Source organism: Pan paniscus, chromosome 4 (assembly GCF_029289425.2).
Source record: "Pan paniscus chromosome 4, NHGRI_mPanPan1-v2.0_pri, whole genome shotgun sequence".
NCBI lineage: Eukaryota > Metazoa > Chordata > Mammalia > Primates > Hominidae > Pan > Pan paniscus.
Genome location: NC_073253.2, coordinates 169,009,459 through 169,297,816, shown reverse-complemented (window position 1 = coordinate 169,297,816; position 288,358 = coordinate 169,009,459). Strand labels below are relative to the sequence as shown.

The window sequence follows — 288,358 nt, the reverse complement described above, 5'->3', positions numbered from 1 at the left end:
CCAGAAACTGGAAGGCCTCCAGGGTTGTCAGAATTGCCCATCTGATATAAATCCAGGTTTCCCCACCAGGATATCAGCCTCCAGCAATTTCACTAACACTCACTCCATCTTTCACAACCTTAGAGGAATATCAAACCGATCCATCCTCTACCAATGGCTTCCTGTCCCTCAGCCATGAAGTCTTTCCTTCCCTGTGTCTCTGTTTGAGTGATGGGGAGTGGATGAGGGGCTGGGCTGTTCCATGTGGGAAAACGAAGCTGAACGCGTCTCTGTTCTCGTCTTCCTTAAACCGAAACTTCCTCTGCTCAGTTGGGAATTGCCTTACCGAGGAAAACACACATTTTCTTTTCATCCTGTAGCTGTTTCTTTTTGGCTTTGGTCAGAGTTGGCAGAATTGCCGTAGGTTTCCAGCCAGAATCACAAGGCAGTTATCACACATGAACACACACACCCGGCTTTGTTTCTAAATCGTTTCAGCCACTCTGCTTATACATTCCACGTCCTCTAACTTCGCACCACCTGCCCTCTTTTTACCCACAAGGAAACCCAAATCCAGTTCCGTTCGACAGATATTCACTAAATGAGTGAGTTTCCAGACCCAGGCCTGGAGCTGCTGCAGGGAGACTCAGGGACAGTTCCAGATGAGTCCCTGCACGTGAGAAACGCAGTCTCGTGCAGGTCACACCTGGTCACTCTGCTTTCAACCTTCCATGGTGTGATGGAGACAGCTAGCTGTTCATCAAACGTGTCCTCCTCCTCCAGGCACACAGCTGAGACACATCCCCAGCCTCCTTCACAATTAGGCATGACCCTGTGTTATAGGATTACATTCTGGGCCACAAAAATTTATATGTTGAAGTCTTAACCCTCAGGACTTCAGAATGTGACTTATGTGGAAATAGAGTCTTTGTAGATGTAATTAGCTAAAATGAGGTCAAACTGGAGGAGAGTGGGCCCCTGAACCAATATGACTGGTATCCTTATAAAAAGGGGAAGCTTTTTATACACCCAGAGAATGCCATGTGAATATGAAGGCAGAGATGGGGTGACGTTTCTCCAAGCCAAACCATGCCTAAGATCACTGGCAAACCACCTGACACTGAGGGAGAGGCAAGGGACAGATTCTACCCCAGCACCCTCACAAGGAACCAATCTTGCCAACACCCTGATCCTGAACTTTCTAGCCTCCAGAACCATGAGACAATAAATTTCTGTTGTTTAAGACATCCAGTTTAGGTGACGTGGAAGCCATATGTTGAAGAGGCCATGGCCTCCATCAGCCTGGGTCTCTGCGTGACTGCATGGAGCAGAGCCACCCACCCCCAATACCAACTGGATTCAAATAACAGACAGGGACTTCTATTCAGTAAGCCACTGAGACCTGGGGATTTTTCTGACAATCCTGTTTAAAGTGGCCAGCCCTTATTTCCTTTCATAGCATTTATCACAATTTATAATAATGTTTTTGATTTGGTTACCTACTTATTTTCTGCCTCTGCCACTAAGTAGTAAGTTTTACAAAGTTGGGGGGCACTCCTATTTGTTAACTGCTGCTAGGCCAGTGCACAGCAAATGGCCTAATGCCTAGAAAGCCCTCCTTCCATATTTCTGGATGGGATATTCCTTCTGGTTCGAGAAATGGTCAGGGAAGCAGGCAATGGCTACTCACTGTGACATATAATGACCAGGTTGTGAGCAGGGGGACCACTGTCTTTGAAGGGAAGAAAAGAAGAGCAGAAAACCTCAGCAAGGAAATGATCCCCAATCAGAGTTTGAGAAGAGAAACTGGCGTTTCAGTGGGGCAGAGCAAGTGTGGGAAGGCGTGTGGATAACATCGCACGGATAAGATCGCATTCCAGCAAAGGACGTGGCTCAGACAGGGGCAGGAAGGAGTGGAGGACTCTGCGTGTTCTGAGAACAGTAGGGCAGATTATGTGGCCATGTTCAGGGAGAGGTAATACCAAGAAATGCAGCTGGAGAAAGTTGGAGAAGCCGGACCTCAAGGGTCCTGAAAGCTCAGATGAATTTTCACTTAATCCACCAACTGTTGAACCTTTGAGCTCACACCTCATAGAAAGAAACACATTGTACATCACAATCCAGCGCACACCCATTCGTGTCTTAACAGAAGAGAAACAGCAGTCTCAATAGATGGCACAGGCTCCTATCATTAGAAAACAACCAGTTTGGCATTTTCTATTCTAATCCACACTCCATATTTTTAAATGCGGATCTCGTTCACTAAGTGGATTTCACTATAACTATGGGTTATCACCCAGAATTGGAAAAATCACTGCTGCTGGCCATGGAACTGAGTGCTAAAGCTTTAAAGGACTGAAGAGTCCTTTGGGTGGACTCTGAGCCAGGGAGGAAGCCAAAGAGACCATGGACTGAGGGGCAGTGGGCCCAGCCCAAGGGAGGTGAGCCTGGCACAGTGCAGTGGTTACGGAAGGCAGATCCCAGAGTGACATCCTGTGAGCAGGGGTAGGCCCGGGGATTGGCAGGAACTCAAGTGCGGCAAATAGCTGTCTCTTTCTAAGGGTTTGGCTGAGCAATGTGGGGGAGTCCTAGGCCAGGCTGCAGGTAACTGTGTGCCCTCCTGGGGGAACTTGCTGATGGATGCTTGGCCGGCATCTTTGGAAAAGAGGGTTTGCTGAGGTGACGGATAGGACCAGAGGTGTAGAAGGGAGGTGTGTGAGCACATTAGCCTCAGGGGTGGCCAGTGTCTCAGCACTACCCTCAAGAGGACTGGCAAACCCTCAACACAAAGAAGGGCTGTGTGTGTGTGTGTGTCTGTGCACACGTGTGCACGTATGTATCTGTGCATGTATGTGTTATGTGTGTGGGTGTGTAAATGTGTGAGTGTGCATGTGACAGTGTAAGTGCATGTGTGTACATGTGAGTGTGTGTGTCTGCATAGGGATGACACATATGATGGCGGCACTCCCTCCCACCACAGGTGTGACATCTTCAGGAAAATATGCCCTCCCTTAATCACCCCTCAGGTGGTGGCCTGGCCCCAGAGCACAGTGGGAAGCTTTGGAGTCAGACAGAATCATGAGATGAACCCCTGAGCTTGCTCTTTACTCACATGTGACGAGCCAAGTTACTTCTTTCTAAGCCTCAGTTTCCATATCTGCAAAGTGAGTGTAGCAATGCCTTCACTGCAAGGTGGTTTTGTGAGGCCCTTCACAGTAAGGTATGGAGGCTTCCTGGCACCTGGCTGGCTTACTGGAGGCCATTTCAGAAGGAAGAAGGTTCTGAACTTGACTTAATTCCCACTGGGGCCGCTTGAGATGATCTGCCTCCTTCTAAGCCTCTCTCACTTGGGGACACTGCTGTGGTAGCCATTCACTGCCCTACAGGTCTTTCCTCAGTCTCCCCTGTGACCCTCTTTCTACCCTGACTACTGACAGATTTTTGAATGACAGAACTAGGAACTAAAGTTCACCTCTGCTCTTCCAAACATAGCCCCTCTGAGTCTCCACATCTGCATCTGTGCAATGGGCACAAGACTCGTCACGCCTCCCTTGGCAGGGTTGTTGTGAGAAGCTGGAGAATTAACACACTTGGAAGGGCATGGTCATCTGCAAAGAAGCTCGAGTAGTGACAGGATAATGGGGAACTGCATGGATGTTGGTGACTCAGGCAAGATGCTGGCAAACTCCCTGCAAAGAATTGGGCACGCAGGACAGCTGGGGCAGCTCAGGACATCGGGTGTGGATGCAGGCTGCCAGTAGCTATAGAGAGAGTTCTCTCTTTCCTTCACTCCTTCCTGCTCCTCTCCAATCTCTTGCCCATATTTGGATTTGGACGTGATTCAAAAAAAGGGGAAGAGAGATTGCCCCAAAGAGGGCCCTAGATGCTCCCAGACAATAGCCCTGTAGACTATGCACCTTATGGCTTCCTATCACCTCCTCTGCCTCCAGACAGGGCCCATGGTAACACCTAAAGCAGGGTCTCCACCATCCCCACCCCCTAATCTTTGCAGCCAGCTCTGCTCCCTGAGCAACGGGGAATAAATACACAGCCTTCAAGGGTTAGAATTCTCTTGGATTCTTGCTGGCACCCAGTTTCCATGGCAACCTGAAACTCTCCTTCGCCATCTTCAGGAATGTCATTAGGCTGCGAGGGGGAGGCTGCAAACAAAGCCACGATGTGTCAGGCTGCAGCAGATGCTGAGGAGGGCAGCTCTGGGGGGCAGAAGCCCTTTTCGTGGCAGGTATTTTTTTTTCTTTAAAATAAAATACATAAACCATTCCATTACATCAAACCAACTAAAGCTTCTGTTTTTCTAAGGAAAAAAGCAACAAAACTAATAACATGTGCCTCAATGCCAGTTAAGGGATTGGAAAATATATGCTCATGTTTCAACACAGACACGATAATAACAATAACGATCCTGCTTGCTTTGTCACATTAAACCCTCCCAACCACCTATTCTATGGATGAGAAAACTGAGTTTATGAGAAGCAAAGCAACCTGTCTAAGGTCACAGATCAGTGTGCGGGGCATAGGGATTTGCAGTCTCTTTCTAACACTGAGTTCCATCCTCAGAGCCTGCTCAGCACTGTGGTACACTCACCAGCATGGCACTTACAGGAGACAGTGGCCATGTCATAAGCACCTGATTCAGGACCCCGGTGGGGAGAAGGGAAGGGGTACTGGATGCCTTGTTCACTTTCCATCCTCAGGCTGTGGTGCTGATGCAAACCTTCAGCCTGTGCCACTTCCCTTGTGAGGTCTTTCCTCTCCACCTCCATGCAGATGTAAGAGCACCCTCCTCTCAGCCTTTAAAATATTTAGACTTATAGCACTTACCTCATTTACCGAAATTATTTACTAACATATTTGTCCTCCACTAGACTGGGAATGCTTTGAGGGCAGAGACTGCATCTGGTTCATTACTGTGATTCAAGCATGTAGCAGGTGCTCGGGAATTTGTGAATGGTTGACTGGCACATGCACCCACACACATGCAGATGGACAGTGAAAAAACGAAAGCATGCAAATGTGAGCAAAAGTTGTTTAAAGCTAAGCCAATGAGAGATGGTACTGGGATGAGTTATTTTTCTATTTGAAAATCTCTTTGGAGTTTTTGGAACACAATTTGCATGATATAAACAAGTCTGATCTGTTGTTGCACCAGTGACCAGGCTCATAGCATGGCTATCTAGGCATGCTCAAGGACTGGAGGCATCTTGTCTTATCTTGTTAAGCACCATTAACATCTCTGGATAGTCTACCCACTTAGAGAAAAATCTATGGCCTTAAATGCATTTATTAGAAAACCACAAGGTTGACAAGAAGGGGCCTTAGCATGCATCTTTTAAAAAAAGGCAGAAAAGAACAAAATAACCCACTGTCTAAAGCAGGGGTCCCCAACGCCGGGTCCACTAGGAACGAGGCCACAGAGCAGGAAGTGAGTGGCAGGTGAACGAGCGTTACAGCCTGATCTCTACCTCTTGTGAGATCAGCAGCAGTATTAGATTCTTATAGGAGTGCAAACCCTATTATGAACTGTGCTTGTGAGGGATCCAGGTTGCACATTCCTTACGAGAATCTAATGCTTGATGATCTGAGGTGAAACAGTTTCATCCGAAAACCATTCTTCCCCCCACTCCCCACCCCATCCATGGAAAAATTGTCTTCCATGAAACTGGTCCCTGGTGCCAAAAAGGTTGGGGACCACTGCTCTAAAGGAAGCAATTTAAAAGGATGAAAGCAGAAATTAATAAAATAGAACACAAGCAAAACAAAATCAGTAGATTTGATCAATACGACCAACGATGGTTCTCTAAAAAGATTAATATAATAAACAAATTTCTGGCAATTCTTATTTTAAAAAACCCAGAAAGACCATTTTAAAAAATAGCTTAGAAATGACAGAAGGAAAGGAACCCTTACAGATAAAGGTGATATTAGAAATGTATGTAAGAATGCTTGGTACAACTTACTGTCAATAAATGTGAGCATCTAGATAAAATGAATTATTTCTTAGGAAAATATAAATTATTAAAATAATTTCAAGAAGAGATAGAAAACCTAAATAGATTAATAAACATAGAAGAAATTAGAAAGTTAGCCAAAGATCTACTCCTTAAAAAGGAAGTAAACTCAGATAATTTATGGCAAGTCTTACCAAATTTTCAAAAAAACTTGTAATTTATGATACATAAACTGAACATCAAATAAGGTGAAATCATTTCTCCTTCATCTCTGAGAAAAACTCTTGACATCAAAACTGAAAAAGTAAATAGTAGGCTATATTCACTAAGAAACATAGATATAACATGACCAATCAAATATTAGCAAATTAAACTTAGCAATATATTAAAATAATAATGCCAAGGATATTTTACTATGTAATACTTTTAAAATATTAATATTAACACAAATGTTAATATTAATACAAATTCCTAACATACTAGATTACAGAAGAAAATACCCAAATTAATAAAAACTATTAATACTATTATATTAATATTAATAAAAATATTAATATTTATACTATTATATTAATATTAATAAAAATATTAATATTTATACTATTATATTAATATTAATAAAAATATTAATATTTTTATTAATTTGGGTATTAATGTTTATATTAATTATATAATTAATATATAATAATATATTAATACTAATACCATTAATATTGCTATTAATACAATTAATATCAATATTAATACAATTGATATCGATATTAATACAATTACAAATATTAATACAATTAATATTGATACAAATATTAATACAATTAATATTGATACAAATATTAATACAATTAATATTGATACAAATATTAATACAATTAATATTGATACAAATATTAATACAATTAATATTGATACAAATATTAATACAATTAATATTGATACAAATATTAATATTAATACAAATTGCCAGCTTAATAGATTAGAGAAGAAAATACCCAAAAACACTTGGTCAAATTAAACACCTAAATAAAAACCATAACCTAGTAGTTAATGCTTAACAAACATCAGATGTACTGGTGAAATATAGAAGCATTCTCTCTTAGGACTTGAACAAGTAATGATGCTTTCTGTATCATTCTTGCTATACAACATTGTTATCAGTATCTCAGCCAATACAATAAAGCAAGAAAAAAATAAAAGTAATAAAACTTCAAACATGGAAAATTGTCATTATTTGTAGGCAATAGTATTATCTCCCTAGAAAATCAGCTAACAAAATAACAAGACTAATAAGAGAAATCAGTAAACAGGGAGTAGATACATGCACAACATTCAAAAATCAGTAGTTTCTATTACTACATAATAATCAATTAGAAAATCAAATTAAATTTTCCATTCATAATAAAAACAAAGAAACATACATATAGTATCTAGGAATAAACCTAATAAGAACTATGCAAGAAGAAAGTTATTAAGCCTTATGAAACGAATGTCACAACCGTTTTAAAAACCTTAAATAATGAAGATTCATGGCATAATCCTAGATGAGAAGACAAGTTGTAAAAATGTAAAAATTATCTCCACATAATCTTCACATTCAATGCAACCCTAATCGTAATTTGAGCATGATTTTTAATAAACTTAACAAGTTGATTCTAATCTTACCATAAGATGCATACAAATTATTAGGGAAATTGTCAAAAGGAACAATGACATGGAACTTGCTATACCAACATATAAAACCATACTACAGGCCGAGCACAGTGTCCCAAGCCTGTAATCCCAGCACTTTCAGATGCTGAGGGAGGCAGATCACCTGAGGTCAGGAGTTCCAGACCACCCTGATCAACATGGAGGAACCTCGTCTGTACTAAAAATACAAAATTAGCTAGGCATGGTGGCGCATGCCTGTAATCCCAGCTACTCAGGGGGCTGAGGCAGGAGAATCGCTTGAACCCAAGAGGCGGAGGTTGTGGTGAGCTGAGATCTCACCATTGTACTCCAGCCTGGGCAACAAGAATGAAACTACATTAAAAAACAACAAAAAAAAAAACAAACAAAAAACATACTACAAAGCTGTAGTAATGAAAAGTGTGTTTACTAACTCAGAAATAGACAACTGATTAAAAGAACAAAATAGTATAGAAACAGATAAATACATTTAAGAATTTATTTTATGATAAGATATGGCCTACTCAATCAACAATATTTCTCAGCAGAAAAAAACGAGGGTGATAATAAAAAATGTATGGTTATATCATATGAAAAATAATGAAATGGTTAGTGACATAGATAGATTTCCAATACAAATTGTAAAATGAAAAAAAGGAAAATCATGGAGCAAGGTGCATACTGTAATTCCATTTCTGATTTAAGATGCAAGCACATTTGCACAGGTTTGAACGTAAATGCATAGAAAAGAGTCCAGAAGATGGATGCGAAACTGTTTACAGTGGATACAGTTGGGGTGGAAATTGGGATGGAAAGGGAGATGTAAAAAAAAATTCTCACTCTGCTTTGTATTCTTTTAGATTATTTTAACCTCTCACACTGAAAATGAATTCAGTCATGATTTGTTTATATTATGCATTAAGTAACAATTTTTCAGGAAAAGAAAAAAAAAAGAACAATTCCATCATATACGATGGGAAAGTGGGAAAGACCCCGGTGCCTACAGAACAGGGCTGGAGCTGTGAGGGCCCAGGAAGTTTTCTGAGCTGACCCTCTTCCTCCTCCTCACCTGTCCGGCTGTGCAGAGGCACAGTCTTTCCTCTCTAAAGCCAGTTCTGCCTCTCTGGCTGTCCCTGCTAGAAGTGGCCTCTGACGCCCATCCAGTTAACAAGCCTGCCTTCTCTCCTGGACATCCCTTAGCTGCATCTGTCCCACTCCTACTCTGAGTGCTGGCTCAACCAGCCCAAGGGGGGTTCAGGCCCTCCCATCTGAAACGCGCAGAAATCGGATGCCAGGGCCCCTGTGTCAGTGCCCCTGAGCAAGGAGCCTTCCTCCCCAGAAGGCAAGATGCCACGTGGCCACCTCCTGACCACCAGCTTCTGTCATCTTTCCTCATCATTCCCTGGCCTTCTGTGTCGTAATTATCTTCGCACATCAAGCTGTCTGTTTGCCACTAGAATGAAGAAGAGCAGGGAATTGATTTTTGTTTTTGGTTTGGTCTATCTCCGGCCCCTAGAAGTGTGCCTGGCCCCTGGAAGGCACTCAGTAAATAGTTACAGGCTGAGTTCAAGAAGTCACATGACCTATTTTACATTCACCAAAATGGGGTCAATTTTATTCTCTTTTGGGAATGTTGGTATGGAGTAAATATAAGGAAAGCAGCTTCCTCGGCCCAGCCCAGCTCTGAGTAACTGTGCCCCAGAGGGGCTGAACCCCTCATGTTTAGGGCCCCACTGTGGACACACCTCTCTGATTTCTGACTCCTCAGGGCTGGGTGCAGGATGCCCTTCTCACTCATGGTAGGCCCTGTCTCGCTTCTTCTCCCCAGAACAACCTATCTTGTAGGCTTCGGGCCTCTAAGCCATAGTTTCCACTTCCCAAATAATGTAATCCCCAAATTCTCATGTCAAGATAAGTCAGGAGTAGGGCAGCCAGCGCCGTGAATGGCTTCCAGGACAGCAGTCACAGGATTTGCATTTTTTTTGCAAGCTTCATCTCATAAATTTCCCCTGTACACCCTGGCCAAGGATTCATCAGACTAAAGATTTTCTGTATCTCCTTTCCACAACCAAACTCAAGGAGAATTTCTAATTTTCTGCCCATCCCCTGTGCTCCATGGCTTTCTTTCCCAGAGTTTTGTGTCACCAAAAATATTGATTCCTAGAGGAAAAAGCCACAATAGATCCAGCCTTTCCAGAGGTCTTAATGAGGAGAGTGCCTGCCAGCCGGAGCCACTGTCATCTGAGTCTCAGTAGGAGTCCAGAAGGACTTTGTGAGAGGACACAGCCAAACACAGCCCCCCGGGGGAGAGTCTGACAGGCACCTCAGGAACTGGCCCATCTGGCTCTGAGCCAAAAGCTCTAAGCAGGGCAGCCCGCGGCGTGGAAAAGCCGGCAAGCTTGTGTAGGGAGGAGAAAAGCAGTCACTTTGAAATCTGAGACTTGGGGAAAGAGAACAAACTCCACTGGGCCTCAGTCATCCCATCTATGCAATGGGCATAATCACCCTTCTGTCGTGAAGTTCTGGGCCTATCATCTAAGACAATAATAATCATGAGTGTGACCAGCACAGACAGGGAGCCTCAGAACTACTTCTTTTCCCTCTAGACTTTTCCTATAACCCTGACACTCATCCCTCCACCAAGAAAATGAGCCTCACACACAGCTTTGGTTGTTTGTTTTGCTTTTTGGTTTTTGGAGGTTTTTTTTTTTTTTTTCTTTTTTGGTAATCCTTGGAAAGTGTCCATTCAAAGGTCAATTTTGAGCACAGACTGTGGCTTAGCACTGGGCCAAAGCAGCTTGGGAGATGATAAAGAAACCTAAGAGATGTTTGCTGCCTTGTCAAAGTTTACAATTTGCTTGAGGACATAAAAGTGAGTATTTGCCAGCGATGAGTGTTCGATGCAGGCAGCTTTTACTCAGAAGCCCTGGGAACAGAGTCCAGTGCTGCCTACCACCAGCCATGTCACATGGCTGATAACAACCTCACAATGCCTGGTCCTGTATCCGTAGAAAAGGCATTTTAACATCCACCCTCTTGGATCGTCATGTGACTTTAAAAAAGCATCCGTAAAATGATGTTGGTGAAACATTTATTAATGAGCTGGGCATGGGACAAACACACACTAAATGCTTTTTGAAATTTATGACCATTGATAATCAGGGAATAATTATGTGCCCCCACAGTCAACATACAGTGGAGCCGTACTGGAGGGAAGCGAATGTGAAATGCTGAGAAACCCGGCCACTGCTGCACCGTCCTCACGTCTCCATTCACCTCGGCTTTTACAACTGTCCTAGATTCCTCCACGGCCAGGAGGCAGGGAGCGCAGTTAGGCCGATGGAGGTGTGCAGGGAGCTAGAGACATTTGGGTTCTAAATCCAGTTTCACAAGCAGCCTGCGGTGTGACCTTGGCTGGTGGCTGACCTTCTCCATCTCTACACCTTCCTTGTCTATAAGACGCCAATAATGACAGTCCCTTCATCACAGGGTGGTGTCAAGGATGAAATCATGTAGGATGTGTAAGAGTAGAATGCAATGCGGATCCAGAGATGGCAGCTAATTTCGTCGGGAGAGCTCCAGTCCCCAGTCACATGGTGAGAATGCCAGTTCTGTTCCTTCTTAGAAATGGGAGTTCCCTGGGGTGCTGGGGAGGGGCAGGGAAGAGAAGCAGGGGAGGGAAGGAAGCAAGCGAGATGAGAGATGCTCACACATGCCATGTGAAGGGGTCTGGACGTGGGAATCAGCATCACACTAAGAAGAGGAAAAAGAGAAACGGGGTCCGGGAGCATCCTAGAAATCCCTCAGTCCCTGGCAAGCTGGAACAGCCATTCACTCCAAAGGCACGATTGCAGTAGCAGCAATGGCACACAGAGAAGTTGGGCTCGGCCAAGAAGACAATGCAGGAGAAGCAAGGGGAGCATTGGAGGGTCCTGGAGAAGAGAGCAAAGTCCCAAGGAAAGCTTTTCACAGATCCTGAGCCATGACTCAGAGAGGAGCTCAAGGCATGGGCATTTGCTTGTGGGACAGCTGGTCAACCACCTCCATAGCCCTACACAACCCTAGCATCGTGCGTTGCTGGTGGTGTTGCACAGACATTTTCCAAATCAGTGAAATAGGCACAGCACTGTCACCAAGAGAAGAGATGCTGGAAGAGACACTTGCCATTCAGCCCAACGCATGAGAGTCTGGAAGAAAACTGAGAAGCTCAGAAGAAGGCAGGGCATAAACACTAGAGGACAGGCATGAAGATTAGAGGACAGGGCAAGAAAACTGAGGCATGTGCCCAGCTGCCAGGCAAGGAGGGAATGATGGTTGAAATCCTCAGAGGGATTTGTAATAACTCACATGTGCTTAACTTCACAGTTTAAAGAATGTGACTGTGGGCCGGGCGTGGTGGCTCACGCCTGTAATCCCAGCACTTTGGGAGGCTGAGGTTTATGGATCACAAGGTCAGGAGTTAGAGACCAGCTTGGCCAATATGGTGAAACACTGTCTCTACTAAAAATACAAACATTAGCCAGGCGTGGTGGCGTGCACCTGTAGTCCCAGCTACTTGGGAGGCTGAGGCAGAAGAATTGCTTGAACCCGGGAGGCGGAAGTTGCAGTGAGCCAAGATTGCGCCACCGCACTCCGGCCTGGGTGACAGAGCAAGACTCTGTCTCAAAAAACAAAACAAACAAACAAAACGACAACAACAACAACAACAACAAGCAAAACAGAAAAAGAATATGACTGTGATGCCGTGAAATATATATTTGGGCTTCGACCCGGTTTCCTGGTATACAACTCCTAAAATCCTTAGAAACTCCAAAGTGGTATGTTTTGTTTGCTAATGAGTTGACTCTTGGCTGGGCACCCCTAGGTAACTTCAGGATGGAGCTGGTCACCAGAAAAACCAAGGCAAGACCAGCGGGTTGGGACTTTCAGCCCCACCCTCCATCCTCCACAATGGCCATTGGTTTAATCACTCCTGCCCACATAATGAAGCCTCCATAAAAATCCAAAAGGACTGGGTTTTGAGAACTTCCGGATAGATGGACATGTGGAGGCTGACAGGACATTGAACAAGAACTCATCCATGTGCCAGGAAGTTGGTGCACCCCAGCTCCATGGGGACAGAAGCTCCTGTACTTGGGACCCTTCCAAATTTTGCCCTATGTATCTCCTCATTTAGCTGTTTATTCGTATCCTTTAAATTACCTTTTGTGATAAACTGGTAAATGTAAGATTTCCCCTGAGTTCTGTGAGCAGTTCTAGCAAGTTAATGGAACCCAAAGAGGGGGTTGTGGGAACCCAACTTGAAGCCAGTCTGTCAGAAGTTCCAGAGGCCCAGACTTGCAGCTGGTGTCTGTAGGGGGACAGTCTTGGAGACTGAGCCCTCACCCTGCGGGATCTGATGCTGTCTCCAGGTTGATAGTGTCGGAATTGAATTAGAGGACACCCAGCTGGTGTCTGCGGCAGAACTGATTGCTTGCTCGCTGATGGGGAGAAATACACACACACACACACACTGGGTCTCAGAGGTCTTCTGTGTTGATAATCATTTTGGTGTGAGAGCAGAGGAGAAAGTTTGAGGTTTTATAATTATTATTATTGTTATTTGAGACAGAGTCTTGCTCTGTTGTCTAGGCTGGAGTGCAGTGGTGCTATATCAGCTTACTGCGGCCTTCACCTCCTGAGGTCAAGCAATTCTCCTGCCTCAGCCTCCCGAGCAGCTGGGACTACAGGCATGTGCCACCACTCCTGGCTAATTTTTGTATTTTTAGTAGAGACAGGGTTTCACCATGTTGGCCAGGCTGGTCTCGAATTCCTGACCTCAGGTGATCTGCCTTCCTCGGCCTCCCAAAGTGCTGGGATTATAGACAAGCCACAGTACCCTGCCAAAGTTTGAGTTTTTCCACTTTCAGAGGCTGTAACTTCCTAAACCGTGACAAGCAGTTACAGTTATGACAGTAGCTAACATTTCCAAGCACTTTACTTCTATAAAACACTGACAGCTTTTATCTTATTTAAGGCTCACAGCAATCTTATTGTACAGGTACGATCTCTATGCCTATTCTACAGATTAGGAACCCGAGGCTTAGAAATGTCAGCTCACTTGCCCAGGTATCCAGGAGCAACAGAAGAGCTCAATAGTTGGTTATGTCCCAGGTTCCCCTCTTTATGTCCAAGGGGGGTGTGTCCCACATGAAGATCAGTCTATTGGCTAAAGAAGGGGGAGTAAATGTTGCGGAGATCAACACCCAAGTCCACACCCCAGGGCACCTCCAGGTACACGCTATAATCAAACACTTGCCTTTAGCATCAGCTGCATTCAATGAAATCCAATCTAAAATTAAGCCTTGCCTAAATCTTTTCTCATTTTGGTTATAGAGTCATTAAACGTAAAAACTCTTCTAGATGCAAAGTCATTGGCCATACACTCCATATGCCCCAGCTCCCAAAGTCATGTTTTTACGTTTCACATTTTCCCCAGTTCTGCTAAAATAGCCACTTCTGACCATTGGTAAAGAACTCTCCCTCTAACTCACAAAACCAATTTTTTCTTTCTATATCTGAGAAAATGGGGTGTGTAATTATAAGAACCTAATTATCAGCTCTTTCAAAAGAGTCAGGATGCTTGGGCTATGTTTGTGGCGTTGCACCCAACAGCGGTAAAAACTCTATTGCACAGTATTATAATTATTGTAATCAATCATGCTACCCTCGCAGTACTAAATGGTGACCTTTTTTCTGGAAACAAAACAAAGTAAACCCCTTTTCTTTTTTATTTTATTTTTTAAGTTCCAGGGTATATGTGCAGGATGTGCAGGTTTGTTACATAGGTAAACATGTGCCATGGTGGTTTGCTGCACCTGTCAATCCAGTACCTATAGGTATGAAGCCCTGCATGCATTAGCAATTTTTCCCAATGCTCTCTCCCACCCAACAGGCCACAGTGTGTGTTGTTCCCCTCCCTGTGTCCATGTGTTCTCATTGGTGAAGCCCTTTTCAATGACAAATAAGTAGCAGGATGGGAGCCAGTTAATTTAGTGGTCTGAGTCATACAGATGAGAGTTCCCCATTTTGCCCTGACTAGCTGTGTGACCTTGGGCAAGTCACTCAACATTTCAGAGTCTTAGTTTCCTCATCTGTAAAATGGGGTTAAAATGATTTCCCTCACACGGCCATGTGAAGTTAGCAAAATAACACATGTCAAAGCAAGTCCCAGGGTGTCTGGCACAAAAGAAGCCCTCACTAAATGGTAGCGTTATTCACATTTAATATATTTAGATTATTTTATTGAATGAGGATGATGGATTGAGAATGCTCTTAGTAAACTGTAAGCTCCTCTCCTTATGTTATAACTGATTGTCCAGCTAAGAAGTTCACTTCTTAGACTTGAGGAATTCACCTCCTCTTCCCCCTTCATCTTGGGAGAAGCCCAGATCGTAAAGCTCAAAGAGACATGAAAAGGCCATCAGCATAACTTCCTGGGCCTGTTTCTCAGCTGTAAAACTGGCTGGTCTCTACCTCACTGGCTTGCTGTGAGTATTGGTTCAGGGATGTAAAACGTCCTTCTCCGTGCCCAGCACATAGTTGTTGCCCCATAAATGACAGTTTTCTTCCTTTTGGTGCCTTCTGTGCCAGCAAGAACCCTGTCCCTGTTGGAGCAGAGGTGAGCTGACCTCTATGAGGTCACTCTGCTGGATAAAGCTGGAATCTAAACTCCGCCTTGGGCTCCACTCTGTGGCTCCATTCCTGTACTCCTTCTGATGGTCCACAGCCATCTCATGCATTCACTCAACACAAATCTACTGAGTGCTTCCCACATGCCAAGCTGTCAGCTGGGCTACTGCAAAGGTCTAGGCTTGACTTAATGAGGGCCTGACCAAGGCCAGTGGCACCAGAAAAAGCTAAGGAGGCAGCTTCTGTCTCTTCTTTCTGTGCCTCCTCTCCCCTCTTCCCTGCTTATTCTCCCTCTCATTTCTTTTCTCCAGGGCTTCACCACCCACCCACACAGCCAGCCACAATCAGATGAAGTTAATAATCAGGGTGTCAACTTTAAATATAAGTTAGCTCAAGGGGGAGAGAGCCAACCTACTCCCCCTCCCCACCCCCCCAAAAAAAAACTAACAAGAGGAATATTCCAATTGAGCTAACGCATTACCACAGTCCATGACACAGTTGTACGGCACCTATTCATCTGCTGGTTCTTGGAAGAAGTATTTATGAACATCTATTAGGTGTTAGATTGTTCTTCTTCTGTAAATGACAAGAGACTGAATATTTAAGGCTTGAGAGCTCTACAGCATCTATTGCAACGACTCAAGGCTGCTCTTGTGATATAGACAACATGGAAACAAGTGGGGTGGCCGTGTTCTAGCACAAAGTTGTTCATAAAAACAGAAGGTGGGCTGCAGCTTGCTCACCCCTCTGTAAACTCCAGGACACAAAAGAAAACAGGGCCCAGGACCCTTCCTCATGGAGGTCAGAGTCTGGAAATGAAGATAGACAAGGAGCCCGCACTGGCATCAGAAGAAGATAAAGGCACGATGATAATGGTAATTAGTAGTTCGTGGCCTGTCAAGCGCCTACTCTGTACCAGACCCTGTACCTAAGTCACTTCATGTATCTTTCCAACAACACTTTGAAGATGGTATTCTCTATCGGCATTTACAGAAGAGAAAAATCAGAGTGACAAGATTTCCCTGAACCACATGGCAGTGGTCAGTGTTCACTGATTTGGACAGGTGTGTCTGACTCCAAAGCTCACGCTCTGAAATGCTGCCTCTCTATGGAGGCGCAAAGGAGGGAGGTCTCTAACCAGGTCACTTGGCTGGAGCAGGTCACTAATCAAGGTGGTGATTCTTAAGCTGAAACTTCAAGTTTTTATTGAACTTTCCCAGGCAGGAAGCAGGAGGCGAGACAGCTTTCAGAGGCTGGGGAGGGAGAGCAGGCAGGGGAGCCCCCCACACCTCCCTTCTGGCCCCTGGACAAAGCCACCATTGACAGGAGGAAGCCCAGCTAAACTGGGAGAGCCTGAGGGCAGGGCCTGGGTTTTGTCCACTTTGTCTCCCTGGTGCCCTGGAGAAGGTTCTAGAAAGCCTGCTGAGTTGCTGGCCAGTTGCCTCACCAAAGGACACACAGGATGTGTGACTAATGGGGCAGGACTCTTCAAATTCTTGTCCCCGCCCTGCCCCTCCCACCCTCCTAAAAGCGTCGCAGCCTGGACACTCACTCTCACTGTGATCCTCTACTTTTCAGTACGTTCCAGCCCATGCTCCGCCCCCAGCTGCCACCCAGCCTCTTGGTCACTGAGGCCCCGGGACTGGGAGCCCTCCACAAACCAGAAAGCCCCATTCTGCGTACTTTATGGGCAGAGGACATCAGCATCCCTGGGGTCATGTGGCTGAGGACAATTCCTCTCCAGGGGACTCCCACTCCAAGAGACAAATTTTGAGGGAGGTAACAATCCCCGGGGCCAGTACAACCTCACTGAATAAACGGCTGCCTTGTCGGTTAGCCCAGGCCTGGAGTTGGCCCTGGGCAACACTGCATGGGGTCCCCAGTCCCTGTGTTGAAGCTTCACACCCATCTGGCTGCTGCCACCAGCTGCCGCTCTGGGACCCACCCTCCTGCCCTGCTCTGGCCTCCAAGACAGAGCACTTGTCACCACCTGACATAATATGTTTTTACTTGTTCATCGTGTGTTTCTCAAGAAGAATGTGAGCTCCATGAGGGAAGAAACTTCATTTTGTTCTCTGCTATATTCTTTAAATACTGCCTGGTACATGGTAGGTATTCAAAAAATATTTGTTGAATGAAGGATGGATGGGTAGATGGATGGATGGATGGATGGATGGATGGATGGATGGATGGATGGATGGATGGATGGTTGGTTGGGTGGATGGATGGTTGGATGGATGGATGGTTGGGTGGATGGATGGATGGGTCAGTGGGTGGATGGATGGATGGTTGGGTGGATGGATGGATGGATGGGTGGGTGGGTGGATGGATGGATGGATGGATGGATGGATGGATGGATGGATGGGTGGCTGGAGTGTGATGGAGCTGCTTTAAACCCTGACTCCACACCGGATTTACTATGTGACAGAGAGTGAGGTAGTTCACCTCCGAGTCTCCTCAATTATCAAACTCAGGGGTTAATAGCATTTAGCTCCTTCACAGGACTGGAGATAAATACTTTACAGCTCATTTTCAGTAGGACCTTCAACTAATCAGGACAGCTGTTGGGCCAATCGGAACTGGCCCTGAGTAGGCCAGCTGAGGGCCAGTGTTGCTCACAGATAAGACCATCCACATAAGGTGCCAGCACCCTTTCTGTTGCACGGCGAGTGCACAGTAAAATGCATCTGTAACACAGCGATGCCTAGCACATATATTCACTCAAAGAGTTAAAGCTGTTTTACTCATATTATTTGTTTTACGGAATTCTCCCCATTCTATATAGTAACATAACTCATATTCCCATAACAACTTGTGAGGTAAGTGCCACTAATCCCATTTTATTTTTTTAACTTTTTTTAGGTTTGGGGGTACATGTGAAGGTCTGTTACATAGGTAAACTCATGTCACAAGGGTTTGTTGTATAGATTATTTCATCACCCAGGTATTAAGCCCAGTACCCAATAGTTATCTTTTTTTCTCCTCTCTCTTCTCCCACCCTCCACCCTCAACCCTCAAGTAGACTCCAATCTCTGTTGTTCCCTTCTTTGCGTCCATGTGTTCTCATCATTTAGCTACCACTTATAAGTGAGAACATGTCATATTTGGTTTTCTGTTCCTGCGTTAGTTGGCTAAGAATAATATCCTCCAGCTCCATCCATGTTCCTGCAAAAGACATGATCTCATTCTTTTTAACAACTGCATAGTATTCCATGGTGTATATTTACCACAATTTCTTTATCCAGTCTGCCACCGATGGGCATTTAGGTTAATTTCATGTCTTTTCTATTGTGAATAGTGCTGCAGTGACCATTTGTGTGCAAGTGTCTTTATGGTAGAATGATGTATATTCTTTTGGGTATCTACCCAGTAATGGGAATGCTGGGTTGAATGGTAGTTCTGCTTTTAGCTCCTTGAGGAACTGCCATACTGCTTTCTACAATGGTTGAACTAATTTACACTATTCCCATTTTAAAGATAAGGAAACTAAGAATGAGAGCAATCAAGACACATGGCAAGTCACACTTTATTCATTCATTCAACAAATTTTTTGAATGCTTGTCATGTACCAGGCACTGTTCAAAAGGCAAGGGATATAGCAGTGAACAAAACAAAGTCCCTGTTCTCAGGTAGCTGGCATTCCCGTGGGGAGGGATACACAATGAACAAACAAAAATATAAAATGTCAGGAGATGCTCAGAGGTAAATGAAGCTGGGAAGGACAGAGACTGTGGCCAGAGAGGACTTCTCTAAGGACCCGACAGTAGATGGAAGGAAATGAGGGAGTGAGACATGTGGTCCAGCCAGAGAAAACAGCACATGCAAAGGTCTTAAGGTACAGGTGTGTTTGGGTGATGTAGGAGCAAGAGTAGTGAAAGGAGAAGAGCTCTAGAAGGTCGCTGGGAGCCAGATTGTGGAGGGGCCCTGGCATCCTGTCCAAGGACCTGCTGGCTCAGATGGGCACAGCTGAGAATGCGAGTGGCCCCAGTATCCCCATGCTCATCCCTCCACTGCCCATAGGGTGCACTTTCCTGAGTGGAGCAACCTCCACAGAGGCCCAAAGCAGAGGAAAGGCAGGTCTGAGTGTCCTGCCCTCAGGACTAGAGACCACCTCCTCCCTCCCACTGAAGGAGCAGGGGCAAAAGCGGAGCTTCTCACCCACACAGGCCACTGCAGTCTCAGCATCAGCTGTCCCAGAAAGAGGTTAAAGAGGGAAAAGAGCTTCCTTTAAAAGAAACAACTCACAAAGAAACATTTGTTTCCTGGTCAATCCTAATTGGTAAAAGCAATATCAGGCAATTCTTCCATAAACAAAGCATCATATTCATCTTTTGTGAATCCATTCTGATTTCACTCTTTGCCAATACTACGGGTAGATGTGTGTAGTGGGGAAAAACCATCTAGGTTTACTTATTCTTTTATTTTTTTAAGTGAGCATAAATAATAGTTAAGTTTTTGCCCATTAAAAATGTAGTTTTCAGAAATTATTTTAACTGATGTCAGAAAAAAAATGCATGGCTCAGATGGAATACATTATCATGTATTTCTTCTTTTCACTCTGCAATGGCACATTTATGAGCTTCCTAGGAATCAAATGTAGTAGCCTTTGACCACAGTGTAGACAATCCCGGCCCACAGCATTGATTCACGTGCAGATTGCTTTCCTGACACATGTGCCATGCTGGGGTGGGCGAAGAGATGAGCAAAAGAGGGGTCCAAAGGGGCACACATTCTAAATAATTGACACTGAGCTTGCTGCCAATCTGTTTCTAGATAAATTTATGGATGTGTCACAAAGATCGGCAAGGCATTTTAAAGAGACAGGAAAGATATATTCCTTTTGACAATATCCAGATGCCAGAAATAAGTTTCCTGACCTCGTCTCCAACAATGGGTCCAAAGTGTGTCATTGCCCTTCAGGGCTTCTAGCTGAGGGACTGTGTGGAAGACAACATGGGCGGTAAGATTTGGTCTATATTCAGAAAGATGAATTTAAAGCACTCATTATCTCAGTTCTTCTCTCAAGGGGAAAAGGCAGGCTGTTGAGATGCCAGAAACTGTAGCTGTATCTGTTTGCAAGCCTTTTCTCTTGTATATTTATTTGAAGGAAAGATATCATAAGAGAAGCCTGAGCTTATCACCCTGTTTTCATGCCTTTGTCATGCTGATCTTTTTACCTTAGAGGCCCTTGCCCATACTTTCTGCAAAAAAGAACTACTTTTTCTTTAAGAATGAGCGTGGAATTCTGCTTACAGTATGGTGAGTTAAGTCCTAGCAGACATCAATCCTCCCAGAAATAACAACTATCAACTATGGACAGAATATAAAAAGCAACTACATTAAAGACTCTAGAGAGTGATTAAAAGCAGGCAAATTTTGGAGGGAAGCCAAAATGCTGAAAGGACTGGCATCGGGTGAGTTCCCGATGCAAAGTTTTGCAGTTTTGTCTGAGGGAGGGCTGTAATCTCAGAGTGGTGTAAGGCAGCTGAAGCTCTGATAGGAAACCCATAATCTTTCTGCAGTAAAAGAGGATAGAGGTTAGCATGGCCACAGCCACCAGAAACTAAGGAAGGGATTGAGGATCCAGGAAAGGAAAGACATAGAGAATGGGGAGACCCAGGTTCAATGTATAAACTTTGTCCAAGTATCTGGCCAACCCCCTGAACCATGTATGCATGGGACACACTCAAAGTAGCCCAAATAAGGATTAAATCCAGATCTGGGAATTGAGCTACCATCCACTGCATGCAAGCGAGAGACCACAGTTGGAATCTAACTGTCTGCTAAAACAAAAACATTAACATTCTTGGGGGGAGCATAAAAGAAAGCCAGAGTTCCTGTTATATTCCAGAGTTTATTATTCCATAATAATCAAAATGTTCAGGATAAAATCAAAATAACTCACCATATGAAGAACTAGGAAAATTTGACTCTTTTGCAATAGAAAAGAAAAATCAACAATAGTAAACCACAAGATGACTCTGATGTTTTCATTATTTTTTAAAATTCTAATTTTGCTCAATAGTAAACCACAAGATGACTCTGATGTTTTCATTATTTTTTAAAATTCTAATTTTGCTCAGGGAGGTGAAGAAAATATACCAATGAATAAAAAGATAGGGAACACGATCAGAGAAATAGATGTGTCTGTATGTGGGTGTTTACCAAATAGAAAATCAACACCTGAAAAATAGCATGTCTGAAATCTAAAATACACTTGTTAGGTAATGATGAACTTATAGCTTTAGCTTAGAATTCATAAAGCTAGAAAGAACATTTCTCTCACCTTTATAAAAACAAAAAAATTTTAGGCAACCTGAAAAAAAAAATGTTTTTCTTGAATTTATCACATCCAGACACTGGGCATACTGTATTCAAACTGCTAAAAACTTAAGAAAAAGACAATGTGTATTCTGAGAAAAACCTGAGTAACCAAATTAAACAAGTAAACAAAACTAAACAAATGAACAAGAAAAAGGCAGTTTATGTATGGTAGCTAGAGAGGAAAGAGATAAGAATAACTCATTGCAGACTTCTCAATAGAAACTATGCAATCCAGAAGATAATGGGTGGTGTTAAAAAGAGCTGAAATAAAAATGCTGTCAACACAGAATTTTATACCCAGCAAATATATTTTTCAAAAATGAAAGAAAAATAAGGTTTTTCAGACAAACAAAAGGAGAGAGAACTCACAGCTGGGTGACTTACATTACCAAAAAATAGTTAAAAGAACTTCATCAGGCAGAAGAAATACGATACCAGACAGAAATTTGGAGCTACAACAAAACAAAACAAACATTGGAAGTAGAAACAAAGTTAAATATAAAAATCAGGTTTTTTTTATTTTTACCTGCATCAAATGACAACTGACTAGAGCAACAAGAGTAGCAATGTATTGTGTGTTTATAATATGTATAAAAGTAAAATTTACAGCAACAGTAGCACAAAGGATGGGAGAGAAGAATTGGGAGTATACTGTAGTAAGGTCCTTCTACTACAAACAATTTAATATTGAGAATTGAGCAACATAATTTTTGAAGATAGATACTTCTACTCTTTAAAACTATTAAAAGAATTAAAAGACAAGCCACAGACTGGAAGAAATTATTTGCAAATCACATATCTGATGAGGAACTTGTATTCAGAATATCTAAACAACTCTCAAAATTCACTGACAAGAAAACAAATAATCCAAGAAAAAGCATGTAAGAATTTACATAAGGGAAATGCAAATTAAAGCCAAAATGAGATACCATCACACACCTATTAGAATGGATAACATTAAAAATATTGTGAACTTACAATAATACTAAATATTATTAGTATTTTTACTAATATGCAGATGAGGAACAACTGGAACTCTTACATATTACTGATAAGAATGTGAAATGTCACAGTCACTGTGAAAATAGGTCGGTAGCTTCCTATAAAGTCAAACATACACTCATCACAGGACCCAGCCAATTTATTTCTAGGTATTTACATAAGTGAAATGAAATGTGTGTGTAAATGCCTTAGTGGCTTTATTTGCAATCAACAAAATCTAGACACAACCCTAAATATTCTTCAACTGGTGAGTGAATGAACAAACTCTGAGATGTCCATACAGTGAAATACTACTCAGAAATAAAAAACAGCTAACTATTGATAGATGGTTGAGATTCCACAGCATGAATGAATCTTAAATTTATAATGCTAACTGAAAGAAGCTAGACTCATAAGGCTATATACCATATAATTCTATTTACATGTTATCCTGGAAAATGCAAAACCTGTAAGGACAGAAAACACATTCATAGTTTCCAGGGGCTGAGGGTAGGACACAGATTGACTACAAGAAGGATGGAGGAATTTGAGGAGTGATTAATGGAACTGTTCTATATCTTGCTTGTCTATCTTGATAATCTTAGCAGCATTATATAATTATATACATTTGTTAAAATTTGCAGAACTGTGTACTAAAACAGGTGAATGTTACTGTATGTATATTCATGGCTGTATAATTCTGTCAAAACTCATTGAATTTTACATTTTTAATGGGTGCAATGTATTGTACATAAATTATAACTCACTAAAGTTTTTTTGTAATCCAGCTCAAATTTTTTGTCTTCTGTAAGGCCCTGCAAGATCCCCCCCTGACATCGTGAATCTTTCCCTCTCTGTACTCCATTGATATGTTATACAGGTTCCTTTTACAGTACTGGCTGTGTGGTTCTGAGGCCATTTTTCTCTCTTCCTAAGCCTGTCATGTCTCATTTTTCTCCAACTCTCCCACAGAGCCTGGAATTCATTCTTTCAACAAATATGTGATCTGCACCTATTGTGGGCTAGTCAACAGCTGTGCCTTCATGAAGATTACAGTATAGCTGGAAAGAAGAATAATAATCTCGTAAACAAATGAATGAAGGTAAGTTCTCAGAGCCTCATTTCTTCCTCTATAAAATGGAGATGATAATAACCATCAGGCAGTTATGAGGTCTACATGGAGCAACCAACAGTGTCTGACACACAGCAAGTACTCAGTAAGTGTTCATTCATATTGTTATTACTGAATATTAAATTATTAAACTTAATTGCTGCTGTGACAATAGCTGGGAAGAAAGTTAACCTGATTTGGTGACAGAAATAATGAGAAAGCACCTACTTTAGAAAGGGTAATCAGGGTGGCCTCTCTGAGAGTGGACACGGAAGCTGGAACCTGAAATAGGAGAAGGCATCAGCCAGGTGAAGTGTGCTTCTGTCAGGCAGCACAGCCTAGATGAAGTCTCTGAGACAGGGAATTGAGGGGCCCCTTGGAGGAACCAGAAAGAAGCTGAGCAGCTTTAGCCCAAGAAGGAAAGGTACGAGTGGAGGAGGTGAGGGAGAAACAGAGGCCCCTTCACCAAGGGTTTATGGGCACTGGCATGGCTTTGGTTAATGTTAGATGGATGGAGGATGGATGGATGGATGGATGGATGGATGGATGGATAGATGGAAGGGTGGATGGATGGATGGATGGACATATGGATAGATAGATGGATAACCCCGCAATTCAGAAGCCACACAGATGTGGGTGTCAACTCTCTTTGTCTCTTGGCAGCTGTGTGATTAAAGGCAAGTAGCTTTCCCTAGCACAGTTTCAGCTTCCACATCTATTAATAAAACAGTGTTAATAATAGTAGCAACCCCACATGATTATTGTAAGAATCAAGTAAGATCATGTACAGTCTACCACTTAGTAAATAATCTCACTTTTCTCTCTCCCCACTGTATGTAAGCATGTGTGTATTTCTCTCCGCCATTCCCATGTGTGTATGTACACATGTGTATGTGGGTGCACGTGTGTATCTCCCTCCATGCTTGGTGTAACCACCATGGTCAAGAGCTATGCCTCAGCTTGGCCAGACCAGAAATACAACTTGGCGAGGGCCCCTGGAGTTGACTGGGCTCAGAATCTGTCAGACTTGCCAGAGATGGATGCATGAACCAGGAGTCACATTCTGTCATTCCCTGAAACAGAGAGAGGCTGGGTCATTTGGTGAGGGCACTCTTGGGAGTCATCAGCAGCTGACTGAAGGCAGAGCAGGGCAGGAAATGGACTGGTTTCAGTAGCAAAGCAAGGGGAGAGAATAGACAAGAAGAATAGTGAATGTGCATTGAGTTCTTCTTATGGAGGAAGCACTTGGCATCAATTTTCTCTCTCTCTCTTTCTTTTTTTTTTTGAGACAGATTCTTGCTCTGTAACCCAGGCTGGAGTGCAGTAGCACAATCTCTGCTCACTGCAACCTCTGCCTCCTGGGTGCAAACGATTCTCCTGCCTCAGCCTCCTGAGTAGCTGGAATTATAGTTGTGTTTCACCACACCTGGCTAATTTTTGTATTTTTAGTAGAGACGGGGTTTCACTATGTTGGTCAGGCTGGTCTCGAACTCCTGACCTCGTGATCCACCCACCTCGACCTCCCAGAGTGCTGGGATTATAGGCATAAGCCACCACACCAGGCCTGATTTTCTCATTTTATCCCCACCACAACTCTAGAATAGTGCTATTTTTATCATCATCTCCATTATACAGATAAGAAAATTGGGGCTCACAGAGGTTATGTTATGCTTCCCCGCAAGGTGATCCTATTGGATGAGGTGTGTGCTGAGATAGCCTTGATGCCCTCAGCACTGGACATAGTCAGTCCCCAGCTATGAGCAAACTCGTCTTCTTTCCCTAGGGTGACTAATAAATTTGATCATTTGCTGTATATGCCTTGACAAATGGTGGGGCACATCAGGGTAATCAATTCACTCGAGGGCCCCACTAGTCAATGGTGGGAGGGATTCGAGTCCCAGCAGTCAGACTCCCAAGCCCACCCCACTACGGTAGGGAAAGCCTGCTATACATACACCCTGGCCCTGAGTTCTAGCTCTGTCCCCTCCCTGTCCTCCCCTCCCATGGCAGGCTGCAGTCAGCCATGACCCTAATTAACCCTCCCACAGATCTGATGGGGAGGGTGATTCCATCCACTGTACAGATGCAAAAATTGGAGCATCCCTCATCCCCTCTTCCCCTTTGTCAAGCCTTATTCAGACTGTGCCATCTCTGCCTGCCCAGGGCAAAGGCATTGAGTTGGGGTAGATGGCACCTGGGATGGGGTCTGTTCTGTTTGTAGAACTGAACACTAAAAGGTCCGTTGGAAAACTGCCCTTCCAGAGCCCCTGAGCACATTCCAGAACTTCCTGAGGCCCTTGGTCAGCAGTTCTTTTGTAGGCTTTGTGACCACCTCCTCAGCCAGCCTTCTAGGCTCAGCTCCAATGTCACCCTTTTGTCCCAGTCCAGAAAGAGCTAGTGGTTCTCTCCTCCTCACACCCACAGCTCCCTTACAGAAGCGCCCTCCTGGAATTACAACTGGCTGTGTGTCAGCTGCATCACATGCTGGAAAAAACCTTGTGGGTAGGCACACCTGGGAAGTGGAGGGCCGTGCACAGGCCTGGGATTTATGGGGAGACAGAATTAACAGAACTTGGTGATTAGGCGGATGCAGGGAATATGCTGGATGAAAGAGACGTGAATGCTCCCAGCTCCCGGTTATAAGCAAAAGGGGGAAGATGGTGCCATTTGTTGAGACGGATGGAGGAAGGCAGCTGGGGCTTCTGTGGAGGGGATGATTAAAAATCTCATTAGGGGAGGAATCCCAGCATCAAACCTACAATCTCTCAGGAGAGCAATCTTGACATGCAGTTAAGACCTTTGGAGGCCGAGTCTTCCAAGTAACCCCTTTCTCTCAAGCCACTGACATTTCAGGGATCTTTATTTAGATGATGGAAACATCTAGAAAAACTGGGTCCATTTTTGCATTTCTTTTAGTTCACCAGCAATTTTTAGTGTGGCTAAGTTCAACGGGAAAATCACCCTCCCTTTCAATTCTATCTGATGTCTAGGGAATGTCTCCGTCGGTCGTCGGGGTGGGAGAGAAGAAAGTCAAAATCATCCAGGGTTCTGGGCTAGGGAAAGGGTCAAGAGGCCAGGGTTATGGCCCCAGGGCCACTTCTGGTGATGGCCCCAAGTATGGAGTTCAGTTCTCCAGGCCCACCCTCTGAGATGCCCTGGCTTGCTGGGAACTCTTCCTGCTTCTGCTTCCAGGCCATTCTTGGTGACCCTTGTCCCTCTCTGAACAGAGCAAAACATTCTCCCCTCCCCTCCTCAGCATCCAGTTCATTCCTCAATTACAGCAGCTGCCACGTTCAACTCCCATCATTCCTGGTGAGTGCCATGAAGTGGAAAGAACTCGAGACTCAGACGATTTTTGGTCCCCATCCCAGGCTTTGACTCCACATCTGCGACTCTGGGGAAGCCTCTTTTCCTCTTTGAGTCTCTATCTCCAATTGATGTGAGATTTTAAACATGAGAAGAAAAAATACACATAACTGTTTGTCATCATGACAGGCACATGCTAAGTGCACAATAAATACTAGGTCCTTATCCCAAGAAGTCAGAGAGCTCCATGGGACAGGGACCATCTGTATCATGCATCTCTGAGGACCTAGACTTTGCTACCAGATTGAAGTGTGTCTGTGTCCTGGTTCTCCCTCTTACCAGGTGGGTAAGCTTAAGGCAGATCATTTTACTTCTTTGAGCCTCAGTTTCATATTCTGTAAAATGTAAAATTTCATAATCTGTAAAATGGTGGCTTTTGTTAGGAAAAATGTGAATTGTATGACAGTATCTGGCACTTACTCTTATAAAAGGCTCAAATTGTTGAGCTAAGCCCTTGAAACCTCTGTGAGATCAGGAACTGTTTCTATCTTGCTCACAACTGTGTCCTCAGGTCTTCCATGTACAGCTACGTAAGTTGTGCACTGCTGTATTCCAGAGCATCCTTCATGCAAACTTTGGGATGAATTGTGCTCCCTGGAGTTTGCAGTGTATCAGCCCTGCCAGCACAGTGCCTGGCATTGTTCCAGGTGCTATAAACAGGACTAATTCCTGCTTTCATAGAGATTATAGTATCATGGGGAGGAAAAATAATAAACAGGAAAATAAATGTTACCAATTAATAAAATAGGGTGATGTGACAGAGAGTGACTAGGAGAGGGGTGACTCCCACATAGATAGTGACATGAGCTGAGGCATGAAGGTCAGCCATGCAAAAATGGGGAACACAAAGGACACAAAAGCAAAGGGCCTGGGACAGGTACGAGGGTGGAGAGAGGTGGGCAGCGGGCAAATCATCTCAGGCAAGCAGTATTGGGTAGGAACAGCACGTCCTTCAAGGTCCTCCAGGAAGCCATGGAAATTTTGAATCAGAAGCTGGACATGATCCAATGTGTGATTTATAAAGGGGAGAAGGGGAGCAGGGAACCAATCAGGAGACTAATGCCCACACCCTGGCACAGAAGGGCCACTGAGACCAGGGAGGGGGTAGTAGAGTTGGGAAGAAGTGAATCTGGTCTGTCCATATGTCAGAAGTGGAGGAAGTAGGAAGGCACGGAAGTGTAAGATGTGGAAGAGAATAGCGAAGGGCTGTCCTCAGGGGTGGACAGGGAGTTACCGAGGGAGATGGGAAGACTGAGAGAGGAAGAGGTTAGGGAGGTTTCAGTGCCAGTTAGGCATCCAAGTGGAGATGCCTAGTGCTTAACTGGTGCTCAATAAAACCTGTTGGATGAATGAATAAATGAATGAATGAGACTCCAGGTCCTCTGTAATGTGGAGGTAATAAGCCTCACTTTTGTGAAAAGAAAATAAGACTGCAGAGGTCATAGGTGGAGGAAGTCGCTCTGTTGCTGCCCTGGAGAGGGAGAGGTGGTCTCCCCTGCCTGCCCCTGAGCTGCCCTGCCCTGTCCCAATGCCTGCCCCTGCCCTCCCTGCCCACCCTCCACCCTGTGTTTAGAGCTCTCTGACTTCCTTCTTCAAGTGTCTCCTGCCCCTCTTCCTGAGTAGAGCTACTGCAGTCCAGAGGGGCCACAGCTCCTCTCAGCCCGGGGACACTCTGCCCAGCTCCTCGGGGTGCAGGGTCAGAGTGGCCAGCCTGCTGAGGGTGCAGAGGTGAAGGCAGTGGTGCCAGTTCCTTGACCTATGAAGGAGCAATGTATTTTGGTAGGGGCTTGGTTTGGGGTCGGTGGTCCTGCTGAGCATGGTGCAGGGAGGAGGAGGCTCCTGGTGTCCTGGGCAGAGGCCAGACCCATGCTGGGCAGGGCTACAGTTCACTCTACATGCTTTTCCCATAACTCCTCTCCCCCATGGTTCTCCACGCCACACCCACCCTCTCATCTGGGTTGGCCTTTTCATTCTCTGGCAGGTGTTGTCTCCAAACTGAAGGTGTCTGTGAACACTGTGGAAATGAGAATATGTCAAGGCTCTTATTTCTGTGCAGTTTTATTTTAACTGCCCTTCAAAGAGACCTGGGGCTTCCTAGCAGAGCCATGGCACTGGTGGACTCGGGCTTGGATCCTGGCACCATGATCACAAGCTGTGCCACCTGGGGCAAGTCACTTCCGGTCTCTGAGCCTCAGGTTCCTCACCTGCAGGATGGGCTGTTTGCACAGATTCCTCACCTGCAGGATGGGCTGTTTGCACAGATTCCTCACCTGCAGGATGGGCTGTTTGCAAGGCCAGAGCACTTATTTAGTAACATGCAATAGACCCTCAGCTAAATGTCTGGCCCAGAATAGAGACAGAGAAATATTAGTGAGCTGCTTCCTCTCAAATCAATGTAAGACCAAAGACCCCAGAAGGCTCACTTCACAAATTCTAACATTCACTTTTCAGATCCTCATTCATTCAAAAAGTACTAAACGGCCTCTCCCCTCTCCTGTGTGCCGGGTCCTGGGCCAGGTGTTGGGGTAGGTAATGGGGCGAACAAGACTGGAACCCAGCGCCTGATAGAGGAGAGCTCTGTGAATGGCAGAGGGTGGTGGATGGGGTCCTGGGAGAAGAAAGACCCCATGGCTTCAGGGTAGGAAGGTAGGCTGCGGGGATGAGGGGGATCTGAACTGAAACCTGAAGGAGGGGGGAGAATGACCAAGATCAAGGTGAGGAAGTCACCTGCTCTGAAGCAAGAAGATCATGACACTCAGAGAAAAGGAGGGAGAAACAGCAAAGAAGGAATGAGGGCATGGAGAGGAAGGAGTGTGATGCCTGAGGGTGAGCCATGGCTGGAGGACAACATGATTTGCTTCATGTTTTCCAAACAAACCCCTGGTTGTGTTGCAGAGAACGTGTTGCAGTGGACAATGGATGGAGCAGGGAAGAAATCAAAGCCAAATTCCTTGTGCTCTCTGGAGCCCTGGAATCAGACAGGCCTAGGTTTCCCTCTCAGCCTTACCACTTCATATTTAAGTGGACTTGGATAAGCCCCCTTTCCTCTCTAAGTCCTGGGTTTCTTGTCTGTAAAATGGGAAGAGTTTAGAACATGCCTCCTGAGGCTGCTATATGTTATACAAAATGAAATGTGTTAATTCATGCAGTGACTGGCACAGAACAAGCCCCCAGTAAGTGGAAGTTGTTATCGTTGCTGACTTTCTCTCCCCATCACACACATATGCACTCCTTGCCCTAACATACCCGTGGACTCTCATAAGAACCTCTCCAATTTTTCCAGCCAGTTCCAAATCAACCACTGTCAGCAGCCCTGGGTTGGGGGTGAGCAGAACAGAGGCCTCTCAGGATTCGTGCTGTAGCTCGGTTGCCTAGCAACAGCATCAGCATCTGCATCATTGCAGAGCCAGGCTGCATCAGGCACCAGTCAAAACAAAGGCAGAAGAAATGAGTCACAGCCAGGCTCTGGGAACTGGTGGGAGCAGGGCCCTGTTTTTGGCAAGAATCAGATACACCCATAATCTAGTTCTGGAGGGAAGCCCCCCACTTCTAGCTTCCTCTGCTTCCCTAGGGGAACCCACATTCCTCCCAATTCCCTGGGCATTCTGGTATGAGGAGAGGACTCAGAATGGATCTGAGTGGTATGCTACAGCCCTCTGCATACACTATACATTCATGGGTTTCAGAATAATGCTTATCCCCAACTTACAGCTGAGAAAGATGAGGCTCAGAGAAGATTTAAAGTTCAAGTCTCTCTTTCCCCACAGACCTTGCTCAGTTCCCTAGTCCACAAGGGTACCAATGCCTCCCCAGACTTGCTCCCCAGCCCTGACTCTACTGAGCTCGAGACACAAATAGTCAAGTGCTCTGGTCCTCTCCCATGAATGAACTCCAGGCAGCTCACTTAGGCGCCTCAAAGCTGGACTCTTCATCCTCCCCCATCCAGCTCCTTCTGCTTCTAAGTCCTCTTCTCACAAGGGCACCAGCAACTGGCCATGACTTGCACCTAATGAAGCAGGTGTCACCCTGGATGCTTCTCTTCCTCGTCTACCTCAAGGCCAATTTGACCCCAAATCCCAGCAACAGTCTTCTCCACAGGCCTCCTCTCCATTCTCAGGACCAGACCTGGCCATGGTGTCCTGGACCCACCACCTGGTGCCCAGCCTCAGCTGCCCACCTCTCTCCACCCTGCAGCCCTGTCTAGAGGTTGCCTCTGACCTCGTCACTCTTTTGCTTGAATCCCTATGCTGGCTCCACCTGCCCACAGTTTGAAACCCATACTCCTTACCAAAGCCTTCAAGGTCCTGCACAGTCCCTATGCCTGCTGCCTACAACACACACACACACACACACACACACACACACACACACACACACACTGGGACCCCCCACCCTTCACTCCTGACAGTCTGAGTGACGGTGCTCCTCAGTGTTCCCTGACAACAGGTGAGCAGAGGACAGCTGATAATCTTAGCCACTCAGGCCCCTCTCTGACCCATCAGTTTTCCAGTAAAAACACATCCTAAGTTCTAGGTCAGGTGCAGCTCATCCCTGATTCTCGATGCTCCAGTCACCCTCAGGTGATGCCTGTTTACATCTGAGACTGACCAACAATGTCACATCACTCCTGAGGGTATAAGGTGGCCTGTCGAGGCGGCAGGAGGACCCCAGGTTTCTGGACCAAGATGACTTAGCTTTAAATCCTAGCAAGAAATCTTACTAGGTCCATGACTACGGTGGTGTTAAAATGTGTCCATGCATTCTTTAACACTTCCTTCAAAAGTTAAAACTTAGTTCTCCTTCCTTTGGGTGTCTGCTGGATTTAGTGATCTACTTCTAGCAAACAGAATAAAGTGGAAATGATGGCATGTGACTCCCAAGACTAGGTCCGAAGCTTTGACTTTTCTGTCTGTCTTGGATCACGCGCTCTGGGGAAAGAGTTGCCATGTCATGAGGATGCTCAAGCAAGCCCAAGGAGAGGGTCCCGTCGACAGAAAACAAAGCCCTGAGGCCTCTTGCCAGCAGCCATGTGAGTGAACCATCCTGGACGCAGGTCTTCAGCTCCACCAAGCCTCCAGATGCCTGTGGCACCAGCTGACATCCTGATGACAGCCTCATGGCAGCCCCTGGCCCAGAGCCACCCAGCGGTTCCATTCTCCAATTCCTGACCCACAGAAACTATGAGATAATAAGTGTTTGTTGTTGTAAGTTGCCAAGTTGCTATAAATTTAATACACAGCAACAGATGACTAAACAGTATCCTGGAGCACATCACTTCACCTCACCATGCCTCCGTTTCCTCACCTGTAAAACAGAGTTAATAAGAACATATGTATACTGCTGTTCAAAAGATTACAAGAATTAGTAATTAGGAAGCACTTAGCACAGTGCCTGGTGTATATTAAACTTTCAAAAAATATCAGCCTCCATTTTGTTTACTATTATTTATTATAAAGGGTTTATTATTTTTTTCCATAGACCCCAAATAAGGCCAAACTCAAGAGGCTGGTCCCCTAACCAAAAAGGTGTTCACAGGTTGTTGCATCTGCCACCAGAAGCCTAGATACTGCTACTGTGATTGCTGAAAGCCGTTGCCATTATTTCTTCTCTCTCTCTCTCTCTTTTTTTTTTTCTTGAGACGGAGTCTCACTCTGTTGCCCAGGCTGTAGTGCTCGGCACCATCTCGGCTCACTGCAACCTCCACCTCCGGGGTTCCAGCGAGTCTCCTGCCTCAGCCTCCCGAGTAGCTGAGATTACAGGCATACACCACCATGCCTGGCTAATTTTTGTATTTTTAGTAGATACAGGGTTTCACCATGTTGGCTAGGCTGGTCTCGAACTCCTGACCTCAGGGGATCCACCCGTCTCGGCCTCCCAAAGTGCTGGAATTACAGGCATGAGCCACCGCTCCCAGCCCATTACTTCTTTGAGAAAGAATTTTAGCCTGATGGTCCCTAGCCTTTGCCAAGAGCATGATGCTTGCCTCAATAACAATAACAGCAATCATAACAAAAGAGGTAGCCGCTATCACATACCAAGCTCTTCCTCTAAGTGTCTTACATAGATAAATCCTCCCATGTGGGAGTACTGGGTCCAGTGACAGATGAGGGAATTGAAGTGCAAAGGACGGAGGGCTATGTCCAAGGTCCTGCAGTGAGTAAGCCACAGAGCCAGGACCCAAACCTGCTCTGTCTGACCTCAAAGCCACTGCTAAGAGGAACTTCGAGAGCAGACCCTGTTCTTACCTCCAACCTCGAGAACTCCCAGAAAGGCAAGTGTTGACTGTGGCAGGAACTGAATGCCAGCTCTGAAGTCAAAGGCACTGGTTTTTGGAGATGCCACACCTTTTGAACACCCTCCTGCCTGCACTCCAGGGACTTGGAGCCTCCAGGGGCTTTCAGAAGCCGGTGGCCCTGTTTTGCTGTGGGGAGCAAACTCCTCAGCCTGCTCTCCATCCGAGGCCCCATTTCTGTACTGAGGCCTCCAGAGCTGAGCAAGACCAAAGGCCCTGGAGAGAATGAAGCTCCTTAGCATCATCTCCAGGTCCTCTGGTGCTCCCCTCCCTGAGGTGTCACAAAGGCCCATGGTACAAGAAAGCACTTCCAATGCAGAGTGCTGCCACAAACACCTTCCCGGAACACGCTTATTGGCCAATTCCAACTTCACTTCCCCACCTGGGAGACCCCCCTAGGGGTGGCTGTCTGAGCCTGGAAACCAAATAGTGACCTTTCAAATGGTTATCAAAAACCCCATCATCTTGTTTGTTTGTTTGTTTGTTTGAGAACGAGTCTCGCTCTGTCGCCAGGCTGGAGTGCAGTGGTGCAATCTTGCCTCACTGCAAACTCTGCCTCCCGGGTTCAAGCAATTCTCCTGCCTCAGCCTCCTGAGTAGCTGGGACTACAGGCGTCCGCCACCACACCCAGCTAACTTTTGTATTTTTAGTAGAGACTTGGTTTCACCATGTTGGCCAGGATGGTCTCGATCTCTTGACCTTGTAATCCACCCGCCTCAGCCTCCCAAGGTGCTGGGATTACAGGCGTGAGCCACCGCGCCCGGCCAGAAAACTCCATCATCTTTTATAGCCCTTTGTCCTAGGTCTTATCAGTGTAGGGATGACAGAACGTGGAGGAAAGGCTCGGGCACTCACATGAGGCTCAGCATGTTAGATTTTAAAGTTCACGCAGCAAAGCATGGGCCAGCTTTCACACACCTTTGAACCTGGCAAGCAGGCTTGCAGAGCTCTCACTGAGAAGAAGGTGGAGCTTTCTTGCCGATGTCAAGGAAGTGAAGAAATGAAAGGCCTCCCATGCACCTAAAAAATGTCTTGTTCCCATGGTCTTACAATGAGGAGTCCAGAACCTAAGAGGGGACAGCAGAGCCCCACATCCTCCCTCCCATCCCTCAGTCTCCTCTGTCTCCTTGCAAGGGAGGAGAGATGCTCATCCTCTCCTCGCCTATCTGCTGATAGAGCTTACTACTTCCCAAGACAGCCCTTTCTGGAACCTAGATTTGGGAATGAGAACCTGGGGTTGGATATTGGGTTCAGTTGTGTGACCCCGGAAAGCCACTGCACTCCGTGGGTTCCAGTTGCCCTTCCTACAGACAGGGCTCGTGATCTCACAGTGCTGCAGAGACTCAAATACGGCATTGGCTACTAATATGCTTTAGAAATGGCAAAAGGTAAAGCAGCAAAAGGGAAGGCGAGGGTTATTTTTGTCATAATTACTGTTATTATGAGGATGTCACACGGCACTCATTGTTCCGGAGCTTCCCCTGATATTGAACCCACATTTGCTCCCCTCTGGCACCTACTCACCAGGTCTCTCCACCCATAGGGTAATTACAGTGGTTGTGATGAGAAAGATAAGCATTTGTCAGCTTTGTTAAGACTTGAATCCAATCTGAGAATGGCCATTCTGGAAAACATAAACCCAGGGGTACTCACTTATGACCTTGCTACCAGTCACGAGGCCACATGCATCAAAGAGAAGGAAGTACACTTCCCCTCCTCCTTTCTGTCGACAAGCATTCTAGTGTCTTCTACGACAGATACAGAGACCTCCTCAGACCACCCAACATGCATCCAGCACACACCCCCAGCACTCTGTCCCTGCTGATTTCCTTCTTTCTATAGCACTCATCACCAATGGATAGTTTCTCATTCACCTCTTTGTTTGCCTATCTGTACTGTCCTGCTACAGTGTGAGTCCCTTCCAAGCAGAGACCTTGTCTGTCTTGTTCTCCACTGAGTTGCCAGTGCCAGCAGGGGCCTGGCAAAAGAGATCCTGAATACATGCCTGTAGAATGAATTTATAAATAAATTATAACAAGATGCAGCCTCTGCACCCTGAGAACCTCTGTACGGTGTAGAACAACTGACAAGCACACAGGCGATATGGATTCAGTAAGATTAATGCCATGAGAGCAGCTGAATAAGAAAAAATAGAGACAAAACAAGACAAGGGAGGAACTCTGTCTCAGCAGTGGCCAAGAAGGCTTCCCTCAGGAGAGACTCAAGTTGGGCTTTGAGGGATGAATAGGGGTTAGCCAGGTGGAGGAGGACGTTGTGCATATAAACAGCCAGGGGGTCAAACAAGGAGATGTGTTTGCAATTGGACACGTCATTCCTTATGGCTGGAGCATAGGGTTTACTGGGAATCTGCTGAGTGAGGGCTGGCCCTGAAATGCAAATTCAGGATGAGTGGCCCTCATCTCAAGAGCAGCAGGAAGTTCTGAGAGCTTCTGAGCAGGAGTGTGGTGAGGTCAGATTTACAGTTGGGAAGATCACTTTGGGGCAGTGGGGAGGAGAGAGGGAAAGAGAATGCAGGCAGGAGATCAGGGTGGGAGTAGGGCAGGAGAGGGGTGGAGTGTCCTGAACTAGGGCCTGGGAAGGAAGCTAAGGAGACCTGGAAATGAGGAGGCAGGAATGAGCTTCTAGAGTCAAGGTGAGAATGAAATTAGGAAAAAGAAGAACTAAGAAAAATTTAAATGAAAAACAACTGTATGATACTAGCACAGGCCTAGATTCCTAAGGGAAAACGGGAGGGGAGGAAACAATCACGTGTGGATACCTACTATGTGCCAGGCGGTTCCCATCCACTGCCTCGCTCAGTCCATGAGTGGGGCGTTCCTACCTCCATTTTATAGATGAAGAAACTGAGGCTCAGAGAAGTTGAAAAATCTATCCAAATTTTCACATATAGGAAAGGAGAGAGCCGAGAATCAAATCTGGTTCCTTCAGACATCAAAACCCAAATTCCTTACACTCTACCACCTACCTCCCAGAAAACTCAAGGGGACAAGTATGGGAAGAAAGGGAAGAGAGGAAAGTAGTGGGAGACAAAACCGTGCTGCCCCAGAACTCGGCCTCTATGGAATTCTTCCTTTCTCATTGCCAAACTCAGTCTTGTCTAAATGTCAATAGTAAAGAGAACAAGTTGCCCTTTTTCTTCCATGCTAATTATGTTCACATTAAAATTTTTTTAATCCTTCCCCATTCCTGGATTCAGGCACTATTTTCCTTTTTATTCATGTAAAGTGAGATTGTGGAGGCCTAAACTCTGACCTGCTTTCTCTCTCTCTCTTTTTTTTTTTTTTTTGGCACCAATTGTTGGCAAACCTTGGCTTCAAAAGTGAGAATTTCTGAACAGATAGTCTGAGCTCTTAAAAGGGAAGAGAAAGCTGTCCACAGTGGCTCACGCCTGTAATCCCAGCAACTCGGGAGGCTGAGGTGGGAGGATTGATTGAGGCCAAGAGTTTGAGACCATCCTGGGCAACATAGTGAGACCTCATTTCTGAAATAATTTAAAAATTAGCCACATGCATTGACTCATGGATTTAGTCCCAGCTACTTGGGAGACTGAGGTGGGAAGTTCACTTGAGCCCAGAAATTCAAAATTACAGCAACCTATGATTGTACAACTCCACTTCAGCCTGAACCACAGAGTGAGACTAGTCTCTGTTAAAAAAAAAGGTGGCCGGGAGCGGGGAGGTGGAGTGGAGGAAAGAGCTCAGATATTAAAACCCAAGAAAAGGCTATTCCTCCAGGCACCTTCTGTGCAACATTGTTGAATCATAATTTATCACCATTCCCATTTTACAGATGAGAAAACTGAGAGTCAGAGGTGAAATTATTCACACAAGATCACACTAGTAAGTGAAGACCAAGCCTGTCACATCCATCATGAAATACGGCTCATGTGGGCTTTTCATGTGGCACGGGCTATGACTGTTGAGCACAATATGGGGACTCAATAAATGTTTGCAAAATGCAGTCGATGGATGAGTGTAATCTTTTTCACTCTAATGACAACTTTTTATTTGTATCTTCATTTCCAAGTATAGCTCATGATACCTAATTGTTATTTCATCAAAATTTGTTGAGAAGACTGACAAATCATGTTGTAACTGGTGCAGAAAGGTGGAATAGTTCCATATTGTACCCCAACATTACACCCACAAAACAGGGCCATTCCAACCCTGCAGACCTCAATTGACAAAGGGTGGATGTCATGAAGGTGGGCGGGCACAGAGCCACCGTGGAGAAGACAGGCTGCTCGCTCATCAAAGCCATCTCTCTCCCCAGCTAGGCACATAGGAAGACTCCATTTGCACCCAGCTGGGGCCACGTGCCTGATAAAGGGAATGACAAGGACAAAGTCCTTGAGGCAGAAATGAGCAGGGTGAGCATTTGACGAATGATAAGAAGGATGTGGTATAAACACACCGTGAAATATTACGCAGCCATAAAAGGGAAGGAAGTCCTGCCATTTGCAACAACATGGATGAATCTGGAGGACATTATGTTAAGTGAAATAAGCCAGACACAGAAGGACCAATACTTTATAATTCCACTTATATCTATATCTAAAATAGACAAACTCATAGAAGTGGAGAATACCATAGTGGTTGCTGGGGTTGGGGGAGTGGAAAATGGAGAGTTGTTCAATTGGTAAAAAGGTTCAGTTATGCAAGATGAACAAGTTCTAGAGCTCTGCTATGCAATGTCATGCCTCTAGTTAGCAATATGGTATTGGGCCCTTCTGAATTTGTTAAGAGGGTAGATCTCATGTGAAGTGTTCTTACCACAAAACAAGAAAAGCAAACAAAAACAAAGCTACACATGAAAACTTCGGGGGGTAGGCTGACTATGTCAGTCACCTTGATTGTGGGGATGGTATCACAGGTGTTTGAAGATGCCCAAACTCATGAAATCATACACATTAACTATGTGCAATTCTTTATCAAGAACACCCCAATAAAGCTGTTTTTGAAATGCATATTTTTGTGTTTTGGATCCAAAACAAACTGCTCCTTTTGCTTTGGGGGTAGGATAATCTTTGCAAATTACAACTGGTATTCTATACCCATGTTACTTTCTCTGCTCTCTCTCCTCCCTTACCCCTCCCCCTCAGGACTGTTCTGGAACTTAAAGCAGAGAAAAGGGAAAAACCTAAATTCTTAGTGGAGGGAAACCCCTTACAGCACACAAAACATTTAGGAGAAAACATGAGGCTATACAAACAAGGCCTTCCTCTCCTTCATAGCTCGACCCCTCAAGTCTGAGCAGATTTCTCCAGACTTGGAGCAAGAAGATATCAGAGGAGAATCAAGATACTTCAGGGGAGTCTTAGAGAAAGTGCATTGATCTCTTCTCCAGGCAGCCCCAGGAAGGGATAAATATCTTCAAGAGGTTTGTGGGATCCCAGGGCAGAGACCTCACAGAAGTATAAGGAGGGTAAAAGAAACCACAAAAGCCAAAATGCATGGTATGTCTTGGAAACAAGGCCCCAGACAGGCTCACACAGATGTGCTGGTGGCCAGGGGCTGCAGAAGAAATGAAACGACATCCGAGCACCCAGCCAGCACCCAGCAGAGCCTGCACATCTGAGAGGGCAGCCTTGACCCATTCTCTCTGAAGAATGAGCAGATACTAGGCTGGCCCTTCAAAACCTAAGTACAAGGGAGATGCCCCACTAGTGTAGCTCTTTCTACTTTTATGTTTCTCGCCATCCTCATACCCTGGACCTAGCCACCACCTCTCCCCTGAATTGCCACAGCAGCCTCCTAACTTACTCCCACCCTCACCCTGTTACAGCTGTTTCTTCCCACAGCAGCCAGAGTGATCCTTTCAAAACATAGGTTAGGTTGTGTCACTCCTCCTCTGCTCAGAATCCCCCAGCATCCCCTCGTCTCACTGAGCCCAAAAGGCCAATCCCCTCTGTGACCTACAAGGCCCTACCTGCCCACCCCTCGGGCCTTGTCTCCCCCTTGCTCACTCAGTTCCAGCCACCCCACCCTCCAGGCTGTCCCTCCAACATACGGAGCTCACACTGGGGCCTTTGCACATGCCCTGGAGTGCTCCTAGGCAGAACCGGGACTCACTCCTTCAATTCTTTCAGGTGTTGGCTTAAACACCACCTTGGCGTCCTGTCCATCATCGCCCCCACTCATTCACTCTCCACACTCTGATCGCCGTAACTCATCACCTGACAGATGTTTACTGGATTATTTTCTATCCTCCATCTTCATCCCTATTAGAATGCAGCTCCAAGAGCATGATTTTGTCTGTTTCTTTTATGTCTGTATCTCAAACACCTAGGACAGCACCTGATGCTTCAGATGTGATCAATGAGTTTTTATTGAATGAGCAAATGGCCCACGTTGACAGATAACCAAGGGCCAGTGGACTGGAATCCTGAGTCTTGAATGGATGTTACCAAAAACTGGAGAAGCCAGATCCTCAAGGTGTGCATAGTATTTGAGACCTCTAGATCTTAGATGTCACCCTGGGAGAAAGTAGGGGAACATTTGATTGTGTCCACCACCCTAGAAGTCATGTAAGTTATAGAAAATGAGGCTATGTTTCTTGCACTGTCTGTGGCCTGGGAGCCATAGCAGGTGCTCTTTCCTGGAAGCACAACCCCCAGCCAGTTGGTGATGACCCATCGACAGTCCTGATGGCCTTGCTCTTGGACGAGCTCACCTGTTTCCCTCCTTCCTGCACACTGGAAACAGGACTCAATCCTTTCTATGTGTTGGCCCCTGGGCTGGGTGGGCAGTAGGTCACTATCAATAATAATTATTAGACTTTGCGGAGCATTTACAGTTTCAGAAATTGTACTAAAGGCCTTTCCTAGATCATCACCTTTAATCTTCCCAACTACCTTGTAAGGTTTGTAAGGCTTTCACTGTTATTAGCCACACATTACAGACGGTCCCTGACCTTGAAGCATGCCGAGTTCCATGGAGGACACAAAGACATGAATCCATAATAACCCATAATAACCATATGGTGGGAGCTCAAATAGAAGGAAGCACAATGCTGCAGGAACACAGATGGAAAGCTGATTAATTCTCTTTAGGGTGGGGGTCAACAATTCTACATCCCGCAGCTACCACAGCTCTCCCAGCTCCTTGCTTTTAAGGGCCTCTGAGCCTGCTGTTCCCTCTCTTGAAGACACTCCGTCCTTGGTTTTTCAAATGGCCAGCTCCTCCCCTTTCATCTCCAATCACTCTCTCACACCTCCACCAAAAGTAAAGCCCCTTCTCCCCATCTCCATTATTTCCTAGGACAGTAGTTGGTCCATTTCCTTATCTTGTTTGTGTGTTTCCCATCTCCTTCACTAGAATGTGAGCTCCCTGGGGCAGAGACACCGCCTGCCTTATTCATCACTGTATCCTCAAAACCTGAATGAGTGATTGACACAACATAGGTGCTCAGTAAACATGTATTGAACAAAGGCCTGCATAAGCACATAAGCAAATTAAGTAACTGAAATTATAAGAGGCTCAATAGGCTGGGGGAAGGCAGAGAGGGAAGAGGAGAACATTCCAGGTAGAAGAGAATGCTTAGGCAAAGCTGGAGAGAGTTTGCCAGAACTCTGCAGAGGGGGCCTAAGGCCTTTCAGAGGTATCCTCTGCATCACTCCATTCAGGGAACCTCATGGTCAGTATCTCATAACCCTCCTGGCAAACACATCTTAGCGGAGTTCCTAAAACACTCTAGATTCTCCTTGATGTGTGATGAATGAATGAATGAATGGGAATCATCCAAGCAGAGCAAATGAGCAGCTGCATAGGGTGGTGCTGCCTCTCCAGGCATTCCCTTCTCAACAACCAGTCTCAGTAACTGGTTAGTTCATTCTTTTTCTCAGTAGCCTGTTCACTGGAGGTTCTAATGCCAGGCAGACCTGGTTTGGAACCCCAGCTTTGCTACCATGGGCAAGGTGCTCAGCCCCTAAGCCCCCATTTCTGTACCTGCAAATGGAGTTAACAATACCTCAATGGTTGCTATGAGGATTAGGTGAGATGAGGTCTGTGAAGTCCTCTGAATAATGGTTGGTACAGAATGAAGGCTTAATAAATAAGAGATGGATGGATGGCTGGCTGGATGGATGGATGGATGGAAGGATGATGAATGGATGGATTGATGGATGGAAAATGGATGATGAATGGATGACTGGATGAATGGATGGATGGATGATGGCTTGATAGATGATTAATGGATGGATGGATGGATATTGATGGATGTATGATGAATGGATGGATGGATAATGAATGGATTGATGGATGGATGGGTGGATGGATGGATGATGGATTGATGGATGATGAATGGATGGATGGATGGATAATGGGCGTATGTATGATGAATAGATGGATGGATAATGAATGGATGGATGGGTGGGTGGATGATGGGTGAATGGATGGATGATGGATGGGTGGATAATGGGTGGATAATGGATGGATGGATGGATGGATGGATGGGTGGATGATGGGTGAATGAATGGATAATGAGTGGATGGATGGATATATGATAAATGAATTGATGAATGGAAGATGGATGGATGGGTAAATAATAAATGAATAGTTATTTTTGATGAGATTTTGGGATTTAGCAAATTTAGGACAGCTAGATGCAAGACAGGGTGCACATCCTCCTCCCCAAGCATCCTGAGAGGTAGTGCTTTTTAAAAGCATAGATGTGAGCTGAGAAGGAACCTTACCCTCATACCTACCCTCTGGGCAGAACTAGAGCAGGAGTTTGGAGGGCACAGGCCAGGGATGTGGGTGTGATGATCTCCATCCCCCTGTCCTGTCCTCACCCCAAAGTGGAAATAGCCAACACAGCCAGAGGGCTGCCTCTGCCCCACAGGGGCAGGGGGCTTGAGGCTGGCCCTCAGAGAGCTTGTTATACCTTTGCAGATATAGTTTAGTAGATGAGAGAGTGGGCTCTGGAGCCCAAATGTCAGGGTTTGAAAGTCAACTCTGCTTCTTATTGAGTGTCCTTGAGCAAGTGGCATGACCCTCCATCATGCCTTGGTTTCTGAATCTGTAAATTGAGAATAATAATAGCACCTGCCTTATTGGGTTGTTTTACGGATTATTGAGTTCACATATAGAAAGCATGAGAATGATACCTGGCACACTGTAGATACCCAATAGATGTTGGCCAAGAGTAAAAATGAAAAACTGTGCCATTGGCCGGGCGCAATGGCTCATACCTGTAATCCCAGCACTTTGGGAGGCCGAGGCGGACAGATCACAAACTCAAGAGATCAAGACCATCCTGGCCAACATGGTGAAACCTCGTATCTACTAAAAAATACAAAAATTAGCTGGGCGTGGTGGCACGCACCTGTAGTCCCAGCTACTCAGGAGGCTGAGGCAGGAGAATCACTTGAACCTGGGAGGTGGAGGTTGCAGTGAGCCGAGATGGTGCTACTGCACTCCAGCCTGGAGACAGAGAGAGACTCCATCTAAAAAATAAAAATAAAAAGATGTGGTATTATACACCTAGCCCTTACTTAGCATCCATTCTCTTCTAGGTCCTGAATGTGGGAGATAGAGAGATAACCAAGAAGTGATTGGAGCCCCCATGTGGCTGCAGCATAGTGCGAGAGGCAGCTGGGTGAACAGACAGTGGCTTCCACTCACGTGGCTGCCATGATGGGAGAACTATTAACAGGCTGTGAGCACCCGTGGCAAGGGCACCCAACTCAACCACGCAACCCAGAGACCCTTCCTGGAGGAGGCAATGTACCTCAAATGGCAAGGGGGCTGAACCAGGAGGAGGAGAGGGGAAAAGCATTCCAGGCAAAGGCGATGTATGTGCAACAGCCCGGAGGCAAGAGAGAACTTGGCACAGCCAGGACCTGGGAGGATGAGAAATACACAGATAAGTTGGGAAGTGATCATTGATAGGACTTTGAAGACACACCCCATGGAGGACAGGAAAGCAGACAGCAGCAGGTGTCAAGGAGTATAGTAAGAGAGATGGAAGCCTAGATAAGCAATAATAATACCTGGGAGACAGTGGGAGGAGGCTGTGGCCGAGGTACACCCAGCAGCTGGAGGGTACCCTGTGTAAGCATGTGAGAAGAGTTGGCGAGAATTCTGAGCAGACACAATGACTGCAACAGCTTTCTTTCCTTCCACCAAGAGGTAGCATGGCATGGTGGCATGGCAGTTAGCAGTGCTGGCTCTCAATTCAAATCTTAACTCTGCTGCTTAGCAGCTGTGTGACCTTGGCCAAGCACTAAACCTCTCTGTGTTTCTCATGCAATTGCAAAAAAGATTTAGAAAACCATTAGCATATTTAATGCACTTAAACCAGGCCTAGCACAATGCTCTACCTGTTATGTGTGATTATCCATTTATTTAGCATACCTGTGTCAGGCTCTCCTGGCTGCCAGACCCAGTTCTGATCACTGGAGACATCGTAATAACCTAAACAGACAAGATTCTTGCCTTCATGCACCTTATATCCTAGTGAGGGAAGACAAGCAATAGGCATATAGACAAATAAACGAACGTGATAGATGATATGTGCTAGCAATAATTGCCATGATAGAAATGAAACAGCGTGGCAGGGTGGTGAGTGACCCAGGAAGAGTGGCCTGGATGGCGTGCACAGCAAAGGCCCTTTAGAGGTGACACCTGAACTAATTCCTTGAGTGTGAGGAGAAACCAACTGGCGACAGAGTTTTGAAGGTTGTCAATGGCAGGCACAGTGACCCCAGGGCAGTGCATGAAAACTCAGCCCAAGGCTTCCTGCAAGGAAGTCTTCCAAGACCCTCCCTAAGCTGGGAACCCACTTGGCAAGTTCAAAGAGGAGAAAGAAGATAAGTGTGGCTGGAGCACAGTTCACATAGAAAACAAGGCAGGAGAGAATGTTGGAGAGAAACGGTATTTGAGCTCTATCCCACATGCAGTAGGAACCACGACAGGTTCTGCTTTGGGGAGTGACATAGTCAGATGCGGTGTGTTAGAAAGACCACTCTCCCATGCAGCTGTTCAGTTGAGTACTGCATGGGTTTCTAAGGCTGCTGTGACAGGGCACCACAAACTGGGTGGCTTAAAACAAGAACGTATTGCCTCACAGCACTAGAGGCTAGAAGACAGAAATCAAGGTGCCTGCAGGGCTGTAGGGAAATCCTTCTGAAACCTGCAGAGAAAGTTTCTTCCTGGCCTCTTCCAGCCCTGGCTACTTGCTAACAATCTTTGTCATTCAGTGGCTTGCAGCTGCCACCCTTCAATCCTCGCCCCCAATTCTCACATGGAGTTCTCCCCTCCTGGGTCTGTGGCTTCCCATGGCATTTTCCCCTTCTTATAAGGACACCAGCCCTTTTGGATTACGGCCGTCCTAATGACTTCATTTTAACTTGATCATGTGTAAAGACCCTCTTGTCAAATAAGATGATATTCACAGGTGCCAGGGATGAGGACCCCTGCAAATCTTTTTTGCCAGGGTTGGGGGGTCACAATTCAACCTATGACGTGTGTGTCTAATATCAGAGTTGTTTTTGACCCAAATTAGCAGGAATCTGTAGGCCAAAAGACACAGCCTTGATGCTGGCCAGGAAGAAAAGTTAAAGACCTATGACAGCTGTTTTTGACATATTCTAAGCACAAGCATTCGCCTTTAAGGCCTCGTCAAAACAGTACCTGGTGGGGTTTGTTGCCTGACTCCAAAAAGCTGCCACCTTCCTGCTGATTCTTATGAATCAATGATCTTTACTCAAGGACTGTAAAACCCCTGAGACTGGACCTTCCTAGGATGCCCAGTGGTCCCAAACTGAGGGAAGGGTTTCATGGGATGTGGTACTTCTGGTGTTCAAACTGGGACAGTCCCAGGCAAGCTGAGACAGCTGATCACACTAATTTTTACCTTTGCAGTCTCGGGAATTGCTTTCTTTCTGAGCACCACTTCCTTCACTGAGAAAGTGAGGCCCAGCCCTGTATGTGCTGCCTGCCGATTGCAAATAAGGCTCCTTGGGACAGCCCATCATCTTCCTGATCTGTTTCCCAACTACCAGACCAAAAGGTAATATCGGTGCCTTCGAACGCTACTGTTATCTCAGCCGTATCATTGAGCATATCTACTACCATTTACTTCATACTTTTTTAAAATGGACCAGAGAGGTTTACTTAAAACTTTTTAAGTGAAAAGTTTTATTTTATTTAAAGAGGAAAAGGTGAAGGACATAATGATGAAGGGTCCATAGTGATCAGGAGTGGGAACATCTTTGGTAAAAAACAGAACATAAGTGAGCCTGTTTGTTTTAGAACATGGTTGTAGAAACAGAGGGTTCGGACAGAGCAGAGTATTGGAATCAAATAGGGAAAGAACTCAGAGATCCTATCATTGGACAGGCTTATTTTTATCAATGAAGCAACAGAAGAACCCAAGGGAGGTACACAGAGGTGACTCGTCCAAGGCCCCCCAACGAGTCTGTGGCAGAACTGGAACCCAGGCTTTTTGGCTGTGAGTTCAGTGCCCTGCCCCACCTTTCATCTCATCTTCACTCTTTTCTGCTCAGACCTCTAGTGAGACCTTGTGGAGTTCAGTATAACATCTAAAGATGAGTCTTACTCCTCTCTGAGCCTTTGTGTAGGTCAAATAGATATTTTCCCAGCCCTTGGTCCTTGCAGTGGCCAACTGCTACGTGAATTGAGAGTTTGGGAAATGAAATCTTTGTCACTGTCATGAGTATTTATTTTCCACAATAAACTCTGGCATTGTATTACGAAAGCCCTAAAGTATTGATATTCATCACGATTTGGAGTCCACAGGGAATCAGATTGTTTGCACAAATCCCAGTTTATAACTCAGAGATTAAAAATAAACTGCCGTATTTCGGTTCAAACTTCAAACGAAAACATTTTATTCAGTCTGGGTCAGCCCGAATTCTGACCTTCACTGAGATATGAATATTATTTGCTTTCTTCTTGGGTCCAGAAATTCATTTCATTAAGTCATCTTAGCCATTTTGTAAAGGCTAATTTAGCATGGCAGCATGTGGAATATTAGGGAACCTGCTCAAGTGTGTTGCCCAAATGTTTATTTGCAGTAAAACATTCACACACTTCGTCATGGACACACCAATAATTTTATCCTGTATGGACAATCCAAAGGAAGCTCATCATTTTCACACCAAATCTGGTGCTCCTCGTAGGTTCCTGGTCCTGGTAATGCCAGCACAGTCCACTTAGGTGTGCAGAAACACAAGAAGTATTCTAGATGCATCCCTCTCCTTCACCCTCCACATTCAATCCATCACTCGTCCCATCATTTCTGCCTCCTCCCAGGTGTCCCTTAAATCTGTTGGAATCACGTTATTTCTAGACTTGGCTCAAGTCTTATCTTTTTTCTTTTTTTTTTCTTTTTTGGTTTGTTTGTTTGTTTTGAGACAGGTCTCACTCTGTCACCCAGGCTGGAGTGCAGTGGTGTGATCTCGGCTCACTGAAACCTCCGCCCCCCAGGCTCGTGCGATCCTCCCCTCCCACCTCAGCCTCCTGAGTAGCAGAGACTACAGGCATACCCCACCATGCTTGGCTAATTTTTTGTGTATTTTTTGTAGGTACAGGATCTCACCATGTTGCCCAGGCTGGTCTCGAACTCCTGATCTCAAGCGATCTGCCCACCTCAGCCTCCCAAAGTGCTGGGATTACAGACGTGAGCCACTTATCTTTTTTCACCCAGGCTTTTCTAGTAGCCCCTCACTGGGTTCTCTGTCCCAGTCCACTCCTGTCTCTACTACCTAGACTTGTGGTCAGACATCTTCCAAGTGTCTGCCTAGACGCTCTGTTTCTTTATTTTAAATTTCTCTCCTTCCTCCCTGATTCTTTTTTGTTGTTGTTGTTGTTTTTTGTTTTTTGAGATGGAATCTCACTCTGTTGCCCACGCTGGAGTGCAGTGGTGCAATCTCTCCTCCACTTCCACACAGAGCCTAGCAACACCTACCCTAGTACATCTTCCTTTGCAGACATTGGAAAGAATTGATCTGGATTGTATACCTAGGAATGTGCTAACTGGGACATAGGGCACAGGTGTGCTTAGTTTTGCTAAGTGTTACAGGTCACCTTCTAGAAGGGATAGCATTAGGAGATATATCTAATGTAAATGATGAGTTAATGGGTGTAGCACACCAACATGGCACATGTATACATATGTAAAAAACCTGCATGTTTTGCACATGTACCCTAGAATTTAAAGTGTAATAAAATATATATGTATATATATATGTGTATATATATATATATATATAGAAAAATCTAAAAAAAAAAAGAAAGACTCTGCCAAATTATATTCCAGCTTCAGAGTAGGAGAGCTCTGGTCTCCCCACATCCCCACCAGCACTTGGCATTGTTCACATGCTAATGTTTGTCAAACTCATAGATCTAAATGGATTATCTCATTGCTGTTTGCATTTTTGTGCCCCTCATTACTAGTGAGTTTGGGCCTCTCTTCACATATTGTTTAGCCAGTTGGATTTTCCTTTCAGTGAAGGAACGGTCCATCTTCTTTGCCTAATTTCTTATTGAGTTCTTTTCTTTTTAATTGATTTGTAGGGGTTTTATATATATCAGAGGTATCAGTAATTTGTTGATATGAGATATTGCAAACACCTTTACTCAGTCTGTCATTTATCGGTTAACATTTCTGATGGGCTTTTTTATTAAGAGAGAGTCTTCTGTTTTAATGTCAAAATCATCCACTTTTTTCTCTCTGGCTTGTCAGGATCTCTATTTCTCTCCAAACTTACTCCAGGTCCTAAGCACATGACTGTAGCACAGACAGTCATGTGCCTCCAATGTCTTCTTGCCTTCATGGATATAAGTGATTGTGCACAGATGGGCCCCTGACCCCACTGGGACAAGGACCCCATTTCTATGGAATGTGAAATTGAGAATCATAGAAAGCCAATCAATCATGCCCCAAGTGGCTATAAGATTTGGGAGCTATTGATGACCATTTTCTACTGTGATAAAGCTGGTCTGCAGAGAAACACCAAAATACAGTAGGCGTGTGAAGAGAAACAGAGATAGAACAGAATTGGAGGGTTTCATGAACTCTCTTTCCATTCTCTGGTCCCTAAGGCCCTGCTCCTAGAAACAGTGCAGCATCTTCCTGATCTGTATTTCTCAACCACCTTTCCAAAAGGTAATATTCGGGCATTCGAACACTACCCCCATCTTAGCCATATCCTCGCACCGCACTGCACTAACAATTTGCTTAATACTCTTCTTTAAATCGAACAGATATGTTTGCTTAAAACTTTTCATTTAAAGAAGAAACTGCATATCAAGTCTGTAAACAGAAAATTAGTAGCATTTGCTATACCTACAGGTAATGACAAAAGTAAATATAACTAAAACAGTGTAAATATTAGCTAGGTATCATTACGCATTGAAGATGGAGACACAGAGAAATGTACTAATAAAAATAGATCTAAATTGAGACCATCTCTTTAACGTATCCAGATGTATAAAGATTTAGGAGAAGAATAACCTTTTCTTTGTGTGACTCAATATTACTTAATGCTTTTTCCCCAACCTCCCAAGAGCATCTCCCTGTCTCAGGGGTACCTTTAAAAGCTAGTGTTCTAACAAGTCCCCTCATTTCTCCCCCGATAGCCTTTTTATTTTCTTTCTCTTTAACCTACTAAAAGTTTTCTGGTCACCACAACCAAAAACATGTCACAACAAAGTGAGGTATCCGCAGGTAAATGGACCAAGTTTTCTGATTTATCATGAAGAATCAGGCTGCTGGGAAAATGGCCTACATTCCCTCCCACACTCCATTGGCCAGAATTCAGTCATCTGAGCCCATCCAGGAAGAGGCGGGAAATGTAGTCCAAAGCTCAACCACTGCTTTCTGCAACAATTCTACCCCATGGAAGACATGCATGAATCTTTTGTGAACCATGTCTGCCGCACATTGTCACTAGCAGCTAGCACACATGCTATAGGACATGTTATAGGAGCTCAGGTGAGGGAGAAAAGGAAGGAAGAGAGACAGAGGAAGAGAAGGTGCCCCATTATTTCCCTTTAAGTGGGAAAAATGCTATTCAACTTGAGTCTTCACTCTTTTAAATGAGCGTGAGCTACTTTTTCCATAGACATAGTGATGTTAGCATAACTCAGTGAAAACATAATGGTTTTAATGAACAGTCTCACTTTCACTCCCAGCATCTCTATGGCAGTACATGACATATAGGTAATTCCTGAAAGGTCACCTGAAAAATAGATTTGTATAAATTAAGTCCTGTCTTCTTCTGGCCTTCATTGTGCTATCAAAGTCACGTTTCTCTGGGGACATCTTTCCAAGGCACGTCGTATTGAAGAAATCAGCTAAACATACTTAAGTGTGTGTGTGTGGATGGGAGATGGGTGTCAAAAAAAATCACAGCATAAAATGTCCTAGGACTAAGAATTACGTTGGTGTTGCATGATTTCCTAAGGCTGCCTTAACAAAGTGCCACATACTGGATGGCTTATACAACAGAAATGGATTGTCTGACATTCTGGAGCCTGTTCATGATCAAGATGTTAATGGGATTGGCTTCTTCCATTGGCTGAGAAAGAATCTGCTCTATGCGCCTCCTCTAGCTTCTGCCGGCCTGCCATCAATCTTCTGAATTTCTTGACTTGTAGATACGTCATCCCATCTCTGCCCTCATGTCTATGTGGTATTCTCCCTATGTGCGTGTCTATCTCTGTGTTCAAATTGGATTAGGGCCCACCCTTAACTTCATCATTTTTATAGTTCCTATCTCCGAATAAGGTCACGTTCAAAGGTACTAGGGGTTAGGCCTTCACCATATGAATTTGGGGAGGATTCAACCCATAACAGTCTTTGTCTCAAAATCAAAATGCTCAAAGGAAAAACAGTTGAGGCCATGTAAGAGAGTCAAATGCACAGCGCCAAAGTCAACCAGCCTCTGTCGCTAGAGAATAGCTGACACTTGATGGTTTCTTCAACCTTACTTCCCAAGATTTTAAATAACTACTGGCCTCTAAAAGGGCAGCCTTTGATCTTGGTGAGATTATCAAAGTTGGGTGTCAGAGGTGGGATTCCTGGGTTCTAATCCAGACTTAAGTCTAAACAATGATGTGAATTTGCGCATGTTATTTGAGCCTCTCTGAACCAGTGTTTTCTCATCTGTAACCCAGGATGATGCATGCCTCATAAGATTAGTAAGAAAACCCAGTGAGCAAAATGCCTGATAAGTAGCTCACAGCAGGCATAACGCTAAACTCATACTGCTATCAAGTGGTGTTGAAGACGGACCAAACAAACTAGGCATAGAAGGGACATACCTCAAAATAATAAAAGCCATATGTGGCAAATCCACAGCCAACATCATACTGAATGGGGAAAAGTTGAAAGCATTCTCCCTAGGAACTGGAACAAAACAAGGATCCCCACTTTCACCACTTCTATTCAACATAGTACCGGAAGTCCTATCCAGCACAATCAGGCAAGAGAAGGAAATAAAAGGCATCCAAATTGGAAAAGAGGAAGTCAAACTATTGCTCTTCACTGATGATACGATTGTATGCCTAGAAAACCCTAAAGAGTCCCCCTAAAGACTCTTAGATTTGATAAACAAATTCAGTAAAGTCTTAGGTTACAAAATCAATGTACATAAATTAGTAGCACTTCTATATACCAACAACAACCAAGCTGAGGATCAAATCAAAAACTTAATCTCCTTTCTACAGCTGCAAAAAAAAAAAAAAAAAAAAAAACCTTGGAATATACTTAACCAAGGAGGTGAAAGATCTCTATAAGGAGAACTACAAAACACTGCTGAAAGAAATCATAGATGACACAAACAAATAGAAACACATCCCCAGGCTCTTGGACTGAAGAATCAATATCATGAAAATGACCATACTACCCAAAGCAATCTACAGATTCAATGCAATTCCTTTCAAATACCAGCATCATTTTTCATGTAATTAGGAAAAACAATCCTAAAATTCATATGGACCCAAAAAAAGGGCTAAATAGCCAGAGCAATCCTAAGAAAAAAAGAACAAATCTGGAGGCATCACATTACCCAATTTCAAATTATAACACAAGGCTATAGTTACCAAAACAGCATGGTACTGGTATAAAAGTCAGCACATAGACCAACAGAACAGAATAGACAACCCAGAAATAAAGCCAAATGCTTACAGCCAACTGATCTTTATCAAAGCAAACAAAAACATAAATTGGGGAAAAGACACTCTATTTAATAAATGGTGCTGGGAAAACTAGATAGCCCCATGTAGAAGAATAAAGCAGGATCCTCATCTCTTACCTTATACAAAAATCAACTCAAGATGGATCAAAGGCTTAAATCTAAGAGCTGAAACCATAAAAATTCTAGAGGGTAACCAAGGAAAAACTCTTCTGGACATTAGCCTAGGCAAAGAATTTATGACTAAAACCCCAAAAACAAATGCAACAAAAACAAAAATAAATAAACGGGGCCTAATTAAACTAAAATACTTCTGTACGGCAAAAGAAATATCATCAGAGTAAAGAAACAGTCTACAGAATGGAAGAAAATATTGGCAAACTGTGCATCTGACAAAGGACTGATATCCAGAATCTACAAGGAACTCAAATAAATCAGCAAGAAAAAAAAAAAAAACAGTAATCCCATCAAAAAGTGGGCAAATGACTTGAGTAGACATTTCTCAAAAGAAGATATACAAATGGCCAACAAACGTATGAGAAAATGCTCAACATCACTAATGATTAAGGAAATGCATATCAAAACCACAGTGAGATACCACCTTACTCAGCAAGAATAGCCATTGTTAAAAAGTCAAAAAACAATAGATGTTGGTATGGATGTAGTGAAAATGGAACGCTTATACACTGCTGGTGGGAATGTAAATTAGTAAAACCTCTATGGAAACAGTATGGAGGTTTCTTAAAGAACTAAAAGTAGATCTCCCATTCCCTGCAGCAATCCCACTACTGGGTATCTATCCAAAGAAAAATAAGTCACTATATCAAAAAGACACCTGCACACATATGTTTATTGCAGCACAATTCACAATCGCAAGGACATGGAACCAACCTCAGTGCCCATCAACCAACGAGTGGTTAAAGAAAATGTGAGATATATACACCACAGAATACTACTCAGCCATAAAAACAAAATAACGTCTTTTGCAGCAACTTGGACGGAGCTGGAGGCCATTATTCTAAGTGAAGTAACTCAGGAATGGAAAACTAAATACAGTATGTTCTCACTTATAAATGGAAGCTAAGCCATGGGTACGCAGAAGCATACAGAGTGGTATAATGGACTTTGGAGACTCAGGAGGAGCGGTGGCGGACGCCTGTAGTCCCAGCTACTCCAGAGGCTGAGGCAGGAGAATGGCCTGAATGCGGGAGGCGGAGCTTGCAGTGAGCGGAGATCGCGCCACCGCACTCCAGCCTGGGGACAGAGCAAGACTCTGTCTCAAAAAAAAAAAAAAAAAAGAAAGAAAGGTGAGGGATAAAAACTAAATATCTACATATTGGGTACAATGTAAACTACTTGGGTGATGGGTGCACTAAAATCTCAGGCTTGGCAGGGCGCCGTGGCTCACGCCTGTAATTCCAGCACTTTGGGAGGCTGAGGCGGGCGGATCACCTGCGGTCAGGGGTTCAAGACTAGTCTGAACCAACATGGAGAAACCCTGTCTCTACTAAAAATACAAAATTAGCCAGGCGTGGTGGCACATGCCTGTAATACCAGCTACTGGGGAGGCTGAGGCAGGAGAATCGCTTGAACCCGGGAGGTGGAGGTTGCGGTGAGCCGAGATCCTCCAGCCTGGGCAACAAGAGTGAAACTCCATCTCAAACAAAAAATATATATATATCAGGCTCAAACCACTATACAGCTCATCCAGGTAATCAAAAACCGCTTGTATTCTAAAAGCTACTGAAATTTTTCAAAATATTAAAAAAAAAATAAGACAGGCCGACTTTAAAAGAGTAGGGCTGTGAGCAGCCAGGCCCCCAACCACCGACGTATCACTAAGATTTGGCTGCGTTTCCTTTATCACGTATCTTTCCATCTATCCATCCCCTCCGTCCATTTCTCCCTTGTCACTTTTATGCATTTCAAAGTAAGTTGCAGGCATTGACACACTTCCTTTTAAACATTTCAGCATGCATCCCATTAACCAGTGTTCAATATTTGTTTACAGTGCCTTTTGTAGTTTGGGGTGAAATTTAATACAGCGAAATGCACAAGTCTTTGACAAATGATATCCCTGTAAAACACAAACACCTCTCAAGATACAGAACATTTCCATCACCCTAGAACCTTCCCAGTTAATTCCTCTCACCCATCCACCATCAGAGGCAGCCATTCTCCTAATTCCTATCATTCAAGACTAGTTTGGCTGTTACAAAACTTCATGTAAATGGAATGAGACAGTATGTATTCTTTGGAGTAAGGATTCTTTCACTCAGCAGAATGCGTTTGTGAATCATCCACGGTATTATGTAATCAGGGGCTCGTTCCTTCTGTTGCTGAGTACTATTCCATTATATGGATGTATCACACTTCGTTTACCCATCCTCCCACTGATGGAGGCCTGGGCTGTTTCCACTGTTTTGGCTAGTGTGGAAACACTGCTATGGATATTCTTATACAAGTCTTTGTGCAGACATGAGCTTTCCTATTTCTCTTTTTTTTTTTTTTTTTTTTTTTTTGAGACGGATTCTCACTCTGTCTCCCAGGCTGGAGTGCAGTTGTGCGATCTTGGTTCACTGCAAGCTCCGCCTCCTGGGTTCACGCCATTCTCCTGCCTCAGCCTCCCGAGTAGCTGGGACTACAGGTGCCCACCACCACGCCCGGATAATTTTTTTTGTATTTTTGGTAGAGATGGGGTTTCATCATGTCAGCCAGGATGGTCTCTATCTCCTGACCTCATGATCCACCCGCCTTTGCCTCCCAAAGTGCTGGGATTACAGGCGTGAGCCACCACGCCCGGCCGTGCTTTCCTATTTCTTGGGAGTGCAAATGTTTGGTCATAGGGTAGGAATATGTTTGGTTCATATATATAGGTACAAACTTCCAGAAACGTTTTCCAAAATAGCTGTGTCATTCTACACTCCCACCAACAATTTTCTAAGATTTTTAAAAAGGAAGATCACTCTTGTGCCCTGTGAGGAAGACAGACCTGAAAAAAAGTGCCCAGCCAGGCGGGTGACTGGCTGGGAAGCTTTTGCAATATTCTGGAGAAGGATGACAGAAGCTTGACAGGTACCTTCGAAGTCACAAAGACGTCGCTCATCTTTTTAAAAAGTTGATAACACAGCATGATTTTTTTTTCTCTGTGTGCTCCGAATAATCCCAAACTACTACCAAGACACCTAACAGAGTTTAGAGAGAAAAGACCATTCTTAATTTAGACGATAATTTATTGGGACAATAAAGACCTATAAATGTAGAATATTTTAATATCCACACCACTGTATTGTTTTATTAAATCTAAAAAGGCTTGACCTATTTAATACCAGAGGGGAATCATCTGGGCTGAGAGAGATGAGGCTATTTTAGTGCTGTTTCTCTGTTCTTTCACCCTGCAGCTGTTGCAGGGAACACTGGCCTCCTTAGCAGGCCCCTCTGCAGCATGCATTTGGGCTCAGGAAGCTGAGCCTGGGGGTGGGTTCCAGCCCTCTCAATGAATCTGTGAACCTTTTAGCAGGCTTTCCTCATTCCCCTTTCCACTTATGTATCTGAGAATCATCAAATAGGTGGAGCAGACCCCAGGATGGCACACAAAGACTTAGGTTTGTTTTAGGGAATCAGTTTTCAGATCTTCAGCTTCCAAAAGCCTGGCTTCCAACACAGGGCCTCTGGCCATTACCAAGGCCTCCCTGCACTTCATTCTCACCCCACCCCTGCTTCCCAGTCACCCTTCTCCCACTTAGCAAAAGTGAGAACTGCTTCTCATTATTATGACAGTGCTTTGGCACAGGGGGCAATGTCTCCAGGCCCAAAAAGGGGGAAAGATTTGAGAATGGACAGCTCCACCACAAAGCAAAATCAGTGAGTGAGGAATACTGAAGCAAACTGCTTGCGGGACTCCTGGCCGACTTTATTCAACCATCTATCTATCTCTGTCTGTCCATCTGTTTGTCCAACTTAAAATTTGGAAATGGGATACTTGTCTCAAGGTCGAATATATATGAACTCGGCAATGAGGTCAGATGTTTTCCAGCAGATGGTTTGATTTGGCTGATGGTTTAAATAGACAGCCTTGCCATTTGCGCTACGTGGCAGACATTTTTTGAAATTGAAAGAGCTAAATGTGCTGCTTCAAGGTTTCAAAGAAAGTATATTTAAAGCCCATACTTAAATGCAATAAATTGTAAGTTTTATCGTTTACAACTGTTTAAATGTGTGATTGAAAAACTTCACATATCATCCTAAAAACGTGTTAAGGGAAAATGTAGTTTTTAAAATTACTGTTGTTTTAGGGGGACTTTGAGTACAATTTTTTTAAGACCACTGCCTGAGCTTATCTCCCTTCATCCAACTGGCTTCTCAAAGCATTTCTTCCAAATAAATACAGTGCTCTTCTCAGGAGGAAATCTGGCGAAATGAATTCTCACCATCTCATTGAGTGGGAGGAGGGGTGTGTAATAAAGCTGTCCCTTCGCTTTCAGGAAAGGAAATTCATTTGCAAAGAGTTCGATCAGCCACAATAAAGCTGTCTGATGGGCCCGGATGAAAGATAGGCATTTCAGGGCACCCCAGAATCACATGGTGTGCTTCTCAGCTGTCCATATTTTCCAGGCCTCAGCTGAAAGAAGCTTTCTTCCCACAGCTGCAGGAAGGGATTGCAGGCCAAAGCCCAAGCAAAAAGTACCGCTTGTTGCTTTTCAACGATGCAGAATCTGAAGCCCCTTTGCCTTCTTCACTTGGAGGGCAGCACTCTCTTCAATGAGAAGGCGTCTGTCTACACCAGCAACCACCCCCTCCGCTTACTTAAGGAATGTGGCAGGGGATGGAAGTGAACTTCGGGTTGGCTTGAGCCCAGCTTGACCAGCTTTCATCTGGGTTACTGAGAAAAGGGTCAAAGAACAACTAATTAAAAGCACCACTTCTCACGCTGGAAAAAATACAATAATGACTTTAAAAGACGTTCCTCTGTTTTTCGTTCCAAATGCAATTAAATGTCAACTACCTTTGCTGATTTCCAGCTCAAATTGCTGATGCTATTTTATCTCACGCTCATGATTACAAAACAGGAGTTTGAGAGCTACCAGCAAATATGTAAGAAAGAGAGGTCGTTTTCCAGCTCATCGAGTCCAAACGAAGTTTCTCTCCTCTTCTTTTGCCCCTGGCTGGCTAACGGTTGGGTTGCTGTTGTGGGTGTGACCGTGAGCATGATGATGTTATTATTGTCTGTGGACTGTCCTCTCTGTCACCACACTGCAAAACCCCCAGCATTAGAGGCTGTGGTATACTTCCTTAATACGGTCCTCTCCAAGCTTTTTGTAACCCTATGTCCAGCCACACCAGTGTTCACTTGGTAGCTTCCTAAGGGCAGGGCCAGGCCCTCCCATCTTTTATGTCCCCACCAGCTGATCCAGGCAGTATGGGCACTGCCTGAATGACTGTGGGACATTTATAAGAATGAAAAGACTCCATTTTTGGACTGTGTTTGGCATCTGTCACTATTGCCTTGAAGGTGGGGGTCTGCATTTTGGTCATGGCTGGCTTCTCCATTCCTAGAGGCCCTGCATGTGGCTGGAGGTCAGTGGATGCTGAATTGAATAGATCCGCTCAGCTTTGTATTTATTTTATTATAATGACTACACAGTAAACAGTCATCATGTGCAGTTTAGAGAAACGGCACAGGCCGGGCGTGGTGGCTTACACCTGTAATTCCAGCACTTTGGGAGTCCAAGGTGGGGGGATCATCTGAGGTCAGGAGTTCGAGACCAGCCTGGCCAACATGGTGAAACTCCATCTCTACTAAAAATACAAAAATTAGCCGGGCGTGGTGGCATGCATCTTTAATCCCAGCTATTTGGGAGGCTGAAGCAGGAGAATTGCTGGAACCTGGGGTTCAGAGGCTGCAGTTAGCTGAGATGGCACCACCGCACTCCAGCCTGGATGACAGAGCAAGACTCCAGAAAAAAAGAAAGGAGAAAGAAAGAAAGAGAGAAAGAGAGAGGAAAGAAGGAAGGAAGGAAGGAAGGAAGGAGGGAAGGAAGGAAGGAAGGAAGGAAGGAAGGAAGGAAGGAAGGAAGGAAGGAAGGAGGGAGGGAGGGAAGGAAGGAAGGAAGGGGTACAGGGTTTGGAGTCTGTATAAAAAGTACCACAAATGGTAGCTTAAAATGTATTTCAGCCAGAAACTAATTGTCTCGCAGTTCTGGAGGCTGAAAGTACGAAATGAAGGTGTCAGCAGGGTTGGTTCTTCCTGAGGGCTGCAAGGAAGAATCTGTTCCACGCCTCGCCTCCCCCGCCCTGCCCAGCTTCTGGTGGTTTCCTGGCAATCTTTGGGGCCCTGGCTTGTAGATGCATCACCCCAAACCTCTGTCCTCATGGGGCATCTACCCTGTGTCTTTGTCTCTGCACCCAATTTCCCCGTTTCATAAGAACACCCGTCAGAGTGGATCAGAGCCCTCCCAGTGGCCTTATTTGAACTTGAGTATGTCTGTCAAGACCCTACCTCCAAATAAAGTCACATTTTGAGGAACTGAGAGGTGAAGGCTGGAGCACATCTTTTGTGGGGGGCACAATCAACCCATAACAGATTTAGACATCCCTGAGTCACATCACAACTCCATGAGTTTCTAGCAGGGTGACCACGTACTCTCGTGTCCTCAGGAGGATACCTGGGCCACTTGTTTGTTTTTGTGCAATCAAATGTAAAGGAATATTATTCTTCTACTTCTACTGCATCTTAAAGTTTCAAAAAAAACCTGGATCCTTTCTCAAATGATCTTCACAGCTACCCTGTGAAGATCAAGGTATCCACAGGGTTGGTCCTTTCAGAGCCTTGCAAGGAAGCATCTTGGGATTCTTATCCTCATTTTGCAGATGAAGAAAGTGAAGCTGGAAGGGTGATATGACCTGCCCATGGTCTCACAGCCAGAGAGCAGTGGAGCTGGATTCAGACCCAGTATCTGTCCGACTCGAGGCCCGGGATCCTCTACATGCTACCAATTTGCTGATAGTATCTTCATTTTCTCTCTCAAGAGCTCACTGGTCTAAATTGTGTTGGTTTTTTTTTTTTTCCTTCTTAATTAGTTGGACAATTTGCATAGAAGGGAATAAATTACCAACATTGGAAGGCACATCTTCCTAATCAGATGTGTTTATTTAAAGCGGCGGGGGGGAAAGCCAGCCGGTGGAGATGTCAGTGATGCTGTAGTCCGGCAGGAGACTGAGACTGGGAGAGGGCTGCAAGGAGGCTGGAGGAGGCCAAGAAGGGCACAAAGGGGCCCCACACCAAGGTGCAGGGGCATTTGCCTGGCACTGGACTGCAAGTCAGGTTCACCACTCCCCTCAGGTAACCTCTCTGAGCATCCATTTCTTCATCTATTCAATGAAATAATCATGACACTCAGGTTTCCTGTCTGGAAACCCGAGTGCTTGGTGAAGTCATCATCCAATTTAAGGAACACAGGAAATGGAGCATATCTGGGGGAGATATGACAAAGGTTTTGGGGGACATGTTGAGTTTGAAGTTCCTGAAAGGATATTCAATTAGAAATAGCCAGAAGGAAGAGGTGTCTATTGGTATGAATCTCAACAGAAAGATCAGAGCTGGAGACAGATGTTTTGGAGTCATTGGCATAGAGATCATTTTTTCATCTATTGATTCAAACATCCATCCAGCAATTCACAGACAAGTAACCAGAAGATAAAAATAGGTTGTGGTAATTCTGCTAAAGAGGGATACACAGGATTCAAGGAAACTACAGTGGAGGATGCGACTTGGTTGGGAAGATCAGGGAAGACTTCCTGGAAAAAGTGATGCTTGAACTGAGTCCTGAAGTATGAACTGGAACACAGTGGATGGATGAGAAAGCCTGGAGGCCAGGGCACTTTCTGGAGAGAGCTCACCTACGGGAGAGCCAGGTTGAGCATCATGAGCCCAGCCATAGTTATAACCGATCTTAAACCAGGTATGGTGTCCAGATGGAAAATGGGTTTCATTTGTGTATGGGGCAGGGCAATTCCACTGTAACAAACCCCAACATTTCACTAATAATACTGTAAAAGTTATATTTTACTCAGGCAACAAACAGCCCAACGTGGGCAGCTTTATGTGGCTCTCGTCCACCTGGAGATTCAGGGATCCAGGCTCCTTCCAGCCTGTAGCTCCATCATCCCCTAAGGCCTGAGAGGCCTCAGCTTCCAGATATTACAGGGTAGGGAGGGTTGGTGTAGAAGAGAGACTAGAGAAGCACCTACCATTTGCTTAAAAATGACATCCTAGAAGTGACACACGTCACTTCCACTCACATTCGAGTGGTGATTCCTAGTATGTCACCAAGCTTGAAGCAAGAGGGGCCAAGAAAGAAAATCCCCCACCAGTCATGTCCTTCCTGGAAACAACTCCATGCTATGAACAGGGGTCATGAAACACTCTAGAGAGCCAGAAATCTCTGTCACTATCAGCATCAAATTGAGTAGCAGAGGGAGCACAGAGAGCTGTGCAGGGAACGATTACTTGGCTGCAACAGGGCTCAGTGGGAAAGAGCGATGTGACTGATTTGCAGAGCCTGCCATGGGTACAGATAGGAACAGGTATAGTGTGTGTCAAGCATGACAGCCATTACTCAGATTTGTCTTCAGTGCAGCCCCCGTGGAGTCATGCATGGGTCCCACGTGGAGTAGCACAAAGGTAAGGGTGCTGTGGATAAAACAGAAAGAACAAAGAACCATTTTGGTTAAAATTCTGTAGGATACTGGAAGCAAAAGCAATCCTGCAGTGGGCTGCTGATAATGGAATGAAGTTCAAAAGAAAAAGAACACCTCCGGCCGAGGTGGAAGCATCTCCAGAGCCCAGGAGTTCAAGGCTGCATGAGCTAAAATCATGCCACTGCATTCCAGCCTGGGTGGCAGAGCAAGACCCTGTCTCTAAAAAAAATAATAAATAGAATAAATAAAATAAGAATGCCATCTTCACTTACTCCACTGGATCCTGAGGCAACTGGAAACTGCAAGAACTCCTGGGCATCTGTGGAGCTGTCCATCAGAGCCTGAGAACATCTGGGCATCCATGGAGCTCAGAGGAGCAGCCAAGTCCAGCAGGTACACACCTGTTCTTGGGCACATGTGAGAGTCCACCTGGGAGCTCCCAGAAATATCTGTAGTGGGCTGATGAGTGAGATCTTTACAAGGGGGTCAGGATCCTGCATGAGCAGATGGGAGTAGGTATCTATGACGTGTAAGAGATTATTGTTAATAAGTCCTCATTGTTACTCTAAGTGATGAGGCCTTGGGAAACTCAGCTTAAATATAATACAACACATTGCCCCTTGCAAAAATGTTAGCCTTCAGAAAACATGAAGTGGCTTTATATATGAGCCCTTACAATTAAACACAAAGATGCTGTACTCTCAAACACAATGTTAGTGACTCAGAAAATGTCTGTAACAATGTCAGTTCTAAATGCCAAAAAACATGTGTCTGAAGTGACTTCACATGTACACTAGAGATGAATGAATAAGTAAATATATTGTAAATAATAGAGACATATTTCCCACTGTCAGAGAAAGAAATTACAAGCAAGTGAAGAGGGAATCCTAGAAAAAACCTTATGGTTTTGCATTGGAGTAAGAGGGATTAAAATACTCATGTTTGTGTGACATAGATAGATAGATAGATTGATTGATTGATTGATAGATTGATAGATAGATAGCAGACAGACAAATAGACAGATGTATACACAGGCTAGTATACATCCATAACTTCCTAGCTCTGTATACCAAGAAAGCGTGGAAGAAATGACACTCTGCAGCAGTGAGCACAGCTAACATCCAGAACTGGGTTTCTAAATGTCATTCCCTCATCAAAGGAACCAGGGCTCCCTGGGGACACAATCGATTCCAGGACTGAAAAGGGGAAAATATAAGATGAGCCTGGAGTATCTTGTGGTGCCAGAAAATTAGGAACTGTTAAAGGGATGCATCAAAAAGACACGTGAGCTAACCTGAAACAGCACTCAATGACTAATCAGAAACAATTTGAGAAACAAAATAAAAATCATATTAGATTTTAATCCAAAGAAGAAGTAAATATTTATGAGTCTATACTAATATAAATAAATGATTGAATAAATAAATGTGGAGATGGGACAACTCTTCCTTATAGAGGAATTCCAGTTTATAAATGTACAAGAAATGGGGGAAATATAAAATTGCTATGAGAACACTATAACGGTAATTGCTGCAGGTAAGATCCATTGATGAACACTAAAATTAATGTGTGAAAGAAGAAATAGAATATTCGCATTGTCCTCAAAGGAACTTCCCTCAAATTTTTACTAATTACAAAGAAAAAAATGTAACTTGTAATAGAGAAACCTGGCAAACACCACCTAAACCAAGGGGTCAAGGTTAACTTTGCCAGTAATAAGACACATCAATATCTTGTACTCCTGATATGACGCTCTAAGAAGGGCACCTCCGTGAATTCTTCCACCAAAATCCATATCTTCAGTGTGATCATGGAAAAATGTCAGACAAAATTGAGAGATAGGCTACAAAGTACCTGATCAGCACATCCAAAGTGTCAAGGTTGTGAAAGACTAGGTAAGGCAGGAATTGTCACAAATCTGAAAGGACTGAAGAGACAACTAAATGCAGTCCAAGGGCTTGGATCAGATCCTGAAACAGAGAAAGGATTTTAGTGGAAAGACTGGTGAGATTTGAATAAAGTCTGTAATCTTGTTTTATTTTATTTATTTATGTATTTATTGCTTGTTTTGAAGTGCATGTAAATAATTTAATCAAAATGGTTTTGGAAAATGTGACAGAGACCTCAAAGCAACACTTTATTTGTAATCTTTAAAAATGATGTATTTGTGCCCATCAGTGATAGACTGGTTACAGAAAATGTGATGCATACACACCATGGAATACTATGCAGCCATAAAAAGGAATGAGATCATGTCCTTTGCAGGGACATGAATGGAGCTGGAGGCCATCATTCTCGGCAAGCTAATACAGAAACAGAAAACCAAACATGGCATGTTCTAAGTGGGAGCTGCACACCGAGAACCACGTGGACACAGGGAGGGAAACAACACACACTGGGGCCTGTCCAGGGGTGGGTGGGGTTGGGGGAGGGAGAGCATCGGGATAAATAGCTAACGCTTGCTGGGCTTAATATCTAAGTGATGGGTCGATAGGTGCAGCAAATCAGCACGACACACATTTACCTATGTAACAAACCTGCACATCCTGTACCTGGACCCCAGAACTTAAGATAAAATGAATTCTTTTTAAGATGATGTACTTGTGTAACTAAATGTAGCAATTAAAAACTGTGAGTAGACATGAAGAAAATGGGGCAGGCTGTGGCTTTGTGTGGTAGATGTGGCGTATGTGGTAGGTGACATGAGGCTGCCCTGCGAGGAATGGGACAGGGCCTGGGAGCTTCCTGAGGGCAGGCAGGAGGTAATCCGTTTCTCTGTTATAGTCACTTCAAGGCCATTGCCTTATTTTAACCCACAGCAACCCTATTGGTGGTGGGGGGGCAGTATTTACAAGTAATTCCAATTTATAAATAAGGAAGCTGAGGCAGAGAGATTGATCCACAGTAGCTACAATTTGTCGAGTTCCTGCTCTAGGTAAATCTTCAAACACTATGTCATGGAATTCTCACAAAATGAGGTAGGAACAATTCTTATTCCCATTTTAAAGATGAGGAAGCTGCGGTGTGAAGAGACGAAGGGAACTGGCAGAGGCAGGTGCAGGAGTCGCGCCGGGTCCCAGGGCTGCCTACTCTCCTCCCGGGTCCAACCTCTCCTTGTGCCACCGGCCACACCCCCAACACCTGGCCCAAACCCAGGGAGGCTCTCACCAAGGGCCTGGAATTGAAAAATAAATTACGTAAGCTCAGTCCACAGCCTCTAGACAACATTCCCTCAGGAGATAGTGAGGCAGAGACAGAAAAAGAGAAAGATTAAGAGAAAGAGAGGAGACAGTGAGGAGAGAGAGGAGCGGGGAGTGTCCAGAGAGAGAGGTGCAACCACCTTTGGGGGCTACTTTGACTAACTGAACTCTAGATCTGTGTTTCCAGAAACAGGTCATTTCTGACAAAAGGACAGACTCAGATAAACAGCCTGCTGTACTAGACTGAGTCTGATCTATGGGAAACGGCATTGACGTTGCCGTGGAAACGAGTCCTTTTCTCTCCACTGTCCAGGAGTGCTATTTTTTAAAGAGATGGTATTGTGTGCTTCTTGGAAAAATTATTGGGGATCAATTTCTTCTTCTTCCACATGACTCCCCATTTGGATTAGAGCACATTGCAGGAGTTGAGGGAAGATAAATTGACCAACAGCAGTTCTCACAGGTGGCCTTTCAATTTTCCAGAAAAAATGTGTATCTCGCTAAATACCTTCTGATCCGATCGACCGCTGGGATGACTCCGGGCGCCATCACTGCTTCTCCCCAGTATGCAGCCATGGGCTGCTCTTTCATCTCGCTCCTCCTCTCCCCCAGCCTGGACTGTGAGCCCAGGGGTACGGACTTGAATCCTTGCCTCTGGCACTGGCTTGGGGGAGGCACCCCAGCAGCCTTATGAGCAGAAGCCCCGAGCTTTCGCCCCTCCAAACCTTTACAATGCTGTCCCCATTACCTGGGAGGATGGCTCTGTGGTGTCTCTCCTCCACCCTCCCGAATTCTTCCTGTCATAGTGCAGCCCGTCCTTCAAGGCCCAGTTCCAAGGCCAGGTCCTCCCAGAACCCAGCCTGACACCCACAGACATGCCCTCTCGCCTCAGACCTTCTTGCCACACACAGGCCCAGCCCAGCCACCCTCTGCACAGCCTTCATCCTGTCTTATCTGGGGGGATCTCTGGGGAGGTTCCCAATGTTGGTGAATAGATTAAAAAGCAGGCAAAACACACAAATAGAGCTTGATCTACAAACCAAGGTGCTGTTTTTAGGATCATTGCCTGGCTCCCCTGACCCTCCATCAGCCAGCAGGGCTCTGTAACACCCCATCCTGCAAAATGCAGAGATGTCCCTGACCAAACCCCCTTTGGTTAAACTCTTCTAACTGATGCCACACTCCTTGGATATATTCATGGGAAGAGTTAGGCATCATCGTCTGTTCCGATAAGGATAGCACTTGGCCCCAGAGTCACTCCTAAACCAGAAATATCTGCACCCATCTCCTGGCCCTCTCATTCTCCCTCGTTTCTACTCATACACCCATAGCCTGTTCATTCCAGAGAAGTGACAGCTTTCTTACTTTTTGAGGCACTGGAGTGGCAAATCCACTTATGACAGAGTGTTTGTACATGTGTTCATTAAGCCTTTCACTGATTCTGTGTAACTGAAAGACACGTTGGGTGTTTCTGTGCTGGCTTTGTGGATCAGCCAGGCTTTGTGGGTAGGATGCCAGCTCCGATCCCTGCACTCTCCCACTCACCATCTCCCAAAGCCGGGCTGGAAACCCGAGGCTGTATGGGAGTGGGTAGGGTTGTCTGAGGTCCTGTGTTCAGCAGCCTGTGGAGCCCCAAATGGGAGGTGCTGCGTCGTCTCCCTTCTCTCTCCCACCCACCATGCATGTTCAGCCCCAACCCTTAGCATAGCAACCCGCTTGGAGCCTCAGCTTCCAACTCTGCCCAAAGTCAACCCTGGTCTCTTCCTCAGATGGCCTGCCATCCACGTTAGAGAAGATGTGTGAGCACAAACTATAACCTACAAAGCAAGATGCAGAGATGCATGGTCACTGCTGCATGGCACAGTGCTTAAGACCCTGGTACCAAAAAGGTGTGGGCTTCAATCACAGCTCTGCTGCTCACTGACTGCGTGACCTCGAGCAAGCTGCTTCACCGCTCTGTTCCTCCAGTTCTTCGTCTCCAAACGGGGATGATGATGACAAAGCGGATGGTAGTGGTGCTGAAGGTGGAGCACCTACTTCACAGAACTGGTAGGAGGGTTGTAGGAACTAAGATACATGCGGCATTTAGTACTTGGCATGGAGCACAGGGCATTTAAGTGTTGGCTTTTCTTCATAGTCACCATTGATACCGAGTTCTGGCTGAGAATCAGCTAATTCACTCTTACAGCTGCAACTTGACTTTCTGGAAAAGTAACTAGGCAGTGTTGCTCAGGGTCTGACATGGAACAGAAGTAGTGTGGGGGTGCAAAGGAGTCCCACAAGCCTGGGATTGGACCCCCCACTGCTCTGTTACAGCCCTACTACAGTCTCTTTTTCCCCCTCTGAGCCTCCATGCCTTCATCTGTCTAATGGGGTCAATGACCCCTACCTGCCAAGGTCATGCTAAGCCCTAAATTAACAATTTAAAAAGGGGTCCTCAACATCTTCCTCCTCAGTTGCGGCTAATCACCAGTTGCATTAAGTCAAAGGCATTATCACACCTTTATTTTCATATCTGACTCCATCGCCAGACCTCAGGGCAATGATTCTCTGTCATCCGTTTCTGTATCCCCCATGCCCAGCACAGCCTGGCCCTAGAAGCTGCCCAGTAGGCATCTGCTGCATGAAGGACATTGAGCTGGCAGATAAGCAGCCAGGTACACCTCTTGGTCCTTCCTTAGGACCGCAACACCATCTCAGGCCCCAGTTGCCTGAGGATGGACATTCCCCTACAGTCCAATTCTAGCCCCAGCCCAACAGGACACTGTAGGGCTCACCCTGCCCGCTGGGACCCCCACCCCCAGCATCTTCCCCATCAGGCTCACTGAGCAGGAGATAAAGAACATCGCAAAGGAAGGTCAAGACTCTCAGACACATCTATCTTTATTTGTTTCCTGTCAGAAAATTTCAAGAATTACACCAAAAAATACTTCAGCCTCTGCTACCTACTGACAAAAATACACCACAAAATTATAAAGCGCTCAGCGGTTTTGCTAGGGACAACTTGTTATTCCGCTTTGAATGACAAATGAATTTACAGGTGACTCAGGGTGATTGGAGGTTGGGGGAGAAGGGAGGAAAAATCAGATGAGAGCGTTTGGCAGGATAGTTTGAGCTATGCTAGTCTTATTACCCAGCTGTTGCATACGATGATCTCAGCAACACAGCAAGCCACAAAAAAATACCCTTTACACGGCCTGTCGGAGACTTGTGAGGAAGCAGTACCACATCTCAAATAACCAATTCTCCCAGCTGGTTCTGGCCCTGTGGGTCCTGGAGCTGACACCCTGCAGAACTGGCCTCCCTGAAACATTTGTGAGAGGCAGGGGAATGCCTGATACGGTTCCAGGGAACTGGGAGGCCTGGTCAAGGCTGGATGCTGCCTCCTTGTCAGGAGCTTCTAGAACTCGGTTGGGGAGTTTGGACAAATGTCCCCTTTTAACACAATGAAGTGGGCAAAAGACAGTCCCATTTTTCAGCTTCCTTTAGAAACGATTTGGCATTGTGGTGGCCCCAACCTTCAGGTCTCTTCCTGGCTGTCACTTGAGGCTCCTGGTTGGAATCCTATTGTTGTTGTTATTGTTATCAGCACTTTGGGAAACAACAAACAAACAAAAACTTAAAAGTCAGGTGCCTGTGCTTATCGCTTGTGGCCTAGTGTCACATGCCTGTCCCGTGCCTTCCTTCTTGCAGCCGCACCTTCCTTCCCTCCCTCTCCCCCCGCTGCTGTCTCGTCAACATGGGCAGTATCCAGGTGTGGATCTAGAAAATGCAAGCAAAAGACAAAGAAAATCTGCCCACTCCTCAGCGTTTGCTGATGCAGAACCCACCGTCGCAGGGTGGGCATTCAGAGCCCAGGCCATGTGGGTCTGCCCAGGTCCTAGGATGGAGGCCCAGAAAGTTTGTGCTCATCTTGCAAAATGCACCAGAGGCCAGCACATTTCACTATGGGTTATGTGCATTCTGGGCTTAGTAATGCCAAAATCAGCTCTTCTCTCCAGCTCGGCCATTCCTCATTTCCTGCGGGCCTACCCTGCAGACCACAGGCTAATGGAATAGTCCCGGTCTGTGTCACTCACATACTCTGCAACCCTGGAGCCCCCACTGAAGCTACGTTTTCTTATCTAAGAAGCCCACAGAGTCTGTGCTCTTCACTGCCCTTCAACGTCTTCCGATGGAGCCAGTTTAATGCTTTTTGTTCATGTTCTTTGTTTCTTTCCTTTTCTGCTGTTACATTTTCCTAACAAAGAATAAGCAGTGGCTTTAAAAATATCTTACATGGGAACAATCAACACGAAACATGCCTTTGTACATGAGCCTGACTCGGCAACGAATCAACAATACCAAGGAACAAAAAGAAATATCGGTTCGGACAACTCCAGCACACACCACGTGTTTGGTGCGTTCTCCCCCCAACCCTGCCCTGCCCCGCCCCCGCCCCCATATCCCAGGAGTACAGTGTTGTCTTGTAACTGGAGCTTGGCTTAGCCAGTGGGGGTCCTCCTCTCCACCCCGCCCCCCATTCTGGCTGGGGCAGGCCTCTAGTGGCCCTGGGTCTTGGGCGGCTTGGGCTCATGGATGACAGCGGCTGCTGACAGCCACGGCCCGATGGCCCGGGCAGTGCTCTGCTTGGCCACGCTGTAGTGGCTGATGACTGTGTAGAAGCGGCTTCTGGAATTGGGGTCCTGGGAGGAGTAGTAAGCATCCAGGGAGGCTGGGATACAGCGTTTGTGCTGGGGAAGAAAGAGACAGAGTCAGGGGTCATTCAGCGAACTGCTCCCAACCTGCCCAGCAACACAGCCACCCTGACTGGAGTGCAGCTGCATCGGGCTGTCAGCCAGAGGGCAGGTGACAGCTCCTGACCTGGGCCTGGCACGCAGCAGCCTTCCCAGCACCAGCATCAGCACAAACAGCAAAGCTCCACTTAGAAGAAGCCAGACGACCTGAACCTGATATTGACACTGATTCAAGGCCAGCCTTCTCTGCATACTGACTGTCCGGCTGTAGTGGAGGCTGTAGAGACCCCCACAGACTCCCTCTATCTGGCTGATTCACCTGTCCCCTTGTTGCCTCTCTGGGCTGTTGTTCACAGCCAATGACTATTTATTTCCTCTATTTTATACTTGCATCTCTTTTCTCTTATATCAAAAGTCTTGCCGGATGCGGTGGCTCACGCCTGTAATCCCAGCACTTTGGGAGGCCGAGGCAGGCAGATCATGAGGTCAGGAGTTCAACACCAGCCTGCCCAACAGAGTGAAACCCCATCTCTACTAAAAATACAAAAAATAGCTGGGCATGGTGGTGCACACCTGTAATCCCAGCTACTCAGGAGGCTGAGGCAGGAGAATCGCTTGAACCCAGGAGGCGGAGATTGCAGTGAGCCGAGATGGCACCACTGCACTCCAGCGTGGGCGACAGAGTGAGACTCCATCGCAAAAAAAAAAAAAAAAGAAAAAAAAAGGCTTCATTCCTAACAACATTCATGTAATGATGTATTTGCATTATCCTACAATAAACATAGAACAGTCACAAAATAGCACCAATATGACTACTAAGAGGCAATGAACCTGGGGACTACCGGACGAACTTGGAGGTTTCTCTGCAACTCCATGTGTCCCTAGAATACACTCCACCAAGGGTGTGAGGCGAACATGCTGTCATCTACAACCGGTTGAAATAATTATTTTCTTTGCACGTTTATGTCCTTAACTTGATATAGAGCTAGGTTCTTTAAACAACGAACCTCTTGTTTTTTCTCATTTATTTATTTTTAAATATGTCAAACATTTACATATTTCAAGGACAAATATTTAAGAAGATAGATCCGAAGAAGCCTTGCGTCCATCCCTTCCTCCTGATGAACCATTTTTATTAATTTTTAAAATTTATCCTTCCTGAATTTCTTTCCAAAACAATAAGCAAATAGCGCTCACCTCCCCTTTGCCCACACATAGGCAGGACCTTCCTTCCATCATTCATCCTTACTGTCTTGAAGAGCATTCTCTTTCCGTGTATGGAGGCCTGCCTTCCTCATTTTCCCAGTTGTAGTGACGTCCACTGCGTGGATGTGTCACTGTTTATTCAACTGTCCCCTACTGTTCCCATTGCTTTGAGTCTTCCAGAACCTCAGCTTCTTTTTTTTTGAGACAGAGTCTCGCTCTGTCCCCCCAGGCTGGAGTGCAATGGCGCGACCTCGGCTCACCGCAACCTCCACTTCCCAGGTTAAAGTGATTCTCCTGCCTCAGCCTCCCAAGTAGCTGGGATTACAGGCATGAGCCACCACGCCTGGCTAATTTTGTATTTTTAGTAGAGACGGGGTTTCTCCACGTTGGTCAGGATGGTCTCAGAACCTCAGCTTCTGACCACTTGGAGTGTAATCTAGGAAGCCAGATCTGAACCCCCTCCATGGAAGTCTAGGAAGTCAGATTACACCCTTGGTGGAGTGTATTCTAAGGACACATGGAGTTGCAGAGAAACCTCCACGTTCGTTCAGTAGTCTCCAGGTTCATTACCTCTTAGTAGTAACATTGGTGCTATTTTGTGACTGTTCTATGTATATTGTAGGATAAGGCAAATACATCATTACGTGAACGTTGTTAGGAGCCAAGACTTTTGATACAAGAGAAAAGAGATGCAAGTATATAATGGAGGAAATAAACAGTCATTGGCTGTGAGCAGTGGCCCAGAGAGGCAACCAGGTGATAGGTGAGTCAACCAGCTAGAGGCCGTCAGATTGGAGTGTAATCTAGGCAGTGCAGAACTGAAGGATACACATTTTCAGGCTGGCACACTTCCTATTTGATCTCCCCACATCAAAACATAATTATTGTGATGTCTTGGAAAACCTTCTTAACTAAATACTCTCTACATTTAATTCCTCATATGTGAAATGGGAGCCAAAGAAACCCTATTTCTCAGAATGGTTGTACAGCTCAATTGAGATAATGTTTAAGGAAACATCTAGCAAAGGGTCTGATGTATTAGAGATACTCAGCAAATGGTAATTATAAATATTAATAGTATCAGCTGTGTTCGCTCTGAAACAGACTCTGTCTTTATTGCAACTAACATTCGTTGAGAGTTCATTATCTAATAGGCCCTTTGTTAACTGATTTTACTTAAATTCTCTCCTTAAGGCCTCCCAAAAATCCTGGGAAAAGGCATTATGAGCCCCCATTTTGCAGGCAAGAAAACGAGGTTCAGAGGGGCAAGAAAACTCCCAGAGGTCATGCAGCAGGTTCCGTTCTTTCAGAGAAGGAGTTTAATCAGAGTGTGGGTCAAGGGGAGACTTGGAGACAGAGCTTCAAAGAACCTCAGAGGCACCAGCGCTGCCTTCACACCTCTGGAGGCCACTGCAAGGGTAAGCAAACAGCCATTGAGCCAGGAAGACCTGCACCAAGCCGAGCTTTCCCAAAATGGAACAGTCCACGTCAAGAGGTAGTGAGCTGCTTCCCTCATTGCTGATGTGCCGTCGAAGCTGGACCACCTCCTGACCCTGGAGAGCACCATCTTGGGGGAGGAACTCTACTGCCTACTGGAGACTGAGTCCCTCAAGAAAACTTGGAAACTCCTTGCCAAACACATATTCCATTTTAAACAGTCAGTAGGGAGGTCGTCATACCCAGAATTTGGACACCAGTGAAGAGAAGATATTGATCAACCCTCTAACTGAATTTGATAGTGACCTGGGACTACTCAACCACCTCTTACCTTATAGACGAATCCCTCTGGGCAGCTGTGATCATAGGTGAAGGCTTTGTAAACCACCAGGAACACGATGCACGCAAGGAAAGCTAGGGCCAGGCTGACAAGGATGGTGACCTGGAGGAATACAAAATTAAGTCATCCAGCCTCAGTCTGCCCACCTTCAGTCCCCGTATGCAGCTTTCAGACCCTAGAACTGGCAGGCAGCATGGTGTGCTAGAAAGGGGGACAGGCCCAAGGAACTGGCTCTGTCTTGGCTTTGTTACTAACTTGCAGTCTTAGGCAAATTACCTGCGCTCTTTGGGCCTCTTTCCCCCTTCTGCAGGATAATCTCTGAAGCTCCATTTTTTTTGTTTTGGTTTTTTTTGTTGTTGTTTATTTGTTTGTTTTTGTGAGATGGAGTCTCACTCTGTCACCCAGGCTGGAGAGCTGGAGTGCAATGGCACCATCTCAGCTCACTGCAACCTTCACCTCCCAGGTTCAAGTGCTTCTCCCTGCCTCAGCCTTCCGAGTAGCTGGGATTACAGGCACCCACCACCACACCTGGCTAATTTTTGTATTTTTTAGTAGAGACAGGGTTTAGTAGAGACAGGGTTTCACCATGTTGGCCAGGCTGGTCTTGAACTCCTGACCTCAGGTGATCCACCTGCTTCGGCCTCCCAAAGTACTAGGATTACAGGCATGAGCCACTGCGCCCGACCACTCCTTTCTGATTTTACATGTGATTTCCCCCTCATTTTCCTTTTCCTGATAACTATGTGGGATGTGGGGGAGTTGATCATTAAGCCGTCACTTCCAGTGCTTCCTGCTTTACATCCCCACCGTGCCCCACCACTGGTGCATTGCAACCTCGGACATCAACTGCTTCTTTCGCCTCTACTTGGACATCTAATACACACTTTCAACACATTCCCAAACCGGATTCCCGCTCTCCTCCCAACTCAAACCTGCTCCACCTGCATTCTTCATCTCAGAATATGTCAATTTCACATTTGCGGTCACTCAGGCCAAATATCCTGAAGTCATCCATGACTCCCTTTTTCTCACACACCACATCCAATCTACCAGAAGAAACGATCATTTCTGCCTTCAAATACACCCATAATCTGACCACTTTTTACCACCTCAATCATGTCCAACCGGGTGGAAGCCATCATCATCTCACCTGCAGCATCTAACAGCCTTCTAACTAGTGACGACTTCCTTGTCCTCTAGGGTGTATTCAGCACACAGCAACCAGAGAGAGCTTTGTAAAATCTAAAACAAAGCAGGGGCCAGGTGCAGTGGCTCACACCTGTAATCTCAGCACTTTGGGAGGCCGAGGTAGGAAGATCACTTGAGGTCAGGAGGTCGTGACCAGCCTGCCCAATATGGCGAAACCCTGTCTCTACTAAAAATACAAAAAAAAAAAAAAAAAAAAAAAAAAGCTGGGGTGGTGGCAGGCACCTGTGATCCCAGCTACTGGGGAGGCTGAGGCAGGAGAATTGCTTGAACCCGGGAGGCGGAGGTTGCGGTGAGTTGAGATCGCACCATTGCACTCCAGCCTGGCCAACAAGAGCGAAACTCTGTCTTAAAACAGTTTGTTTTTTAAGATAGCATACAGGCTGGGCACAGTGGCTCACACCTGTAATCCCAGCACTTTGGGAGGCCGAGGTAGGAAGATCACTTGAGGTCAGGAGTTCGTGACCAGCCTGCCCAATATGGCGAAACCCTGTCTCTACTAAAAATACAAAAAAAAAAAAAAAAAAAAAAGCCAGGGTGGTGGCAGGCACCTGTGATCCCAGCTACTGGGGAGGCTGAGGCAGAAGAATTGCTTGAACCTGGGAGGAGGAGGCTGCAGTGAGCCGAGATTGTGCCACAGCACTCCAGCCTGGGTGACAGAGTGAGACTCCGTCTAAATAAATACATACATACATACATACATACATACATACATACATAAATAAAACAAAGCATGGCCCTTTTCTGCTCAAAAGCCTGCAGTGGTCTCCAGCATATAACCCAGTTCCTATCCACTATCTGAAAGCAACCAAAAAAAAAATAATACAATACCAAACAAAGTGGGGGCACCATCAGGATTCATCTGAAACCAGTAATTGGTTAACTTCAGAGGCACCTCTAGGCTTGCACTGACCCCAGCCCACCATCTATGTACAAGGGGGCAGGGAAGTCCCCATGATACCGGGGCATCTAATATTACAAGCAGAATTTGTGTGTGTGTTATTTTTTAAAGCTGGTGTCCCTTTCAGTCAGTTGGCCTAGAAATATGGCAGGATTCTTCTCATGGAGGAAAGGTTCCTTTTGATTCAGAAAAAGAATAAAATTAACTTTGGGAGTGCCCATGCCATCTCTTTCCCACCCCAGGGCATGTTTACAAGGAAAGGAGGAGACAGGAGTCTACATTGCTCCAAAAATATGGAGTTGTCTGTTGGCAGTTTTAAATACTGGATGGGAGGAATTTGAAAAGGGAAAGAGGAAGAGGGATGTCGGGAGGATTCTGTCCAAATCTCATGGGCAGACACCGTCCGTGAGCAATTCCTAATGAGTGTGTATATGAAGTTTTAGGACAGTACTGTGTAACATTCAGTTTTAAGCTACTGTTGACACCATGTGCTGTCCATTCTCTCCATTACCCCAAGCCAGAAGTTGAAGCCTGTTGCATGCTTATCAGCCTCCTGCCCTGGATTGGAGTGATAACAGTATGGGATGAGATGGTGCAGAGATCAGTCCAGTATCACACAGGCAAGAGGTGGAGCCGAGGTGGAGAAATCAAGAGAAGTTGGACTTAAAGCAAGAGATACCCTGAAGACACATATGCACCCTAGGAAACTCCTATTTGAATAGTACAGGAAAGGAGGCCACCCAAGACCACGACTCACAAATGCTGAGGACCTAGGAACACATGATCAACACGTGTTTGGAGTAGAGATATAAAAAAATTTTAAATGCTCAGATTTCCCAATAGCCAAAAGGTAGAAACAGCCCAAATTTCCATCTGCTGGTGAATGAATAAACAAATTGTGGTCTATCCATGCAGCGGAATGTTATTCAGCCATGAAAGGGGATGAAGGACCAGCTGCAGATGCAGACGGCCCTTCAAACGTGATGCTGAGCCAAAGAACCCAGACGCCAATGGCCACATGTCATGTGATTCCATCTGATGAGACTCCCAGAATAGGGAAATGCACAGAGGCAGGTGCAGACTGGAGCCCGCTAGGACTAGGTGGTCTGGGGGAGTGGGGAATGACTGATAAGGGGTATAGGGTTTCCTTTTGGGGTGATGAAAACATTTTGAAACTAGACAGAGGTGATGGTGGTACAACATTATGGATGCACTAAATGCCACTGCACTGCTCACTTTAAAGTCGTTATGTTTATGTTACATGAGTTTTCTCTTAGTTTTTAAAAATAAATGCCCAGAGTTCAGGCAGCATCCTGGCACCTGCAGCTCTGCCCTGGGGACAGGGAGCCAATTTCCTAAGTGGTGACCCTTTCTGTTAAAGGGATATTAAAATCCTGCTGGCATCCCCTCCCCTCAAAGAGAACACACCTGGGCCCAGCCAAGACAGTTGCCTATAGTCGCAGGCTCTTCCACAGACTACAGTGCAGCTGTCGAGCTCGTGCGTGCTCAGGAGGGAGTTCAGAGCCTCAGCCCCAGCCTGCCATTGCCTCCAGCCTGATGCAGGGTCTGAGGGAGCTGCTGGAAAGCTTCCCATCCCAATGACCATGTGCAACCCCAAACCTTGCCTAGGCAGAGTCCCAGGCCTCTTGAGAGACTCAGGAGCTGGGCAAGACCTCCCAACATGGGTATGGACATGCCCAGACAGGGCTGGATATGGCCCCTGGTCAGCAGCAGGTTAGTAAAGGGGCACTAGGAGCTGGTGCAGGACCCAGCAAGCCTGCCTGTGGGACAGGTTCCCTTTACAGGGTGAGCTCTTCCACTGCTAACGTCCCCTGAGTTAAGAAATCCCAAATAGGAACTGCAGGGGCTGATTCACCAAAGCACCACCAGGGCTAGAGAGCACGAGCACAGAGCAGGCCTCCAGCAAATGCTTCTGGAAAAAGAAAAGGGAGGGAGGGAGGTACCTTGGAGGTAGTGGTTTCAAACCCTGCTTCACATTAGAAGCAGCTGAGGAGCTCGGAAATGCTGATGCCTAGGTTGTCACCACCCCCATGGATTCTAATTCCATGGGTCCAGGACAAGGCTGTCCAGGTAATTACCGTGTGTAACCAGGAAGAGAAGCGCTGCTCTAGTAGGACTAGCTGTGAGTGGTTCTCAAGCAGCTGCACATGTTAGAATCCCCTGGGATTCAAACGTTTCAAATGATCCTGGAGCTCTAGCCCTATCTCAAACCAACTACACCAGAATCTCTGGGGGTGCAGTCCAGGCCTCAGCATGTTTCGAAGCCCCCACGTGGTCCCCACATGAAAGCAGTCCTGTGTGCTGACACTTGCCGGGGTGTCCTCCGTGACTGTCAGAGTCAAGGGTCTAATGCTGACTGGTTGCTACGGGTGCAGCCCAGCCCATGGGATTCTGCCCAAGCAGGGCTAACTTCCGCCAGGCCGCCCCACGTGCTCCATCACCCCAGAATTAGGCTCAATGGAGGCTGTCTTAGCTGAAGGAGAGTTTGCCTCCCTGTCCTGAATTTTGGTAACTTCTGCAACTGAAGGCCAATCATTCCCTAAGAGTCTGGGGAGGTCAGAGAGTACGTTGTGGTGAATTAGGCACAGGCTCTTTCTTGAGGCCTCACAGTCTACAGGGGGAGGAAGAGATGGACTGATGGGTGCAGACACTTGCAATGCAGAGGTGACACCATGACTGAGGCCATCAGCACAGGGGGCTGCTGGACCTAATTAACCTGGGGGCGGGGGCATCAGGGACGTCCTCCTGGGGGATGTGACATCAGAAGTGACTCCATGGAAGAACATTAGGATTAAGGGGAAGAAGGCTCTGAGCAGAGGAAATGGCATCAGCCCTGGACAGAACGCGGAGAGCACATGGGCTGTTCTGAAGGCATCACAGGCCTTGGCATGGCTGGCCCAAGGGGTGTGAGTGATGGGGAAGCCTGGGGGCCTGGGCAGGGGGCAGAGAACAGATTACACTTGGACTTGATCTCAAGGACAACAGGGAGCCAGTGACAGTTCTAAGCAGGAAAGCAACAAGGTGAGAATTATGTTTTGGAGTGATGTCTCTGGGGGCAACAGGAGGCATGTTTGCAGGGGGATGGCTGAAGGCAAGGGGGCCAGTGGGAAGGTTGATGTAGTAGGGCGTGTCCCAGGTGCTGAGGCCAGACGGGGCAATGGGGTGGAGTCAATGGCCTAAGATGGCATAGGAGGTGAGCACAGCACTGCGAGACAAGAGGAGGAAGGGCCGGCTCAGGCCGGCGAGTTCCACTGGTGAGCTTTCTGGATTCTGGATGACGGAGTTGTCAATGGTTGCTGGGGTGGGGCGGGAGCTGGAGAGTCCTGGTTTGGTTCCAGGGCGAGATTTCCTACAGGCAGGTTTCAGTTCTGCGAGGCATCCTGCTGGACCCAGCCTCCCCGGCCTCCCTTTCTGGTGGATTTGTGAAATTCAGGGGCCTATGTGCCTGATCCCTGCAACAAAGCTCCCGCCATGCCGGGTGAGCCTAAGAGGGCCGGGGAGAGAAACTCCCACCTCCCCACAAAGCACCTCTGAACATGAAAGCCGGACTCCACATCAATATTTATTGACTCGGTTTATATAACCTCCATCCTCAGAGACGTTCTAAAGCCCTTGGTTTCACTTCTTGAATTTAACAACCTGAGCCTCGCGATAAACAGCTCGCTAGTTCTCCAGCGCTAAATTGGAGGGTTTCATTACAGGCACAGTCCTCACCACAGAATCACCCTCTCTGCACCCGTCTCCCCTCATCCACTCACTCAGCCACTCATCGTCCGCTCAGTGCCAGTCTACTAAAGGGCCTACTGTGAGCCGGATGCTGTGCACAGTCATTGCCTCAAGGAGTTCACAGGAGGGAGAGAGTGAGACATTCAATGAGCAATTCACCAAAGAAATAACCACAAACCAAGCACTGAATGTGGTCTGAACAGAGCACATGAGGGGGGCCCTTTGACGGGGTGGTCCTGGAAGCGAGAGGGGACTGGGCTCCAGGCAACCCCGGGCCAGAGCATTGCAGCATTCTAGGACGCCCAGAGATCCTACAAGGAAGAGGAGCTCGAGGTTCCAGAGGGCCTGGAAGAAGCAGTCTGGCTGTGACGAAGGGGACAAGGAGGAGAGAACGCTGAGGTGAGGCTGGAAGGAAAGCAGGGTCCAGCCCCCTAGGGCTTTGGAGGCCAATATCACCCTTGTCCTGCCCAAGACAGTAGCTCCCCACAGAGGCAGCCCTGGTGCTGTCGGGGTAACATCTTTGCTCAGCCTGCACCCCCTCAACCACCCTCCAGTCTCATGTACCTCTCCCCACTGGTTCACACTGTCCCCTCCAGCCCCGGCACCCTGACAGCTCCTGCAGTTGCTTCTCTGGGCCTTGGGCCAGGCCTGGAGCCCCTGTGTGCCTTTCCTCAGCAAGGAGAACATCTCCTCAGCATTCAGCTCCAGCCCTGAACCCCTAATCCATCCCTGCTCTGTAGCTGGGGCCTGCTCCAGTTCCTCCTCCATAGGAGCACACTGCATCCCCATCACCCCTCTCGCCTACCAGCCACCTTCTGCTGGGAAGGCCTCGGGCAGCAAGCGAGTCGCACCCTTTTCTCTGTGCCCAGTAGTGACTCATACAAAGTGGGGATCAGAAACATTTCCTGACCTGCAGTGTTGAGTTGAATTAAGACCAGAGAGACAGAGAGAGAGACAGACACACAGACACTCATACACACACACACACATATACACAGACACACAGAGTCATACACACACAGACACACACAGAGAGACACACTCACACACACAGTTACACACACACACAGAGACACACACACTGAGAGAAAGGTACACACACAGAGACACAGACACACACACAGAGACACACACAGAGACAAACACACACAAAGACACACACAGTTACACACACAGAGACACACAGATATTCACACACACACTCACTGAGAGAGAAACACACACACAGAGACACACACACAGAGACAAACACAGACACACACACAGTTACACACACACAGAGACACACAGTTACACACACAGAGACATACAGACACACACACAGTTACACACATACAGAGACACACACACTGAGAAAGACACACACACACAGACATACACACATACACACACACAGCCTCCCCCCAGACATCCACAAGCAGACAGACGGCAACCTGGCCCAAACCGTGCCGTGTGCAGGTGTAGTGGCGCACGGAAGCACCTGCATGTCTCCTCCTGTTCTCTTCCCTCTCCTCAACCCCGCCACCCCACACATGTGTCCAACAAAAGCACCTTAACCTTGAGGAGAATCAGGGTTTGGGCTGGCACCCACGAAGATGCACCCAAGATTCCTCTTCAGGCTTGTGAGATCCAAGACAGAAGAGAGGAAGAATTCAAAATACAGCACAGAGTTGGCGACTCTGGCAAAGATGTGCCGGGACTACAGTCACAGCGACCGCTGCCCCATGACCCTCCCTCCATCTAATCACAGTGGCAGGAGTCGTAACAATAACAACAGATGCTAAGAGTTATTGGGAACGTAGTGTACACTATTGTCACAATCATACGAAGTAGAATTATTATCCCCATTTTGCTGATGGAGAAAGTGAGGCTCTGAGAGGTGAAGTGACTTCCCCAAGGTTCCCCAGTTGGTAAGAGGTAAGTCGAGAAAAGGCACCAAGTTATATCATGGGCATCTTGACCTCACCATGCCCCTGACCAGCCTCAGCTGTGGCAGGAGGCAGCACTGCCCACCGCATCTGGGGCCTGACTCTGCAGCGACCCCTGCCTCCACTTTTCCCCCAGAGCCATGCCTAGGCAGACACCAGCTCTGGCAGCTTCTGCCTCTGACACAGCTTATTTATCTCCCCCTGCCCCCATATTCATCATAAGCCCCCTGGCCAGACCACCATCACCTCTCCCCTGGGTGCAGCAGCCTCACTGCTCCTGGGCCTCCAGCCTCTAGGCTTCCAGTCCGCCCTAGACTCTCCAACAAGCCAACTTGGTCACACTGCCTCCCTGATGAATGAGCCACCACACCTACAGGATGAGGGCTCATCTCCTTGGCAGAGCAGACAAGGAATTTTTGGATTTAGCCTCCATTCCCTTTTCAGCCCCAACCCTGGCCCTCCAAGCTCCAGGTACCCCAGTTTTCCCCACCCCCATGATCTTGCAGCTGCTGGTCTCTGCCTAGAATGCCAGTTCCCACTCCTCAGCCTGTCAAGTCCCTGCTCACCCTAGACTCAGCTCAACTATCTCCTCCTCCCCAAAGTCTTCCCCAAAAGTCCTCAGGCAATGTTGAGCCGCTATGCTGTCTGATCACAGCTCTTCAAGACACTTCTCCTAGGGCACTTTAATTAACCTCACCTGTCTGCCGCCCCTCTTGGGACGCAGTGTGGGGTAATACTTCTCACTTCCATTTACTAGGCACTGATTGTGCCAGGCACTGTTCTTGGCACTGTACATGGATTTGCTCTTGCAAACCTTACAACAGCCCTATGAGGTAGGTGGTATTGTATCCTCATTTTTCAGATGAGAAGACTAAGGCACAGAAAGGTTGCATAATTTTCTCAAGGTCACACAGCTCATTAAGTAATCCAGCCAGGCATCTAGTTCTATGTAGTGTGGCCTGGGCTCTTAGCCTATGCTATGCTCCTCATAAAGCTTGGGCTGAGATATTTTATTCACTAATTATTAACTGAGCACCTACAGTGTGTCAGAGATAACTGCACACATTGGGCATAAAAAGAGGACAGGGGAATCCCTGCTTGCATAAAGTCTACCTTTAATCTTTTGAGTTTCCTTTTCTGTCAAAGGGGAATTGTAACAACATCTGTCTCTCGGAGTTCTGAGGGTTACGTGGGATAATGCATGTGGGACCTGAAAGTGGGTCGAGTGGTGGCCCCTGAAATACATGCCCACATCCAAATCTCCAGAACCTGTCAATGTGATCATATTTAGAAAAGGGGCCTTTGCAGATGTAATTTAGTTAAGAATCTTGAGATGAAATCATCCTGGATTATGCAGGCAGGCCCTGAATTCAAGCAGTGCCCCTATTAGAGACACACGGAGGGAGACAGACCCAGAGAGAAGAGAAGCCACATGAAAATGGGAGGCGGGATTTGAGTGATGCATCCACAAGCCTGGGAACACCTGCGCTCACCACAAGCCCAAAGAGGAAAGGAGAGATTCTTTCCTGGATACTTCAGAGGAAATGTGGCCCTGCCAGCACCTCAGCAGTGGATGTCTGACACCCTGAACTGTGAGAGAACAAGTTTCTGTTGCATTCAGCCGCACAGTTTATGGTCATTTGTTTTGGCAGCTCCAGGAAATGAATACAGCGCCCTCCCACAGTGCCTGGTATACGTGCTACAAATGCGGACTCCTCTCTTCCCCCATATTGTCTGCCATGCTCCTCAGCATGCACTTCAAAAGCTCCAACCACTCAGGAAGACTGCCATATGAACTGCTCTTGCATATCTTTTCAGCCACTCTCCCCTTGGTGAACCCCTAGTCATGCTTCAAAGCCCAACTCACCATGTCACCTCCTCTGAGAAGCCTTCCTTTGCCTATTTTTGCTCTCATTACACTTTGTGCATCCATCTACCACTTAGCACTCAGCCCACTGGATCACAATTGTTCATTGTGTGTGTCATGTGGACAGGGACCAAATCTTATTCCCAACTTCCAACTCATGACCTGGCATGGGATAGGGGAGAGGCTAATTCATTCCCTAGTCCACACCTTATCCTCACTTTTGGTACAAAGCACTGGCTGCAGTGAGTTTTCAGGACCCGTCTTAACTGTTCTACAGCTTGGCAGAGTGACTGAATGGAAGAACCCAGTTGGATGAAATCACTGCATATGGTCATCTGAAGTATAGTTTGTCTGATGCTGGAAGAATTCTTAGTTGACCCTGAAGTGGCCTCTTTGTCTGCCTGCTGTGCCCCTCAAAGATGAGAAGCTTCTCTCTGACAGCTGGGAGAGCTGGACCCTGCATTCTGGAAAGTATTTAGGCAGTTCTCTGAGGTAACTATGGCCACATCGTGACAGGAGTCAATCTCACTTCTGCTTCTGATGAGCTGTGTGACCTTGGGTAAGATGCTTCATCTCTCTGAGCCCCTTTTTCTTCATCTGTTAAATGGGGACCAGAAAAATCAATCCCACCCCATAGGATTGCTGTGAAGATTAAATGAGATGGTGCCTATAAATTGCCTGGTATTACTGGCCCAGCCTATGGGCTTACCTGATAATAACAATCACTTATTGACTATTCAATAATGAGCAAGGCATTTGGCGAGTGATTTTTATGTGTGATCTCCTTTAAACCTCATGATAGCCCTGGAAGCTGAATTATTACCCCCATTTTATAGCTGTAGAAACTGAAGCACAGAGAGGTTTAGTAACTTGTCTGAGGCCACATGGTTCCTGAAGGAGTACAGCCTGCTTAGAACTCTGGAGTGTCTCATTCTAAAGCCCTCAACCCTAACCATACCTTAATTGGCGTTGTGATACATATTTTCCTGTCCTGCAGCTGCATTTGCTTGTAATAGTGCAACGAAGCAAGATACCATGCACGATGCATACTGTAAACTTATTCTAGGAAGATATGTCACCACCCAGGTAGAAACCTCAGGAATTAGGAAGACAGTGAAGAAAACCAAAAACTCTTCCACTGTCAAGCCAGGTTGCTGATCTAGGACCCTCATCATGTCAGGAAACATGAACTTCATTAACACTCAGGTACTGCCACATCTTAACACCACAGTGCACAATAAACCAGTCTTTTTTATGAAGAATGCAAACCCTGGAAACCTCAAAGCAATAGAACCACTCACATCAGGGAAATTAAACTTTGTGGGGAAATAAAAACAGGGCTGCCAAACAGACATTTGCCTTCTGTATGTGGCAGCTGGAACCTCCAGAGACAGAATTAGGCCTCCCGGCACCTTGTTCCTGGCTGAGCCCCAAAGATCCTGACAATAGGGCTTGAGCAGAAAGTTCAAAGGGGTTGCAACCTCTGTAAATTCTGCCCAGATGACACCTGGGTTTTTTTTAGCCCTTCCCCTAGTACCAAGTAATGAATGAAGCAGAGCCTTCGAAGCCAGAAGGTCTAGACTGAAAGCACAGCTCGCCACCTGCTCACCAATGAACCTGGGAAAGTTGCTTACCCTTTGGAATCCTCAGCTTACTTCTCTGAAAGGTAGGTGACACTGATGGCTGCTTCACAATAGCTGTTGGATGGCGGGGCGTGGTAGTGCATAAAAGCCCTCAGGATAGGCCTAGCCTATCCTAGTAGATGCTCAGCCTTTCCCGGGAATGCCTTTAGTTAATTAGCATACATGGAATGCTTACATACATTTCAATACTTCATGCCCCTGCAACTCCATGAAGTAGGTGCTATCAGTGTGCCCATTGTACAATGTTGTATCAGAGATAGATGGAAAGACCTTACATATGTGAGGGGCAGGGTGAGGATTATAACTCAGACCTGTCTCACTCAGAAGCCCAGCCGGTTAACCATATGTTAGACTGCCTATAAACCTACAATAACATTACAGTTCATTTTTATTAAAAATATATTGCACCATTATTATAAGAACAATATTGAAAATCCAAAAGGAAAAACACTTATTATAATCCTGCCATCAATCCCCCATATGTTTTTACAGGCTTGCTTCTTGTTCCCATCTACATGGATCCCAGCTTAAATCTTGATTCCTTCTGTTCCATCCCATTTTACACCCTGTGGCCCCTCCAGCTTTGTATAATCACATAGAGCATCCTCACGTGCTGAGTCTGGGCCACCTCAGAATCAAGACAAGCCTTGACCCCACCACCTACACAATGGCTCTAAATCAGTGCGCTAATGTACAAAAAACTATCATGAGGTACAATCAAGATGATTAATGCGAAAGGAAAGAGAGTCATGTAAATGCTAAAGTGACAAATTAATGCTTCTTGTTGTCATTGTTGTTATTTTTATAATTATGCAGGATTTATGAATTTGGTTCGACTATCGCCTCAGCACGAAGCCACTGGGTATTACTCTGTGTCGCCTGGGTATTACACTGTATTACATCTGTGATCCCTCCTCCCCAACCAACTGACAGCCCTTCAAGGGCAGGGCCATACCCTCTGTGTTTGACCTTCCCCAGGGCCCGAGGGCCCCACCCTTTAAGGGTTTTGCTGATGATTCATATTAATGGGGCAGAAAAGCACCTTTGACAGGGATCATTTCCTCTCTGACCCTTCCTGCATCCCCGACCCTAACTATTCTCCCTGTTGGCCACCAAAGCTATCTTCTTAAATTACTCTTCTGAACATTGCATGGTGGGGCTGAAAGCCCTCCCCCGACTTCCCATCTCCTGGCACAGCAGGTCTATGACTTGACTAAGCATCAGAACCATCTAAAGAGAATGGTAAGATGCAGAGTCCTGAGTACACATAGATTCTGATCCCCTTGTTCTATGATAACACCCAGAAATCAGCATTTTCCACACAAATCCAGGAGGTTTGAATGCAAGTAGCCTGGAGACTGTCATTGGAACAAGACAATGTTCAAAATCCTTTGTCTGGCTTCTGAATAAAGGAGGGCAAGAAACTCACATCCTTAAATCATCAGCTACTCAGCACTTGACAAGTATCATCTCACTAAGTCCTACCCAGGATTCCATAAAGTGAAGACTGTTGATATTCCTGGTTTTCAGATGGCAAAACTGAGGCTTGCAGATGTTGGGTAAATTGTGGATTAAATAATGGATTATCCAGCCAATTAGTAGTAAAGCAAGACCTAGAAGCCAGGTTTGCCTGGATCCAAAACACGTATTATTTCCTTGGCACTGTGCTATTTCCATCATCTGGTCCCTGCTTACCAGTCCCACTTCACTAATTGTTCCTGCCCCAGACACACACACACACACGCGCGCACACACACACACACACACACACACGACAGTCCTAGTTCCTGAAAGTTCTAGGCTGTCTGCTACTGGCATGCCTCCCACGGCCTCCCACTTAGAGGGTGCTCCACACACACACCAGGAAGCCTTCCCAGACTTCCCCTTTGAGCAAGCCCCCCACCTCCCCAGGCTCCCAGGGCCATCAGTTCCAGCTGCAGCCACACATCACATGTGCTATCACAGCCACGTAACACATAAGCCTGCCCCAGCAGTCCACGAGCTCCTCAAGAGTAGGGCCTGTGCCTCGGTGGCCGCCTGCCCAGCTCTTGGCCTGGGCCTGCACAAAGGGCACACAGGTGAACTCGGAAGAAGAACTCACATCTAGTTGCTCCATCCAACCCCAAGAGACAGGCCCCATAGCAGGGCCAGACTATCCCCCTCAGCCCAGAGGGCCATCCGTGCAGATCTCGGCTCCAGTCAGAGGCGCACAACTGTCTCACTGCATCCCCGCCAACCGTCTGTCTAGACACAGCCTGCATTACCATCTCCATGGAGACATGAGCCCGGCAGCCCAAATAGCTTGTTCCATTAAGCTACTTCCATTCCTTAATCCCCTTTCTTGGCAGAAAAGTTGATGGAAAAAAAAAAGGAAGAAGAAGGGGAAGGAAGAAGAAAAGAAAGAATCAGATCAGCAAAGTTGGTTTGGAAAATTAAAAATCATTCCCAAATTTCAATGTGTGGCACTGCTAGGCATGCCAGTGGGGGTTCCCCTGCCAGATAAACTACTCCATGTCTCCCTGTAATTCTTGCAAGGATAAGAATAATTCTGCTAATACCACAGTCTAGCATACCCAGCAGTATCTCCTCTGGACATAAGTCAGCCATGTTGGGGAAGACGGCATTTCTGTCCCCGTGCTCAATTTGCTACCTTGTCCATGAGGAGGAAGGAATCTCTACCCTGTCTTCTACCTCCCCACCCCGCTGCCCTAAACAAATACACACAGACACACAGACACACTCTACCTGGGAGGAGTCTTGGAAGGCGTTTTCACACAAAACAGTTCACATAGCCAGCCTGAGATTGGTACCCTTGGAAAGGTCTGCATGTAAGACTGGCCCCTTGGCTGGCGTCTGGGAAGCTGGATTTTAAGAGTGTTCCCACCATCCCCAGAACTGATAGGAGTGGCTCACCCTGCCTAACTTGTACTTACAATATGGCTTATGTTGAACACCTAGAGTCTGAAACTTGGGTGGGTGCTAAGCAAACAGTGCCTATGTGACCAGCCCCCAGTGAAAACCCTGGAGACAGTCTTTAACAAGCTTCCCTGGCGGACATTTCCCACACGCCTCTGAAACTGCTGCGGGAATGAGGCGCATCCTCCATGACTCCACTGGGAGACGATTCTTGGAAGGTTGTGCCTGGTTTCCCCTCGACATTGCCTCATGCTCTTTTTTTCTTTTCTTTTGCTGATTTTGCTATGTATCCCTTTGCTGTAAGAGATCACAGCCACGCATACAGCCATATGCTGAGTGCTGTGAGTCCTCCTGGTGAGTTATTGAACCTGGGGATGGTCTTGGGGACCGTCAACACAGCCGCCCCTGTGCTCAATGTGAAGGCAGGAGAACGCATTCCATATCTTATTTTTCGGAGTCAAACTCGTAACGAGCTATGCTTTACCAGGGACCCTGTGCCTTAAAAGGCAGGCACCAGGTTCCAGCCCTTTGCCTTTCTCTTCCTGCCTCCCAGAGCCCAGGCCCCACTAACATCTCATCCTGGCTGGGTGTGGTGGCTCATGCCTATAATCCCAGCACTTTGGGAGGTCGAGGCAGGAGTATTACTTGAGGCCAGGAGTTCAAGACCAGCCTGGGCAACATAGCAAAATCCCATCTCTACAAAAAAAGAAAAAAGTAAAAACTAGCTGGAGGTGGTAGTGGACGCCTGTTGTCCCAGCTACTCAGGAGGCTGAGCTGGGAGGATCACTTGAGCCCAGGGAGTTTGAGGCTACAGTGAGTCGTGCACCCCAGCCTGGGCAACAAATCAAGCAAGAACTGTCTCAAACAAGCAAACAACAAAATCCCCACAAACTCTTCCTTTCCTTCTTTGCTCGTGGGTCAGGATGAGGGTAGGGGTCTTATTCTTCCTGCACGGAGAAGCCTGGGGTATCTTTTTTGGGCCAGGCTCCTCTGTGCAGGAAGAGTAAGACGCTCTTCCTCTCCTTCCCTGTGGCATCCTGACTTCAGCTATCTTTCAGTGAGCCTGACATTAGACATGGAAAAAAAAATACACCCTCTCCTACCTTCCACCTCATGGGTTTCCCTCTGGTGGTGGCATACACTTTGGACTGCCTCCTTGCACTGCAGGATGAGACCCCTCTTTGGGGCGAGGGTGGGCACAACAGGACAGGAATCTGTAAATTCATTGAGGACCCCATCCTGAGCCTCAACCCCAGCTTTGCTTACTGGAGGTGCTGCCCCTCAGAGTTAGGGATGCTTGCCAGGTGAATACAGCAGTTCTTTGCCATTTGGGGCTAGTCCTTATAGACAGACCTCCTTGTCAGTGAGCCTTAGAAGGCAAGAGTGGTGGGATTCCAGAACCCAAAGCCCCTTTCTGATCCCTGTCAGTATCGGTATGCAGATGGGGGTCATGGCTGATTCCACATCCACTCAGCCCCTTCAAGGGGCTTACCAATTTCACCTTTAAATAATACCTAGAAGCCAAGTCTGCCCTCAAAGCCCACATGTTCCCAGGCCAGGAAGTATGTTTCACTGTGACTTCACCTTTGCCTCCATCTGTTCTGTCCTGATAAAGAGAAAAACCAGGTCTTGACCTCAGCTTTGTCCTTAAGCCAGAAACACCCTTGCCGAGATTCCCACCCATCACTTTCTGGGTCTCTTATTACATTTCCTGGGCTCAGCTGTCTTATCTGGAAATGAGAATCCTAATAGCCACCTTGAAGCACTGATGTAAGGAGGAAATGAAATCATTGTGTGGAAATGCCAAGCCCAGCACCTGGCATAGAGCAGGTGCCCAGAGACCAAGGATCTGGGAGAAGGAACATGCCTTAGGATCTAAAGTCTTGTTCCTCTCCCTGTCCCATAGTTCCCATGTTTCAAATGAGTTTTTTTCATGCCAAACAGACTGCATTTATTCAATACGAATGAATTCATTCTCCCGTTTTGGATTTATCAGACTCATGCACATATCTGAGAATAGGAGATAACCAGGGTGATCATGATGTTTCTGTTGGTCTATTTGGCCTAATCAGAAGAAAAGGAATCATTTCCTTGGGGTGTTGTGAAATACTGGAATGAGGCTGAAGACAGCCTTCATTACTGGCCAGAGCTGGTCTGGAGCCAGTATAGCCTCTGGGGACAGACAGACTCTCCGCCTGCAGCTTCTCCCACTATTACCACCTGTGCGACTTTGAACAAGTTTTGTGATATCTCTAAGCCTCAGTTTCTTCATTCATAAAACAGGAACTAGAATGTTCTCTCACACCCCAAAACGCCGAAAGGTGGAATGAGATTATGGAGCTCACCTGTCTGGCTTCAGTCTGAAACAGTATGTGTTCAGTAAATGGCATCTAAGTCAATATATCAGAAGAATTCCTGTAAAGATCCTCTCTTGGATAGAAATGACAACCCTAAAATGGCAAGACAGGTTTGGGAGGTAACATCTGTGGAGGGCCTGTTTACTGCTCATTGTTCTGTCTAATCTCTCAATTAGACAGAATTAGAGACCTCAATTCTCTAGGGTCAATCCCTAGAGAAGGAGTTGGCTTTGTCTGTGGGCTGTGCTCTCATATCCAAGATGATTTCACTGGAAAGGCTTAAGATGCATATTAGAATTTATAAAACATGATGTAGTTATTTTAACTTCATTTCTTGTTAACAATTTTTTGTTTTTGAGACAGGGTCTCCCTCTGTTACCCAGTCTGGAGTGCAGTGGTGCGATCTTGGCTCACTGCAGCCTCAGCCTCCCAGGCACAAGCGATCCTCCCACCTCAGCCTCCTGCAAGTAGGAGGACTTGCAGGAGTGCACCACTATGCCCAGCTATTTTTTTATTATTATTTTTTTGTAGAGATGGAGTCTCACTGTGTTTCCCAGGCTGGTCTCAAACTCTTGGCTTCAAGTAACCCTCCTACCTCAGCCTCCCAAAGTGCTGGGATTACAAGCATGAGCCACAATGCTCAGCCTCATTTCTTGCTAATAATTTTTAAAACCAACTCTATAAGGTAGATCCTGTCATTTTTCCTGTTTTATACATGAAGAAAATGAAACACGGAGTAGTTAAGTCACCTGCCTATAAGGAAACTCAATTAATGAATGGAGTAGCCAGGATTTGAATTCAGGTGTGACCATAAAGGCCATGTGCACCTTCTACTGACTCCACAGCCTCTGGAGTGGCTGTATGATTGTTGCAGCATGGAATACACCGGTTCTCTCCATCCGCAAACCAAAAAGATTGCATTATCATAATGTTTGGTCAGCTCCCCATGGAAGCCCCCCAAAACCCATTAAAGAAGCCCATTCTCTAGGGCCCCAATGAATCTCACTAAGTAAATTGCCTTTTGAAAGTAAAAGGAAAATGAAACATCTGTGGCCTCAAACTTTATATGAGCAATAATTCAGGAATCTCTTTCAGAACCCAGAGAGGAAAGCTCCCCATGGGAAGAAGGAGGGGTGTAAAAGTGTGATTCCTGGGTGTAGAGCCAGAAACTCATTAATATTTGTGGAATCCTTGAAAGAGAAAAAGCACAGTTTGAACTGGAACATTCCAAAGCAGTAATTCATTTCCCAAATTAATGTGCTGTGGTATAATCGTTAGGAAGAAGAGCGAGGGTCCGAGGGCCCTGCCGATGTAGGAGATAAATCTCTGGGCTCCCGAAATGTTTTTCATTTTAAAAGTTCAAGTCATCATTCAACATGGGCCAGAGAATACTAAGACCTTTGACAGTGAACCTCTTACAGGATGGAGAAGCTGAGGCCTTAACTCACAAGGTTGTGCCTTGATAAGGCAACAAAGCAAAAGCCAGTGTGTCACAGATGGAAACCTGTTTACCTAGATCTCACCGACCTGTTGAGAGGAAAGGAGCCAACCTGGCCTGGTGACCTTCTCTGTGCAAGCAGGGAGCAGGCACACACCACCAGTGAGTGAAGAAGGCTGCTGTGGCATGCTCGGGACCTAGAGGGAACCTGCCTCATTGACAGGGGACAGCAGCTGCACAGCTCCAGACAATCGTTGTCAAGGACGGGAATGAGATTCTAACATGGCTGATCTGATTTTTCAAGAAAGGTAGAGATCATGAAATTACATGAAGTTTCCCAGTTTTTAACTTGGGGATGGTGCTTTCATTACTTTCTTTGTTACTTGCATTAAGCCTTTCAACAACCCTGTCTGGTTGGGCTTTTTATCCCTATTTTAGAGGAAATAAGTTTCCAGAAAGTGATTGGCCCGGGGTCAGTTATCCAGCAATCACCCCAATCTGTTCAACAAGGCCCAGGGTGAGGCCAGGAGTGTGACTTGTCTGGGGCTGAGCCAGGAGCTGGCTCCCAGCTGGCACCATGGGCTCCTGTGGCCAGGTACTTGACAGGGCAGGGCAGGGGGTTAAACGGGTCTGAAACATGTGTCCACAAAAAATCTCCAAATATGTACAGGCCACCATCTACCACAAAGGAGGGATTTGAGAATGTAGAGGAGAAGGACCTAATATTCATTGAGCATCCCTGTAAGCCAGGAGCTGGGCTTTGCGTGCATTGCTTTAGTTGAAGTCCAAAATAACAACAACGGTTTGACGAAGATGTCATTAATCCCCATCTGACTGTGGCAAGGTGAAAGGACTTCCTAGCCTCGCACAGCCAGGTCAGGTGGAGTCTCTTCTTTCTGACATTTGCTCAATACACCTAGGCCTTCCTCTGGCCTGGGATGTGGAGCTTTCATCCGCGAACTTGTCAATCTCTAGCATTTGGGAAAAATGATCCAAACAAGAAAACCCTCACAAGTCTCACCAGGGTCATTTTGTACAAAGTGAAACTCGGGAAATTAAGATGTCATCGCACAGTCTTGCTGTTTCCTGTAGCTACAGGCAATGATTGTAGCTACAAATTTGTCCCAAAATGCAGGCAAATGGGCTTGGAGCAGTGAGGTCATGAAGCTTATTTACTGCTGCCATGATGATAATTTTAATTTGCTATTAAGAAAATGAAGGGCTAGCAAGCGTTCAGGATACAGATGATATAGCAGTTTAGTTTTGGCTGTTCAGAGACTGGGATGCAGGAGCCTGAAAGAGAACAGTGTGAGGTGGGAAAAGGAGAATAGGCCTTACCATCAAACTAGGATTTAATCTCTGCTCCACAATTTCCTGGCTGTGTTACCTTCAGTACACGACGCCACCTCTCTGAGCCTCAGTCTCCTTATCTGCATCTCCTTATCTGAATCATAACACCTACCTACTAGGTACATTGGGTGGACTTCCAAAGATGCTGGATGTAAAGCTCCCATAAATGTTGGATATTATTACTGTCATTATTATTTAAATACACACTTATGGAGTCACCAACAGAGCCAACCATTTGACTTCCTGCCACTAAAATAGCCGGAGGCCTGGCTGCACTGCTTAATTTCATCAAGATGGTCTGGTGAGTCACAGCCTTAATTAACTTTCCCATGGTTTGATCAGAGCAGAAATCAGACTCTTGCATTTCACCCACTCTTCCTGGCTCCAAAAAAGATGGACGTGCACATCCTTATCCACCATTCTGACTGTACGAAGACAAGAAAATTATCCAGTAGACACAGGAGTGCACGCACAGCCAGCCTGCAAGGCCACAGAGACATCGCCACAGAGCATTAGAGCAAGAGCCTGGAACCTAATAAAATTATCTTCCCTCAGCCGATCTGCCTGCCGCAGCTGCAATTTGGGTCCCCGTTTGTGTGCTTATTCAACTGTGACCCCGTAGCCCTGGCAGGATGAATGGGGCCTCACAACCCAGGGTGGGGCGTCAGCCCAGGGTTGTCTTCCTTTATGCAAAGCTCTTCTTTGAGGGGCTATGGACAAACCACATGGCTGGAGGTGAGCTTCAGATCTGGGCTGCTTCCTGGACACAGAAAATAAAGCAGGACAGGAGATGCAGAGAGCATAGAATGCTCTTCACTACAGGCTCCGTGGAAGGAACCCGCATCAAGCCAGCTGAGAAAGCCAGTTTGACATTCACCTGTGGCAGACCTGGGTTTTGACTGAACCGCTTGCTCCTTGAGGCCCGAGGCCCTGAGGACTCATCTCTGTAGCCCCTGCATCTGGCCAGGACTTGGTTGCAGTAGGGGCTTGATAAACCTATGCTAAGTATAAAATGCCACCTAACTTGTTTCACTCATCTTATCTTTATTACACTTTCCTCTTTTTCCAGAAATGACTTCTGGCAACTTACAGGCTCCACGTTGAGTGTTCACACTGTGCCCAATTCTGCCCTGAGCACTTTGCTTGGTTTCTCCACAACAATATTGCGATCAGTATAATTACTGTTATTCCCATTTTATAGATGAGAAAAATAGTAATGGAGGAAATGGAAGGAAAAAGGATGGCCATAAGTTGGAGGCAGGTATGGTAACAGTGTCCCTACTTGCAGCAGGCGGGCAAGACATATAGCTCAAGGTTTTCCAGAAACCTGACCAATGATAGGAAATGGGTCGGCGATAATATTCATAGAGTCCAGAAGATAAAAGCAAACTGATTGCTCAGAAGACACACAAATGGCCCCTATCTAATGCATGTGGCCTTGGACAAGTCACTTCTCTCTCATTCTCTATCTTCTGTACAAAGGGAGTGATTACAATAATGTCCCCATCACAGGGCACTTATGCAGGTCAAGGAAGTAGACAAATGCAGCAGTCACTGTGCCTAGAACCCAGAAGATGCTGTATCAATGTTCATTCTCCTGTCTTTCTTGTGGTCTTTTGTTCTCCCTCCATTTACTGAAGGCAGCGTCTTGGAGTGTGGGTGTTTAACTATAAAGTCATTGGCAACCAAGCAGCTGCCCAACCAGCTCATTATGACCTAAAAAGAAGAAAGGAGCTTTGCAAGGAAGCTTTGCAAGCACGCCAGCTCCGGAATTTCATGAGCAGTGGGCAGCTGAATGGTGAGTTCTCGCCTGAGCTCGGCTTGAAATGCACGTAAGAATGAAAGGGGCCTCCAGCACAGTCCACCTCTTGCCACTCTGTTATAGTGCTGTGCCCTGGGATATTCAGGAAAGTTACGCTGTTCCATCATCTCCTGCAGCCGAGAAACACAATTGATTTTCCTGGCCTCATTTCTGTTATAAAGAACAATTTCCCCCAGGGATCCCCAGAGAACTAAAATGGAGAAAATCTCATTCATATTTTACCATGTAAGCCAAAGCCTAATTGTTCACTGGACAATAGATACAAGCTGAACGCCTAGCCCTTCGCTGGCCCTGGGCCAGGCACATGGGATGCAGGGATGACGTATACGTGGTGTCTGCTCTCAGGAAAGACTCATAGAAGGCAAGGTGAGAAGCGATGTGATGGAGATGGCACTGGGGAGTGGGGCTCCTGGGCCAGCCTGGAAGGAGAGAGTAAAAGGGGGATCCAGGTGGAGAGAACAGCCTGCCCCAGGGTGTGGACGTTGGGGTGGCCCATGACAGTGAAAGACAAGTCTTGGATGGTAAGCAGAGGAAGCCTGAGGAAGGAGCATAAGGTTCAGACTGAAGAGTTTACTGGGGGCACTAGAGAGCCAGTGGGTATTTCATATCCGGCATTCATGGACATGGTTCCATTGGAGTTTTTAAAATCACTTTGGCAGCTTGGATGGAAATTGATTGGAAGGAGTGGATTTTGGAAGTAGGAAGACCAGCCAAGGGCTCTAAAAATAATCTAGACTTGAACAAGTGTCCCATACCCCATAGTACTTCATAGCCCAGTACTCAGCTGGCTATTTTGGGAGATACCAAAACGAGGAGGTAAATGTAGATTTTCTGGGTGCCAACTGTGTTTTGATGCTTTACATATACTATCTAAGTATGACAAAGTAAGATCGGTGTCTCCATCTCACAGGTGAAAGACCCAAATTCATGGAAGGGAAGTGAGTCACACAGGGAGCCAGTGGCAGAGCCACACCCCACACAGCAATCAACGTGCTCTACTCTGCAGACCTGCAACAGAGAGGGAAGCCAGACTCTGATGCAAGAAGGAAAGACCATGTGTTGGCTCAGTGTGTGCAGCCTGGAGTGAGCTACTGAACTCTAAATCCAAGGATGACTAATGTAAACCTAAAGGGTAATCTGCAAATACCGCTCCATTAATATTCAATGATAAATAATATTGCTTTAGAATCAAATTCACATAAATGGAAGCTTCAGCTGTATGTCAGCACCCTGGGAACATTAAATTGTAGGCCACGTCTTGTACTTCCATGAATCATCCATACCATCTACCCCAAGGCTCCGGACATGGAAGCTACTGTGTAAACACTTATTGACTGAATGGGGCCACTCGAAAAAATTGCTGAAGGGAGTTACAATTAAGAGAATGGCAATGGGTGCATTTCTAAATGTAATCTTTCAAAGCTTCAGACAGGTGGTCGGGCACAAATGAAATTTATTTGTACGTTAATTCTTCACATATTTACTGAAAACTACCCACATCCTTCCAAATGCTAAGATGATTTTGTGGGTTAATTCTCTTTTTAAAAAATATATAAAGAAACAGATTATTTCTCTACTGTCAAATTTTCCAGGACATGGAGAAAGAAAAATGCATGTACATTCTCTCTCTCTTTTTTTTTTTTTTGAGTCGGAGTCTCACTGTTGCTCAGGCTGGAGTGCAGTGGTGCCATCTTGGCTCACTGCAAGCTCTGCCTCCCGGGTTCATGCCATTCTCCTGCCTCAGCCTCCCAAGTAACTGGGACTACAGGTGCCCACCACCACATCTGGCTAATTTTTTGTATTTTTAGTAGAGATGGGGTTTCACCTTGTTAGCCAGGATGGTCTTGATCTCCTGACCTCATGATGTGCCTACACATTCTTTTTTAAAAAATGCTTGTACATTCTTTTTACAGAGGCAGAATGACATTAATACCAGACCTGATGAAGACAGCACAAAAAGTAAATCTCAACACAACCTCACAATATTAATGAAGCAAAAATTTTAAATACAGTAATGTATTAGCAAACAGAACTCCATGGTACACCATGACCAAATGAGGACATGTAAGAATGGCTTAATATCTGAAAATATATTAGTATAATTTACCATAATGCCAAGTCAAAGAAGACAAACCATATCACCATGTCCATAAATGCAGAAAGGGTATTTAGGGGGGAAAAAACATCAAAATGTAAATGCTAAAACACTAGAAATAGCAAATCTGAAAGTACTGACCACTGCAATTAGACAGGAAAATGACATCAGGAGTCTAAAAATTACAAACAGGAAATAACATAAGAAAACTAAATATCAGAAAAAGAGGAGCAATATTAGAATTACAGGCAGATGGAACAATTGTATATTCTTTGTAAACATAAAGAATCAAAATTTTAAAGAAATTATTAGAAATAATAAGAGAAGTTGGCAACTGGTGGCAAATAAATATACAAAATTCAAAAGCATTTTTATTAAGTATAAATAATACCCAGTTAAAAAACAACGAAAGAAAAGATTCCTTGTACAATATCAACAACAACAAAAAAAAACAGGTAAAATACTTCGGAATAAATTTAACAAGAACTGCAAAAATGATCTTACAGCTCAACTGAAAGTGATGAAAGTCTTCAACAGATGCAATCTTGCTTCTAGATAGAAAATCTCAATATTTTAGGCCAGGCGTGGTGGCTCACATCTGTAATCCTAGCACTTTGGGAGACCAAGGCGGGCGGATCACCTGAGATCAGGAATTTAAGACCAGCCTGGCCAATATGGTAAAACCCCATCTTTACTAAAAAATACAAAAATTAGCCAGGTGTAGTGGCGCGTGCCTGTAATCCCAGCTACTCAGGAGGCTGAGGCACAACCATCACTTGAACCCAGGAGGTGGAGGTTGCAGTGAGCCAAGATCACACCACTGTACCCCAGCCTGGACGACAGAACAGACTCTGTCAAGAAAGAAAAGAAAGAAAGAAAGAGAGAAAGGGAAAGAAAGAAAGGGAAAGAAAGAAAATCTCAATATTTTAAAGACGTAGCATCTCCTCAAATTGAAATCTATAAATTTAGTAATCCAAGTAAACAGTAACAGTAGTAAAATATCCACATACATATGGTTATATATAATAAGGTTAATTTATATATAGGGTTATATATAACATTATATATATATATAACATATATAAATATATATATTTACCTGCAAAAGTGAAATGCAAGAATGGGTAAGGAGTGAAAGGAATGAGAGAAGAGTAATTTACACAGATATAAAGATGTGTAACAAAGCTGTAACTGAAAGAATTTGGTATACAATAACAAAAAACAGTCAGTTCAATAGAAGAAAAGAGAGAACAGAAGTAGACTGAAACCCATATGGAAATGCAGTAGCTTTTTTAAAGGTTGTATGTCAAGTCAGAGAGGGAAAAGATTAATAAATGATCTTAGAACACCTGACAAACTGCCATTCAAAAACAAATAAACTTGGATTCCCAGCTTGCTCTTCACACAGAGACAAATTCCAAATGAATCAAAATTGTAACATATAAAACACAATCATAAAAGCACCAGAAGAAAACATAAATTTAGGGTGGGAGATGGCCTTAATTTTTAAAGTCAAATGTATCAATATTTTCCCTCATGCCTTGTGGAGTCCATGATTAATTTGAGTTAAAGCAAAAGTTAGAAATATTGTAGAATGAAAAAAGCAGTTACACCATAAACAAAACCAAAAGGCAAAGGACGACTGAGGAAATAACAAACAAGGGAGAAAAACTAAGTCTATAGCTTTGGGAGGTAGCAACACAAATCAGGAGGAAGGAACAAATGGTCCAGCCAGATAAGAATTTTTCCAGAAAAGAACCAATGATCAAACAGGCAATAATAACCCAAAAAGAAGCTCAAACTCACTGATAATGAAAGATGTGCATGGCCAGGCATGGTGGCTCACGCCTGTAATCCCAGCACTTTGGGAGGTTGAGGCAGGCTGATCACAAGGTCAGGAGTTCGAGACCAGCCTGGCCAACATGGTGAAACCCCGTCTCTACTAAAAATACAAAAATTAGCTCGGTGTGGTGGCAGGCGTCTGCATTCCCAGCTACTCAGGAAGCTGAGGCAGGAGAATCGCTTGAGCCCGGGAGGCGGAGGTTGCAGTGAGCTGAGATTGCACCACTGTACTCCAGCCTGGGCGACAGAGCAAGACTCCATCTAAAAAAAAAAAAAAAAAAAAAAAAAAGAGAGAGAGAAAGAGAGAGAAAAACATGCAGACTTCAAGAGGAAGGGCCATTTCCTACCTATCAGATGGGTAGGACTTAGAGTTGGTTAAAACCTGGTGCCAGCACACGGGGAGGAGCAGCTCACGCTTAGGCACTGTTGGGGGAGTATAGACTGGTGGAACATATTTGGAAGGTAATTTGGCAAAATTTATTAATTAAAATGGAAGGTGTATATACCCTCTGGCAAGGTTTTTAAGACTGAAGACTCTCATGCCCTCCACTTACACTTGCAGAACATATGAAAGGGGTGTGCGTGTGCATGTGTGTGTGTGCGTGTGTCTTAGTACATTTGGGCTGTTATAAGAAAATACCATAGACTGGATAGCTTAGAAACAACAGACATTTATTTCTCACAGTTCTGAAAGTTGAGAGACCTAAGATGAAGGCACCAGGAGATTTGGTATCTGGGATGGGCCCACTTTCTGGTTCATAGATGGTGCCTTCTATCTGTGTCCTCACATGGTGGAAGGGTAGATTCAAGCTTCTTGGGGCCTCTGTTATAAAGACACTAAGCCCATTCATGAGAGCTCCACCCCCGTGACCTAATCACTTCCCAAAGGCCCCACCTCCTAATAACTAATATGAACTTGGGGGTTAGCATTTCAACATCGGAATTTGTGGGAAAACACAAACATTCAAACTGTAGTAGTGCGTGTAGTTCACTGGAAGGAGGTTCACTGCAGCTTGATTTCAGCAGCAGAAGGCTGAAAGCTAGAACAATCGTGGACTAATTGAGAAAGATGATGAAACATCCTCTGTCTACAGCCATTAACAGGAAGAAAAAGGATCTCAATGTGCTGATGTGGAAAGATCTCTGAGATATATTATTAAGAGAAAGAAGCAAGGTACAAGAGAATGTGTATACAATGGTTACATTTGAAAAGGTGAATGAGGAAATCAAGTTTAAGTGTGTGTGTGTGTGGTGTGTGTGCGTGTGGTGTGTGTGCGTGTACTGTGCATATAAGACCTTTAGGAAATGTCCCTGGATGAGATCATAGGAACATAAGAAGCTGCTCCTGGACTAGCAGAACTTTCTGCAGGGATGGAAATGTTCTCTAAATTTGAGCTGTCCCATATGGTAGTCACTAGGCTCACATGGCTACTAAGTACTTGAAATGTGGCTAGTGTGATAGAAATTAAACTTTAAATTGTATTTTGTTTTGACCAATTTAAATGTATATAGCCACAGGTGGCTAGGGGCTTCCAATTTGGACAGCACAGATGTAGACAACAGATATTTTTTGTGAGAACTATGAAGGAGGGAAAGGGAGACTTTAATTTCTCAGTGAATGCCTTTCTGTACTGTTGGAATGTTGTGCATTTGTATGTTATTCTTATTTTAAAACAAAGGTTACTGACCACCTACTGTATTCAAGGCCCCAGAATGTATAGGCATACGGGGCTATAAAACTGAATCAGGGCAGTTTCTGTCCTCAAGAGCCCAGGCTTTCATAGCACCAGAAAAACGCAGGAAAGGAAATAACTGCATGAAGGAGGGAAAGATGACCAATTCTGCCCAGTGATTAAGGTCCCAGAAAGGAAATGGTCAGTCCTTTCTGAAAATGAGGAAGAGAGGTGCGGCTACTAGGAAAGGAGGTGATGTCCCAGCCAGTTTTATGAGATGAATAGGTGGCCACCAGACTGTGGGGAGAGAAAAGCATTCGGAGTAGAAAGAACAGCTAAGCGGAGGAGTAAAGATGAAATCGGGTCCAGTGTGTCGAGAATTCGACAGGTAATTTAGCTTGTTCGGAGGAGACTGAAGAGATGAGCAAGAGACAGGCTCGAGAGACCAAGTATAGCAGGCGAAGGAGTTCAGATTTTACCCTAATGATCAAGAGAAGCCCCAGAATGGTTTGAAGCAGGGAAAGGAAGTGATTGCCTGTGAGTTTCAGAAGAGACACACTCTGACTGTGGCTTGACATGTCAAAACCGAAGAGAGGAGCTGGAAATGAGAAGGGCAGTTGAAATATCTGCAAGATTTATTTTTATCCTCCTTTATACAAAAAATAATAAAGCTATGTATAGACCTAAAATTGCATCAAGTACATTTTGCTTTGTGCACAAAACAATCATATTGGGTCTGTTTAGGGTTGTGCAGTATCGCACCTCCTGTGGCCATCTCATTTTTTTATTGAGCTTCCTACAACCTTGAGAAGTCTTTTTGTCTTTACCTTTTCTAATTTTTCTAAGGCTTCAAATCTCTGGGAGATTGCTAGGATAAGACACTGAAATACTGAACAAATCTGACTTATCCTTGGTGGCATGACTATGGTTTGATTTCTGGTTTTAGACCCAGCGAACATGCTGGTAAATCCTAGAGCAAGGTTTCTCAGCATTTGGGGCTGGACAATGCTTTGTTGTAAGGAGCTGTCCTATGTATCATAGGGTGTTTAGCTGCATCTCTGGCCTCTACCCACTAGAGACCAATAGCATCCCCACCCCCAGCTGTGACAACCAAAACTGTCTCCAGATATTGCCAAGTGTCCTCTGAGAAACAAAATTACCTCTGACTGAGAACGATTGTTCCAGGCCTCTTGGGGATGAACTCACCCAACTACCTCATTTTACAGATGGGAAAACTGAGGCCCAAAGATTGAGACCAGAAACCAGGTTTCTTGACTCAGTTTGGAGATTCTTTTAGAAATTAGAAATTTTTTTTTTCTTAGTCTCAGAGAAATGCAATATAAAATAAAGTTGGAGTTTTCATTCAAGTCAGTTTCATTAACTAAATATTCATTTATATTTAGCTTTTTTTCTCTCTCTCTTCGTCTCTCTTTTTTTCCCTGTCTCATATCTTGTACATGATTCAGCCTCGAATTTCTCTTTAGTAGCCTGGTTTTCAAGCCACAAATGCTACCCAAATTAATGACAATACTTTTTTAAAGACTATGAAAACACCTACCCTCCCTACTTGTAGCATTTTCATTTTTCATTTGCTCCCAGTGAAAGAAGTTAAGGGGAATGTGTCCCGTCTATTTTAGGGGCTACTGCATGCCGGGCGCTGTGCTAGCCACATCCCAAGCACCATCATCACAATGGCTCTCTCAATTGGTGGGCACTGGCATCCCCATTTTACAGAAGTAAAAACTGAGGCTGATGGAAGTGAGGTGACTTGCCCAAGGTCACACAGTCCAGTGAGTTATAGAACTAACATTCAAACCAGGTCTGTCAGATTGCAAAGTAAAACTGGGTTCAGGTTGTCAAGAATTAGAATGAATGAATGCTGATCACCCAAGTGAGGGTTGAAACCCCTTAAAGAACCAAATTCCCTCCCAGTTACTTGGATCACAGAGCTGAGCGCTCAGCATCCCCAGGAGGAAGCGAGGCCTACATGGCAGTTGCTATAACAACTCATTTTCTTATAATTATAGAACCTACTGGCAACATGAAAAGCTGCACATACAGTCATCTTATTAGGGCCTTCTTCTGACAGTTCCAGGAGCTTAAACATCATCAATTTTTTAAGAATCACATTTAATATAATCATGCATTGCAGGAGCAAAGGCCCAGAGAGCGAGGAAGCCAGGAGATGAGCTCTCCCACCTTGTGACTGGGATTGCGGAGCAGGTGGCATGACAGACCCTGGGGAAAACGGCATCTCTTTCTTGGGAAATTGTTGCTTCTCTTTTTCCCTTTTCGATCAACGCATTTCAGGACTCGGCCAAACAGTGTATTTAAAGAGAAAAAAGAGGACGAGAGAGCCAACGCAAAATTAACCTAACACTCGGCAAATAACAGGGATCTGCAGCAAAATTTTAGTATTCTTGCAACCACATTTCAGTTTAGCTTAATTTAGCCAATTCCCCAAATGTGCAGGGTTTCCCAATTTGGAAGATGGTATAAAAGAATATACGTGTATGCATGCACACACATACACATAACCACACGTCGGTGCACATACACCTCTGGGTCAGAAAATCCCGACTCTGCCCCCTTATTGGCTGTATGACCCCGAGTGGCTTAATTAATCATGCTGATCCCCAGCTTTCTCATCCGTATATTAAAAATATGCCTATTTCATGAGTTACAATAAAGATAAAATGGGAAATGACTCACAGGCTATCTGGCACATAATAGAAGTTTAATAAAATAAAGCTGTTATTATTTATTACTGCAAATAATTATTTTTAAAATGTTGTTTTACTTTCTGTATCTTCCTTTTATTACTCCAACCAAGGATTTGAGAAACCTTTAGGAAGCCCTCTTTTCAGTGGCACCTTCAGCAATCCAGCCAGGTAGCAGAACTCTGGGAAAGCCGATGTGCCATCTCAGCAGTGAGGTGCAGGAAGAGAAGGAAAAGTTGTAATGCTAGGAACCTAGGACTTCCAGGTGTGAAAGTGGGGAGTCAAGGACCAGTTCCAGGGGAGATGAGCTCTAAGCGGGGTCTCCAAGCAGAAAACATGGATGGCAATGGAGGCAGAGGACACTGCATGGGCAATGCTGGAAGTGTGAAAAGGCATGGCAGTTTTGCAGTGCTATGAGAGCCCCAGAACACTGGGAGTGTAGGAAGGCAGTGGCAGAGGGACAGGAACCAGCAGCAAGGCCCACCTTTGGAAGAGCCTGCAGTGCCGTACTAAGGACATCACACTGCAGCCCCTAGGAAGCAGGGAGACATCGCAGATTTCTCAAGCAGGAGAGTGATCTCATGACGTAACCTGGTTTTTCTCATATTGCGTGAAGGGGTGGGACAGAGATGGAGAGCTGGGAGCTGGCGCAGTGGAAAGGGTAAGCCAAGAGGAGCAACTGAGCTACGGCAGCGTCACCTGGGATGGAGGCCAACAGGTACCAGGCGTAGCTTCCCACTGGAGACCCAAGCTAGGTGGCAGCATCCATCTAGCAAGAGACCTCCCTCCCCAGAAATGAAACTACCATGCAGCTACAAGAGGAAGCTCACGTTTATCGAGCCACAGTGGAACAACTGTGTTAGCTTACATTGCCTCACTTAGGCCTCGCACTAGGTCTATGAGGGAGCCTTCAGCCACCCATTTTGCAGATTGGGAAACGCAGGTTCAGAGAGCTGAAATGACATGTTCCAGTTCACAAACCCATGGGATCAAACCCCTAACCCATGTGTTTCTTCCATATCGCCTTTCCACAGTGGTGTGCTGAGAGACCAGCTCTTGGGGGGAGACGAGGAGATTTGTAGCCTTTGCTGATTTCCATGGTGTAAACACTCCCACCATGATTGATTTCAAGCTTCCAACAGTTTCACAACTGGCTTGCAAACTTGGAAGAATCAGCTCTCAGGAGTGGGTGTGAGTTACTCCAGCCCACCCCTGCAGGAGTCCCATAGGAAACAAGAGTGCTCACTATACCCTAGAAGCCTTCTTCTACACTATGTTTATTAACAAGTGACTTGCTTTATTGCAGCATTTACTTAACAATATTTGTTTGGATCAATGAGAATGTAAAGCCGGTAATAAAAGCCCATCCTTTTGCGATGGGGTGGTCATTGAATCACCCCGTCTCTCATCAAACCCTATGCACATTCCTCCTAAGGCAGCACAATGTGTGTTTTCTGTCTCAGAGGAATGTTTCGTTAAAAAATTAAGCCACGATTGCTTTGCAACTATCAATTAATAACAGCATACATTTTTGAAGGTCATTCTAATAGTACACTCACAAAGCCAGGCGAAAGCACCTGGACAAAAACATAGGCCAGCATCTTCAGTCTGATTTTCAATAAAACCCTGGCCAGAAGTGAAATAATAAACATGAAACACTCTGGCAGCCTTTCTCCACCAAGTCCTCATGTGCAAATTCTTTCCATGCCAAATAATGACTCTGCTCCTAACCCAGCAGGCAGTGTTTTTAATAACTTGCCTAAAAATGTTCCTCAAAATGTAAAAGAAAGAGAGAGCAATAAAAACCAAGACAACAGATAATAAAGTAAAATCGCTTATCTCCATTTGCTGCTGTCAGCAAATATTAGAATCCCATGGAATGAAGGCCCTGGAGTTTTGATGAAAAATTGGTAGAAGCAAATGGTGAAGCTAGAAATGTTGTCTAACTTCTTAAGAATGTGGCATCAGGAAGAGAGTTATGAGGATGTGTTATCAGCAAGAGTTCAGAAGAAAAGATAGGGCCCTGATTTTAAATAAAGATACTGGAAATGAGGCAACCAGAGCTGTTGATGTGATCGATGTGGAGTTTCTTGGTCAGCCATACGGATTTTTTTTGTTTGCTCATTCACCTCCTTATGCATTCATTCATTCATTCATTCATTCATTTGAGACAGGATCTCACTCTGTTTCCCAGGTTGGAGTGCAGTGGCACAATCCGGCTCACTGCAGCCTCAACCTCCCAGGCTCAGATGATCCTCCTGCCTCAGCTTCCTGAGCAGCTGGGACCACAGGCATGCATAACCACATCCAGTTAATTTTTTGCATTTTTTGTAGAGATGGGGTTTTGCCATGTTGCCCAGGCTGGTCTCAAACTCCTGGGTTCAAGCAATCCTCCCACCTTGGCCTTCCAAAGTGCTAGGATTACAGGTGTGAGCCACCACACCCAGCCTTATTCATTTATTAAGGGCATTTTTTACTGCTTCATCCGGCCAGGTGCTGGCTAGCTTCTTAGGGTACAGAGACCAAAAAACACCATTTCTGCCTCAAAGAGCTCCTGGTCCAGTCAGCAGGAGACCTAGTAGGTAACTCACTGATGCCAACTCTGTTTAATTGGTACTAGAATGGAGGGTCCTATAGGACATGCAGGAACCCAAAGGACAGGCTTTGCATGTCAGTGCAAGCAACACTGCACAAGGCCCAGGCCATGTGCATTTGGTGTTGAGGGATGAATAGGGACATGGCCCCATGGCAGGCAGGAAAGACAATTCAGCTAGGAAGGACGACACAGACAAAGGCAGGGAGACATCCAATGGACAGGATCATGAGGGAAGGGCCAGTGCTTCTGGGAGGTGGATGCACCTATGGGAGAGGCAGGTAAGCAGTGGAGGCACAGGAATGCCACTGTGGGTCATGTGCTCTAGAAGGGGAGGAGAAAGGACTGGGGCTGCTGAGGAAAGGGGCCAGGGATCAGGGAGAGGGCTGGGACAGGTGGTGATGTGGGTTGAACCAGAGTGTTGGAGTGAGAACAGAGAAGAAAGGACAGTCACTAGAGACTTCCAGAGGGAGAGGGGCCTAGCTCTATGGCTGCTAGGTGCAGCGGCCAGCACTGAGGAGGCTGGTTTCTGCGCTTCTCCCTGCTTCTTCTCCTGTTAGTGTTGGAGGGAATGTGAGCAGGGTTGAGGCTTGAGACAGGGAGCCAAGGCCCCCATTTCTTGGCCCTAGATTATAAAAGGAAAGGAGAAGGAGCCTCTGGCAGGTAAGTGAGCTCAGCAGCATCCTTAGGAGCCATTCCTGTGTAGCCGGGGATCCCCTTCCATTTGAGCAACCTTCCCTGACCCTGTCTACCCGGGCAGGTGGCCCAGCTGCACAGCCTCCAGGGTGTGGACCTCAGATGGCTCGCTCTGCCTCTCTGAGCCTGTGCTCCTCATATGCAAGTGGAGTAACAATCCCGCCAGCCTGACGTGCTGGGACCATTCAGCGGGGTAGTGCACATAAAGTGCTAGTCACAGGCAGGAGCCCAAAGAGTGGAATAGATCGGTGAGCGGATGAAACAGCAAAAAATCCACACCTTCTAATGTTAGCCTGAAACTTCAACTGGGGTTTTATTTTTGTTTTACTTGTTGCTGTTTGTTTTAATAATAGCCCACTGACACTGGTTCTTTTGTTGTTGTTGTTGTTGTTACTGAGTCTTGCTCTGTCGTCAGGCTGGAGTGCAGTGGTGCAATCTCAGCTCACTGCAAGCCGCACCTCTCGGGTTCAAGCAATTCCCCTGCCTCAGCCTCCCAAGTAGCTGGGACCTATAGGTGCGTGCCACCACACCAGGCTAATTTTTGTATTTTAGTAGAGACGGTGTTTCACCATGTTGGCCAGGATGGTCTCCGTCTCCTGACCTCGTGATCCACCCACCTTGGCTTCCCGAAGTGCTAGGATAACAGGCATGAGCCACTGGTTGTTTAAAAAGGACTGACCCTCTCATTTCCAGTTCTTGGTCCCACCTCGTTTTAATGAGAGAATGGTGAGCTCTGGTCCCTTTGGGCTAAGGTGTCCCTCCCACTGCAGCTTCTCCCCACTGGATGTGCTCTAGGTCTGGACTGCAGGCATTCCCAGGATCCTTCCCAAGTGCCTACACACCCTCCAGTCTGAGCTGGCCCTGGCCAGAGCCTAATGAGGCAGATTCTCTGAATGCTGGATCAGGGTGTGGGGTCAGGGATGCTCCTGAGACCATCCCAAGAGACAGGGCCCACAATGCAACACACCCAAAGCCTGCTCCATGCCAGGCCAGTGCTGGGAACTGGGAACACAGAGATGCACCAGACACCTCCCTGCCCTCCAGGGATCAGAAGCTAGAGGGGGCTGCAGGTGCAGGATAGGCCAGGCAGAGGACAGTGGGAAAGGAGGCCTCATGACCCTACAGAGCCCAGAGGAGGCCCCAAATCCAGCTAGAGGATCAGGAAGGGGTCCCAGAGTTGCTGACTCCAGGAAGAGCACAGCTGAGAAGCTGCACAGAATGTTTCTCATCTGATCCATACATTTGTTAGCTCCTTCAGGGCAGAGGTTTTGTTTTATCCATTTTTGTATCTCCCAGCAACAGGCATTGAGCCCAGGCCAGAACCAATATTAATAATGACAAAGAAGAAAAGGGAGGGAGACCAAGAAGGAAGGAAAGAAGGCAGGAAGGTCACAGCTTGGCCAGGACAATGGCAGGGTGACATCAAGTTGTGGCAGAGAGAATGGGATATGGAGCCATGAAGCTGGGTTCTTGCTTTGTTCTGACATTTCCTGGCTAAGTGACCTTGGGAAAATCACCTCACTTCTCTAAGCATTAGTTTCCTCACCTGTAAAATGGGGATAATAAAAGTACCTACTTCCCAAGATTGTTGTTAGGCTGAAAAGTAGATGTAAAAGCATATTTAAGACATTATTATTATTCGTCTTATAACTGAAGTACTAAAAAATAGCCCACGAAAAAAATGACCAGACGGGGCATGATGGCTCACACCTGTAATCCCAGAACTTTGGGAGGCCGAGGCAGGAGGATCGCTTGAAGCCAGGAGTTCAAACCAGCCTGAGCAACAAAGTGAGACCCTATCTCTACCAAAAAAAGAAAAACCTTTTTAAATTAGCCGAGCATGGTGGCTTGTGCCTGTAGTCCCAGCTCTTCGGGAGGCTAAGGTGGGAGGATCACTTGAGCCTGGGAGGTCAAGGCTGCAGTGAGCCATGATCATGCTAGTGCACTCCAGTCTTGGTGACAAAGTAAGACCTTGTCTCAAAAAAAAAAAAAAAAATGGCCTACCTTTACCAACAAGCAAACACGTGCCTCCAGGAATCACTGTGGGAAGCCAGAGACCACCCATGAATCCTGACAATGAACTGGCTACCCCTTGAAATGTTCCTCCAGGTTCTCCCAGTCACATTCCCAGGGAGAAAAGCCTGCAAAGAGAGGCCCAGAGCCCAACCAACAAACAAAATCCAGCTAATTAGACAGGAAGCTAAGAACACAAGAGGAAGAAAAAGGATATAAATAGGAAAAAAAGAAAATGATAATTTATTAAGCCCCTAGCGTGCACCAAAGACAGACTATTCATTATTATTGTCTGGTTTTATTAATGAAAAGTTGGGAACTTGGGAGTGGAGAGATTTTTCCCAAGGTCATGAAGCTAAGATATGGCAAAGCCAAGATCTAAGATGCCTAGGCGAGCCTAGCCTCAAACCCAGGTGTCTCCCTGGAGGACAGCTGTGCCTCTCCACAGCTTAGCACCAATGACTTCCAAATCCAAACTCAGCTCCAACTCACAGACGAACCTGGAAACAACCAGGCCTGGCAGCATAGCTAGGTGCATAAGCACCTTCCAGAGCCTCAGTACCCTCCTCAGCACCAGCATCTTCCATAGCACCAACAACCTTCAGAGCACCAGTAACCTTTAGAGCACCAGCACTCTCCTTGGCACCAGCTCCCTCCATAGCACCAGGATCACCATGATACAAGCACCCTCCACAGCAGCAAGATCACCATCACACCAGCACCCTCCACAGCACCAGGGTCACCGTGACATCAGCACCCTCCACAGCACCAGGATCACCTCCATAGCACCAACACCTTCCACAGCACCAGCACCCTCCATAGCACCAGGATCACCATGACACCAGCACTCTCCATAGCACCACGATCACCATGACACCAGCACCCTCCATAGTACTAGCACTTTCCACAGCACCAGGATCCCCATGACACCAGCGCCTTCCACAGCACCAGCACCTTCCACAGCACCAGGATTCCCACGACACCAGCACCTTCCACAGCACCAGCACCTTCCACAGCACCAGCACCTTCCATAGCACCAGGATTCCCATGACACCAGCACCTTCCACAGCACCAGCACCTTCCATAGCACCAGAATCACTATGACACCAGCACCCTCCATAGCACCAGCACCTTCCATAGCACCAGGATCACCGTGACACCAGCACCCTCCATAGCACCAGCACCTTCCATAGCACCAGGATCACCGTGACACCAGAACCCTATATAGCACCAGCACCTTCCACAGCACAAGGATCACCAGGAAACCAGCACCCCCAACATGACACCAGCACCTTCCACAGCACAAGGATCACCAGGAAACCAGCACCCGCAACATGACACCAGCACCTTCCACAGCACCAGCACCTTCCACATCACCAGCACCTTCCACAGCACCAGGATTCCATGACACAAACACCCACCACAGCGCCAGCACCATCCATAGCAAAATCAGTTTTAGAGAACCCCTTGCTCTCAGATTAAGAAAGGAGGGTTTTTTTCTCTGCATTTTCCCATTTTCTCACATAACCCTGATGAAAATATTTCAAGTCTGTGGCCCTTTACGATGACTGCAGGGCCTCCTTAGTTTCAGAAATGACAAAAATTCCAGGCAATTCTTTCAGCTCATCTTTCTCTATTCATCTCTCCCCACCCTGCTCCCTTCTTTTCTCTCTCACAGAATAATTGCCATGAACTGCTTTCTCCAGGTTAATTTTGAAATTCAAATCACAAGCTGTCCCAGATCCATGAAGGGATTGGAATGAGAAGGGGTGCACCTTTGCAGTTTCCAAGGTTCCCTCAGCCCCGGGCAATATATCTGCAGGGTGACCCAGTGACTGTGTAACAGCACCAAGCTCTCTAACTGTAAATTCCCTGACTCCAGCCCTAGTTCTCCAGTGGAAATCTCCATCCTGAGCTCCAAACCTATTAGTTCCAAGGGTGGCCAGACCACCTGTCTTCCCCCTCCCCACCCATGGTCTCCAGGCACCTCACACTCAGAGCATCCCCCCAGCTCCCTACCTCAGTGGCAGGTAGACAAGCCAAACACCAAAGAGTCCCCCAGTGCCCTTCCTCCAACCAGGAGCAAGTCCTGTAAATTCCACCTCCATAACAGCCCCTCCCTGGATCATGAGCCCCAGCCAGCTTACTCAGCTCAGACCCTCAGACTCTTCTTAATTACCTCCACGCCTCCTCCCTAGCCTCCCTGCATCCACCTCTGCACCTGCAGGTGCATCCTTCATGGGGCCCAGAAGGAGCTCCCTTTAAGAAAGTGAAAAACCAGGCTAATTAATTCTTGCAGCTTTACATAAGCATAAGAGAATCTGCTCCATTCCTCCCATTTTGCTTCAAGTGCAGGTCCCCCTCTGCCCATGCCTGACAGGGCTGACAGAGGGCTGCCCCTGAACCACAAAGTCCTTCTTTCCTGACCCCCAGGACTAATTGAGTCAAACTGCGTGGGGGTGGAGAACTTCTACAGGCCTTGGTCCCTGACCCAGCACCCTTTTTCTCTTAGCTGACTCATTTCTGTTCTACCCAGCAGTTACCTACTGCAGGCATCATGGCTGAGCAGAGAGGCCGCCAGGCCCTGGCTCTGCCACTTGCTGGTGGGTCAGCATGTTATGTCACCTCTCGGAGCCATAGGGGATTATATCAATCTCTCACATAGATATGAAAAAGTAGCCACATCACCAAAAGTTGTCAAACAAGACAAAAAAAAATATAGCCCTATATCACTGCTAATAACACAGCCATAGACAGCATTTTAATATTAATACATTTATTTGTAATTTTTCATAGCTCCAATCCTAGAAAGCATACAATCTTAATCTCTATTTTACTCACTCAACATTCTCTCTTTAAGTATTTGCCCAAATTATTGCACTTCACAGCCATCATTTCAAATGACTGCTGGATAAAGGATAATTTCATTAAAAATGCCTAACACTCTATCTGTTTTTTTTTTAAAAAGCACACTTAAAAATAATTCTCATTTTTGTCTGATTATTGAAATAATTAAGTGCACATTGCATAAAATTTGGAAAGCATAGAGAAGTAAAAATTAGATGAAAGTATCTCATAAACATATAATTTAGAGAAAACTACTCTCTGAGGAAAAAAAGGTAATTCTTAAGAAACTGTAAAGTAGTTCATCATATGGATGTGTTCTCATTTATGAAATCACAAGAAAGTTGTTGAAAGTCTAGTTTCCAATACTTTAATTTTATAGATAGTACTGCAGCAAACATTCTTACATGTGAACCTGGGAATATTTCTTGTGATCTCTTGCCAGGAAGGCAGGTCAACTTGACCCCGTGGCCTGGTGCACCAAGATACCCCAGGCCTCTCCTGCAAGCTCTGTGCTCATTCATGCAGGTACCTGCTTATTGCTGCAAGTACTTGTACGCAGCTGGGTCTTGGTCCACTTTCACTGGGCCTGTGCTGTGTGGCAGACACTGAAAGTACAATAAAAAAGTAAGACCAGCCGCTGCTCTCCAAGAGGGTGGCATCTAGGAAGTTCCACATTCCAGGGAATGCACACAGAGGGACCACACTCCTCCCCTGGGCCACATATGCAGCTGCTTCAGTATTGATTTAGTGGGGAGAAAAATAGTCAAAGACAAACAAACCCACATGTTTCTCCCCGCATACGCTTCAATTCCCAGATAACCAACCACGAGTCATGTTCACTTTCAAAGCTCCCAGTCACAGTTGACATAAAAAGGCTACTATTACGCACTTATACAGATCCAAGTGCTTTGCATGTACTTTGTACTTCATCGTCATAGCAACCCTACTATTATCTCCATTTGATAAGTGAGGCTTAGTGACTCGCTTGTGGCCACACAGCTAGGATAAGGTGGAACCAAGGCTCAAGCCCAGCCAGGCTGCTGCATCATCCATCCACAGGACCACTTGTTCTACTGCCTCCAGGGCTGATTGTTTGCCTCCTAAATATTTGAGATCTGCCTGCATCTCTCCACCCACTGGCCACCCTTATCTGATCTGCCACAGTTTTTTGTGTGTTTTTTCACTTGAATGACTGCAGTAGCCTAATAGTGCCCCTCCATCCCCTTTCATCCACCACACTCCATTAGCCATGTAAAAGCCAGCATACTTTTTCTAAAACCCAAATGTAATCATGTCCCTTCTCTTCCTGAAGTCCTTCAAAGGCTTCCTGTTGCTTTTAGTATTAAACCCTAAATGCCTTCATACAGCCTTCAATGCTTGGAACTGTCTGCCCTCCGCCCACTTCTGCCTCATCTGTGTCTGCTCCCTGCACCCTCCTAGAGCCCGGCCTCACTGTCCTTATTTCTTTTTTTTTTTTTTTTTTTTTTGAGATGGAGTCTTGCTCTGTCATCCAGGCTGGAGTGCAGTGGTGCGATCTTGGCTCACTGCAAGCTCTGCCTCCCTGGTTCACTCCATTCTCCTGCCTCAGCCTCCCGAGTAGATGGGATTACAGGCGCCCGCCACTACGCCCAGCTGATTTTTTGTATTTTTAGTAGAGGTGGGGTTTCACCGTGTTAGCCAGGATGGTCTCGATCTCCTGACCTCGTGATCCATCCGACTCAGCCTCCCAAAGTGCTGGGATTACAGGCGTGAGCCGCCGTGCCCGGCCCTCACTGTCCTTATTTCTATTCAGGGTTTCTATTTCTGTTTCTATTCAGGGTTGGGGCTAGCCTCCTTCCTGCCTCAGGGCCTTTGCACAAGCTGCACTCTCCTCAGCTGCCAGCACCTTGTACCTGCTTCATACCCACTTCCCCACCCACCTCAGCTCCTAAGTGACTTCCTCGGGGCATTCCCTGGGATTCCTCTTTCACACTCACAGAGAGTGCTTTGTGGATCCTTGATGCAATTCATCACAGCTAGCAACATATTCTCCAGTGCTCCTCGCGGCCCCTCCACCAAGAAATAGGAAGCCAACCATTAGGGTTTCACCACCAAGAAGCCAGCTTTTCTTCCCCCCACCTTTGTTTTTCTCATATTTGTTGCAACGAAGGACTAAAATATGAGTCACTTACTGCATTTCCATCACATTTCCTGGAGATAGTGATGAAAAAGCAGGAAGAAGGGAACAGGAGAAAGGAGAAGGAATAGAAGAGGCATTTATCAATTATGAGATTTATCAGAACATTCCAGAGTACACGAGAATATGATAGACCTCAGAGGCAGAGTTCTTGTTATTTGATTAAACTCAGTGGCCAGACTGTATGGCTTCAAGAAATCCTCCAGAAATAGCCTGCATCATTTCCCCACCCACAGCAGTACTTGCTCCAAGCACGAGGTGTGCTGAGCTGGCTGGAGCCAGCCTCTCCTTTACTCTTTCTATTACACCATCAAGAAACTGACCGTAAATTCAGCGATTTTCGGCACCCGGAACTTCCCTTTGTTCTTCTGTTCCGGCTGATATTCCGTTCTTGTCTTCACAATCACCTGAAAGAGTCAACCAGTGTGTTAGCATGCATGGAGACTTGAAACATTTTCCTTTCTTTTTTTTCAGTAACCAGAATTTATTACACATGACATAAAGATCAAAAAAATAAAGAACCCCCCTTCAAACACACGTAAGAGAAAATTCAAGTTACTCATAATACTTCCCCATTCCAACAGAGACAACCCTAGGTAACAATTTTGATTATACCTTTTTAGATATTTATATAGACTTATATATGTACATATTGTTATATATTTACTATTTGTGAAAATATATATTTTATGAGATGAATTCATACTTTATAGTTTATAACCTGCTTTTATCACACAACACTATATTTTTCTCCAATTTTCCAATGTAAACAAATATATCGTTGTATTTTGCCTTTTGGCATAGTATAACATTTCACTGCATGTGTGTACTGCAACTGATCTAATTAAACTTTAATTGTTACACGTTTAGGTTGCCTCCAGTTTTGGTTATATAAACAAGTTATGGGATTGTTTGTAACTCAAAGGATAAATGGAGGGGATGGAGGGGATAAATACCCCATTCTCCATGATGTGCTTCACATTGCATGCCTGTATCAAAATATCTCCTGTACCCCAAAAATATATATACCATGTACCCACAAAAATTAAATAAATAAATAAATATGTAAATAAATAAAATAAAATAGAAAGTTATGATGAAGATTCTGTTTCTAAGCCTTTGCACACACACTTAATTCCAATTTGATTTGGGGACTTGTGAGAAGAAAAATAGAAAGTTCTGTTGAATCTGTTGTATCATCTTATTTTTCTAAAGTCTGAATATTTTTGCAGAGGTGGTTAACATCTTATCAAGATATGCTGTCAACCTGACAAGACATTTATGTAACTCCATCCCACTGTGCAGGCAAAGTGAAAGAAAAAGAAACCTGACAGATAATCAATAACTATTGCCAAGTGCTGCAGTGCCATGAGGAACACAGAAGCTGTCTAAGCCTCAGGGTCTCATCTGTAAAATAGAGACAAATAATTCTAATCATATCCCTATTTTGTAAGGTTGCTTTGAGAGTTAAGTGAGATGATAATGAGCAATATTTTTGAACCACTTATTATATGCCAGAACTAGATCAAGCACTTCATATGCCTCACCTACCTATCACTACTATTTCCATTCTCCTAACAAGGAAACTCAAGCTCAGAGATGCTAAGTCACTTGTCCAGGGTCACACAGCTAAAATGAAGTAATCTTCTAACCATGATCATTCCTACTTCCCATTATGGCTCAAATTAACAGAATTTTCACTGAAAACGCCCACCAACCTTCCCTGGAGACAACAGTCAAGCGTATTAACTACAGCAAGAATTCTTCTATGAAGAATGTCCTTTAACATCTGTGAGGCATGTCATGGACTCAATGCAGCTCAAAAAGGAAGGGATAGGGACGGCACTACCATACATGGAACATCTACCAGGTGGTACCTAAACCCAACTAACCTATGGCTGGACTTATGGGGGTTAAGGAGGCCCTGGACCCCAGCCCATCAGCACCCCACCCTCTCTTACCTCTAGAACCCATTTCTGGATGGAAATTCTGCTGTTGTTTCCTGCCCTCTTTGCAGTCTGTTCCTCCAAACAACAAAAAGAGAGCCCCTGGCTTCCTTAAACAGGGAAGCAACACAGCCAAACATGGATGAGAGCTTACAGGGGGTTGGGGGCAGAAGGATGCTCTGTTATTTTTATTTTCTTCCTACCCGCTAGGCCAAAGAATAGGAAAACAGAAGCTCTTGTACCACAGATAAGAAAAATAATTCTCATACTTTGTGCATTTACTATATAGCAGGCATTGAGCATTTGGCATGCCTTACCTCACTTAATTCTACACTATAAAGCAGATACCAATATTGTCAATATTGTAGGGGAGTGTACAAGTGTGGGCTGAGTTCAAATCCTGGCTCCAGCACTTACTAGCTGGTGACCTTGGGTGAGTTGATGATGCCTTCTGTGTCTTGATTTTCTCATCTATAAAATGGGGAAATCACCATGACCACCTCGTTGGATTGTTGGGAGGCATAAATGAGTTGATGCAAGTTAGACATTCAGAACATTAATCCAACAACATCTGGGTGCTATCACATTTTCTTCCATAGATATCTGAGGCAGCTGTAGAGTGGAGCCTTGCACCTGTCAGGCAGCAGTGTCACCCTACCTAGCCTATCAAGAGCAACACAAGGACTTCTCAGGAACATGGGCATTCAAGAATGCCCCCAACTTCCCTGCCTAAAAAAAAAAAAAAAAAAGTTTGGGGGCTGGGCACAGTGGCTCCCGCCTGTAATCCCAGCCCTTTGGGAGGCTGAGGCGGGTGGATCATGGGGTCAAGAGATCAAGACCACCCTGGCCAACATGGTGAAACCACATATTTACTAAAAATTAAAAAAATTAGCTGGGCATGGTGGCACACACCTGTAATCCCAGCTACTCAGGAGGCTGAGGCAGGAGAATCGCTTGAACCCGGGAGGTAGAGGTTGCAGTGAGCCAAGATTGTGCCACTGCACTCCAGCCTGGCGACAGAGCAACACTCTGTCTCAAAAAAAGAAAAGAAAAGAGTTTTGGAAGATGAATAGAAGTTTCCTGGGTGGACAAAACAAGGGAAGACAGTCTCGGCAAAGTGTACCACAGAGCCAAAGAAACAAAAGCGAGAAATAGCACGTGATCTACAAGAACTTGCTTTGCTGGCATGTGAACTGCAATGCGAATACGAGAGTCGGAAGCTGATGTAAACAAAAGAGCAAATGGTAAAGCTCCTAGGCTAGTTCACAGCATTCTGGGATGGACCAAATGAAAGAACATACATGCAGGTGCTTTGTGAACTGAAAGGATATTCTACAAATTCCAGTTGTTAGAAATATTTTGGACATCACTAGATCAACTGTCAGATTATGAAGTGGTACAGAAAATTTAGATGTCTGATTATTTCTCTTAATCCACGATTTTAGAAATATTCACAAACTTGGATTTACAATTTTAATTTTATTTCCCCATGCATGTGCGTATGTATATATGTGTGTGTGTGTGTAATATATACATGTAACATATCTATTAATATATATAATATATGTATTTCTTGGTCAGCATGAGCCACAAGCCTTGGGGTAATAATTGCTTTTTGGGGTAGGCAGCATTCTAATTTGGCTCCAAAGATTCCTGCCCCATGGTGTTCATGTGCTGTATAATTTCCTCCCTTTAGGATGTGGGCTGGACCTGTGGTTATGATGGGCTAGTCCCTCCCATGATTACATTGTGCTATGTAAAACTCCAGGGTAACAGACTGGAAAGAGATTCTCCACTGACCTTGAAGAATTAAACTGACATGCTGAAAGACAGCCATGCAGCTAGTACCTGAGGGCAACCCTCAACCAAGAGCCAACAAGAAAACCAGGACCTCAGTCCTCCAACCACAAGGAACTGAAATCTGTCGACAGCCTCAATGAGCTTGAAAGAAGATCTCAAGTGTCAGTGGGAATGCAGCCTGGCTAACACCTTGATTTCAGGCTCATGAGACCCTGTGCAGAGAACCCAGCTAGCCTATGGCTGGACTTCTGACCTATGAAAACTGTGAGATAATAAGTTTATGGATTTTAAGCCACTTAATTTTTGGTAATTTGTCACACAGCAATTGAAAACTAGTCCACCTTCCCACATTGCCAAGTCTATTTCCATCATCTCTTGGCTTGATCCCTTCCTTTCTAGATCCACAGTCCTCCAACTGTTCTTGAGAATCCTCACATCAAATGTTGGATACAAACTCAGAGACTAGTAAATTTAAAAAAAAAAAATATTAAGAAATACTTGCTTCTTAGTCTTTCTCGCTCCCTCTCTATTTTTATAAACATCCTTCCCAGAGCTTTTGAAAAAGCTGAAAACCGTTTCCATTCTCTGTAAACTTAAAAGACCCCATATTCTAACCAACATGTTGAGACAGGAGACAGAACTGAAAAATATTACTGTCAGAACAAGACCATGAATAATCATTACAGGCAATATCATTTTTATTCTCATAATAATAAATATTTTGAGGTTGCTTCTCTAGCATCCATCTCCTTCTTCAACCAAAAGCGCTATGATATTCCTTTTGGGAACCCACCCCTGCCTCACTGTGTGGCAGCCATGTGGTTCAGTGGGATTGACCACTTCCTTAGTGACAGTGATGGTCCCTAGTGAAGTTGAGCCAATCAGGGCATACCATCCTATTGATCACACAATTTGATTGACTCAGACATGGGCATGTTACCCAGTTTGGACCAATGAGCTATGAGGTAGTATTGACTAGTGTCTTGATGAAAGAAGCCTTGTAGGTCTTCATGAGTGATTCTTCCTCTGGATGGTATGGTGAAGACTTTAGTCCTGGAATTGTTGCCATCTTGATGGGAACCAGGAGAAGAACAAGGCAGCACACAAAGAAGGGCAGAGCCAAGAGGAACCCAGAGAAATGGAGCTGGGTCCAGATGACATCCTACCCTGGGATTGCACCTTGCCTGAAGTTAGACCTACTCTGGGATCCACAGTTATAGGGGCAAATACCTACTCTTTGAGCCTTAATATAATTTTGGCTGGGTTTTCTGTTACTTGAAACTAAAAGCTTTCTATCTGATACACATGTCTTCCAAGATAACCCAAGAAAATGAACTGAAAAGTGATTAGAATTTAGTAAGGTAGCCAAATACTAAATAAGTAAACCAAAATCAATAGATTTCCTAGGTGTCAGCAAAAAGTCAGCTCAAAAACATAATGAGTCCACCAAAAGATACAAGAACATTCACAGCAGCTTTGTTCCTGATAGCCCCAAACTGGGAACTTCTCAAATGTACACTAATAGGAGAATGGATAAATTGTGGTTTACTCAGAAAATGGAATGCCTCACCGCTATACTACATATACATTGATGAATTTCATAGACATTACATTGAACAAAAGAAATTAGACACCAAGAGGTTTTTATATACTGCGTGATGTCATTTACATCAACTTCAAGTATACATATAATAATTTATATGTATAATATATTTATCATAAAAATATGCCACTCACCATTTGCAGTCATGGGGTTAGAGGGTACTGAAATTAGGCAGAGTTGGGACCATAACCCTCTCTTCAAATCCATGTCCTGCTTTGCTCTGAACCCTTATGAAATGCTACTTAGGCTTTGAGTGACTTTCTAATGAAAATAGTCCCTTTAGCTTCAGGTCCTCACTCCTCAAACCACAAAGTTCAAATACAGGCCAAGAGACAGGCAGGTGCCTGATACCATGTGGGTCCTCAGTCATCTGCTGTTTTCTTTAGCTAAGCCACATTTTCTCCAAAAGCAACTCAGGCTGCTATACAATATTTTGTCTTCACCCCAAGGAAGTGTTAGCTCTTTGGAACTCCATCTCCATTTCAAAAGGTCTTGGCCTGTTTGCCTGGAACAAATGGACAGTGCTCTGCCTTCATCTTCTTTGACCTCTCAGTCATTTTTGACAAGCTTGTTCTCTCTCTCCTCCTTGAAAGGTTCTCCTCCCTTGGGCCCATGGCAGCCTCTCTCTTGGTTCTGTTGCTGGCTCACCCAGCAGCCCTCCTCCGTCTCCACTCCAGGCTCCTCCTCTTTCTGCTGATCTCTCAGTGTTGGGATTTCTCAAAGCCAGCTCATGACCACTCTTCTTTCCATCTACAAGCCCCCTCTGCATGTTCTCACTCCCATCACTTCCAAGTTCATTGGTTTTTTTGTTTCTTTGTTTGTTTGTTTTTTACAGAGTCTCGCTCTGTTGCCCAGGCTGGAGTGCAGTGGCGTGATCTCAGCTCACTGCAACCTCTACCTTTTGGGTTCAAGAAATTCTCCTGTCTCAGCCTCCTGAGTGGTTTGGACTACAGGCATGTGCCACCACATCTGGCTAATCAAGTTCATTGTTTATCCTCATGACTCCCAAATATTTACTTCCACTCAGATATCACTCAACACTCAGATGACCCTACTGGACATTCACCCTTGACCCTCCTGCCCCAGCCACCTCACTCTCAACATCTTCATGCCATGTAATCCCCAACTTAGAAGATAACAGCAGCATTATCCAAACTACTGTTTATGTCAAATCAAACACAGAATCTCTCATGATTCCTCCCTTCCCTTTAGTCTCAAAATTCATTCCATTATTCCACCCATTCCAGCTCCAGCTTCCTCAAAAATTTCCCTTAAATCAACCCACTCATCCAGTTGCACGGCCTCTACCCCAATATAGGACATGGTCATCTCTCTTTGGACCTTTGCCCTGGCCAGCTTCCTTGTTTCCAAACCCAGGGGAAAGATCCCTCTAGATCGAGGGAGAGACAATACCACAAACCTTCAGAAGACATCCAGGAGGCCAGCACCTGAGGCAACTACAGAGAAGCAGTTTGAAGTGGCCAGGGAACAGGATGGGTGAGGTGAGTGGGTGACAGGGAGGAAGCTAGAGAGGCACACAGAGGCTCTGAATGCCATGCTAGGCACCTTGAAGATTAATGTGAGGGCAGTGCAGAGCTGAGGAATGATTATAAATGAGAAAACAGCTTTGCAGGTACGCATTTCAGGCACAGGAGAGGCCTCTGGCCACAGTGAAGGTACCCTGCATGGGGACCGGCAGAGAGCAGGGAAAATACAACCCTACGAAGTCACTACAACCAGCCAGCTAGAGGACTTTCATAAAGCTTAGTGTTTTGTTCCTGTGGAGTAGAGCCAGAAACATTTCCCTTCCATAAACGATAAAGTCACAGTTCCTTTTTTTTAGTACTCTGAAAGGGAAAGCATTAAGAAATGTTAGCCAATCGTTATTAATTGTACCTTGGAGGAATCAGCTCGCATAGGCAAAGAGAACAAGACAGGAGAAAAATAAATTTGCAAAGAAAGCCTCTCTTCTAGACATTCTTCTTTTTCCCGCAGTTAAAAGAAAATGGAGCAAAACAGAGCCCTGAGCGCCTTGTCTATCAGCAGAAATGAGAGAAGAAAAGTAGAGAGGGGAGGGGCAAAATTTCTCCTACTCTTTTTATTCTTAAAAGTGGGGTTTTATGGATATTTGGAAAAATGAAACTCTAGGTTTTCAAATATGATTGTGGATTTGGGCAAAGCAATAACTTTGTTTTCTTTCCATATTTACACATTGGATCCCCATTGTCCTGTCAGCTGCTAATATGAAGAACATAATTTAATATAATTGGCATTGTGAAAATGGGATAAATTATTCATCCCTAAAGGACCCCTTGTCTGGATATAATTCCCGTGTCACTAGCAAGGCCAGATAATACATGGTGGTTCAGACGGTGCAAAGTACAGATCATAAAAATTTAAAATACTACTTCCCAGGATTATCAATAATGAAGAGGTTCCCACATGGAGAGGTCCCAGGATTGGCAGGAACAATAAATACAAGTGCAGAAGTGCTGACAAGGAGCAAGATTGTATTTTTATGAGCTGGACTTGCACAGTCCAAAAATAGATCTAAGCTATAGCCATCATCCCTGGAGCAAAGAGACAGGTTCAGAGCCAGGACAATAAATGGCTGGCACTGAATCCCTACTGTGAGCCAGGCACGGTGCCGGGTGCCCTGCTGATGTGGACTCATTCAATTCTCATAGTTCTCCTGACAACATTCTCTCCAAGCCTCAGTTCTCTCCTTCAAAATCATTATGATTATTCCCATTTTTCAGGTGAGGAAATTTAGCCTCTGAGAGTTCAGTCGCTTGCCTGTGATCAAATGACTGGCCTCGGGTTGAGCTACATTCAAACTCAAGAATACCATACTCTTTCCTATTGATCATGGTTTTGGGTTTTTTGTAAAGGTACCCACTATGTGCCTGGCACTGTGCCAAACACTTTACATCCTGTATCTCAGCAAATCTTTTTAATCATTCTATGAGGTAAAGGTAATTATTCCCATTTTACAGATAAGGAGCCTGAGTCCCAGAGAGCAGAAATGACTTCATAACTTCACATGGCCACTAGGAGGCAGAGCCCAGACTTGAACCTAAGCTCAGTTCCAAGTGCCACCTAACACTTGAACTCTGATCCTGGGGAACCAAGACACAATAGGGAGGCCATAAAAACTGTGGAATGAATCAGTGAACAAATAAATCCTATTTCTAAAGAGAGAGGGTGAAGTTGCCCAGATGGGGCCTGCATCCTTAGTTGGGAACTTCCCCATTTGCACCTCTTGCTCCTCACTCCACACTCCCTCTTTGGATTCGAGTTTTTTCCTGGGCCTTGAAGGTTGGTATTGGGCCCTGAACACAGGGTAAAATGTCAGTGCTCAAAAGACTTTAGTGGCAGTGTTGTCCAACCTCATCAATTCACAAATAGGGAGACTGAGGCATAGAGCGGGAAAGGGATTTGCCACAGCTCACACAGTAAGACTGAGTCAGAAGCAGGTCTCTAGTATGAATGCCAACTCTCAGTCTGGAGCTCTTTCCATGGAATAAACTTTGTCTTTCTTGCTGGGCCTTTGCTTTGCTTTCTCAGAGGCAATATAAAAGTTGGTCTCAAATGAACTATCTGCCTCAATAAGTCTATAACTCCCCACTTATTTTTTTATTTTTATTTTTATTTTTTTGAGACAGAGTCTCGCTCTGTCGCCCAGGCTGGAGTGCGGTGGCGTGATATCTTGGCTCACTGCAAGCTCCACCTCCTGGGTTCACACCATTCTCCTGCCTCAGCCTCCCAGGTAGCTGGGACTATAGGCACCTGCCACCACGCCCAGCTAATTTTTTGCATTGTTTTTTAGTAGAGATGGGGTTTCACCGTGTTAGCCAGGATGGTCTGGATCTCCTGACCTCATGATCCGCCCACCTCGGCTTCCCAAAGTGCTGGGATTACAGGCGTGAGCCACCATGCCCAGCCAACTCCCCACTTCTATGGCAATGCATAGCATGGGGCAAGATGAGGTGCTCTCCACAGGATCCTCTACCGGGGACTTCCAGCTCCTTCTGCTCTGAACAGAGGCAAGCTGCCTAGGCTGGAATCATTACAGTGGAGCCCATAGCTCTGCCACCTGAGTCTTCCACAGTCCAGAGGCCCAGGCCATGTCACTGTTCACCTCTCCTTGCTGCCTGGGGTAGCCCTGTGACCTCCAGAAACAGGGAACCTGTTTCTGGAACTAAATAGATCATGTTAAGAACAACAGCAATAATAATTACTCCGTTGCATTAAGCATCTACTACGTACTAGGCACTATGATAAACATTTGCTATGTATTTTCCTCATTTTATCTTTACAACAATCCTTAGAGAAAGATACTAGTGTCATGAGGAAACAGAGGGTCAAAGTGGTTAATAAACTCACCCAGGGTCACAGTGCAAGTAGGTGGAGTTAGGATTTGAATTTAAACTGTGCTATTCTGACACCTCCCTGTACAGACAGACACTGGCTTCACAGTGATCTCCCTGTGTGTCAAAGTGAACAAGTTACATCCATTCCCTGAGACCATTCACTGTCTGTGAAACGGGGGTGATTTTTTTTTAATAGAAAATCTGAGGCCAGGTGTAGTGGCTTACATCTGTAATCCCAGCACTTTGGGAGGCCAAGGCAGAAGGATCAGTTGAGGCCAGAAGTTTGAGACTAGCCTGGGCAACAAGGCCCCGTCTATTAAAAGTCTTTAAAAATCAGCCTGGGTGGGGTAGCATGTGCCTGTAGTCCCAGCTACTTAGGGGACTGAGGCGGGAGGATTGCTTGAGCCCAGGAGTTCGCGACTGCAGGGAGCTATGTACAATCACACCACTACACTCCAGCTTCAGGACGACAGAGAGAGACCTTGTCTCTAAAAACAGATGAATAAAATTCGATGCATTCTTATGGTTAAAAACAAAAAAAGATGAAAAGTATAGAATAAAATTCTTCAAATGGAACGCACCTACCCCAATTCCCATTTCCCAAACATTTAACAGTTTTCTGTGTGTCCTTCCAAAACTGTCTTATGAATTACAAGAATAAAACATGCTCACACTATGTGTGTTTCCCCAAATGGGATCACTCCACACCATTCTCTTTAAAGCTGTTTGGACGAAGCAGCGTGTCTGTTATAGCTTTCCACGCTGGCGCATGCAGATCAGCCTCATTCTCAAAACCTCTGCTTAGGATTCCACATGCGTGTGCCAGAGCTCAGTTAACCAGGCCCTTCTCAGGGAATAGTCCAAGTTGTTCCCAGTTCTTTTCAATATATAGTGGCCTTTGCATACTTGAAATATATACCCATAGGGTAACTTCCTACCAGTGAAAAGCATACCAGTCAAATGCTACCCACAGTTTACATTGTACAGACAATGTCAAAATACCCTCTGAAAAACACTGCATCACATTACATAACCAACAAGAGCAAACTGAGGACAAGTTTGCCCCAGTATTGTCAACATGAGGAAATATCCATTTTTTTGTGCCAATTTGGTAGGTAAAAAAAGTATATTTTGTTTAAGATTGTGTTTTTAAATTATAAGGTATTTTTGCTACATTTATTGATCATTAGCTATTTGCTGGATCTGCCTAATCAGAGATGTTGTCCCAATTTGAGATGATTTATAACTCATCTCTTGAGATTCTCTGAAGAACCAGGGGGCTCTAGGGCCTGGAGCCTGCAGTGATGTGCATTTCTGTTGTTCCCTGGGGAAAGCCTATGTTTCTCATATCCTGTGTCTCAGAGAGAAAAAGAAACACTGCGGAAAGCCCAGGGAGAGGCCCAGAAGGCACACAGGCCTCAGTGACAGCCATAGGTCCCCTTTCAGGCCTCCCCTGCAGAGCATCATCAGGCCCCACCCCGCCCCACACCCACCCGTGAAACCCCATCCTTCTCAGCATGCTCCAATTCTGCAGTCTCCTTCTAAACCTATCATCTTCAAGAGACATATTCTGGATGCCCAGTGAAAGAAAGGAAACTCTATCTGTGCTCTCCCTCAGTATGCCTTGCACTGAGCTGGGCCCATTAGACAACTGTCACACTGTTTCCCTCATCAGCACCCTCTGAGGTAGATATTATTGCCTGTTTTAGGGCTGAACAAACTCAAAGCCCAGAGATGCTAAGCAATGTGCCTAAAGCTACACAGTAAGTAAATAGCTTAGCTGAGATTTGAACCCAGGTCTCTAGGACTATGAAGTGCATGTGGCCTACTGTGCAAAATTTAAAGCATGCCATACATTAGTCATTAGTTTCTAAATATCTGTGTTCCTCTCCTCCCACAAGCAGGTAAGTGATCTCCTCCAAGATGCATAAAGACTTAATAATCAATAGAAAGAAAAGAAGCGTTTGCCCAGAGCGCAGCAGCAGACTTGCCGATTATGGTTCCCCTGTGGCTCTGCCAAGGTGGGTTGTGCCTGTCTATGGTTTGCTTTCTGCAGACCTGCCACCCTTCCCAGCACACCTGCATGCAGATCTTGGCTGCACTGTTTTCCTTTGGTGCACCCTAGGACAGCCTTCCACCTGTCTGAGCCTGTTTCTGCACCTGTAAAATGGGGATTATGGTAGCAACGTCACAGGGGTTGTGAGGACACCTGGGTTATTGTGGCTACTTAGATGAACCAAAGGCAGCAAAGCACCAAAGGCATGTCCTGAAATTTGATGTCTGCAAACTAATGTTCCAGCTTTTCAGGAGCTTGCTCCCATGGCCTGGAGAAAGCCACCTAGATTTGAGTCTATTTCCTCAGCTACCAAGTAGAGAAATTGAGTCCAGTTTTAAGCTAGGCAAGAGAGGGGATCAGCCAGTAATTTCCACTGCCCACTGCAGGCCAGGCCTAAGGCTACCGAGATGACACAGCCTCAGGTCTAGCTGGGGCCTCAGGTCTAGTGGGCAAATGGAGCAGAGAAAGCAAATTCTCCTCCCAATCAACCTGGTACCACATCTCAATACCACTAGCCTCCCCACCCCACTGCCACTGCCCCACTGCCCTCTCCTCCCTGAATGTAGTAGTGGCCTTCTAACTGGTGTCAGACCTCCCATTCCTTTCTTCTACTCCCATATCGGGGGTGCTTCAGGCAACTCAGTCACCCCTGTTTTGGGGGACACTAATCTGGTGCTGCGTGGAGGACTGATTGGACAGAAAGAAGTAGAGGAGATCAGAAGACCAGGCATGAGACTGAACCTGTCCCTTGTCCCTAGGGTGGCTCACAGCAACGAGGGCAATCTTCCAAAATCGAACTCTGATCCTGTGACTCTCCTGCTTTAAATACCTTTTGAAAAAAACAAACAAACCACATAAACTGGTGCCCACCCCACCTCATCTCTTAAGTCTCTCCCCACCATTTGACATCACCAGCCAATGTGGCCCCCTGATCGTTTCTCCACCTTCCTCAGGGCTCAGTTAGGCCTGCTGCCTGACCACCTTGCCATTATAATTAGGTCCCCTATATGTCTTATCTCTCCTTACATTACAACACCTTGTTCTTTCCTTAATAGCCCTTCTCACAATTTGCATCTATATGCTTTTATGTGTATGATGGATTGTTTGAAGTCTCTCTTTCTCATTGGACTGGAAGCTCCATGAAAGCAGTGGCCAATGCTGTCTTTTCATTGCTGTGTACCTATGGCCTAGCACAGTGCCTGGCTCACAGAGGGTACCCTACAAGACTTGCTGGATGGATGGATGGATGGATGATGAACGGATGGGTAGATGGATGGATGGATTGGTGGATGGATGGATAGATGGACGACGAAGGAATGAATAGGTACAACTACAGCTATACTTATCAGTGGTCGAGGAAGGCATTCAGGAGAGGTGCTGTCTGAACTGGGTTTAGAAAGATTAATATTGACATCATACAAGCAAAGGAGCCAGAAGGGCATTCTGGGCAGAAGGAATGGCATGTTCATGGAGGTGAAGGCATGGAACATCCTGGGGAGTATGCAAGACTCTAGGGCAGGGTTTCCCAACCTTGGCGCTGTTGACATTTGGGGCAGGATAATTCTTCCCAGGGGCAGGACTGGGGGACTTGGGTGTCCTGTACATTATAGGATATTTAGCACCATTCCTGGCCTCCACCCATAAAATGCCAGTAGAATCCTCCCTCTAGTTGTGACAATGAAAAATGTCTCCAGACATTGCTAACTGCCCCCCAGGGAGAGAGAACCGCCCCCATGGAGCACCGCTGCTGCAGGTAGGTCTGGCACGCTAACATTCGAGGCGCAACGTGGGAGTGAAAGGAATGGAGGCCAGCAGGCCAGATGGTGAAAGAGCTGGAGTGGCAAGGTCAAGATTCAGGGATGGGATGTTGTGGGGTGAGGAGATGCAGAAGGTTTCCATGGGAGAAGGACCAAGGCACAGCCCTGGGGAGGCTTGGGGGCAGTGTGGAGGCTTGGCGGCAGTGAGTCGCATGAAAGGGAGAAGAGGCAGGAGGCAACTCAGGAGCCTGCTGCTCTTCCCTGAGGCAAACACCAGTCTCTCCAGCACCAGGCAGGGAGAGAGCACTGGGGCCTCTGGTGTTCTGTCTGGGGGACCAGTCCAGGTCCCTTCCAGGTCCAGGAGCCTGCCAGGGGGAGGGCTCAAGGGGCAGCCATGGATGAGGAAGCCTAGAGTTTGAGGAAGCACTCTCCCAGAATGAGAGACTTCTCACTGAAGGCAGTGCAATGCAGAAAAAACAAGTTGGAACATCAAGTACACTGAGGTTCCAACCCTAGCCCTTCCACTCTTCATCTGTAAAGTTTAGGCAGGCCATTACATTGTCCTGAGCCTCAGTTTCCTCATGAGTGAAATGGGTGCACTGAGATCCACCTCACAAGGCTACTGGGAAGATTAACTGAAATAACCTGAATGCCGTGCATAGTCCCCTCCCTAGCCTGGAACAAGTCTTCAGACACGTTCCACGAGAGGACTCCAGCTAGCCTCCAGAAGCTATTCTCTTGAAATTCAGATTTCATACTACTAAAGGATACTTAGAATACTGACTTTCAGTATTACAAGCATACTCTGTATTTTACATTTTCAAAAAGAAAAGCCATGATCTGACATTGGGGTCAAATATCCTTCTTTGTGATAACCATCTTAGCTTCAAGTACTCACCATCTGACTGGAGCCTAACCAAAGGGCTGACAGCTGACAGCTGTGTCAGGGCTCACTCTGTCTCCTCTACAAAAGTCCTGTGAGTCCCAAAATTAGCATCCCCATTCTATACACTAGAAGACTGATGCTGAGGCAACTTAAGAAACTACCCTCCAAGTTCTTAGCCAAAGCAGGCTGGTAAGAGTTGGAGTGGGATTTGAACCCACCTAAAGAGGTGGCTTCAGAGTCCTTGCTGGTCATCTGAACACTATTCTAAGCATTTAGAGGACCTTTGGCTTCTTGAGCAAAATTTACTTTTAACACATCTGTTCTCATGTCAGGGAAACAATGTAATTACTCTTGTAAAGATTCTAAAATCGAAATATTAGCACAGAAAACTGATAATACAATTTCCCACTCAGAGAACACAGACCTAAGAGAGGGGAATGGAGCGCACTGTGGGTCAGTGGCTGAGCTTGAGCCACAGACCACACCTGGGGACTCCCAGGCTGGCTCACTCCTCATTCCTGCTGAGGTGGAAGGTTCTGGAACAGCACTGCCTGGGCTCTATGTCCAGGATGCTTTCCCAGCTATTTGCTATGGGGAACTACTTTACCACTCTGTGTCTGAGCTTCTGTAAAATTCAGACCAAAGCAGTGACTCCCTCACTGGGGCCTAATAATTCCTGAGAAGAAGAAAGAAAATTGCACACATGTGTGAGTGATTGTGTGTGTGTGTGTGTGTGCACGTGCGTGTGCACATATAGCTTAGAATTTAGGAAGCACCTGAAAAATGGTGAAGCTATTCTCTTGTAGTTTGTTTTTTTTGTTTGCTTTTTTTTTTTTTTTTTTTTGAGACAGTGTCTCACTCTGTTGCCCAGGCTGGAGTGCAGTGGCACAATCTCGGCTCACTGCAAGCTCTGCCTCCCAGGTTCACGCCATTCTCCTGCCTCAGCCTCCCAAGTAGCTGGGACTACAGGCGCCCACCACCATGCCCGGCTAATTTTTTTGTATTTTTAGTAGAGATGGGGTTTCACCGTGTTCGCCAGGATGGTCTCGATCTCCTGACCTTGTGATCCGCCCGCCTCGGCCTCCCAAAGTGCTGGGATTACAGGCATGAGCCACCATGCCCGGCCTCTTGCAGTTTTTTTTTACCAGGCACTTTATGTATGATGCCACATCTAACTTTGTTCTGCCCATTGTGAGGTAGATGTGATCCTCCCCATATCAAAAAACAGGAAACTGAGGCCGCCCTGGTGAAAGACTGTGTGATGACAATCAGAGTGTCAAACTGGGTGCCCTGGATCTTTCAGGATAATTGGCTTCACGTTGCATGCATGCAGGCCCACTATGAGAGACAATGCATTATCCTTCAGGCTTTGGGACAGCTTCTGGTACACCTAGACTGGATACTCAGTGGTTATCAGACCTGCCTCCTCTCTCAAGGAAAGAATAAAGCCCTGGGAGGTGGGTGGGAGAGTAAGGGGGGACAGAGACCATGATAATCTCTAGATGACCTGCAGGCATGTAGAAGGCTAGGGGAGAGATGACCTCACCACAGTCCCTTTTCTTTTCACACCTCTTAAAGACATGCAGATCTGCAAGGCTATAGCTGTTGGCCTCACAAAGCCCCAAGAGAATATCCCTCCCTTCTCCTACCCAACCTCTCCTTATATCTGGGTTCAAACTCCAACATTTCTACTTACTCCTTCTGTGAGCTTGGATAACTCACCAAATTTTCATCTACAAATATGAATGAATAATCCCTGACTCCCAGGTTAATGCACACCTAAAACAATGGTCCTCAACTTTGGCTGCATGCAGGAGCCACCTGGGAGATTTCATTCATATTAATGCCTGGGTCTCACTCTCAGAGACTCTGATACAATTGTTCTGGGTCATGGTCTAGAAAGCAGGAGTTTCAAAATCTCCCCAGGTGATTCTAATATGCAGTTCAAAACCAAGAAGCTCTGATATACATGTAGCACATACTCTATTAATACTGCCCCTTCTCATCTCTTTAGTGTTAGTTGCCTGTTCAGAATTTATCTTTAAAGGCTTTACCAGTTCCTTAGGATGGCACTTAAGAATTCTCTCTGTCTGCCACCCCACCCCTGCACGTTCTCCTATTGACAATCTCTGCACTTTCAAAACAAATGATTCAACCTCTGGCCAATCAGCAGCCCCTTTATCTAGCTTTGGCTCCTCTTCTGTTGATTAGTTGAAGCCAATTGGTTAAGACACACAATGCCCTCCTGCAGATGCCAATGGGAAATCAAACAGATGGAATGATCCATTGTTCGCTCTTCAGCCAGGGAACTCCATCATTGGCCTCCAAGTCTCTCCCTTACTGTGTACAAAAGCTCACATAATAAAACCCCAGGTTGTCTCAGGTGGACCTGAAATGATACTATTTCTCCCTTCTGTGTGCATAACCCCCATCCCACCTTTGTGTGAATGCCCACCTCCATTCTTCATGGACTACTCCCATGTCAGGAGATGTGCCATCAGCCAGTCACTCATTTCCAGCCACGCCTCCCCAAAAGACACTCTCCTGCAGTCATGCTGCTCCCCTAAAGCTCTCCATGCTTTGCATATGTGTGCCCTTTGCCTTAAAAATGCCTTCCCTTCCCCACTCCATGGTCTGCCAGGAAGGGTTTTTACTCACCTTTAAAAGCCCAATTCAAATGCTCTCCTCTGCAGTTTGCCTAACCTGTCTTCTCAGTCCCATTCCCAAACCCTCTCCACCCCAACAGAATTTAGTTGTTTCCACCTGTGCACCCTCACAATCTTTGTAATGCTCAGGTATAACATTTACCAGGATGAATTAATCTGTCATACTAGAAAAGGATTTTGTAATTTTGTCTTTTTATAACCAACTCCTAGTATAGGGACAGGGCCTTAGCAGGTACAAACTGAATGCTTGTTTGAGTGAATCCAATCCTCTGTCCTCAAATCTATACCTGTCAATTTTTGAAAGACCTTCCCAAAATAATCAAGATGAGTTTTCTGTCACCACCTAGAAGCTTATTAGTATTCACCAGCTGTAAGAAAACTTTAACAAGGAAAGATCAATTTGCTTGCCCATTTATGCAGATATGAACAAAAAATGAATAAACACTTACCATAAATCTGAAATAACACAAGAGATGTCTTGGCTCTGGAAGGAATAACTACATTTTATAAGAGAGGGAGCACATTTGGCAGATAAGGGAATGAAAGGATTTGGGGGGTGGAATTTTTTGCTGCTTTATTTCCTGAGATGGGGGGAGCCTGGGGGCTGATGAGAGCAAGAGGACCTGCTTTACCTTTTCTGGAGCAGGCAGCTGTAAGTGATTAACCTCCAAGGGAGTGATGAGAGGGACGGTCTGGAAGCCATCCTCAACTGAAGGCGGCTTGGTTCCCTTCTCGCTGGGGTTACTGTTCAGCTTCACCATCCTTACGCCTTTCTTCCCAGACCTAAGGCAAGCAGTGGGATTCTGGTTACAGCAGGAGGTGAGGCAGAAAGAGAGGGCTGACGACAGAGAAAATAGCACTGTCCTCAACAGCTCCACTCAAGTGGCTTTCAATCTAGTGATCAGTCATTGATCTTCCACTAGATTTCCAGACATGATTCCCATTGTCCAACAAAACTTCTTTAATCATCAAAATATGCCACCTTCCCATGGGGTTCAACAGCACTCAAATTTAAGGAATTCAAGGAAAATCCTAAACCTATACACACAAAAAATATAAGTGTAAAACAAATACCCAAGACACTAGAGCTAAAGTGCTCACACAATGCCAGTAAAAAGATTATACTTAGTGCAAAATGAAGTCCTATTATACCACCCCCCCCCCACCCGCAGTATGATAAATTTCACCTCACCACTCTGGTTGCTATTCTATTATGTTGGTTTTCCATCAGCAATACCCTAAAACACAATAAATACATTCAACGTCTCAATGTGTACCCTGTTACATCATATGTGGATTGTACATGAGGTGCAATTTCCTAAAATAAAAACCAACAAAAAAAAAGGCTAGCTTGAACCTGAGCCTGTTATTCAGCCATGGAATGCCTCCATTTCCTCAATAGCGAAGGGCCATTTTTTTTTTGGTTCCATGGAAAGTTAGCAGCCCCCATATTGCAGGATTGCCAACTAAATAAACAAATCACATTTATTCATCTCCAGATCTCTTAGAAGTCAAACGGTGCTCCCCTCCCACCCCCAGAAGCTCAACACAACTGAATTTCTTCTCTCAATCCTGCTGATGGAACGTTTAGACAAAACAGGGTTGTTGTGGGGGTGAAAGGGGTTGGAAGATATTGGGGAGTGGTTATAGCAAAAACAAATGCCTACTTACTGTGCTGCACTCCTGGGGGTCAGAGCAGATTCAAGCCAATTTGAAGAGGAGGAGGACGGCCAGGAGTCCTCCCTCCTCAGCCCGAGCTTGTGGTGCTGAAAGGACAGCGCCTCGCGTGTGTCTGGATCGGAGCTTCTGAGAGCAGGCGTGAGCGAGCAGGGAAGAGCTCCTGGCAGCTGCCTGCCTGCTTGCTCGCTCGCGCCCCCTCCTACCGGGGAACGCGCTCCCACACCATCTGTCATCTGGCACCACCTGCTGTTTCTTATGCATGGCCACAACCACTGCACGGGACAAAATGGTTTCAAGAAAGTGGGAGGGATTTTGGCCACATCAAAAAAAAAATTAATATGCACCATATAACAAGTAATCCTTGAGCCTTTGGAAAAACTGGAAAAGCAGGCACATTCATTAGGAGAAGGCATCGCCTCCTAAGACCTTCCAGAACAATATCATAAAACACAGAATGGTTCAAGACCTCTACTGTGCTCTGACCCTGCGGTCAGGACAGAAGGGAAATATATTTATTGTGTATCTTTCATGCAGTGGGCACTTTTCCAGCCTCTTTCAGACTATCTCCCTCATTTGCAAAATGGTGTTTCTAATAGTACACACATGATGGGGTTAGTACAAAGCATGAAATGGGATAGCATAGGGAATGCATGTAGTACAGAGCAGGGACTATGGCAAGCACTGTATTCACATTAGCTACTACACTCAGCATTGCACTGTGATCATACAGGGCAGCCACGGTAACCAGAGCTGGAATTTGAACCCTGATCGGTGGCCACCAAAATTTGTATCCAGCCCAGGACATTGCATGGCTTCCAAGTTGGTGCCTGGAATCAGACAGGGCAAAGTCCTAGTGTCTGCTCTACCAAATTCTGGCTGTATGGATTTTGGACATTTTGCATTCATTCTTTAAACCTCCATTTCCTTATCTCTGGTGTAAGAATAACAATATCTCTCTTGCAGAGTGATTGTAAATATGAGAAGAGATTGTGCTCAAGGAAACCCCTTATTACTTAGGGACAAGGTTCTGAATGGCTGAATTATTTCATCCCTGGGGATTGCTCATAGATTCTCTTCAAATCCTCTGAGGTCAAGGCTGTTGCCACTGTTTTCACTAAGCTGTGGTTCAAGTCACCGATGGTTGTTCATTCCCAGCTGCAGTGCTGCTTATGATGCACTTCATGAGGCCCAGCTGTCTTGGCATTTGTCATAGGGTCCCCTTTTGCCTTCAAAAGTATTCTAGTTTATGTGATAAATTGTTAGGTCACCCTAGTTAGTGCTCATGTGCTGAGCATACACTCTGCTAGCTAAAAGGTCAAGAGAAAACGTAAGTATTATATATATTGTTCAGTAATGAAACGTGGGGGGGGGGGGAACACGTGTGTGGAGAGACAGAGAGAGAGACATTTTCTGAGGCAACAAAGGCTAGCACATCTGAGCTGCACAGGGCTATATTAATAGAAGTAGGCAGATACATGATATGGGAGTGTCCCAATAAATGTTAGTCCTCCATTCTCTTCTTTCCAAAGACCTAGATGAGTTTTCAGGTGCAATCATTGTGACAACACAATGATAACCACGTGGAGTCAATTGTGAACCCTTGTGTTTAATCTTTTTCCTCCAGAGGAAAAAGAAATTCCCTTTGACATGTCTTGTGATTGATTCACACATAGAAATCACACTTTTAATAATTTCAAGCCAAGCTTCTGCACAGCAAAGGAAATAATTAACAGACTAAAGAGACAACCTACAAAATGGAAGAAAATATCTGCAAACTATGCATCTGACCAGGGGTTAATACCCAGAATATATAAGAAACTCAAACAACAGCCAAAAAACAAAAATCTGATTTAAAAATTGGTGGCTGGGAGCAGTGGCTCATGCCTGTAATCCCAGCACTTTGGGAGGCCAAGGCAGGTGGATCGCAAGGTCAGGAGTTCGAGACCAGCCTGACCAACATGGTGAAACCCCATCTCTACTAAAAATACAAAAATTAGCCAGGCATGGTGGCGCATGCCTGTAATCCTAACTACTCGGGAGGCTGAGGCAGGAGAATCACTTGAACCTGTGAGGCACAGGTTGCAGTGAGCTGAGATCACGCCACTGCACTCCAGCCTGGGCGACAGAGCGAGACTCTGTCTCAAAAAAAAAAAAAAAAAAAAAAGGCAAAATACCTGAATACACATTTCTCTAAAGAAGACACACAAATTGCTAACATGTATATGAAAAAGGGCTCAATGTCCCTAATCATCAGGGAAATGCAAATCAAAACTACAATGAGATATCACCTCACCCCAGTTACAATGACTATCATTAAAAGACAAAAATAACAAATGCCATCATGTACGTGGAGAAAGGGGAACTATTACACACTGTTAGTGCGAATGTAAATTAGTACAGCCATCATGAAGAACAGTATGGAGGTTCCTCCAAATTTAAAAATAGAACTACCATATGATACAGCAATTCCACTACTGGATGTTCATCTAAAGGAAGGGAAATCAGTATGTCAAAGAGATATTTGTACTTTTCATGTTTACGACAGCACTATTCACGATAGCCAATATATGGACTCAACCCAAGTGTGCAATCGACAAATAAATGGATAAAGAAAAGGTGATATATAGATACACAATGGAATACTATTCAGCCACAAAAAATAACTTCTGTCATTTGTGGCTACATGGATGAACCTGGACATTCTGTAAAATGAAATAAGCCAGGCACGGAAGGATAAATACTGCACAATCTCACTAATGTGAAATCTTAAAACAAAAAACAAAAAGTTAATCTCATAGTAGTAGAGAGTAGAATAGTGCTTAGCAGTGGCTGGAGATAGTAGGGAGTGGGGAAGAAGGGGAAGAGATTGGTCCAGGGGTACAAAGTTACTGTTAGACAGGAAGAATAAATACTGCCATTACCTTATTCCTTCTATATAATCAAAATTTTGTAACCTTTGACCAATGTCTTCCCCCTACCCCCAGTCTCTGGTAACCACCATCTCTTCTCTACTTCTAAGTTCAACTTTTTTAGTTCCCACCTGTAAGTGAAGCTACATGATATTTGTCTTTCTGTGCCTGGCTCATTTCTTTTATTATTATTATTATTATACTTTAAGTTCTAGGGTACATGTGCACAACGTGCAGGTTTGTTACATATGTATACATGTGCCATGTTGGTGTGCTGCACCCATTAACTCGTCATTTACATTAGGTATATCTCCTAATGCTATCCCTCCCCCCTCCCCCCACCCCACAACAGGACCCGGTGTGTGATGTTCCCCTTCCTGTGTCCAAGTGTTCTCATTGTTCAATTCCCACCTATGAGTGAGAACATGCAGTGTTTGGTTTTTTGTCCTTGCGATAGTTTGCTGAGAATGATGATTTCCAGCTTCATCCATGTCCCTACGAAAGACATATTATCTTTAAAAATTAGCAAGGAAAAAAAGTGAGAGTAAACAAATACAAGTTGTCACTTATTGTTGTTATCTGTGACACTTTTAAAAAGGAGGAGAAAATATTGTCCATAATATTAGCTACTGTATAATGTGGACCCATTGCTTAAGGGACCTATATATTCATTTTTTATGTATTCGTTAGTTCTGTAATAAACATACAGTACCCGCTATATGGCAGATAACCAGGGATATGCATTATGAACAAGATGGGAACATAATAATTCTGGAAGGAAAATATTACTAACCCCATTTTATAGAAGAGACAACTGAGACTCAAAGGGGTTAAATAACTTATATAACATTATAGGTGTGAATCCTTTCCATCAATAAAACTTCTTTGGTTAATGAGAACCCAATAAAGTGAGGACTGTGCCTGTTTTGTTCACCGTGTATATCCAGCATGTCACCTATTGCCAAGTAAAGAGAAGGTGTTCAATAAATATTTTTAAATTAAAAAAAAATCTGCTTTTACACTGCACAGTAGGGTAACTATGGTTAACAATATTGTATTGTATATTTTAAAAGAGCTAAAAGAATTTTGAATGTTCTCATACAAAGAGATGATAAATAAATGAGATGAACATGCAAAATGCCCTGATTTTGTCACTGTAGAATGTATACATGTATCAGCCAGGCACGGTGGCTCACACCTGTAATCCCAGCACTTTAGGAGGCTGAGGCAGGGGGATCACCTGAGGTCAGGAATTCAAGACCAGCCCAGTCAACATGGTGAAACCCTGTCTCTACTAAAAATACAAAAATTAGCCAGGCTTAGTGGCAGGTGCCTATAATCCCAGCTACTCGGAAGGCTGAGGCAGGAGACTCACTTGGACCTGGGAAGTGGAGATTGCAGGGAGTAGAGATCATGCCACTGAACTCTAGCCTGGGTAACAGAGCAAGGCTCCGTCTCAAAAAAAAAAAAAAAAAAGAATGTATACATGTATCAAAACATCACACCATCCTCCATACATATGTACAATTATTATGTGTTAATTAAAAGCAAAATTTCAAAAAATAATTTCAAGCCAGTTGTATTGAGTTTAGTAAGGTCCAAGCCTGTCTCAAGGCAGTGGGAAATTCAGGTCTCCTGATATGTGAGGCCAGGAGAGAAGCTGCAGGAAGAAACAGAAGGCTGAAGTGATATGGGAAATTTTCTCCTGGTTGGCGAGGTCCTATTTTTTCTTCTTCCAGCTATTTTGAAATATACAATAGATTTTTATAAATTATAGTTACTCTACTGTGAGGGGTTCTTAATACAATAGACCATTATAGTATAATAGACTATTTTTCTGCTATGTAATGATCTCTTTTTTAAGAGACAAGGTCTCGTTCTGTCACCCCCACTGGAGTGCAATGGCACAATCCTATTATAGATCACTGCAGCTTCAAACTTCTGGCCTCAAGTGATCCTTCTGCCTTGGCCTCCCAAAGCACTGGGATTATAGGCATGAGCCACCTATGCCTGGCCTGGATTTCTTTAAAATATGTTTGTAGTTGAAAACAAAAATTATAACATCTTCTGATGAGGTATTCAATGTATGTAGAGTAATATATAAGACAACTGCAATACAAAGAATTGAGGCTAAAGGGACCAATATGGTGGGAATGTTTCTATATTCTACTTGAAGTGGCAAAAGTAGGCAAAGTTAAATTTTTCTATTGTTATCTCTAGGGCAAACAAAAATATACAAAGAGATATAGTCAAAATGCAATAGATCAAGTGGGATACAAAAAAAGTTCCAAAAGAAGGCAGAAAAGGAAAAGGAGAGGAACAAAAAAAATTAGGGGGCAGAAGAAAACAAATGATGAAACAGTAGACTTCAAACATACCAGTAATTACATTAAATGTAAGTGGGCTAAACAAGCTAATTAAAAAGTTTGTCAAAATGGAGAAAAAACACAAACCAAATATATGCTGTCAACAAGAAATTCACCTCAAATATAAAAATATAAGTAGATTCAAAGTAAAAGTATGGACTCTGGGCTTTCAGCTCAGAGGAAAACAAAGTGCAACCTTCTTCTGCCATGCAGCATCTGATTTCATATAACACCAGCCGCCTCTTCCATGCCATCCAGGTTCAAGCACACCAAAATCAAAGTTGTATACCTGAGGTACACTGGTGGGGAAATCAGTGTCATGCCTGCCTTGACCCCTGAGATCAACTCCATGGACCTGTCTCCAAATAAATGTTGGTGATGACATTGCCAAGAAAGCTAGTGACTGGAAGACCCTAAGGATTACAGTGAAATGAACCATTCAGAACATGCAGGACCAGATTGAGGATTCTGCCTCTGCACTATCATCAAAGTTCTCCAAGAATCGCTCTGTGACAGAAAACAGCAAAAAAAAACAGTAAGCAGAGTGGAAATATCATTTTTGTTGCAATTGTCAGCATTTCCCAATGCAGCACTGATATTTAGCTAGAGAACTCTCTCTGGAACCCTTAAAGAGCTCCTGGAGACTGCCCACCAACTGGTGGACTGCACTATTGATGGCTACCACACTCCGCATCATAGATGACATCAACAATGGCATAGTGGAATGTCCAGCTAGTTAACAACTACAAAGGAAAATATTTAAATGAAGGATCATTTGACAACAACAAACAAAAAAACAGTAAAAGGATGAAACAAGATACACCAATGTAACACTGACCAAAAGAAAGCTGGAGTAGCTATATTAATATCAAACAAACAATCCAGAGCAAAGAAGAGAGAGATAAAGACGGACATTACACATGATAAAAGGTCAATTCACTAAGAACACAAAACAGTCCTAAATGCGTATGAACCTAATAACAAAGCTTCAAAACGCATGGACCAAAACCTGACAGAACTAAAAAGAGAAATAGACAAAACCACAATTATAGTTGGAAACTTCAATACTTCTCTCTCTTTAATTGACTGTTAGGGGAAACAGAAAATTCAGGAATATTAACATTTTAGACTGGATAATTATGGTGAGAGTTGTGGGGTAAGGCTCTTCTGTGTATTGTAGGATGCTTAGCAGCATCTCTGGTTTCTACCTACCAGGTGCCAGCAGCATCCCCTCCTAAGCTGTGATTATCAAAAATGTCTCCAGATACTGACAAATGTCCCCTGGGGGAAGTGGGGGAAAATCATTCTCAGTTGAGAACCACTGCTATAGGAGAACAGAACATCATCAATTAACTGGATCTAACTGACATTTATAGAATAATTCACCCAAAACAGAAGAATAAACATTTATTTTTAGTGCACATTAAACACATACCAAGATAGACCATATCCTGAGTTATAAAACAAACCTGAAAAAAATTTAAAATTGAGATAATACAAAAAAACTGTTCTCTGACTATAATGGAATTAGACCAAAAATCAATGACAGAATAGTAACAGGAAAGTCTCCAAACAGAAGTTAAACAACATTGTTTGAAACAATACATATATCAAAAAGAAAGTCTCAAGAAAAATAAGAAAATATTTTGAACGGAACAAAAAATGAAAATATAAGATATCAAAATTTGGGGAGTGCAGCTTTAGTAGTAATGAGAGATAAATTTGCAGTGTTAAATGTGTGTATTATAAAAGAGGAAAGATTTCAAATAAATAATCTAACCTTTCACACAGAAATAAGAAGAGCAAAATAAACCCAAAGCAAACAGAAGGAAAGAGATAATAAACAGCAGAAATCAATATAATTGAAAACAGAAAAACAATGGAGCAAATCAACAAAGGCAAAAGTTGGTTCTTTAAAAAGATTAGTAAATTTGGCTGGGCAGAGTGGCTCATGTCTATAATCCCAGAACCTTGGAAGGCCAAGGCAGGAGGATCACTTGAGCCCAGGAGTTCTAGATGAGCCTGGGCACCATAGTGAGACCCCATCTCTACAAAAAATTTAAAAATTAGTTAGGCATGGCGGCACATACTTGTAGTCCCAGCTACTCAGGAGGCTGAAGCGGGAGAATCACTCAAGCCAGAGAAGTCGAGGCTGCAGTGAGCTATGATAGAGCTACTGCACTCCAGCCTAGGTGACAGAGCAAAACTCTTGTTTCAAAAGAATTAAAATTTAAATTTAAAAATTAGTAATTTTGATACACCTCCAGAAAGACTGACAAAGAGAAAAGACAGAACACACAAATTACTAATCTCGTGAATGAAAGGCGCTAACACTACAGAGCATGAAGGCATTAAAAGGATAATAAAAGACTACTACAAACAATGCTATGTACATAAATTTGATAAAGTAGATTAAATCGGTCAATTTCTCAAAAACCATAAACTAGCAAAACTTACTGAAGATGAAATGATAATCTGAATGATAATCTTAACTATTAAGGGAATTGAATTTGTAGTAATTTTCCCCCAAAAAGGAATCTTCAAACCAGACAGTTTCACTGTGGGAACACACATTTAAAAAAAAAGTTCTATACAATCTCTTCTAGAAAACAGAAGAAGAGATAAACAGTTCCCAATTTATTCTATGAGGACAGCATTACTCTCATACCAAAACCAAAGACAGTACAAGACAAGAAAAATACAGGCCAATATGCCTCATGAATATAGGTGCAAAATTTTTCAACAAAATATTAGAAAATCAAATCCAGCAACACACAAAAAGAATAATACACCATGGGCTTTATCCTAGGAGTAAAACTGATGAAGAGAAAAACATTTAATAAAATTTATGTCCATTCACAATTCTCAGCAAACTTGGAACAAAATGAAACTAAGCTTGATAAAGGACATCTTAAAAATAAGATAAAACTTGGCCAAGCATAATGGCTCATGCCTGTAATCACAGCACTTTGGGAGGCAGAGGTGGGAGGATTGCTTGAGGCCAGGAGTTTGAAACCAGCCTAAGCAACATAGTGAGACCCTCATCTCTGCAAAAATTTTAAAATTAGCATTATGTTTTACTTAATGGTAAAAGACAAAATGCCTTCCTCCTAATATCTGAAACAAAGCAACACTCTCACCACTCTTACTTAGAAGTGTACTAGCCAGTGCAATGAAGCAAGAAAAATTAATAAGAGGCATACGGATTGGAGAGGAAGAAATAAAACTATCCTTATTTGTAGAGAACATAATTGCTTGCATTAAAAAAAACAAGAGATCTATTTTTTAAATACCTTGAACCAATTTAGCATGTGGGTTAACATTCATGAATATATGAATGTGCACAAATTAATCAATCATATTTCTATTTATCAGAAATGAATAATTAGAAATCAAAATGTTTTTTACAATACCATTTACAATAGTTCCCCAAAATAAAAAACCTTGGTATAAATCTAGCAAAATACATACAGGATCTGTAGAGTGAAAATTACAAAATGCTTATGAAGTATCTTAAAGGCCTAAGTAATTGAAGAATACCAAGTTCACTAATTGGACATTCAACATAGTAATGATGTCGAATCCATAAACATTGATCTATGAGTTAATTTTCAATTCTAACCTCTGGCAGAAATTTTTGTAGGTAAGGTTATTCCAAAATACATATAGAAAGGCAAAATAACTATAATAACCAAAACAATTATTTTTAAAAAGTAAATAAAATTGAAAGAATCACACTATCCAATTTTAAGACTTACTATAAAGCTACAGTATTTTATACAGCACTGTAACGGCAATGGGATAGACATACAGATTAATAGGAGAGATGAGAGAGCACAAAAATAGACCCACACAAATATGGCCAATGGATTTTTGGCAATAGCGCAAATGCAATTCAATGGAGAAAAGATGGTCTTTTTAAAATGATGCTGAATAATGAGCTTTGACCTAAACCTCATATCTTACATAAATATAGGCTACACATCTAAAAGTGAAATATGAAACTGTAAAATGTTTAGAATAAATCATAGGAAAAAATACTTCACGTCCTAGTGTTAGGCAAATACTTCATACACTTGACACCAAGTGCAAAATCTATAAAAGATAAGATTGATAAATTGGGGTTCATCAAACTTTAAGATTTTTGTTTTGCCAAAGACACTGTTAAGAAAAAATAAAAAGACAAGCTATAGACTTGGAGAAAATATTTGCAAATGTACCTGACAACAGACTTGTATTCAGAATACATAAAGAACTCTCATAATTTGACAATTAAAAAAACAAACAAACAAAAAGTGGGCAAAAATCTTGACTGGATACATCATCAAAGAGTATGAATAGATAGCAAATAAGCACATTAAAGGATGTTCAAAATCATTAGCATTACGGTCCTGGAGATCACATAATTAATTTAATCAGCCTTTGTGTGAATGAATCTATTAGATTCCTTCCCAAGAGCTCATTTTCACAGGGAAGGAAATGGAGCATGATTAAATGGAAGAAACAAATTTAAAAAAAAAAAAAAAAGGAAGGGTAGGCAGGGCCAAGATGGCTGACTAGCAGTGGTTGGAGGCTCACACTGAGGAGAACAAAAACAGCATGAGAATCCTGCACTGGCAAGCAAGGTATCCGTATTCTAGCATCAGGACTGACTAGGTGGTTGGCATGACCCACAGATAAAAATGAAAAGCAAGGTGGTGTGTTGGCCCACCTGAGAGCTAAACAGGGCAAGGGGAATCCTCACCCCCAGCCAAGGAAGGAGGTGAGTGAGCATGCTACCCAGCCTGGGAAACTGTGCTTTTTCCACAGATCTGTGCAACCCCAAATCAGAAGATCCCACTTGAGAGCCCATGCCACCAGGGCCTTGGGTCCCAACCACAGAGCCACACAGATTCTCAACAGCCACTCAGCTGGAATCTACCTAAGACTACCAAGTTCCTGGGGCGAGGGTCGGCAGCCATTACTGCAGCTGCTAGCTGCCTAAGACACTGAACTCCCAGGGCTGGAGAGAAGGGCGGCAGCCATCACTATAGCTCCAGTGATTTTTCCCTACTGGAGCTGAGGAGACTGGATTGCTTGGTCCCAAGAAGTATTTCCCACAGCACAGCACACTGGCTGCTGCAGACCATGGCCAGACTGCCTCCTTAGGCTGGACACTGACACATTCCTCCTCACTGGGCAGGGCCTCCCTGCAGGAACTCCAGCAACTCTAGCCAGGGTTTTAGGGACAGAGATCTGATCTCCCTGGGCCTGAGCCTCTAGAAGGAGGGTTGGCCATGGTCTCCATGGACCAGCAGACTTAATCTTTCTTCCTGCTAGTTCTGAGGAATCCAGGCAGCTCAGATGAATGGGTTTCTCCCCTAATGCAGCACTATCCCTCCACCAAGGGACAGCCAAAGTGCTTTGTTAAATGGGTCCTGGTTCCCATGCCCCCCAACTGGGTGAGACCCCATAACAGGGGTTGCCAGACACCCTATACGGGAGCATTCCTACTGGTATCAGGTTGGTGCCTCTCAAGGTCAGAGATCCCAAAGAAAACGCCAGCACCCATCTTTGCTGTTCTCCAGCTGCCTCGGGTGACATCTCCAGGTATGGAAGATACCCAGATGAATAGGGCCTGAAGTGAACCCCCGGAAAACTGCAGCAGCCCTACAGAAAAGGGACCTGACTACTGAAAGAAAAACAAACAAACAGAAAGCAACAAGAACAGCATCAACAAAAATCATCCCCACAAAAATCTCATCCAAAGGTCAGCAGCCTCAAAGATCGAAACTAGGCAAACTCATGAAGGTGAGAAAGAATCTACATAAAAACACTGAAAATTAAAAGGCCAGATCATTCTCCTCCAAATGATTGCAACGTCTCCCCAGCAAGGGCACAGAACTGGATGGAGGATGAGATGGATGAACTGACAGAAGTATGCTTCAGACAGTGGGTAATAACAAACTTCGCTGAGGTAAAGGAACATGTTTTAACCCAATGCAAAGAAGGCAAAACCCATGATAAAAGGTTACAGGAGCTGCTAACTAGAATAGCCAGTTCAGAGAGAAACATAAATGACCTGATGGAGCTGAAAAACACAGCACGAGAACTTTGTGATGCAAACACAAGTATGAAAAGCTGAATCAATCAAGTGGAAGAAAGAATGTCAGATATTGAAGACTATTTTGCTGAATTAAGGCAGGCAGACAAGATTAGAGAAAAAAGAATGAAGAGGAATGAACAAAACCTCCGACAACTATGGGACTATGTAAAAAGACCAAACCTATGACTGATAGGAGTACCTGAAAGAGACGGGGAGAATGGAACCAAGTTAGAAAACACACTTCATGATATCATCCAGGAAAACTTCCCCAACCTAGCAAGACAGGCCAACATTCAAATTCAGGAAATACAGAGAACCCCAGCAGGATACTCCATGAGAAGATCAACCCCAAGATACATAATTATCAGATTCTCCAAGGTTGAAATGCAGGAAAAAATGTTAAGGGCAGTAAGAGAGAAAGGCCAGATCACCTACGAAGGGAAGCCCGTCAGACTAACAACAGCAGACCTCTCAGAAGAAACCCTACAAGCCAGAAGAGAGTGAGGGCCTATATTCAACATTCTTAAAGAAAAAAATTTTCAACCCAAATTTCATATCCAGCCAAACTAAGCTTCATAAACAAAGGAGAAATAAAATACTTGTTAGACAAGCAAATGCTGAGTGAATTTGTCACCACTAGGCCTGCCTTGCAAGAGCTCCTGAAGGAAGCACTAAATATGGAAAGGAAAAACTGGTACCTGCCACTGCAAAAACACACTGAAATACAAAGACCAATGGCACAGTGAAGAAACTGCATCAACTAGTGTGCAAAATAACTACTAGTATCCTGATGACAGGATCAAATTCACACATAACAATATTAACCTTAAATGTAAATGGGCTAAATGCCCCAATTGAAAGACACAGACTGGCAAACTGAATAAAGAGTCAAGACCCATTGGTGTGCTGTATTCAAGAGGCCCATCTCATATGCAAAGACATACATAGGCTCAAAATAAAGGGATGGAGAGAAATTTACCAAGCTAATGAAAAGCAGGAAAATGCAGAAGTTGCAATCCTAGTTTCCGACAAAACAGACTTTAAACCAACAAAGATCAAAAAAGACAAAGAAGGGCATTACATAATGATAAAGGGATCAATTCAACAAGAAGGGCTAACTATCCTAAATACATACGCACCCAATGCCGAAGAACCCAGATTCATAAAACAAGTTCTTAGAAACCTACAAAGAGACTTAGACTCCCACACAGTAATAGCGGGAGACTTTAACACCCCACTGTCACTATTAGATCATCGAGACAAAAAATTGACAAGGATATTCAGGACTTGAACTCAGCTCTTGATCAAGTAAAGCTAATAGATATCTACAGAACTCTCCACTCCAAAACAACAGAATATACATTCTTCTCAGTGCCACATGGCACTTACTCTGTAATTAATCACATAATTGGAAGTAAAACACTCCTCAGCAAATGTAAAAGAACTGAAATCATAACAAGCAGTCACTCAGACCACAGTGCAATCAAATTAGAACTCAAGATTAAGAAACTCACTCAAAACCACACAACTACATGGATATTGAAAAACCTGCTCCTGAATGACTCCTGGGTAAATAATGAAATTAAAGCAGAAATCAAGAAGTTCTTTGAAATCAATGAGAACAAAGAGACAACATACCAAAATCTCTGGGATGCAGCTAAAGCAGTGTTAAGAGGGAAATTTATAGCACTAAATGCCCACATCAGAAAGTTACAAAGATCTCAAATTGACATCCTAACAGCACAACTCAAAGAACTAGAGAAGCAAGAACAAACAAATCCAAAAGCTAGCAGAAGACAAGAAATAACTATGATCCGAGCGGAACTGAGATACAGACACAAAAAATCCTTCCAAAAAAATCAGTGAATCTAGGAGCTTGTTTTTTAAAAAAAATAAAATAAAATAGATAGACCGCTAGCTAGACTAATAAGAAAAGAAAGAATCAAATAGACACAATAAAAAATGATAAAGGGGATATCACCACTGACCCCACAGATATACAAAAAACCATCAGAGAATACTATAGCATACCTCTATGCAAATAAACTAGAACATCTAGAAGGAATGGATAAATTCCTGGACACATACACCCTTCCAAGACTAAACCAGGAAGAAGTTGAATCCTTGAATAGACCAATAACAAGTTCTGAAATTGAGGCAGTAATAAATAGCCTACCAACCAAAAAAAAGCCCAGGACCAGACAGATTCACAGCCAAATTCTACCAGAGGTACAAAGAGGATCTGGTACCATTCCTTCTGAAACTATTCCAAAAAATTGAAAAGGAGAGACTTCTCCCTAACTCATTTTATGAGGCCAGAATCATCCTGATACCAAAATCTGGCAGAGATACAACAAAAAAAGGAAACTTCAGGCCAATATCTCTGATGACCATCAGTGAGAAATCCTCGATAAAAATACTAGCAAACTGAATCCAGCAGCACATCAAAAAGCTTACCCACCATGATCAAGTTGGCTTCCTCCCTGGGATGCAAGGCTGGTTCAACACACACAAATCAAGAACGTAATTCATCACATAAACAGAACTAATGACCAAAAAACACATGATTATCTCAATATATACAGAAAAGGCCTTCAATAAAATTCAACATTCTTTCATGTTAAAAACTCTTGGTAAACTAGGTATTGGTGGAACATATATCAAAATAATAAGAGGCGTGTATGACAAACCCATAGCCAATATCATACCGAATGGGCAAAGGCTGGAAGCATTCCTATTGAAAACCAGCACAAGAAAAGGATACCCTCTCTCACCACTCCTATTCAACATAGTATTGGAAGTTCTGGCCAGGGTAATCAGGCCAGTGAAAGAAAAAAAAAAGGGGGGGTATTCAAATAGGAAGAGAGGAAGTCAAACTGTCTCTGTTTGCAGAAGACGTGATCCTATATCTAGAGAACCTGATCGTCTCAGCCCAAAAGCTCCTTAAGCTGATAAGCAACTTCAGCAAAGTCTCAGGATACAAAAATCAATGTGCAAAACTCACAAGCATTCCTATACACCAACAACAGACAAGCAGAGAGTGAAATCACGAAAAAAACGTCCATTCACAATCGCTACAAAGAAAATAAAATACCTAGAATACAGCTAACAAGGGATGTGAAAGACCTCTTTGAGGAGAACTACAAACCACTGCTAAAGAAACTAAGAGAAGACACAAACAAATGGAAAAACATTGCATCCTCTTGGCTAGGAAGAATCATTATCATGAAAATGGTCATACTGTCCAAAGTAATTTATAGATTCAATGCTATTCCCATCAAACTACCATTGACATTCTTCACAGAATTAGAAAAAACTACTTTAAAATTCATGTGGAACCAAAAAAGAACCCATATAGCCAAGACAATCCTAGTGGCCACAAAGATTCTTTTCTCTGAAGCATAATGTTTAATATCCAAACATTTCGGGATTCTTCTAGATATGCCTCTTGTTGTTAATCAATAACTTATTGAACTGTGATCAGAGAATGTATTTATACTTAAGGTATAATTCCTTTGAAATTTTTTAAGACTGACTTTATGGTTCAGCATATGATCAATTTTGCTAAATGTTTCATGTGGACTTTAAAAGAATATACATTCTTTTATTTGGGGATGGAGAGGTGAATAAAGGCGAATGTGGTCAGATTTGTTTATCATACCGCTCAAATATTCTGCTCACTAATGGATTTTTTTGTCTGTTTGTTCTGTCAGTAACTACAATAAATGTGTTAAAATCTCCCACTACAACTGTGGACTAATTTATCTTTTTATTTATGTTAGCTTTCGCTTTGTATACTTGAGGCTACATAATTAAGCAGGTACAAATTTAGAATTACTCCTGGTGGATAAACCCTTTTTAACATGATGAAATGTCCCTATATCTCTACAACTGCTTTTTGTCTTAAAGTCTATTTTATGTGGTATTAATATAGCTGTGTCAGCTTTCTTTTGGTTAATGTTTGTATGGTAAATAGTTTTTCATCCTTTAACTTCATCTTTTATCTCTCCGCATCCCTATGTGTGAGATCTTCTCCTTGCAAGCGGCATAAAATTGGACTTTATCCAGTCTGAAAATCTTTACCTTTTGATTGAATTATGTGGTCCATTTGCATTATATAATAATTAATATATTTGGGTTTAATCTACCATCTTATTTTCTACTTGTTTCATCTGTTTTTTCTTCCTTTTTACCTTCTTTTGGATTATTTAAATATTTTTGTTACATTTTTACCACATTTGCTTTTACTTTTTTTATTACTTCAGCCATTACTCTAGAGATTATAATGCACATCTTTGGTTTATTATATTCTAATGTAAATTAATATTTTTACTTATCAGACTAGCAAGGCCTTGGAACAATTTAGCTATATTCACACTCTTCTTTGTGTTATTGTCATAAATTTTAATTTTACATATATATAAAACCCACCACATCCTATTATTATAATAAAGTTTTAATAATATCAATGTAGATTTACCTAAATGTTTATCCTTTGCATTAGTCTGTATTGCTCTGTACATCACCAGGCTTCCATCTAGGATTATGTTATTCTGCCTAAAGAATAGCTCTTGGCCAGGCACGGTGGCTCACTCCTGTAATCCCAGCACTTTGGGAGGCTGAGGTAGGCGGACCACTTGAGACCGGGAGTTCAAGACCAGTCTGGCCAACATGGCAAAACCCCACCTCTACAAAAAATACAAAAATTAGCCGGGTGTGGTGATGCACACCTGTAATCCCAGCTACTCGGGAGGCTGAGGCAGGAGAATCTCTTGAACCCTAGAGGTGGAGGTTGCAGTGAGCCAAGATTGCACCACTTCACTCCAACCTGGGTGACAGAGCAAGACTGTCTCAAAAAACAAACAAACAAAAAGAATAGCTCTGAGTATTTATTTTATTGTGGCTTCATTCACAACAAACTCTCACTTTTTGTCTGGCATTGTCCTTCATTTTTAAACAATATTTTTGTTGGATATAAAATCCTATGTTGACAGTTTTCTTTTTCAGCATTTTAAAGATGCCATTTCAGTTTTTATTTCTCTTAAAAAATAAGTATCCATCTTACTGATACTCCTTTGAAGATAATGTTTGTTTGTTTGTTTTTACTCTGGGTCCCTTTATTGTTTTCTCTTGGCTTTCATTTTCAGCAGTTTTGTTATGTACCAAAGTGTGGTTTTACCTGAATTCATCTTGATTAGGGTTCACAGTACTTCTTGAATCAGTGGTTTAATGTCTTTTGTCAGGTTTGACAAATTATCTGTCTTTCTTTCTTCAGGAATTTATTGGCCTCATTTCCTTTCTCCTCTTTTTCTGGGATGCTAATTACAAATACATCAGGCCTTGTCCCAGTGTGTCTTACGGCATTTTCTGTATTGTCCATTTTTTCCCTCTCCATGTTTTAATCTACATATTTTCTATTTGACCTATTTTCCACTGTACTAATCTGCTTGTCTAATCTTTACAGTAAGTTTTTTCTGTGTACTTTGTCCAATTTGCTGTTAAATCACCTATTAAGTTGTAGATTTTTGTTTTTTTAAAAAATATCTAGATATTCTTTACAGTTCTCTCTGTGGCGTTCAGGACTTTGATGAAATTTAGCATCTTGTCATCTATTTTCTTGATGATATTATTCACAAATATTTCAAAGTCCAGGTTTGATATTTCTTGTATCTGGATCACGTGTGGATCTGAGTCTATCGTTTTTTCTCTCCCTTATATTTTAGCAATTTGACTCTGACTTACCCATTAATTTTTTTTTACATTTTACATTGTGTACAAAAAAAAATTATACAGGCTCTAGATACTGTTAGCTTCCTACAAAGAAAAATTACTTTTATTCTGGCAGGCAGGGGCATATTCGCCCTGTTCCAATGAGGGAATAAGTAGAGGTCCCAGGTTTGAGATTTTGTAAGGCCTGATCTATTTTTAGTTTGAACAGCCCCTCCGGGGTCTCAAATGAAAGTCTAAGGCATTTACCAGGACACGTCCCCCATGCCAGGCCCTGGCCTCCAGTTGCCTCTCTGTGGTGCTGTGAAGCTTCAAAGGTTCTGCTGAAGTTTCTTAGCCTCTTCACATCCGCTTTCTATTTGGGTCATCAGTTGTGTACAGATTAAGAATCAGAAAACATCTTGAGGGGGAACATGTTAGAGAAGGTTGGGCCCCTTCTCAGCAGTTCCCTTTTCTCTGGGATCTTCTCCCTTCCCGTCCTGGATAACTTGGTAGCACTGAACCTCAGTGTTCATCTCCCCTATCCCATAAAACTGCTGAAAGCTCCGGATCACCACTTTCTGCTCAGTTTCTATCAGCAGTGTGAAGGGACAAAATAGTGGAGAATTTGATGCTTACTGCCAATCTCTCCAGAATCTTAGCTCCTGAGTCTATGCTGCATCAGTCCCTTTCCTTCAAACAGCTGCTTTGTTTCTTCTGTTTGTAATTAACATATTTTATTTTGGGGAACAGTTTTAAGTTTACAGAAACATTGAGTGGAAACTACAGAGTTTCCATACACCCTCTCTTCTGCCATCGCCACCCCCCTTTCCCTACAAACACACACAGTTTCCCCTATTACTAACATCTGGTATTAGTGTGGTACGTGTTTTACAATTGATGACACAATTTTGATACACTTTTCTTAACCGAAGTCCATAGTTTACATCAGGGCTCACTTTGGATCATGCATTCTATGAATTTTGGCAAATGCATGTAGGATGTATCCACCGTTACAGTATCATACAGAAGAGTTTCACTGCCCTAAAAATCCCGCGTGTTCCACCTATTCCTCCCCCTCTCCTTCTGAACCCTAGGGAACTACTGATTATAATTTTGCCATTTTCAAGAATGTCATCTAATTGGAATCATACAGTATGTTGCCTTTTAAGATCAGTTATTTTGTTTAGTACTATGCATTTGTGGTTTCTCCAGGTCTTTTCATGACTTGATAACTCACTTATTTTTACCACTGAATACTGTCCCATTGTCTGGATGCACCACATTTTGTTTATCCGTTCATCTCTTGAAGACATCTTGGTTGCTTCCAAATTTGGGGAATTATGAATAAAGCTACTTTAAATATTTGTGCAGGTTTTTATTTGAAAATAATTTTTCAACTCATTTGGCTAAGTACCAGAGAGGACAACTGCTGGATTGTATGCTAAGAGTATGTTTAGTTTTGTAAGAGACTGCCAAACTGTATTCCAAAGTGTTCGTACCATTTTGTATTCCCACCAGCAATGAATGAGAGTTTCTGTTGCCCCACATTAGTATCAGTGTTTTAGGTTTTAGCCATTCTAATATGTGCATAGTGGTAGCTTATTGTTTCAAACACCTGTTTTTTTATTTTGACCAAGATGTTGTTTTCAGCAGAAGTATTGCTAAGATAAGCTTCTCCACCACACCAAAAAAGAACATGAGATTTGCTCTCTCCAGTCCTAAGTTCAAAACTTCTGAGGAAAGGCTCTGATCGGCCCAAGTAGAGTCCAGTGCTCACATCTGACAACGGAAAGGAGACTTATAAGATGACAACCCCAATGCAAACCCCATGGTTGAATTGGGCAAAAGCATTTATTGGAAGGAAGGAAGCATTTCTAAAAAGCAGAAAGGAGTGTTGAGAACTACAATCAACAGATCTCTATCACAGTGCCATGCCAAGAAGTGCAAACTTTATAACCTTACCCTTAGCCTAATAATACATCCTTAAGGCTATGCATTGGCACTGACATGGATGAAACACAGAAATAATTAATCATTTGAACATTATCTGATATTGCCAGATGGCTTTCACTATAAATAACTTATAAAGAATATTTTAAATCCTCCATGTTTTTACTATAGTATCATACACATTGTTTTCACTTACGATTTTTAATTTGACATTGTTTCCATGAGTTTTTAAGCATCTTCCTTAATAATTGTGAGTACAGTATGGGAATTAAGGACACAGTCTCTGGAACCAGACTGTCGGCGTCAAATTCCAGCTCTGCCACTTGCTAGATTTATGATCTTGGGTCAGTTATTTATAACTTCTCTGGGCCTCAATTTCCCCACTGAAAAGTAAAGATACTACTAATACCATATTGGACCATTATGAGGATTAGATGAGTTCATACTCACCTAAAAAGTGCTTAAAACATGTATGTCCCAAACAAATATTTACTGTTATTATTCTATTATTACATAACCTTTTTAAAGAATCCAGTCTTCCGTTAATTGGTGGTACTGTTTTCATTTTCTAATATATTAATTTATACTTTTTAAAAATTATTTTATACTGTCTAATTTCCTTAAGTTTGTCTTTTGAACTTCCTGGGACAAATATCTAATTTATTGAATTGCCTTCTTCCTATTTAATCATGAAAGAAGTTAATGCCATTACTTTATCTCTGCTGATTGTTGTTTTTCCATTATAATTTTTCACATTTAACTGAAGATTTACTTCTCTTTTCGACTCACAACTTGTTCAGTAAGATGGCTTTGGTTTGTTTTAATTTCCAAATGCTTGGTTTTCATTGTTGCTATGATGTGTATCTTTTGAGACTAGTTTCTGGTTTTATTATGTGTAGTCCAAAACTGTGGTCTTTTCTGCTTTGGGGAATGTATTACATTTTCACAATGGCCTAACATATGAACTATTTCTGTTAAAATTCTCTGGACATAAAGAAAGAAGCTATATTATTTATAAATACAGATTTATATGCATAACTACTACATCATGTCTGTTAGTTATGCCATTTAAATCTTCTCTGCCCTCATTTATTTTTTTACTTGATCTGTCAAGAAATAAGAGAGAGGTGTTTCTATCTTACATGATTGTTATGAAATTTCTCCTTGCATTAAAGCTATGATATGTCACACACTGTTTCATGATGTCACATCTTCTTGTGAATTTTACTTTTATAAGTGTAAATGAGCTATTAGTCCTATTTAGCATTTCATGATTTGAATTCTTCTTTATCTAAAATACAATTGCAAGCCCTTCTTTCTATGGTTTCTATTTGTTCTTCCCAGCTTTTTATAGTTGGACTTGTTTCTTCACTAGGTCATTGTACATTATAGGTAACCTTTTCAATATAAGGATTTAACCCCTTAAAATTAACTCTTAGCCAGGCATGGTAGCACTGTCTATAGTCCCAGCTACTCAGAAGGCTGAGGCAGGAGGACAGCTTGAGCCCAGGAGTTCAAATCCAGCCTGGGCAAAATAGCAACACCATATCTCTAAAAAATACATGTAAAAAAAGTAATTTTTATGACAACATGTATTGTCATGTACTTGTCATAATTTTTTCTGATTCTTTGCTATTTTCTTCATTTCCTTCATTGTTTTCTACACACACTTTTTTTCTCCCAGTAATTTGGAAGGTGCTTTGTTAAAATTACATCTGTAGTTATTTCTTAATAAGTCAAAAACATTGGAAACAACACTTATCTCTTAGCCTTGGGAATCGAACACACTTTAGATCTTCCTCCATGTAAAATGAGATCATCAGCACACATGTTCCTTCGCCTTCTCCTTTTCCTGCTTCTCCTTTCTCCCACCTTTATCAGTGAAATCTTAGATTAACTCAAGTCTTTATTTTCACTGATACATACTTTTCCCTGTTTTATTTCCATTTCCTGAGACACTTCCATCAGAATTGGAAGTAGGAGAAAAATTGATACAATGTAAGTTTCTCTTTCCAGAAGGCCTCAAATGATGCTTTATCTGAAGATAATTATTTTACATACATAGGTTTCAAAGGATTTGTGATGTTATGTGATAGGTTTTCATTACATCCTACGTTTAGTGTTCTTTTTCCGTGTATAAGCATACCGCCAATGAAACACATGATAAAAGCACTTTAAATGTCTCATTATAAATCCTGTTGTCAGTTTAAGAATGTTTTTCAAAATGTAATGGTCTGATAATAATAATAAGGTTTTTAGAAATCTGTTCTAAGAATCTTGCAGACACAAGCACAAAAGAATGCTATACTAAGACTATTACTAGGAGCTCTATATTTAAATTTCAAATAACCACAGTCAGAAAGCTATGAAAAGCATGAGATTCTCTTTTTTCTTATAAAAGGAGACATTGCCTACTTTTGATTTCAAGGGAAAAAGGACAATAGAGAGGCAGAAAGGAAGTGGCAGAAAGGACAGTCAAAATTTCTCCTCCAGCTGGCCAGAAATAGATGAAGATGGAGATTCTCCAAATAAAGGAGACAAGCCCTAGGGGTGATACTTTGACATCAACTTAATGCAAGCAGGATGACTTACAAAGAACCCTTCCAACTGAGGTCTAGGAATCCATTTAGAAAGAAATAAGGGCTTTTTGAAAAAGTTTTTGAATTTTGCCTAGAAATTTATGTCTTTAAAGAGCATTCTTAGAGACTATTTTCCCGTTAAATGATCCATTTATCTGTCTCTTCTAAGAAAACACTTCCTAGTTTGTGCTGTAAAACAAGCCACATTTGAATGGAAGGTTTTCAGTTACAGGACAGGTTCCCCAAAAAGCCAGCTCTGGGAAGCTCTGAATACAGGATGTTTATTAGGGTGTGGTTCCAGGATGAAGAAGGGAAGAAAAGGAAATAGGGTTGGTCAGAGGAAGATGGTAGGTTGTGATACAGCCTCAGTGAACTCCTCAGCTGATCCCACAAGTAGCTATGAAGCTGGGATGGCCCTTCTTATAGCCACCCCACGTTGAGATGCAGGTGGGCCCTCTTCCCCAAGAAGGCATAACCCTGGGCAATGTGGCTGTCTTCAGCTAAGGCCGATTCCCAGAGAGGGCTAATAGCTAAGGGTTGTCAGCTAGCAGCCAAGGGAAAAAAGTCTTTCAGTCCCAAAGGGAGATCTGTCCGGGCTGCTCAGCATCCACTGCCGGCTCTGTCCTGGCTGTCCTCATGCCACACTCTCTTGCTCAGCACTCACACCACCGACTGCAAATCCCATCACTATACAGATAGTTCCTAAATGTATACCTTCAGCACAGGGATTTCTTTAGGACTCCAGACTCATATATGCAACTATTTCCTTGATATCTTCACTTGATGTTTCAAGACACCTGAATCTCAGCATGTCCAAAACTGAATTCATGGTCTCTGTTATGAACTAAATGTTTGGGTCCCCCTGAAATTCATATGTTGAAATCTACCCCCAAAGTGATGGTATTAGGAGGTGGGGCCCTCATGAATGGGACTAGTGTCCTCATAAAAGAGACCCAGAGAGCCGTCTACCTCTTTTTTCCCCCACATGACAAGCAGAAATCAGCCATCTGGAACCTGGAAGAGGGAGTGCACCAGAACCTGACCATGCTGGCACCCTGGTCTCTGACTTCTAACCTCCAGAGCTGTGAAAAATACATTCATGCTGTTTATCAGCCACCCAATCTATGACGCTTTGTGAAAGTTACCAGAACAGACTGAGGCGGCCTCTGCCCTCTAACCTGCTGCTCCTCCTGCTGTGCCTCCTTCAGGAATCTGTCCCATCATCCACCCATCCATTGTTCCGGCCAGAAACCTGAGAAGAATTCCTGCCAACTCCTTCTTCCTCCTACATCCAATCACCAAGTCCTGGCAATTCTCCCTCCCAGATATCACTCAAATCAGTCCACCCCTCTGTCTCCAACAACTCCACCCTACTCTGCTCTGTCTCCTGATCTAACCACCCTGCTTTCCTGCCCACCAATCCTACAGCCCGGCCTCCCAAACACCCACTCCCTCCCAGCCCAGAGACTCTCCCCTGATGCTTCCTTTCATGTTTCCTCTTCAGAGAGTGCTCTTCCCACTCCTTTAATTAATTCCTTGTGATTCTTGAGAGCCATTTAAGTATTACTTCCTCAGAGAAGCCCCCTGAGGCCCTGGACTCTGTCCAATTCCTTAGCACCCTGTTCATTGTTGAAATACCATGACACATAAAACTACATAATTAGTTGTGTAATTGTGACTTAATGAGAATGAGGACTGAGTTTTTACAATCTAAATATCAGCAAGTAGGGGTGGATGGGTAAATCTTGGTTCATTGCATATGACGAAATATTATGCAGTCATTAAAAATGATGGCATAGAATATGGAATAACATGGGAAATGTTTACGACATAATTTCAAGTAAAAAGAGGAATCAAAGTTGTATAGACATTATATAATCTCAACCTTGAGAAAAAATAAAGATTAAAAAAGGCAAAACTGTTCATTGGATTTTTTTCTGGATGATGTTATGGGTGATTTCCATTATTTTTAAAATACTTTTTTGTTCATGTCCCCAAATACATGTTTTTTTGTTGTTTTTTTTTTTTTTTGAGACAGAGTCTCACTCTGTCACCCAGGCTGGAGTGCAGACGTGTGACCTTGGCTCACTGCAACCTCTGCCTCCAGAGTTCAAGTAATTCTTCCACCTCAGCCTCCCAAGTAGCTGGGACTACAGGCATGTGCTGCCACACTGGGCTAATTTTTGTATTTTTAGTAGAGACGGGGTTTCACCATGTTGCCCGGGCTGGTCTCAAGCTCCTGACCTCAACTGATCCACCTGCTTCGGCCTCCCAAAGTGCTGGGATTACAGGCATAGGCCACCATGCCAGCTGCTATTTATTTTTAAATATGGGAAAAACATGAATAATTTTCTGCCAGAAAAAAATCCACTGAGTTCTAGAAAATATAATTTTTTTAAAAACCGTGAGTTTATCACATACTAGTAAGCCAACATGATAAAACCAAATATTTGAGTATAAGTTTATTGGGTGTAATGAAAGAGCCCATGGAAAATTCCTTTTACGAGCCTGAAAGTCTCTGATATACCAGAGAGGATTTGCAGAATGCAAATATCTATTGCTCTGAAACCAGGTGCAACAGGGACATGAGTGTCCCCTCCCAAAAGATGGACCATACATCTCCACCAAAGAAAGACAACAGGTAGTATTTGCAAATGCCTCATGAAAAGTTTCTCTTTGTAGAGAAGGTATGCTTGATTTTTTATATTTATATTAAAGAATAAGGGGAAAACAATCATCCCTCACTGACTCAAAAAAAGGTAAGATGGCCCTTGCCTACTTTCAGTCCATTCTCAAAACAGTCGCCAAAGTAGTTACATGTTAGCTGGTTCATGTAAATTCACTACTCAAAACTCTCCAATAGTTTTTACATCTAACTCTGAAGAGAGGGAAAGTCCTCTAAGTAGCCCAACATAACCCAATTTCTGTTACTCACGCTCCCGTCTTCCCTCTCCCTCTCACTCCACGGGACTTCCTCTCCTTCTCCTTCTTCCTTCTCCTTCTTCTTTCTTCCTTCCTTCCTTCTTCTTCCTTCTTTCTTCTTCCTCTTCCCCTTCCCTTTCCCCTTCTACTTCCCCTTCCCCTTCTCCTCCTCCTCCTTCTTCTTTTTTTTTTTCCTCCTGTTTTTCAGCCTCAGGACCCTGGCCTTGACCCCAACTATTTGCATGTCTGGTTTGCTTACTGCTGGTTTTTATGTAAATATCACTTTCTATGTGAGGCCTTCCTTTGCCATTCTACTTAACACTGACTCCCCTGACACCCTCATCTCTTTCTCTCATTTATTGCTTTAGTTCTCCATAGCACTTATTTTTTTAAACATACTGTATACTTTATCACTTGTCTTTCCTTAAAGATGAATTTTTGTATGTTTTGCTCACTTTTGCTCCCCTGGTACCTAGAAAAGAATTTGGCACAGGATATAGACTCAATCAATATTACATGAATGAAGCAATGACGGTATGAATGGATAAGTGTCTCACTTGAACCTGACTCACACAAGTAGGAGATCTGTGCATGGATGTCACCCCTCCTCCACAAGCTGTGCCCTAGACCATTACATAACTGAAGACTCCCACCTTCAGGCAGGAGTGGGTAGTACATGTTTGTAACTACTTGGCATTGCCTTTTGTTGAGGTAATTTCAGTTTTAAGTTCGTCTCTGCCTCTTGATCTCTGGAAGATTCAATTTCATAGAAATTTTTTAAAAGAAAAGAAAAATGTGGGGGGAGGAGCCAAGATGGCTGAATAGGAACAGCTCCAGTCTACAGCTCCCAGCGTGAGCGACGCAGAAGACGGGTATTTCTGCATTTCCATCTGAGGTACCGGGTTCATCTCACTAGGGAGTGCCAGACAGTGGGTGCAGGTCAGTGGGTGCGCGCACCGTGCGCAAGCCGAAGCAGGGCGAGGCATTGCCTCACTTGGGAAGTGCAAGGGGTCAGGGAGTTCCCTTTCCAAGTCAAAGAAAAGGGGTGTTGGACAGCACCTGGAAAATCGGGTCACTCCCACCCGAATACTGCTCTTTTCCGACGGGCTTAAAAAATGGCACACCACAAGATTATATCCCGCACCTGGCTCGGAGGGTCCTACGCCCACAGAGTCTTGCTGATTGCTAGCACAGCAGTCTGAGATCAAACTGCAAGGCGGCAGCAAGGCTGGGGGAGGGGCGCCCGCCATTGCCCAGGCTTGATTAGGTAAACAAAGCAGCTGGGAAGCTCGAACTGGGTGGAGCCCACCACAGCTCAAGGAGGCCTGCCTGCCTTTGTAGGCTCCACCTCTGGGGGCAGGGCACAGACAAACAAAAAGACAGCAGTAACCTCTGCAGACTTAAATGTCCCTGTCTGACAGCTTTGAAGAGAGCAATGGTTCTCCCAGCACGCAGCTGGAGATCTGAGAACGGGCAGACTGCCTCCTCAAGTGGGTCCCTGACCCCTGACCCCCGAGCAGCCTAACTGGGAGGCACCCCCCCAGCAGGGGCACACTGACACCTCACACGGCAGGGCATTCCAACAGACCTGCAGCTGAGGGTCCTGTCTGTTAGAAGGAAAACTAACAAACAGAAAGGACATCCACACCAAAAACCCATCTGTACATCACTATCATCAAAGACCAAAAAGTAGATAAAACCACAAAGATGGGGAAAAAACAGAACAGAAAAACTGGAAACTCTAAAAAGCAGAGCGCCTCTCCTCCTCCAAAGGAACGCAGTTCCTCACCAGCAACGGAACAAAGCTGGATGGAGAATGACTTTGACGAGCTGAGAGAAGAAGGCTTCAGACGATCAAATTACTCTGAGCTACGGGAGGACATTCAAACCAAAGGCAAAGAAGTTAAAACTTTGAAAAAAATTTAGAAGAATGAATAACTAGAATAACCAATACAGACAAGTGCTTAAAGGAGCTGATGGAGCTGAAAACCAAGGCTCGAGAACTACGTGAAGAATGCAGAAGCCTCAGGAGCCGATGAGATCAACTGGAAGAATGGGTATCAGCAATGGAAGATGAAATGAATGAAATGAAGCGAGAAGGGAAGTTTAGAGAAAAAAGAATAAAAAGAAATGAGCAAAGCCTCCAAGAAATATGGGACTATGTGAAAAGACCAAATCTACGTCTGATCGGTGTACCTGAAAGTGATGGGGAGAATGGAATCAAGTTGGAAAACACTCTGCAGGATATTATCCAGGAGAACTTCCCCAATCTAGCAAGGCAGGCCAACGTTCAGATTCAGGAAATACAGAGAATGCCACAAAGATACTCCTCGAGAAGAGCAACTCCAAGACACATAATTGTCAGATTCACCAAAGTTGAAATGAAGGAAAAAATGTTAAGGGCAGCAAGAGAGAAAGGTCGGGTTACCCTCAAAGGGAAGCCCATCAGACTAACAGCTGATCTCTCGGCAGAAACCCTACAAGCCAGAAGAGAGTGGGGGCCAATATTCAACATTCTTAAAGAAAAGAATTTTCAGCCCAGAATTTCATATCCAGCCAAACTAAGCTTCATAAGCGAACGAGAAATAAAATACTTTACAGACAAGCAAATGCTGAGAGATTTTGTCACCACCAAGCCTGCCCTAAAAGAGCTCCTGAAGGAAGCGCTAAATATGGAAAGGAACAACTGGTACCAGCCACTGCAAAATCATGCCAAAATGTAAAGACCATCGAGATTAGGAAGAAACTGCATCAACTAACGAGCAAAATCACCAGCTAACATCATAATGATAGGATCAAATTCACACATAACAATATTAACTTTAAATGTAAATGGACTAAATGCTCCAATTAAAAGACACAGACTGGCAAATTGGATAAAGAGTCAAGACCCATCAGTGTGCTGTATTCAGGAAACCCATCTCACATGCAGAGATACACATAGGCTCAAAATAAAAGGATGGAGGAAGATCTACCAAGCAAATGGAAAACAAAAAAAGGCAGGGGTTGCAATCCTAGTCTCTGATAAAACAGACTTTAAACCAACAAAGATCAAAAGAGACAAAGAAGGCCATTACATAATGGTAAAGGGATCAATTCAACAAGAAGAGCTAACTATCCTAAATATATATGCACCCAATACAGGAGCACCAAGGTTCATAAAGCAAGTCCTGAGTGACCTACAAAGAGACTTAGACTCCCACACATTAATAATGGGAGACTTTAACACCCCACTGTCAACATTAGACAGATCAACGAGACAGAAAGTCAACAAGGATACCCAGGAATTGAACTCAGCTCTGCACCAAGCGGACCTAATAGACATCTACAGAACTCTCCACCCCAAATCAACAGAATATACATTTTTTTCAGCACCACACCACACCTATTCCAAAATTGACCACATACTGGGAAGTAAAGCTCTCCTCAGCAAATGTAAAAGAACAGAAATTATAACAAACTATCTCTCAGACCACAGTGCAATCAAACTAGAACTCAGGATTAAGAATCTCACTTAAAACTGCTCAACTACATAGAAACTGAACAACCTGCTCCTGAATGACTACTGGGTACATAACGAAATGAAGGCAGAAATAAAGATGTTCTTTGAAACCAATGAGAACAAAGACACAACATACCAGAATCTCTGGGACGCATTCAAAGCAGTGTGTAGAGGGAAATTTATAGCACTAAATGCCCACAAGAGAAAGCAGGAAAGATCCAAAATGGACACCCTAACATCATAATTAAAAGAACTAGAAAAGCAAGAGCAAACACATTCAAAAGCTAGCAGAAGGCAAGAAATAACTAAAATCAGAGCAGAACTGAAGGAAATAGAGACACAAAAAACCCTTCAAAAAATTAATGAATCCAGGAGCTGGTTTTTTGAAAGGATCAACAAAACTGATAGACCGCTAGCAAGACTAATAAAGAAAAAAAGAGAAAAGAATCAAATAGATGCAATAAAAAATGATAAAGGGGATATCACCACCGATCCCACAGAAATACAAACTACCATCAGAGAATACTACAAACACCTCTACGCAAATAAACTAGAAAATCTAGAAGAAATGGATAAATTCCTCAACACATATACTCTCCCAAGACTAAACCAGGAAGAAGTTGAATCTCTGAATAGACCGATAACAGGATCTGAAATTGTGGCAAGAATCAATAGCTTACCAACCAAAAAGAGTCCAGGACCAGATGGATTCACAGCCGAATTCTACCAGAGGTACAAGGAGGAACTGGTACCATTCCTTCTGAAACTATTCCAATCAATAGAAAAAGAGGGAATCCTCCCTAACTCATTTTATGAGGCCAGCATCATTCTGATACCAAAGCCAGGCAGAGACACAACCAAAAAAGAGAATTTTAGACCAATATCCTTGATGAACATTGATGCAAAAATCCTCAATAAAATACTGGCAAAACGAATCCAGCAGCACATCAAAAAGCTTATCCACCATGATCAAGTGGGCTTCATCCCTGGGATGCAAGGCTGGTTCAATATACGCAAATCAATAAATGTAATCCAGCATATAAACAGAGCCAAAGACAAAAACCACATGATTATCTCAATAGATGCAGAAAAAGCCTTTGACAAAATTCAACAACCCTTCATGCTAAAAACTCTCAATAAATTAGGTATTGATGGGACGTATTTCAAAATAGTAAGAGCTATCTATGACAAACCCACAGCCAATATCATACTGAATGGGCAAAAATTGGAAGCATTCCCTTTGAAAACTGGCACAAGACAGGGATGCCCTCTCTCACCACTCCTATTCAACATAGTGTTGGAAGTTCTGGCCAGGGCAATTAGGCAGGAGAAGGAAATAAAGGGTATTCAATTAGGAAAAGAGGAAGTCAAATTGTCCCTGTTTGCGGATGACATGATTGTATATCTAGAAAACCCCATTGTCTCAGCCCAAAATCTCCTTAAGCTGATAAGCAACTTCAGCAAAGTCTCAGGATACAAAATCAATGTACAAAAATCACAAGCATTCTTATACACCAACAACAGACAAACAGAGAGCCAAATCATGAGTGAACTCCCATTCACAATTGCTTCAAAGAGAATAAAATACCTAGGAATCCAACTTACAAGGGATGTGAAGGACCTCTTCAAGGAGAACTACAAACCACTGCTCAAGGAAATAAAAGAGGATACAAACAAATGGAAGAACATTCCATGCTCATGGGTAGGAAGAATCAATATAGTGAAAATGGTCATACTGCCCAAGGTAATTTACAGATTCAATGCCATCCCCAACAAGCTACCAATGACTTTCTTCACAGATTTGGAAAAAACTACTTTAAAGTTCATATGGAACCAAAAAAGAGCCCGCATCGCCAACTCAATCCTAAGCCAAAAGAACAAAGCTGGAGGCATCATACTACCTGACTTCAAACTATACTACAAGGCTACAGTAACCAAAACAGCATGGTACTGGTACCAAAACAGAGATATAGATCGATGGAACAGAACAGAGCCCTCAGAAATAACACCGCATATCTACAACTAACTGATCTTTGACAAACCTGAGAAAAGCAATTGGGGAAAGGATTCCCTATTTAATAAATGGTGCTGGGAAAACTGGCTAGCCATACGTAGAAAGCTGAAACTGGATCCTTTCCTTACACCTTATACAAAAATCAATTCAAGATGGTTTAAAGACTTAAATGTTAGACCTAAAACCATAAAAACCCTAGAAGAAAACCTAGGCATTACCATTCAGGACATAGGCATGGGCAAGGACTTCATGTCTAAAACACCAAAAGCAATGGCAACAAAAGCCAAAATTGACAAATGGGATCTCATTAAACTAAAGAGCTTCTGCACGGCAAAAGAAACTACCATCAGAGTGAACAGGCAACCTACAAAATGGGAGAAAATTTTCACAACCTACTCATCTGACAAAGGGCTAATATCCAGAATCTACAGTGAACTCAAACAAATTTACAAGAAAAAAACAAACAACCCCATCAAAAAGTGGGCGAAGGACATGAACAGACACTTCTCAAAAGAAGACATTTATGCAGCCAAAAAACACATGAAAAAATGCTCATCATCACTGGCCATCAGAGAAATGAAAATCAAAACCACAATGAGATACCATCTCACACCAGTTAGAATGGCAATCATTAAAAAGTCAGGAAACAACAGGTGCTGGAGAGGATGTGGAGAAATAGGAACACTTTTACACTGTTGGTGGGACTGTAAACTAGTTCAACCATTGTGGAAGTCAGTGTGGCCATTCCTCAGGGATCTAGAACTGGAAATACCATTTGACCCAGCCATCCCATTACTGGGTATATACCCAAAGGACTATAAATCATGCTGTTATAAAGACACATGCACACGTATGTTTATTGTGGCATTATTCACGATAGCAAAGACTTGGAACCAACCCAAATGTCCAACAATGATAGACTGGATTAAGAAAATGTGGCACATATACACCATGGAATACTATGCAGCCATAAAAAATGATGAGTTCATGTCCTTTGTAGGGACATGGATGAAATTGGAAATCATCATTCTCAGTAAACTATCGCAAGAACAAAAAACCAAACACCACATATTCTCACTCATAGGTGGGAATTGAACAATGAGATCACATGGACACAGGAAGGGGAATATCACACTGTGGGGACTGTTGTGGGGTGGGGGGAGGGGGGAGGGATAGCATTGGGAGATATACCTAACGCTAGATGACGAGTTAGTGGGTGCAGCGCACCAGCATGGCACATGTATACATATGTAACTAACCTGCACAATGTGCACATGTACCCTAAAACTTAAAGTATAATAATAAAAAAAAAGAAAAATGTTCACACAAAAATCTGTACACGAGTATTTATAGCAGTGTTATTTGTAGTAGACAAAAATGGAAAACAACCCAGATGTCCTTTAATGGATGAATGATGAAACAAACTGTGGTATCTCCATAGCATGGAATACTACTCATCAATAAAAAGAAACAAACCGGTGATACATCCAACACACCTGAATCTCCAGAGAATTATGCACAGTGAGAAAGCCAATCCAAAAAGATTATATAGTGTTTGATTCCATTGATATAGCATTCTTAAAATGGCAAAATTATAGAAATGTAGAACAGATGAGTGGTTGCCACGGGTTAAGGAGAGGGTTGGGGATGGAGATAAGTGGTTCAGAAAGGAAATATCTCGTTCATGTCCAGCTTAGGCAACACAGCAAGACCCTGTCTTGAAAGAAAGAAAGAAAAGAAAGATAGAGAAAATAAAAAAAAGAGAGAAAAGAAAGAAAAATGAAAAAAGAAAAAAGAGAAAGAAAGAAATGAAAGAAAGAGGATGGGAGAGGAAAGAGAGAGAGAGGAAGGGAAGGAGGGAGAGAGGGAGGAAATGTTCCTAATATGGCATATAGTAAATACTGAGACTAATGGAGTCACCCACTATCAAACTAGGCTATTCCCAGTTGTTAAAAAAAAATTTCACTAAACTTCATCAGACTCCTAGAATAATGGGGTCCAATAAGAACACATTAAAGTCAGAGAAAGACCAACATGGCACCTGACATTCTGGAAATCTTAGCTAGTGCAATAAAGCAAAGAAAATAAGTAAAAGGTATTTACAGGTTGAAAGGAAGAAATAAAAGTCTCATTTATAGATGAAATGATTGTAGAAATCCCAAAAAATTCTGTATACCAGCAATTAACAATGGAAAATTCAAGTTAAAAGTGCCATTCAGAATAGAACCAAAAATCACAAAACATTTGGTGTACATCTTACAAACTATGTGCAAGATCTGTAGAGTGAGACCACAACACATTCAAAACCTAACAAAATGTAAAAAGACCTAAATAAATGAAGATATATCCCATGTTCAGGAATCAAAAGATTCAACATCGTTACAATGATAATTTTTCCCAAACTGATCTATAGATTCAATGCAATCAAATAAAAATCCCTAGTGTTTCTTGCAGAAATCAACAAGCTAATTCTGAAATTTATGTAGAAAGGCAAAAAAACTAGACTAGCCAAAACAATTTTGGGGAAACACTTTAAGCTGTAAGACACATTACTTAGTTTCTAAAATTACTATAGCCAGTCATAGGCCAAACTACCCCAAAATTACTATTGCCTCAAGACAGTGTGGTATTGGACAAAGAATAGATACCTAGATCAAAGGAACAGTATTAGAGCATCCAGAAACAAACCCACAGACATATGATAAATTGATATTTTAAAGGAATCTTTATTATATATTGTTATAATTAATAACTTAGCCTAAGAATTAGGATGCAGTTTTTAATTTTTTTGAGATAACTGTAGATTCACAAGCAATTGTAAGAAATAATAGAGATCCTGTGTACTCTTTACTCAGTTTCTCCCAGTGAATATCCCAGATGTGATTTTGCAAGATGTCACTTGCAAAACTATAATGCAAAATCACATCCAGGATATTGTGATTGATACGTGCAAGACACAGACCAAGATCTCTCATGTTGCACTTACATAGCCACATGCACTTCTTTCCATCCCCAACTGTCTCCTTAACCCTTGGCAACCACTGATCTGTTCTACATTTCTATAATTTTGCCATTTCAAGAATGTTACATAAATGGAATCATATAGTATATAACCTTTTTGGATTGGCTTTCTCACTCTGCATAATTCTCTGGAGATTAAAGTGTGTTGCATGTATCAACGGTTTGTTTCTTTTTATTGATGAGTAGTATTCCATGGTATGGAGATACCACAGTTTATCATTCATCCATTAAAGGACATCTGGGTTGTTTTCTATTTTTGTCTACTACAAATAACACTGCTATAAATATTCGTGTACAGATTTTTGTGTGAACATAAATTCATTTCTCTGGGATAAATGCCCAATTGCCGGGTTGTATAGTAGTTGAGTGTTTTCAAAAATTGCCAAACTATTTCTCAAAGTGGCTGCAGCATTTTACATTCCCACCAGCAATGTATGACAGCTCCAGCTGCTCTGTATCCTCACCAACTTTTGTTATAGTCAGTATTTTTTTATTTCATCCATAGTGTTATTTCATCATAGTTTTAATTTGCATTTCCCTAACAATGCAAATTAGGGAATTTGCATTTGTTCCTCCTTAGATCTATGATCCATTTTGAATATTTCTTTTATATAAGCTATGAGAGCTGGCCACAGTGGCTCACACCTGTAATCCCAGCCTTTTAGGAGGTCAAGGCAGGCAACTGCTTGAACCCAGGAGTTCAAGACCAGCCTGGGCAGCATGGTGAAACCTTCTCTCTACAAAAAAATACAAAAATAAAAATAATACAAAACTTGGCTGAGCATGGTGGCACATGCCTGTAGTCCCAGCTACTCAGCAGCCTGAAGTAGTAGGATGGCGGTCGAGGTTGCAGTGAGCCATGATCACCACTGCACTCCAGGCTAGGCCAGACTGAGACCCTGTCTCAAAAAAAAAAAAAAAAGTGAGGTTTAGGAGAACGTTTACTTTTTTGCACATGGATATCCAATTGTTCCAACACCATTTATTGAAAAGACTACCCTTTCTTTACTGAACTGCATTTGCACATTTCCTTTATAAAATATCAGCTGAGACTTATGCTTCCACAGGGAAATGGTGCAGACACACTTTTCCCTATTCCTATCTCCAAGTATTAAAAACTAAAAACTTGGAACATTATATATAAAACAAACATAAGAACACTCTGAAAGCTGTAGAGAACAGACCAGTTAAGAACCTCAAGGCTCAAGGAACAACACAGGAGTGAGTTCTTAGGCTTTCTTTTTGTTTCATATATTCCAGACTTGAAGCTTAAGAAGCCAGGACCCTGGAAATGCCAAAAGGCATAGACAAAAAAGGCCCAACAAAAACCAGCTCTCTCTACCTGAGGGACCAGGAAAGGAATAGCTGAGCAAGACAGAAAACTTTATGATGATAACCACTCAACTAGCCAAATACCACAGAAAAAACTGAGGCCCCAACCACATGAACAGCAGTAAGGGTTTAGTAGGAAGCCCAGCTTTCACACTCATGAAGCTATGCTGATGTGTCCCAACACCCACAATGGGGTGATGCCAGAAAAGGCAAATTAGAAAGCCCAGACGTTCACCCCACTAGCCAGAAGGCAGGAAAAAGAAAACAGAAAAACACAGACCAAAAATAACAAACAGAAAAAAACTAAAATAAAATGGAAAACTTAAGTACTAATATTAACTACATTAAATGTAAATGATCTAAATATATGCATACCAATAAAAGACAGACATTGTCAGAGTAGATTAAAAAAACATGACCCAGCTATATGTTGTCTATAAAAAACTCATTTCAAATATAGTGATATAGGCAGGTTGAAAGTAAAAGAATGGAAAAAGATACAATAAAATGAAAGCAGGAATATTTATATTATTATCAGATAAAATAGACTTAAGAACAAAGAAAATTACCAGACAAAAAAGGGCATTATATAATGATAAAGGATCAATTACCAAGAAGACTTAGCAGTCCTAAATATGTATGCACCAAATAATAAAGCTGCAAAATATGTGAAGTAAAAACTGTGAGAACCTAAAGAATAGAAAAACATACAATTGGAGACATCAACACACGTTTTTTAACAACTGATAGAATAACTAGACAGAAAATCATCAAGGATACAGAAGAACTCAGCATCAACCAAGAGAATCTAATAGACATCTGTTGAACACTTATCAGTAGTAGAATATATATTCTTTTCAAGTGCCCATGAAACCTATACCAAGATAAGTCATATCATTGGCCATCAAACAAGCCTCAACAAATGTAAAGGAACTGAAATCATACAGAGTGTGTTCTCTGACCACAATGGAATCATTCTAGAAATCAATAAAGAATAACAGGAAAATCTCAACAATTAGAAAGTAAACAACATATTTCTACATAATCTACAAGTCAAAGAGGGAATCTCAAGGAAAATCAAAAAATACATTTAAGTAAACCAAAATTAAAACACTTAGAATCTGAGCTATTTGATCAGGAGGAAAAAAGAGAAAACACAATATATCAAAATCTGTGGGATACAGCTAAAGTGGTGTTGACAGAAAAACTTATAACACCAAATGCATATAGTAGAAAAGATGAAAAGTCTCAATAATGTAAGCATTCTTTTCAAGAATATAAAAAAGAGGAGTAAAATAAAACCAAAGCAAACACAAGAAAGGAAATAGTAAATAGAAATGAAAGAAATTGAAAACAGAAAAACGAGAGTTCCTGGGTGGCCACTGATGAAGGATGGCAAAATCATCTGGCCATCATTCCGTTTTCTTAATTTCCAGTATCTCTCCAGGACACTGGAGGATTATTTTTTTTCTTTTAAGATAGAGTCTTGCTCTGTCACCCAGGCTGGAGTACAGTGGTGCAATCTCGGCTGATTGCAACCTCTAGGACACTGGAGGCTTTCTAGCGGGCATTTCTAGCTAGTGCAACCGAAGTGGATGATATGAGGATTAGACTACCTGCTCATGTAACTTGCTTGTGCTCTCTGGTCCTGCTCAGTCTTCAGTCCAGATGCACTATTTCCATTTTATGATAGTCTACTGCTAGTACTCAATTTTTTTTACTTGGTAAGTCTGATAGAATCCTATTTATAAAGTGAAGTCCCAGATCCAGTCATTTGGTGCCTCAAGACCAATAAATCTGTCTCTACCAGAACCAGAATCATGTCAGAAGTTGTTTTTCTTTCTTTCTTTTTTTTTTTTTTTTTTTTTTTTTTTTTTTTTTTTTTTTTTGAGATGGAGTCACCCAGGCTAGAGTGCAGTGGCGCGATCTTGGCTCACTGCAAGCTCTGCCTCCCGGGTTCATGCCATTCTCCTGCCTCAGCCTCCCGAGTAGCTGGCACTTACAGGCGCCCGCCACCGAGCCCAGCTAATTTTTTGTATTTTTAGTAGAGACGGGGTTTCACCGTGTTAGCCAAGATGGTCTCGATCTCCTGACCTCGTGATCCACCCGCCTCAGCCTCCCAAAGTGCTGGGATTACAGGCGTGAGCCACCACGCCTGGCCCAGAAGCTGTTTTTCAAATGGCATTTAATTCTATGCTGTGGACAGCATGACCCTGATCCATAATCCCATTACAGGGCCCGTGTTAGGCTTTCCATAAGCAACATACTACATCTTTTCTCACTACTGACATCTCTAACATCATAAGGTCTTCCAGTTCATATGACTCCAGCAGCAGGACTGCTTACACCACAGCCTGGAACTACTGCAGAGCCCTTTCCTGCACTGTGTCTCATTCAAAGTTAACAACCTTCTGTGTCACCTAATATATGGGCTGGATCAATATTCCTAGGTGAACAATATATTACTTCTAGGAATACAAAGAGGACTACCATGCATGTGCTTCAGTTTTTGTGGTGAGGGAATCAAGATGTGAGCAGTGATTTTCACTCTGGAAGGGATATCCTAGCATACCCATGGCCATTGGACCCCTAAAAATATCACTCAAGCTTTCTACATTGGACTCCTAAAATCTTCACTGAAAATCCAGGCAGGTCCCTGAATCTTTGTAGCATTTATCTTCCACCCTTGGGAGCACACACATCTTTTACCAAGGCCTCCAGTATACGAGCCACCTGTTGCTTGTTCTGCTGATCAGCATAAAGTTATTAATGTAATGATCAGTGTGAAATTCTGTGGGATGAACAAGCAGTACAGATCTCTTTGGACTACATTATTATGAAAGGTAGGAGAGGACTGGGTGCGGTGGCTCATGCCTGTAATCCCAGCACTTTGGGAGGCCAAGGTGGGAGGACCACCTGAGCTCAAGAGTTCGAGACCAGCCTGGCTAATACAGTGAAACCCCGTCTCTACTAAAAATACAAAAAAATTAGCCGAGTGTGGTGGCACACACCTGTAGTCCCAGCTACTCAGGAGGCTGAGGCAGGAGAATCACTTGAACCTAGGGGGCGGAGGTTCCAGTGAGCCAAGATCGCATCACTGCACTCCAGCCTCAGCATCAGAGCGAGACTCCCTCTCAAAAAAAAAAAAAAAAGGTAGGAGAGTTAACATAGCCCTGAGGCAAAACCTTAAGTAAATACTGTCTGCCCCATGTGAATACAACTGTGTGACCTTTTCTGATTCAAATGGAAAAGAATGCATCTGCCACATCAATTGCTATATACCATGCTCCTGCTCTAACAATGGTACCTGTCTAGCAAAGCAGCTGTGTTCAGAGCTACTATTCAATTAACTTTGTAGTAGTCTACAGTCCTTTGGGTCTTTAATGGTAGCAATAATTTGTCACCCTCCTCCCATTCCACAGAATGTGATCTTATTATTATTATTATTACTGTTATTGTTATTATCTTGGCTGGGAGAAAGGAGGCAGTTTTAGGCATTTCTACTTGTCCTTCCTCACTGTGATAACTCTTACTCCACCAGACAAGCACCCAACGTAAGAGTTACTCCAACTGCCAGGTATATCAATTCCAATTATACACCCAGGGCCTGGGGAGATGGCTATTGGGTAGGTTTCTAAACCCAGTGGGCCCATTGTGAGAGTCTCAGGCTATCTCTGGTGCAGTTCTAAGAATTTTTCAGAAAGACAAACAGAGAACCTTTGAGGCCTGTCTTGGAGAAACACACCTGCCTTAAAATCCTTACCATGTTAATCATTGGCTTGGGAGCAACTTGTTGGGAAGAATGGCTTCATACAAATGTAGTGAATTCACAATACAGCACAGCTGGGCTATCAGTCAATTATGCCCCTGTGGTGGGAAATCCAAGAAGCACATTTTCATGGCTGCCATAGGTATAGTCCATGACTCAGGAACTGGAATACTACTGCAGCAGCATACCACCACCTAACTCGGCATTCTCCCTAAAATAAAATGCTGCACTAGTGCTGTTCCCCATCTACTCCCAGGCTGTCCAGCCACCCGACTCCCACAGACCCGCTCCTAAACTCAAGACCATTATTTCACTATTTTATAAGTTTACTCCCATAAGATTCCCAGATTACCCAAGACTTTTCCCAAATTTTAACATTTCCTCAGCTTATATTGGATGTAAAAATACCCTGAATTTAATTAGTTCCTATGCTTAAATATTCCACTGTTTGTTTTTTTTTCTCATGAAAGTTTACCTGAAACCTTTCAGGTGACCTGGAATAAATGGCTGAATGATATTTTGAAGTATTGACGCTTCTTCACCATTCTGTACTCACCAAAATTTTTCATTAAAACCACTAGAAGATCTCTTCCCTCCCTTCCCTGCACCACTAAGCATGAAACAACCACTGCAGAACCCAAACCATAATTTGCAAATATTAGACTATTGGGCTAAAATAAAATGCCTTTCATCCACACAGAGGAAAGAGTCAGATATAGACTTGGTGAGTGAATGTTTCTACTCATGAAAACTAGACAAATGACACTTTGGGCTGGAGATGAAGAGAAGGCAGGACCACAATGCAGTCTGAAGTCTTTAATGTAGCAGGGGTGGGTCATTAGCCCCTACTGAAATTATAGAACAGAAATAAGCTAAAGTATTGCAGCTTATGTTCAGCGATGTATCAGTAAAGAAAAGTCTTATGTTTATTATATTCTATTTAACATAACAGATTGAACACATATTCACCAGAAATTATTAAACAAAAATTAAAAGATTTAGAACAAATATTTAGAACATTCATTTCAGTGGGAGTCTTCATTCCTCCATGGTTCTAGAACAGTGAAATAAACTGAGTTTGTATCCAGCATTAGACTCTTATTTTAAATCTAACAAATATTGATATACCTAATAAATTAAAACAGACTACTATGTCAAGTTGTATAAGTCACATAAACATACATTGAAGCAAACCTAAAATTCTCATTCACATTCACTACAAAACTTTATGCAGCATAAATTACAGTATAAACAGTGTAAATAGGTCTCATTTTGCAATGGACTTCAGTTGCATAAGCTAAAATTTGAAGCTTCACCCAAGGATTTAGCAGCCTGAAATTTACCCAGCATAATATAAAGAAGTTGTGTGACCCTCCATGCAGGGAAACTTGAGAGCCTACATGGCAAAAAAACCGAGGCCATTTCCCCAGGCAATGTGTCCTTCATCTGGAAACAGGTGGATTTGATAAATAGTCACTAGAAGATCATGTTACCACAAATTCTACACTGTCGTAGTCTCCTGAAGTAATTAAGTTACAACTATTAGAGGAAAAAACAAAACTATGAATTACTTTACAGTCCTTACAACTTGTACTATTTCATGAGAATTTTGTATATTAACACTTTGTAATACCTTTGTAAAATAATTAGGAAGCCCACCTTCTCAATGCCCCCCAAAAAGAATGGATGTCATCACTGTAATCATCCTGGATATAAAAGTACCTGTCACTCCAAGGGAAAGAAGCAACTAGAGTACACAGAATTTGATCATGAACAAGCCTCATTTTGTCTTTCCCTCCTAAGTTTCCAGTTCCACCTAGGTCTTTGATTCAATTTAGAAAGAGAGATCATACCAGCAAAAAAGCAGAAAAACTGGCGGAGGTAAAAGTTGATTACTACTTAATGTTGAGTAGAAAAAAAGGACTTATTAAACAATACTTCTAAATGATTTTCAGAATTCTAATCCTCTCATTCATTGACTTAAAAATAATGTATTACTTAGGGGCCTGGCAAGGTAAAGGGCATCTCCTCTGATCTTTGCCCAAAAATTTTCCTAAAATACTCCATATTATAATACAGTCCATTATAATATATCCATATTATAAATGCATACATTTACTAATTTTCCTTAGGATGAAAAGATGGCTTAAATAATCATTAGCTTAGTTTTAACACCCAAAATAATCGTTGCTATGTAAATTCTAAGGTTTTTTCCATAAAATAATTGAGAAGTTTAGAGGAAGCCAAAAACAATTTAAATGAATCCAAGTTTAATTTAAAAGTTAGATCTAAAAGAAGAGATGAACAAAGCAGCAGTTGTAGACTCATTAATAAAATGGAAAAGCTGGTAATTATAAAATTCATGCAATTGCATTGATATGCTAATTAAATTTTATGTATGAGGTTAATTTAAAAGTATGTAGAATAAGTATTAATTCTGAAAATAACACTTGCATGCATATGGTAACAATATTTAACTAAAGGTATTATTAAGTAGCAAAGAAATACTATTAATTTATAAAGAAGGTAGTTTTTCTGTTCGACTACTAAAGTCCCAATTCTAATAAAACACATCAAAATTAACAAATAATTATGATTCATTTAATGTTTCATCTTTAGATTCTTCATACTCTTCTTTGGGAAACATCCAAAGATAGGTTAATCCTAAATTTAAAAATGACAAAATTGAGTTCTTGTTAATATAAAATATCATCATCCGTAGTCACTGAAAATTTTTAGCATTTCTAAGGCTATAAAGCAACAGTTAGAAACTCCCTGTACTTATTGTTTTAATGACTTTTACTTTCTCTAGTTGAACATAAAAAGTTTCCAACAGACTCAATATGTAACTCATATTTTTCTTTTCAACTCCAACTCCTGCCAATACCCTTGGTGACTTCAACAGTCCCATTTGCAAGAAATGTGTCACAGAAACATTATGTCACAGGCTTTCACCTCCAGGCCACTTACTCACAACCAAGGCCATTGCCTAGACACTGTCATCACTGGAAGTTGTGCTTTACCTCTAGGTGCTGAAACTTTTCAAATGTTCCTAGATGACATATTTTTATGCTCCTACTTTTTATACCCTTATACTCTCACTAAGCAAGGTCTCTGCCCTCCTTTGAACTCCAAATCCCTTGATCTCCTGCGAATTTCATGTCTCCCTCCTCAGCCCCACAATCATCTCTCTCATTACTCCTGATTAAGTCCCTATAATCCCTGACTCCAAAACTGAAAATTCCTCTTTATCCTCGGCATTGCGTGATACTCTGTACTCAGTCCTCTCCTCTCTCCATCTTCACATTAAAGTCTTCACCTACATCTACTGTTAGAACTACATATGACCTTTATGCACTACAGATATCACACTACCTCCTGTACAACACTTCCAATAACTTGCTTAGCATTTTTTCCTGAGTACCTCACTATTACCTAAAATTCAACATGCCAAAAGTAAAACTCAGTACCTTCACAAAATGAGTCCTTTCTCCTGACTTCCTTATTTCTTATTCACTCTCAAAACTCAGTATCATCTTATCCCCATACCTGATCATCTATCTCCTCTCTGCACCCTCTGCAACCCTCATTTGAGTGCATTTTACTTTTCACTTGGATGCTATTACAATCCCCAGATTTTCTTTTTCACCTCCTATTTCACCTCCATTCCAAATCTTTCCACAAATGACATCATATTCTTTCTAAAATGCAAATCTGATAGCTCCACTGCTTTAAAATGTTCTATATATTCATAAAGAAACAAGATATTTGCATACTCTTACTATCTTCCTATGAAATACTAATTAAAAAAGAAAAAATAGTAACTATAAATGGATAACAACTTAACCAAGAGCTCAAAGTTAACATCATCAATAAGGGATCAGTGAAGATCACATAACTCAAGATGCAATCCTTTGGGAAGTTACATTATATATACAACGTTCCAGCCAAAAAATGCATAACATGAATCAAATCATAAGTAGGCATGAGCAAGTCTTGAGAAATAGCCTGAAAAATGATGGGCCTGTATTCTTCAAAAATATCAGTATCAAAAAGACAAAGCCTGACAAACTGCTACAGATTAAGGAAGACCAAACAGACACGACAGCTAAACACAATACATGATCCTGAACTGTATATCTAGTACCAAAATTTTTTTTAAATTCCTATTAAAAACACTATTGGGGCAATAGGGAAAAAAGTGAAATGTAGGCTATAAATTATGTTTGATATTGATGTTCAATTTCCTGACTTTGATAACTGTAGTGTGGTTATACAAAAGATACCCTTGCTCTTAGGTTATATACACTGAAGTATTTACACAGAGAGAGAAGAAGAATGAGCAAGCAAACGTGGCAAGATGTTAAAAAACAGCGAATCTTAGTAAACAATATACTGGAGTGCTTTGTATTAGCCTAATCATCTTTCTGTACATTTGAAATCATTTAGAATAAAAGATTAAGAAAATATTCCATCTCTTCATTCCCTACTGAATGAAGTACAAATCCTCAGCCCAAAATTCAAGTTAGACTCTTTGAAATACTATCTCAGTATACTTTTATACCTTTCTTAGGTTACTGTGTTAAAGAATTTTTAATCAAAGTGTACATTCCCTAATCGTTTTCTTGACTCCATGAATTTGCTCATGTTCATGTCTAAAATATACTCTCGGCTGGACACAGTGACTCATGGCTGCAATTCCAACAGTTTGGAAAGCTGAGGCAGTAGGATCACTTGAGGCCAGGAGTTCAAGACCAACCTGGGCAACATAGCTAGACCCCCACCTATACAAAACAAAAATTTAACTAGCCAGGCATGGTGGTGCATACTTGTAGTCCTATCTACTCGGGAGGGAATGCTGAAGTGGGAGGATCACTTGAGTCCAGGAGTTAGAGGCAGCAGTGGGCTACGATTGAGTCACTATACTCCAGGTTGGGTACAGAGTAAAACCCTGTCTCTTTAAAAAAAAAAAAAGAAAAAAAAAAGAAAAAAGATAACTGTATGTAGATTTCAGTAGAGGTGACAAAAAAAGAAATAAGTAGAACAGCCTAAAGAAAACCAGAGGTACATGACCAGAGGTCAAGGGTAGGATGAGATTTAAGGGTAATATACCCAGGAAGAGTAGTTGAAGCTATAAAAATCTGTGAGTTATCTCAGAGTGAATATGTAAAGAGAGAATGGGACCAACAATCACTCCTAGGACAGCATTTGTTATTAGGTGGTAGCAAAGGTAAATATGGTAAGTGAGGCAGGACAAGGGCCATAACACAGCCTACAGGACACTAAGACATAAAAAGGAGCAGTAGTAAGATAGCATTAAATATGACAGTATATTCAAAGGAAAAGAGGACTAAGTAGAGGTATAAATGAAAAGAAGAAGATTCTGCCCTCAGAATAATGTAGTATATTGTACCCTCAGAGGGTACGATAGAAAAAAAGAAAGAAAAAGAAGAAGAAGGAAAAACATGGAGTACAGAGAGAGAATTTCTAATAGCATGATGGACATGGGGCCCAAATGAAGTTTTAAAGGTCAGTAAGTATTATAATGAGTGCCTACTATGTGCCAAACATTGTATTTAAGAAAGGAAATAGGCTGGAATTAGCAATGATTGGTTATACACTAATGTTTGGAGAAGGGAGGATACAGAAGGGAAGGGAAAAAAATCTATATTCTATAATTATTACCTAAATAAATTCTTACCAGAAGATAAGAAGATTCATCTTGTGTAATTTGAGCCTGCAAACAACATAAAAAATAAGGAAAATTTAAGTTGGCCTCTAGCACTGGTTTTCCCATTAATAAATACACATTATGGAATCCAAGTTATAATACATTTTTAAACATAATTATTAGTTTTATAAAGAAGTTCTGTAATCTAGTTTAACACTGTAATGTAAAATAATGAACTGGTTTACCAGAGGCTATTTATGAAAAACACAGCATATTATTTTAAGTTGTTAAATAATCCTTACAAGATTACATTTAAGAGAAGGCCTCTTGCTGAGGCAGAAAAGAACCCAACAAGTTCAAAGTTATGCAGTGATCTGAATTAGCACTCAGAAGTATGTCCAGGTTTTTTGCACACTGCTCTGCCTATTCAAACATCCTTTTCATTTAAGATACCTCTGACTTCTTTTTCCTATCCACCCCCCACCTCATTCTCCTTCTTAAATGGATAAGCAAAGTGAAACACATTATCACTAATATGCCATTATTGCAAACAATTCATGCTACCACTGATGCAATATTATATGAACCATAAGTTTCCACTGCTTGCAAAATGGCATTCTGTTTTCATGATTATCTTATGTAAATATTCTTCATGAAATTAAATACTGCAATTTTACTGACTATGAAATAGAAGTTGCCATAGAATGACTGTACTAAGAACTCACAGAAACATTCATGATAGCATGTGCAGGAAAGAAAGACATGTTAAAGAAAGAAATGCACGTTAAGGAAAGAAAATAACTTGTGATTTATCAATTCACATTGCATTATTGGTTACATAAATTTTATCCAACTTAATTTTTTTAAAATCCAGAGCTACAAATTATTTTGATAAACACACCAGACTACATCTAATTTCGCTCTGACCACAATATCAACTCAATAGTGATGCAGCTTTAGAGCACAGTTTAATTCATGAGTTGTTTTCCAGGAATGAAATAATGACATCAAGGCTATAACTCAAGGGTAGATCTTTGTTAAATGCATTAAGTAGGAATGTAGCTTCCATGGAGAGGAAATGACTACATGAAGTGACACAATGTATAATTTTATATTGCAGTTAAAATGTTTTTCTTCATCAATACCGATGAGCTTCATAATTTGTATTTTTTAATTGGCATTAAGATTCACAGAAAAGTATGTTCCCTTTGCTCAGTAAATTCCAGTCAACACACACCTTCTACATTCCTCCACTCACTCCTATACCTGTGCTCTCTGCGCTCACTGCTTGCAGGTGCTCTGTACTTCTAATTATGATGAATAGTGATAATATGGTAGCCTCATTTCTATAGTTCTGTATATTGAATGTGACAATTACGAAAACTACTGATCTCATGCAATCCCAGGATAACTAAACTGTTACAGAGGCCACTCTTTTTAATACAATAAAAATTGTGTTAACTTACTTTCACTAGATAACCTTTGGCATTTCAGCCTGTGTCTATATTTTTCATTTTCTTCAAGCATTCTTGAAATGACTTTGTATACTCTATTCCATACTAAAACCTTAAAAAGATAAGCACAGTAAAGGAATGCTGAGCAGAAAAGTAGGAATATATTTTCATGGAGGCAACTGGGAATGCCTCAACTGTGTTGTATGTCAATTGATATCATCATTATAAGACTATATTAGCATTTAGAGAACTAAAACCTAAGTGTAATTGTTTACCCACGATCACTGAAATATCTGTTCTCTTTTTCAAAATTCCTAGAATTTCCTCCCTGTAGTATTTAAATTAACTGTCCTGGATGAAGTTGCCTTTCAAAGGCAATGACTATAAAGTCCTACCTAATCGATTCTAACACATTCCATTCTGAAAGCTAATTTTAAAAAATTGTGAACTTATATTCCAATGATTAAACCATTGGGCAATGATTTGATTTTTTAAACATATTTTATTCCAGTTAAGAATTAAGTATTTCTCCTAGGACATACCAAAGCAATAGTACTAGAGAACATAAATATACTGGAATCGAAAGAACAAGGATTATAGAATCAAACAAATAGATCTAGGCTCAAATTCTAGCTTTGCCATTTTCCAGTTGCCTGGGAGAGTATTTTAATCTCATCTAGGAATAACTTCATACATTGGATTATAAGAATTAAGGAAAAAATATTTAATACATATGTAAAGCACTTACCCTAGTATCTGGCACACAATAATTAAAAGGAAGTATTGATTATTGCTCTTTTCTCCTCATCTAAAAGGAACTGGTTCTCAGAAGAAACATCTCTTAGTACAGTGGGAAAATTAGATGCTCACTCAAAATATATTTGGTGCAAGAGTTATTAACCTCTAATGCTATTTTATACCATACACGGATATCAAACAAACTCAAAGCTCACAAACACCACAATGTTATGTGTCACTATCAACCAATAATTTCTTTAAACTGAATATAAACGATGCTGTGAAATATAAACATACAGTGGTAATCAAAGACTTGCAGAGCATCCGATCTTGAATATGTTCAAAACACTCAAGTTACCATGACATTTGGACAACTAGCAGCGAGAACAGCTCAGCAGCAGTGGATCATCCTTCTCAGATTGCCTGCTAGAAGCCTATTACATATTCCTTGTCTTTAAAAAGACCAATATAGATACATTATTCTTTTCTATGAAATCTGTGATTTTTTTCTTATACTACATTATCTATCACAGTTTATTGTATTCTGTGGAACATATATCATGCTTTGAAAAATCCTCCAGTGGGGTTACACTTTGATTAAAATGTGTTTTATACCTTCACTGGTATAACACTGGAAGGACAATTCTTTATGGTTAATAAATATTTCCAAACCCAGTTCCATTTCTTCTGAATTACTTCTATTTCTCATTTCAGAAAATTAAATTATTCAAAAGATGGTACTATTTTCACTGTCTTGAATATCTTTACACATTTGTATTTAGAGAGGATGATCTAAAATTCAAATATTGCTCATTCTCCTTTACAGCAATATACCTTTTTCTTTTTCTTCATTATTTTGGAAGCTTCATTCAATGGTATGGGAAAATCATACTTTTTAGCTGCATCCTTCTGGATTAAACCTAATTTTTAAGAAGAAAGTGAAAAGGTCAACATATATAAGGATTTACTATCTGAAAATAGAGACCATATAAATGTTTCTTAAGGTCTCCTTGGGGATTTTTATACTTGTTGGTATATTTCTGATCACCAGGTAATACTGGTTTACCAGTTCACTAATAACATGTTGAAAACAACCAAGAAAACTAGACATAATCTGGCAAGTACCCAGAAAATCATCCAGCTAGTTCAGTCTTCCTTTTCTGGTTTGTAAGGCTAGTCCCAAAAAGACCAACAACAGAATGAACAAATACCAGATAACACATCTTGCGCCAGTATATCTCTACAGTCTCCATTCTTCTCAGCGCAACTCCAGACAGACATTACACTTCCAACTACACAATACCTTGTGGTACCTCAAATGTATCTAATTTCTAACACTTTCAGCACACACACACACACACACACACCCTCCCGGCAAATTTCTACCTGTTCTTCAAGACTCAGCTCACACGTACCTCTTCTCTACAGCCTTCCCTCAAACACATGCAGCTCAACACACAGCATGGATCTGAGAACACCTTCTTCATAGCACTCAGCCCACCTTTTTATCATGTGTTTCCTCCACTAGGCTCTGACCTCCTGGAGGGCAATGGCCATGTGTGTCTTAGTCATCTTTCCACTCACACTACCACACACATAGTAGTACTAATAAGGGTTATCCAGAGTGAACGGGCTTCCTGAATACTCACTAAACCATGCTGCCTTCTCAAATGTTAACTGTTAGAAGAAAACCCAAGGGTTTGTTTTTCCAAAGACAAAATTATAAAATAATGAGCGTGTGTTCCCTGAAAGCCTTTATATTGGCTCTCATTTTGTCTAGAATATTCCCTCACCTCAACCCTTACCCACCTTGTTCCTGCCCTACCACCGCTCTATCTCTCACTTTCTTCTACTCTTTCAATACTTAGCTTTCCAGGGAGCCTTCTCTGATCTGACAAAGCACCGTCTGCTCAGGTATCATAGGATTTATCACACTGTTTACTTGAGGAGTGTGTTTTATTATTCACTAGAGATCCAGTATCCAATTCTATAGATATCAGCTACACAATAAGTATTCCATTTGTTGAATAAACTAGAATATGCTCTAAAATGGCATTTCGCAATTTGTGAGAAACATGCCACTGATTTGGAGCAGGTCACAGACATATAGACATAGCACTAAGGAATATTAACTCATATGGTGAGAAACTCATTCTCTCTCCAGTTTTTTTCAATATTCTGATTACATTTGGGAGAAAGTCTAAGTTTGGTACCAGTATGTTATTAAGACTTCTCTAAGACTTGGTCGTCTCCCTTCGTGACCACAGACAACTCTCAGCAGACAACCTACTTAGCTAGAATTTAATAATATTGTTTTGCCTTTATTATATTTGTTTCTAATTAATTTCTATTTATAGAAAATGGTACAGTTTTCCACTGAAGTAATGATTTAAAGTGTTCTAAAAAGAAATTTAGTTAAAAGGGAAAATGTGCCTATTTAAATAAATATATTAAGTAAATAATAGTACAGATGATATGCAGATATGGCATAGGAAAATAATTTAAGTTTGGGAAACTCTGCTCTTCATAAACCCATATTTATCCTTCCCTCTAAATGCCTACAACCTTTGCAATACTATATTTGCATCATTCCCCAATGTTTCTTGTTTGTAAGTCTTACCAACATAGACCTATACTCCTTGAGAAAACACAGGAGTCATCAAGTCTACCCATAATTACTTGGGGATCTAAAATACAAGTACAGAAGATGTGAAAAAGAAAAAAGACATATTTCTTCCACTCATTTTGTGTATTGTACTGAGACTAGCTCCAGTGTATTTCATGGATTTTGTCCTGACTTATGTTTCAAATCTTTCTCTAGTCCTCTTTCCACCCACTCTGACCCAGTCGTTCTTCCTAATCACTGTCATCACTGATCCATACTCGGTGCTTTGTTCACATGTTTTCCCCACCTAATTCTCCTATCTCAGACCCATGTGTAAATCTCATGGAGCTTCCACTACCATAAAGCCTTCCCTGATTCTCTCATTCCCCAAATTATTCACCACTTCCAAAACATTCATTTGTACTTCCACAATAGCATTCATCATCTTCCATTACATATAAATCATAAATGTAGCTTTCAAGTTCAGTAAGGACAGGGAACTGGCCTGATTTATTAGTCTTATTTGAAATGTTAGAAGAGTTGCTGATTTGCCTACTCCTGAATCTCTCAACTTCAGTACATTTCCAAACAGCTTACAAGTTTATCTTCCAGAAGTGCACCTGTCTCTGATAACTTTACTCCACCCCACCATTCAAAAATCTTCAGTGACTATAAAAATAACAGTCTCCAAGGTATTCCATAATGTGGTCCAAAACTTACTATTCATTCATTCATTCAATAAATAGTATATGTCCACTGTGTGCTAGACATGCTAATCACCATCTTCCCTTCAAGCCATCTCTGTTCAATGTGCCAGCATTTACTGGGCACTTATTCTGTGCCGAACACTGTGCTAGGCACTCTGCATGTATTACTTAATTTAACCTTCACAGCAAACCTTTAAGGTAGGAACCATTACCCCCATTTTACAGATAAGGACACTGAGAATAATAGTGGTTAACTAACTTGGCCAATATGATCCTGCTGATGAATGACAGAACCAAGGATTATGTCTTTCTGACTTCAAAGCCAATGCTCTTCATAACCTCTACTGTCCCACTAGTGACTTCTCTATTCATGTTCCCTGATTTTCTGCATCTATGCCTCTTCTTTCCTTGAACTTGACTATCAAAGCTATTCTCAGCTCACTCTTACAACATGCATATCTACTAGTTTATATTTCCATTATTCATTAATTAATAAGTCCCTTGAGAGCAGACTACTTGTCTGATACATCTGTGTCACTAACATCTGACCTAGTGCCCACAACATGATAGGTTTTAAATAAATGTTACTGAATGAATAAATTCATCTTTTTCCCTATAGAGGGTGACATATTTAATGAATGTCTACTTAATATTAACATCAAGGGCTGGGTGTGGTGGTTCACGCCTATAATCCCAGCACTTTGGGAGTCCAAGGTAGGTGGATCACCTGAGTTTAGGAGTTCAAGACCAGCCTGGCCAACATGTTGAAATCCCATCTCTACTAAAAATACAAAATCAGCCAGGCATGGTGGCACACGCCTGTGGTCCCAGCTACTTGGGAGGCTGAGGCAGGAGAATCACTTGAACCTGGGAGGCAGAGGTTGCAGTGAGCCGAGATCACACCACAGCACTCCATCCTGGGAGATAGTGCAAGACACTGTCTCAAAACAAAAACAAAAACAAACATTAAGTACACCCAAGACTGAGTAAAACCTAAGCACTTAAGCACTTTCTGGCTTGGTTTAAACATAAGTCTACCCCAGGACTCCCTTCCCTTGACTATAACCTTGGCTTCGCAAGCACAGCAGGGTGGTCACTAACGTTAGTGGCTCCATTATCCATCCAGTTGCCCAGCACAGAGACTTCAGACTTGGTCGCAATTCTTCCTTCTCTCTTTCAGTAAGCTATGTGATCCTGTCCATTCTGCCTCCGCTGCCAGTGCCTTAGTTCAGTCCTTCACTCTTTCCACTGGACTACTGTAACTGTCTTGTAACTGTTCTCTGGCCTCCAATCTCTCCCACCCACCAATTCCTTTGTGGCAGAGGTAACAGGATCAGATCCAGAGGAAGGAGAACTAGGAGGTGGGAGCGGCTGGACTGAGAAGAAGCTCCAAAACACTTCCCAAAGCCTAACTTGCACCAAAAAAAGGTCATGGTCACTGTTTGGTGGTCTGCTGCCAGTCAGATCCACTATAGTTTTCTGAATCCCAGTGAAACCATTACATCTGAGAAGTATGCTCTGCAAATCGATGAGATGCACCGAAAACTGCAACGCCTGCAGCCAGCATTGGTCAACAGTAAGGTCCGAATTCTCCACGACAACGACAGACCATGCACTGCACAATCAACGCTTCAAAAGTTGCACAAATTGGGCCACAAAGTTTTGCCTCATCCACCACATTCACCTGACCTCTTGCCAACCAACTACCACTTCTTCAGGCATCTGGACAACTTTTTGCAAGGAAAACGCTTCCACAACCTGCAGAACACAGAAAATACTTCCCAAGTGTTCGTCAAATCCCAAAGCGTGGACTTTTATACTACAGGAATAAACAAACTTATTTCTTGTTGGCAAAAATGTGTTTATTGTAATGGTTCCTATTTTGATTAATAAAGATGTGCTTGAGCCTAGTTATAATGACTTAAAATTCAAGGTCCAAAACCACAATTACTTTTGCACCAACTTAATAAATTATCAAAGTAAATTTGGTTTTGAAAGAATAGTAAACAAAATATTTATATATTTTTCAACTTGAGATTTTTTTTTCAGTCTAACCTGCCTCTAAGTCAATCTCCCCTGTACAGCACGGTCAGTAAATCTGACCCTACCACTTTTCTTTTTTCTTTTCTTTTTGAGACAAAGTCTTGCTTGTCACCCAGGCTGGAGTGCAGCGGCACGATCTCAGCTCACTGCAACCTCCGCCTCCTGGGTTCAAGCCATTCTCCTGCCTCAGCCTCCCCAGTAGCTGGGATTACAGCAGGCGCGCACCACCACACCCAGCTAATTTTTGTATTTTTGGCAAAGATGGGGTTTCACCATGTTGGCCAGGCTGGTCTCAAACTCCTGATCTCGTGATCTGCCCACCTTGGCCTCCCAAAGTGTTGGGATTACAGGCGTGAGTCACCGCGCCTGGCTCCTATCACTTTTCTTATTCAAAATCTTTTAAAGCAGGGCTTCTGGGTAGCTTAAGACAATAGCAAGCAAAAAACCACACCCTCAGCATCACTTTAAGACAAAGGATGCTGAAGCTGCAAAACAACTGTAAGTAAAATGAGAAAAAAACATTAAATTGCTGCTCTATGATCCCATATGCCCTAGACCTACAGGGGCTCTGGCCAGCAGGGAAGAGAAACTAGAAATACTACAAAAATGCCTCAAAAGAGCTGACGTGACCAACATTAAGATTAAATGCATTCTAAATCTGAAAATAGTAAAAAAAAAAAAAAAAAAAAAAAAAAAAAAAAAAAAAAAAACTAGGCAAATCAGAGTACAGACTATAGGGAAGAAATTTAAAGACAGACACAACACAGAATGCCAAGCATGCAATATAATGGACAGACTCAGTTTAAAGGGGCAAGCATGATTTAAAGGAGCAGTCTTTCAATGGCATGGTTTCTGAGGTGAAAAGAACAAAAAGGATGATAAATTAGGTCACAAAGAAAATACCAGTAACATCCATAAAATGAAGGCATCACAAACAATACTCTCTGATCACAATAAACCTAGAGTTTACTAGCAAAAATTAAAAATAAAAATCAGAGATGCGCTGAAAACTTAAATTTTAAATCTATTAAGCAACTATATGGAAAAGAGTTAAAAATTACAGAATTTCTTCTAAAAATAGTGACAACGAAAACACTACATATTGGAATCTATGGGATGTATTTAAAGTAGTGGTTAGAAGAAAATTCACTGCACTAAACACTTAATAACAATAATAAAAATAAATGAATTAAATTCCCTGCTCACAAAAAAAGTATAAGAAGAACAAAGTAAACCAAAAGAAAGCACAAGAAATAATAATATTAAAAGCAGAAATTAATGAGGAAGAGACTAGAGAAACAAAATATCTAACGAATAAATCAAAACCTTGATTTTTCTTTTTTAGAGACAGGTTCTCACTCTGTCTCTCCAGGCTGAAGGCCATATCATAGCTCACTGCAGCCTTGAACTGCTGGCCTTAAGCAATCCTCCCGTCTCAGCCTCCCAAAGTGGTAAACTTAGAGGTGTGAGGCACTGTACCGGGCCCAAATCTTAGTTTAGTAAAAAAAAAAAAAAAAATTAACAAAATAGACAAAATGTCGGCTAACTTGATCAAGAAAAAGACAGAGTGCTCATATATATAGGAAAAGAAATGACAAGAGGGAAATAACCATTAAAACGCAAGAAAATGTTTAAACATCATAAGACACTACTTTGCAGACATCTATGCAAACGAATTTGGAAACCCAGATGAGACAGATAATTCCTTAAGGAAATACAGATTACTAAAATTGACCTATTAGAGTTAGGAAGCCTACAAAGATCAATCTCCATAGAAAATATAGAGAAGGTTATTAAGGAATTATCCCACAAAAAGCACTAGGTTCTAATAGTTACAGAAGAATTCTACCTAAGCTTCAAAGACAAGATAATCCTAACATTCTATAAATTATCCAAGAGCATAGAAAAGGAAAAATTCCTAATTCCTTTTATGAAGTAAACACAGCTCTGATACCTAAACCAGATAAAGGAGTACAAAGAAAAACTAAAGATCACTCTCTCTCCTGAATACTGATACAAAAATTATAAACAAATTATTAGCAGAGTCCAACACTGTATTAGGAAAATAACACACCAAAACCAAGTAGAATTTACTTCAGGAATGCAAGGTTGGTACAATAATTGGAAATCCATTTATATTACATTCCATATTAATAAACAAATCTAAAGAAAAAGAGTATCTCCATAGACCTGAGAAACCCTCTGACAAAAATCAACACCCATTCATGATTTAAAAAAAAAAAAAACACTGAAAAAATAAGTATGGAGGGATACTTTGTAATATTTGAAATATATAATCCTTAGTCACATAGCCAGTACCTGATTTAATGGGGAAACACTATAGGCATTTCCCCTATGGTCAGGAACAAGGCTAAGATGCCCGCTATCTCCAATACTATCCAACATTGCCGTTGAGGTATTAGCAAATGCAATTAGACAAAATAAATCTATTGCAGGCAAAGAATGGGTGAAAAATAAAATTATATCTCTTTACAAATAATATATATTGATACCTGGAAAATCATGAGAATCAAGGATAAAACTAATAATAAATGTATCCAGTGAGTAAACAAAAACCAATAGGCTAAGTGAAAAAAGCCAGTCACAAAAGCCCACATACTCTATGATTCAACATATACGAAATGTCCAAAATGGTTAAATCTATGGAGACAGAAAACAGATTAGTACTTGGTTAGGGCTGGGCTTATGCGTAAAGGAGGGCAAAGAGGGAGAATGGTGAGCAATGTTTAACGGATACAGGGGTTCTCTTGGGGTTAAAAATATTCTAAAATAGTGGTGATGGTTGAATATGTGAACTAAGCATGCAAAATGGGTGAATTGTATGCACTGTGAACTATAGTTTAATAAAGCTGTTATTCAGTAAGTACAGGTGATGGAAATGTTCTATATCTCAATTATGGTGGCAGTTACTAGGATGTGTATAAATCTGTCAAACCTCTTCAAAACATACGTAAATTAATCCTCAGTAAAGTTGACTTAGAAAAACCAACAGAGGGCCTGGCGCGGTGGCTCACGCCTGTAATCCCAACACTTTGGGAGGCTGAGGCGGGTGGATCACCTGAGGTCAAGAGTTCGAGATCAACCTGGTCAACATGGTGAAACCCCATCCCTGCTAAAAATAGAAAAAAATTAGCTGGGCATTGGTGGCAGGTGCCTGTAATCTCAACTACTTGGGAGGCTGAGGCAGGAGAATCACTTGAACCAGGGGAGCGCAGGTTGCAGTGAGCCAAGATCACGTCATTGCACTCTGGTCTGGGCAACAGGGCAAGACTCCATCTCAAAAAAAAAAAAAAAAAAGAAAGAAAAAGAAAAACCAAGAGAGGCCTGGCCCAGTGGCTCATGCATGTAATCCCAGGGCTGTGAGGCTGAGGCAGGAGGATCAGTCGGGCCCAGAAGTTCGAGACCAGCCTGGGTAACACAGGGAGACCCCCCCATGTCTACGAAAGATAAAAAAAGTAGCTGGGCATGGAGGTGCCCACCTGTGGTCCCAGCTACTCGGGAGGCTGAGGTCAAGGCTGCGATCAAGGCTGCAGTGAGCCTGTGATTGGACCACCACACTCCAGCCTGAGTGACACAGCAATACCCCGTCTCAAAAAAAAAAAAAAAAAAATTGGCTTCCTATACACAGTGAGCATTTAGAGGGCATTTCGTAAAAAGAAACCCCATTTACAACAGCAAAGAAGATTAAATATTTAGGAATAAATTGATCAAGACATATGCAAAACCTATGGGAGGATAATTTTTGAATTGAAGACATTTCCTGATTTAAACGTAAAGCTCATGCTGTTTTTAGCCAAGATGACTCAACAGCATCCGGAAGTCAATCCTCCAGGTGAGGGGGTTTGCGAAGTCAACGAATCTCACTCAGCTGGAACGGAAACACGCAGGCCAAAAGCCTCCGAGAGGGGGCCGCAAAGGCTCCATTCAACAACCTCTCCTCTTATGTCAGGTGCCCCTGCCGGCCACAGCTGGCCCTCTGAAGGGAATTACTGGGCTTCTCCTTCGCCCCCGCGCGTGCTCGCAACACGGCCTGACAGGAAAGCTGCCCCCAGCCTCCCGCGTGCCGTCAAGATGGCGCCCAGCAGCTGAGTCCGCTCCGCCCCGTCCCGCCCCGCCGCGCCCGGTCCCGCCCCGCCCCGCCCCGCTGCACCACCTGCACGCGCCGACTGTCTGGTGCCGCTCTGAACTCTCGATGCCCGCAGCTGGGAGGAGGCAGAGGCCGCAGCCTCCACACCAGGGGTCGTGGGGACCCTGTGCTGGGAACCGAGGGGCAGCTCGCTGCTACGCTGAACGTCCGCCACCGCCATTGCTTCCCTCGGCTTCTCCTGGCGACAGCCTGCCCCAGGCCCCTGACCCCAAAGGCCTTGAGCTCCGCGGCCGCCCAGTTGCAGGACGCCACCGCACTGATGCGAGCCGAAGCGCGTCACATAGACGAAGCGCGCCGAGTCCTGCTCCCGACCCCGGCCTGCCGCCGCCATCGCAGCCTCAGTCAACGGCAGCCGGGCCCTCAGCAAACACGACGCTACAGGCGCCAGACTGCCCACTGTGCAGGCGAGGGATGCGGAGCGGTTAGGGCCAGACCACCCTGCGGGGACTGGGGGGAGGGAGTTAGGGCCGGACCACCGCGTGAGGATTGGGGGGGTTAGGACCAGACCACCCTGTGGGGATGGGGGGGACAAAGGGTTAGGGCCGGACCATGGCACCGCGATGAGGGGGACGGGTTTAGGGCCGGACCACCCCACTAGGGATGCGGTGACAGGGTTAGGGCCAGACCACCGCGTGGGGATGGGGGGAGGGGGTTACGGCCGGACCACCTAGCAGGGATGGGGGTGGTGGAGTTAGGGCAGGACCACCCAGTAGGGATGGGGTGACGGGGTTAAGGCCGGATCACCACGTGGGGGTGGCGGGGACCACCATGCAGGGTGGGGCAGGGAAGTTAGGGCCAGACCACTGCTGGGGGGCTGGAGGGAGAAAGCTCGGCTTGAGGAGCGAGGCAGCCGGTCACTGCGTGGGCTGCAGGAGTAGGGGAAGGGCACGCTGCTGGGAGGTGAGAGGCCCAGGGGAGATGGAGGGAAGTGGGAAGAGGGCGGGTGTTGGGATGGGGACGATGACGAGGTGCAGACCCCTCAGAGGAAATGAGCTACTCCAAGAAGAGGGTGGGAGAAAGGGACCAGGTCACTACTAGGGAGACGCCCCCATGCTTGGGTGCGGGAGGATTTCAGAGTGAGGAGCCCACACGGGACTTGAGCAGCCTGGAGCATCAGCCACGTGACGCTGGGAGCCTGGGGGAGAACACAGAGCCCTTGGCTGCCGGAAGGTTCCAGTATGCCCTTGGCCTGGCAGGTGGTAGTGATGGAGCTGTGATCCCCAAGAGACACAGGGGTAGGGGGACAGGGGTCTGAGGCCCAAGCTGGTTAGGCACTGGCCAGCTGGGTTATTTGGGCAAGCCCTTTTCCCTCTCTCTCTCTTTCTTTCTTTTTTTTGAGACGGAGTCTCGCTCTGTCACTCAGGCTGGAGTGCAATGGTGCGATCTCGGCTCACTGTAACCTCCACGACCCAGGTTCAAGCGATTCTCCTGCCTCAGCCTCCTGAGTAGCTGGGATTACGAGGATGTGCCACCACACCCCGCTTATTTTTGTATTTTTAGTAGAGGCCAGGTTTCACCATGTTGGCCAGGCTGGTCTTGAATTCCTAACCTCAGGTGATCCGCCAGCCTCCCAAAGTGCTGGGATTACAGGCGTGAGCCACCACGCCCAGCCCCTTTCCTTCTCTGAGCCTCCATTGTCTTCAAATGTTAACTCAGGAGAATTGAGTTGTGAGGATAAATCAAAATAAGGCATATATTCAGCATCTGGCACACAGTGAGAGATAGTTATCCATTCAGGACGTAAACTGTGAGGTGCACATTGTAATTTCTTTACATTGAAACTTTACAAATAGGTTTCCACTAACCCTTTTTTTTTTTTCTTTTGTCAGTCTTGCTTTTTCTCCAGGGCTGGAGTCCGGTGATGCAATCTCAGCTGACTGCAATTTCTGCCTCCCAGGTTTAAGCAATTCGCTTGCCTCAACCTCCGGAGACTGCAGGCGTGCACCACCACGCCCAGCTAATTTTTGGCCTGGCTAATTTTTGCATTTTTAGTAGAAAGAAGGTTTTGCTATGTTGGTCAAGCTGGCCTTGACCTCCTGGGCTCAAGCAATCTGCCAGCCTTGGCCTCCCAAAATGCTGAGATTAGAGGCGTGAGCCACTGCGCCCAACCCGACCATCTCTTTAAATTCATGTAGCATTTTATGGCAGAGGAACTGGGGCTCCAAAATGTGAAGTTACTTCCCCAAAGTAATAGGCAGTGACAGAGACATACTTTCTTAAACACTTGTTATTAAATTATATGCAGAAACCTGCACAAATCATCACTATGTAGATGGCTGAATTTTTACACAGTGAATATACTTGTGTAAGATCCACCAAGGTTAAGAAATGGTGCACTGCAGAAGCACCTCATGACCTCACCCAATCACCATCCTTTTCCTGTTTTTTTGATTTCAGATGTCATCAATGGCCAGGTGCCTGTAATACCAGTACTTTGGGAGGCTGAGGAGAGAGGATCGCTTCAGCTGTGGAGGTCAAGGCTGCAATGAACCCTGATCACACCACTGCACTCCCCCTGGGCAATGGAGCAAGACCCTTTCTCCAAAAAAAAAAAAAAAAAGTCATCAGTTAGGTTTGTCCATTTAATTTAATTTACTTCTTTTTTGTTTGTTTTTTGAGACGGAGTCTTGCTCTGTCGCCCAGGCTGGAGTGCAGTGGCGCGATCTCGGCTCACTGCAAGCTCCGCCTCCCAGGTTCACGCCATTCTCCTGCTTCAGCCTTCCTGGTAGCTGGGACTACAGGCGTCCACCACCTCGCCCAGCTAATTTTTTGTATTTTTTAGTAGAGACAGGGTTTCACCATGATAGCCAGGATGGTCTACGATCTCCTGACCTTGTGATCTGCCTGCCTTAGCCTCCCAAAGTGCTAGGATTACAGGCATGAGCCACCACGCCCGGGCCTAATTTACTTCTTTCACTCAAGTTGTATCAGTGAGATGCATGTTATTGTGAAACCAAGAGCTAACCTGAGTAAACTCACCAAGCTTAACCTGCCTTGCTTGCTTTACATTGGTTACTTCTGGTTGTTCTTAAAACGAGGCGGGCAGATCACTTGAGGCCAGGAGTTCAAGATCAGCCTGGCCAACGTGGTGAAACCCTGTCTCTACTAAAAATACAGAAATTAGCCGGCGTGGTGGTGGGCACCTGTAATCCAAGCTACTCGGAAGGCCAAGGCGGGGGAATTGCTTAAACCCAGGAGGTAGAAGTTGCAGTGAGCCGAGATCGCGCCACTGCACTCCAGCCTGCGTGACAGAGCAAGACTCCGTCTTAAAAAAGAACAACAACAACAGCAAAAACTAATGCTAGCTATGACCTGAGTCCATGGGTGAGAAAGAAAAAAAAAATCCCGCTAGCAAGTCATGTAGCCAAACAATACATAACTAAACTCCCACAAGCTTCCTTAGAGATAATGTCTCTGGATGTTGGTCACTACAGTAATGGGTGCTTAAAGGTTTTTCAGGAACTGGAAGGCAGCTCTTGGTAATTTCCAATTGGTTAAGACCACCAACCCTTCAACTGGGCCTCCACAGATGCCCAGAGAATGACCTTTTGAAGTCAGAGGCCCAAAAACCTCACCCTCAGATCATGCCAATGCAGCCATTTTCTGCACGTGCGTGAAGAACGATGTAGCTTGATTACACTTGCACAGAAACCCCAATTACCTCACCTTTCCTCCCTACCGATCATCTTTCCCCACGCTTTAAACCACCCTGCTTTCTATTCCTTAAATACCTTCAAGCCCTATATCTGGGGAGGTGGATTTCAGGTTTGTTCTCCCATCTTCTCACACAGCAGCCTTGTGAATAAAATCTTTTCTCCCTTGCAAAACCCATCACCTCAGTGATTGGCTTGCTGCCTGAGGGTAGAATGAACTTGGTTAGTTAACAACTGTAGAAGTTTGTGTATCATTTGAATATGTCACCATTTATTTTTATCCTTTCCACTTATTGATGGACATTTAGTTGTTTTCAGTTTGGTTCATTATTAGTGTGACTAAGAAGAATCTCATACATACCCTTTGTGGAAACAGGTTATAGGCTATATATGTTAGTGTGGAGTTGCTTAGGGTGTTCATACGTTCAGCTTTAGGTGCTGCTGACAAACAGGTATCCAAAATGGTTGTACCAATTTACACTCCTCCAGCCAAGTATGAGGGTTCCACTTGCTCCACTTGTTCACCTCCACTTGGCATTGTCATCTTCATGTTAGCTATTCTCATGGATATGTATATTAGGGTTTTCCAGAGAAGCAGAAACAAAAGACTGTGGTGTGAGAGAGAGAGAGAAACTACAAGGTACACCAGCAAGCTAAGAGATCTAGGGAAGAGTTGTTGATGCTGCAGTTCCAGTCTAAAGGTCCTCTGCTGGCAGAATTCCCCCCTCTTCAAGTGAGCCCAGTCTTTTTCTTCCAGGCTGATATGGTTTGGCTGTGTCCCCACCCAGTCTCGTCTTGAATTGTAGTTCCCATGATCCCCACATGTTGTGGGAGAGACCCAGTGGGAAGTAACTGAATTGTGGGGGCAGTTATCCCCATGCTGCTTTTCTCATGATAGTGAGTGAGTTCTCACAAGATCTGATGGTTTTATCAGAAGCTTTTCCCGCTTTTGCTCAGCACTTCTCTTTGCTGCTGTCATGTGAAGAAGGACATGTTTGCTTCCACTTCCACCATGATTGTAAGTTTCCTGAGGCTCTCCAGCCATGCCAAACGGTGAGTCAATTAAACCTCTTTCTTTTATAAATTACCCAGTCTTGGATATATCTGTATGAGCAGTGTGAGAATGGACTAATACGCAGGCCTTCAAATGATTGGATAAGGCTCACATATATTTTGGAGGGTTATCTACTTTACTCCGAGTCTACTAGCTTAAATGTTAATCTCACTAAAAAAAAAAAATACCTCACAGAAACACACATCACTGTCTCATTAGGATTGGTAACTGGCACTTTGCTTTGTCTATCTGAGAAGGTCATGGTTCCCGGTTTGCTGTTGTTTCTTGTGGATGTGCATCCATATCTTTGCATGAAAGGTTATATTTTCCAGTCTTCACATCCAGCTTGTTTTTGTCTTTCTAGGGTATGTTTGCTTAGATTCTTTGCAGTCCACCTGTTGAATGCTGTTTCCACTAGGACACTGCCTCCTTTTCCACACTAGATGGCCTCTTAAGCCCAGGTTTGCCTCACTTTCACAAACATTAGTAGTGCTGCCAGACTTGGATGGAGGGTGGTGAGGTCCCAAATGAAACACCCTAGCCATGTGGGAAGGCTGGTAGGGGGTCGTACCCAGGGACCTGTGGAGCATGCCTCCCATAGCGTGGTGCTGCTGGAGAGCCACTGAACTGCCATCCTCCTTTCTTAGTCTCAAGCTGCCCTCAGGGGTTTTTCTCCCTTCAGGCACTCACAACGCTTCCTATAGGTTGATGCAGGAACCCAGGATAATGGGAAAGCTGGCATCCACCTCACTGTCACCAGTGGAGCAAAAGTTCATGATGTGAGTCTCCACATGCTGTTCTCTTCGTCTGAGTGGGAGCTGCAAATTAGTCCTGCCTTCTATCTGCCATTTTCCCCCAGTAGGTCTTTTTTTATGTGTCCTATAATAATATTGACAATAACTCTCATCAACATATTCTACAAAATATTCTGAAGAAATTCTGAAAAAGAAAACAGCAAAAATGATTCTAAGGGCAGTTTTCTGTGTGGTGACTGGCAGCTTGGGGCACGATCATCAAGGATAAAGAAGTCCATTTCTCTTACCCTCCAGTTGGAGGCTTTTTACTTCTCTGAGGCCTTGGGGATCATTTCTGCTTCATATTTGAGTTCTAGGATATTGCTGGTGATAACCTTTGCACTGATATTGGTTTTAGTTTTCTGTGGCGGAGAGGGAGGCCAGATTGCTTCTACTCTGCCATTTTGGTGACTTGACTCTCAACTTTTCTTCCTCCCTGTGTTTTATGTAAGCACATATAGAGTTTTTGGTAATTTTATAGTATATTCTAAGCATCATGAGACATCAGTATTACTATGTTTTATACAGTCAGGCTTCATTTAGGTTTACTAATATATTTACTCTTTCCATTGCTGTTCATTCATCTTTTTTTCATTTCATTCATTTTAAACTGTATATATATATATATATATATATATATATATATATATATATATATTTCTGCTGGATATTGAATTCGTGTTGCCAACTATTTTTTTCAGCACTTTGAAGATATTCTATTGTCTTCTTGTTTCTGATATTGCTTTTGAGAAGTCAGCTATTAGTCATATTACTGCCCTTTACAAAGTAATGTGTCTTTTTTCCTCTGCATGTTTTTCAGATTTTCTTTTTTCATTGCTTTTCAACAGTTTCACCATGAAGTGCCTAGGTGTGGGGTTTTTGTCTCTACTCTGTTTGGGCTTATTGGTGCTTCTTGAATGTGCAACTTGATAGCACTTGTCAGCTTTGGTAAATTCTAGGCCATTATTTCTTTGGCTATTGCCTCTGTTCCATTCTTTGTCTTCTTTTCTGAGACTCCACTACACATATGTTAAATCTTTTTACTCTGCTTCATAGATCTCTTCTGTAGTTTCCACACTTCTTTCTCTTAATGCTTCTGTCTGATTATTTTCTACTGATTTATATACCAGTTCACTAATCCTCTCTTCAGCACTATCTAATCTACTATTAAACCTTATATTAAGTAGTTTTGTTTTGTTTTGTTTTTGAGACAGGGTCTTGTCTGTCGCCTAGGCTGGCGTGATCATGGCTCACTGCAGCCTCGAACTCCTGGACTGAAGTAACCCTCTAACCCCTGCCTCCTGTGTAGTGGGACCATAGGCACGTGCCACCATACCTGGCTTAATTTTTGATTTTTTGTAGAAACAGGGTTTCACTTTGTTGCCAGGTTTGAACTCCTAGGCTCAAGTAGTCTCCTGCTTTTGCCTCCCAAAGTGCTGGGATTACAGGTGTGAGCCACCACGCCTAGCCTAAGTTCTTAATTTCAGTTATATTTTCCACTGCTGGAATTTCCATTTCCATTTTGCTAAGTTTTCTTATTCAGAATTGCTTCAGAATATTTTCTAGAATATGTTAATCAGAGTTATTGTCAATACTATTATGGAACACATAGAATAAGACCTACTGGGGAAAAAATGGCAAGTAGCAGGCAGGACTAACTTGCAGCTCCCACTCAGATGAACAGAGCAGCATGTGGAGACTCACATCATGAACTTTTGCTCCAAGAACTACTGCAGGAACATACCAGGAAAACAGAGAATTCACAGACCCTTCAAAAGAAGCGGCTTGCTGCTGCAAACTGTGAGACGGCCGAAAAACTGTGAGTGCCCAACGTGTGAGAGGGAGACAGTCCACCTCCAAACACACATCCTCACTGGGAAACCTGAAAATCGAGATCGCAGGAAAAGGATATAACCTTACCTAGAGCTGGAATGAATTTAGGGACCTGAGCAAAATATAAAAGTAGAAGAAGCAGCAGAAAGAGCCCTCAAGGTACTCCTGGTTCCCCGAGAAGCCATTTCTGACTTTCTCTCACGGGGTCCTTGGGGAGGGCTGCCAGTGGAATTGGGGAAGGACCACAGGGAGAAGGAAACATCCAGCTGAACTTTGTCATAATTTTGACCAAGCATGAATTTTGCAGGGCAGAATCAAGCAGGGAAGAGGAGGGTGAATGGGAAGTGCAGATGTGAGCACAGAAGCTGCAGCAAGCAGAGAAGGGCAAAGCCTCAGAGCCCTGCTTGTTTTCTTAGTGGAGAGGCTTGTAGTCTGGGGCAAGATCTCAGCCCTGCTCACTGGATGACTGGATATAAACTTTGTGTGTTGTTGGTGGGGCATGGAGGGAGTGAGACTGGCCTTGCTGGCTGCGTGGGAGCTGAGGCCTGTCATGGCCAGCTTTCCCTGACTTCCCTGGCAACCTGTATGATGCAGCAGAGGTAGCCTTAATCCCCCTGGGAACATAACTCCATTGGCCTGAGACCTACACTCAATCCCCACAGCAGCCACAGCAAGCCCCTGCCCAAGAAAAGCTTTAAGCTCAGACACACCAGCCCTGCCCCCACCTGATTGTTTTTCTCTACTCACCCTGGTAGCTGAAGACAAAAGACCTTAACTCGTGGGATCTCTTTGACCCTGCCCATCGCCTGAGAAACCCGAATACTTATCCAGGTGTTTAGGGCAAGCTTGTATTCTCCCCATACTACTACAGCTGATGCTGTCTTGAAAGTGCCACCTCCTGGCTGGTGGCCAACCAACTCATGCTGTCATGGCAACTCATAAAAACCCTTCTCCAAGAAGGGAGAAGACAACAGCTAATTCCACTGTCTGCAACATCCTGGATAACCAGAAGTCTTGAGTCTGTCCATGTGACAACTTCACTGCTAATGCAACCAGCATTCAAGAAAGCTAGCACACTAAACAAAACTACAGCTAAGGATCCTCACCAAGGACCCTCACCAGAGCAGGAGCTGGTATCCACAGCTGAGAGACTTGAAGATGGATCACATCACAGGACTCTTTGCAGACACTGAGCCTGGTAGCTCAGCTGGGTGGCTAGACCCAGAAGAGCAAAAACATTTACTGCAGTGTGGCTCTCAGAAAGCCCCATCCCTAGGGGAGAGAAGAGAATACCACATTAAGGGTCCATGGGACCAAAGAATCTGAACAGCAGCCCTTGAGCCCCATATCTTCCCTTTGACATAGTCTACTCAAGAAGGAACCAGAAAAACAATTCTGGTCATATGACAAAACAGGGTTTTTTAATGCCCCCCAAAGGTCACACTAACTCACCAGCAATGGATCCAAACCAAGAAGAAATCTCTGAATTGCCAGAAAAAGAATTCAGAAGGTCAATTACTGAGCTACTCAAGGAGGCACCAAAGAAAGGTGAAAACCAACTTTAAAAAATTCTTTAAATAATACAAGATATGGATAAAAAAAATCTCCAGAGAAATAGCATAAATAAAAAACAATCACAGCTTCTGGAAATGAAATACACAAAGAAATGCAAAATCCACTGGAAAGTCTCAACAAGAGAATCAAACAAGTAGGAGAAAGAACTTCAGAACTCGAAGATAGGGCTTTCAAATTAACCCAATCTGACAAAAACAAAGAAAAAAGAATTCTTTAAAAATGGACAAAGCCTCCAAGAAGTTTGAGCTGCTGTTAAATGACCAAATCTAAGAATAATTGGTGTTCCCGAGGAAGAAGAGAAATCTAAAAGTTTGGAAAACATATTTGAGGGAATAATCAAGGAAAACTTCCCTGGCCTTGCCAGGAATCTAGACATCCAAATACAAGAAGCTCAAAGAACACTTGAGAAATTCATCGCAAAAAGATCACCTAGGCACATAATCATCAGGTTATCTAAAGTCACAATGAAGGAAATAATCTTAAGAGCTGTGAGGCAAAAAGCATCAGGTAACCTACAAAGGGAAACCTATCAGATTAACAGCAGATTTCTCAGCAGAAACCCTACAAGCTAGAAGGGATTGGGGTCCTTCCTACCTTTAGCCTCCTTAAACGAAACAAATATCAGCCAAGAATTTTGTATCCGGCAAAACTAAGCTTCATAAATGAAGGAAAAGTATTTTTCAGACAAACAAATGCAAAGAGAATTTGCCACTACCAAGCCAGCAGTACAAGAAGTACAAAAAGGAGTTCTAAATCTTGAAACAAAACCTCAAAATATGCCAAAATAGAACCTCCTTAAAGCATAAATCTCACAGGGCCTATAAACAATAACACAAAGAAAAACCAAGGTATTCAGGCAACAACTAGCATAATGAATAGAATAGTACCTCACACCCCAATATTAACATTGAATGTAAATAGCCTAAATGCTCCAATAAAAGATACAGAATGGCAGAATGGGTAAGAATTAACCAACCAAGTATCTACTGTCTTCAAGAGACTCACCTAATACATAAGGACTCACATAAACTTAAGGTAAAGGAGTGGAAAAAGATATTCCACGCGAATGGACACGAAAAGTGAGCAGGAGTAGCTATTCTTATATTAGACAAGACAGACTTTTAAACAGTTAAAAAAGACAAAGAGAGGGGCATTATATAATAATAAAAGGACTAGTCCAAAAGGAAAATATCACAATTTTAGATATATATGCACCTAACACTGGAGCTCCCAAATTTATAAACAATTACTACTAGACCTAAGAAATGAGACAGATGGCAACACAACAGTAGTGAGGGACTTGAATACTCCACTGACAACACTAGACACGTCATCAAGACATAAAGTCAACAAAGAAACAACAGACTTAAACTATACCCTAGAACAAATGGACTTAACGGATATTTACAGAACATTCTTCCCAACAGCTGCAGAATATACACATTATATTCATCAGCACATGGAACATTCTTCAAAGTAGACCATATGATTGGCCACAAAACAAGTCTCAATAAATTTAAGAAAATCAAAATTATATCAAGTGCTCTCTCAGACCACAGTGAAATAAAATTAGAAACTCCAAAAGGAACCCTCAAAACCATGCAAATACATGGAAATTAAATAATCTGCTCCTGAATGATCATTGAGTCAACAATCAAATGAAGATAGAAATTAAAACTTTTTTGCACTGAATGATAATAGTAACACAACCTATGAAATCATCTGGGATTACAGCAAAAGTGGTGCTAAGAGGAAAGTTCATAGCATTAAACACCTACATCAAAAAGTCTGAAAGAGCACAAATAGACAATCTAAGGTCACCTCAAGGAACTATAGAAACAAGAACAAACTAAACCCAAACCCAGCGGAAGAAAAGAAACAACAAAAATCAGAGCACAACTACATGAAATTGAAACAAAAAAAATACAAAAGATAAATGAAACAAAAAGCTGGTTCTTTGAAAAAGATAAACAAAATTGATAGACCGTTAATGACATTAACCAAGAAGAGAGAAGATCCAAATAAGTTCAATTAGAAAAGAAATGGAAGATATTACAACCTATACCACAGAAATACAAAAGATCGTTCAAGGCTGCTATGAACACCTTTATGTGCACACACTAGAAAACCTAGAGGAGATGGATAAATTCCTGCAATATACAACCCTACTAGATTAAACCAGGAGGAAATAAAAACTCTGAACAGGCCAGGAGCACTGGCTCACGCCTGTAATCCCTGCACTTTGAGAGGCCAAGGCAGGCGGATCACCTGAGGTCAGGAGTTCAAGACCAGCCTGGTCAACATGGCGAAACCCTGTCTCTACTAAAAATACAAAAATTAGCCAGGCATGGTGGCAGATCCATGTAATCCTAGCTACTTGGGAGGCGGAGGCAGGAGAATCACTTGAACCTGGGAGGTGGAGGTTGCAGTGAGCCAAGATGGCACCACTGCACTCCAGCCCGGGGGACAGAGCGAGACTGTCTAAAATAAAAAAATTAATAAAAATTGAACAGACTCCCAATAACAAGCAGAAAAATTGAAATGGTAATTTTAAAATGGCCAACAACGACAAAAAGTCCAGGAGCAGATAGTTTCACAGCTGAATTCTATCAGACATTCAAAGAATTGGTACCAATATTATTGACACTATTCCAGAACATAGAGAAAGAGGGAATGCTCCCTAAATCATTCTATGAGGCCAGTATTACCCTAACACCAAAACCAGGAAAGGACATAATAAAAAAAGAAAACTACAGACCAATATTCCTGATAAACATAGATGCAAAATTCCTCAACAAAATACTAGCTAACCGAATCCAACAACATATCAACAAGATAATCCACCATGATCAAGTGGGTTTCATACCAGGGATGCAGGGATAGTTTAACATACACAAGTCAATAAATGTGATGCACCACATAAACAATTAAAAATCACACGATCATCTCAATAGACACAGAAAAAGCATTTGACAAAATCCAGCGTCACTTTATGATTAAAACCCTCAGTAAAATCGACATAGAAGGGACATACCTTAACGTAATAAAAGCCATCGATGACAGACTTACAGCCAACATTATACTGAATGGGGGAAAGTTAAAAGCATTTCCCCCTAAGACCTGGAACAAGACAAGGATGCCCACTTTCACCACTTGTATTCAACATAGTACTGGAAGTCCTAGCCAGAGCAATCAGACAAGAGAAATAAAGGGCATCCAAATTGGTAAAGGAGAAATCAAATTGTCACTCTTTGCCAATGATATGATCATATACCTAGAAAACCCTAAAGACTCATCCAACAAGCACCTAGATCTGATAAATGAATTCAGTAAAGTTTCAGGATACAAAACCAATGTACACAAATTAATAGCACTGCTATACACCAACAGTGACCAAGCTGAGAATCAGAACAAGAACTCAACCCCTTTTACAATTGCTGCAAATAATAATAATAATAATAAAATTCTTAGGCATACACCTAACACCTAACCAAGGAGGCGAAAGACCTCTACAAGGAAAACTACAAAATGCTGCTGAAAGAAATCACAGGTGGCACAAACAAATGGAAACACATCACATGCTCATGGATGAGTAGAATCAATATTGTGAAAATGACCATACTGCCAAAAACATTGTGAAAATGACCATACTGCCAAATTCCATGCAATTCCCATCAAATTACCATCATCATTCTTCACAGAACTAGAAAAAGCAACCCTACAATTCATATGGGACCAAAAAAAAAAAAAAAAGTTCACATAGCCAAAACAAGACTAAGCAAAAAAAAAAAAAAAAAAATCTGGAGGCATCACATTTTCCAACTTCAAGCTATACTATAAGCATATAGTCACCAAAACAGCATGGTACTCTGGTATAAAAATAGGCACATAGACCAACAGAACAGAATAGAGAACTCAGAAATAAAGTCAAATACAGCCAGCTGATCTTTGACAAAGCAAACAAAAACATAAAGTGGGGAAAGGACATCGTATTCAACAAATGCTGCTGGGATAATTGGCAAGCCACAGGTGGAAGAATGAAATTGGATCCTCATCTCTCACCTTATACAAAAATCAACTCAAGATGGATCAAGGACTTAAATCTAAGACCTGGAACCATAAATATTCTAGAAGATAACATTGGAAAAACCCTTCTAGACTTTGGCTTAAGCAAAGACTTCATGACGAAGAACCCTAAAACAAATGCAACAAAGGTAAATAGATGGTACTTAATTAAACTAAAAAGAAAGAATCAGCAGAGTAAGCAGACAACCCACAGAGTGGGAGAAAATCTTTACAATCTATACTTCCAACAAAGGACTAATATCTGGAATCTACAAGAAACTCAAATCAGCAAGAAAAACAAAACAAATAATCCCATCAAAAAGTGGGCTAAAGACATGAAGAAAAAATTCTCAAAAGAAGATATACAAATGGCCAACAAACACAAAAAAATGCTCAGCATCACTAATGATCAGGGAACTGCAAATCAGAACCACAATGCGCCAACACCTTACTCCTGCGAGAATAGCCATAATTAAAAAATAGGTAATGTTGCTGTGGACGTGGTGGAAAGGGAAGCCTTTCACATTGCTGTTGGGGATATAAACTAGTACAACCACTATGGAAAACAGCGTGCAGATTTCTTTTTAATTTTATTATTATTGTACTTTAAGTTTTTTAAGTTTTAGGGTACATGTGCACAACGTGCAGGTTTGTTATATATGTATACATGTGCCATGTTGGGAGAACCAAAAGTAGATCTACCATTTGATCCAGCAATCCCACTACTGTGTATTTTCCCAAAGGAAAAGAAGTCATTTTATTTAAAAAAAAAAAAAAGACACTTGCACATGCATGTTTATAGCCGTACAATTTGCAATTGCAAAAATATGGAACCAGTCCAAATGTCCATTCAGCAACGAGTGGATAAAGAAAATGTATATATATATATATGCACACACACACCATGGAATACTACTCAGCCATAAAAAGGAATAAAATAATGCATTCACAGCAACCTAGATGGAGTTGGAGACCATTATTCTAAGTGAAGTAACTCAGGAATGGAAAACCAAACATTGTATGTTCTCACTTATAAATTGGAGCTAAGCTATGAGGATGGAGGATGAGAATGATACAGTGCACTTTGGGAACTCAGGGGAAAGGGTGGGAGTGAGGGTGAGGGATAAAATACTACACATTGGGTAGTCTACTACACTGCTCGGGTGTAGCAGCAACAGTGCACACTGCTTGGGTGATGGATGCACCAAAATCTCAGAAATCACCACGAAAGCACTTATCCATGTAACCAAACACCACGTGTTCCGCAAAAACTATTGAAAATTTAAAACTACCATTATGGTAACCGAAGCCATTTGTTTCTCTTATTTTTTAGTCATTGGATTTTGAATTCTGGCGTGCTGGAAAAATTTTTAAAATCAAATACCAGATGGTGTGTAATAAAAATTGTAGAGATTATTTGAAACTCCAGATAATGTTATCATTCTCCAGAGAGAATTTACTTTTGTTTCTGGTGGGCAGCTGAGGTAGAGGAAGTTCATCTTAATTCCTTATCTGGGATCAAGCTGATTTATAGCTGGGTTCAGTCTTTACAAAGGCTAGTGTATATCTTGTTTGGTCTTACTCTCTAGACTCTCACTCTTAAATGCCCCAATTTAAAGTCCAGGGTGTTTATCAGGGCCCTTTCTGGCCCTGGTCTTATTTTTGTCCCTTACACCCCTACAGCTCACCTACAGCCACCTACAGCTCAGCGTCTTAGCCTCTAGGCTGTCACGATCAGCCAATGTCTGGAGGAGAAGTCATGCTGGATATTGCATCACCGTGGTGCTTGTCTTCTGCCTAGACCTGTGCACAACCCGCCTCAAGGTCTTACCACCTCAGTAGCTCTCCAGTCCTTTTGAATATGTATTTATATAAATATAAAATATATATTTTTTAATCTAGGGTTTATTTTGGTAGGAGAGACATCAAATCTGATACTAACTCCTTCCGCTTAGACAGAAGAACAGGGAAGGAGGAGATGTAGGCAACAGAGGAGACTGAAGCTACTGTGCCTTAAAACCCTGTTTTGGCCTGTCCATATGGAACAGTCACAGAGCTGTCTCACTGTCCCAGTCACCTGGGGCCTTCCCTGTTCTCCACGAGAGTCAGCATGCGGGGCTGCTAACAGGATGCCCAGCAGGATGACACGAGAGCCTGATAGGTCAGGGTGCACCCAGCTTACACCTTCTCACGGTGCAGATCTCAGCCTAAAGGCCCCTCTTGGGAGCTGCCATCCTGGACCCCTCTCTCCAAAGCAGCTCTGTCCTCGCGCCTTCCCTCACACATTGTCTCTACCATGCTCTGAAAGTCTCTTATTTACTGTGTACTTGTTTATTGTCACCCTCCCCCACCTCAGCCTCATATCAGCACCTGCTCCCCGACCACCACCACCACCACCACCACCAGCCTCTTGGGACTCGAGTGTTCTGGTAAGAGGGGGAGAGGACTGTGGCTTATCTCAACACTTAGGCATCATCTCCAGCATCTCCTTCACCTGCAGCAAGGGGCCAACCCTCAGTACCAGCGTGCGCCACCTCCACTGTTTCCCCAAAGTCGGCCCACTCCCGAGGTGGGGAAGCTCCTATGGCACTGCATCCCATCCCAGAATATGCTTATTACAAATTATAATCACCTGTGTACAAGTCTACCTCCCCAAGGAGACCATGGGGCCGGCACGTGCCTTTTCCGTTCTTCATTCAAGTGTTCATGCCTGTCTCTCTCACCTGATAAGGCGAGGAGGAGTTTCTGCTCACTAGTCCTTTCCCCGCCCCCGTGGGCCGCAGAGCACCTGACACCATCCAGAGGTTCCCGTGGCTCCAGGCTTCTCTCCATGCTACCAGCCAATTTCTGAGCCCTGTCTCTGAGCCAGACCCGTGCTCGGTATGTACATGGAGTGCGTTATTCCATCCTTACGACCTAGGAGACAGGAACTGCCATTCTGTGAGGTAGGGGCCGTGAGCCTCGTTTTACAGATAAGAAGGAGGAGGCACAGGAGAGGTTAAGTCGCTCAGCCAAAGTTACGGCAGGGAAGTCCCGGGGCAGGGACTCAAACCCAGGCTGTGTGGCTCTGGCTGCCACACCCTGAGCCCCTATTCGAGACCGCGCCTATGACAGCATCCGTCACACTGTGTTATAGTTGTTTCTGTCTTCCCCTCCACGGAGCTTCTCCTGGAGGGAGACAGTCGACCAGAAGAGTGAAGAATGCAGGAACGGCTGATTGGAAGCGGGGAGCCTTTGTCTTGCTCAGCTGACATTGTCCACCAGGTGGCAGTCACAGCTCCCGGATAAAGTCGTCCCTTTTCATTTCCCCCCTTCCCCTTTAAGAAGGAAACCCTTTTTTCCCCCGACGCCGCCTCCCTCAATTTTTATTATTACCAAGAAGTGAAGTGAGTAGCCTCAACTCAAAACACGACTCCCTGCCTGAGCTTTTTGAAAACGGCACTTGGAGAAGGTGCGTCTCCAACCCCCGTGAGCCGCGGCGCAAGCGGAGAGAAGCAGGCGGGCTTGGGGGTGCGCAGCCTGGGAGCCCAGGATCCATGACGTGAGATGGAATTTCAGCCCACAAAAGAGGTGACTGGCTCCTCCCTCCCCACCCCTCATCAAGCAGCTGCAGGAGCCGAGTTAACCAAACGGTGCATATTCCTAGTCATGAATTCCATTTGGCCAGCAGCAGGTCTGGGACATATGGTCCTCTGAGGACACCTCGGGGATGGCTGTCAGGAAAGGGCCTACCCACCTCATCTGCCTGAAATGCTGTTCCTTCACCCTCTGCTGGTTCTGCCACAGCTTCTGGCAGCTTCCATTGTGTTCCCAAGAGTGGAAAGGGGACTGATTCGGGGGGAGTGGGGAGCCGGAACACACCTTGCTCCTAAGTCCCCTAACTTTCAAAATGCTAACCCCAGGACTGCTCTGTGAAGGAAAGAGGCCCAGGCCAATTCCATGTGTTGAGGGGAAGAGAGATTTCCTTTTTTATAATAAAGAAATTGTGGGCCGGGTGCGGTGGCTCACGCCTCTAAATTCCAGCACTCTGGGAGGCCGAGGCGCGCGGATCACCTGAGGTCAAGAGTTGGAGACCAGCCTGGCCAACATGGCGAAACTCCGTCTCAACTGAAAATATAAAAATTAGCCAGGTGTGGTGGCACACGCCTGTAATCCCACCTGTTCAGGAGGCTGGGGCGTGAGAATCGCTTGAACCTGGGAGGCAGAGGTTGCAGTGAACCGAGATGGCGCCACTGCACTCCAGCCTGGGCGACGGATCGAGACTCCATCTCAAAAAAAAAAAAAAAACACACAGAAATTGATATATTTTAAATGTGTATGTTAAACAAATAAATAAATGCTATTAACCCTCAAAGTACAATGTAACATCCTTGTGCTCTTGTTGAGAATTAGGGGAAGATTGGATTCTTTGTGGGTTACCACAGAGGGTGTGATAATGGTACCAAGTTGAAAGGTGTTCAGGGCTCAATGCTATGATACCAGGCAGTGGAGCTCTATGGCTATTGTTCAACCTTCAGATAATGTCAGCTGTCTCCATTTTCAGTTCTTTGTGAATGAAAGGACCCTGGGCCCAGGGGACCTGGCCCAACCCTGAAGGAATGGGAGGGCCCCACCCCTACAGGGAACTGAGATACAATTCTCTAGACCTGGTAGCAGGAAAACTGAGTGTTTCCTCCCTCCCCCTGCTGCCTCCACACCACTAAACCAACACAGACACACACCTGGGTTTTGCGCCCAGTCTCTAAATTAATTAAGTTGCCTGCATCATCACTTCCATCTCATTTTCCTTCCAGAACCGCCCTTCCCGCCCCCGCCAAATTAGAGCACCGCTTGATCAGAATTAGAGTCTGTTTCATGCAACTAAGTATTAATACCACTCCTTACTTGTTGAAGCAGGATCTCGCACCCTTTCAGATAAGCAAAGAATTTCAATGAGACTTCAGAGGACAGGGAGGGGATTGGGGTAACAGTCTCCCTTTGTAATCGATACCTTCCTTTTGAAGGTTCTGTGTGTCTAGGGAGGATTAGAACTGGCCTTGTTTCCTTCTGACCTCATGAAAGTTTTGCCTTTGCTGAAGTGTTCCAAGGGAACGAGATTAGTAATGCGTTGTAAATTGCGTTTCCTCCCAAAATAGTAGGGCATGTGGGACTTTGCCAACTCTCAAGTCACGCGTACGTGTCTTCCTCACTGCCCACGTTCTCTCTGACACGAAGAGCTAACGTGGCCCGGTTCTGCTGCCATCCTCCACTGACACCAGCGACACCAACGCCACTGCTACCCCCTCCTAAGGGCTTCTCCTGCCCCACTCGGGCTCCTTTACAATCTATTCTTCCCACAGTTGTCCTGGTGATTGCAAATCAGTCCCATCCCACCCCTGCAGCTACTCTTCACTGACTCTCCCTCTGTGTAATTAGAAATAAAATCTAAAGTCTCTACTGGGCTAACAAGGTCTTGTCTTGTGCAGCCCCTCCACCTCTCTGAGCTCAGGTGCGCCCCCTGGCTCCCTGTGCCCAGCCACACTGCTCTTCCTTGCACATTTATCAAGCTCAGTCTTGCCGCAGGACACTTGCACGTGCTATTTCCTCTGTCCAGAATACTTTCTCCTCACACTTTAGCATGGCTTGTGTTTTCTCATTATTCAGATCTGTTTAAATCTCACCTGTCAAGGAGGGCTTCTCTAATCGCCCAGTTAACATAGCCCCACTCCTTCCTAGTCTGCACTGTATTAGCTGGTTTAATTTCCTCGAGGCTTAGCACTAATGTTTTCCTACTTATGTACGTGTTTACTTGGTGACCATCTGATGAGTTCCCTTTCCCAGGACATAAAGCCAAGGGAACAGGGACTTCGCTGGATTTGTCCCCACAATGTCCCCAGAGCCTGGGACAGTGCAAATACTTGTTGGATGAATGACTGAATGAATAAAGAAACTCCCTGATGCAATGCTCTTTTGCAGATCAACAACTTTGGGTAACAGTTATAAAGTTGCAAATTCAGATTAGTGGTTCTATGCATAACAGTAGCGCCTTATCTTTTCACGGCATTCTTTCCCAAGATCTTCCCAATGACGCCCATCACTAAGGCTGCACTGCTGAAGCTGCAGTGACTCACCAAAATCCGACACAGCAACACACACACACACACACACATCCCAGGGCTCAAATCCAGGCCTTTGTCTCCAGAACATAAATGCCAAGAGGACAGAGCCTTTGCCTGTCTTGTCCCCACAGCATCCTCGGGGCCTAAGAATAACAAATATTTGTTGAAGAAATAAATAGATGAATGAATGACCAAACTCCCGGATGGAATTCTCTCCCTGGGACTAAGGCAAATTCTAGAAAACAGATTCCAGCCTCATCTGGCTGGTCTGCTCAGACATAGAGAGGAGCCAGCCCTTCCTTTGCTTTTGTCCTCCCTGTCCCTAGGGCCTGGGTCAGGCAGGAGGCCCACCCACAACCCCCCCAGGCTCTGCTCTCCCTGCCGCTGCACTCATTCTGACAGCGTTACTCCCAGGTCTGAACGTTCACGGCTTTCTCAAGAACTAACTTCTATGGAGAAGCAGTAGCGTGGGGCCCACTGGATAGCTTGTTAGAGATGTAGTCTCAGGCTCCCAGCGCTGCTGACTCGGAACCTGTATTTTGACAAGATCCCCAGGTGAACTTTTTGCCTGTACTTCTCTGAGTGCTCCAAGCTACCTTTATCAGGCATTCTGACCTCCACTTTCCTTGTGAAACATCCAGCCTTGGGGCCCCATAAGCTGTGGACCTCTAATCCTGAAGCACAGCCCTCCTCTTCATGGCAATTTTGAAAGCCGGTCTAAGAAAGAGAGCTCACATAGGGATCCTGTTAGTCACCCATTCAGCAAACATTTAGTAAGTGCTTACCAGGAGCAAGGCACATGATGGGTCCTGAGGACACAGGCGAGCAAGAGAATGTTTGTTCCTCCCCCAAGAAAGGTAAACAAATGATAGGCAGTGACAATTATGCATCCTATTTAGTGCTGAGTCAGGAGTGCTTCTGATAACAAATAAAACATGATGGCCAGGAGGGCTTCAGAGAGACCCAGGAGGTCCTCTCAGAGGGAGGAGGTGATGGTGATGTGCCAGCTGACTGCAGAAGGAGAAGTGAGGAGCCAGCTCCACGTGGAGCTGGGTCGAAGCAAGGAAGGGAGCAGGGCAGGAGCAGGCAGAGACTTTCCTAGGAGGCAGCTGAGAGGACGGTGCACCAGGGAAGGGGACCTGCATTACCAGAACGGTGGCCCAGGCAGAGCGGCGGCAGCCCGCCGTCAAGAAGGGGAAATAGAAGGGCAGGCTGGGAGCCAGGGCCAGGTCTTGCAAGGCCTTGGGGCGGATTTGATTTCCAGGGCAATGAGCCGCTGCTGTTGGGGTGTTTTGCAAGGCAGGGGCAGAGGCGGTCAGGTTTCTGTTCCACCCTAGCTGCGGGGGTGGAGGCTGGAGGCTATATCTCCATCTCTCTGAGAGATGAGGGGACTTTCCTTAGGTAGTTGGGGCCAACAATGGTCAGATCCGGGGCAATAATGTTAATGATACTGGGGACCCCTCATGATTATGACTGAAGCACATTTTTCATGAATACCTTGTTGAATCCTAACCTCAAACCAGTGATGAAGATATTATTTGCCCCTTCTAATGCGTGAGAAAGCCGATTCTTAGAGGTTACCTAATGTGGTCTGGGTCACTCGGTCCGTCAGCAGTAGTCCAAGGATAGAAACCCCGTTGGTATCACCCCAAAGCCAAGTCCCTAACCACAATGCTTCCTGTCTTTGGCGTTTGAGCCCAGCTATGCCTAACTCCCAGAAGCAAGTCAGGTCTACTATCCCACATGGTGTCTGGGCTCCCTTCACCCACCTTTTGCAGTTTATAAGGACAAAGGGGAAAAAATTGCAGAACTAAAAATTCTGTTTCCTCAAAGGCAGTATCACTGAGCTGTCGCTGAAGGACACAGGGCCTAATTTCCAACTCCTCTTCCCACCTCCTGATTCTTTCTCTAAAGGGAAAGATTTGGGGCTTATCCAAAGTTTCCAGAAAACCAGTCCCAGGACACAGCCCCTCTGGAGTTTATATCCAGTTTGGTAGCACACATTCAACCCCCTCTGCTGCCGCTCATGACTCCCAGACATGGGAGGAATCCTCCAGTTCCTAAGATGGAAAGAGGGAGACAGCAAGAGCTGGGCACTGCGGTAGCAGCACAGCCTGGAGTCGCAGAGCCTTCTCGGTCACCATGGCAACTGTTGTAGGCTGGATGGGGTGGGAGCCAGAGAATCCACAGGAGGAAAGGAATGTGGGAGAGGGGCATCCCGGGGTTCCTAGCCCCTGCACTGGGCAGTGACCCTGCCACCCACCTCTGCCCTCAACTCAGCACTGGGACTGGCACTTTGTCAGTGGATAGATAATAGTAGCAAACAACAATGATGATGATAATGAGTTAACACTTACTGAGTGCTTACTCCGTGCTAAACACAGTGCTACGTGCTACCAGCATCAGATGATAGACCCCGGCTTCCAACCATTATGGAGCTCCACTCTCCATGTAGAATTCAAAGGAAAGAATATTACAAAACGTGTATAAGGAAAGCCAAGAAAAAATTCCAGTTTTTCCCCATTATGGGTGATAACTGTGTTAATGCAAAATTGCCCCACCCTGGGGAGAACGATGAGGGTGTGATCAGGAGTGTGGAAGGCCTTAGATCCCTAGTTATGGGCCGTGTGTGTAGAGGGTGCTGTTACCTTCTGGACACAAAATTGCATGCAATAGTTAAATTCTTCTCCTCTCTCTTCTTGACCTCCTCATTCTCCCTACTCTCCCCCTTAAACTCCTCCTCCTCACCCTCCGACACCCCTTATGGAGGGCTGCTGATCCTGACTTAAGTACAACACTTACGAGACTAAATCTGATTTCCCAGGTTGCATGCTCTCCAGCTTTAGAATTTCATGTTTGGTCTTTGTAGGAGTTGAACTTTGGGAAGGGGCAAAGAAAAAGGAAGTTGCTGATGACTGTATTTGACCATGGTCTTAACGTCTCCCTCAGAAGGGCGTTTTGCTGCAAATCTAGGTTCAGAGATTCTAAGTTGATTCTTCCAGGCTCTACAGCATCACATCTGCTCAAGAACAGCTGTTTAGGCTGTGGCAAGGATCAAAGCCATGTGTAATTCAAAGCTCCAGTGCTCTAAAAATGGCAGACACTGCCTCTCTTTACATATATACACACACATATATATAAAAAGTCAGGAATATAAATTCGCTGTAGAAATCTATTTTGATGCTTCTGACATCTGAATCCAAAAGCAAAACGTTCAAGTGCTGTTTTAAAATTCACGAGGACACATCCGTAAGTCTCTCCCCCATTCCTTTGGATTTCAGGACTATTTTTGTGAGATGACATAGACCGTGCAGATATCAAAGGATCAGATGCATGAGAGGAGGCTTGATTTTCTATATAGAGCATGTTGGTCAATTATAGTTCTATAGAAAAAAGTAAAACCCTTTCTTCTTGGTGGGATTTTTCTTTGCATCTAAAAAACATATATCTGAGATATATAGAGATATACATGTCTCTATATATACACATAGATATATAGATACACATATAGAGACCCTGTCTCTACCAGAAATAAAAAATTAGCTGAGTGTGGTTATGCTCATCTGTGGTCCCAGCTACTCAGGAAGCTAAGGTGGGAGGATCACTTAAGCCCAGGAGGTCAAAGCTGCAGTGAGCCATGATGGTACCACTGCACTCCAGTCTGGGTGACAAAGTGAGACCCTGTCTCAAAAAAAAAAAAAAAAAAAAAAAACTATCCCTCCATCCACTTACCTATCTATCTCTTCATTATTTAGCAAGCTGGATAGCCTTCCTCGGAACCCATGTGATTTTGGTTAGTTGGGCCTCATCTTAGTCCCTTGAGAATTTGGGGGTGGCATAGCTACAACACAGATTAGCTGTCACACTATTCATTGGTGAGTTTTTAACCAACGCAGGGGAATAAATGAAATTTTAATCAAATTTCCCTTTTAGGTTGGACATTTCTAAGGGGTGAGGTGAAACAGGCAGGACCTGCGTGCCTGGATTTGAATCCTGGCTTTGCAGATTAGTTAACGTTTTTGAACCTTGGTCACCTTAAAATGAGATACTGTATAATGACAGTATCTATGACACAGGCTTGTGGGGAGGTAGAAAGGAGATCCCTATATCAAATGCCTAGCACTTGGAAAGCACTCCACCAATGTTGTAGTTATTATTATTATTATTATTTTGAGATGGAGTCTTGCTCTGTTACCCAGGCTGGAGTGCAGTGGTGCGATCTCACCTCACTGTAACCTCCACCTCCCGGGTTCAAGAGATTCTCCTGCCTCAGCCTCCTGAGTAGCTGGGATTACAGGCGTGCGCCACCACGCCTGGCTAATTTTTGCATTTTTAGTAGACATGGGGTTTCACCATGTTGATCAGGCTGGTCTCGAACTCCTGATCTCGTGATCTGCCCACCTTGGCCTCTCAAAGTGCTGGGATTACAGGCGTGAGCCACCGCCCCCGGCCTTATTATTATTATTCTCACTCCTAAAATTGTGTTTCTGGAATTCTTGGGTTTACAATACTAGAGAAAAGGGCCCTCCTTTTTCTTTGTTTCCTACTCCAAACTGATGTGTCTCTCTTGGTGGTTGGATCAAAGAGAAAGAATAGGTACTAAGAAGTCTGTACTGTACTTCCTCAAAGTGAATAGAAATGTCATTTCAACTACCTTGTCCCTACTCCTAAAATGTATACCCAGTTCTGGCCTCTGAGCCATACTCATGGGCTTAATGGAAGCCAGTAAGGCAGACAAGAACTGCAGAGGTGGGCCTGAGCCACCTGAGCTTGACAGAGCTCAAGGACTTCCCTCTGGCCTCCTTATCTGCCTCCCTACTAACTAATTACATGACCTCGAGCACCTCTCTTAGCTGAGAGTCAGTTTTTAAGAGAGGAAGTGGCCACATTTTAGGACTCACAATCAAAACTCACGTTTGCTCTTACAAAGTTTATTTTTATTTTTTATTTTTAAAATTAGAGGCAGGGTCTTGCCATGCTGCCCAAACTCGTCTTGAACTCCTGGCCTCAAGTGATCCTCCCACCTTCCAAAGTGCTGGGATTACAGGCATGAGCCATTGTTCCCAGCCATTGTACAACTTTTGAGTTTTTTTGGTTTTATTTTGTGGTGTTTTTGTTTTATCCCCCAAGATGGTCTCACTTTGTTGCTCAGGCTGGAGTGCCATAGTGTGATCGTGGCTCACTGCAGCCTCCACCTGCTGGGCTCAAGCGATCCTCCATCTCAGCAGCCCCCTTCCCCCGCAGCAGCTGGAACGACAGGCACACACCACCATGCCCAGCTAAGTTTTTTGTTGTTGTTGTTGTTGTTGTTGTTGTCGAGACGGGGTTTTGCCATGTTGCCCAGGCTGGTCTTGAACTCCTGGGTTCAATTGATCCTCAGCCTAGGTCTCCCGGAGTGCTGGGATAACAGGCGTGAGCCACCGTGCCCAGCCATCTTACAACTTTTGTTTTATCATCCTATCTCTATAGTTTCAAATATGACAGTTACACCCAGATTAGGTTTAGGAATGAAACTTTTCTTTTAAAAACAAAATGCAACTTGAATAAAAAGCCCTGATCCTGTTCATTGCTAATCCAGCGGCAAGAAGGTTTAAAGGAGAAGATTTGACATTAGTAGATGAGAACTGGGACCTAGGCACATCCCAGCCTTGGCCAAATCACCCACCTTCTCCATGAGACAGTTCTATGATCTGTTCAATACCTCATGGAAGTGTTATCCTTGCTAATGTATGTAAGGGCCTGATATATAACAGGTGATCAGCATTTACTAGTTTATTCTGAACCAAATCATTCCGTCATTGAAGTCAGCAGTGCTGAGAGTCATCTGATGGATGTGACTATTCCACATTCCCACCCCACCCCACCCCACCCCACCCCACCCCACCCCACCCCACCCTCACCCCATCCCACCCCACCCTCACCCCACCCCATCCCAACCCTCACCCTCACCCCACCCCACCCCAACCCTCACCCTCACCCCACCCCACCCCAACCCTCACCCTCACCCCACCCCATCCCAACCCTCACCCTCACCCCACCCCACCCCAACCCTCACCCTCACCCCACCCTCACCCCACCCCACCGTCACCCTCACCCCACCCCACCGTCACCCTCACCCCACCCCACCGTCACCCTCACCCCACCCCACCCTCACCCACCCTACCCCACCCAGCACGCTGTTGGAATCAAACCTTCTGTCACCAAACACTCAAGGACCCACAGCACTTTTCCCTCAAACATGAAAGGGGAATTGTGCCTTTGAAGCGGCGTTGTGGTCTGGGGTAAGTACCCGAGGTTCGTCGTCTCGTGCCAGGGAAATCAACAACGCGGACATACAAGAAGTGAGTTTAACAGCGGAGGTGCAATAAGCAAAAGAAAGAGAATAGCTCTCTCTCTTAGGAGAGAGAGGGGCTCCCGGGTGGGACTTCCGGCTCCGCAATGAAATGCATGGGATTTTATAGATGAGCTTGAGGAGGCGTGTCTGATTCACGTAGGGCCAGAGAGATTGGTCGGACCAGGTGTGACACTTGCATCACGCACAAAGAAGCTGGCCATCCCACCCTAATCTTTTATTATGCAGATGGGGGTCTCTACCTGGCCAACGCCTTGTTGCCTGCCTTTCTACTGCACACATAGCGACAAAGAAAAGGAAGAGGGAGCCTCCATGTTGAACATGCCTGGCCCCCAGCTAGCCTTTTCCTGTTGGCACAGCTGCCGGCATTTACCTATGCAGGCTTCCAGCTTGCTTATTTATGTCTGCAGCTCGATTTTACAGGCTGCTCTTTGTTAGAAAACAAATGATTTGGGGGCTGCTTTTTGTTAAAAGGGAAGCCTGAGGACTCTCTTACCCTCGCTAACCGCCTAAATAATTTCCTTTTAGCTCCTGTATCACCTTCATTCCTCCAAATAAGGAAGCGCCAGGTCTTTCTTGGATCCTAGCTAAAACATTCTTTGCAGCTTCACATAATTATTTTACCACCACCCCTCCCGGTTCTCTTCCTGGGTAACTGATTTCACGAGTTTAAAATGCCCTGCTGCCTTTGGTGGGTTCTGGGGAGTCACTCCTAGGTCTCACAGGGAGGTGGGAGAAGAGTTGAAAATAATCTCTTTAAAATGGTGACATTTGCTTGATCACATTGACATTTTTATGGTATCAAAGCCGGGCTTCCTGAAATAGAACTCCGATGAAAAGGATAAAGAAAGCTCAAGCTTAGCTGCTGGCATTTGCATGCACTGATTCACCACTTCCAGCCCAGCTACCCACAGGCAGTTTTTCCCTGACACTGAATCAAATTACACGCAATACTAAAGGCTGGAGGTTTGCTCACATTCTGATTTGGAATGCTGCTGTTCATTTTTAACTTCCCTGAGACAATGTGTACTTTTCCAACTCTGGTCACCACGCTGAATCACAATAAGACACTTTTTCCAGACAGCCAACAATGACACCCAGCTTGACTAGAGAAAGATGATAACCCAAAATATCCTGAGAAGACTCAAGGCACGGCAAAATAAAATGTTCTCTAATGAGGACGACTGAATTGGTATTGCTAGGTAAGAGTTCCTAGTGGGGCGCAAATGTTCATTTTCTAAATTCTTAGAATTTATTCAAAGCCAGTGGCGCCTACTCTCAAGAGAATCAGCGGGTGAGGGGTGCTGAGGGAAGTTTGCAAAAGAACATTTTGAAGGAGGATATAGGAATGATGAGAAAGGGAGACAGCATATCATAGAATGGCAGATTCAAAGCACTAGCTGCTTGTCTCAAGTGGCATTTGAGGCACTCATGAGAAACAAGGGCTGTTCTGAGCCAGTGAAAAGCATAATCAAAATAGCTTTATTGTGCAAAGTAACTTCTCTTTTTCTTCCTTCTGGGATGGGAGTAGAGGGAAGACGAATTAGGAGGATGCACTGGAACTAGGACAGGGCTTAGAAGCTACGTAAGTACCTAGAACTCCAGTAAAGTAGGTGTGGGCAATGAAAGCAGCTCTGAAAGTGGCTCACAAGTGGCAGGGCCAAGCACCCTTCCAGAACACATGTATGGATGCCAAAAAACAAAGTGGGGTTTCACAGCTTCTTGAAACATACTAAAATGTTACAGTGGTATAGCCCAAAGTATGTTCCATGTGTTACCTGTAAACAGAATCTGTAGTCAGAGAAATTGGAGTGAGAGGGACACTTTCAACAAAGTAAATAGGTTTCTGGCTGGGCACGGTGGCTCACGCCTGTAATCCCAGCACTTTGGGAGGCCAAGGCGGGCGGATCACCTGAGGTCAGGAGTTCGAGACCAGCCTGACCAACATGGAGAAACCCCATCTCTACTAAAAATACAAAATTAGTTGGGCATGGTGGTGCATGCCTGTAATCCCAGCTACTTTGGAGGCTGAGGCAGGAGAATGGCTTGAGCACGGGAGGCAGAGGTTGCAGTGAGCTGAGATCACACCATTGCACTCACTCCAGCCTGGGCAACAAGAGCAAAACTCCATCTCAAAAAAATAAATAAATAAATAAAATAAAATAAAATAAAAAAGATTTCTTCATTGTAGAATTTCTTGAAGTCTTAATAAGCTAATGTGCAAATGTACATTATTTTGACTTTGCAAGAAACAAGGTGACCCATTTTCTAAGTGTATTTAATGGTAAAACTTTTTTTTTTTTTTTTGTCTTTTTCTTGTGGAAAGGACTATCCTAGTCCTCTGAAGATCACAGTCTGAAATATTAGAGTTTTGTCTTGTTTATTATTCGGTTATTACACATTTCAGAAAATAATTACTCCTTAAAAATTTCTAACTCACTCATTGACACCTTCAGTATTCTTCAATTTTTAAAATCAGAGATTACTTTCCCCATGACTTTTGATCAAACTATTTCCCAAACTTAAAAAAAAAAAAAATCCCTAGAAAAAGTACTTACTTTCTGATCTAGCTGTGGACACAAACACCCATTACCAAAAGGGGTTATGAAATGACTTGATTGTTAAGAGTGTGGTAGAGAATTTCCACTGTTTATTCATCTGGTTAGACAGTAAAAACAAAAGATAAAAATAAAAAGAATTTTCCTCGTTGGGTAGGTTTAGGCAATCAGTGAATGAAGAAATATAGCCCAGGAAGCCTCTTACACCCTTTCCAGACACACCATTCTGTGATTTAAAACACCCAAAGCAATGCACCTATGTAATTTCAAGATAGAGTTGTTATATCACATATCATTGATATCTCACTTACCTGAAATAAACATTTCCTAAAAAAAACTAAATATGCTTGGGCTATCTTTTTTTTTTTTTCTTAAAATAGTGAAACCATCCCAGAATGCCTAGGAATATTATAGACTTGATAACCAAATGCCACCCACATCTCCAGTGTCCCATCCCTGGGGTTTCCTCAAGGCCCTTCATTGAATGCTCAACGTAAGGTTTGGGAATTGCCAGATGAGAGAAAGGGGAAGCTGTCCAGCCTGCCCTTACCCTCAGTAATCTCTATAGTTAGAAGAGCTGCCTGTTGGGAAAGACAACTTAGAAGCAAAAGATCTCATAGTCCATTTATCTCAGGACAAGAACCTCTTCTAGTCTTGAGAATACTATACTCAAGAAAGAACAGATATTAAATCTGACAAAACAGGATATTCTCAGTGTTATATTTTGTTATAATAAATCCCTATGTTAAAAGTTTGAGAATGCAGTTTAAAATATAAATACTAACACATTACAGCACTTGGTAGTCCACATGATTAATGGATCAAATCAAAGATAATATTTTCAATTGACATGCCATAGAGATTATAATCCCACACACCGTATCCTATGACATTAAGGTCTATGGAGGAACTGGGAATTGGAAGTCAAAAGAGACTTGTTTTCAAGCCCTTTGGTAGTGTGGCCACAAATCAAGACTATTCATTGACAAAGACTCAAAACTGAACCTCCCAGATACGGACTTTCATTATTAACTAAACATTGGGTTTTTCACTTTTGTTGGGCATTTGGCCTTCAACTGATAACTGAATGCTTAGATCCTGGGCTTACTCCCCGTATACATATTGAAGGCTACAAATAAAAAGAACTCTGCAGGGCAGGCAGCAGGTGAACTAACAGTACAGGCCAAAGACACAACCACCCACTGACGCTTATAGGCTTACATAAGAATGCACACTGGCCACAGTACTTATATGACTGAAGATTTTTTCCTATTGGTTTGTGCTGCATTAGCTGAACAGTATATTCCTAATATTTTAAAATGTTACATTCCCAGTCAAGAAAGCATCATCTACTTGTGTTAAAAAGAAATAAGTATATTAAAAGAAATCTGAGTTAAAAGTTTTATTCATTCAACATCTCACATTACAAATATTTAAAAATTATATGCATACTGGTATAAATAGTCATTTGCAAACTATTTAATAACATTAATTTTTCACTAGCACTTCAACAAATGAACTCTTTTAAAAAAGGAACTGTGTTATATAACTTAAGAGTAGAACATACAAAAATAGGAACTTAACGTGAAAATGACTTTAATAAAAAATGAATTACCCTTATTTAAAATGCTATAATAAATACTACAACCTCCCCATACACAGTAAAAACTATATGGAAATTCAGCCAAGTAGTACAATTAACTGACATACTTAAATAACTTTTCCTTCTGATAATATGAGCAATACACTGGAAAAAAAATTAGGGATTAGTAAAAACTAGACACCCACTTGCTAAAAGTTTCACTTCCAAAAAATATAACAAAAATCTGATGAAAATTATAAAAACTAATTATACTTTAAATTTTAAAAATATAAAAAATAAAACAGTTGAATACAATATTGTCCCGATTCTTACAATGCTATCAATCACAGTAGCTTTAAAATAATAAAATAAAGCAAATGACCAAAACCTCTTTTATTCCATTTTTAAAAATAATCTCAAATTTACATTAGTAGAAAGATTGATTTCTGATTCTTTTCTTTAGAAACACCAGCAAGAAAGAGGATTACTCTTAACAGTAGAAAATGACATTTTTAAATGTCTGCAATTAAAAACAAAGAATTACACTGCAAAGATCTTTCAAAAGTTTGAAATAAGTATTGCACATAACTTGAAGTTAACTTGCCACAATTCATCACATTCAAGTTTTAAATCACCTTTTAACAGAAGATTCAACTCTTCAAAACAAAAGGGGTGAATTATCAAGTCTTTCCAACAGCACTCTCATAAAATGCTAAATTCATTCACTGCAAGTTTTATTTTGCATTCTGCAGAGGTCTGTGTATGGAGAAGTATATATATTATACCAAAGCGCAGGGACCAGAAGGGGAAAGGAGAGGGTTCCTTTACATAGAAAATAATCAGAAACACTTTATTTTACATTGCAAAAATCACCATGTAATTACTCTGTAACTACATTGTAAGTACATGGCTGGCGCCATGCTAGTGCGCTAGAACTACATGCTTGGTGAATTGAAGTGATGCCCTACAATCTGTAAACTAATTACATGTTAATTATGTTTGAGTTACATGGTAACTCCCAACTACAATCCCATGTAATCTGAAGAACATGTAATCATAAAGTTCAGAGTAATAGATAATCATTGTTTATGCCCTGTAAATTGAAGTGTAACCAAATAATCTGTAAACACACTTGTCACACAATCACAAGTAAATATTAGTAGAATAACAATTTCTTACATTAGTCATGCATACTAACATTACACACCTGTCCCAAGGCAGGCTATTTTTTTTCCTTATATATCATTTAAAAGAGCAGACATCTCTGAATCAAACACTTAACATCAATTTATTAATATTAAAAATGGCTAAACATTCACCAAAAATGTCTGCATTTTATGAATAATTTTAAAAACTTAGTAAGAAGCTGTAGACAATTTTGTTATTTTAATTTCTACCCTATGCTTATGCATTTAATTTTTTTTTTTTAGGAACTACAGTGTTATCTGTCATTTTCATGCGAATTTTTTTTCATTAATTTGTGACTTTACATAGACTATTTCTTAAATTATAGGTACACCAATAGCTGGTGCTGGGGAAGGATGTTTAAGCAACATGCTTTCTCTTCTCTGCAGACTCTAAAATAGCATTGCCAGTGCACGACATTCATAATTTAAAATGTATGCAGAGCACTGAAATGTATAAAAAGCAGAATATAAGAAAATAAAATTTATTAAAATTATTTATATTAAAAAATGAAGTATATGAAGATCTCTCAGTAATAAAAGTACAAAAAGCTACTCTTTGCAATATGAAAAATTGAGGTATTGCATAAAGAGATATCCCGTCAGTGAAAAGTGTGCCTAAAAATGTTCACTGTTGGAAAAACAAGATATACAAAAGTAGTGCATAACAAATATACATTATGTGCATGACAAAATAAGTTAGCTACAAAAACACTGTACCGAAATTCAGCAGGTCATGTACAAAGGGAAAAATTATTATTCAAAGCTAGTTCTCAAACAGTGTTATTTCTTGTTAACTCATCACACCGGTTTACTGAGTAGGAACAGCACGATAGCACACCCCAAGCCACCTACAAGCATTTAAAAGAGTAAAAAGAGGCAAATGAACATTCCAATTAGAATCATGTAGTTCAGGAGAAAAGAAAAAAAAGTCCCTGACCAGCTACACAAGAGCACCCTCCATTCGCATGACTGCTTTCACTATTTGCAGGGAATTCTTTAAAAGCAGCTCCCTTTCTATGTTTGAATATTAGACAGCAAATGCCTCCATTTTGACCTTTGGAACTTAACAGGTATAGTTCATTAAAGCCTGTATTAAAAGTAAAGGGCTGCTTTTCCTAAAGATCATCCATAGGGGTCATAAGCCAGGTGGTTCCACAGCAGTGCTGGGGCAAGTCTTTGGTTTTGAAGGATCCAAGATGGTACTGTTAGGTAGCGCAACTAGCAAGATTGCCATTCGATCATATTATTTCATGTTTTGCCCACTGATAATAATCCTTTTAATGATGGATAGGGCATTTAATAAGAGAATGTCAATTAAAATAAAAGTTACTTCCATGACTAGGGCTTCATGAGACTATTTTAAATTTACCCCTGAAGCATACTGTTCAACACATAACGCCTTTCAAAGCTAGAATTTTATTTATAATAAAGCATGCATTACTTGATGAAGTTGGCACTTCAAACACTGACTATGTCCCATGCTAAATTCGGAAACTGTAATGTTATTTTAGTTTATAGGAAGAGTAAGATAAACATACGTACCTTTGCACAGATTTACACAGTTACTTAGTTCAACAGTGCAAAACACTTTGCAACTACTTCACTTTTTTTAACTGTTTTTTCATTTTCTATGTTACAACTAAATTACAGGATACCCAAAGTAACTTTAAATCTAAAAGTAAGCCAATCAGCAGCCAAATTATATATTGGTTTTGTCTTCCAGTTTTGGCTACAAGTGTACTGTAACACAAAATCAAAAATGATATCCTTGAGGTATCTCTAGATCTGTTGTTGTTTTTTAACGTCAAAATGGAGAGCAAAGGCTGACACCTGATGAGTATTAGTAAATTAGGATATAGAGTTTATATATAAACATCAAAAATAACATTTATACATTTATTCTTCAGGAGAGGAAATGCTAGGTTTCCCACCAGTTGTCATTAATTCTAGCTTTGGTAGGTTTCCTGGGGCTTTGACCAGATAAGTAAGTTAAATAAATAAGTGCACTCCCCTCAGTAGTAAATTTACCCAATTTTTACATTCTGAATTTTAAAAATTGTTTAAGAGAAAATAAACCTAGCTCTGCCTACTTTACTATTTTTATTTTTTATTTTTTCTGATGTGGTGGTAACTTTTTGAGGGATAATGAAATTATGTTCAGCCTCAAAACCCTGAAAATTAATTATAATGCTGCTCAGTCTTGCTTATGCATTTGTTTGCTCTAACATGCTCTTTCCATTAAAAATTGTTAACTTCCTCCATTGCTGTTAAAAAAATTAAAAAGGGATGGAAAAAAGAGAGAGACAAAAAAGATGGAAAAAAAAAAAAAAGAAAAGAAAGGAAAAGGCAAAAGCACTTCCCTGGGGGAAAAACTGTCAGATAGACCGATAGTGTTATTGTTGCATGGTTATTTTAATAAAAGTATTCTTATATGTTATATTATTAACAATAATTTAATTAAAAACCCAAAATACTCTATTGTTTCATTTCTCTTTTAATATTTCTCTCTCTCCTCTAAGAAAATGTTGCAGGAAGTTTGGATCCTCTTGGTTTCCAGCAAAACAAGAGAATAAAACTTCCATGCAACCCGATGGCAATACGAAAAAGGAGTTCATATTGTTTGCAGTGACACAAGAATCTACAAAACACCTATATTATAGGTCATTCTTTTCATTATACTATAGTTAAGTTACAGACTGCTACAAAAGGACATGCCAGCGTGAAGAGGTTGAGGAAGGGGTCAGAATTAACAGAAGAGTGCACTTATTCTGAGGCCTGAAAATGAGCACTGCAGTTACCCTTTAGTTCCAGCGGAATGAAATATGCCGAGGGCGGTCACCGCCTTCCTTCACCAGGGGCTTGTGGAATTCCCTGCCAGCACGAGAATGGATAGCAGCCCAGCAATATTCACAGTAATACTGCAGACAGGTAACATTAGCACAGAAAAATGGAGCAAATTTCCCCCCACAACGGGCCCCCTGACATTCATCACACAGCTGATCATCCAAGACATATGGCTTAACTTCCACCTGCAATCAAAAATAAGAGTTTACATTTTTCAGTGACTAGGCCAGCAATGCTTACCATACATGTACATTTCCACTCACTATCTGAATGAATCTGTTCCAAGGTGCCCAAAGAGGAAGGACTAATTATTCATTTACTGAAATATGGATAGTTCATCTTTTAAGAACCTAGTAAGGCTTTTATTATCTATCATTTTACATTTTTTTCTTATTAAATAAACATCCTTTAAAGGAAAAAGGATTTGAGCAGACATCATGAAGTGAAGCCAACTGTTTAGACTAGAATGTTATGAGATTAAACCCACAGGAGATTATTCATAGACATAAACCCTCATTTTAATTAGTGGATCTGGATTTTTGTCATATGTGGAATCATAATTTAAACAAAATCAACTAAGATGATCCAAGTTCCACACAACTGCACTTCAATATTCAAGTCGGTGTGAAGATGCCTGACTACTGCGTCACAAGATTCTGAGCTGTCGTAAAAAGCCTGGCTCGTGGTTTCTATTTATAGTGTACACATGTTGGGTTATAATCACAAACCTGGAACTCTGTTAAAAAAAAAAAAAAAGATGCAGCCATAGGATTCACAGTCTAAAACCCTGCTTTGTTCTTTCTCAGTAAGAATGGTTCACCTGAGTCTAAAAGTCAGAGGTGAATTTCTAAAACTGGGCCTGTTCCAGCGTTCTATCGGCCAACCTGTCATGTGAACCTTTCAAGCATTAACAGTCAACTGGTTATTAATTCATCAGCTAGAAAAGAGCTGGTTATTTTTAGTCTGGAGAGATTCATGGCTGAAACTCCCTTACAGCAGGCTGTCACCAGCACTGGTGCCACCCAGCTCTGACAAGGAATCCTGACCAAGATTAGCCATGAACAAAAGGAGAAGAACATGCAGTGAGTCATGATTGTGATTCTGTGCTCCAGCCTGGGTGACAGAGTGAGACCCTCCCTCTAAAAAAAATTTTTTAACTAAAAAAATAAAAGTACAAAAGGAGAAGAAGAGTGTCATGAAGCCCAGGAAGAGCAGGCATAAGGAGAGCACTGGGCTTCTGGCCTCTAGGCTGCTCCATAATGTCTACAGAGTGACAAGAACACTGGGCAAAGGATTTCATTGCAGAGGAACACAAATTCAGTCTGAATTTCTAATGACCAATCCCACAGCTCTGAAACTTATGTTGGAATAAGGCAGTGAGATGTAGGTATTTTTTAGTGTGCATAAAAAACCAAGTAGGCCAGGCATGGTGGGTGGCTCATGCCTGTAATCCCAGCACTTTGAAGGGGCGAGGCAGGTGGATCCCTTGAGGTCAGGAGTTTGAAACTGGCCTGAGCAACACGGTGAAACCCTGTCTCCACTAAAAATACAAACATTTGTTGGGCATGGTGGCATATGCCTGTAATTCCACCTACTCGGGAGGCTAAGGCAGGAGAATCACTTGAACCCGGGAGGCAGAGGTTGGAGTGAGCTGAGACTGTACCACTGCACTCCAGCCTGGGTGACGGAGTGAGACTCCATCTCAAACAAACAAACAAAGTAGGCATGTTAACATACTAATCTTGTCCCTCCCCCATGCTTAGAATAGAACAGATACTTTTCTCTTTAATAGATTCACAGTTTGTAGGATGACCACCACTATCTTAAATTTTTTTACTGCCAATGAAGTAGACTGTACATGACATGAAACATAAAAAGCAGAAACTGCTACTGACTTGATGATTTTTACATCTTGAATTGAGAACAACACGATAAAATCAATCTATTTTAGCACAATGCCTCAGAGTGATGGATATCAAAGTCAGCATGCATGAAAGTGCCAGTGTGCCATGAAATAAAAAGGTGACCCCAAAATATAAATCAATATATTGCTTCCCTCATCAATAAAGGCTTTCTATGAAAAAAAAATCGCCAGCTGGACCAAACACTGTGCCCAGTAATGTGGCTGATTACACATTCTGGTCTAAATTCCTATCTCACTACAAACTAAGTTTACAGACTGGAGGTCAGTCCACAGGCCACACTCTGAGTAGTACTGGCAAGTGATACAGTTCTATCTGCTAGGAAATAAACTCATGAGGACAGGAACTTCTTGCCCTAAGCACTAAAACGTTTGTTGAATACATGAAACACCAAGCTAAGGAATAAATCGGTGAGAGGTGGCGGCTGTGGAAAAAGAAAAACAAAAAAGAAATCTGTGAGTGCAATTCATTGAGAAATAGGGCTTGCTGAGGTCTTCACTATGTCCCAGGATTAAAAAACAAACAAAAAAAAAGGGCAGGAAACCTCAAGGGCATTCCTGTTTGTATACTTGATATAACACAGTACAAAGGATTCAGTAAATATTTATTGAATGACTTACAAACTAAGTGAATGAATGGACGGATGGATTGAGATTGAATGGAAGTTAGAGAAGATTAAATTAACTCAAGTAAATTGTAGTGTTCTGATTAGGCTACTCAAAAAACTGAAAGATAAAAGAAATTCATAGGAAATTCTTTCATGTATTATAGACCATAATTAACTCTATAGGCAAAATTGTCAGCTGTCACTTTATTGTCATAAAATGCTCCCATTCTAATATTGGTAATCACACATTTAGAGGACCATTTCTAGAATTTTCCAAAATGTAGTATAAGGCTTACCCGTTTATCTATCTCTCCATGCTGCAGCTGAACAAAGCGGGCACTGATAGCAGCTATGTAACTCTGTTGATTAGAGAACGCAACTCTCCCAGCTCCTTTTGGGTATTTTAGCTCAGGGTCAGTATCAATCCCAGCGTAGCACACACCTCCATATAGCCGATCCATTATCATCGCAAGCTCCACTGATTAAGAAAGGAACAAAGAGGATATTTAAAATCAGGAAAATTCATCTGGCTCACCAACGGTTTCATCAAAAGCAATTCATCTGTACTCTGAGCTCACATCATTATAATAATTATTAAAATGAAACATTACTACAACCAGTCATCCATTGTGTTAAGCCTTAATCTTTTAATTGTGGGCAAGGGGTTGCTAGGTGTTTTCTAGTATGTTCTCTTTATTCTTCTCACAACTATATGAAGTAGGTAGTAATTTCCTGAGGAAATTGAGGTGCTGAAAGGGTGATCCATCTGTCCAAGGTCACAGGTCATTAAGTGATAGGACTCCCATGTTTGCCTGCTCTGTGCCATGTTGCTGCCATAGATTTACCAGTTAATAATGTATTGATTAATGTAATAATTACTTGAACACTAGAAAACTAACTGGTAGACTCTTTGTGGGCCCTCCTGGCTTATTTCCATCAAAACTCTTTCCCCACAGTCAGTTCACCAATTTTTCATTTAAAAAAACCTTGAAATAATGACTGCATTTTCTTCTTTATGAAGTGTTAAAATCGTGCAGCTACCTTCCTGTTCATGTTATGTCTTTTTATCTCATGTATATTATTAAACCTCAAATTACTTGAAGTTAGCAATTTAATTTGTTCTGTAAGTACTACCCTAAAAATCTGATGCATTGCTGGGAAGTCTATTATATCCCAGAGCTCAGTCAGTCGCTGTTGAGCAAATGAGGATGTGGGAAACAAATACTGACAATCTCAATACAGAATCTATTCTTGAAGGACTTTTTTTCTTTTCAGACAATGATGAGAGTAATAATTAGCATTATGCAACACTAGACTAAGTACTTTGCACTGGTCGTCTAATTCAACCCTCAAAATAACACTAGGAAATACTTTTCCTGGTGTTATTTCATCCTAGGGATGAAACGCTTTTCATCCCTACTTGACAGATGGGGAAACTGGGAATTAGAAAAGTCATGGAATTTGTCCAAGGTCACTTAACTATTAGAACACATGAATTCAAACCCAGATATTTTGATTCTAGAACTCTCACTCTTGGATATTAACTCCAATTCTTAGGAAAAATTTATCCTGAAGATCTTTATATTTCTTGCGCTATAGGGTAGAGAGTTTGTTGTTTGTTTAATCATACCGGCTCGTAATGGTCGAGGAACACCACCAACAAATATAGTTTTTCGTGGGTCAAGTGGCTGTGAACCATCCATCACAAAGTCACTGTCACTGAGATTCCAAGGCCGAATCTGGACCTAGGGAATGTACAAACCAAAATGTCTCATTCTCAATACAGACAATTCATGGGCAAAAAAGTTAAAAATTATTACAAAGTATTTATAAAGCAATAATCCTATCATTACAAGTCAATAAAGCTGGGAAACTAGAAGATTTAAAAACAGTGTATCCCAACCCATCGTTTCATTTTTAGAAGTAAACTAAACCAAGGTGGAAAGTTCAATTTGATTCTCTATTATGAGCCAAATTACTTAACATGTCCACAATTATTTGTAAGTTAATTCACTGTTTTTCAGCTTATTTGGGCCTTTAGTCTGTCCAATGCCTCAATATCTACATAATTTAAATTTTTAGCATGGTATCCAATGCCAATCAATATACAATACTAAGTAAACAAGAATTGTGTGTCCAATCAGTGTATGTCTAGGAAATGCAAACTACTCCTGATACTATCAAATCTGATGCATTATTTCAAAATGGTTTTCAAAGTAAAAATACTGATGATATTTGCAATAGATTTTTTTTATGACAAATACTTCAGTGTATCCATTAGATCAGTCAATCAAGAATCATGTACCTCATTTAAAACTGTTCACATTTTCTAACTGTCACAAATGCCCACACCAAAGGCTATGGGTTGACAGCAGTGTATTCCCAAATACGCACACCAACAGAGTCCTAGGTCAGAGGTCCCAAATTCAAATACGGATGGGGATTGGCAGGGAACATAAACAAGTCAAGCAGAAAGAGTCCAGACCACAGGAACTCTTCGAAAGTTTCTGACCTAGACAACCACAAGACTTCAGGAGAAGCTCCACAGATGTTATTTGCTTAAGCTGGGCCCACTGACAACTCCATTCTGCACTATCATCATTCACTGGGTGCTGGCTGAGTGATAATAAACTGCTGCTTTGCCAGAGTCATCAAAACATGCCAGTTGCTCCTCTTCCTAAAGACTAAATTTTATGATAAACTTTTCCAGAAAGAAAAAACAGTATGCAATGTACCTGTACATGTATATACACAATTCACTCTACTTTGGAGAGTACCATATATAAAGTTAAGGATAATATTGGGTAAAATCTTCATTAAAGTGAGGAAAACGCTAGAAAGACCTACACATAGTATTTGTGATTTGAGTTCCGTTATTCAGAGTTGATTCAGCTATTTTATTAAATGCATTATCAAATGAAGTCTGGTTTTTTATTTTATTTTATTTTATTTTGAGACAGAGTCTCACTTTTCACCCAGGCTGGAGTGCAATGGTGCAATCTCTGCTCACTGCAACCTCCGCCTCCTGGGTTCAGGTGATTGTCCTGCCTCAGTCTCCCAAGTAGCTGGGACTACAGGTGTGCGCCACCACGCCTGGCTAATTTTTGTATTTTCAGTAAAGACTGTATTTCACCATGTTGGCCAGGCTGGTCTCGAACTCCTGACCTCATGTGATCCACCTGCTTCGGCCTCCCAAAGTGCTGGGATTACAGGTGTGAGCCACCATGCCCAGCTGTGAAATCTTTTAAAAATAAAGATTTACCAATTATATTTCAACTAACCAAAAATTCGATGTCAAATTGATATGTGCAAATACACAGAATGTCAATGTTAAGAACTTCACCACAAGACTACTTAGTCTGCTTACAAACATGTCAATTAAGTACCCCAAACACATCAAGTTGTCTATGGGTTTTTCAAATATAACAGATGAATGGAGGCAAAAACAAGAAGCTATTTTATGCTAAACCACACTTACTGGCTTATCCTTGATAGTGGGACTTGATACACAAAGGTAGAGTTTTCCATCTTCTTCAATGCATGCATCAATGAGAGCCTGCACAGAGCTTTCATCTTGAAACAGCAGGAATGCATAGCCTGGAAAAAAGGGGGAAAGAAGGCTTACATGTTTTCCTATTTTTTGGTAATTCTTCAGGGGAAAGGAATCATGCACAAAACTAAAGAAAGGAAAAAGGAATAGGAAAAAAATTAAAACAATATTTATACCAAAAGTCTGATAACATCAACATACAGTTCATTTTGGTAGTATCTTGAAGCATCTTTTAGAGTAAAATTAAATTTGAATTAAAAGAATATTACGTTGAAATTTTAAAGAGCATTTGGGAAAATGCAAGTTTAACAATGCAACATTTTACAGTGAAGGTGAACATTTATGAAAAGGCTACACATTAAACAATGTAAGAATAAATTACATAAGTATAATGAATCTTGAGAATTACCTTTAGGAGGAAAATAGGATTTGCTCTCAGCTTTATGAGGCCAATCCACAATCAGAGGGCCAAAGCGACGAAAACTAGCTGTGATCTCATCTAATAAACAACAAAGGAAAACAGTAGATTTAAATATTTTTATGATCATTTTTTGAAAGTTTTTCTTTTAAGTTTCAAATCTACTATTTACAAGAACAGTAAAAAGAACTCCTTTATCCCCTTCATCTAGATTCCCCAACTGTTAATAATTTGCACATCTGCCTTCACCCTCTTTCTTCTCTCTTCCTCTTTCTCCCTCTATCTGTACATATGCACAAATCAATCTAGCCATCCAACCAAGCCAGCCAGCCAGCATCTTTTTCTGAAATGGTGCCCTGTAATCCCAAACATAACTATTGGTATCTGCTCAAAGCAAGGTCACTCCCTTATATATCAATTTTGATATAACACTACTATGCAATTCACAGACTTCATTTAAATTTCAAAATCCTTTCTGATCCACAGTGCTATCCAGAACACAGGTTGCACTTAATTATCATATCCTCAGAGCACCAGTCTTTTTTCAACTTGGAACAGCTCCATGTTCTTTCTTGTCTTTCATATTCATTCTATAGAATGACTGCTATGGTCCAAATGTTTATGTTCCCTCAAAATTCATATGTTGAAACCTATTCCCCAATGTAAGGGTATTTGGAGCTGGGGCCTTTGGTAGGTGATTAGGTCATGGGGGTAGAATCCTTTCAATGGGATTAGTGCCCTTATAAAAGAGGCTCTGGAGAGACCCTTCACTCCTTCTGCCATGTGAGTGTACAATGAGAAGATTATTATCTATTAGGAAGCAGGCCCTCACCAGACACTGAATTTGCTGGCACCTTGATCGTGGAATTCCCAGCCTCCAGAATGGTGAGAAATAAATTTCAGTTGTTTATAAGTCACCAAGTCTGTTTTTTTTTATAGCAACCTGAACAGATTTAAGATAGTGACCCTCAACCTGGGTCTGTGCTCTCCCTCCTATGATCAGAATCATGTGACGTATTCCAAACTGGAATATCACCATAATGGTGCAATGCCATCCTTTCCTACCATGAGCATGTTAATCTTTTTTCCCCCAAGATAAGGGCTCACTATGTTGCCCAGGCTGTTCTTGAACTTAAGTGATCCTGCCGCCTCAACTTCCCAAGTAGCTGGGATTACAGGTGCATACCACCACACCTGGAGGGCATGTTAATCTTGATCGCCTGGTTTCTCTACCACAAGCAAACCTTTTCTCCTTTTGTATTCAATTAGCGTTCTACAAGAGTATATTGTGTTGCTCACCAATATCCTGTTCCTTCATGAGCCTTGGCATCCATTGAAGACTCCTGCCTGTATTAACTACCACAATAATGGTTGCCAAATAATGATTATCTGTTTCCATCATTCCTTCTACATATATTAGTTAGTATTGTGCAGTAGAAGAGTTTTCCATCTGTCCCATTGATTTATTCATTTATTGATATCAGTTTGGGTCTATTTTATTCAATGGGTTGTGATCCAATTCACTCATTTATTTTGATGCTCAATTTGTCTCCAAAATTGTCCCTGATTTGGGACAATTTTTGTCCTGCGTGTCCCTTAGGCGTGGGAGGCTCCCATGTCCTTCGCACTTCTTGCCTCCATTCTTAAGCACTTTCATGCTTTCTGGCCTACGAAGATACTCCGGGCTCGTCTTATTCTTTCCCTGTCCCAGCCCAAGAATCAGTCATTTTTTTTCAAGATGTACTGATCATTTTAGTGGCAAAAGGTATTTAGAAACTAAGTTACAGGTGCTCTATATGCTCACTGCTAGTGAGTATTCATTATTTCTAAGTCTTCACAGTGAAGGAAGCTAGGAAATAAAGAAATACACGCCCAAACACAAATTTATAACTATTTCTGTATCTGTGTATGTACTTACAAAAACTAATGAGTTCATATTGATATTTTCAATATGACTCCAACATCTCATGGGTTTTTCTAGCCTTCCGCCTTTCTATTTTTATATTCTCTTTTTGCAGGGAGAAACCTAGCTCCCAATACCTGTAAAGACATTTATTAATTTTCTCAATGTAACCAATCTTTCCCCTATAGCCTCCTCTACCTTCTACCTTTGTGCCTTGGGTCTTCTCGCCCTTATTTCTTGGATACCATACGTACTGCTGCTCAGGCCTCTGAGCAAGCCCCCTCTACATACATTCATACACATCCCCTCCACTTGAGACCTCTTCCCTGTCACCAATCCACTTCCTTGACAGCAATATCTCAGCCTTAGAGGGAGAGGAAAAAGGGATGAATGGGAAACATGATAGACAAGGAAGACCTGACCACATTTTGCAATTTAAATGATACAAATTATGCTACATTATATATTTGGACACTAATGAGATTATGGAAAAATACATTTCAAAGAGACTTCTAGAAAGAGTAGGTAAGCATGTGTAGATAAGACCTGATAATAGGGCAGGGTAAAGGAACAGAAAAGAAAGATGAGGAGTATGCCTAAATTCCAGTCTGGCAGAGCTGTTTTCATCTTCCCCAGACTGTGAAACAGTCTAGTCTGCTCTGCTACGATACCTATTCTCATAGGTATCATAAGGGCTCACCATGTGAGCCCTTATCTTGGGGGGAAAAAAGGTTAACACACGCATGGTAGGACAGGATGGTATTGCACCATTATGGTGATATTCCAGTTTGGAATACGTAGTGTGAGCAGAGTAAGTTTAGTTTGTGTGAGTCTAGTAAACAGGGAACAATGTCAGTATAACATGGAAGTTGTAGTGGTTCATAAATGATTTTTCCTAGGCAAGGTAAGCTAGCATAGTGAGGAAAGAATTACAAACTTCATCAGGAAAGGAAAAAGCCCCCCACTTGTCTGACGTACAGGTACAAACTCTCCCAGCTCTATTGTAAGAAAATTAAAAATAAGTGCAGCAACCAGAATTCTCTTGTCAGAGAGCTATGCCCCTAACCTTGCAGGGCTCTTATCTCCTGACAGTTTAGTTTGCGCTTCCTCAGGTGTTCAAAGGTCTGTTTCCATCTGCATTTTCTCCATGCTTGCAAGCCAGCATTTCTGCTTTATTGGTTTTGTACATTTTCAATATTCCCTGAAGCAGCCCCAAGCATGCTGAGCTACTTGCCTGAATTGTCCAAGTTATCTCCAAGGTACTAATTCTCCTCTTGTTAGTGCTTCAGGTACAAAGTTCATTAGCTTTTAAATGATTTGTCTTTAACCTTATTTTCCCCCATAAACCCTGTAATTTTTAGTGCACAATTCTGCAGAACACAATATTCTTCAAGCTATGCTGAGGGCAGGATGGAGATTGATTCAGAGAACCCTGAAATTTCAGCATAGCTTCCACCAAGACATTTTATTGTAGACAACAAGAAAAAGCAAAAACCTCTATGTTTATTTCAATCTTTGGCTTTTTAGAACCATTTCTGTCTCAACCTTCCAAAAGATAAATCATCTTGAAGAAAATGAAGTGACTTGATAAGTCTGATCCCAATCTAAATGTGAAGATATTAAACCTTATTATTTATTAGATCTTATACATGTGTAAAGAAATCTATTCTATTCTCCATAATGTGATTTAGTGTATTTCCATTTTCACTCAGGAAACGAAGACAAAAGATATTAGGAAAGCAACCAAAAATATGCTCTAAGGTCCGCTACTTTGATTTTTATTGGGGTCACTCAGACCCATGGATGAATAGCATATTCCTGAACAAGTCCCTCTAAGTCTTTGCATGGCTGGCTCCTTATTCAGGTCTCAGCTTAAATATCACTTCCTCAAAGAGGCTTTTCTTATCCACCTAATTAAAAAGAAACTCCCTGCATCACTATTTTACATCATCCTGCTGTGTGCTTTTCAACACTTGCTCTCCAGTATTTTCTTGCATATTTATACATTGTTTATGGGCCTTCCCCCAATAAAATGTAAACTCTATGTAAGCAGGGACCTTCCATCTTGTTTACTACCTTAAGTAAGATTATCCTTCTTGTAGTACAACTGTAGGCTATATTTTTCAAAAGTTCATGCTTAGTCTAAGATTTTAAACAATGAACTATACATTTGTGGAGCACTCATAAAATATGGGGGGAAAAAAGGAAAATACATCAATGAATTTGTCCAAAGTAGCACACACAGACAAAAACGCAGTTAGTACCCATGTATGCCCACAATAATCAAGTCCCTTGGAAGCTTTCCCAGTGATGTTTACTCCTTTTCATATAGTCCAACGCCTTGCTTTAGTTGGTTTGCACAGCTCTGCTCTCCTCCCTTCTATGAATTAATCTTATATGCCATGATAGGAGGATAGGACAAGAGAACAATGCAAGCAGGGCTGACTATTGGAGCCAGATAAGACTGTTATTGTAACACTATCTGTGAGTTTCCTACTATGTGCCACCATCTGGGCACCGTGCTATAAACAGTTCTAAACATACCTTCATCAATGTCTGGAGGCAATCCGCCTACAAACACCTTTCGAGAATATCGTTCCACTCTTTCCCCATTCTGGTGACTGAAGCAGTGAGGTGAACCCAGGCCACTATGAAGAGGCTGATCCCCACGGCCATCATCCAAGAATCCATCTTCCATTGGAAACAGTGAAGACTGACCTGGAATAGAAAGCAGGGAAAAAACGGTAACAGAAAATGTTCCTTGCCACTGATTATCATGCAAAGAAACAAGGAAACAGCAGATTCAATAAAACTGCTGCTTTTATTTTTCTCACTGAATAATAGAAACACTTAGCTATACTCTTGAATTCCCACCAACTTAAAGTCCCAACTGAGTCAGAGAGAAAGCACACAGTTAAATATTAATAGAAGGCGACTCAAGTATCCCACTGGGATCCAGAAACTTCAGTGAGGTGAACTGAAGTACAGGAGGAGAGAGCACACTTTAGCAAGCAGTCGGCAGAAGACTGTACTCCCTTGGCAGGGCCCCATGGCTATTGGCAACCTAGACATGTACACTAAATATTAAATTTAGCTATAAGACATTGAATCACTTACATTTCTTTAAAAAAATCAAACAATATAGCCTGCACAGTTTCCTCTAAGAATGTGCTTAAAATGAACAAGTCAATTTTTTTTTTTTTTGAGACAGTGTCTCGCTCTTTTACCCAGGCTGGAGTACAGTGGCATAATCATAGCTCACTGCAGCCTCAAACTCTTGTGCTCAAGTGACCCTCCCACCTCAGCCTCCCAAGTAGCTGGGGCTACAGACACATGCCATGACATCTGGCTAACGTAACAAGTAGATTTTTAAAGTGACCACTCATTTTTATTTACCTTAACTAATGGGATATAATCAAAACCCACTTAATGTTATATTCCAACTTCATTGTGTAGTCTTATGAAATTTAAGATTATTAGGCATGCTAAAGATATATTTATTATTAGCTGGGTAATTATCAGCTTGCTAAGGGTATTATCTATTTCTAAAAACTAGTCATTAAATTTGCTGTTTGAAAATCTTATCGTCCAGAATATATACGCAGGAAACACCAGAGATGCCAATATGTGTAACAGTCTTTCCATATTTACCTGACAGCAAAATATAAACTTTTAAATCATAAGGAAAACACAGAGCTACAAATAGCTGCACAATCTCCCAAGCACTGTTTTATCACTTTTCTGGCTGCCAATTTACTTCTAGGTACTACATGAGGAATTTGTTAATGGATCTTCTAGAAATGTATCTCAAGTGCTCTTACTTTAATAGAAACATTCCAGGTTTTGCCACACTTGTCTTCAATTTCTATTACTAAACACAAATAATAACAGTATATTTTTTATAAATTTATCCTATAATAGCATATGTCAAGTGAAGACACAAACTGATTATAAAACTGGAGGTTATTTCATGAATGATCTTAAAAAAGTCACTTATCCTTTAAATCTAAGCTATTTAACTGTCTTACTTTCTCGTAAAAAGGCAAAATATAGGTGCCAAGAATAAGTTATTCAGGTACCTCTACGAAATGATTCTTTAGAATTACCTAAAATTTCTAGAGCTTTTCCCCCAAATGTTTGAAATTTATAGGATTAGTCATTTATTTAGCTCATCTCATTTTAAACCACATGTATTGTTTACTTAGTAAAAAAGAAAAGAAAAAAGTTGACATAAGGCATTTGAGCATAATTAAACCTCCAAGATAATGAGGTATTTTGGGACTAGTGTCACTATATTTTTCTTTTTAAAGAGTCTTAATTTTTTTCTAAGAAATTCCTTTCAGAAAGGAAAAAAAGCACATCTTTAGATATAAATAAGCTGAGTTTCTCATTTAACACAGGGAAATCATTTTGATTCAAATCCAAATCCCACCATTCTGATAAATTTCTTTATAGCTCCTCAACTCCTTCAAATTATGTCTAAAATGTTAACTGTAACACAAAAATTACCTAAGGATCAAAGCTATGCTTCATTTCCCCTCTCCCCTTCCCCACAAAGGTTAGAAATTAAACAAGCTTGGGTCGTCTCCAAATACAAGTGATACATTTAAAAGTTAAAAACAATGTTACCTCTCCTTCGCCCATATGTCCTTGCTGCATGTCAAATGAGAAAAAAACAAAAACAAAAAAACAAAACAACCTTTCAAACATTGTCAAAAGAATCAACTGTGATTTCATCTACCAGCTTTTGAAAATGGAAAAACTGTGACTATATTCTTCATTTCCTGGTAAATGTCTAAAAAAACAAGGAACGGGAGGTAAGAGGTCAATTTTGGGCATTCTTAAAATTTCTTCAAGGACACTGTGAAACTTTATTGAATCTTATTTGTTTTATGGGAAGCTTTTTGCTGTAATTGTTGCCCAAGGTTCAAACTATTATGAAACTAAGGCAGTATACAACATAATAAAAACCAACTATTACCATATTAATAACGTTTTCTCTCAGAATTCCCTGCTAACTAGCAATTTAGTAGATATACCCATATTTAATTCATGACTTTTTCACCACCAGAAGATAAATAACAACTTTACAGTATTCCTCAGTTAATCCCTTATAAGAGAAAATCATAACAAATGAAATCTTGAAGCAATTCATCAACTTCCTTTTAGCCAGCAGTTCCCTATGCCTAATCAAGTCTTCTACCAAGTCCTAAATGTTGAAAAGTAAAAGGCTTGGTATTTTTATTGCCAGGTAGGTTGTAGCCAAGGGGCAAAGTAAAGGTAATTAATAATCCACTGGAATACTCAGGAAATGACAGTATAAACTTTAAATCAGAAAACCTTTGAGAAAATGTCTTCCCTGAAACAAACTGGCACTTATAAGCCCAGCCTGTCCAAACACCTCAATTCTATCCAACGAACATTTCTTGAATGCCTGATCTTGTGGATAAATAGTAAATAGTGCATGTCCCTGACCTCCAGGAACTAGCAGCTTTTAATGCCAGAAGGCCACATAAGCAAACAACAGTGTAGCATGCCTATTGTTATACTAGTTATGTGGTAGGTGTAACAGGAATAGAGGAGGAAGAACTGACTCTGATGAAAAAGTTGGGGGTGGGGGTAGGGAATTTGAGGTGGCCCTTAACGGAAAAACAGAGGAAGGGCATTCCAGGCTCAACAGCGTTACGCGCAGGGGTGCTGCTGTAGCATTCAGGGAAAGGTGGCCGAACAGAAGCATGTAGAACAAGTGGGGACTTGGCTGGGGATGAGGTTTCAACAGTAAACTGGGATGGGTTTTTTCTTTTTGGAGACAGAATCTAGCTCTGTCACCCAGGCTGGAGTGGTGCAATCTCAGCTCACTGCGGCCTCCGCCTCCCGGGTTCAAGCGATTCTCGTGCCTCAGCCTCCCCAGTACCTGGTACCACAGGGGTGTGCCACCATGACCAGCTAATTTTTGTATTTTTTTTTGGCAGAGATGGGGTTTCACTATGTTGGCCAAATTGGTCTCGAACTCCTGATCTCAAGTGATCTGCCCACCTCAGCCTCCCAAAGTCCCAGGGTTACAGCCTGGGATAGGTTTTTGAGTTAGAAGGTATAGCTCCTTTAAGAAATCACTATACAAACTCACAAACTGGTCAAGGTTTTTATTCTTATTCTTCCAGATAAATGCTAAATAATTATAACTCAGAAATATTATGTGAGTATCTTCCAAAGTGAAATTATATCTCAAACCAAAATACATTTCTGCCACACTTAGATAGCCCTGGATTTCACCAAAGTATTTGAGCAAATGGATTCACACAACATACAATCTCCCTCAAGCAGCTGTGCTTTCACTTTAATAGGTCTTAAGTTTAGGGGGTTGGGGAGGGGTAGGTATTTTCTGACTTAATCAGACAGAGGTTAGAAAGACAAATAGCATCACAAAGCAGATGCTTGTTTACGAACATTCTATTCATACAACTGCTTCAAAGATTAGGGAGTCTGGGGAAACAAAGTAACGATTTGAAAATCTTAATGCTGTCAATCTTAAAAAGTTGATTGATGCTGCTTGGATTTCCGAGAAAACAGATATTTGAAAAGAATAAGCTTTTATAATATAGCTACAAAATTAACATGAAAACTCTCATGGCTTCCATTATATCAAAAATAAATAATTTCCGGAATAGTAAGGGCTGTGGATCAAAAGTTACAATCAAATACTCTCAAAATCTTCAAATGTACACTCTCAAACTTTGATTGTATACTATAAAATTAAACTGGTCAATATAAAATAATTCATGGTTAAATTCTGAGATTAAATTCTGAAAGCCATGTAGATATTTTCTCATATTAAGGGAAAATAGGTTATAAGTGAACAATGTTTACAACTATAAAAGTTGCCCAATCAAATCAGGAAATTAATGTAAATTAATATTGAAGAAACAAAAACAATGACATTCTGGAACATGCAAAACGAGAATGTGTAATTTTTATTTCCACTTATTGTAATACTTATACATTATTTTTCATGTAAATTTTGACATATGACATATACACAAAAATAAACCATAAGTTCAATGAATTTTCTACAAATTGAACAGATCTATGTAACCGGAACCCAGACATTAATGGAATGCTAAATAACGCCACTTTATCTTACATAAAAAAGATGTACTAAGCACTTTTCCTCACTTATTTCAAATTATATTGGCACACACTTTATGATGAAATTCTTGCAACATAGAAAGAACTTCTCTGCTTTCCTGAGGAAAATGTCAGACAGATTTCCAATCTCATGACTAGCAAGTATTGCCTGTTATTTGATGTTTCTCAAATATCCGAGGAAGTGTAAGTTAAAAAATGACTTTAATTATGTTCAAAGAAATCTACATTTTGGAAAAGTTCTAAGTCAGCCAAACTAACCCTGCTCAGAAGTTTCCTTCAGTTACCAAAAAGTAGACTCTTCAAAGATTGTTTAGATGCATGCTCTTACCACTGAATAAAAATCTCCCAGTCCCCACCAAAGTTTAAACGAATACGATTTATATGTTTATCCACTTGTATTATTTCTTAGTTTTGATTTATTTTATTTTTATTTTTGGAGATGGATTCTCGCCCAGGCTGGAGTGCGGTGGCACGATCTCAGCTCAGTGCAACCTCTGCCTCCCAGATTCAAGCAATTCTTCTTGCCTCAGTCTCACTGGGACTACAGACATATGCCACCACATCCAGCTTTTTTTTTTTTTTTTTTTTGTATTTTATTAGAGACATGGTTTTACCCTGTTGAACAGGCTGGTCTCAAACTCCCGAGCTCAGGCAATCTGCCCACTTCAGCCTCCCAAAGTGCTAGGATTACAGGCGTGAGCCACCGTGTCCAGCCTAGTTTTGATTTATAAAGTCCTCAATAATTTAATGTTCACAACTAACAGGATTCAAGAATGTTAAAAAAAAAAAAAGGCTCAAAATATTATGGCCATAAATTTTTATAACTTCTGGATACCTGCTATTAGATCTATTGATATACTTTATTTCTAAAACGTCTTTACAGGATTGCTTACAAATGCTTCCTTTCCTTGTTATTAGCCCTATATGCAGAATCAAATTCCCTCTAGCAAAATATTCCATTAATCTGTAATGCCAGACTTACGAAGAAGGTACAGAAAGACTTGTCAGGGCTCCCCTGACTTTCTCCCTCCCCACACATTTTATTATAAAAATAAAATATTATTTATCCCATAAAAAGTACTTTTTTCTCATTTGTTGCAACATTTGTAATAATCAAAAAGAAACAAAGTACCCACACATTCAAAAGAAGAAACACCTAGTAGGTGGCATTTGTATGTATGTATGTATGTACGTATTTCAAAGGAGCAACCCTATTAACTGAGCATGTGGCATTTTTAAATGTGGCTCACGTTCATGTACCTAAAGCTCTCTAAGATGCTGGCCTGCATGCAGTGTCTAAGTGTGTATTGTAGAATCCTTATTGTGTACATTTAAAAATAAAGAAAATATAAATAGATATGTGGGACTATGCATAAAATCTTTTTACTTTTTATTTTATTTTTATTTTTATAGAGATGGGGTTTTGCCATGTTGCCCAGGCTGGTCTCAACTCCTGGGCTCAAGAAATCCATCCATCTGGGCCTCCCCACGTGCTAGGATTGTAAGCATGAGCCATTGCGCCTGGCCATGAAATATTTTTTTCTAGAAACAACCACAAGAACCTTTGGAGAGAGAAACTTCTAGAAAGAGGAAAGAAGGCATTCACTTCTTGTTTTATCCCTTTTTGTACCATTTGAATTTATTATTATTGCATATGCTATATTGCTATATTTGTTAATGAACCCTTTTTGGTTTTCTCCTTGGTACTAATATTAAAAATGAACAAATGACATTATTACTTTCATACAAAAGCATACTTTCCTACATGACAGCACCTAATCAATTCTGTCACGAATAGGACTTTAGGCCATGAAGGATAAGATATTACTATGTTTTAGTGGACAATGAAAAAACGGATCCTATTCGGGTTACGCTGATCTACCTTAGGCTCTCCAACTGTGCACCTCTCTCTGCCCCATGGTGAGAAGACAAATAGCAATTCTATCTGGAAGAAAAAGGGGGCTGTAGCTCAGATGATAAGATGTTATCAGATAACTGGCTTCTTTTGGCTAGGCATGGTGGCTAACACCTATAACCCCAGCACTTTGGGAGGTCGAGGTGGGCAGATCATTTAAGGTCAGGAGTTCGAGACCAGCCTGGCCAATATGGTAAAACCCTGTCTATACTAAAAATATAAAAATTAGCTGGGTGTGGTGGCACATGCCTGTAATCGCAGCTACTTGGTAGGCTAAGGCAGGAGAATTGCTTCAACCCGGGAGGTAAAGGTTGCAGTGAGCTGAGATTGCACCACTGCACTCCAGCCTGGGCAACAGAGCGAGATTCCGTCTCAAAACAGTACAAAACAAAACAAAACAACCTGACTTTTCCAGGAGGACTAAAAGAAAATATATGGGGAGAGGAGTGTGGAAATTAGCCAAATTAGTAAATCAGTTGAAAAGATATAAATCAAAGGCTTGAAGCTAAAAGGAATTAATCTGTGAACAAAAGAATAAAGATGGTAGAACCAAAAAGCAGACACAATCATCACAAAGATCAAAGCATACAATTCAACAAAGATGCAAAGAAACATTTTAAATGATTTTATAAATTAATCCCTAATTTAATAGGCTCACTGCCACAAAATTAATTTACATTTGCTTTATAGTTAGAAATTCCTATCACATTGGCTTATGCTTATATTAGCTTGTTGGTACAACAACATTCAAAGAATGTTCCTAAGATATGATAAAGACACTATTATTTGTAAGGCCTACCTTAGAAAAGAGCAGAGAATGCAACTCTAGTTTCCTTATGTCCCTAACCCTCAGTTTCTTTATTTATAAAAATGGGAAGCAAATGAGAGAATAATGAAAAACACAATGTGTATATGTAATGGTCAGTCACATACTCAATAAATAATCTCCCTTTCCCAAAAGTAAATTCATATGCATATATTCTGAGTATGATCTTCAACAATTATTCTCAGCTTTTCATTAGCATTTTAAGGTTAACAATTGTAGAGCACTTTAGAGTTTACAGTTTGTTTTCATATTATCTTTTCAATGAAGGGATCTTTCAACATGCTTATTACTGTAGCAACTAGAACGATATTACACACATTTTCAGTAAGTGATCATCATCTACATTTCTCTTGAGTAAATTACACCTTCCTTTTTGATAGATTTCTTCCCCCTCCCAAGCAAACAATCTTCCTCTTTTCATTCCAAAAAACTATAATTAAGAGATGTTGGGCCGGGTGCGGTGACTCACGCCTGTAATCCCAGCACTTTGGAAGGCCGAGGCAGGCCGATCACTTGAGATCAGGAGTTCGAGACCAGCCTGGCCAACATGGTAAAACCCCATCTCTACTAAAAATACAAAAATTAGCTGGGCATGGTGGCAGGTGCCTGTAATCTCAGCTACTTGGGAGGGTGAGGCAGGACAATTGCTTGAACCTGGGAGATGGAGGCTACAGTGAGCCGAGATGGAGCCACTGCACTCCAGCCTGGATCAGACTGGAGTCTGGATCAGTCCATCAGTCCAGAACAGACTTCATTTCAAAAAAAAAAAAAAAGGAAAGAAATGTTGTTCTGTGCTACCCTTAATAGATCTCTTACTAATCACTTCCTCAAAGGAAAGAAAATACATATATGAGTTGTTAAAACTTAACAGGTTTTTTTTTGCTCTATAACTTTCTCCTGCCACAAGGTTCATTTTTGAAGTAGCTAATCCTGAGGGCTAAAGCAGGAGAATGAAAGGTTAGAGAAAAAAAAAAAAGTATAATGCACAAGCATTTTTATACAGAGGTGGTGGTGGTTTCTTAGGTAAAATAAAGTTTCAAGCTGGGTAAGAGGAAAACTAATCTTTTAATCCAATGACTATCTCAGAGCTAAGCCAAGATACTCCAGAGGAATTTGAGGTAACTGGCCTATGTTTAACACTTCTTCTCACTTAACTGGGAAACTAAGTTTTAGGCTTGCTTCTCGTAACCATAAAATGGGCATTCTAACTATATCCCTACTACATGAAATTTACTAGTATAAGGCATCTATTATGGGCTGAATTATGTGGCCACCCCCTACCCCTACCCTCCTGCCCAAATTCATATGTTGAAGTCCTAACCTCCAGTACCTCAGAATGTGACTGTATTTGGAGACAGGGTCTTTAAAAAGGTAATTAAGGTTAAATGAGGTCACTTGGGTGGTCCCTAATCCAATATGACTGGTGTCTTTATAAGAAGAGTTCAGGACACAGACATGCACAGAGGGAAAACCATGTGGCGACACAGCTATCTATAAGCCATAGAGAGATGCCTCAAAAGAAATGAACCCTGATAACACCTTGCTTTTGTACTTCCAGCCTCCAGAACTGAGGAAGTACATTTCTGTTTAAGCCAGTAGTCAGTGGTACTTATTATAGCAGCCCTAGCAAACTAATAGAGCACCCAAAAAGTAGCTTTAGATAGTTTGGTTTTAAAAATACATTGAAAATCCAAAAACTGTCCCCAAGATTGCCCCTCAAAAAAATCTCTACAACTATTAACACAGCAATAAATTGAAAAATTCCCTAGAGTGTGAACTGTAACATTCTTAACACAATTACCAATCATTGTTGAATTATATTGGCACTGCCTTTTAACATGAGTGGTATACGAAGGTCATTGTATGAAACTGTAGGAAACTGATGATCGAGCAGGGCAAAAAAATAATTTGATCCATGGATGAATACAACCTATTTATCTTTGTAAAGGCAAATTACAACATTAGTCCAATATAAACCACTGAAAACTGGTTGGTGACTCTGACTTTTTTTCTTTTAATTATTGTTATAATTTTTCCAATAAGAGGCTGGTGAGGGGATTTTCTTTCTATTTATTGAGGATTTAAACCTCTTTCTAAAAGCTTTGAGGTTGCTTGAAAATTTCAAAATAAAGCATAAAATAAAAATCAGAGAGTCAAAATTCAAATGTTCATGTGAGAAAGAGAATAAACAGCTGCTCTACATTTTTATCGAAACAAAACAAGAAACGGCTTTCAACAGATAACTTGGAAGAAAAAGCTCTGAAAGTTACATTGAAACAAAGCAGAGTGGCTATATAATCACCTTATTAAAGGTTTTTAAAAGCCTGAATAGATTACGGTGGACAAGGAAGAATAGCTCCTTACAGCACCTTTCAGTCTTAAAATTAAACAATGACTATAAAGTGACATAATAGATTAGGCTTTTATTTTCAGTTTTAAGAAAAGGCTGCATGGACACAAGACATGAAGGGAATGCATTTGAAAGTGCATAGTTTTAGATTATCTACCTTAATGACAGACAATGAAAGCATGTTCAACTTTCAACAATTTTTACAAACTCATATTAATCCTTTGTTCTGTATTTTTTTCTTATATATTTTCAGCTATTAAGAATCAATATATGAATGAGATTAATTCCTAACCAAAAATATTACTTATTCTAATTCTCTTATTTTGACTTACTACGTGCCAAGTGCTATGCTAAGTGATTTACACACATTGAATCTTCACCACAACCCTATGTGATGGGTAGTACCTGTAAATTCTTTAATTAATCTTCACTAAGCACAATTCATTATGCCAGATTTGCAATACAGGTACCCCCAAAACCTGAGCTAAAGTGAGAGCAAAGCTACTAAGAATGAATACATGAATGAGGTTAATTTGTCTACAGATGTGATCCACTCTAGAAGATATTTCACAAACATGACTGACAGAATGGACAATGTGCATATCTTGATCAAGGTCACTAAAAAATTCTCAACACCTCTCCTCCCTACCTAGTTTTAATTTCACGACTTTCAAGCAATCTGCTGCTCTAATCTGGACATTGCTACTGGAGAGAGAATAGGTCGGTCCAGTAGTCACCTCTGGCATCTGGTCTACCTGGAAGTTTTATGCTTCATTATAAATGAATAAATTGGCATCTGGTCCTAGTTGGTTGGTTACTAAAAAACTAATCCTTCATCAAATCTGACAAAATCAAGTTTTGGGGCCCCATGAAGCTCAGTACTAGACCTGAGACCACGGCAACTGTAAACCCCACACTCCCGGGTCTTGCTTGGGGAGCCAGCAAGAGATGTTTCTTAGAAGAAAGACATCTCTCTTTGTCCTTTATCTTCATGTCTTTCAGTTTGAGGCAATGTTAACCCAAGTCAGTATGCCTTTATAATAAACAAAATTTCCACGTATACAACATTAAAAACTATCTAGTCTTCTCTTAGAGTTCATGGACCAGTAAAATTTGAAAACATAAATATTTTGGGAAAAAGTTACTTTTATTTTTTTATTGACAAGTAAGATCATTAAAAATTATTTATGAAAGAAAGGATAGTAATGAAGAAAAAAGGAAAGGCAATCTCATAATAGTATACTTTTTTCTTTTTTTGAGGCAGGGTGTCACTCTGTTACTGTGGCTGGAGTACAGTGGTGCAATCATGGCTCACTGCACCCTTGACCTCCTCGGCCCAAGTAATCCTCCCACCTCAGCCTCCCAAGTAGTTGGAACTACAAGCATGTGCCACCACACCTGGCTAGTTTTTAAAAATCTTTTGTAGAGACAAGGTTTGGCCATGTTGCCGAGGCTGGTGTTGAATTCCTGGGCTCAAGGAATCCTCCTGCTTTAGTCTCCCAAAGTGCTGGGATTACAGGTGGCTTTTTTTTTCCTAGTTAAGTGAATTTAGCTTTAAGGAAAACCCACTAGAGAGAGTTTATTTTTCTCGACAACCCTCAACAAGATGGGCCCCAGAGGCAACTAATCCAACAGGAACACCTTCATAAGGAAACTGGGACAAAGAAGAGTTGATCACTTTGCCTAAGATGACACAGTAATATCCCCAATCTTGGTTCACTACAATTTCCAGTACTTGGAACTGACTTGAACTAGTTCCAAAGGAAAAGGTAAACTCTTCTGCATGTATATATATATATATCCCTTATGTTCTCCTTATCCTGATGCCACTGTCGCCACTGGGTTTGGTTTTTGGCCTAATATATTTATGCTAGAATATTACATTATGGTATTATTTCTCGCACTGTAGCATGAAAAGACCTACGTCTGATGACCAAGTAAGATTTTATAAACTATTTAGTCTCTAGAAGATCTGATGTACCCAGCAATTCTCAAAAATCAAATCTCCTGCTAACTTCTCCTGGCTCAACAATCCTTCAACATATTGATTTCAAAAGGAGATACAGTTATAAAAATAATTTTTAACTCCTCATTCACAACATACTAAAATCAAAGAGTGGAAGAATTTTTATTTTTATTTGTTTTGGGAATTATGAGAATATAGCTATTTAGTCCATAACACTTCTTAGAGGTCGTGGGACTTAAAATGAGCTTTGACAAATGGAAGACATTTTCTACACACAGAAATTTGAAATCCACATTCCATAGCAAATTAGTTGAAAAGAAGTAAACAAGACCTCTGTATTTCACCCAATTGTTTTAGACCATGATACTAAAAAAACAGACACTAAAATTCTTGTGAGTGGATATTCCCTCCTCCTGGTGAAACTTAGCTTGCTTCACTATGCGCATAAAAAGAGAACTCAACAGAACATTAGCACAGGAAAGGAGAATCTAATGAAGACACTGGAAAGCCAATAAAACTTCATGTTTCTTGTTTTTGTTAGACAGCAAACAGCAAATGACCTTGTCCTATGCAATGTCAAGCACTGTGGTTTTAGGCTGCCTTTTTCTGGTTTTAGATCTCTGCTTATCCTTTCCTCTTGGAACATTTTTCCAGCCACGTGGAAATGGCTTTTATGTTGACATTTCAAAGGTCACTCTACAGAAGCTAATATTAGATAAAGCCAATCTTTAGGTATCATTATGGGATTTTCATTCTCATTGTCACCAAGTTCAGGACAGGGAATCAGTTGGCCCTCATATTAAAAAGAAAAGTTTCTGCCACAATTGTGAGCTAAAAGAATCATTCTTAAAATAGCTGATAGTTTAATAGCAACTTACAGTTATCATTACAGAACAAACTAATGTCATTTCTCCACTGCTGAAGCACAACTACTGTATCAGTTTTGTGCACTTCACTAGGGTAAATCAATTATCACTTACCATTAATAAGCAGAGAGCTATCGGATCCTGGATATGAATAGTTTAGACGACCTGAAGGTAAAAGAAGGCTGTTACTAAGTTTACTTTTTTCATAGATGGTTTAAACTTATTCAATAACAGAGCTGAATTGACTTGCTTTCAAATAGGCAAGGTATTTGAATCAGAGGATATATCAATCAGCATGTTCATCAATATTCAAAAAGGAAAAGTTTGAAAGTAGGAAAAGAAAGTATCTCTGATATTTAACTAGGTCCTTCTAATTTACAAATCCCCATCCAAGGTAATTTTCTTTATACCATTATGTAATAGCAACTCATTATGACAATCTTCACATTTCTGCCCCAATAAATGTGAAAATTTTTCTTCATTTGTGTAGTGTTTTGTTACTTTTGAAACTATGTAATTGGCAGTAATATTCTCCTATGTGATTCATAAGAAAAGTGCCAGGCTTATGCCTACATGTAGAGACAGGCTAATGGGTTTAATTTCAGGTTTGGGGAAATATTCTCAGAGGGAAGAAGAACATTTCACTAAACTTACATATGATGAAAAATATCAAAAGCCCAGGGCACAGTAGGCACTCACTAAATGCTGGGTTACTTTCCTCTGAATTTTGAAGTGTGTCAAAATCTACTTTTGAAACTAAAATGGGCACCCAAGATAACCCTCAAAAAAGAATTTGTGAAGGTACTAAAATTTTTGTTGGATGAACTGTCTTCCAAATTGGTAGCCACAAATGCATGGGGGGGAATGGCACTGGGATTTCTCTATGTTGAAGGAATTACATTTCTGTTTTGGAAGAGTTTTACATGTAAGTTGAGTTATCTACACTACAAATCCTTACTGAGTACACATATGGACCTAGTTCTATACCGTAAGTTATAAAATAAGAATCATCATGCAACACTTTTACATCTCCAAACCCCACATGCCATCTGCACCCACCTTGAGAAGAATGACTGAAGAACCCTCAACAGGTCTTCCTCATCTAAGGAATGGATAGGGGGACCTGGTTGTTAGTTCTCTACTATAGTCCCACCTTCTATAAATCAGGATTTAGAACAGGACTTTTAAAGTGACTCGGAACTACAAACATTCCTTTAGGAAACAGCAGTCTGAACTCTGACCCCACAGAACCATGACTCTCAAAAGCTAAGGAATAACGGATAAACAGAGGTTCTCCAATGGCTTGCGGCTGGGGCAGGCCTTCCAGGATGCCAGCAAGGACTCTAGCTAGTTCCACTAAATACTCTGGGAACCAGAGCTAACATGGGTCCCATCAATCCAACAGCTACATATTAACAACTCTTTAGAAAGGAACTTAAGGTCTTCAATGTTTTAAAATGCTGCTTCTTTGAAACAGTCTCCATAGTAATGAACTCATGGCATGAAAAGAGGAAACTATTCTCTATTGCCAACAGCTTTAATTAATCCATATCCAAAACTTGAAGTCTGGATAAACTCTGAACTTTATAATTTTCCTACAATTTTTTTTTTTTTTTTTTTTTTGAGACAGAGTCTCACTCTGTCTCCCAGGCTGGAGTGCAGTGGCGCGATCTCGGGTCACTGCAAGCTCCGTCTCCCAGGTTCATGCCTCATTCTCCTGCCTCAGCCTCCCAAGTAGCTGGGACTACAGGCGCCCGCTACCATGCCTGGCTAATTTTTTTGTATTTTTAGTAGGGACGGGGTTTCACTGTGTTAGCCAGGATGGTCTCAATCTCCTGACCTTGTGATCCACCTGTCTCGGCCTCCCAAAGTGCTAGGATTACAGGAGTGAGCCACTGCGCCTGGCTGCCAATTTTCCTACAATTTTAAAACCAAATGAAAGGATTTAAAAGAAACTAAGTTGGTAATCGTTCCATTTAAATTTCAGCTTAGTCCTATGTAGGGAGTGGAGGTAGGAATGGAGATGGAAGAAAAAAAGGTAAAAATTAATTTTGACATTTCAATTTCTTCCTAAAAATTGGTTTCATTCTTTACTTCTAATGTACATAGCCAAGCACCCAAATCTACTGAATTCTATCTAGGCTACTTTTTAACTAAAGCCTGGATCTATGGCCTGTCACAAGTATGTATTTTTAAAAGGATAGACTTGAGATGCTACGAGCAAGAACATGACCCTGTTAAAAACTTGGGGGATGGAGGGCCAAGTGCGGTGGCTCATGCCTGTAATCCCAGCACTTTGAGAGGCCGAGGCGGGCAGATTGCCTGAGATCAGGAGTTCGAGACCAGCTTGGTCAATGTGGTGAAACCCCATCTCTACAAAATACAAAAATTAGCCAGGCGTGGTGGTGCACGCTTGTAATCAACCCAGCTACTGGGGAGGCTTGGAGAATTGCTTGAATCCAGGAGGCAGGGGTTGCAGTGAGCTGAGATCTCGCCACTGCTCTCCAGCCTGGGAGACAAGCACGAAACTCTGTCTCAAAAAAAAAAAAAAAAACTTGGGAGGTGGGAACAGAGTACTATTTCTGAATCACAACTAAAAGTAGCAGCTGATTTTCTGTAATGGAACATATATAGAGATTTTATACTTCTAAAACTCTCTAGTAAATGAATAAGAGCTATCACACTTTCATTTATCATAAAACATTTTCAGAAGAATGACTAAATCAATATAGAGAAAAAAATATTTGATAACATTAGTTGAAATATTAAGAGGAAATGTCTTATTATCTCCAAGAAGATATTCTAATTATTTAATGCTAACATTGCAATAGAAACCAAGGCTGTTCTATATGAACCATAATGCCTCTTACTTGATGCCAAGGAAGGACTATTATTATTATTATTTTAAATTTTGAGACAGGGTCTCACTCTGTTGCCCAGGCTGGAGTGCAGTGTGGTGCTATCTCAGCTCCAGCCTCGATCTCCCAGGCTTAAGTGATCCTACCACCTCAAGTCTCCCAAGTGACTGGGACTACCAATGCATGCCACCATGCCTGGCTAATTTTTTATTTTTTGTAGAGATGGGGGTCTCCCTATGTTACCCAGGCTGGTCTTGAACTCTTGGGCTCAAGCAATCCTCCCACCTCAGCCTCTTCAAGTGCCGGATTTACAGGAATGAGCCACCTCACCCAGCCCTAAGGGAGGATAATGAACAATGAGAATCCAAAAGACAATTACTAAACAGGCTGGTTTCACAATGAAGTTTCACAAATGAAGTTCCACTTTATCACACACTCATGTTTTGGGTATCTTTTAAAGAGAAAATTTCAACTTGACAGGAACATAACGGTCTCTTAACTCTCTTATGAGATTAACTCTTCCCATATCTCCTGAAGAGACCTCCCACGACCAAAGGAGGTGACCTTTAACACTTTCCCTGTCCCTTGGCCTTATAAGTTACAGTCATTCTACCCTCCAGCTAAGACACAATGCGACACTGAAAAATCACTGGCAAAGTTCACAGTTGAACTCTGAAAGTGATACTCGTTTTTAATTTTTTTGATCCGGCCTTGTGATATGATTCCTGTTGTCAGGTTAGAATCAATTGTGGTCTCTAGTAGCAAACACACCTGTGACATTCTGTTAAACAATCAGCTATTCTTTCTACTTAAATTTTAACATAAGTGACATTAAGAAACTGTTTTCTTTTTTTAACTTTCATAATGCTTCCCTAACTTGTGTGCCCTACTCTTCTGTAAATTCTCTCCACAACTAAAATATCTAAAGAGTTGTCCATCATATTATGGGTAACACATATCATTTCCTTTCTGGAAATCCTCCAAAAGCTTCCATTAAAAGTGCCATGGGAATTTGGTTATCTACAACCTTTTTGCACTCTCGTACTTTTTCCTTTATTTCTGTTCTAATATCCTCTCTGCTATATTGGTGTAAGTTTCTATAGCTTTTCTATTCCATGGCTAGCTAGTTGATAATCCCCTCCCATGCCTGAGACAGTGGCCCTCACTCCATGTTCCCAATGAAGAGTGTGTGTCTCGTATATATGTATTTTTATGTTGATATATAAATATGTGCTTATATATAAGCATATTTGCATACTTACAAATAAATATATAAACGTCATTTTTTAGAGCATTTTAGGTTCACAGCAGAATGGAGAGGAAGATACAGAGATTTCTGATATCCCCCTGCCCCCACGTATGCATAGCTTACCCCATTATCAACATCCCGACCAGAGTGGTATAGGTTGATGGCAAAAACTGCAACTACTTTTGCACCAACCTATACATTTGTTACACCCAAAGTTCACAGTTTACATTAGGGTTCACTCTTGGTATTCATTCTGTGGGTTTGGACAAATGTATAATGACATGTATCCACCCATTATGGTATCATACAAAGTAGTTTCACTGCCATAAAAATCCTCTGTGCTCCCCCTATTCATCCCTCTTCGCCAGCCCCCAACCCCTGACCTTTTTATTGTCTCACAGACTTGCCTTTTCCAGACTATCATACAGTTGGAATCATAAAGTATGCAGCCTTCCAGATTGCCATCTTTCACTTAGTCATATGCATTTAAGGTTCCTCCATATCTTTTCATGGTTTGATTGCTCATTTCTTTTTAGTGCTTAATAATAGTCCATTGTTTGGATGGATCACAGTTTACTAATCTATATTCACCTACTGAAGGGTATCTTGGTTTTTCCAAGTTTTGACAATTACGAATAAAGCCGTCATAAACATCTATGTGCATGCAGGCTTTTGCGTAGGCATAAGTTTTCTCAAGGATTTTTTCAAATCTATCTTTTTTTTTTTTAGATGGAGTCTCACTCTGTCACCCAGGCTGGAGTGCAGTAGCGCGATCTCAGCTTACTGCAACCTCTGCTTCCTGGGTTCAAGCGATTCTTCTGCCTCAGCCTCCCGAGTAGCTGGGACTACAGGCGAGCACCACCACTCACAGCTAATTTTTGTATTTTTAGTAGAGTCAGGGTTTCACCATACTGGCTAGGCTGGTCTTCAACTCCTGACCTCGTGATCCTCCTGCCTCGGCCTCCCGAAGTGCTGGGATTACAGTCTTGAGCCACTGCGCCTGGCTGGAAACATCTTTTTAATGAACTCACCAAATTTTATTTGTAGCTACAAAGCAACAACTAACTTTCTTACCTAATCATTTCAGCTTCTGGCTAACCTTTTTATCTCTTTTACATTAAAGCCCCCTTCGGAATTAGAGCTTTTAATACCTAGGCATCTTGAGTGTCCTGTTTGGGTACCAGGTGAGCATTTGATGAGTTCATTCCACTGAACTCAAAACACCAGTATTTCATAAGTAAAGTATAATAAAATAAAAATTGAGATGTCTGAATATTAATATAATCCAGTACCTGCCTGCTATTTTGTCTGGTTGGGTTTTTGAGAACTCATCTTTTTTATTTTATTTTTTCAGACAGAGTCTCGCTCTGTCTCCCAGGCTGGAGTGCAATGGCACGATCTTGGCTCACTGCAACCTCCGCCTCCCAGGTTCAAGTGATTCTCCCACCTCAGCCTCCCGAGTAGCTGGGATTACTGGCACCCGCCATCATGCCCGGGTAATTTTTTTTGTATTTTTGTAGAGACAGAGTTTCACCATGTTGGCCAGGCTGATCTCGAACTCCTGACCTCAGATGATGCCTCCACCTCGGCCTCCCACAGTGCTGGGATTATAGGCATGAGCCACGGTGCCCAGCCAAGAACTCATCTATCTTTAATCATTATCCAGGTTTGGGCACATTCAGAATTTAATTTCTAAAGGGAGAAGGAAGGCATTAGGATTTCAGCATGTGAACCTATTTGATGAGCAAAATTCAATCTTTGAAGGCTCTTGGTATTGATTTTGTTATAAATATAAAAAATACTGCCTGGTCAGCAGCCCTAATCTTAAGGAACATTATGACAGGAAAAGCAGTAGTCTCTGGAGGCCAGCTGCAGAACTTGGAACCAGAAGCCTGGCATACATCATGCCGAAGGCATAGGCTATATTTGGTGACATGACTCAACCTAGCCAAATATAGGCAACAGATACAGTGTGACTCTGGGGATCTACACTACCAAATCCTACAACCTAGAAAAGATCCATACGTCAACTAGGCAATTCTATGCTAAGCATTTGCCAGTTGGAAGAACCAATATTTACCAACAGACTGACTTAGAATAGGTGGGGGCAGGAGGTGCTAAAAAGAACAGTATGTACTATCATATCCTTTTAAGACACTAACTAAAGTAACCAAGTCAAAAAATAAAAGGAGAAAAGACCAGAGGAAATCCTCCTTTACATTAGCAGTATATATAAGTATTACTTTCATTAATGAGGTAAAATAAGTTATTTTCTAAAGAATAATCCAGATATTACTACTACTGATAATTCAACAGGAAATAATAAAAATAAATGCTGCCATTTCAAACACACAAACACCAAAAAGTATCAAATGTATCTGCAGCACAATTAGATTTCACCCTATCTATAAGCTTTTCTTTTTCACAGTCATGCCAACAATGTTGACAACATGGTGCAGGCCAAGGAATGATAATAGGGAATAACTCTAAAGTGACAAGTAGCATAAAATTTTTAAGGATCAACTTTTGATTGATTCACCCTATAAAAATGTGGATACTCCAAAGAAAAGCAGGGTGTTTGCAGAGGAGTCTTCAGTGAGCACCATTAAAAATTTCTAATGCACACAAATATATACATACACATACATTTGCAGTTGTTGATTGCCTAACTAGAAGTGCTGCTCCTACCTCTGCTCCTGCTAATTTTGTTTAGCTCACATCTAAGTAAATCAAAACTATACTGTCATAAGTAATATTCTAAAGGAGGTAGTCCTCCTACCCCTGCACATCTTCTGTTTTTACAAACTCCACTTGAGACTTGCAGCAAGATGGCGCTGTGGGGACCTGGACATCGGACAGCAAAGCTCAAGAAATGAGTAATAAATCCACTGGTTTTGAATGCCAACTTTATATACTTACACAAATGCAGAAGACATAGCAATATGAACAAAACAGCATTCAATATGTTCTATAATTTAATGGTATAAATTTAATTTTTAATAATTTAGTGTATTGACACAAAAATAACTCCCCAAATCAAAATCAGTAAGCTTATTCTACCCCCTTATCTATCTGTGCTACAACCAACTTCCAACAAAGACATTCCCATGCAAAATCACAAAGAAGGAACCGGCTGAGACAGATATCAGCTGAAGAGTCTTGTCCCCTCCCAAAGAGCCACTTAAAATTCACTAAACACACAGAGTTTAGGCTAAACAAAACCCTTCTCTGCTACAGATTTGGCTTTCAGCTCAAAAGCCAGTACTTACAAAAATCTTTGAATTAATGGCTTTCCTAACTCTCCACACTGCCATTTCCCTTCCCACATCAGGCACTCCAGCCATTCAGAACTGCTGGCCCATAACTTCAACTTCTGGGTAACTCCCTCTACCTAGAAGGCCCTCCTCTCTCTCTCTGCCCCTCAATGTCTTACCACTCAAGCCTCCACACTTTTGTCCCAGCAGTGCCCCTGTTAGGCCTCACATCTTATGAGAAGCCTTCCCTGCCCCACATCATCCTTGCTTTGATTCAGATAACCCTCTGTACTCCTTCCAGTATTCTTTACACTTATTACACCATATTTACATTACTTGTTTTAATCTCTTGCTGTAAGGCAACGAGATCTTTATGGATTTTGGGTGTGATATCCCAGAGCCTGGAGCAGAGAAAGGTGCTCAATAAACAACTGTGGAAAATGAATGAAGCAAAGTCAGCAGTTGATGGTCTCTCTGCCATGGAAGATGCAGTGTAATGGGTAGAGTCAAGCCGGTATCATCTTGTGACCTAAGTCAAATTATTTAGCTTTGCTGAACCTCAGGAAAACAGAGATAATTCCATTGACTTCACAGAGCTGTTGTGAGACAGTCTTGAGATAATGTTTGCAGAATGCCAAAAAAAATCCCTCAATATGCAGTAGGTACTTAACAAAATTAATTCCTTTCCCTTCCCCAGTAATAAGCCGAAGATAACCAACAATTTTCCACTTGTAAGAGAAAGGACAAGTAGGATTTCTTTTGGCCAAAAAGTTCCAAACTGGAACCTTGGAAAAGGGAGGGGCAAATCTGGGGGATATTTCAGCTTCAGAAAAATGAGAATTTGCTAGTGTCCTTGGTTAAAAACAGGGATATAAGTCTTCTTAGGAAGAGAGAAAAGAACAAAACCTAACCCCTTACTTTCATCAAAGCCAAACTGGCAAAGATACATAATAATTTTAATGAAAACTTCAAAAATTCAACCTAAAATTTTTCTTTTCAATAAAACCAGAGAGGATCTTCATTTTGAACCAAAACCCCAAATTTAATGTTTCAATTGTAATATGATGATTGAAAAACAGATTGTAGTAGTGGCAAAAGAAAATAACACTTACCTGTAAGATGGGAGAGGTCAATGGAATATGTTTCTACGGATGGAGGAAGGTTTCATAAAAGGGAAGGACTGCTTTGACTACAACTCGGGGCAGGTGCGAAGCTGCAAGATCTAAAAGCATCTAAGAATTTCAGGCAGAAGGGAATGTCTAGAGAGAAACTAGTAAGAAGCTGACCCAATTAAGGAATTCAAAAGATTTCCTACTGCCAGTAAAGCTAACAACAAACCAGCAAGCAGGAAGGCTATTTTTATCCTTGCCAGAAGCCTTCTGACTCTAGATGCTACATTTAGAGGACAGAGCAACAAGATAACTTGCCTTAAGAGGATGTTATGATACCAGAGATTAATGGCAATTTTTTAAGCTCTAAAAAACTCGGCAAAACTAGGTGTAGTTTTTGTCCAAGCTAAGCCAGCCAAAGTCAGTTGGAAAAAAAAAGGTGAAAAAAATATAATGGAAAGAAAAGTGGAAAAACAGACCGAGTAGTAGAAAAAATTAAAGCAATCCAGAAAAAAAGCCAAGGCAGTAAATTAAAATTCTCCTACCTTGCAAAAAGTTTGCTTAAAAGAAGCATGTGTTACGAGAGACATATATTAAAAGAACCAATGAATAAAGAACTGGCCCCAAGGTGAAAATAATTTTGACAAATGGCTCTCTGTGCTGACATGAACATAAAAAAACACCAAGAGAAACTTATGAAATCTCTAGGGACCACAAGCTAAGTCAGTGTAAATGATTGAGAACTTTAGAGATAAGAGAGAGAAGCCACAAGAGATCTAATTAGACTTTTCTCTGACTACAGAAACTAAAGAGAATTAAGACTGAGTTTCTTATTTATAACCATTATTTTATAAAATAGAATGCTACTATACTGATAAAAAGCTGCATTAAAACTGTTTACTGAAGTCCAAACCCCAAAAAGCAATCTGCAAAGTCACTAGTTGGCTTTCTGCATACAGACCTATCTATCATTAACTCTAGTCACTTACTTAACATGAATTCTGACAACTTTTCTGAACCTTAATGAAAAATGGACTTGCATTTTATATCTGATATAAGAATTTCACCTTTTGTTATTTCTCAGAAGGCCCACTACCTATTTTCTCCTATCAATACTCTGGGTTCTTACTTTTCCTCTTATTAATCTTCTAAATTAAATAATAAACAGGATATTCAAAGATGTCTGGTAATTATTTGGAAAATAAGCTGCATGAAGCCAGGAACCTTTGTTTTTAGTTAGTCCCTGATATATATCCCAACAACCATAGTACCTGGTGCACAGTAGATGCCTGATGTATATTTGTTGTATGAATGGCCTCAGACAGCTCTGGACTTTACATATACATCCAAAGCAGCGCAAAAGTTGGGGGTGGGAAGCGAAGGAAGTGTATCTGAATCACATGAAGAATGCACATGCTTAAGTCCCATGGCAAATCTGGTGAATCAGAATCAGGGAAGAGAACAAGTCAACTTGGAAAAGTTTCCACTCCCAATAAGGCACACTTCAGTATGAAACCAGCCAACTGTGATGTCTGAATCTTTCATAGATTATGATAAAATACAGATTTTTAAACTTTGTACCATCTCCTAAATTGAAATTAAGAAATCTTGGCCAGGCATGATGGCTCATGTCTGTAATCCCAGCACTTTGGGAGGCCAAGGCAGGTGAATTGCTTGAGCCCAGGAGTTTGAGACCAGCCTAGGCAACATGGCAAAGCCCCATTTCTGCAAAAAATACAAAAATTAGCCAGGTGCACTGGCAGGCACCTGTAGTTCCAGCTACTTGGGAGGCTGAAGTGGGAGGAGCATTTGAGCCCAGGAGGCGGAGGCTGCAGTGAGCCAAGATTGTGCCACTGCACTCCAGGATGGACAACAGAGCTAGACCCTGTCTCAAAAAAGAAAGAAAGAAAGAGAAAGAGAAAAAAAAAATTGAATGCCTACCCTCTGTCAAAGCATACTAGACAAAAATGTTTCCATTTTCTTATGTTTGTTTCCTTCTCAGAGGCTACACAAGAAATACTCAGGCCATTGAACCAGGAGCCAGAAGCTGTGTGTTCCTCCTATATTGACCCTTGTAGGTACCAGGAATCTGAGTGACTTTACAGAAGCTGTTGCATCTTTGGGATCTCCAGTTCTTTTCAACTGTAAAATGAAGACCACAAAACTCACATAACAGGTTACCGTAAGGATCTGGGTTACAAATAATTCTCAGAAGGGGCACTGAATAAAAGAGAAATGGTATCAGAGGTAAGCACCCTTTCACTTGAAACTGGTTAATGCTGCTTCCCATACAGAATGTCCAGGTCTACCTCGAAAAGGAAAAATGCAGCACAGCATCAAAACTATCCTTCAATCTACCTGGCACATCGAATATGTTCAAATATTTGTGGAGGTGGAGTATAAGCAGAAGCTAAAATATAAGACGCTTCCAAACCATGTGGCTTAAAGAGGCTTTAGTAGCACTTGCCTCCTCCTCCTAACAAGAACTGCCATGTTATACAACGCGGAGTGCACCCATCTCGCGAGATGGCTCCCTCTACCCCCTGGCATCATGCAGGATGTAGCCTCAGCAGCCCATATTCTTAACCCTGCTACAAAGGAATAAAGATGGCTTCAGATGTCAGGAAGCTCCAAAATGCTACTTGGTGGAGAGGACAATTTAGGAGAGCGTCAGTAGCCTCCTCACTCCTCCCTGTCCTCCTCCTCACCATTTCCTCTGTTAAATTCCTTTTTTATGTTATGTTCTTTTTTGTAACAAGGAGCATTCTAATGGCAAGAGTATAAAGCAGAAAAATTAGGGAAGTTCTCTAGAGCAGTATTTCATAATCTGTTGTAATAACTATTAAGACCTACTTTGATCAAAATATTTCAGAGAGGCTTTCCTCCATAATAATAACTGAAGACTCCTACCCCTGTCTCTACCCTAATGAATGCTACAAGTAAAACAGAACAAAAACAAAAAAAAATCTTAATACCAGAAGGCTACTATGAACTCAGCAACACCTTTAAATGTATTTTAATTGCATTACATCAGCATCCACATGCTTTTGGAAGATAATCATGCATACACAAGTGACATCTATCATCTAACTGGAATGCCTGGTCACTAATGGGTTCACAGGCTCTATCAAATAATTCCCATGGCTGAAGAGGCCCATGGTTCACAAATGGAGAACAAAAACATTTCACGAGGCCAAGTTTAAACAACTGTTTTCTAAACATAATATTTTTAGGCCTATCTCAAAAAGAAAAGATGTAGTTTAGACCCAAAGCCTTCACTCAACCGACTAAATCTGATCTCTGATTATATCCCTTATACAAACTACTCCATATGAAATACTGCCACACCCAGAATCACATGATATTCATGGGCTACTTTCAGTCATTACAACATAAAAACCTTCAGTTTTAAAATGTAAAACTGTACCTTCAGTTTTGTAATGTAAGACTGAATTGCTGATGGTAATGTAAAGATCATTAAGTTCAACCCCTCCGTTTACAGGTGAGGAAATTGAGGTCTAGAGAGAAGTGACCAATCTAAGGCACTACTAGTGGCCAAACCAGGTTTGAACACAACCCTGAACACTCCTCCTTTTATTTCGTAACATTTGGAAAAGTCTGTTATATGCTAACAACTTCCGATCATTACAATAAAGAAATCAGGCAGCTGGTTTAAATACCTCTATTTAGTCAACCATGCCAGACATTTATTATTTGTAATATTATAGCCAGCAGAAGTTAGATTTTTAAAAGTTATTTATATTTCAATTAATCAGGGCTGCTCTTCAGAATTAAGACTTGCTCTTTATTGTTGGTTTCTCAAGCACTAAAAGGGGGCTCTAATTGGTTGATTCCTCCTTCTCTTTTCCAATACACAGCAACTGGCATCAACCCAACTGGATTCCAAAGAGATTATGGAACTGCTTTCCCTTCAGAGTTCCACTAATGTTCTTAATTGACTGGTTACCAGGTAATACCCAGAATAAAACAAAGCCTTGCTTTTAGAACTGAGTGCAGTGGTGTAGGACTGAATTCAGAATCAGTCAATTAGATAAAATAATGAAGCCCAGAGGCAGCCTGACCATCTCAATGTCTGATTTGAAAAGTAGTAACTAGTTTAAACCTTCTTAAAAAGTATTCCTTTTACAAATTGTATGGCTAATTGTACAGGGCTAAGCAAGAACAATTTCAGATAATTTTCTCTCTCCCCCTTTTTAGTTTTGGTAGTAAGGATAATGGTAATGTGAGGGGGAAAAACAAGAAATTCACAATCCAGGCACATACAGTTGATAAATGAATCAACTGCATACAACATTCAGGTAGAAAGTCCATGCAGGAGTTTTGGGAAGTAATAATTCTGTGGCACAATTGTGAACTGTTCCCTCGTTCCTGTTGCTAAACTAAATGCAGAGAATCTTGGATATTTTTATGACAACTATGAATCAGGCGGCATTTCTTCCCCTCCCCCAAAGTCAGCAAATAACATCGTCATGGATTATATAACAGGATCAAGGAAAGCCTTAAGACCTTCATAGACAACAAAGGGCTTTTTTATTAAGCAGATATTTGGGCTGTTTTTGTAGCTGCCAGGAAATGAGACAGCAAGAGTCACCTCTATAGAATTTTATTATAGAAGGAAAACAGAAAAACAAAGTGACACTATTAAAGGTGCACAATACACTCTATTAATTTAGATGTGGCACATGAATGACATGTATCCCCATAAATATTGTGGGGCCCCTTCTCTTTTTTACAGTAGGAAGGTCCCTAATATTTATCATTGACAAACTGTGGACAAAGTCTGAAAATCTTACTACTTAATTGTCATTCTGATTTCATTTCTGAGTGGAGATTACTATTTTTGCCTGTCCAGATGGTAAAACATAAGCTTAAATTGTACACAAAATTTAATATGACAAAGCAAAACATTAAAGAAAAGTATTTGTTAATTTGTTACCTGATTGTTGCTTGTTTTCTTATTTATCTCTAAGTTTTTATCTACCACACATAGTTAAATCCCTGCCCTGAATGTATGTCAAACAATATTAAGTCATAATAACCATATTATAAGAGAACTTTACTACAACTGAAAAGAAAAAATAATGTATTAAAAAAATCTTTTAAATGTATGTTTAACCTTCTAATAACATTAAAAGTTTACTATTATAATACTTCCCCCATCTACTCGCCCACCGTTACCCTCACCTCTCACTCAGGTAACAAAGAATAAAACGATAACCGATTTTCATGGCCTCAAAATAGGATTCCTTGTGTTCAATGTTCAGGATTAAGATAAAGGGGCTGCTTAAGTAATTACGGACCCACATCATGGATGACATAAGACAAATTCCCCCTTTGTGGCAACTGCTTATTTGATTTTCAGACCAAATAAAAACAAGGGTTAAATATTCAATCACGAATGTGTGGCAGGTAGAGGGCAGAGGATCACTATTTTCGATTGACTAGTATGTGTTATGTAAGTAAACGGGGCAGATGAGGATCTGGCCCATGCACAAGATGCATTTAGTTTGAACTGAGTTGGTTTCCATTCAGAGGCTAGAGGGAGGAAGGCTTCAGTCCGATCCTATGACGATGTCGGCATTCACATACATCACATGATTTTCTTTCCTAGGCATTTCCCCTTACCCTCTCCGCCTTATAAAAACCCAAAGACAAAAACAACAGCAACCCCAAATCTGAAAGGGGGTAATCACACTGCTCAAAATCCACACCTTTGTAAGCTCAACCTACACAGTACAGTGAGGAATCCAACAAATCCGGATCAAAAGTAAATCAGAAAGCAGGCAGTTGTTCAAAACTAAGAATAGGCCCTTCACTTTTCATACAAAAAAATCATGCCACACAATTTCGCCCTCTTCTTCCTCACAATAGAAGTTACCTCAACACAGAAGCCCAGGTCCCATCCTACAGCACAGCTAAGCCAAGGCAAGAGAAAGACTGTTTAGGATGTTCCATTTCCGCAGTCAAGAGAGGGAGAGTACAGGAGGAGAAGAAACACGCTTCATTCCTACATAGCCACACACACATTTAATTGTAGCCCAGTTTAAATTATACTCTTTGCTATTTAACGTCCTCCATTACTTATGAGGCTTTGAGAATTAAGGCAACTTTCTAATTCTTAGGAGACTTAAGTCACTCCCCTGTTACGCTACTTTGAATTACTTGGTATCATCCAAACCCAGCAAGAAAGAGCCAGCCTAGTTCAGGAAGGCTTCAGCCAGACACGCAGGCAGCTGCCGGCCGACTCTGAGTCTTAAAGACTTAATGATATTTAAAGATCCCTCAATTCGCCAGACACATTTGATACCACACACTAATAATTTACTTGGAAGGAGAAATTTGATTATAAATCCGAGTAAAATTAACTGGTTTGCGTTATCCATTTCTTCTTCTTTTTTATTTCTTTGAGATGGAGTTTCAGTCTTGTCGCCCAGGCTGGAGTGCAATGGCTTGATCTTGGCTCACTGCAACCTCCGCCTGCCAGGTTCAAGCGGTTCTCCTGCCTCAGCCTCCCAAGTAGCTGGGATTACAGGCGCCCGCTACCGCGCCCAGCTAATTTTTACATTTTTAGTAGGGACGGGTTTCACCATGTTGGCCAGGCTGGTCTTGAACTCCTGGTGATCCACCCACCTTGGCCTCCCAAAGCCCTGGGATTACAGGCGTGAGCCGCCACGCCCAGCCTATCCACTTCTTCTTTATGGTACTTTGAATCTGCCCCATTAAATGTCCCTTAAAGGAAAATGTCCATCTAATCCTTTAAAAAGGTTGGAGGTTAGGGTACCAGTAATCTGTTCTTATTTTGCCACAGGCAAACCAATTTAAATAGAAAAAGGTTAAATACTGTAAGAAATTATATACTCTCCCCGCCATTCCTACCTGAAATAAATCATTCTAATATTAAAGCAACAGAACCTATTTTAGTAGGACTTCCTTTCATTTTGAAAAAAATTTATTTATTCCCAAATTACTTCAAATTTATAACATATGAAATAAATAAGTGACAAAATTTAGCAACTCTCATAGCAGGTTTCTAGAGCTATTTCAGCCTGCACAGAGTCAGTATCTGTATAAAATACTTGTTCTAATGCCTCTCTACCAGTATACAACATGTGTTCTCTAAGTCAACTAAGTGACTGCAATTTGGAATATAGGAATATTAGTAAAATGGTGTATCGAAAGAAAAGTTAAGGTTTCCTATTATTTATTACATATTTTTAAGTAGCACTAAATTCTATCCCAACTGTAAAGATACAGAATTTAAATAATCCCCACAGCCACTCTCTTACAATGATATAAAAAAAAACTTTTATAAAACTGATGAAACAAGCTTTGTGTACTAAACTTTCAACTTGAGTTTCATGATTTTCTTCTAGAAAGGCTATTATAAATTCTTTTGCTTAGCAACAAAGAAAAGAAGCACAGATGGAATCATCACTTGCCCACTCATTTAAGCATTTGTTTCAAACAAATTTACAGCAATGAAAAATAGTCAGGGAAGGGTCTCTAAATTTAACATGTAGATAAAGCAAGAAAAAATATGAAAGTGTTTTAAAATGCAAGGTCACAACACCTTTGGCAGTCAGGAATTAAATACATAGCATTTTTGGAGTAGATCCATAGCTCTTAAAGTGATGCATGAAACACGTGAGGCAGTGATGTATAACATGCTTCCACTACTTCCTCTACATATGCAATAGGTTTCCTGGGCACCATGGGGATATGTAAAAGACTGGCACTTTAAACAACTTGCATTTCTGAATGCAATCATTATTGCTTACATTCAAATTAAGTACTTGAAATGCCTGAAACTCAGAGGAATTGTGGTGGATATGTTGAGCCTTCCTTTCAAAAAACTGAAAGCAACATATATTCTACAACAATATGAAGAGAAAAAGACTCCATTTTCACACTATTCAAAGGAATAATATGATATCTAAGTCATAATTTCATATCTGAAGAACAACTATAATGTTTTGACAGTCTGTAGATTGCCTTTGTTCTCTCAATAATTTTGCTGTCTCATTTTGGCTTTCTAGTGAAATGAAGCAAATGGAATATTATATTGTTTTCATATATTGAATTTAAAATACTCAACCACTATCATGAAACTGTGGATTGTTATATTCTGTCTGACGTCTAATTTTTAAGCACTATTTTTGTCTCTTTATTCCCTTCACATACAGAAAAGAAAAAAAGGCTCCCTAATTTTCAGAGGTCTCTCTATACACTGAATATAATACTGCCTCATGAATCTTTATTTCACTGTGTCCAACCTATGCTTCAGAAGGCTGAAAACAGATATACTCGCATGTGGTTTTAATCTATTTCATGCTGCTCCATTTCTAAGTAACAAGTACCAATTTCATAAGCGAGAAAAAACACGCATAACAATAAGATACAATATTCCCCAAATAATCATCTAGGCATCTACAGCAATAAAATAGTTTTCTGTCCAGGTGAAGAAAAACTTGATAAGCCTAATAATATTGTAGCAATGCACAAGCTGCCACCTGGGAGATCAAAATTCAAAATCAGCCTGTAGCTCAGGCTCTAAGCTTATGAGACTGAGTGTGCAGCAAAGAAAATGAATTCGGTCTCTGGGGAAGAGCTTCTGAGGATTGTCACTGGTGTTGGTTATGGAGAAGGCAATACACAATTTCGCGGATAAAAATAACATCCAGACTTGCCAGCTGACCAGAGAAAGGACAGGGAGATAAGGAATGAGGAGAACCCTTTCCCCACCGCACAAAGAGCTAAATCCCTGTACATAGAAAAAATCATAGTAGCCTCAAAATTCTTAGAAAAGCAATTAAAAATAAGTTATAAAAAAACCTAATACGAATTATGAAAGCTATGTACTCCTTTGAACAACAAACCAGTTGGAATCAATAACACCTTCATAAAGAAATTCAAAAACTGTACTTGAACGTTCCTAGGACTATTAAGCATTTTGTTGATAGTAAAAATAAAGTTTTTTAACCGCATTACAGTAAGGGAATTTTTTTGTTCCAAAATGAAAAATACAAATTAAGTTTTCTAGCTCTTTTGAAAATTTAAGTTAATAATAGCCACACCAATAGATTCAACTTGTAGTTCCCGTAGCAATTTTAGGCCGTATTAAACACATACACACACAAACTGCATACCTATGAGGAACCAGAAATGAAAGAGAAAAATAAATGAGGTCATTCATAATTTTTTATGAAATTATTTTTAAGATTATTAAAGTTGTCTTTGAATTGTAAAGTCTAAAACAATCAAATCTTTTAATTTTTTTTTCTGAGTGGTATACTGTTCTCTACTAATCTCAGAATTAACACGAATTTTCTTCTCTTTTCTTTTTGTGACGGAGTCTCTCTCTTCTGTTGCCCAGGCTGGAGTGCAGTGGCCCGATCTCGGCTCATTGCAACCTCCGCCTGCCAGGTTCAAGCAATTCTCCTGCCTCAGCCTCTGGAGTAACTGGGACTACAGGTGCACACTACCACGCCCGGATAATTTTTCTGTTTTTAGTAGAGATGGGGTTTCACCATGTTGGCCAGGCTGGTCTCGAACTCCTGACCTCAGGTGATGCACCCACCTGGCCCTCCCAAAGTGCTAGGGTTACAGGTGTGAGCTACCACACCTGGCTAATGTCAATTTTCTATTTTCTGTTTCTAAGGAAGCAGAGCACTAGAAGAGTATTTTATTTATTTATTTTCAAAATGAATTGGTAGGTGTTAGATACCTATTTCAAAATGACAATGTGTTTTTTTTAAGTTATTCAAATTTTATTATCTTTATTACCTTTAAACAAAATTTCACAATAGAATGAACCACTGTTAAAATCAAGCATAGTATTCCTAAAATAGCTATCTAAATCAGAAGATAGTTTGACAAGAAATAAAATGTTACCCTGAGCAAAAACAATGTCTTGGCAGTGATAGGCTACAATGATACAAAGGTCATGGTCTTGTTTGAAAAAGAAAAGCGTAACTATAATCTGGCATTTTAGATCCATGCACTCATCTGTGAATTCTTTACTGCTCTTTGTAGGAAAAAACACACAAGCTTCCTGTAATATACTCAAGCCAGATTGGCACCTAAACTTAAACTGAAGCTGGCTTTTTTGATGAGCATGAAAGCAGACTTACATGTTTAGTAATAATACATGTAATTTCTTTAGTGTCTTCTATGAATTAGGCAATACGCTGAAATCTATAGCTGCATCGTATTATGTCATCCTCACAGCCACCACAGACTGTAGTGACAGAGTGGCCGTTTAACCAGATCTGATTCCAAAAGCCACTGTCTTTCTATTCCATCACGTTGCAGTCTATAAATCACTATTTTACAAAATCTGTATGTTCCCAGATTAGATCAATCGGACTTAATTTATTCTGTCATCAGACCTAACTTTTGATTATCCCTATAATATCAGCTTAAAGAAACTTAATTTAGTAAAAATTGGTAAGGAGAACTTAAAAAGAGAATATAGAATAAAGGCAGAACTTTAAACAATTATCCGTTGAGCAAATTAGAAGAAAAAAATCTGATAGAGATGTCCTGGCTAAAACTGATGGCCGAGGAAATTCTATTGTTAATCGTATCAGAATACTGTGTGCTGGTCGGGTGCAGTGGCTCACGCCTGTAATCCCAGCACTTTGGGAGGCCAAGGTGGGTGGATCACCTGAAGCTAGGAGTTCAAGACCAGCCCAACCAACAAGGTGAAACCCCATCTCTACTAAAAATACAAAAATTAGCCAGGCGTGGTGGCAGGCGCCTGTAGTCCCAGCTGCTTGGGAGGCTGAGACAGGAGAATTGCTTGAACCCAGGAGGCAAAGGTTGCAGTGAGCTGAGATCGTGCCACTGCACTCCAGCCTGTGCAACAGAGCAAGACTGTCTCAAAAAAAAAAAAAAAGAATAATGTGTGCCAACTCTTTTATCTAACCTAAGTATTAGTTAGAGGCTTGCTTCTTAAAATGTCACATAACAAGTTGTTTCTATCCACTGCTGTTTGTAACCTATATTTTCTGTGATAAAAACCATAGGCACTTAGAAAATGATTTCTAATTACCTATTATCTGTAGTACCTAGTGTATGGGAAGCTCTTTTAAAATGTGCTGAAAGAATTAAACACATTAAGAATATACAAATGTTCTTTAACTACTTTTTCCATATTTTTTTTTTTTTTTTTTTGAGACAGGGTCTTAAAGAGCAGGAACACAGCTCACTGCAGCCTCAACCTTTTGGGCCCAAGTGATCCTCCTGCCTCAGCGTCCCATGTAACTGGGAACATAGGTGTGGGTTGCTATGCCTGGCTAATTTTTTTTTTTTTTTTTTAATGTTTGTAGAGACCAGGTCTCACCATCTTGCCCAGACTGGTCTTGAACTCCTGGGCTCCAGCCATCCTCTACCTCAGCCTCCCAAAGTGCTGGGATTATAAGCGTGAGCCACCGCACCAGACCTTAACTTTTAAAAAAATATATATATATTTTATTATATAAAGACAGGGTCTGTGTTTTTTTTCTTTTTCAAATTACTTTATTATATAGAGACAGGGTCTTGCCATGTTGCCCAGGCTGGTCTCGAACTCCTGGGCTCAAGTGATTCTCCCTCCTTTACCTCCCAAAGTGCTAATTATAGATTCACAGCAAGTTGCAAAAGTAGTACAGAGAAAGCCTCATGTACCCTTTATCCAGTGTTCTCAAATGGCAACATTTTACATAACTATAATACAAAACCAGGAAATTGACATTGGTACAACCCACAGACCTTATTCATATTTTTCCTTTAGCTATTTTTTAAGAGTGTACAATTTTTCTGGTGCTAGAAACAGCACCTTAGACTCTTCATTTTTCTGAAGAGAAAACAAAGGGTCCAAGAGGCTGAAGACTACCCAAAGTCAGAGTGCTAAAAAGTAGCAAAAATAAAGCCAATTCTGAGTGGGAGATCATCTTTCCACAGCTATATAGCATGCATCTACACTAAAGTCATCCACCAGAATTCCATGAGAAACTCAGTAAAGACCTTCCAAATATTCTTATTTCAAAGGTATCACATCAGATGGATGCCTATTTTTTACACATTATTTTTTTTCCCTCTCTCCAGAAACCTAAAAGCTTTCTTCATTAAAACAATATTATCACTATTGGTCTACTGAAAAATACATAAAATGTTTTTCTGCATCAGTAACATGATAAGCCAAACTCAAAGGGAAACTAGGCTAAGCAGGTCACCAGTTGAAACAACAGGCTGCCTTGTCACCTTTGACCTCAGTGCAAAGCTCTATGTCTGGCACAAAGCAGTGTCATAAACATTGCATCACTGAATGAATGAATGAATGAATGAACGAAGGAGCCAACAGCTTAAGTGGGATGACCAAATATACCAAACATTCTAAGTTTCTTAAAAAAAAAAACAAAACAAAAACCTGCTTTCTAATAAACTGATATTTTTATCCAGAAAAATGTTTTATTTTGTGAGATACTTTTCCCAAAATCAGAGGAAAGGCCCTTAGGAAATATCTAGTCTTGCAATTTTCATTCTTGGCTACATGTTAGCATCACCTGAGATATTAAAAAATAACTTTGGGAGGCCGAGGCGGGCAGATCATGAGGTCAGGAGATCGAGACCATCCTGGCTAACACGGTGAAACCCCGTCTCTACTAAAAATACAAAAAATGAGCCGGGCGTGGTAGTGGGCGCCTGTAGTCCCAGCTACTCGGGAGGCTGAGGCAGGAGAATGGCGTGAGCCTGGGAGGCGGAGCTTGCAGTGATCACGCCACTGCACTCCAGCCTGGCGACAGGGCAAGACTCCGTCTCAAAAAAAAAAAACATGCAAGCCCGCACCCCATGTATGGAATGGGGTCCAGACATCTACATTTTATTTTTAAAGCACCCAGGTAATTCTACGTCTTTATAAAGGTGAAGAAATTGAGGCCTAGTCAAACAGAATGTCTTATTCAAGATAACACAACTTGTCAGTAACATGAGACTAGAATCCATGTAGAAACAGTACTTTTTTTAACATAATACATAGAAAAAAATTCTGAGAACTACAGAACTTCATTTTAACTTTGAAACTATTGGTTATTTTTTAAAACATGAAAGTAGGCAAAAATTCTACCAACATGTGAACTGTTCCTGGGACATAATCACTGTCATAAGTAGGTAGACATAAACAACTGAGACACTGAGAAGTTATTGCCTGAGATATAAAAAAAATAATAATAAGGTATGTAGTTGGTGTCTTTGAGCTAATTGCCCATTCTTGGCAATTAGTACTCACGTAGTACTCTTACCTGGTATCACGATGGCTCCACTATAGAGGTTCATCAAATATGTTGGATTTTTTAACAACAAGAGGTATATGTGTAAAATTGATAGAACTTACTGCATACAAAGTGACTCCATAATATTTGCCATACTGTGTATCAGATTAAATAGTTAATACACATTTAAAACTATTGTCTGAGATCAATTGGGTATATGTCTAAACTTACCTTTAATGGTATCATTTTCAGCTCTCATTATGTCAATGAGTGAACTCTCCAGTGAGTGCATGTCGAATGTCCTGGGGCGATCCTGTAGACACAAACAGCCACAAACCACTTTTTAAAATAGCATTTAAATATAAAAGAGGACAGTAAGTTTCATTAGATGGGACACAGATCACAAAGTAGCAATTTTACTCTCTATGTAAGGCACATTATTACTAAATGTTATTATTAACACCAAACATCAAAAACCACAAAAGTAAGTACACAGGGCTCAGCAAAGAATGATTTGACTTCTAACAATAATTTCAACAAAAGCATCACATTTATTCAGAAAGCCAAAACCATTAAAACGAATTTCTGTATTAGTTAAGAACATTACATAAGTGTAAAAAAAAAAAATTCTTTCCCATCACTTAAGATTGCAAAAACGTGGCAAAGCTTTCCAAACTTGTCCCACTAGTTATCTGCTAGACTGGTACCTGTATGTGCTGTTCAAAATAGCTATATTTTCTTATAAGGCAAAGTTTAAAAATAGTCATCGAATGATTGTAAGACTATTAAATGGTAAAGCATACAAAAAAAAATGAGAGAAATCTTTTTTTTTTTTTTGAGACACAGTCTCACACTGTTCCAGGCTGGAGTACAGTGGTGCGATCTCAGCTCACTACAACCTCTGCCTCCCGGGTTCAAATGATTCTTGTGCCTCAGCCTCCAGAGTAGCTGGGATTACAGGCACCCGCCACCAAACCCGGCTAATTTTTTGTATTTTTAGTAGAGATGGGGTTTCACCATGTTGGCCAGGCTGGTCTTGAACTCCCGACCTCAAAGGATCCACCTGCCTAGCCTCCCAAAGTGCTGGGATTACAGGCATGAGCCACCAGATCCAGCCAAGATAAATTATATACTTATTTTAAGAAAATAAAAATACTGATTTGTTCATCTCTATATATTATCAAAGTTGTTCTTGACTGTTAATGATTTGCCTTCTCTGAAGATGTTTTTAAAACTAATAATCTATATAGAAAGTTGAAAAAAAATCTCCTTCCTTCCAAAAATCATGTAAAAAAAAAATTTCGTAGACTCTCCCTTCCCCCAACATAAAAATAAATCTGGAATAATGAAGCACAGAAGCTGCTCTCATTACTGTCACGAGGCTTTCTCTAAGGAGAAGGATGAGAATAGCAATAGAGAACTGCTGAAGCATGTTCTGTCCCTCCCTGCCCCCAATGCAACATGTTATTAGGTCCCCAAACAACCCAGTCATTACTTCTGGTAAATAAAGAATAAAAGGATCAGAGTTAGAATAAGAGTTAGAATTTAGATGAGAAAGCAAAACAAAACAAAACAAAACAAAATCTCAATTCTCAATTGAGATTATTTACTCTCAACTTGCAAAATTAGGCTTGATTTTGTTGCATTAAAATTAAAGGGAAGGAAGAGTGTGGGGTACATTGCTGACCTAAACCCCTGGCTTAACCAAGTGCGTTTCAAGAGTGGGTATGGAATCCTAAAATACACAACATCCCAAGTGCTCTGACATTCCTCAGGATGAAGAGTACTAGAGACAACTAAAATTAGGGTTTAGCTTGATACATTGAAAGTAGGAGATGAAAACATTTTAAAATTAAACTGAGACAAAGCAACAATACATGCTCTGACCCACCTTAAGGATACTGTACATAAACACACAAAGGCCACTGCAAGAATATTAAAGAAAAAGGGGATCCCAAAGGAATCTGCAAGCGGAATTCTAAAACTTCTATTCAATTATATTTCCTTTTACATTACTATTGAAATTCAAAGCTTTGACTTTATTTTTTAAAAAATCACCTCCTAATTGTGTCCCCTTCATGTTTCTACTTTCCTAGCTAACTTCTAGAACATCTAAGCTGACAGAGGATGTCCTCCACTTGAGAGCATTTTTATTTTTTATTTTTTTTGGATGGACCTAACATTTCTCTTCTGTGCTTTTGTAACACATCTTACCCCACATGATTATTCTGCTTCCCTGAAATAGGGACCACTCCTCCTGACCCCATCTCATCATGCAGATATTCAGCAATGTGCGCTGAGTGGTTTTATAATACCACTGCAACTTGAGGAGTCCAGGGACAGTATATTTAGGTAGAATCTAATATTACAGGTAAGAGACAGTATTTCAAGTTTTCCCCCAGGGGTGGGAAGTTTAGGGTGAGGATGAGGATGGGGAAGAGTGAACACGTGCCTTACCATTCTATCCTGCTCTAAACTGGTATGACTCCCTCCAGAACATCTTTGCCCCACCTCTTCCACCGGATTCTTTCCTCATTATCCTCATCTCCTGAACAAGATCTATCTATAGAGAGGCAGGAGTATACATGGCCAGGATCAGACTAAGGTTTAGTATTCCCAAAAGAGAGAAGCTGTTCTGTGTTTACACTTCCTCACTTCAAGCACTAAATTAAGTCAAAACCTGCATATTCTTTCAGAAGCCAAGTAGACTTGAGGCATAATTTGAGGTTTAGAAGTTAATATAAAATTACACTATCTCATTCTATAGTTGCTGGATATGTTCTATTTCAGCAATGAACCACACCTTTAAAAGGGCCATCCATTTCCATCTCCAACACAAACCAGTCTTGGAGGCAATAATTCCTGGTGTCTGTTCACTTGGCTGTGTCCTCTGACTGTGAGCTTCCCAAGAGCAGGAACTATGTCTCACATCAAATATTTCCAGTATGCCTACCACAACAGGGTGATGGTGCGCCAAGTCAGTCATGTCGTAAGCCCACAAGACTGTCCAAAAGAGCCTGAGGTGGCAGGAGCTTCCTGGCAGATGATCTCTGTTTAAAAATTATCATTTTCTATGTGTGTCATGATGTAAAACTGGTTAAGAAGCACTGTCCTGTATTTCTGTATTACTCTGCCTCACATAGGTCTTGGCAGGTAGAAAGCATGCAAATGTTTGCGAAATCAATGAATGGATGTATTCCTTCATGTAATTTTTAAACATTTAAAATATTCTCTGCTACTTCCTTAAGATTTATTTGTCTTTATATTTCCCCCTTTCCCTCTAAAGAGCTGTATGTTTTCTTTTGGGGGAGGGGAGGAATTAAGTTTAGTGTTGTTTTTCATGCAACTAACAGAGTAAGCAACCTTATGAATTTCTGGAACATGCATTTTGCAATCACTGAATGACAAGAGCACTGAAAAGAAGCAATTGATAAAAAATATAGACTGGTTTTGTTTGGTTTGTTTTATAAGAACTATTTCCAGTAAGTCAAGAAGCCTCCTTTTTACCTGTAAGTTTTTGTTTTTGTTTTTCTACCTACAGGTTTTGTTGTTGTTGTTGTTGTTGTTTTGAGACGGAGTCTCGCTCTGTTGCCAGGCTGGAGTGTAGTAGCGTGATCTAGGCTCACTGCAACCTCCGCCTCCCAGGTTCAAGCGACTCTCCTGCTTCAGCCTCCTGAGTAGCTGGGACTAAAGGTGCGTGCCATCACGCCCCACTAATTTTTGTATTTTTAGTATAGACGGGGTTTCACTATGTTGGCCAGGATGGTCTTGATCTCTTGACCTTGTGATCCTCCCACCTTGGCCTCCCAAAGTGCTGGGATTACAGGTGTAAGCCACCACGCCTGGCAACCTATAGGTTTTTAAATGTGGTATTATGAATGGAATTTAGTAAACTATTCCACACTTTCCTCCCACTACCCTGCCCCATGGGCACCCCAAGCATATTGTGGGAAACATAAAGATTTTTGCTGACTTCTAACTGGTAAAGTACATTAAAACTAAAATCCTAAATTAAATTTTAAATTTTCAGTAATGTTTTATGAAATGAAAAGAAATTCTCCACCCTTTTTACACTAATTTTTAGTAATGATACTAATTTTTTCCTATAATTTGTTACAATTTAATACAGGGATGACAAGTAAATACAAATACACAAAGTTTGTTCAATTGGTACTATTAGATGCAAGGTGTTTTGAGAAGGATTCTCAGGCTCTACAGGGACTCAGAAGGAAACTGCCTCCACAGACTGCTGCAAGGTATAAGGTCCGATGACACAAGTACTTCATTCTTGCCAAACCTAGTCTAATATGTATTCTTCCCCACAACCCAAACTTATTAGCAAGTATACTTTACTACAAATATTTTGTTTATGATGCTTTGGTAATTCAAAGAGTTCAAAAGCCACATATTTTGTCAAGTAAACATTCTGTTCTCAGAGCAGGTTTTAAGACTGTCATTCTTGATTTACTCCCTCACTGATCTTTTCTGTCCATTTTTAACAACTAATTTGAAAAAATCCTAAAATGTGTCTGTACCATTAGGAAATAGATAAAGGGGACACAGATAAACAAACCCAAAGTATAAGAACAGTACAAACAATGCTGGTTTTCCTATGCAACAACGAAAGAGTCAAATCAAAAGAATAAGAGTGCTTTGATTTCCATATTTCATTCTTCAATTTTGCCTTTTTAAATTGTTAATTGGATCAAATATAACCACTGACCTATTTTCTAGAATCCATTTCCCAAAGATTAACTGTAAAATAGAAACCTTGTTAGGTGATGCTCTTCTTGATTGAACTTGAGCTAATGACCAAAACATGAACATTAGCATAAATCAGTGGAATGGGCATTAGACACTAGGAAGCTTCAACTCTGCCTGTCGTATTATATGAGCTTGGGCACTTTCGTCCTTTATACCTCTTTTCTGGTCCATAAAAGGAGTGGTTTGATTGGATCTCTGATGTCCCTGTCCTAACTCCAAAATACATTTGTATTCTAGCTTTTTGATATCCTAACATGTCTTGTTCTTTCAAGATTTACAGTTTAAATTATGACAATTATGGCAGGAACCAAAAATAAGGATGAGAATTTATTAATCAAAGTCCATCACTTTTGCCCACTAATCAAAGTCCATCACTTTTGCCCACAAAAAGGCAAGGGTCAGTGATCAATTAGTAAGAAAATGATCACTTAGAGTCTTAAAAGGACAATCACAGCTGGGCGCAGTGGCTCACACCTGTAATCCCAGCACTTTGGGAGGCCGAGGCGGGCAGATCACAAGGTCAGGAGTTCGAGACCAGCCTGCCCACAACATGGTGAAAAAATACAAAAATTAGCTGGGCGTGGTGGCAGGTGCCTGTAACCCCAGCTACTTGGGAGGCTGAGGCAGGAGAATCGTTTGAACCTGGGAGGCGGAGGTTGCAGTGAGCTGAGATCGCACCATTGCACTCCAGCCTGGCGACAGAGCGAGACTCCATCTCAAAAAAAAAAAAAAAGACAATCATGGCATTTTAATTATGCTACATAAAACATAAAATAAGCTTCTTTAAAAAAAAATCTACTTAAAAAATTTGCTGGGGGACAGAAGAGTGAAGTGTGCTGCTTTCAGATAGATTATTAAAGAATCTCTTATAAAACAAAAGATACTGACAACTCAATTTGCTTTCAACCCCACTGCCAGTTTCTCTTGGCACCCTAAAGGGAGAAATTAGAAAAGCAGACCTACCCTTTATTGAGCATCTACTAAGCACCTGATATTATTCTAGGTACTTGATTAACACTGTCTTAATTAATCCTCAAATCTTCTAAGTTACATTTTATTATTATTATTATTTTTTTTTTTTTTTTTTTTTTTTTGAGACAGGGTCTCACTCTGTTGCCCAAGTTGGAGTGCAGTGGCACAATCACAGCTCACCACAGCATCAAACTCCTGGGCTCCAGTGATCCTCTGGCCTCGGCCTCCCAAGTAGCTGGGACTATAGGCATGAGCTACTGTACCCAGCCTATTACTCCTATTTTAATAATAAAAACTGAGACTAAAGAAAACTTACACAATTTACTACACAGATTGGTTACTGCATAGTTTAGTGGCATAGTCAGGATTCAAACCCAAGTCTTACTATAAACCAAGTAAGTGATCCTTCCTTGGGTAGGGTAATGATCATGGCAAAGAACCATACTAATTAAGACATACATTTGAATAAAGGAGGCACTCTAAGGGTTCTGAGGGTATGAATATGCTGGCTAGTGCCTGGGAAACAGTAGGCACTCAAATATTACTTATATTTTACTTATACAAATATTACCTTTTATATTTTACCTATACAAATGATATATATCAGAGGTACTAAAACCATAAGAAGAGAAAGAGAAATCTTATCTTCCTTCTCCCCGTTGAGATGACAGAGTGGCATACAAATTAGAGACCCATCATAAATGCATCTCTGGGTTATCTACTAACCACAGGAGTACTGGTGGTAGTAACAGTACTAATAGGATTACTATCAGCAGCTAACATTATGGGTTACATTCATAAGCTCATTTATTCTTCACAAAACCCTGATACAATTAGATATGTTCAGTTATTATCCCACCTCACAGATGAAGAAACTGAAGCTTCGAGTATTTAAATAATTCCATCAATGTTAGGTAAGTGGAGGCAGAATGTGAACCCAGACCTTCTGACTCTAGAACATGTGAGCTTAGTAATCATGAAGGAAAATAAAAGATCACCAATGATTTTCAAGGCTAAGCAAAGCAAACTTTATCACAATGCTTAAACCTCATCATATTCTGTAGTCTTAATTATTATATTTAATATACTGAGTTGCATGTCAGTAACTGGTTAGTTTCAGTTTCTGTCATCTCTACTTCACAGGACAATTTCTAAAAGAAAGACCTTATGATACCACTATGAAAATCAAAGTTGATAAAAATAAGCTTCTGACAAAACAGAATGAATGTTTCAGAGAGGACCCTTGCTTTTAGTATACACCTGAATAATACTGCCTGCCAGGGCAAAATGGGAAGACCTACATCAGTATATAGCTAATGACAAGGCTTTTCATGACATTCCAGAAGCTGCCACAAGCAGCACGTGAACCTGCTGGTCTGTTCCTATCAGGAAAAACAACCAAATTGTAATTATGCCACAGACCAAAATAATCATTTGTGGCCATTTTTTTTAACATCCAGATGGTTGATCTAAGCCAGCGTTTCTCATACTTGAGAGTACGTCAGAATCACCTGGAGTTCTTGTTAAAATACAGATTACTGGGTCCATCCCCACAGTCTCATTCAGCATGGGTCGGGTCCAAGAATTCCCATCTCTGACAAGTTTCCAAATGACACCAGGGATTACTCTTTGAGAACCACGGAGTTAAGCAAATCCATTCAACAGGTTAACTTCATTAGATCCTTAGGGGTGTGCTTTATAGCTTTTATCCTAGTTGGCCAGCTATGATGCAGTCCAGCTTAAATATTCTACAGGAACTACTGTATGATTTCCTTATGAAGAGAAGGGCTTTGCTCTCAAAACCTGAAACAGCTCTGTCTTTCAAGTTCTAAGGTCCATACCTTTGGAAAGATTAAAATAAAGTTCAATTTCACCAAAACAAAATTCCTTAAGAAAAAGCATCAAGAGGTGAGTGGCTCACCATTAAGAACAAACAAAATACAAATTTGGTGCTTGAATTTTCACAATAAAATACTATCTCTGGCATCCATATACCCCATATCTTAAGCATATAGCTTTTTTTTTTTTTTTTCATTCAGCTACATGGAATATCTGCCATTCAGATATTTACTACTGACATGTCTTCTCTCTCTCACAACTGGTCAAATGCCCTACAAGCCAAGATAAACAGTCTAAACAAAGGATATGCTAATTACTCATTCCTTCAGATTCAACCTATTTATCAAGTCACATCATCAGAAAATACATAGTATATACTCGTCCCTTTGGACTTGCTTTTATAGAATTATGGCTTAACAGCATGATCTCAGATTTTAATAAGCAGAAAATATTAGTAACTGCTGTTTGTTAAACATCTATGAATTTTCTTGTAAAATTTGTCAGCAACGGAAAAATTCATTGTCTGTCAACGCCCCATGATTAGAAACCTGCAAGGCAAATTTCTCTCAAAAATATTTCACTCTTGTTTAAAAGTATGCTTATTTTCATTAGAGAATGAGATCTACATCACCCATCATGTTACATTTTTGTCTTGGATGTAGGGATGTTCACAGTTAGGTTATGTGCTCACAGGCAATAACTGTACTGAGTTTAAATGTTCTCATCTAAATATAACCCATGCTACCCACCACCACCACCACCACTCTATTATTGCTTCTTTTTATACTTGAGCTAGTATGTTTTGGCATTACTAGACTGAGTCTAAAACACAAAAGGTAATTAATTGAATGTAACCACATTATTAAGAACCAAAGCCAAAATTCAGCTATCCCTTGACTCATTCTATTTCTATAAAAACATATACTACTGTGATCATCATTTCTCAGACTGCTACATATCTGTACCAGGCTACAGAAGTTTCTCTTTCTGGCTTAAACTTTCCCTGGTAAAGAAGGGAAGGGAAAATATTTTGGTTTGAAAGGAAAGTGTACGCCAGTGTGTCAGCTGCCAAAATAAATAGAAATTTTGAGATGCCAGTAGAGCCCATAATTAATCAAAGGTAACTATGGGAGTTTTAATTCAAGATTTGCCAAAATGTAAATATTCCTCTTGAATTAAATAATATGTAAATTCACAGATCATCAAGAGCGGACTATCCAGTCAACTTTCAAGATTCCACTTCCAAATGACCCTCACATCCCTACACAGGCAGCAAATCCCTTTTCCCTTATGTCTCCCTAGCACTCTGACATCCCACAAGATAGTGATAAGCTCTGCATGACAGACCTTATACTATCACCATGCGCCATGAGCTTCACTCATTTTCATATCCACAGCTTGTAGCATGCCGTAAAGCCATCGCCACTGATATAGAAAGTGGCTAACATGTTCCTCCTGGCTCTGTGTTGTGCATCTTACATGAATTACATAACATTTACATATATTAGTTCCTCACAACCATCATATGAAGTCAGTACTGTCATTTATTTTCCCCATCGTAGGCAAATGAAGCTAGAAGTTAACTAATTGCCCTACAAAGTCACACAGTAAGTGGTCGAGTCTGACTTCAGAGGAGATGCTCAGGAAAAGTGGTTTAAGTGAAGTTTTGTTTGGGCCTAGAATTTTTGCTCTATTATTACCTGCCAGGTATGAAATCCTTCACTATATATACGTGGCCTGAATGAAGACAACGAGCATCAGAGATTATAGTTAAAGTGGTAATTATCTGAAGCAGGAGGGACCACATTTAACAGCATCTCATATTTCTTTGCAGGTTCCCTCTTCAATCAGTACTTTTTCATTATAGCTCCTGTAATGAAGGTAGAGTCTAACAGATCTTAGGTTACCACATGTTCCCTAATAGAATTATGATCTACAACTAAATGAATGAATGTCTTCAGTGTATTACCTTGGATCAACAGCTCCATTTGGTTGCCATGTTAACTGACAAATAAGATCTCTCCAGAAAGCCTCTGAGAACATTTTTTATTGCACCTTTACTAAATAAATCACATTCATTTTGAGCATTATAAATCCTTAAAATGATAAACATTTCTTGTCATCACTTATTTGTATTAAAAAACCAAATGACCATTCTAGGCTTGATTAGTCAGTCAGTTCCTGAATCAATAGACCTTTTCTTCTTCTTGACAATTTGTTCATACTAATCTTGCCTAGCAGAGAGAAATAATTAAAATCTATCACAAGCTTTGATACTTGTGATACTAAGTGTCAAACATACTAAGCAAGTGATCTTGATGCTGCAATATCATTGAACCTTAATTTCATCAGCAAAACGAGGATAATAGCACCTCCCTTATAAATCTGTAGTGAAAAGCCAATGAGATAAGGTATATGGGCAGCAGGAGCACAAAGCATGGCGGTTAGTGAACTCATTCAATAAACATTTATCTGCCCCTTCTATGGTGCAATGAAAAAAAGCATGAAACTCACATTTTAAATTAGATATCGGTTGTATCTGAATAAGTCAGTGATTCTGTGCTATTTTCTATAACCTGTTTTCATAGAGATAATCAAAATATGTTCAAACCTATGACCCCAAAACTATCAGTATAAGACTTCTCCCTAATAAACTATTCAGGGCAAGAAGTCATTAGTTCAAGGAAAGCAGGTAAACAATACTAACACTCAGCCTTGAGGAATGAAGTTATTTAGACCTCAACTGGCTGTTAGAGTTCCTGTTCTCCATGTCTGCTAGGTCTGAGCAGGGTCTGGCATCAGCAGGGAGAGGGGTCCACCCTAATGCACAACTTTTTTTTTTTTTTGAGACAGAGTTCCACTGTTGTTGTCCAGGCTGGAGTGCAATGGCGCGATCTCGGCTCACTGCAACCTCTGCCTCCTGGGTTCAAGTGATTCTTCTGCCTCAGCCTCCAGAATAGCTGGGACTACAGGCGCCCACCACCACACCAGGCTAATTTTGTATTTTTAGTAGAGATGGGGTTTCTCCATATTGGTCAGGCTGGTCTCAAACTCCCGACCTCAGGTGATCCGCCCACCTCAGCCTCTCAAAGTGCTGGGATTACAGGCGTGAGCCACCACACCTGGCCAATGCACAACCTTTATTCCTAAACTGAAGCTTATGTCTTGTAACCCTCGACATCTCTTCTCTTTTGTGAGCCTTGACAGTGATCTCAAAAGGCAGCTTGTGCCCAGCCTCCACATTTCCAGACTCTCACAACACCCCCTGACCCCCATCCACAGTTCTCCAGAATCTCCTGGGCAGAAGGCACTCCTCAACACTCAAGCACAAAGAGGAGGTCACCGGCCAGTGCACTTCAGGAGCAGAAGTATCACGTTTGCCAGTTAAGCATCCTCAGCCCATGGCCCTTCAAAAGCATCAAACATTTGTGCACTGAAAGCAAGCAAGAAATGTAAAAAGTTGATGCAGTCTAAAAGTCTGCAAGGGACCCCAAACCTCTACATTCCTCTTAAAAAACAGAAAAACAAAAAAGACAGCAACCATAAAAGCTCAGTCCTGTCCTGTTCTCTCACTCATCTTTCCTTTCAGAGGTCTTGCCCACAAGTCCACAGAAGTGTGAACCTAGAGAAAGGATAAGATGAAGGGAGGAAAACGGTATACTCTCCTCCCAAATTTCGAATCACTAGCTGGTATTTGGGTGCTTTAACTGGATCTCTTATTTTTCTATGTTATAGAAAGAGAAGATGAAGCCAACAGTGGTCCACCACTATTGGCACCAGGTTGAGCAGTGAAACAGACTGAGCAGGTACAACAGAAATGTGGGCCTTGCTTCAGTTTCTCACTACCCTTCTTTAAAAAAACAACTTGAAAAAAATTTTAATGTTTTCTCTTAAAGACTCCTCTAGAGACACATACTGAACCATTTACAGATGAAATAATATGATATGAAGCAATTGCTTCAAAATAATACAAATGGGGAGAAAGAGGATTAAGGGTATAGATGAAACAAGATTGTCCAGGAGCTGATAATTGTTGAAGCCAGGTGACACATACATGGGAGTTCACTAGACTATTCTGTCTACCATGGAATATATTTAAATTTTTCCATAATAAAAATTTAAGAAGACATGGGTCAGGGGGTGCTTTACCAAGAGAGAAAAAAAATATCACCAGTTGGTCACTTTCAGCAGTGTTCAAGAAAATCAGTGTGTCATCTAGCCTCAGTCCCACCATTATTTAAGTATAGTGACTTTAGGAATTGTATTTTATTTATTTAAAATTAAGTTCAGGCCAGGTGCAGTGGCTCATGCCTATAATCCCAGCACTTCCGGAGGCCAAAGCGAGCGGATCACCTGAGGTCAAGAGTTCGAGACCAGCCTGGCCAACATGGTGAACTAAAAGGTACAAAAATTAGATGGGCCTGGTGGCACATGCCTGTAGTCCCAGCTACTGGAGAGGCTGAGGCACGAGAATTGCTTAAACCCAGGAGGTGGTGGTTGCTGTGAACCAAGATCGCGCTACTGCACTCTAGTCTGGGCGACAGAATGAGACCTTGTCTCAAAAAATAAAATTAAGTTCAAATTATCACACACCAGTTATACATGGGTTTTCAGATTTTAAGAAATTGTGCTATATTTTGAATAAAACTTTGACTTAATATTTCTGTTTGATGAGTTGCTTTCTTAAAACAATAGAATCTTCTAGAAGCCAGATACTAGACATATTTCATTTTATCCTCAAAAATACCAGACAAAAGAAATGAGAAAATAAAGGACCCAGAAGGTGCTGTAGCTTGCCTAGGTCACATAGCTAATGAATGGCCGAGCCATATCTGGAACCCAGATCTGACTTCCATTAACTGAGATAGTTTTCTAATAACATTTTTTCAGAGTATGTGAATATTCTGAGTCACGTTCTTATATTGAGTTTTATTTTTTTAAGGTCTCATAGACAATAAAATGGCAGCAACTATTTTACTGACTAGTACCATGATCCTATTGACTAGATGCATTCCTCAAGAATACTTGGAAGAACTGTTATTTAAATTGTTACATGGTATTTTTAAATAAATATAGATTTAAAATATATAATACTGAGGAACTAATTATAACTTAGTTTTGGTCTACTAAAAAATGATTAGAATATATCTGATAAATCTTTAGCAAATAGAAATTGCCCAACCAAAATACCCTACAATATAAAATGCGCTTGTACAGCTTAAAGCTTTGAACTTGAATAATTCCATTTGTAAACATGAATGAGCACCTATAGGTAGCTGATGGAGTTTTTCTTTGGCATGTAACGGGACCAGAATTCTGCTATCCAAGTTAAAGTTTGCCTTTTGTGGTACCATTTTGTCACAGAATGTAAATCAGCACATGTTATATATAAACATACGGTAACTTATACGAGTGTGTATTTATAATTGATAATTACACTTTCCAAATATTTTTCCAAAAACATTATAATTTTCTAAAAATTTAAAATTTCCAAATATAAGCATATATTTATAAACACATTAATGACTACGTTAATAAAAAAGTTTGGAAATGCCATTTATACAATTTTTTGTTATAGCTAAAATTGAATGTTAGTTTGCCTTAATGATTAAACAATTTATAGATTAAAATGAAACTATTGGGCTAGTTGATAATTTGTTTATAATATTTAAGAGAAAAAAATGCATGTTCAGTCTTACTCAAAGATTAGCACAGGTCAAAAATACATTACAAACCATGTTACTGATTCATTTTTTATGACAGTCCTGTGCTTAGTCCATAACATAGTAGGTGCTCCAATAAATGTGTGCTAAATACATTAAAATATTTTTTAAAAACTCTTGATTCCAGGATAAAAGCCAAACTATTCTCAATTCAAATCTATGGCACCCTTTCATATCTCTTACTGAAAAATCATAAATTCTCCATTAAAATGTAGTCTCCTTTAATGTATGCAAAAGCAATCACATGTTCTAAAGTTCTTAATAAAACAACTGTGGCCAAAATCTTTCAAAATCCTGAAAGAAACAGGCTGTCAATGCTAATGAAAGTTTAAGCTTATATTTAATTAGAAAACTTCTCTTCGAGAAAATTGATAATTCTGCTAAATATTTTATCTGTCTGGGGTTGCATCTATAGCTTATTCAATAAAGCATATATAGCAAGATAAGCATGACTAAAATATTTCACAGTAACACCAGCTATATTTGTAACTAATTTCATAACTTTATTCAATATAAGAAAGCCATATTTTAAATTTAAAAAGTTAATCAACCTAATATGGCCACATACATAAGGTGCCTCACATTACCCTTCACTGTTAGGTATTATCATATTTTAGAAAAAGTGTTTTGTATTTTTTCTAGAGATGGGGTCTGACCATGTTGCCCAGGCCTGGTCTCAAATTCCTGGGCTCAAGTGATCCGTCCACCTCAGCCTCCCAAAGTACCAGGATCACAGGTGTGAGCCACCATGCCCGGCCAGTTATTATTTTCTTGATAAGGTATTTTCTTCTGGAATTTAAAAGATTTACTCTAGGTCACACTGCTCATTAGAGTTTAGAGACAAAATTTTTAAAGCTTTATATATGCATTTTATTTATTTTTACAACAGCTTCATATAGTAAATAATTACATTCAAATTCAGAGTCAAACTTAAGTCTGAGTCCACAGCCTATGCTTCACTCTACATTTTCGGGCTCACAAAATAGCCTTTCTCAATAATTGTTCACTTTTCACCTTCAGAAACTGATTGAAAATAGTATCAACACCTTTATCTTTCTATCTACTAAGTATTTTTTGAAAACTTAAAGGTGGAACTCATTCTGTTTCAATAAGATAAAATGCGGTGAGAAAAAATGGATGGGAATCTCCAATAAATTTGAATTTTAAAAAATATATTGCTCTAAATTTATCATGGTAAAACATACTTTTAATTTCTGCAAGGCAACTTTGAACAATTAAACATAAAATAAAATGAATTTTGTCACAAAAAGTTAAAATGCTCACATTATAGGCTCTCTGCCTTAAAGAGAAGCACATTATTCACATTATCTTATGTGAGATGAGACCAAAAACTGAGGTACAATACAGCGCTGAAAAAATATGACAGTGAATTATCAAGCTTATTTTCCTCCTAGCAAAATAGAGAAAGTCATAAGGAAAATAAACTGAGACTGTCAAATTCAAACCTAGGCATATGTTAATTTAAAAACTAGGTTCCCCATTTCTTTCTTATGAACACCAACAACGATGACTTTCGAAAACTTAAACTCATGAGCTAAGTAGCATCTTTCTAGTTGCAACCAGCAACAACCACATTTATTAGGCTTGCGATAAACAGGTTTTTCCTGAAAGGTGTTGGAACAATGTGCTGATCATATTCCATGGCTTCTCTGAAGATGGCTTCTCTGAAGATAGAAAAAGAAAAAGAAAAAAACTCTACCCTGGAATTAGTTTTAATTTCATCAGAAAAGCTATCTAACCTAGTTAAAAAGCCTTCTACAAAGAGGAAGATTTTTCCAATATGTCAGTTCTGCTAGATCTAGAACCATCCGACCCACAATTTACAGTTAAAAAAACTGATTTCTCCCCTTCTAAGTCAAAGAAAATGTTTCCTATGCAAAGATCCCTCTTGGAACGATACTGTATTAAGAAACAAGAAAATGTAATGAGGTTGCCTATTAGACAATTTTAATAATCCACCATGACTTTTAGAACTGAAGCATTGCAGCAGTGTTCTGTTTGCAAATATAAGATGCAGTATATAATTTTGAGGATCTAGACACTTGTTTCCCTATCAAACAAGTTTTAGGATAGTCTTTGTGACATACTGATTTTGTCTTTTTCCTTCCTACCTGACTCTTAGCTAATGAAAGCGGCAACATAATTGAGCTGTAGTTAAGAGGGTGTCAGCACATATACTAAGTAATTCTCCTTTACTTTCCTGTAAGGATAGAAGATCCAGGCACCCCTCCAAAGAAATGCTATACTCAAATATAATTATTGGCAGGTGCCCCAATATATTATCTGCTTTGGATGTCAGAATTCTAAGATATGTTTGGTAAGACAGGATTTTTTTTTTTCCTTACTGTAAGGGTCCAATCATGCCTGTAGTCACATGAATATGGACCTTCATTTTGAAATTGGGACAATAAAACCAAATGTCACAGGGCTGAGAAATCCCACATAGGAAGTGAAATAACATATTTGAAAGCACCTAGCCCAGTGCCTGGTATATAACATGTGCTCAAAATTTAAAACAAAAGCAGTGACCAAAATATTATCTAAGTTTAACATTTAAAGTTGATAAACAAGTATACTCAATTATTTTCCCCTTTCAATACTCTATCTACAATCAGCCTTTGATCATCATGTATCACTGTAAAATTTTTTCCTCTCATCTTACATGCGTCTGGGAGGCACTCTCCCTTCCAGCCCCACCTGCACCCACTATCCCCCTGCCATATTATCATTATGTGAAGAGGCACTGTAGTATAATGATTAAGAGCCAAATCTTGTCTGTGAATAAAAATAATAATAATTTCTGCTTCATAGGATTGTTGAGTGAATTAAATGAATCAATAAATGTAAAACATTTAGAACACAGGAGGCATGTTAGATTTTTTTTTTTTTTTTTTTGAGTCAGAGTCTCACTCTGTCCCCCAGGCTAGGGTGCAGTGGCGTGATCTCAGCTCACTGCAAACTCCGCCTCCTGGGATCAAGTGATTCTCCTGCCTCAGCCTCCGGAGTAGCTGGGATTACAGGTACCCACCACCACGCCCAGCTAATTTTTGTATTTTTAGTAGAGACAGGGTTTCACCATGTTGGCCAAGCTGGTCTTGAACTCTTGACCTCAAGTGATCCACCCACCTCAGCCTCCCAAAGTGCTGGGATTACAGGCGTCAGCTACCGCACCCGGCCACATGTTAGCTATTATTATATGCCTATTACTTTAGCTGTGTCTAAAAACAGGATTTCAGTCAGGCACGGTGGCTCACACCTGCAATCTCAGCACTGCGAGTAGATTACTTGAGCCCAGGAGTTTGAAACCAGCCTGGACAACATGGTGAAACCCTGTCTCTACAAAAAAATACAAAAATTAGCCGGGCATAGTAGTGTGTGCCTGTAGTCCCAGCCACTGGGGAAGCTGAGGCAGGAGGATCTCTTGAGCCCAGGGAGGTCAAGGCTGCAGTGAGCTGTGATTATGCCACTGCACTCCAGCCTGAGTGACAAAGCGAGACCCTGTCTTAAAACAAACAAACAAACAAAATCAGGATTTGAGTGATGCCCTCTGAATTCATGTAATGAAGCTTTAAGCTAAGCAAAAATAACTTAGAAACACCTTTTAATATACAAAAATCCTCCAAATAAAATGTCTTCCCCTATCAGTTATTGGGGGGGAGGATTATGAATTTAAAAGGTTATTAATTTTAATTCATTATATGTACCCAAACCTGCAGTAAACAAACGTAAAAATCATTCTGGTTCATTTCAAATTAAAATAAACATTGCCTAGTATCAGTTATACTTCAGGTAAATTATTTCCTTTCAATATAACAATAATGTGCTGGCCTTTGATTGAATACCATTATTATAATGTACCCGTGTAAGCACTATCCTTAATGTCTGTGGTAAGTTTCAAGATCTCTCTATCACACCTAAGGAATTCTTTTTATTCTTTTTTTTCCCCCTATGAGAAATATTGCAGAAGAAAGGAATTATTTTAATAGTAATTAAATTGAAGTGCTAATATCTATAAAATTTCTTTCTTAAAATTAATAGTGTTTAAGTTATAAATTATTTATTTTTTTGAGACGGGGGTCTCACTATGTTGCCCAGGTTGGTCCCAAACTCCTGGGCTCATGCAATCCTTCTGCCTCAGCCTCCCAAGTAGCTGGGATTACAGGCACGTGCCTGCAAGTTATAAATTTAAATAAGACAAATTTAACCAAGTTACTTATACCAACTTAAAATGATACTTTTTCTCAAAAATAACTAATTCACAAGAATTATTGGTTTTTAAAAAGCAAAAAGAACTGTATCCATTTAAGTAAGAATCACAGTGGTCAGTTTACTTACTTCTTTAGACTTTTTCAAAACCCAATTAGGAGTTTCTTGTCATAGAGATTTTTTTTCAAATCGTTTATTTCTCTTGTGACTTTCAAATCACCCCACTGCTAGCTCTCTCTCCTCATACATGTGTGCGTGTGCTCTCTCTCTCTCTCTCACACACACACACACACACACAGAGCTACAAATGGTGGGGATGGGGAGCAGAATTAACAATTTACTTTTGAATCTTACCATATTTGAAAGTCAGGTACACTGACCATCCTTTTCCCATAATCAATATAAAAGACAGCAGTTCTAAGGGAAGAGTTAGTTTCTAACAATATATTTTAGAATCCATCTTAGTCTAACTATTATTTCATAAATCAACTTAATCTCCAAAGAAACTGTTCAAAAAGATTTCACACATAACACACACTCTATTAGCCCAATAGGAAAAAATATTAATGTGCATATATGTATATTTTATTCATTGTCTGAACTTTTCATTTTTCCTAAAGCAATCTTAACAAAAGTCAGTAAGCTGAGAATGGGAACCAAACTGTGAGGCCACATAAATTCACTGTGTCAGCATATAGTAGCAAAATAAGAAAAAAAGGTGTATTTAGTTCTGAGCCAAATCTTAATCCAGTTAAAATGTACTGAATGTCAACTTACATTTTTTTAAATTAGCAATATAAGAATAATTCATAAAACTTATCTTTGCATTAAATTTTCTTTAAATTTATGTTCAAAGGAATATCAAAGGCAACTTTTTAAAAATAGACTTCATGGGATTGTCAATGTCTTAAACAGCCTTTTTACTTGACCACTAAAGCACAGTAATTGATCTTTGGTTTTAACAACTGAAACCCTTTAAAGCAAATGCCAACAGCTTTTTGATAGGCAAAAAAAAAAAAAAAAAAAAATCGCTTTTAGAAGTCGAAAACTAAATATACCCACATATTTTAAGATGCACTGCACCTGAATCCTTAGGGAAGGAATGACATAGGGTTCTCTTAGCAAACTTCCCCTCCCTCTCAGTCGATTACTAATTAAAACAGATAATTCTGCTAGGGCTAACATCGTATTTGGGAACAGTGCAATGAGTCTATAATCTGTTTCAGCCTTTGCAGAAATATTTCTAAAGTAACCCTCTAGCTGTAGCACATGTGTACGTGCACACATGTATGTATACATATTTTCAATCCTTGAGTTTCTTTTTTTTTTAACTTAGAATTTGCACTCTGACCAGCTGTGTACCCTTGGCTAAGTTATTATATATTTCTCATATTCAATTTCTGCATCTGTAAAATGGGGATAATAACAGAACTCATCTTGTGAGGTTGTTGGGAAAACTAGATTCAATGCTAGATTCTTACCCCTTATAAATTTCCTAAACACATATAATCATACCCTCAAAGTATACACATTTAGTGGAGCATCTGACGTTCAACCACCTATGAAATTCCCTTTATCTAGTTCATATCAACCTAACTTGCTGCTCATTAATTCAAAAACATCAATGACTCTTGCCAGAATAAAGATATTCTGGTAGCAAGAAAGACAAATGATCTTTGCCTGGATCTATTTTTAGGAATGGTTTAATTATCTACACCTTCAATGTTAACATTGGAAAATAAACAAATGGGTGAAAGGCATAAAGAGTCACTCTGAGATGAAGAGTTTCACAGTGTTCAAAAATAAATGGGGATGAAGAAAACATTTAGATCATTTCTCTCACTAGATAGTCCTTACTGATGAAAGGTAGGCCAAAATTTGCAGAGGTTTAAGAGGAATTGCCAAGTCCATCAATTCAGCCTGTTCAGACCTACAAGGTTCAGAGAGTTTCCAGGTTTAAAATGCAACCAACCAGTGAGAAAACTGTAATTCAATAGCTGGTTTTCAGTGAATCACTACCTTATAGTGTCAAAAGAAATTTGTTTAGTTATATAGTTACTTCAGAAAACATTCATTAGTTTCTGCAATGAAATATATTTATATCTATATATTATTTATTCTCATCTAAATAAGTAGGGAAAAAACTGACCCTGATTCTCATGTCAGGCAAGAAAGGTATTATAGTTAATAATTACTACATCACCAGCTACCAGGTATTCATAATTATCTATGACAAGATTAAGGCTACAATTTAGAAAACTGTCAAAGAAACAGCTGAATATTTTGTTCCAATTACACTCCTGCTAAAATAAAGTCTGGTTATTGATTCATTTTCTCTCTAAGAAAAGCTCTGATGTGAATACGGGCACTTCAAACTCTAGTTACATAGATATTACACCATGCTATTTCCTTATTCATCCTAATCTATTAATGGAACATAATCTTACCGGAAAAGGAAAAATGTTGTCAGCCCTGTTCAAGCTATCTTCCATCCAGGATTTAGGTGCAAAGGCAGAGCTGGGGCGAGCATACTTCTGGAGCTGAATATGATTGCTTGCAAAATTTTTCTTCAAAGGCGAGATGGAGTTCAGGGGCGTTATTCCACCATTCAGCCCTCTGCGGTGATCTCGGCCTTGGGAACCTCCCCAGCCACCATATCCACCACCGCCCGGGCTCCAGGAAGAGGAGGGTGTTGGTGACGGACTCTGGTAGCTGCTCCACGGAGAGGGGGGTTTGTTAAGATTATTCGCCAAATGAGGCAGCTGGTTAAAAGCAGCATTTCTATGTGTGAAGGGTGGGGGATGGGGACTGGCAGGAGACCTCCTTTGCTGCTGATGCTGGCTGTGATGATGCTGGAAATGAGGGTGATGTGGGTGGTGCTGTGAGAGAGGCCCGATCTGAGGAGAGAAGCTGCCTCCAAAGCCAGGGCTGACATGATGGGGAAAATTTTGAAACAACAGAGCACCGTTATTAGCCGAAGCAGCAGGGACCCCTCCCTGGTGAAAGAAACTTGCATCTTCATTGATTATTGTAGAGGAGGAAGGCGCTATCGCTGCTGACCAGTTACTGAAACCAGTAAGAGACGATGCACTAGATGTCAAGGGTTGGGTTGAAGTACCTAGCCCAGTGGCTTCTTGATAATCAAACCCTGTCAACACTGGAGATTCGATTCTTATTTTCTCCTTCCCATTGCCATTTTCCGAAGAATTGTCCCCTTGATTTTCTTCTGATTTTGCCTTCTCTGTTTCAGGCAGTATTCCAGCTTCCTGACCTGGACTTGGGGAAAGCTGCTGCTTTTCTAAGGGGTCTTGCTGTTCCTGTTGCTGACTTTTTGCTTTTTCTGACCCCAAGATCTCATCCTGAATGTTATGGGTAGCTGGAGCAGGAAAAAGCCAAGCTGACCCAGCACTGCTGCCATTGGCAGCTGTGTTATTATTTATAAAAGCAGCAGGGCTGGGGGTGGCATTTTGGTGATGGTGTGGAGGCTGCAGATGTGGATGGAATCTGACTGGAAAAGCAGATTTATTCCCAGTATTGCTTTGCACTAGCACTCCAAACCCGTAATCCCCCATTTATTATTTTTAGGAGCAGAATCTCACAATAAAAAATGACAACCTGATGTCTCACGCCTTTTTTTTCCTCTACCCCAAATTTAAGTTGTTTGCTTGCTTGCTTGAAATGTCTTATTTATAGCTAGCTCAAAGATCGCAGCTTATCACCTTAAATTGTTCTGATTTGGAATTCTGGTCTCTGAAAGAAAAAACAACTCTTAAAAAAATCTCTTAAAACATTGACTTGGATCCAATTGGGCTTATTTTTAGGAGGGAATAAAAATGAAGAGGGTAAAAATCAAGTCTTTGGTTAGTAAAATAGGCGCTTTCTTTTTCCAAAGGAAAATGTACATGAATGACAAAAACAGAGCTTCTCAAGCATCTATGGATGTAGAAGAATAAGCCTTGCGCGGAGTAAAAATATAGATATATATAATTTAACAATCACATATGGTTTTCCTCAGCAGTTTAGATTCACTCACATAAAAATTAGAATAGGACTAAGAGGGGAATACGTTCTTTTCTTGGCAGCTTGGTTAAAAAAAATCAGGAATAATTTAAGAACATTATATATTATATATTTATATATATAGATTATATTAGGTTATCTGGGGTGGGAAGTGAATTCCTGGTTTCGGGAGAGGAAATCAGCATTGACTAATGGAAAGATGATTGCAGGGAGGTTTCTGCTGTTCCTGGTCCTGTTTTCTGCTCTTTCGCAGGGTGCAGTTTTGGCCTCTGGGGCTGTTCCTGAGGCTCCGGGTGCAGATCTTGCTGCGGTCGCTGTTCCTGGGCTCCCCGCGGCTTCCTCTCCCCCATGAAAGGGGTTGGAAACACCCGTTTCTCCCTCTTGCGGGGGTCGCGATCAGGAGGGATTAGCGAGACTCGACGAGGGTGAGCGGGCGGCCTGGGGGTGCGGGGACCGAGGGGGCGACCTGGAAGGTCCTGCGGTTTCTGCCTCTTCCCCTCTCTGCGGCTCCGGGGTTTTTTTCCCTCATGGGACCCAGGGGCGGTTTGTTCAGTTCCCTCAGTTCGATTCTCCGCAGAGAGGGAAAAAAGAGGAAAAAAAGGAAAAACCCACTACCGTAGTTATTTTAAAGGAGAAGGGCCTCCCCCCTCGGCTTTCTCTCTCTTTTCCCCCAGAATTTTTTTTTAAACTATAATTTAGAAGGCTTTTGTTTCTCCTCACGGTTGCTGGGCCGTCGCCGCCGTCACCGCTTTACCCTGGTCCCGCAGTCCCCGCTGTCGTTGTTGAGGACTCCTCCTGGTTCTTCTTTTTCTTTCCTTCTTCCTCCTCTTCCTCCTCTGCTGTCGCCGCTGCTGCCGCCGCCGCCGCCGCCACCGCCTCCCGGTGCCCGGGTCCCGCAGCCGCGGCTGAGTCCTTCTCCTCAGGACCGAGCCGAGTGAAATGACAACCAGCTGGAAAGACCCAGAGACACTTCCGGTTCGAAGAGGGAGGGGTGGGGGTAGCACTCATTCCCCACCTACCTGCCGGAAGACCAATCATCTGTTAGAACTCAGACGAGGCCACACCCCCTCGCTTCAGAGCTACTCCCAGGAAGGTCGAAAAGTTACCTCCAGAGACGCCTCTTCCGTCTGCGCCTCGCCTAGTGAGGCCGGGCGCCTGGAACCCGCTTCCCCCACCCAGAGTGAGCGCAGCAGGTCGCCATCTTTTGTGTGGGCAAGGGACTCCTTTGATATTTCTCTTCCCTAACTGGGCTTTGCAGGAGGAGCAATAGGGACGTGTCAAGGAGAACGGATTCCTCGCTCACGAAGACATACGGTTAAGGTGTTGGAGATCGAAGTGGCGGCCCGTGAAACCGCGGATGAATGAGAAGGGTGCCCACAGTAAAGGTGGTGCTCCAAGCATCACGTGCTCTGGGCCGAGCTCCGCCCCAGAGGGATCTGGAAGGGGAGGCGGGTCTTCCCAGCAGCTGTGCGGTGCCTAGAACTGCGTTTGCCCTTGCCCAGAATGTAGACCTCACGAGGGACTCTCCCTTAACCTTCCATTCACTCACCCGCACCTCCCACTCTCCCATTCTGCTAGGCTCGCATCTGGTGCAGTCTCCCAGGCGCAGAGATGCAGCTGAGGCGTCTGTGGCTAAGCCCCCGTATCATCCCGATCTAGTACACCTTACACGCAATACCAGAGGGAAAATTCCAAAACTAAAATTTTATCTTGACCCTCACATGCTCCGATTTCTTCTATGGTTGCCCATTATTTCGAAGATAAAGGCCAAACTTGTTAGTCTGGTATTCAAGCCTTTCTACCTAATGGGTGGTATATCTTAGTGCCTCTTCCCCCTCCAAACACACTCTCAATGCCTTTTTACATGTCCTTTCCACTCTTCTCCTTTGGTAAATTCCTATTTATTTTTAGGAATCAGTTCAAAAGCCACCGACAGCATCTTCTGAATTCTCTCTTATAAGCGTCCACGGCCCTGTGTACATCTCGTGCTTGTTTCTCACACTGTATTGTGATGGTTTATGTCTTCCAGACCTGTGCTGGACCGTGGGCTCTTTCAGGAGCAGACATTGTAGATGCGAGACATCAGTGAATGAATCCTGAAAACGTGAATGAACAAACCAGCAACAATGAAGTCTTCCCTAAGTGACAGCCCCCCAACCCACTGCCACCCCTTCCACCCATCACCCACCCCCCACCCCTCACTCCTGTTTCCAAGTCTGAATTAATTATTTCCTTCCTTTTGCCATTTGGTTTGGAGCTCACATATCAGACTTTTCATTATGTTTGGTACTCAAGGGCTTTAATGTCTTGTTTATCTTTGTACATTCCCAACGCTATGACCACCATCAGGGCTTAGGATAATGCTTTGCTCTCAGCACAGCTTTAAAGATGTTAAATAAGTGAGTATTTTCCTTTAGCAGGAAGAAAAATGAACAAAGAAATCAGGGTAGAGCCAGAAGTAACTGGCAAAACTAGAGGGAAAAAAAAAGATACCAAGATTAATGAAGAATAGTGTGAACAAAGGTGGCTTCCATTTCATTTCCATAGCCTTCCTCTAATGGTCTCAACTTCTGCCTCAGTCTGTCAATCCTCCATCACTTCCGTGTAGAACACCTGAGGGCCTTCAATTGGTGATTTTATTCTCTTTCATTGTGCCATGAGCATGAGTCTTGTCTCTGTAACTCTACTATGGATTCTTTGAGCATA

At 42.1% G+C, this 288,358-nt stretch overlaps 2 protein-coding genes and 1 long non-coding RNA gene across 7 annotated transcripts; 1 reads left to right on the top strand and 2 right to left on the bottom strand.

Annotated features, from left to right (window-relative positions):
- Positions 1 to 66,307: 66,307 nt before the first annotated feature.
- On the bottom strand, positions 66,308 to 185,716 carry NSG2 (neuronal vesicle trafficking associated 2). Of its 2 annotated transcripts, XM_003814011.4 has the most exons (8): positions 185,309 to 185,716; positions 176,614 to 176,699; positions 173,618 to 173,653; positions 129,750 to 130,030; positions 128,711 to 128,861; positions 111,315 to 111,398; positions 71,153 to 71,263; positions 66,308 to 68,175 (listed from the first exon to the last, which is right to left on the bottom strand). In XM_003814011.4, the coding sequence occupies exons 1-8, from the start codon at positions 185,631 to 185,633 to the stop codon at positions 67,984 to 67,986; spliced, it is 1,266 nt and encodes a 421-aa protein (XP_003814059.4). In that variant the 5' UTR covers positions 185,634 to 185,716; the 3' UTR covers positions 66,308 to 67,983. The 2 variants fall into 2 exon arrangements, with proteins under 2 accessions (XP_003814059.4, XP_054968855.1); XM_055112880.1 differs by lacking the exons at positions 173,618 to 173,653; positions 176,614 to 176,699; positions 185,309 to 185,716 and adding an exon at positions 135,323 to 135,704.
- On the top strand, positions 94,685 to 100,723 carry LOC117980432 (uncharacterized). The gene is made up of 2 exons (XR_004671748.2): positions 94,685 to 97,447; positions 100,099 to 100,723. It is a non-coding gene; the product is annotated as an uncharacterized LOC117980432 (long non-coding RNA).
- Positions 185,717 to 214,671: 28,955 nt separating the features above from the next.
- Positions 214,672 to 286,614, bottom strand: CPEB4 (cytoplasmic polyadenylation element binding protein 4). Of its 4 annotated transcripts, XM_003814007.5 has the most exons (10): positions 284,080 to 286,614; positions 264,339 to 264,420; positions 242,481 to 242,531; positions 231,927 to 231,950; positions 229,842 to 230,015; positions 225,386 to 225,475; positions 224,905 to 225,023; positions 223,057 to 223,171; positions 221,723 to 221,904; positions 214,672 to 219,082 (listed from the first exon to the last, which is right to left on the bottom strand). In XM_003814007.5, exons 1-10 carry the CDS (start codon positions 285,202 to 285,204, stop codon positions 218,855 to 218,857), a joined length of 2,190 nt encoding a protein of 729 aa, XP_003814055.1. In that variant the 5' UTR covers positions 285,205 to 286,614; the 3' UTR covers positions 214,672 to 218,854. The 4 variants fall into 4 exon arrangements, with proteins under 4 accessions (XP_003814055.1, XP_008964858.1, XP_003814056.1 ...); XM_008966610.4 differs by lacking the exon at positions 231,927 to 231,950; XM_003814008.6 differs by lacking the exon at positions 242,481 to 242,531.
- Positions 286,615 to 288,358: the final 1,744 nt, after the last annotated feature.

Bases quoted from the DNA above. Each gene is read 5' to 3' on its own strand.
- NSG2 (XM_003814011.4), bottom strand. From the start codon at position 185,633: ATGGCGGCGGCAGGCCGGGGTCGGGAGCAGGACTCGGCGCGCTTCGTC. The intron at 128,862-129,749 runs GTAAGTAGGCAT...TGCTTGCCTTAG, and splicing joins ACCCCCAGGAGTGCAGCACA to GTCTGGGAAGAAAGGCGTAA. The intron at 68,176-71,152 runs GTAAGAGGTGGT...TTTCTTCCCCAG, and splicing joins CAGAGGGATTCGTCTATAAG to CACAAACGCTGTATCCCAGC.
- CPEB4 (XM_003814007.5), bottom strand. From the start codon at position 285,204: ATGGGGGATTACGGGTTTGGAGTGCTAGTGCAAAGCAATACTGGGAAT. The intron at 223,172-224,904 runs GTAAGTGTGGTT...TACATTCCCTAG, and splicing joins CCACTATCAAGGATAAGCCA to GTCCAGATTCGGCCTTGGAA. The intron at 221,905-223,056 runs GTATGATTAAAC...TTTCTTAATCAG, and splicing joins TCCTCGACCATTACGAGCCG to TGGAGCTTGCGATGATAATG.